The 253,818-nt window shown below is 40.4% G+C and overlaps 6 protein-coding genes across 11 annotated transcripts; 4 read left to right on the top strand and 2 right to left on the bottom strand.

Annotated features, from left to right (window-relative positions):
• Window positions 1-14,746: 14,746 nt before the first annotated feature.
• Window positions 14,747-21,074, bottom strand: LOC110958437 (fucolectin-4-like). The gene is made up of 6 exons (XM_051957045.1): window positions 20,908-21,074; window positions 19,168-19,232; window positions 17,636-17,921; window positions 17,105-17,259; window positions 16,477-16,756; window positions 14,747-15,433 (listed from the first exon to the last, which is right to left on the bottom strand). The coding sequence occupies exons 2-6, from the start codon at window positions 19,229-19,231 to the stop codon at window positions 15,283-15,285; spliced, it is 936 nt and encodes a 311-aa protein (XP_051813005.1). The 5' UTR covers window position 19,232; window positions 20,908-21,074; the 3' UTR covers window positions 14,747-15,282.
• A 7,093-nt stretch (window positions 21,075-28,167) lies between these two features.
• Window positions 28,168-55,309, top strand: smarcc1a (SWI/SNF related, matrix associated, actin dependent regulator of chromatin, subfamily c, member 1a). Of its 2 annotated transcripts, none has more exons than XM_022204979.2 (28): window positions 28,168-28,430; window positions 29,807-29,926; window positions 30,038-30,123; window positions 30,518-30,599; window positions 30,781-30,873; window positions 30,971-31,040; window positions 31,478-31,547; window positions 31,840-31,915; window positions 32,709-32,834; window positions 34,412-34,506; window positions 34,906-35,036; window positions 36,774-36,827; window positions 36,967-37,004; window positions 38,335-38,456; window positions 38,940-39,011; window positions 39,121-39,234; window positions 39,508-39,661; window positions 40,334-40,441; window positions 40,679-40,738; window positions 41,219-41,477; window positions 42,431-42,592; window positions 43,717-43,772; window positions 45,024-45,177; window positions 45,810-45,988; window positions 46,331-46,465; window positions 48,195-48,555; window positions 48,979-49,104; window positions 51,595-55,309. In XM_022204979.2, exons 1-28 carry the CDS (start codon window positions 28,245-28,247, stop codon window positions 51,684-51,686), a joined length of 3,381 nt encoding a protein of 1,126 aa, XP_022060671.2. In that variant the 5' UTR covers window positions 28,168-28,244; the 3' UTR covers window positions 51,687-55,309. The 2 variants fall into 2 exon arrangements, with proteins under 2 accessions (XP_022060671.2, XP_022060669.2); XM_022204977.2 differs by having other exon boundaries at window positions 34,388-34,506.
• Window positions 55,310-82,871: 27,562 nt separating this feature from the next.
• On the top strand, window positions 82,872-155,007 carry cspg5a (chondroitin sulfate proteoglycan 5a). The gene is given in 7 exon segments (XM_051957356.1): window positions 82,872-83,449; window positions 109,701-110,682; window positions 129,730-129,918; window positions 141,121-141,196; window positions 146,359-146,415; window positions 153,989-154,079; window positions 154,082-155,007. Coding segments are annotated over 7 exon segments (1,566 nt in total). The 5' UTR covers window positions 82,872-83,352; the 3' UTR covers window positions 154,156-155,007.
• A 24,594-nt stretch (window positions 155,008-179,601) lies between these two features.
• On the top strand, window positions 179,602-183,427 carry elp6 (elongator acetyltransferase complex subunit 6). The gene is made up of 7 exons (XM_022204989.2): window positions 179,602-179,878; window positions 180,088-180,166; window positions 180,256-180,326; window positions 181,501-181,625; window positions 181,811-182,018; window positions 182,139-182,291; window positions 182,916-183,427. Exons 1-7 carry the CDS (start codon window positions 179,825-179,827, stop codon window positions 183,039-183,041), a joined length of 816 nt encoding a protein of 271 aa, XP_022060681.1. The 5' UTR covers window positions 179,602-179,824; the 3' UTR covers window positions 183,042-183,427.
• A 72-nt stretch (window positions 183,428-183,499) lies between these two features.
• On the top strand, window positions 183,500-225,124 carry scap (SREBF chaperone). 5 transcript variants are annotated; one of them, XM_051956341.1, is made up of 24 exons: window positions 183,500-183,682; window positions 190,032-190,232; window positions 192,680-192,800; window positions 193,320-193,477; window positions 194,336-194,556; window positions 195,893-195,998; window positions 198,031-198,203; window positions 200,117-200,243; window positions 202,225-202,337; window positions 202,452-202,546; window positions 203,168-203,266; window positions 205,162-205,374; window positions 205,905-206,290; window positions 207,038-207,187; window positions 211,846-212,047; window positions 213,266-213,381; window positions 213,797-214,343; window positions 214,953-215,038; window positions 215,592-215,674; window positions 215,849-215,860; window positions 216,642-216,808; window positions 217,157-217,237; window positions 217,530-217,736; window positions 219,024-225,124. In XM_051956341.1, the coding sequence occupies exons 2-24, from the start codon at window positions 190,111-190,113 to the stop codon at window positions 219,267-219,269; spliced, it is 3,831 nt and encodes a 1,276-aa protein (XP_051812301.1). In that variant the 5' UTR covers window positions 183,500-183,682; window positions 190,032-190,110; the 3' UTR covers window positions 219,270-225,124. The 5 variants fall into 5 exon arrangements, with proteins under 5 accessions (XP_051812301.1, XP_022060680.1, XP_051812300.1 ...); XM_022204988.2 differs by lacking the exon at window positions 183,500-183,682 and adding an exon at window positions 185,297-185,733; XM_051956338.1 differs by lacking the exon at window positions 183,500-183,682 and adding an exon at window positions 185,835-187,049.
• A 1-nt stretch (window position 225,125) lies between these two features.
• ptpn23a (protein tyrosine phosphatase, non-receptor type 23, a) lies at window positions 225,126-247,542 on the bottom strand. The gene is made up of 24 exons (XM_022204990.2): window positions 247,304-247,542; window positions 245,188-245,262; window positions 242,909-243,036; window positions 241,029-241,105; window positions 240,242-240,291; window positions 240,023-240,154; window positions 239,869-239,949; window positions 239,641-239,772; window positions 239,446-239,493; window positions 238,195-238,251; window positions 238,020-238,078; window positions 237,829-237,908; window positions 237,095-237,209; window positions 236,910-236,975; window positions 236,498-236,643; window positions 235,515-235,832; window positions 234,600-234,754; window positions 234,090-234,421; window positions 231,134-233,684; window positions 230,670-230,854; window positions 230,429-230,533; window positions 230,185-230,323; window positions 227,664-227,777; window positions 225,126-226,506 (listed from the first exon to the last, which is right to left on the bottom strand). The coding sequence occupies exons 1-24, from the start codon at window positions 247,385-247,387 to the stop codon at window positions 225,913-225,915; spliced, it is 5,823 nt and encodes a 1,940-aa protein (XP_022060682.2). The 5' UTR covers window positions 247,388-247,542; the 3' UTR covers window positions 225,126-225,912.
• Between the last annotated feature and the right edge of the window lie 6,276 nt (window positions 247,543-253,818).

Genomic DNA, 253,818 nt, shown 5'->3' with positions numbered 1-253,818 from the left:
ATGTCCAGACAAAGCAAACGCTCTCTTCCAGGAGTCTGATGATTCTACAAAGAAGCTTTGCTTTTTATGTGTTTCTCTGTCCTTATCGCCTCATCAGTTGAATCATATCCAAACAGTTACCAGAAACCACATCATATACACCTTCAATTCTGTCCAATCACACACCACTGGGTTGCTGCCCTGCACGTTTTTTACTTCCCTCCCCTTAAATTTCTATTCACAGGTAATCCAAGTCCACAGCAAGAAATATGCCAATGATCAAACCATAGACCGCCACATTATATTTTACCAAACACATTGACTCAAGCAAGGGCGTAGGTTTGCATAGGGACGGTAGGAACATAACACTACCAACTTTTCAAGAGGGTCAAATTGTCCCCACCAACTTTTAAGCAACCTTATTTGCATTATATAATGAGTTCAGTTATATAGGTAATTTTGATTGTCTTCCCATATGTTGTAAGGATAGAACTGACCCTACCATTATTAAGTGAATTATTTTCATTATGTTCAGACCAGGTTCAGACTTACATTTACCCCTTTTCACTTGCTGAATGTGCCGGTCCAATCAAACATGCGTTTGAATGGCTGATGACTTGACACCCCCCCCCCCCCCCGACGAGAGTTAGCATAACATTAAACTGTGTGAACTTCCTAACCTGCAAAACTCGAGTAGGAAGCTGCTTAGAGAGAATTGTCCTCCTGTATATGTTTTCTACTGTTAACATTAATTAAACTGTGAGAAATGTAGTGAACTCTGCTGGAAAATATAGAACCAGAAAAATGTGAGCAAGAAGCTGCTTAGAGAGAGAGGTCCCAGTCTGTGTTTCACAGGAAAGAGTTGACAGTCAAAAAAAAAAAAACACATGCTGCTGCTTTTCTTTTTGTAAACGGCCTGGTTTAGAAGGAAAGAAGGCTAGAGCATGTTGTGACTTTACACTTTTGAAACCAAATACCTATTATTGCATTTATTTATTAATTTAAATGGATTTAATTACTATCACCTGAACCAATACACATGAAAGTTAGTATAAGTCAATACAGATTTATTTTTGCATTGATCATTTAGCTTATCAGTTAATTAGGTTCATATTTGTGAGAAATGTAGCCCTATCTGTTTGGTCTTATTAATGTCCCGTCCCCAGCAAAAAGTGTACATGCAGGTTATGCTGTTATATCGTCCCTACCAATGTTGAGACCAAACCTACACCCTTGGACTCAAGGGTATGAACAGTCATTTTCATAAAATCTTTAATTCACTGGAAAGCTTCTGCATCCTCTGCAGACTACGGCTTCACCATTACAGCTTGCCTGAAGGAGTTTAAAGATGCCAAATCACTTCATTACACAACAGCACATTTAAAGTACCCTATCAATCGCTTCCAAGTCAGAGGCCATGATTCTCTGTCGGAAACCAGTGGATTGCTCCCTCCGGGTTGGGGAAGAGTTTCTTCTACAAGCAACAGAGTTCAAGTATCTTAAGATCTTGTTCATAAGTGATGGGAAAATGGGGCGTGAGATGAACAGGCAGATTGGTGTAGCGGCAGCAGCAATGTGGGCATTGTATCAAACCGTTGTGGTGAAGAGGGAGCTGAGGTACAAGGTGAAGCTCTCAATTTATCTGTCTATATCCATTCCAACCCTCACTTCTGGTCATGAGCTCTGGGTAGTGACTGAAAGAAGAAGATTGCGGATACAAGCAGTTGAAATGAGCCTCTACCTCAGGGTGGCTAGGCTCAGCCCTAAAGATAGGGTTAGAAGCTCAGGCATCCAGAAAGAGATCAGAGTAGAGCTGCTGTTGCTCATTTGTGTCGAAAGGAGGCAGTTGAGGTGGTTTGGCCATCTGATTTGGATGTCTCCGGGGAGGCTTCCTTTGGAGATTTTACAAGCACATCCACCTAAGAGGAGACCCTGGGGCAGACCCAGAATTCGCTGGAGGGATTATATCTCTCACCTAGCCTTTGAATGCCTCGGGATCCCCCAGGAAGAGCTGGAAAGTGTTGCTGGGAGAGGGACATCTGGAATGACCTGCTTCGTCAGCTGCCTTCGTGGCCTGGCCCCGGATAAGCGCAAGACAGTGGATGGATGGATGACATTTACATCATTGTAAATGAGAAATTGTTCTCAACTGATCGAACCTGGTCAAACAAGAAGTAAAAAATAATAATTTTTTAAAAAGCACTGAGAATATTCTGGATGTTTTGCACGAGCTTTGTGCTCATTGCTCAAGACTTAGTCAAATACTAGTGTTTCGTACATTGAAAGGGGGTTGTGCAATTTATTTATTTTTTTGGTAGAAGGTTCAAGGTTTCTTTGTTTTTCCCATGGGTACACTGTGATTGTCAGGAATTGTATTATTCATGAATGTTGTCCGGAAATCCCCTTGGGGATGTGCCATTAGAACATAATTAGGGTCCCAGCACCGACAGTGCCGAGGACAGGCGGTGCAAGGGCACCGACCGTCCAAGGCACCACAGTTTTGTTTGTGCATCTCGCACAGGTTTTCTTTAACAATGGAGAAATCTGCAGGATGAAGACACAAAAATCAGTCATTTCATGAACATTAATTTTCATGAAAACTGAACACAAGTAATTTTGATGCTGTGTTGAAGGAAATTGCATTTGAGTTTTCTGCACATCTATTTTTTTCTTTATTGAACCATATAGATTTGCATAGATGTAGAAGAAACAACAATGTTCATACAACTTGTGCTGTCTCATGTTTTACTGTACGTAACTACAAAATGAATCATCCATTCTCTATACACCGCTTTATCCTCACCAGGGCCGTGGGGGGCACTGGAGCCTATCCCAGCTGACTCGGGCAAAGGCATGGGACACCCTGGACAGGTCACCAGTCTGTCACAGGGCCACATATACAGACAGACAATCACACTCACATTCACACCTACGGACAATTTAGAGTGATCAATTAACCTCAGCATATTTTTGGACTGTGGGAGGAAGCTGGAATGCCCGGAGAAAACCCACACATGCACAGGGAGAACATGCAAACTCCATGCAGAAAGATCCCAGGCCCAGCCCGGGATTTGAACCAGGGATCTTCTTGCTGCAAGGCGAAGTGCTAACCACTTACTCCACTGTGCAGCCCCCCCAAAAAATGAATCATTCTATGATAATAAATGTCAGTGGCGGATTTAGCAATTTGGGGGCCCAAGGCGAATTTAGCTAGGGGGGCCCTTCAAATCCTTACTTTTAACAAGGACCTTTTAAAATGTGAGAAATACGATTCAGATTTCATCCCGTTGTATGCCAAAATGCGAAATATTTATTTTTTTAAATAGTTAAGCAGCGTGACAGTGTATTTGTGTGAGTGAGTCAATTAAGTCCCATTTTATCTATAACTGTAACTGTAACTGAACAATAAATAATAATAAAATAATAATGACACAATATTGTAATAATACAATAATAATATCAATAATATCAATCACAGCAATGTGTAGAGTAAGACAGAGATCGAGAGAGAGACAGAGACACAGAGAGTGAGAGTGTGTGAATGAATGTATGTGTATGAGAGAGAAAATGTGTTGGAGTCAAAGAGAGAAAATAAGGGTGTATGAATGAAGGAGTGGGGGAAAAGTGTCTCTATCCTGACTGCTACTGTCTCCCTGCTGCTTTCAGTGACGCCTGCAGAATTTTTTCATAGGGGTGGCCAGGTGGAGCCACTTAAAATCTTGGGGTGGCACACCAAAACTAAAAAGTCATAATTTCAGGAATTTTATTTTACTAGTGCTATTATTACTGTCTTTTTTTTTAAATATAATACTGTAGTATGTAGGCTAGCAGAAAACTATCAGAAACACTTGAGGAAGCACCTATTGATAAACTTGTCTTATGTTATATTTAAGCAGACCTATGTAAACAGCGCGGGTGGGTGGGGCCGCCCGCGGGATGTCTGTCCCTTGAGGGTTAATGTTACTAATGATCTAATGTGCATAGACTAATAACAGTCCAGTTAACATTTTGAGTTAATTTGCTCCCTTCCTTCCTCTTCATCACTATGCTTCTGGTGCTCGACCGTTGGCTCTCTCTCTCCTCCTGTGCTAATTTTCTTCTTGAAGTAAGAAGAGATGTCTTGACTTCTCTTCGTGGTTTGCAAATTGAAACTAGAAAAACACTCAGAGCACAGTACTCCACCAAGGCTGCTGAGTTAACATATTATTTACAACAGATGAAATCTTTAATAAAAACTGACCTTGTGCTGAGCACAGGCATGTGTTATGCATGTGCATGTTATGTATGGATACCAAACTGCATGTAAATTACACTTATGAAGGTGTGTTGATCAGTTCATCACTTTTGGCAAGCTAGTGTTAAAATAACCGTTCCCTCAATGCTTTTATTTTGAAGACGTATTTTAATGTTGCAGACTTTTATTTTGTCACCATTCCAGCGGCACAGGAAGCGTTGTCTAAGAAGCAGTTTCTTGACAAGACGAAGACGCTGAAAAGTCCGAAAATTCACATAAAGATGACAGAAAACGGTTCCACGCTGTTGCTTTCTATTAAAGGATGTGTTTAAACTTATAAGCACCTACCGGTTACAAGGTGTTATGGTGAAGAAATGAGGGAAGGACAGAAAGGTGAATTTGTGTTCAAATAAGGCTGATGGCTGAACTTAAAGGCATTATGGAGGATGTTTTTGTTGTTTAATTTGTCTGATTCACATAAAATGAATATACTGACCTTTAGTGGACTTGTATGAATGGTTTCCAAAAGAATAAAAAATTAAAAAAATAACTGTGGACATGGCAGGACCTGAAAAACATCAGCCAATCAACGCGCTCGGACCGAGGCGTTTGCTTTGCTCCCTTTCCTGTCAATCAAAAATCTTCCGGCTCAGGCCTAGTTACGTAGATAACGTACGCCTTGGACTTACGTGTTTTCTGTATGTGTTGCTTTGGTATAGCTTCGTAGTTAGCTGGCGACTTGTTTTGCTCATCTTTTTGTACATAATGACAGATAAAGATCCAGGGGGACCCAGCCGTAAAAGAAAGGCATTTTTTGAGGTCAGAGAAAATAAAAGACAACTGGATCGCGAGAATGCAAAAACAAAAGTGATTATTGGCGAGTCATTTGGGCGATGGCGTCAGCTCAAGCAACAAATGGACCTAAAGACAGATGCCTTGGTTGCTAAATTCCTTCTGGCAACTTAACAAGTCCTACGCAAGTTTCTGGAGGGGGGTGTTTCTTCGTAAATGTTAAGAGGACTGAGGTTAGAGGGGGGTGAGAGGTTGTATGTGCGCATGCGCATGATACGTTCAAAGTCATAGGAAATTAAATCTCCTCTAATGCCTTTAACTGTATGGCTGGGGTTTGCTACGTCACGTGACTAAAATATGTACTGGTCGGCAGGAATTGATGGGACTCAGAAACACCCCACAGTTTAACCATTTGTTCCTTGTATGATTTCCAGCTGATAAATCATGGCCAATTTGTAGGAGGATCACAATCATGTGATGGCCAGCAGCAGGTAGCAGACAGTGTTCACATCATGGTTACAGCAACACTGTGCAGGCTGCTATATCTGGCAATGGGAAATCTTTAACAATGCCGTGAATCCACATTATAAGCCGCATCACTGCTAGAATTTAATCACTTGGTCCTTGTGTCATTTCTGGCCTTCCCTGAAAATTTCATCCAAATCTGTTGCTTTTGAGTAATGTTTCACACGGACAGACAGATTCACAGACTAACAGTCACAGATAAACATATGCCGATCGTCACATAACTCCGCCATGCCTTGGCGGAGTAATAATAGCAGCAGCAAGCATTAGCTGACTATGCCTGTACCTCAAATGTTAAAAAGCACAGCAGTGCTGCTCTAACAGGTTGCTGTAGCAGCACCTTTTGGCACTTACAAAGCACGTCATGACGAATATTACTTCTCCCCCTTCTTTTTGCAAAGGAAATTATGACTTACTCATAGTCCTCTGTTCAGATCGGTGCTGCTGATCGATGCGGATCAATGGTGATGGTGTCAGAGTTTGCAACCTACTCAGAACCAATGGAATGAATGAGTGACTGACATCACTGTTAGACAATGAGCCAATCAAGGGGGAAGGAACCGTCTTTGTCGCCTCTGACTGGCTAAGTGTGCGCAGTCTGAGCCTTGTCCTTGCCGCGGTGTGAGCTTAACTGGCAATTGACATTTGTAACTGGCCAGTAGGGTGGCCAGTGGGGTGGCCAGCAGATTTGTAGGGGTGGCCGCGGCCACCCAAGGCCACCGCCTGGTGGCGCCATTGGACATCATGTCCGCTTCCATCTTTCACTTTTGACACTCTCGCTATCGTGGCCTGGATGGAATAGTCCATTATTAAAAGAAATGGGAGGGGTGTGCACGGATACTTTATTTCTTTGTATTTTAGTTTGTTGTCTTTGTTTCCCATTTAAACATACAAATTTACAATTTAAAAACGCAATGACTGGGGATCACTGTCCACAGGGCCCCGATTCCCAGCTGAATGGAGAGTGGGCTGCCGGTTTGGGGGCCCCTGCAGTTGGTTAACGTTGATGCAGAGGTTGTTGTCTCTGCACCAGCAAACCGGCAATTCTACCTCCTCTCTAGTGGGACTCATCGTTGTTAGTGATGCATCCCACCACTGCTGTGTCATCCGCGAACTTCACTATATGGCAGCTCGGATGTTTTGCAGAGCAGTCATACGTGAGCAGGGTGAACAGGAGGGAGCTCAGCACACAGCCCTGGGGCAAGCCAGTGTTGATGATGATTGGGGAGGAGGTGGTGTTGTGAATCCAGACGCTTTGGTGTCTGCCTGTCAGGAAGTCCAGGACCCAGTTCCCCAGTGAAGGACTGAGCACCAGGGTGGATAGTTTTCCCACCAGCGTCTGTGGAATGATGGTGTTGAAGGCGGAGGAGAAGTCTAGGAAGAGCACACGGACACATGCGTTCCTGCTCTCCAGATGGGTGAGGACTGTGTGCACCACTGAAGAGATGGGATCGTCAGTGGAGCGGTTTTTCTTGTAGGTGTACTGGTGGGGGTCCAAAGTGGCGTCAATGGAACTTTTGATGTGAGCCATCACTAGCCTCTCAAAGCACTTCATGACTATCGGTGTGAGGGCTACAGGCCGATAGTCATTCAGGCCCGTCACTTTGGAAGACTTGGGGACCGGTATGATAGTGGCAGCCTTCAGGCAAGCAGGAATGGATGCTACCTGAAGTGAGGTGTTGAAGATGTCTGTTAGTACCTCGGAGAGTTGATGTGCACAGTCCCTCAGTACTCGTCCTGAGATGTTGTCAGGGCCTGCAGCTTTGTGGGGATTGATCCTCTGGAGTGTCCTTGTCACATCTCCTTGGGTCACAATAAGGGGCATGTCATCTAGAGAGGAGGTGAGTCTGGAGCAGGGCGGTGTGTTGGGATCATCAAAGCGGGCGTAGAATTTATTGAGTCTGTCTGGGAGGGATGGATCCGTGGGGCATTGTGCATCTCTGACGTCGTAGTCAGTGATGCACGTGATCCACCTTATGCCTTTCCGCATTCTCCTGGGATCACTGGATGAGAAGTGACCCTGGATTCTCTGCTCATATGTGGCCTTGGCCTTTTTGATGCCAGCTACTAGAGCTCTCCTTGCTGCTCTCAGTGCTGTTTCCTCACCTGCCCTGAGTGCAGCATCCCTGGCCTTCATAAGGGCTCTCACCTCTGCATTCAGTCATGGCTTGTCATTGCGGTAGGTGGCTATAGTCCTGGTGGTCTTGACGTCGTCAGCACACTGGGAGATGAAGCCTAGGACCGAGCTGGTGTACTCCTCCAGGTCCATCTCACCTCCATATGTTGCTGCCTCCTTGAAGACGTACACTGTCTATGTTTATGCGTCGATTTATGGCACAAACAAATTAGAATCGCATGGAACGTAATGCAGTGAGGCTCAGATCTTTTATTCTGCAAAAACTTTTTTTTTTTTTCAGTTTTGAAATGTCGCTTCTTCCCAGTTTCAGAGTTCATTTTACTACGTGTTGTCTCTTGGTTGACAGATTCTTGTCCGTATTCTAAATGTTTCACAGAGGCGGTTGTTCATTTCTCATGCCAATTTCTGAAACATTTTATTGCTAATAGCTTTATTTTTGGCTGTACCGTTTGACACTGAATTTGAATTTGTTTGAATTTCTTAATTTAAGAATTAAAAGCATTTGGAAATACAGTTCAGTAGCTCTAAAGTATGAGACTTGCTGAAATTTTATACTTGCATATTAAATTTTCTAAATTCAAATGCTTTTCTTGTAATGAAACATGTTACACACATCAGACCAGTGCAAAAGAGCAATTAAGTGTATTTTCAGAGCAGCAGAATTCAATTTGAAATTGAGATTCAAATAAAATTTGATTTTAATCAAGCTGCACAATTCAAGAATGCATGTCTAAATGTATATCGGCCTAAAGCTTAAACCTGCATGCCAACCATGACAGTTAAAGCTACATCTGTAAAATAAGGGACAAGTACACGTCTCATTCTGTGAAAGTCTGTGGTTTTTGTCAAAATGTTTTGGGCTCTTGAAGTAGATTAATACTGTCAAGATGGCTCACAACTGACAAAATATCCCATGTTGAACCACCTTTTCTTTGCACTACAACTGGTACATTTAGTCTGCTTTCTACAGCACCTTGAACATTAGTTTTAGGAAGGTGCTATAGAAATAAAGTTGCATGTAACTGGACTGCTTTTGTCACTTACCAAACAGGTGCAGATACAAAATGGCACCAGCAGGGGAAGTCCTCTTCTGCATTAAACTGTCAAAGTGCCAGCTGTGAAGAGTGTTGGTGAGGCTCAAAATGTTTGAAAAACGCCAAGCTTTACCTCTTATGAAGAGGAGGTTGGTACATTCTATTTCAGGGTTTTTACAGGTTGTTGCTGCAGTATCTGACTGAGGTCTCATCCATATGCATGTGTTTTTAACTGTATTTTTCTACGTATTCAAAAAGTCAATCTCTAACCTGTTTGCACCAATTCACCATGGCTTCTTTCTTTTTCAGGTAGAATCTACGAACTGTGAGGACTATTTATGTATATTTTTGGCCACTGGGCCTTCTATCCTTTATTTCTATTTCATCTTTCCATTTCTCGGTTAGGATGTGATCAGTGTGTAACTTTTTGTTTTCAGGTTGTTCATCTCCCCGAAGTTTAGCTTAGTGCGAACACTTGCATCGTCGATGATCGCTCTACAGTAAGTCCCGTGTTTACTTCCTAATTTTAATGGGTTGTCTCACCTCGGCCGCCGTGTCAACCTGTTCTGTCTTTCCAACGTGGCTGCCGTGCCGTGTTATTCGCATGATGGCCGCCGTGCCGCTTCTTCAGGCTGTCTCTGTCCATTCCACGCCATGCGTCGTCCAGCATGGCCGCCGTTGCGTAGTTTGAAGCCATGCTGGAGAAGAAATTTTATTTTGATCTACACAAAGTAAGTGGTATCTGTCTTTAAATGTTGGTTCTGGTGTTGGCTTTTATCTTGAGCTCTCATTCTCTTTCCTACATGGCCGGCTGCCAACCAGAGGTGTGAAGACCGTTGCATTTGTTTAGTGTTAGTAGTATCGTGTTGTACAAATCCTCATGTGTCTGCTGTAGTCAGTGGTGTAGTCTAGTTTTTTCTAGTGGGTATACGCCGGCCTCATAAACCAAAGTCAGGTCAGGTTCTCATATATGTGCATGTGCATGTGCATGTGCATGTGCACGCACGCACGCACACACACACACACACACACACACACACACACACACACACACACACACACACACACACACACACACACACACAGCAAGAGCAGCTCCTTTATTTCAAACTGCCAATTAGATACTTATAGACATTATAGCGTCAGCAGCTCCTCTTCCTGCCATCAGGTAGAGCTGATGTTTCCGCTTCATCATGTGCAGAGTTTTGTTCATTTATTTTTGTGCAAAAAAGTTTGATTGAAATATTAAACAAAAGTAAGAATGCCTGTTTTTGTAACAAAACAAATGCAAAAAATGAGTCAATTATAAGGCTTCTCATAAAAACACTGAATGAAAAAGAGTTTGTCAAAACACAAATGATTCATATTTGCCTGGTTAGGCTAAAATATGCGGCTACAAACAATAATAAATTAGGAGCCGTTTGGGAGCCGAAAGAACCGGCTTTTCTTTGGAAGCCGTGCCAAGAGCTCTCTGAAAAGAGCCGAACTTCCATCACTACTGTCCTCCTCTCTGTCCCTCATCTATCAACTGGTTTTTGAAGGCAGAGCTGCGATGCAATTCAGAGACTTCATTAACTGAGTAGCATCACGTGGGATGCCTGAACTCGTACATAATTGGTCTGTGCGTTTCTGAGCTGATAGACCAATGATAAACATTGGAAAACTGCACCGGTAAAATAGAAGCGACCTGTCAAATTTACACCCGTATAGACGGCATCTGGGTCCGGATCCACCTTTTAGTGAGCCCTGTTCTCAGCCAGACACCTTGTTTTGTAGACATCTTGTCTTAAAGCCGTCAGGTTCACTCAATGACCCTGTTCCTCCTCGACTTTTTAAGGAGGTTTTCCCCACTGTTGGGCCACATTTACACAGCATCATTAACGGCAGACTGTCCTCTGGGGTGGTCCCTGTAAATTTTAAACATGCAGTTGTGCAACCCCCGATTAAAAAGCCTGGACTGGACCCTGCTGTTATTGCTAATTTTAGGCCCATTTCTAAATTGTCCTCCCTTTCCAAAATCTTTGAGAAGATTGTTTACTCTCAGCTCATGGACTTTTTAAATGAACAAAATGTTCTTGACATTTTCCAGTCTGGTTTAAAAGAAAGCATAGCACAAAGTCAGCCTTTTTAAGAGTTTTTAATGACATCTTCTTAGCTACTGATTATGATCATTGTGTAATCCTTGTGCTCTTAAAAGTCAGTTAACAGTAGCTCCACCTCAAACAGTCTCTTTGAGTGTCGATCAGATTTTGAATGCAAATCCTCTTGTGCCACTGGTATTTGAGTAAAGGATCTGTTGACTTTCTTCACCAGTGGCGTTGACCTGATCTTTCCTTGGGTTATATAGAACTCCGACTTTAACAAAACATGTCAAAGGGAACATTAGTAACAACTGTACGTGTTAAAAATGCTGAGTCGCACAGTTTTACTTTTTGCAAACCACACTTTCTCTAGAACTGGTCTGGTAAATGAGTCACAAATCTTTCAACATCACAAATGTTTGACTTCTCTGTTTTGCTCCACAACGACACATTAAAATCTAATTCTCTGCAGGTTATTAAAATCTCTAGCCATGAATATGATGGCATTTTTCTTTTTAATGTTGTGTGGTTGTACCATAATATGAAGAGCACTGCCCTTCAATAAGTAGCAAAAATACAATCTGAGATGTCATGGTATTCAGAAATAGTAAAAGTATGCAGGTCTTTTACTTCACTTGAGTAAACTACCAATACTATATGAAATAAACTAATTCATAGCTGATTTTGTACCTGAAATAACTTGGAAGATTGATATTTGAAAATGAGTGTAGATCAAATTTTGAATGTAAATCCATTACTTGTAATTAAATGTTTTAAGGGGACTTCCTCAAAGACTGGTGTTGGTGTGGTCTTGGCTCTGATTCTACAGAACTCTGACTGTACCAAAATGTGCACAGGAAAACCATTAAAACAACTGTAAATGCTGAGTTGCATATTTTTACTTTGCACAATCCACACTTGGGTTCAGGTGTTTTGCAAGCATTCTGTGACTTCTCTGTTCTGCTCATTGAAAACACACAAACATCAAATTCTCTGCAGTTTCTAGCCATGAATACATGGATATGATGCCATTATTCTGTTGAATTTCCGGTTGTATGTTGTTCTGATTATTAGTGCTCTTTCAACAAGTAGCAAAAATGCAATCTGAGCTGCCATGATACTCATAAATAGTAAAAGTATGCAGATCGTTTACTTTACTTTTGTGAAAGTGCTAGTACAATATAGAAATAATAATGCTATTTGAGTACATGTACAAATGATAGGATGGATGGCCAGTTGCTTTTTTGGTCTGTGCAGTGCGTGTTGAGGAGAATGGAGACCTTAACATTGAAATCTACAGGAAACCTACACATATAGACCAGTATCTGCTGTTTGATCCCCCCCATCCACTGGAACATAAACTGGGTCATCAGAACCAGGCTGAGAATGTTCCTTCTAATGCAGAGTTAAAGGAGAAGGAGCATTCCCACATTAGGGAAGCACTGAGGAACTGTGGCTACCCCAATTTGGCCTTTATCAAATCTACCAAAAGATCTAGAAAAGACAACACCACAGCAAAGACAACAGGAAGACAACATTGTTATGCCATACGTAACGGGAGTATCTGAGAGACTCAGGAAGTTTTTCTCCAAATGTAACATCCCGGTGTACTTCAGACCCAGCAACACTTAAAGGCAAAGACTGGTTCACCCCAAGGATAAAACACCAACACACAAGCAGAGCAGTGTCCACTGCAGTGAAGAGAGCACAGACTTGTACATAGGAGAGAGTTAACAACAGCTTCACAACCGCTTGGCTCAACACAGGAGAGCAGCTCCTCTGGACTAGAGACTCAGCAGTCCACCTGCATCTGAAGGATAAAGGACATTCCTTTGAGGACAGCAATGTCCACATTTTGGACCAAGAGGCATGATAGTTTTAGAAAGGAGTGAAGGAAGCCATCTATGTGAAACTGGAACAGCCATCTCTAATCAGAGGAGGGAGTTTGTGACACCATTTATCAAACACCTATAATGCGGTGGTACCATCTTTCCTCAGAAAGTTTCGCCATCGTTATCATCTTGAGTAACTCCTGACTTGGCAGATTCAAATCCTTTGTTGTGTAAACTGGCATGTCCCACCACCATGACTGCTGTTGTTGCTGATGGACAACTAGATTTCACAGCAGTTCACACCTAGAGGCATATGAGTCCTGGATCGTTAATGTGCCGTTAGCCACATGACCTGGAGCAACTATAAATTCTGAAACTCCCCATCAGTCAGTTAGAACTCAAGAAGCCTCTTGGATGAGAAGTGAAATGCATTGAAGAACCTACAAGTGAAGTCCAGTTGATTTTTACTGAAAGAGTGGTGTGATGAAATAATTCCTTTTGTGCCTTCAAAGGGCATAGATGAAACTCTGCACTGTAGAATGTGCAGATCTTTGAGGTTCTAGACTCTCCTTACCCAGCTCTCCCCATTCAGCACAGCTCAAGCACACCAGCTCACCTGCAACTGAAACCCCTCCACCCTATGCAATTACAAGTTGGTCGTAATTCAGTCTTGTATGATAGGACCAGAGTCTGTTTCTGAATAATAATAATAATATACAGGGTGTCCCTAAAGTCTGGACACAGGAAATCTCATTAACTATAATTTTTTTTGCCTCGACAGATTTAATATAGTAGCTTTATTGACTATATTAAATACACTGCTTTAAAAAAAATTAAAGGAACACTTTATAATCTAAGTATTGCATCAAATCAGTCAAACATGTGGGATACTGATCTGGTCAAGTAAGTAAAAGAGGGGATTTTTTAGTCAGCTTCAGCTGCTTTGGTGTTCATGAAATTAAGAACAGGTGCACTAGAGGGGTAACAATGAGACACCCCTCAAAACAGGATTGGTTTTACACATGAAGGCCACTGATATTTTATTCCCTTCTTGTGTTTTCTGACTGTTTTTCAATATTTTTGCATTTGGCTAGGGTCATTGTCACTACTGGTAGCATGAGGCGATACCTGGACCCTACAGAGGTTGAAGAGGCAGTCCAACTCCTCCACAATGGCACATGGATCCATTGTCAGACCCTACATTGGTGCAATGGTCCTTGGTTCCTTGTGGTGCACGACAATGCCTGGCCTCATGTGGCAAGAGGATGCAGACACTTCCTGGAGGATGAAGGAATTGACAGTGTTGACTGGCCCCGATACTCACCTGACCTAAATCCAATAGAACGCCTTTGGAACATTATGTTGCTCCTCAGACTGTCCAGGAGCTCAGTGATGCCCTGGTTCAGATCTGGGAGGAGATACCCCAGGACACCATCCATCGTCTCGTTCAGAGCTTGTCCCGACATTGTCAGGCTGCATACAAGCACATGGAGGCCATACAAACTACTGAGTACCTTTTTGAGTTGCTGCCAATGAATTTCAGAAAATGGACTAGCCTGCCACATCAGTTTTTCACTTTGATTTTGGGGTGTCTTGAATTTAGCCCTCCTGGGGGTTGATCACTTTCATTTCCATCAAACAATGTGGCACTTTTCATTCCTAACACATTATCCAGTCCATATCAATGTAAATATCCAATTTGTTTTTCCCCCGCATTGAAATATGATGTTTTCAAAGTGTTCCTTTAATTTTTTTGAGCAGTGTATATATTTGATCAGTAATCAAATATATATAAAATTCAAAACATTTAAAAATATATATTGAATAAAATGTCAAAATTCTCATTTTTTAATTTTTTTTTTTTTAACCCGTGTCGAGACTTTAAGGACACCCTGTAGAAAGCTCCACCTTGAAAGCTTTTATTTCTTCAATCCCAGTTTTGAAGACTTGTCATCAATACACTGCACTTTCAGGGTGAAAATGCTCCACTGTAGCATTACCTGCTTGTTTCACTCATAAGTCTGTCTTCCAGAATATAATGCAAACAAGGTAAAATAAATGCATTTCACTAGAGGGGATCTTGAATCCAGAACAATATTCATGAAATTAAATGGACACCATGGGGACATAAATGATGTAATATTATTTTAATGCTGGTTAAAAACAGAGATTAATCCTGCAGCAGGCATAGTGATAGTACATCAAAAGTTCGGTATTTAAACTCAACAATATCGTTTGGAACTGAAACACGGTCAGACATCAGATATAATCTAGGCTGGCTGATGTTGCAGGTATGCAGTAATGCGACCAGAATATTTCATTACTTGAGTTGAATCAGTGGTGGGAAGAGACAATGTTTTTAATGGCAGAATGTGTCTGAATGTGCTCCTTATAGTGCATTATAAATTATTTGTTAATGAATTGTAATATTTATGTGCAAAGTGGTGGCCTGAGAAACTCACATATTAGAACATGAGATAACATTTAAACACGTTTTGCTTAAATACCACAATACAGTCACTGTTCTTCCCACTGTACAAAAATGTACTGGGACTTATTATGTGGAGGAAACTAAATGAGTTGATATTGGTCCCTTTGTTTCACTGCTTGTTTTTTTTTCTGATCATACTGAAGCTTGAATTTTGTTAAATTTTAGTACATGTAAGGCCTAATCCAGCCTTGAGCCGTAAACCTCAACCTCACACAGAGTTAGGAACTCTTCTCTATCAGGTATGACGATATTTACGTAGCGGCCATCCATCCCGTTGCAACTGAAGGCAGTGACATCACCTGCCGGGATCTTTGTGATCACAGCACACCTGGTAGAAGAAGCAGAAATCACTGGAGTGAATCATTTTGAAAACAAAATAGCATTTGTTGCGAGCACTGACAGTAAATAAACAATGGATTTAGCCACTCACTTATTGGTTTGTGGACTACTGTTTAAAGACTCGAGCTAGGAATTTGGCCATTGCCATCTTGATCTTTTCAGACCAGACCTAACAAATGAGTGTTTGATCTGACTGGAGAACCTGAGACTACAAATACAAGAATACCTTGCCCTATTGTCTATTTTTTTTCTAAATGGGACAACAATTTACACAATGAACAATACTTTGTATTTAGAAAGTATTTAAACTAGTGATTGTGACCATAAAGTCGTTCAGAAAATGTTTACGGAGGCAACAAAACGAGTAAGAAGTAGAGTCATTTTCTCATAAACAATCGGATTTCTTTTGCAAATCGAGGACTCGCTCCCTGCTCGATTTGCCCAGATTGAATGCACATTTAAGGCAATTGGCTTCACTTTCACATGGTCAGTTGCTTTGTTTTTTTAGACTGCAATCCTCCCTCTGAACATTGAGGTTCTTTTTAGCTGCAATATTGGATGCTTCCAAGGTTTTTATACCAGTGGTCCCACCACACTCCTATTCACTGTAGCCTTCTGTGTTGCTGCAATTGATCCCCTGTTCACCTCTGGGAATCCAGTCATTGCTACCAGGAAAGCACATTGCTACTAGTGTGCCAGTGTGGGAATGTCACCACAGAAAGCAGATTTCAAACCTCAAGATACTGTGGCTTACTGGTGATTTTTGGCTGTAATAGGTTTAACTAATTCACCCTCGTGGTGCTGCAAGAGGAAAACTCAGCTGGGTTCAACCTGGATCACTGAACATCTGCACAAACTTTAATGACAACCTATCCAACAGTAGCTGACATAGTTCAGTCTGCACCAAAATGGTGGCCCACCTGTTCTCTTGTATGGCAAAAAATATTAATGACAGCAGCTGCATGTTGTATGAAAAACAAGCACAAGTGTTCATCTAAAGCAGGGACTTTAAGTTAGCAGTTTGGGAACTACCTGGCGTTGTTGTTGCCGTTGTTGACAAGAGAATCTCCAATACGGATCTCGGCTCCATTGAGTCGTTCTGAGAGAGAGTTTCTGTTGGTTACCTTGACAGTAAACACTTTGTGTGTTTTACCCAGATCCAGTCGCCACCAGGGGCTGATGTCGTTGCTCGTGTGAGTGCAGGAGCCACTATCCCAGTCGCTGTTATGATCCCCATCTATAGCATTTAGTGCCTTGCCAATTGAATGCACTGATGACTGCGTGGCTTTTCCGAGTGGCGCAAGATTATCTTCTGCAAAAAAAAATGTAGGTACGTCATTACTGTTAATACAACAAGCTGCTCATTAACCAAAGTTTAAATCTGTATCACACAAAAAAATACTCAAAATCATTGACAGTTTATAAGCTACAAATATGTGAAATATATACAATTATTATTATGGGCCATGTCGCTTTGTAATCAATAATAACAAAAAAATCTTCCAACCACCTTTCATTTTTGGCAAACTAAGTGCACCATGTGGGCATCAATACCTTTTGCATGTCAACCAGAAATGTTGAGCTAAAACTAGTTTATAGACAAAATAGTAATGGCTACATCCAGTCTACATTTATTTGGTGTAATAGCTCAAAGTCTCACCAGTTGGGGGAAGGTACCCGTAGACTTCCACTTCACAGAGCGTAAGGTACCGTCCTATACCAGATAGAGCTAAAGTCACATAACGTCCCTCCACACGATTGCTGAAATTCACAGTGACTGATTGTCCTGCATCAGCAACAGCAATTGTACCAGCCCTGACAGAAAAGAGAGAAATAAAGTTTCTCATGACAGCAGCTGACTTGGAGAGCCAGTACTGATAACAGTGATATAGCTACAATTCCAGGATTATTGTTGCATTAGTCACTGCATAAGTGAAGATCGATATGGTAATGTATTAATGTCCATGCAGCGTATTTGGATATTTCCAAAAATCATTACGTTAACACCTGCTGAGTCTTCACCAGCTCTTGCACCTCAATGTTGCATTCACCTCAAATTATAGAACTGAGCAAATACAGCTGAGATGAAAATGAGCAAAAAAGCCTTGACAAACTAGCAGGACAGCCAAAATAAAAGTTAAGAGAATTTCCATCAATGTTAGATATTTGCTTATCTCTCATATCGACTTACTTTGTGTTATCCAAGCCATTGTTGGTCAAAGAGTTGCCTATGTGGATCCTCAGCCCGTTGATCCTGTGCTCACAGCAGTCTCCTCTGTTGGTGATGATGACGGAGGTGATGATGTAGGACTCCAGCAGGTCCACTCTCCACCAGGGGTTATTCGATTCTACAGTATGTGTGCACGATCCGTGTGAGTAGGTAGCGTCACGGTTTCCATCAATTGCATTGGAGGCAGCTGACATTATGTGTACGTAACGCGCTGACTGAGTGGCTTTTCCACGTAGGGCCAAGTTTTCTGTGGATGATACAGTTGGAAAGCATTTAGAAGGTATAATCAAAAGTCAAAGTAATGTAACACAGATATATAATGTGTTAGGCTTCTGTCAGCTCCTGCTTTGATTCTCTTAGACATACAATTCAGCCTTGTTTTTACAATGTCATTTGTCTGTAAGTGCTGTATGGGCTGATATTCACCAGCTTTTAAAACTGTATTAAAGAGCATAAAAAATGTATTTTGTGTTTGTGGTTCTTGTTCAGATACAGATACAAATATATATATTTGTGCTGATGTGTGGGCATGTGCAAGGCTGAACATTATCTTATAAGTGGCAATGGCATGACAATGCATGTTAAGTGATGTTGTGGAATGGCACTGAAATAAAGGAAGGAGTGGTGTAACTTATTACTTTCTAAAGAGAGAAAATTAGTAAAGTAACACATTATTTTTGAAGTAACGGGTAATGTGTAATACCTTAGCTTTTTTTGTGCAATGTCTTAGTCATGCAGTTCAAATGTTAAAGCAGATTTCACTCATTCGCTCATTTGCTAACACCACTGTTGCGTAATAAACTATAGCAACATTTGTAATGGATTGTGTTTGTATTTAGTTGAGTTGCTGGAATTCACAGCATGTTTCTTTGTGCTGCATTTATTGTCAAACTGATGGTAATTTATTTTTATTGTCTCCTTGGTTGCGATTTCTCAGTTGCAGTGCATTGAGGTCTCTATATTTAACCCCCATCAGACACATCATCTTATTTCTAACTTACTGCATCAGCTTGTTCCAACTCTTCGTTTATTTTCCTGTGCTTTCTATGTCAGGAAGACGCACACAGGTTTTTTTTATTGATTTTAAAAAACAAAAAAAACAACAAATAAACCCAAGACGCTCATTCTTATTATCATGTTGATAACATTACCTAAATTCCATTCACATTCAGCTTGATGTTTTTGGTATCTTTGTAAACTTTGGGCTCTGCACTACAATTACTCACTGACAGGCCCACTGGCAGGACGCTGCTTATTATGAGGTCAGGTTGTGTAATACAAGTTTGTATGAGGGAGAAGGTTAAAGTGCATTATGATGTTTAGAGGATCCAGACTACCTAAGTGCATGAGCAAAACATAAAAGGCAAACTGTTTATGCTGAACCAAAAGTACATGTGATGCTCAAACGAAAATAGTTTGCTTTTTTTCCCACTAATCCACTCTCCTGCATCTGGTGTTATTAGACATTGAAGATATTCTCAGATCATACTTACTATAAGTATATGCAGAGCTTGTTGCCAGCAGGAGCAGCAGGAGGAAAACACTCAGTTTCATCATTCTGGTTGAGAAAAACAATTACAGGCATTAATCTGCAAATTTAGAAGATTTACATTTCTGGTTCTTTGTTCTTACATTTAGAAGTGTATTGTGTTGAAAATGTTATTTAAATGTGGCAACAAAAAGTATTTAAGACCTTCTTTAACCTGAAATATCCGTAACTAAATAAGCATTTATCAAATTTAAAATTTGGAAATAGAACAGGTTATTTATGAAATCACTTTGTTTTTTCTGTATGCATAATACACCAAGGCTTCCAGGAGAGCTCACTTTCTTTTTTCCTGTTTTTTGTGCTCAGAAATTACCGAAACAATATTTATAGACACTTGATTTGGCTTTTATTTATCCTTACTCCTATTAACAAGAATATGAACAACACTAAGTCAAAAGCAGATGAAAAGTCACATTTAGCATCATAGAGGCTTAGATTTGTTTGAACAGTTTGTTGAATAAGTTTTTTTTTTTCCCCCTGATCTTTGAGTTAAAGTGACGCTTCAGTGGTGATGGTGCAAACACTGTCCATGCCGACATCTTTACTGAAGTGAATCAGTGATTGCATGAATCATACAACAATAATTCTTTAAATGGAATAAGGAGAGGGCTGCACAGTGGTTCGGTGGTTAGCACGTTTGCCTTGCAGCTAGAAGATCCCTGGTTCACCTCCTGGCCTTCCTTGGATCTTTTTGTGTGGAGTTTGCATGTTCTCCCTGTGCATGTATGGGTTTTCTCTGGGTACTCTGGCTTCCTCCCACAGTCCAAAAAGATGCTGAGGTTAACTGGTAACTCTAAATTGCCCGTAGGTGTGAATGCAAGTATGATTGTTTGTCTGTATGTGTAGCCCTGTGATAGACTGGTGATCTGTCCAGAGTGTCCCCTCCCTTCACCCTAAGTCAGCTGAGATACACGCCAGCCTCTCTGCGACCCCAGTGAGGATTCAGCAGTGTATAGATAATGGATGGATGGAATATAGAAAAGCTTGGCTGCCATGTAGTTTGCCCCTGCGTGAAGAGGTTGGTTGCAGCCTACAACCTCCCCACTAGATGCCACTAAATCCTATACTCTGGTGCTTTAAGGTCAGATGTCAGATGCACTATGTGTTAGACAACTAAAAAATACTGTAATGAAGTGCTAAATGAAAGCCATCTAAGATTATTAGGATACGGTCTTCTCTCCACTCTAGTTCTCTCACAGTTTTCTTCCTGAGATTTTTATTTTCTTCGCAAACTGCTGCTTCTGTCACTGTCAGGTCTTGACTTTAGTTCATGTTATGATTTGGCACTTTTTAAATGAAACTTTATTAAAAAATCTAAGATTCGAGAACAAACATGCAGTGTTAGGTGTATACAAAAATTATTATTTGATTATTATTAGCCATGATTATTAATTTTTTTTAATTAATTTGAGTTCCTCTTGTTGATATTACCTGGTGTTCAATTTAATTTTAGGATCCCTTTTTCTGACTAGAATTTTGTAGATCTGAGCTTAAAAAAATATGAACATTTGAGATGCTAGACCCTAAAAGCATTTTTTTTTAAAGTTTGCAAAATGTAAAATTAGTACAAGAACACGACAATTTCAGGATTACAAATTAATTTAGTAATTTACTAACAGTTCAATTTCAGAGATAGAATGAAGATTTTAGTAATCTGTTGCAACCAAGAGATGAAATGTGTTACCTGGACGTCCGGACAAAGCAAACACTGTCTTCCAGGAGTCTGATGATTCAACAAAGAAGAAAAGCTTCCAAACCCCTAAAAAATATTCTTTTTCCTGCTTTTTATACATTTACCGATCTTTATCTCCACGTCAGTTGAATCATGTCCAACCAATCAACATGGAATCAAACAATTGTCGCCCTCAACACTGTCCAATCGCAGACCGTCAGTTTGATGTCACGTATGTGTTTTTCACTTCCCTTCCCATGAATTACTTTCTCAGATTATGTAAGTCCACACCAAGAAATATGCCAAAGATCAGTCCATAGATGCACATATTATTACCAGTAAAACTTACTCAATGGTGTGATTACTTAATACAGTAATTATTTTGCAACAGCCTTGTACTCTTTGCTCAAGATTTCTTCAGATGTACAAGTGCTTTGTGCATTAAAGGGGGTTGTGTATTTTTTTTAGATCAGTAGTGAAATATAACTCAATAAATGTACACAAGTGCTGTAATTGAGTACGATTTTATACTTGTACTTTGCTTGAATGGTTCTGTTTTATATATTATACTTGGGGGTTAGTTTGTCTCTATATGTAGTCCCTTTGCCTTAAGTCAGCCCATATAGGATTTCTTTCAGCGTAATCATGTAGCCGCAAGGGGACACAAGCCAGTGTCTTATTGTGCCGGTCCCAAGCCCAGATAAATACATAGGGTTGTGTCAGGAAGGGCATCCGATGTAAAACTTTGGCCAAATCAAACATGGGAATCAAATGTATGACTTCCATACCGGATCGGTCGAGGCCCGGGTTAACAACAACTGCCATCGGTGCTGTCGACCTACAGGGTGCCAGTGGAAAATGGACGACTGTTGGTCGAAGAAGGAGGGGAGGAAGGTGTGTTCGTAGGAAGAGAGAGAAGAGGAACACCTCTAGAGTCTAGAACTGAGAGTAGGGACTTTGAATGTTGGAACTATGACAGGAAAAGGTAGAGATCTGGTTGACATGATGCAGAGGAGGAAGGTGGACATACTGTGTGTCCAGGAGACCAGGTGGAAAGGTAGTAAAGCTAGAAGTTGTTCTATCATGGTGTAGATAGGAAGAGAAATGGAGTAGGAGTTATCTTGAAGGAGGAGTTTGTTAGGAATGTCCTGGAGGTAAAAAGAGTGTCAGATCGAGTGATGAGCCTGAAGCTAGAAATCGAAGGTGTGATGTTCAATGTTGTTAGTGGGTATGCTCCACAGGTAGGATGTGAGCTGGAGGAGAAGGAGAAATTCAGGTTGGACCTTGATGAAGTGATGCAGAGCATCCCTAGAAGTGAGAGAGTTGTCATTGGTGCAGACTTCAATGGACATGTTGGTGCAGGAAACAGAGATGATGAGGAGGTCATGGGCAGGTTTGGTAAATAGGAGAGGAACGCAGAAGGACAGATGGTGGTTGACTTTGCAAAAAGGATGGAAATGACTGTAGTGAATACTTTCTTCCAGAAGAGGCAGGAACATAGGGTGACCTATAAAAGAGTGGAAGTAGGAGCACACAGGTAGACTACATCTTGTGTAGACGGTGTAATCTGAAGGAGATCAGTGACTGCAAAGTAGTGGTAGGTGAGAGTGTAGCCAGACAGCATAGGATGGTGGTGTGTAGGATGACCCTGGTGGTGAAGAAGATGAAGAGGGCAAAGGCAGAGCAGAGGACCAAATGGTGGAAGCTGAAAAAGGAAGAGTGTTGTATGACTTTCAGGAAAGAGTTGAGACAGGCTTTGGATGGTCAGAAGGTGCTTCCAGATGACTGGACAACTACAGCAAATGTGATCAGGGAGACAGGTCGGAGATTACTTGGTGTGTCATCTGGAAGGAAAGAAGACAAAGAGACTTGGTGGTGGAATGAGGAGGTGCAGGAGTGGATCCAGAGAAAGAGGTTAGCTAAGAAGAAGTGGGACACTGAGAGGACTGAAGAGAGTAGACAATAGACAGAAGTACAGGGAGATGCAGTGTAACGTGAAAGTAGAGGTGGCAAAGGCCAAACAAGGGACTTACGATGACTTGTATGCTAGGTTGGACAGTAAGGAGGGAGAGACTGGCCTGTACAGGTTGGCAAGGCAGAGAGACAGAGATGGGAAGGATGTGCAGCAGGTCAGGGTGATAAAGAATAAGGATGGAAGTGTGTTGACAGGTGCCAATAGTGTGATGGGAAGATGGAAAGAGTACTTTGAAGAGTTGATGAATGAGGAAAATGAGAGAGAACAAAGAGTAGAAGAGGTGACTGTTGTGGACCAGGAAGTAGCAAAGATTAGTAAGGATGAAGTGAGGAGGGCACTGAAGAGGATGAAGAGTGGAAAGGCACTTGGTCCTGATGATATACCTGTGGAGGTATGGAAGTGTCTCGGAGAGGTAGCAGTAGAGTTTCTGACTGGGTTGTTCAACAGGATCTTAGATAGTGAGAAGATGCCCGAGGAATGGAGAAGTGTGCTGGTGCCCATCTTTAAGAACAAGGGAGATGTGCAGAGTTGTGGCAACTACAGAGGAATAAAGCTGATGAGCCACACGATGAAGCTATGGGAAAGAGTAGTTGAAGCTAGACTAAGGGCAGAGGTGAACATCTGTGAGCAGCAGTATGGTTTCATGCCAAGAAAGAGTACAACAGATGCAATATTTGCTTTGAGGATGTTGATAAGAGAAGTACAGAGAAGGTCAGAAGGAGCTGCAGTGTCTTTGTAGATCTGGAGAAAGCTTATGACAGGGTGCCCAGAGAGGAACTGTGGTTTTGTATGAGGAAGTCTGGAGTGGCAGAGAAGTATGTTAGAGTGGTGCAGGACATGTATGAGGACTGTAAGACAGTGGTGAGGTGTGCTGTAGGTGTGACTATATCAGGGATCAGCTCTGAGCCCCTTCTTGTTTGCTATGGTGATGGACAGGATGACAGACGAGGTTAGACAGGAGTCTCCATGGACTATAATGTTTGCAGATGACATTGTGATCTGTAGTGAGAGCAGGGAACAGGTGGAGGAGAAGCTAGAGGCGTGGAGGTTTGCCCTGGAAAGGAGAGGAATGAAGGTTAGCCGCAGTAAGATGGAGTATCTGTGTGTGAATGAGAGGGACCCAGGTGGAAGAGTGAGGTTACAGGGAGAAGAGATCAAGAAGGTGGAGGATTTTAAGTACTTAGGGTCAACAGTACAGAGCAATGGAGAGTGTGGAAAAGAGGTGAAGAAGCATGTACAGGCAGGCTGGAAAGGCTGGAAAAAAGTGTCAGGTGTGATGTGTGATAGAAGACTTTCAGCTAAAATGAAAGGAAAGGTTTACAAAACTGTGGTGAGACCAGCCATGTTGTTTGGTCTGGAGACAGTGTCCCTGAGGAAAAGACAGGAGGCAGAGCTGGAGGTAGCAGAACTGAAGATGCTGAGGTTCTCTTTGGGAGTGACTAGGATGGATAGGATCAGGAATGAGTACATCAGAGGGACAGCACATGTTAGAGGCTTTGGAGATAAAGTCAGAGAGGCCAGACTGAGATGGTTCAGGCATGTCCAGAGGAGGGAGAGTGAATATATTGGTAGAAGGATGCTGAGTTTCCCACTGCCAGGCAGGAGGCCTAGAGGAAAACCAAAGAGGAAGTTTATGTATGTGGTTAAAGAGGACATGAAAGTAGTTGGTGTGAGAGAAGAGGATGCAGAAGACAGGGTTAGATAGAGACAGTTGATTCGCTGTGGTGACCCCTGAAGGAAAAAGCCGAAAGGAAAAGAAGAAGATCATATAGACTGAATGCAGAGCTGAGACAAGCTGATATTATCAGTAATTGGAGACAAGATGATTTTAACAAACTTAAGGCTACTTGGTGAGAATGAAAGAGGAAAAGTCAGTTAACAAAAGATGCACAGGGAAACAACTGTATGTGTTAAAAATGCTGAGTCGCACAGTTTTACTTCTCACAATCCACACTTTCTCTAGTACTAGTCTGCTGTCAGAATCTTTCAACATCACAAATGTTTTCAAACTTCTCTGTTTTGCTCCAAGACGATGCATTAAAATCTAATTCTCTGCAAGTTATTAAAATATCTAGCCATGAATGTGATGGCATTATTCTATTTAATGTATGGTTGTACCATAATATGATGAGCACTGCCCTTCAGTAAGTGGCATGATATTCAGAAATAGTAAAAATATGCAAGTCTTTTACTTCACTTGAGTAACAGTATCAATACTGTCTGAAATAAACTAATTCCTAGTTGATTTTGTACCTAAAATAACTTGGAAGATCAATGTTTGAGAATGACAGAACTGTCATCTTAAAGATAATCACCTCCAAAAATTAAATTAAGTGAACAACTGCAAGGTCCCCTGTGACGCCATGTGGCTTCAAGTAACCTTGGGTCTGTTCATATTATAGAAAACTGTGATTATATGTTAAAGTGGGTGTCCAGTTTTCGTTAGGATGTTTTAATGTTCTTCAAACCCTATTTATCTTTTTTCAAAAATAAAAAAAAATAAAATGGACGCTGCTGTGAGTTATCACAAAGTGTCTGCTAAATGTGCGACCTTGTTCTGAATGATGGTATTAATCACACAATCACTTCCTTTATTTTTTGCTGTGTTTGTTGTGCATGTTTTGATGGTTGTGCGCTTTGTAAATTGGATTCAAGCCTAACTGTTTTATTTTTTGTTTTATTCATTTATTTTATCAGGGACCATGCAATTATCATGGGACACATAGAACCGATGCATTACATATAGAGTGTGTAGCATAGAGCTAATTTACAACTCCTGTCCCTGGTGGGGCTTTTAAGTAAAAGTTGTCAAAGGACCCACAACACAAATAAAAACAGCACAGACAACATTAAAAACCTACAACCCCTATCCACCCACGCACACACAAACACACACAATGACACAATCACAGACAGGCAGACCTTATAGATTTCATAGGTGGGTACATTCTTGGTTTTCTTTCAGCCAAAGCTTCACTTTTGCTGTAGAAGTTTTTAAATCTGCTGTCCTGTTAACGTCATTTGGTCATGTGTTCCAGATGTGACACCTTTTGATGGAAAAGGCTGTCTGTCCAAATGTTTTGCAAAATTGCTATTTTGCAATTGTTGGTAGAGCTTCTGGTGACCCTGCTGCCGTCCTGTCTTTGGATGAATCCACAGAGTGTCTGCAGGCTTAGTGCACTGAGGTTTATCCTTAGGCTTGAAATGTCATAAGATCAATGGTGTCAATTTTTTGACAGCAATTTTAATTAATGTCGTTACTTGTTTTTAGGTATCTTTTACCAAAAAACCTGCCCACCCTGGACTGAAATCCACATCAGCCTGAATCAGCAAGGTTCTCTAACCTAATTGGTCTCATCGATAATCAGAAAATAACATTACCAAAGCTGTGTGTACAATTTAATCTCACTGTGTTTGTCTTTGAAAGTATTGTATCAGTCACAGCCTGATGTAAGTGAAGGCTAGCCTTCCTGAATCTGGTAATCCTTTTCTTTATGGTAGAAATTTTGAAGAGGAAATAGTGTAAACCGGCTCCATGTCCTCATCTTGCAGGTTCAAACTGAGCTGAAAAGAGGCAGAAATCAGCTGACAAGCAGTTAATGTAGTGCTAAAGTTATAGCTGAGTGAGCATGAAGCTTTAAAAACAAAACCAGACAGCAGCCAGAGTAGCACAGTGTCACCACAGGATGGCGCCATCTGTACTGTCAAGCAGGGACACATACATAAAAAATACTTTGTAAATGACAGAATTCTACTATCTTTCAGCTAACATCAGATTAGTCAAATGTCACAATACAACATGCAAAAATATGATGTTTCCTTGCATAGGTGAGCTTTTATTTTGAAAAATTTTCCACATATCCTTTATGTAATGATTTGTCAGCTTCCAAATAAATATGCTTGTACCTCTTGGTCAGATTTATAATTAAACACATAAATAAATCAGTAAAATACAGTAATAACATTGCAAATGTACTACCACATGGATCATACAAGACTAAAACTTTTGGGTTTGACAGTATACTATAGGTGCTTTGGTCTTGTTATGAGCAGAAAGATGTGCACCTGAATATTAAACACACAGGTTCACATCTAAGTATATAAAAGAAAATAAAGCATGAAACCATACCAACAGGTTGGGAGAGAACAGGGTTACAATATGTTTGACCATTGTACATATATGATATTTTGCAGGAGTTTTGTTATAATTTTATGAAAACTGACTGACAGTAATTTTGGCAAAATTATAGATGCAGAGAGAGTGAATGAATAAGACTTTAATATATTATGGTGCATATTTTATACATTGCACATGATAATATAACACACTTATGTATTGTGTCTATGTCCATGAATTTAAACAGATGGACATTTTAGTGATCAGCATTCTACTGTATACTTGTGCTTTTTCTGTAAATACAATGGGGCTGAAGGGGTAAATATTAAACTTAATACATTATTTTAACAGTTGGAGTCGTGAATGCTCAGGGTCCCATCATGGCCGTTGTTATATATGAGTAAATCAATTGACAGACTACTTGTTGTATCTAAAATTGTAAACAAACAAACAAAACAAACAAACCTGAGACTGCACATGTGCTGTGATGACCTGACTCTGGGGGAAAGGAACACAATAGCCCCAAGCCCCATAACAGGGGCCCAGATTTATGTGCGGTATAACTGTGCACAACAGTTCCATTAGCAAGAGATAGAAGATTGAAAAATATGTGTATTTGTGTGAATAACCAAACTTCTAAAAAGTTAGTTTTATGATGTTCTTCTGCTTTAATGTGTGCTGATTTTATAAAGTAACTATTTAAAGTGTCTGAGTATTTTAAAAAACGCTATACTATATTATTATTAATGATTAAAAAAAGAAAGTTTAACTCATAACTCATAAAATGGCATATATATATATATATATATATATATATATATATATATATATATATATATATATATATATATATATATATATATATATATATATATAATTTAAATTAATAATAATATTAATTTAATAATATAATATAATTTTTCGTTTTTAGCTTTAAGGAGAGACTTTTAAACACAAAGTATAGTAAAAATGTCAGGCGAAAGCTCCTCAGATGCCTTAATTTCCCATGAGCCCCATTCACTTCTTCTTCTTCTTCTTGTAAATTTCCGGCAGGCTGGATGCCTTGCAGCACATTGCTGCCTCTCTTAGGTCAGGGTGAGAATGCAGAATTCAGACCATTCCTAAAACCCCATTCACATCTAAACTCGCGAGATTTGAATCGTGATAACGCTTTTGCGGCTGCGCAATATCATTCGAAAATTTGCACGGTGAGCGACGCCGTGGAGGAGAAAGACAACGCAGCGAACAAAACATACAATGGCGACGGCGGCGACAACGGCAGGCGGAACGGGCTCAGGCGGACCGGCCACCGGCCCGGTCGGCGGTGGTACCGCAGTGGGACGAAAGAAAGACGGTGGTCCGTCTACGAAATTCTGGGAAAGTTCAGAGACGATATCCCAGTTGGAGACGGTGCGGCTGTGGATCGGAAAGCACTACAAGAAGGTGAGCTAGCTCCATTGATTTCTATGAAGGCCCGCGTCCCGCTGGCACAATGGAGCGCTGATATCTTAGCTAGCTGCAGCCACACGATGCTAACTAGAAGGAACGTTTTGCCTTTTTATGCTTAAGTTTTAGCTTGTGTGCGAGTGTGAAGTTTGGATTTATCCAAGTAAAACATGCAGCAAAATAGTACGGCCTAATTTTTCTTGAGTGAAGCTCTTCATCAGTTAGCTAGCTCGCAGCTAAGAAGCTAACCGCTCATTCAACATAGGTATTCATAACAAACGCTCAGAAGAAAAATGTTTACAAACGAGCGGCGAATGAACGTTAAATATAATTAATAAGCTTCCATATGCAACATTATCAGCTCATAAATTTCCCGAAACCTTTTATCAGCATTGTGAAAGGCCGCAGAAGCTAACCAAAAGCTCGTCACGGGATACCAGGCAGTCCTACAACTCATAATATAAGTAAAAATGAACACAGTCTGTCTTTTATGTCCAACTTTTATTATATTCTAACCAGAAACTAATAATTAAATCGCTTTGTGCGTTCTGCAAGTGCAGTCGTATTTGATGCTGATGAGTATTCAGCGTTGAGTTTTGTCAACACAGCAGCATACCAGACTGTCCGGGCTCCACTCGCCCACCAAGTTAGCCAAACAAAGAGTGCTCCTCTTGTCTCTTCATGCTCTTATTCAAACCCACTGACGCTTAAATCGAAGAAATAATAATATTCAAATAAAAAAAATATAGATATTAGATGCAGTTGTGGATGCTTAGTTCAGTTTTAAACCCGGGAATTCGTGAATGTTTCGCTTCAGCTCGTTGCTATGCAGTCACTGTACAAGAGGTGGATCTTTGGCTATTAATAGATCCACTCTTTTAGCTTGTGTAGAATATTTGTCATTTTATGTGAAGGTTTATTTGTATGGTAAATGGAGGGACCCATGCTGCAGTGTCCCTGAGCAACACTAAACCCTACCCACCTCTGTATACTATGTTGTTATTGGCCTTGACCTCGTGACCTCTCTGTTGATGCAAATAAAAACATCAGCTTCAGTGGATGCTTTGAATTAAGTGCACCATGATAATGTTGCTCAATTAAGAAGCCATTCTTTCACTTTTTCACTGTTTTGTCTTTGGAGTAAATTCCATCTTTTCCATTTGAGCTCTTGTAAATTGTGCTATTCTTCAATTAGGCCAGGATTTAAGTGATTGATTTAAATGCGTAACAGATTGCATGATGATTTGAACAATTTCCTCCTATCACTGGTGACAGTTGAATTGTGAAGCTGTGTGGTTTTTAATGTATTGTGCATTTGTAGATGTATGTGTGTTAATGAATGTTTTTTTTTTTTAATCTCTCCCTGGTCCCAGTATGTCCAGAATGACTCCCCCTCCAGTAAATCTTTGGCGGGCCTGGTGGTTCAGCTGCTGCAATTCCAGGAGGATGCGTTTGGGCGCAGGGTCAACAATCCTGCTCTCACCAAGCTGCCTGTAAGCATGCATACACATTACTTCTAAACAAACCATACGACACCATCATGGCTTACTCCGGGTGCTAATATATCATAACTTGTCCTTTTCTTCTTTCTTCTTTTTCTTAAGGCCAAGTGTTTCTTGGATTTCAAGGCAGGAGGGGCTCTCTGTCACATCTTAGGGTCTGTGTACAAGTTTAAGAGCGAGCAGGGCTGGTGAGTTGACTTCTGGTTAAGTAAAGTCTTAAAACACAGTTTCTCTTTTCTTACTAAAGAAAACTCCCTAGAAGTATTGCAGACACGTAGTTCGGGAAAAGTCCTTAAATTTGGCATATTTAAAATTCAGAAACAACAGTAATGGATTTTTACTTTTGAGTGAATGTTGGAGGTAAAAATATGAATCCTCAATTTCGATTTTGCATGTATTCACAGCAATTAACAATTCAACAACAATTACCAATTTGCTTATTTTGGTGCCCCAGATTGAGCGTTTATACAATTGTTACACTTGACATCACTGGATAAATACACAAAAGTAGTTTGATTTGAACAATTGCTGTGTTGCAGCTATACCTCATGGTATCTTTCTGTTTTCTTTGCACAATTCTAGGCGTAGATTTGACCTGCAGAATCCCTCGCGGATGGACAGAAATGTGGAGATGTTCCTAAATGTCGAGAAGAACTTGGTTCAGGTATCAGTCAACTTCTTCACACACAAGTTGGTGACTGTAGATGTTCTTCATGCATTTATTGGATAAACCTGTCCGCTATGATTGTAAATTGAATTAATTGATTGTCATGCTTATATATTTTTTTAGCCGTGACGTAAGCAACTTTTTATCCGATTCTAACTCTGAGCTTTTGTTCTTGTAGAATAACTGCTTAACTCGACCCACTGTGTTCCTGTCACCGGACATCGAGCAGAAACAGGCCAGTAAACTCAAAGACATCATCAAAAGGCACCAGGTGAGCCTACATCAAGCCAGCCAAAGACTGTCTAAAGGCATTCTATGCTGCATCTGTCTTCCTGGATTTTTATAATTTGTTTCCCTTTGTCCTCCAGGGCTCTATCACTGAAGATAAGTCAAAGGCCACCCACCACATTTACCCCTCTCCATCACAGCAAGAAGAAGGTCAGTTAGAAATTTTGGTAATGTAAGGATTCAGTTCCTAATTGCATAATATGCAGAGATAATTCCTTTCAAAAATTTCATTGGTCCACATCGCTGTCTTTACAACCTTTACGAGTCATTACAACAATGAATGATAACAGATAAAATCTCTATGATAGAATAAATGCTTGTCATATTCAACTTGTATTTGCACAGTTTTTGTACTTGCATTTTTTAAAAATTGGTTTTATTTAGCTTTTTGTTTGGCCTATATTCTTTTAAAGAGTGTTGAATCTGCCTATCTAAGCATATATGCAACCAGTAATCCTGTTTTCAATTATTTTGTAGTTATGGATATATTATTGTTTATAAAATACTTAGCATTTTCGACATTATTGTGAACTCTGTATCATTTGTTTTTTCTGTTTGTTTTTTTTTTTATTATTATTATTTTGCAGAGGAGTGGTTGCGTCCTGTCATGAGGAAAGACAAACAGGTGCTTGTGCACTGGGGTCTCTACCCGGACAGGTGAGCACAGAGAAGAGAAGAGAAGCTCACAGACATGGCTGTCCCCATACTGGTGGCCCTCTGTTCGTTCCTCATGAATTTTAGGGAACTATATTTCACCCAACTATTATTACAAAAAAATCCATCATTAATTTTACAATTTTGATATTGTATCAATCACATCCCATTATTTTTACTTAAAAAACAGAACATCTAATAATTTCTTCCAGACATGATTTCAACTTGAAGACTGTGTATCATTTCATCAGTGTTGTACTGATCCCTGACCCAATCCTGTGTTTTATCCTGTTAGCTATGACACCTGGGTGTCAGCCAGTGAGGTGGACGGTGACCTGGAAGACCCACCGAGCACTGACAGACCCTGGAAGGTGAGCAATGAGGAGAGCGAGCATAATGGAGCTTTTCTCTGCGGAAACAGAAAGAATGTAAAACTATTCAAGCGTCTTTAATCACAAAATGGTATTTGGGTTTGAGAAAGAAAGAAATAAGCAGGTAGTGTCAAGTCATCAAGTATTCTATATTTTTCTTGATGGATTCTAGCTCGAAGGATACATCCGGAATGTATGAAATGTTTTTATAGCAGAGCTTGTCTAAATCAGTACGAATGTTTTGTAGAACATTTCCTGTTAGATATAAAAAACATGGACACATTTTTGAACAGCAAATGCAGAACATTTGAGTGTTGCTAGGCTACTAACCAAAGTGATCACAAGAGCTGTGTGGAGCTCTTCGAGTAATGTAGGTTGTTTCACCTGCGTTTATCATCGAACAGGAACCTCTGTTTATCTACCTGCTGTGCGTTGGCCTTTCACTAATGTCCAGGAGGGTAGTTGTGTTTCTTTAATTTGTTTTGCTGCTGCTATTTACATATTGTTTGATTGTACTTTATTGTTTTTGTTGAATATTTGTTACTTTGTGTTCTTTGCTACTAATTGCTGCTGTTTATTGTAGTTAGTGTTTCCTCTGGCATAGTAATAAAGTTCTATTTTGTTTATACCACAATGGTGCTGTGACAACACATTTAAAAACATCTAAACGTGCACTACAGTTTTTGTACCTTCTACTGGGAAAAGAAGGAAAATTGGGACAGTAATGTATTGCAAAGTGACGATTACATGAATCTGTAGGTGAAAACTTGAACTCTTGTCTTCTCCTAATCAGGTCCATGCCAAGTGGGTTTTAGACACGGATGCTTTTAATGAGTGGATGAATGAGGAAGACTACGAGGTAGACGAGAACAAGAAACCAGTAAGCTTCCGCCAGAGGATCTTCCCCAAGGAGGAAGAGGTAGGTGTTTGTGCCATAAGTGTTTCAAAAAATCTTGCGTGTGAAAGTAGGTGTTTGTATCTGTAGTTCATCAGTACAGCTTTACAATTACAATTGTCATTATTATCCCCCGCCTCCACGAAGTGGAAAAGGGGGATATAGGTTTGGCCTCCGTCCGTCCGTGCGCCCGAGATGAAGGGGCAGTTTTTCTCGGAAACTATTACAGCTAGGATTACCAAATTTAGTGTGTAGCTTCACACCATGGACACCTTGATCAAGTTCAAAAATGAGACCTGTGCAACAATATTTAACAGAGTTATGGCCCTTGCTCACTATTTTGGATATAGACTCATAGACATCACATGTGGCGGTGGATATTGATGACCATGTTGTCTTGTTATATCCAGAATAATGATTAATATGACGAACACAAGAAAAGCGTTAACTGTTCAACAAGATCGTTAATCAATGATATAAAGCTGGTCGTGAATACTGCACTGTACGAAAATGTGGTGTTGGAAATTTTAGCATAGGCTTATGTATAAGTGTGTGTGTGTAAGTGTGTATAGAGTTTTTGCTGCAAGTCTGTGTTTTCTTGCATGGCTATGCTCTGTACTATGTGCATCGTCGCCCTCCTTCGTTCACAACTGCCTTCAGTCTGTTGCCCATCCTTTTCAAACCTTTCCTCACTTTGTCTCCTTTAAGTGAATTTCAGGGTTTCTGTACTTGTAAGAAAAGCGACTGAATAATTTCCACAATTTAAAAATGAGACCGAGAGCTAGTTAACTAAAACATTACTAAATTACAAGCAGGCCAACAGCTGTTAGGTGACTGCACTTAAATGCCATTAAAGGGAAGACATTTAGTTATTATTATACTAGATCTGGCCATGCTGATGGTTCACTGCTCCCACTTTAAAATGATTCAGGGTAATGTTTGTGTTTACTTTTGGGCAGATTTGACAAATATTTTAAAAAAAGGTCGAGTAGGAATCATGCTTTTTGGAAAGTTGCAGGGAGCTTGCACTAGTTCCGTTCCACTGCTATGTGTAGCTTTGCTCAACTCCTTGTTTCCCTGAGTCATTACATGTGAGGTAAAGAGTGCAAGTTAAGATGACCCACAGAACCACAATAGTCTCATTATTGGAAATTATACTTGGTTTAAATACGCCTTTAATTTTAGACAAAGAAAATTGGAGCCTGTTTGCCCACAATGTTGCTTTGGTTACATTTGGAGTAGAGGTGACCAAAAAAAGTTAGTAAAAAAAACATAACTTCATAGACCAGACATTACAGAAGTTTGTCTGCTAAAGACAAATTAAATCAGATATTCACCTCAATGCACAGATCCAGAAATGAAGGCTCTGTATAAAAGAGAAGCTTTTTGGAAAGAAGACAATATGCAGGAACCCTGGTCGTCTCCTCCACCTCCACAGCATCCTCCCTCCTCCCTTCTGTCGTTCTCCCACCGCTTCCCCTCCTTGTGTGTGCAACCGTTCCATCCTCTCATTCTGCGGCTCTTTCTCTCATCCTCCATCCCTCGCTCCCTGCGCTGCACGGGGTTTGTCTGATCAGTCTTCCCGTACACCCGATCGAAAGGAGCGCAAAGCCAATTCTGCCGGCAAGAAGAGGAGGCGCTCCCCCTCGCCACCCAGCACTCCTGCTGAGTCCCGGAAGAAGGGCGGCAAGAAGGGGTAAGCAGAGTCATGTTAAATTGGATTTTTTTTTTAGGCTTAGGTGACGCGCACAACTCAAGTTGTAAAATGGAAGAAAACGTCAACAAATGCAGGTTTGGGCAGTCTCGTTTTAGGGTTTTCCTAGTTCCTTTCTGATTTCAGTGCTCTGTCTTTGGCACTCAGCCCCAAATGCACTATTTTTACATAAATCTGAATGAAGCTCTATACTAGAGCCCACCACTAGGATATATCAGGCGTTAGATGAACAGCCAGTATCTGTTTGAAGGATCCATTCATTGCTGGATTTGAACTTTTCATGAGATTTTTTTTTTAAATTAAGAAATAAATATGCGCTGAATTGAGAATTGTTTCCAGTTGCATTTAAATAACCTAGAATTTGCTTGTCTTCTCTGTCAGGAACCCAGGGCCTCACTGGAAGCGACGAGGCCACAGAGGCGAAGAGGAAGACACAGAGGAAGACATTACCAAGGACTTGGACGATTCCTCAGCTGGTGCCAGCATGGAGGAGGGCATCATGTCCAAGAATGGTATGTGCTGAGAGACGGGATAAATCTGGAATCTCCCTTTCATTATTACATGATCACATTGAATTGTGGGGTTGAAGCAGAGGTTTGTTTAAAAAGTCAAAAAGTAAAATTGACCTATTAATTGTATTTTACCAGGAATCAATTTTACAATCGGGTGTTTTTGAGGTCGATATAAGAATTAGTAATACATTGTTTTGATAGTTTTACCGTAAAAACAAAAACACAAAAAAAAACTCAGCAGTCTCAAGCCCACTTTGCTTTCTTTGCTCATCAACATTCAAAACCTAAATATATTTAATCAACAATTACAGTAAAGAAAAAAAGATGGAAGTAATAAAAAAAGTTAGCCATAACTGATTGTGGAAATTGTAGATTAATCTGATATTATTATTTGATAGTTTCATTTGTGGTTGTGTGCCAGCACAAAGGATGTGCAGAAAGTTGGCACAGAAATGTTCTAGGTTTAATTTTCTTCTATCTGGGTGAGCCTGAATGCCTGAGGTCAAACAGTTTGTCGATGAACATTAACAGCACCACAGAAAGTTATGTTTAGACTTTAACATTCAACAGCTTGTCATTTGGTGCAGACAACTAAAAATGTGACTATCACATCACTGAGGGGTAGATGTGATGTAAAGGATGACAAGATGTTTCCACACTGAGACTTGTAAGCTCCCAAAACGAATACAGCATTTTGACTCATGAGGTCTTAACCAGACAAATATGAATGAAACATTGCAACAAAGTCTTTGTGAGGATGGGAATTTGATTGCACAGATACACTCTATTTTCTGTAAAAGCAGTTTTTGTTGTCCTGTACTTGTACCCAGTTGGAGTTGAATGTTTTTACCATGAAGCAAAGCAGCATCTGAGGGCTTTGTCGTTGGGCTGTCTTTGCGAAGTGTTTAATTATCAACCTATTTTAAACTTTTAGTTTACATTTAGCCATAAATTTGAAATGTCTTCAAATGGATAAAAATTCTCTTGAGGGTTCTAAAACACCTTTACTTGGATTATTGGCTACGTAGTTGTTTATCAGATACATAATGTTCAAATTTTATGTAGTGACTGATCTTGTGAGAATGAAGACAGCAGTGTGTCTTTAGTGCAACAAGAACAGAGGCATCATTCAGGTGCATTTACTTAATTCAGAGTTTAAATAGTTATAAGTCTGTCATCATAGTTTTTTTTTTTCTGGTAGTATCTTTACTCTTTGTCCTGTTTGTCCTTTTTTTTTAAAAAAGCATCAATTTTAATCAGTCGTTTTTAAGTTTGAAATCTATGGTGGATTGTCTGTGACTCCCTTTGTGGTTATTGTACACTGGAGCATACCCGCTCAGCACTAAGAAAATCCTCTGACTCTCACATACAGACACACTGTCTTCCAGTAAGAAAAGTAGCAAAGCAGCCTGAGGAATGTTTTTTTTCTTGATCTGTATTCCCTTTAAAGATTTCCTTTAAAACCAAACACACAACCTTGACAGAAAATGCTCTATTTAGACTGAGTCCCATTTGCTGTGTCCCACTTTTGCCCAAAAAAAATCTCCTCCTTTTTCTTCAACACACACACACACACACACACACATTCAATCTATTTTAGTGTCCTCTTTTGCTAACCAGAGTGCCGGTTAATGCCTCCATGCCCACGGCTGAATTAGACTGTCTTTGAATATTTTTATTCCCCCCCCCTTCAATACTTTTCTTTGTTCATTTTTTCCTGTTTTGTTCTATGTACAGCAAATTCAAAGAAAGACAGCGAGAATACTCCGGTCAAAGGAGGGAATGACTTGGGTGCGTATCCATAATTCAGTCTGTATGTTGAGTTGTTCATGAATTATGTTAATGGTTTGAATAATTGCAATACATGAGTGTTAGCCACAGCATGCAACAGTTTGACGTAAATCAACTAAAGACTGGTTTTATACTTCAGATGACATGGAAGATGATTCTGTGCTCTCTGGTGGAAAGGTAAGACAACCAATGACTCTTTTTGTCAAACCAAACACTGTAAATGTGAGTGAGAAGGGGGGGTGATGACTTCTTAGGCTGCAACCAGAGTAATTTGTTTTGTTTAAAACTGTATAACTTTAACTATGTTTATGCCTCGTATCCACACTACTCCATGCATTTTAGGACCCCTAATACTGAGACTTTTGGAGACCCTGCTGACTCTGTTGTAGTTTGAGAACTCTTACTTTGCATTTTAGTCTGGATGAGCAGAAATGGAGACTTTTGGAAACGGTTATGCATACCCCCACACATTTACTTTGCAGTCAGGTCTTATCAGTACTGTTTCCTACCTTGATCTCCTTGTCATGCCACCCTTTTCTGGAAGACGGCAAACACGTAGGCTTTTGATGTTTTCGTTGACAATTAGTTCCATCTCTGTGTTGGTCCAAGCAAAGAAATCTCTGGCCTTACTTTTCACCGTTGTTCTTCTCCTGTAGAATATTCTTCAACTAAGCAACCAACTTTCTACTGCTTGTTTACACCTGCACACACATGCCAGGTGTGCATGTGATATGTGTTTACTGCTGTTCTGGTTGTGGAGAATGTTTCTGAAACGGTGCTAAAATGAATGTCTGGACAGAGATAGTTCTTGTTTTTAAAAAAATAAAAATTATAATGTGTTTGTGGTTGTTGACCCAGTTGGACTTCAACTAGCAGCAATTATTAGCATATAATATTCTATGGATACATTTCCAGATGATTACATTATGTAAACCCTAAAACATTAATGGAAAAACTCACGTTAAGCAAAATCTGATGCAAAATATTAGGTTTCTGTTGGTCAGATATGACCCCATCCTGCCCAGTTCACATTGTCCTTGTCTTTCGTTTGCTTAGAAAGACCTGTTGGTGTCAAAATATTGGTTGGTCAAATACATTGTTTTGTTAACTTCAAACCAGACCAGTGTGCAGTGTTCGAAATACAAAACTAGCTCTCTGTCAGAGTTTTAATTTATTCAAGATGAAACTTTTTTCGTGATTTGGTCAATTAACCAATCTTCCTTCTTATACAGCGCCCCCCCCCCCCCCCCCCCCCCCCCGACTATTATCAGAAAGCATTTCATCTGCATCTGAAAACCCATTTTTACTTAGTGTTTTGTTTATCAGCATTTGTGGAAGAGTCCCCTTGGGCCTGCTTAATAAATCGTAAATAGAAAGTGAGATTATTTCTGCAAAATTGCCTTCATTTTCTTGTAGCAAACACTGTAATATTGAGAAGCTTTCCTTAAATTTCTTGGCTGGCCTTGCTTGATGCCTTGGTTTGGTCTCACTCTTTGTTTCCCGACAGGATGATGAGGAACAAGGCAAAGGTGAAATTAACAGACTGATGGATGCCAGTGAGGACAATGTGACTGAACAGACGCACCACATCATCATCCCCAGCTACGCCGCTTGGTTTGACTACAACTGGTAGGTGCTGTGTAATGAAAATAAACTCATAACTACTACAAAAGTATCTGTTTTTTAGATAGAGCTTTTCATCAGGCCTGTGCCTCTTTAACTTGTGCTGAAATTACAAGTGTTGTAAGGCTTATAAATGCATGTATTAATCCACCACCTTAACAAACACAGTAGAGGACAAGTACAAGAGTGGCCTAACAGGGAGATAAGAGACTTGGGATTTCTATTTGGAAAGAAGACTTAGTGAGGTATTTAACCTTTGAAGGAGATACATTACTCTGTGTCTTTTCTTTCTTTCTTTTTTTTTTTAGATTTGAATAGTTTTACTTACAATTAAAGATGCACTTGATGACATTCACAGGCCACTGTCACTAATACTCCAGTGAAAAATTAGATTTTGTTCCAACAAATGCAGAAGCCACAGTTGGATTTAATTTTTTAAAATGACTGAGGGTGATTTTCCATGTTGATTTTTTTTTTTTTCCTTTCCAGCATCCATGAGATTGAAAGAAGAGCCCTGCCTGAGTTCTTCAACGGAAAGAACAAGTCTAAAACTCCAGAAATGTGAGTTTAGCTACACAGTTATAAATGCCATTTGTGCATTGCTGTAGACTCAAAGTAATGCTTTTTCTGTAAAGCCAATCTCATTGTAATTGTTCTCACTCCCAAACAGATACCTGGCCTACCGTAACTTCATGATCGACACATATAGGTTAAACCCACAGGAGTACCTCACCTCCACCTCTTGCCGCAGGAACCTTACTGGGGATGTCTGTGCCATAATGAGGTGTGCTAAATCTCTTGATTGTGCCACAGTGCAAGATAAGTTGTGGTGATTAAATGCTGTGCTGAGAACAGATAAATGGTGCCATAGCTGTTTAAATATCAAAGTAAATCAGTGTATTAGTTTCTGTAATTTTACAATTATTGAAAATTTTTAGTCCTGAAACCCCAAACATAATCTCAATAATATTATCTTTTTATGAATTTTTGGTAAAATGAGCAGGAAAAAGGCACAGAACAGGGTAAAAATACCGCTTGTCTTTGCTTTCTTCCCCAGGGTTCATGCATTCCTTGAGCAGTGGGGTTTGGTGAACTACCAGGTTGATGCTGAGAGTCGCCCGTTGCCCATGGGTCCCCCACCCACACCACACTTCACTGTACTGGCTGACACGCCCTCTGGTCTGATACCCCTCAACCATCGACCCCCACCGGTAAGAAAAACTTCAACAGGGAGGGAGAAAGTAGACTTTAAGGATCACATCTTGGGCTGTTTGGGGTTTCTCTGTAGGAGTTTTATTGTGCTGCTAAAATGTCTCTAAATGCACAAACCCAAAATCTGTACCAAAGGGAGTTTTTCTCTCCCACAGAAAACTGTGCTCCTTACCTGTCTCACAGTCCTTGTTTGTGTCCAAACTTTTCTTCTGTAACCATCTATCACATTTGTGTAATGCCCGTCCAGTGGCGAGTTTGGCACACTCTGAGAATGAGCACTGCCTTTAAATCCTCAATTCTTTGTTAAAGACGTGCTCTCTGCTTCTCTACTTTGTACATAACCTATGTTGCTTTGCTGGCCAATCAGAGCAGACAGGGCAGACTTGGGCAGGTGGAGTCACATGAGCTAAAAATGAAGCTGTTTAGACACAGGGTGAGAAGACGTGTTGCATCATTGTACTGTGTCATTCAAACAATTGAGGGGGATACCTATTTTTCACTAAAAAGACAAGAACTTATGTACCTGCTTAAAAATGCACCATGTTGTTCTTTCTGCCTTTCACTCAGCATACCAGACACATTTTGTACCGTTTTACAAGCTTTGTTTGTAAAACAGTATCATTATTAAAACAACACTGTTGATTAATGCCTACTGGTTTTTATCCCTCCAGATTCCTCCTCCACAGCCAATGCCCAACTTCGCAGACAAAGGCAAAGACAAGCCCCTCGACCTGCAGAACTTCGGCCTTCGCCCTGACCTCTACAAGAAAAGCATCAAGGTCGGCACAAAACTTGTTCAACATCTTTAACATGTTTTCTTATTCACGGTTTCACAATTCCGTGTATGCTTGTGAGTTAAATATAACGCAGCTACATGGAGTAGAAATACTTTCTTCATTTAACGGGATAATAATCTCTTAATAATCTCTATTGTTAGTCTGCTTCAAATACTGCTCAGGCGTGCTTCGACTATCTATTGCACATCTTTGAGAGTACTGTGCTTTTGTTCCCTACAGGGTAAAGCGGTCAACACCACCAGGGAGTGGACTGAGCAGGAGACTCTGCTGCTGCTGGAGGTGAGTCCCACAGGACAGAACAACAGAGGAACCTGTAAAATACTTTGAAAGTGTTTGGCTGCTTAGCACTGAAAATTGAACAACCGGATGCCAAAAATGGTGACGAAACAAAAGACAGTAATTGCCCTCCATCTCTTTATCTCTGTACAACTGAACAGCCCAATTTTTATGTTTGTTTTAATTCATTCTCACTTTTAATTATTGTGTATGCCCTCCTCCTTATGCCCTTCTTGTTTCATCCTTCCTGGCTTCATAACTCTACCTTTTCCAAACACAACTGGCTTTCCCGTCTGCTGTTAAATAACTCTTTCCTCCAGAGTTCATAACCTTCTTTCCTAAACCCAAAAGTCTTTATCCCATCATTTCTGTCTTATACACCTTACATGTCTGTAGTATTTATTTACTCTCCAACTTTTCATTTACTTCGGAAACACATACAGGTAACATGACTAAGGCTTGTATCCTCACTCCGTCTTCCAGGCCCTAGAGATGTACAAAGACGACTGGAACAAAGTGTCAGAGCATGTAGGTTCACGTACCCAAGATGAGTGTATTCTGCACTTCCTGCGGCTCCCCATTGAAGATCCGTACCTGGAGAGCACTGAGACGACCCTGGGCCCTCTGGCCTACCAGCCCATACCCTTCAGCCAGTCTGGAAACCCTGTCATGAGCACAGTCGCCTTCTTGGCTTCTGTAGTCGACCCCAGAGTGGCATCTGCTGCTGCCAAGGCAGCACTAGGTAAGAACTGGTGGAAGGAAAAAAGTGCACCGTAACATTGCTCATCTAAGCACAATATTCCTCAAGTGGCTAAAATTCTGCTTTTATAAATGCATTTATGTATTTGTACTAGAATGCCAACAGAAACAGACAAATTATTCATATTAGGGCTACAACTGTCGATGAAACGATTAATCGTCGCTCTGCCTGGACAGTTATTTCTGTTGCATAGCACACTCACTTCCGCTTTTGATGCCGTAATTTGCTTAGATAATTCATCTATAGTTGCAACCCTAATTAATATATGTAATTTCAGACTGCATTTTTTGTGCAGCCACACCAATAGTTTTAAAATGATGCTATGATGAAACTGTTGGATGTAAAATATGTATTTGTAATAATTTATATTTATAGTAGTTACAATTCTGATGGTGTAAATTTAGATTCTTCACCATTAAGACGTGTGTATGTTTTTACATTCCTGCTGAAACTCCAAAGTAGTTGTTACATGAATTCCTTTAGCTGCTCGAATATCAATATTGTCAACTTAGTTGGTTAAAGCATAAATTTGATGATTAGAGTTTTGGACAATAAACTTTGTTGTCATGTCAAATGTGTGCTCCAACAGAACGGTGATATGTAGAACATTTGGAAATTATCCCTCAATGCAGTAAACTGAAGATGCTTCTCTACAAGTAGAGAAATTAGCATTGCGGCAGCTGTTTGAATCTAATTAATATATGTGAAAGTGAAGGAAGAAAAAAACAACTGATAAATCAGTGCTGTCAAAAAAATAACAGGACGGCTGCACACTGTAGATGTTACTGGTACTACTGCTAAAATTTGCACGTTGGGACAAATGGACATGACCTGCACAAATAGGAAAAATGTCTAAACACAACATGAAATTAACAGAATTGTCATGTTAGGGCAGTTCTGAACTGAAAATAAAAATGATCTGTCTGTGTTTGCAGAGGAATTTTCTCGTGTGCGGGAGGAGGTGCCAGCTGAGTTGGTGGAGGCTCATGTGAAGAAGGTGCAGGAAGCTGCCAGGAACACTGGCAAAGTGGACCCTGCCTTTGGCCTGGAGAGCAGCGGCATCGCTGGAACTGCCCCTGAGGAACCAGAAAAGACCGGTAAGTAGTCTGTGTCCAGATGTAGTAATGGTAGAGGGATTCACAGTTCCAAACCAACCCGAAAATGTTTTAACACATGTATAGAAGAGTAACAAAAATGTAATACCTGCAACAGGCTACAAAAGGGAGGATTATTTTTAAGTATCGTCATGTACAGTATCTTCACTGGGGTTGGGTGGTTTTATGTCTGCAGCCACCTGAGGGCAGCAGATAGCAGCAGTATCACGAGGTTTTTGGGCAGGGAGAGGCCTCATAGATGCAGATTACTCCTCTGTGTGTGTGTGTGTGAGGAGATGTTCAGGCTAAAAAGGAATGGACAGTGTCATCACTTTGTCATTTAGCCTCTCCTGTTTTTTTTTTTTCCTGAAATGACTGTCATCTCCAGAATATCAGGCAGAGATGATCAGTGTTTGTTGACATTTGGAGATGATGCACATGTTGGTGTTTAACAGCAAGCTTTGAGCAATACAGGAATATTTTTGTGTGTGTGTATGGATGTGTGTGTACACTGCTGTGGTAACCGGTGGATTAAAACAACAGTGGCAGATGGGGCAGGGGAGCGGGAGGAGAGGGAGCAGAAAACTGGGTCATCTCACACTACTATGCGTTTATTGCTTTCTCTCTATTTTGCTTTGTGCTTTCTTGAAAATGGTCTCTTTTTTCACACACGCACACACTCACCAACAAAATAGCAATCATGTGTTTTGCCTGACTTAATGCCCACTTGAGCCACATTTATAATCAATAAGCTTAAATGTGTTCCGTGCCTCTCTTGGCCTGAAGCACTCTATGTACACACAATCAATATTCAAAGCCTTAACACACGCTCAAGTGCACCCGTAACATGGTTTAACTCTTAGCCGTACACATGTATTCACTCGGTCACGTGTGTTTGGTCATTTGTGAAGGTTTTCAAATGTTCACACACTTCACATCTCTTCATGTTAAATGTTTCTGACCTTTATTTCCTGTCTTGGCCTCAGAAACCTCAGTTTTGATGTAGTTTACCTCAATAATGAATTTTTTTTTTTTTAAAGTGGAGAATGTGTCTTGGTAAGTTCTATTCTGTGTGTGAGTGATGCAGATTTTTTTTTTTTTTTTTTTTGCCACACTCTCACTTCCAGAAACTACAGAACCAGAAAAGATGGACACAGACTCAGACTCCCAGCAGGCTGATAAGGTGAGACCACCTTTCATGTGTTTTCATGTGCTGTTATTGTTTTTACAGGTATGGGTTACATTAGTGAATGATTAGTATATCATCTGCTAGGGTACGGCCTGTTTTTTTTTGTCAGTTTTCACGATAAAATGACTGAGCTTTGGCTACACAGATGAGGTTTGGATTTGTTGTTAGTTTGACCTTTCCATTGAAATCTTGGCAATAGAAACGGTACGAAATATCACCGGACTTCTTGTGGAAATATTTTCATGAAATGCAGCATTTATCCCTCAAAATGTCAGGACTAATTGTTATCAGTTGAGTGTTACTTTAGAAAGGAGTTTTAAATTTTGTTCTTCTGTCAAACTGTGCCTGACCCTGACATGGATCAGGAGTTAGAAGCATTCATTTTAGAGTGTTAAATATGAGTTATGTTTTGTAATTGCCTTTGTGCGCTGTTGAAGATATTCAGGCAAAGAAAATACTGCTTTTTGCCAGTCATTCCATTAATATTCACTTCACTCGTCCTTTCTCCCATGTGGTGCTTGAACTTTATTTTTCCACTCATCTACATGTTGTCCATGCCTCCTGATTTGGAAAGGCCCAGCGGGTGAATGTAATGGCATTTTCTAACATTCGAGCTCTGCTGGAAGGCTCAGTGGCTGATGACCTCCTCATTATCATCCATTAACCAGAGTTGGGCACTTTGTCCAAATCACAGTGATCATTCACCAAAAGGGAATCGGGTCCAGATTTGACCCATTAATCCATGTGTCCTGAGCGTGACACCAGTTGCTAGCTAAGCAGGCTTATTAAGCTGCTTTGGGTGTTTGTTGTTCTTTTATACTGCAGGTCATTTGTCAAATTTCTGACACCTTTTGTATTCATTCATGTCTGTTATGTATTGTTTGCTGTGTTGAACAAAGGCTGGAAACTACTTTATAAGCAGATTGTTACACTGATGGGTGTTATTTGTGTTTCTGTAGGAAATATGTTTGTTTTGTTGTTTGTGTTTTTTGAGAGGAGGGCATGGTCACCCCTCATCCAACCTTCCACCTCTCTTATTCAGGCTTGTGACTGATAATAGAGAGATCCTGCTAGTGGCTTCTGCTGTGAGAGATGCCACAGCAAGTGATGACACTAAACCTAACATGTATTTTGGTACACCCAAATCTCAAGTCACACCTTAAGGGTCAGACTTGGAGTGCGTGCCTTGCCTCACATCCCCTGTGTGGGTTCTTATCATTGTTTTTCTGCTTCCTCATCCTTCAGGCTGAGTCAAAGGACGAGGCAGAAAAGCCCAGCGAGTCTGCAGAGAAGAGTGACAAGACAGAGGCAACAGAAAAAGTGAAGAAGGAGGGAGCGGAGACATCAGAACGTGAGGAGGAGAATGAAGAGGGAGGGGAGGCCAAAACAGCTCCAGCAGGTATCACTGACAGAATGAAAGAAAATGTCCTTCACAGTTCTGTCTCATAAGCATAAAACTACAACATGTAAATGGCAACTTGCACATAATGAAAGCTGAAATTAACAATTATTTATTATTGATTAATTTTCCAGTCGTTGAGATCTATAAAATATCACAAAATAGTGATACCTGGTCCCCACAATTTCCTACAGCCATTGTGACATCAGGATATTGAGTTTACTGCGATTTTAAACAGAGAAGGACAGCAAGTACACTCACTGGAAAGTTAGAAATGGTCCATGACTCTGCTCAGACACTGCAAATTTCTGACAAGCTGTAATATTGGTGTAACTCAGTCATACATGTTTGAAAGTGATTCTGAAGAAGAGTAATGATGCTGCAAGTTTGTTACGTACGTTGTTAAGACTGTCATCAGTACACAGCAATTTCAAGGTGGACGCACTTCATGCACATTACACATGTTTATAGCATACAAGACCCCATATGAACATGTTAAGATTTTTTTTTAAAAAGCGATTTTTACAGTTGGGGTTCTTGTCTTTAAAACTTCTAAGGACATTAACATATGTTGATGGTAAGATTCAGAAAGCACATGCCAGCTTTTAAATTTCTTATTTTATCCACCTCAGACAAGGACAAGGACGAGGCTATGGAGACGTCAAGTTCAGAGCAGGAGAAGGATAAGGAGGAGAAGGCAGCTACAGAGGAAGGAGAGGACAAGAGGAAGAAGCTGGAGCATGACATCGGCGAGGGAAATATTGCTACTGCAGCTGCTGCTGCCCTGGCGTCTGCTGCCACCAAGGCCAAGGTGAGGCTGCAGGAGTACTGACTGAGGAAAGTCAAACCAGCACTTTCACTTTTCTCAACTGAAATCTGTCATTCTACTGTTGTTTGTTTTGTGCTTCTTTTGTGCACCACACCTGAATTAATGTGGAATAGTGCGTTTATTTATTTTTTACTAGGTGTTATGAAATTGCAGAATGCAGGAAATATGTAAAAAAAATACAGTACAACTTTAGGAGAGACAATACAAGCAAATTTCAGGCAGCAACTTTAAATATGCGCTCTGAACATCATGATGTTAATATTATATCAAGCATTTGACCTTGATTATTAGACATTTATCATCTGTATGTGTTAATCTCCTCAGCACTTAGCTGCAGTGGAGGAGAGAAAGATCAAGTCCCTGGTCGCTCTGCTGGTGGAGACACAGATGAAGAAGCTGGAGATCAAGCTGAGACACTTCGAAGAGCTGGAGACCATCATGGATCGAGAGAAAGAGGCGGTAAGTAAAAAAGATGCTGCTGTTCTTGAGAGTTGAGATTAAATGTGATTATTTTGGGTCAATATGACCCGACACAACATAATATGAGGATTAAGTCCTGATTGTGACCACAGGTCCCCACTGCTACTTTATAATAAGGATACAAATATCTATTTGTTCAACTCAAAGAATCGCACTTTTGAAAAGATTTTTGTGCTTTGCTGAGGAATTGAGTATTAAATGAGACTTTTTTTTCTTTTTAGTATTATCCAGAAGTGAGTCAAGATCACACAGTCCCACTTCTGTGACTGCTATATTTACATGAGTAGCCAGTAAATATTTAGTTCATCAGCACTCAACAAGTTGCTTCACACTGCGCCCAAATTTTCCCCTGAGACTAAAGAAGCAACAAAGCATTAATTTCTTTGTGAGGAGCTGAGTTCCTAATAAACCATTTTCCAGAGCAAAACAGTTGTTTTGTGAAGCAAGTGAAAATGTTACTTTCCTCAACTGGGCAAATTAATGACTCCTTGCTCTTGTGTGTGTGTTCTGCCCCTGGACAATCCCTGGAGACGCTAGCGGGAGCGTAAAACTGTGTTTTCGCGGTGGCGGCATTGGGAGCGTAGCCCAGTTTCACAGCTGTAAATGGTGCATGAAAAGGAGTGTGGTTAAAGAAGCTTTTTGGAGACTGGACAGAAACCAACCTGCTGCTGCTGCCATAAGCCATAAAACACAGAGCCTCTAAAAAAAAACAAAGATCCTCACAGTTTTGCAAAGAAAAACAAGACGGTTTTATACCAAGTCTAAGACTTCACAGAACTAAATGTGATCTGTCTTACCTACGGGCATGGAAACAGGCACTGAAATGAACAAATCTACCCCTCTCTTGTTGTGATTGTCCTAAAGTTCTGCAAGAAACATTAGTTTCAATATCTTCTTTTTAGCTTCATAAAGACTTTAAGAAATAGTTTACCCAAATCTTTCTCTGTTTGGCCTTAGTTGAATCTTGGAATGGAGATATTTTTGTTTGCATGTGTCCATGTTTTGAGAGATTGTTCCCTGAGTTTTCAATCATGAAGCATAGAAACATGATGTGAGTTACGTGAGTCTAACCTAGAGGAATCACAGCATTGTTTCTGCAAAGACAAGGTGCTGTTGACTTTTTTAAACAGAATGTAGTATGCTGTGAGCATTAGGGATTCAGATTCCCTTGGCTCTGTTGTGTTGGGTTTGCTGTGAAAATCTCAGTGGCAGATCACATTAGGGATGCTTGCTGATTCCCAGTTTCATTTTGGACCTGGTTCCAAGCTGGTAAAACTTAGAAAATGTGCTTTAATATGCCAGTGGTTTGTACATTTTATAGCCTGAACCATTGTATTTTTTTAATGGATTCTACATCTAACATTATTGTGTGTCATTAGTGATGCTCTTTTCTGATCATTATCTCAGTCCTCCTCTTCCACAGAAAGGGAAGGTTGAAGCCACATAGCAACAGACTTGATAAGTTGGACTATGCAAAAAAATAAATAAATTAAGCTGCCTCTGGCAAAGGCAGTGTATAATCTGTAGGTCTGCAGCGTTTTGCCAGTGTGTCCAACTAGCTGGCACGAAAGATACTTTGTTGAGGCATTGTGCGTAGAATACTGTATGTCAAAAGCCTTTGGTGATGGCTGGCAGTTGTTCTTACTACTGGTGATCACAAATGTCTTCATTTAATTTATTTTTTTATGCCTCCTTCGTCTCTGTGCAGTTGGAGCTTCAGAGGCAGCAGCTGCTCACAGAGCGTCAGGCGTTCCACATGGAGCAGCTCAGATACGCAGAGATGAAGGCGAGGCAGCAGATGGAGCAGCAAGCCGCTGCTGCAGCCGCTGCCGCTGCCGCTGCCGCTGCCCAGGCCCAAGGACAGGGTCAGGCACCTGGATCTGGAACCCAATCGGGGCCCCCTCCTCCAGGCATGCACCCTGGGGGACCCCCACCACACCATGGAGGACCTCCCCACCACGGAGCACCCCCAACACACCACGGAGGACCCCCTCCCGGCGCTGCAATGCACCCTGGTTATCCCCCAATGGGTCACCACCCCATGGCCCCTCACCACCCAGGGCAGACTGGTAAGAGATTGAGAAAAACAGCACCGGTCTTTCCTACACATAACGTGTGACGACGAGAGAATATTCATTATAGAAAGAGATAGAGATGATTTTGATATAAAAGTGCATCAACCTCCGGCACACACTGTCCATTATCAGACCTATAACAGGAGAAGTGTTCGAGCTCTAGTAGTTTGGGAATGCTCTGTAAAATATTAAAACTTCCTTTTTTTTGTTTTAAGAATTTCATTTGATCTAGTGCAATGCAGTGCTTCTCATTTTTCAGTAAAAAAATATTCTGAATGTTTCTCTGGTTTGAAACGGCTCATAGAGGTTTTGGTGGGTTTTAAGCTTCCAATTTCGTCACCCATTAGATTTCCTGTTGCTCATCGTCTTCTCCAAATCTCCATATGTCCCGTCTCTTCTATATTCTACACACTACAGGGCCGATGGGACCAGGCCAGCCAATGCCGGGACGTATGATATCCGGTCCGCCCTCTGCTGGCCCCCCTCCTGGTGGCATGCCTCCTATGATGCCCCCACGCCACCCAGGAGCTCCCAATGGCATGTGTGAGTACAGACCTCATTTGTGTGTCAGCATTGTGTGTGTTTATGTATAAAAATATCAGCTTATTAAATAAATGCATGGTGATTATTTTTGTTATTGTGTACACATTTAATTGACCAAAACCAGTGTACCCTACACTGTGGGTATGTTTCTAAATTTCAGACAACCAAATGATAGAAGAACAGTTTCTGTGGTACAGGCAATCTAAATATTACTGTGACCCAAAGCTGACAGCTGGTATTTACTTTGAATGTCAGCTGCAGCTAAACATTCAAATAATTTCTGCTTATTGGCGTCACATCACAAACCGAGGCAGTAGTGTGCATAATGTCTTCAAACTTTATTCGTTTAGCCAATCAGGCAGCAACATAATGACATGTTTGTAAGTTTCTAACAGCTGTTGTATTTGTGTTTCCACCTGTACTATAGTTGCTGTTTGCTCATAGACACTTCAGGAATGTAGTTTGTTCACCAAAGTTTTCCTTTTTGATATTTCTGGATCACTCTAAATTGAGGTTTCCCAGAATTCTCATTGCCTGGTGAAAGTGATACAAGCAGTCAGTGTAATAAGGGGCTTTAGACATGAAATAGTAAATGGTCTGCACTTGTTCAGCACATTTCTCCCTTAGAGGTACTCAAAGCACTTGACAATTCACACACTGTAATGGTGGTGAAGCCACTATGCAAGGTGCTCGCCTGCCACTGAGCAACATAGTGGTTCAGTGTCTTATGCATGGACATGCTGGCATTTAAAGTGGCCAGGGACTGAACTACCAAACTTCAGATACTGGACAACCTGCTCTCCCACTTAAACCAGAATAATAGTCTAAAGGTATTTTAGAGGTTATAAAGTTATGTTTGGTCTTTGAATACCTGATCAAATGAAAACATGCTAATATCAACATCAAACTTTAATAGTGTCTGAATTGAAATGTTTGACTCTTCATGAAACAAACGGCTTGAAGTAGTTGTTGTCCAGCAGAGGGCGCTCTTAACAATCTTTAACTTGACCTATTGCATGCACTCTTGACCTATCAGTAAAATATTAAATGAAACGGGACAATAGCTGCCAAAGACATCCTGATTGGATGACCACTCGACAATCTGAGAAGATTTGATTTCGATTTGATTTCTGTATTTTTGTGTCATGCACACAAGCGTGCCCAACCCTCATGGGTTTACGAGACACCAATATACCAGCATTGCAGCAAAATACCTCCAAAACAACACAATATTCTGCTGCCCAGTCCTTAAACAAAATATGTTGCTTTTTATCCCAGGCCTGGCGAAGACATTCTGCCATGAAAAAGATTCCTCTTCTAAAACAGAACTCTAATTTTTCATTGTCGTCCAGTTAAAAGAAATCAAAGTAAAAAGAGGACATCTTACTGAAAAGTGCCTCTCTTACATCTTCGTATACAGGACAGTAAAACACAAAATGAACCTCATTCTCAGCTTCACCAGAGTTACACAACAAACAAAGTCTGTCCTTCTCTGGAGTAGCATTAAACCTCCCAGTGTCTAAAGCTAAAGGTAATGTTCCTGAGCGTAGCTGTGCAGACAGGGATCTTTGTCTGTTACTTAAATCATACTTAAGGTTCCACATTGTAGAAGAAATTTATTGAGGTAGTCTGGGATGTACATTGTAGTTGGAGAACTTGCCAACAAAGGGTGGTTGTCAACTTTATATGAACAAATCTGAGGCATGGCTGTTCAAGTGGCATGGCAAATACAACAGAAACAAAGGGAATGATGTTGTCTTGAGTGCCTTGAAGGCACAGCATGGGCTCATGTTGTGCATAAAGACTAGACTGCAGAGTGCAAAACCAGCAGATGGACATGACTGACCTCAAATCTCGCTGGTGGTATTCCTGTTCATTTGAAGAAATTGCATGTTAGTTCAGATTAGCTCAGTTGGTATTGTAGCCTCCAACTACTTGGTGGAACTTTCCAGTGAACTCAGTGGCTCCTTCAGCCCTTTTTCTGAGTTTCCAGCAGTCTAAAGCTCTCTGAACGTTAGTCAAGCTAGCTGATGTTTTAAGAAGCAGCAGCTGTGCCACTGCTGCATTGTTGCTTGCATCAACACAAAACTCTGACAAACTCAACAAAATATGAAGGTGGACCTTGTGAGTAAAAAATTTTCATGTACCGGTATTTCTGTTTAGGAATTAAAACTGCCCCAGTAGGTTATGAGACAGAGGGAAAAAGCCACAATGAACCTCTGTTTGTCTCTAATGTCTACATCAGTTATTTATGCACTTTGTCACTTTTAAGCTCTAAAACACCAGCTAATTTACTGACTTTTTTTTAACCTGTGAAAAAGGATTTTTCCTGTTAGTCATTGCAAAATATTGCAGATGATCCTAGACATTGAAAAGCAAAGATTTCAGTGAATTTTTAGATCACCAGCCATCAGACTCCAGACCCACTGAGTGACCTTCATACCCTAATCTCCTTTCTTGCACTAAAAACAGCATCTTCCTTCTTTCCAGACCCTGGCCCACCACCTGCACAGCCTGAAGCGATGCCTGTGGCTCCCGTGGGTCCTCCAGCGCCTCAGAGTGGACGAGTGGCTGACAACTAAGACCCACACACACACAAAAGCACACAAAAGCACACACACATAAAACTAACTCTGTCTCCGAACATCAGCCCCGTTTTGATGGCCTTTGCTACTGGCTCAATACTCTCCCACCCCCAGCGCTCAAAACTACCATAAATGTCACCACAGGACACACACAAACACACACTCAGGGTTCAGTGGCAAAGGTAACCCAACTTTTCTCACACACACACACACACACACACACACACACACACACACACACACACACACACACACACACACACACACACACACACACACACACACACACACACACACACACACACACGTGCAGACTTCCTCTCAGGGCACAGCGGCCAGGGTCATCTAGTAATAAACACTGTTTTCTGCTCCATTTGGCCAGATGGAGGTTGGAGAAAATGACCCTGTGTACAGAAAACGGAACAAGGAGGCAGAAACAGATTTTTAAAAAAAAACTGTCTCACCTTTTATTCCCCTCTTTCTAGTGCTGTTTTAAATGACACTGTAACCCTCCCAGTCTCACAAAAAAACACACACCTCTACTTGTCTGGTTCCTCTTTCTCCAGGACAAACACTAGAGGGAGCTAGTGAGACCTGAGGGGCTGGTCAGACATGCAGGGGTGTGTGTGCTCAGCTGTAACACACAAACGAGGCAAGCTAATTGTTCAGACAGTAACATGAGTAAAATACACACAGAGGACCCAGCCTGCTCTCGCTCTTGTCGAGTATCTACCTCTCGCTCCTCTTTAGATGATACACTGTAGTTCTGTGTGTGTGTGTGTGTGTGTGTCTGTGAATGTGTGTGTTAGGCAGAGGGGTGTTTGATGGCGGTTTGTGCCTTTTTATACGCACTAAATGATTTTCTATTTCGCCTTCTGCACTAGTTGAGCTACAGCAAGTACAAATTGAAGAAACAAGACAAAAAGCATGCACATACATGGGTAGTGAAGAGTGTTAATTCTCGTAGATGCAAAAACTAATCCTCAAGTCTGCAGTAAAGTAGTTTTCTTATCAGTTTGATAAAGCGCGTCCTCGTGTCTTGACCCAAACAAACATGGCAGCTGTAAATCGTGCTACTGTACTGTGTCCATGTCGAGGTTTAAGCTGTCCTTCATTAAGGGGAATGTTTGTCACAACAGGATTTCAAAAGCTTTGTCTTATTTTTGACTGGATTTTTTTTGGTTAGATTTTGAGCTGGTGTTATTTCTTTGTCAAAAAAAATCATGAAACCATGAAAACACCAAAATGAGCTTGTCCGTACTTCTTCACCTCCCAGCTGTGGATGTTAACGTTTAAACCAGCTCACGAGTATAATTTCATTGTTTGAAAAGGCTGCATATTAATAAACGGTAGTTTCTCACAGATGTTAAACAGGAGGAGAAAAGTGCTTTAGTTGGGATCTATTTTCAGCTGCGGATTAATTGTAATCTGCTGCTCTGAGAAACGGTAAAGTCCATTTATGTGATTTTTATTCGTATTTGAAGAACAATTGAACCCTGAAGCACAGAGAAGCCGTCATTACATTCTTGGTTTTGGTCTTGCATCGCACGAAAGTTTCAGATCCGATTACGTGAAGAGGCACAAGCTGGGGCCTTGGTCCGACCATCAGAGGAACGACAGATCGTTCCTCCTTCTGTCACACCACCCGCAGCACTGTAACACACACACACACACACACACACACACACACAGAAATGTAAGCTAAGCTGAGGCGAACACTGGAGGCTGCATGCACACACCGACTTGGCCAGACCCTGCCACAAAGCACTGGACACACACCCTCACACACAACCACACTCACACACGTAATCTCCTGCTGACCTTCAGACGGCCTTTACAGACAGGGGGACGCTGTGATGCGGCTCGGCTGAAACATCTGAACATGACAACGCTCTTCTTCAGCGCGGTGGGCTTCTTGATGTTTTTAGGTGCTGATACTGTAGCGATTAAACCCCAACCCCTCTCCTCTGCTCACAGTTTCCTACCGCCTAGTGCTGCCTACCTCGCTAACACCCCCCCTCTCCTCCTCACATATTTTTGCGTTGCTTTCCAGCCACTGTAAAACTCAGCAATATCTGAACTTCTGCGTATCAACTCGTTCGTGGTCGGTGCACAGATCACACTGGGCTGCAAAGCAATCATGACAGTTTAGTCGTGAAATCCTGTGTCCTGTGATATTGCAGTAAAGTGAAACTAAACAAGGGGAGCAACCACTAAACGTAGAGCTGAAATAATTTGCAATCTGAATATTTTCAGGCACTGTTTTGCTAAAACCGATAAATGACAAACAGTCCATAGTTCCAGCTTCACGACTGAGAAGATTTAGGAAGCTGCCTGCTGGTTTTCTTTGTCTTAAATAATCAGCAATTGAATATTTTTGGTTGGTTTGGACTGTTGGTGGTTTAGAATTAGACAGTTGAGCTTAACTTTTCACATCATCTGACTTTTTCTTTTAACCTTGATAGTTGAGAGAATTATCAGCAGAATAATAAAATGAAGCCTAGTTGCAGTCTCTTTTGTTCATTGTCAGGCGTTTAGTCAGTTTAATGTTAGAAAACGCTCATCAAAGTCCAACCAGCAGTCGGCTTATATTTGATATTTTTTCTTTGATTGGTGATATTGAAATTTCTTCATCTGTGCAAAAGCTGTTGGCTAAACAATCTTACTCCATTAGACGCTATTTCGTTACTCTTCAACACTTGTCAATGGTCAAATTGCCAGCTTTCCTGAGCGTTGGAAGGATTTATTGTCACCGTTGACTGAAAACTTTGCATTGAAACTTTATTCTTGACCTTTGAATCAGCAGTTAACCAAACTGGGTGGAGCTGCTGTGACTGTAGATGCTCAGATCTGTGCAATCCTGCTAATGTAGACAGGATTGTTTTGCAAAAATCACTAAATACTTTCAGCTCTATTTTGTATTAATAGCTCCTTCTCCTTCCACATGATACTTGAATTAGCTGGAATTTATGGTTAATAAACAACTTGGCTTCAAATAAACTTCACCTGTCGTCACAGTTGCTACACAGGTTAATAATAAACCCATGCTAAGGTTGCTTTAATGTGAAGTCTTATCCTGAACTGACTCCTCTCCCCCTTTGCTCGCACTGTTAGTATCTCTGCTACCTCTTCCTCGTTCATCCGCTAGCTACCTCTTCTAGAAATCTTCCTCTTGCTATCTGCTACCTCTCTGCGCACCCCTTCGCTACCTCTCGTTCCTGTTTCCTTACTTTTCTTTTCCTCTTTGACCTTTTCTTTCGCCTGCCCACATGACTGCTGCATCATTGCCATCTTCTCCCAGTCTGCCGGAAGAAGAAAAACACGCAAACACACGTACGGTCACTCACTCGCGTTCTCACTCGCCGTGCCCTCCTTTCCCATTCGACATCTTACCAGGCTTGTTATGTAATATCACTTAAATATGACGGGACTCCCCTTACATATATTATCTTTATCGATGCTTTTTTTGTGTTAATGGTAATGTATTTTTAAGGAGAAGTTTTGTGTAGATGGAAGTTATCTCTGTTCTTTGTAGCATTTGTTTTCCTTTTTTTTATTTTGTATGGGGTCTGTTGGTACTTGGACCTAGACACTGTCTAATAAACTGTGTTTTGTATGAGGTTGACGTTTGAATTTTTACGATTCATTCTCCTCTTTTAGGACATGAGCCACAGTTTCAGGATCGACCACTTGATGCCAGTAATAGAGTAAAAATGAGAGTAATATAGTGTTGGACGTTAGCTTAACATTCCCCTCCAGTCATGTATGACAATATAAATTATGTCTCATATGGTTTTTGCACGGAAAGTTTCGTTTAACTTATGAAAATCTTACAAGTACATAAACTTTTTATCCTTGTTGGAAAAATTCAGCATCTCTGAATATGTAACTTTTGGTCATTTTTATGCTTAAATCGCTCAAAACAAGATGTCTGCTTCTTCAGCATGAAGTGAAACTTTACAAACTTTGACTTTGTTTGTTTGAGTCGGGTGGATTTCCAACAATATTTAAAATTTGGGCGTGCTAACGGACATAATTCTGACCTAAAAACATCAAAGAAACACTAGATGGAAAGCTACACAAATTATTTTAAAATCAGCAGTGGATCAAATAGTAGCTTGTAATGTGAAGGGAGGCTCCTCTTCTCATAAAATCTTTCATTTTTGCGGCGCGTTTTAATGCCTTTAAGCTCCTGGTTTTGTTTTTTTGACATGCAACTTTACTGTTTTCATTTAGCTACAGCAAACAGCAGTTTTCAGTGAAAAAGCTTTAATAAAAAAGTACATTATCTGCTTATTGACCTAGTTATAGACTGTTTGACACTGTAGAGCTATGTTTTCATTTAGAACTGTAACAATCAAAGCTAAAACAAACACAGGACTTAACTTTTCCTGCTAAAAACATAGGATTAAATTACACTTAGACGAATAGGGTTTTCTTCCATTTTTCCAGACAATAATGCTCCCGTTTCGTACAGCTGCTTTGTAGGGCTCTGAATTGATTTTGTAGAATTAGAGCACCAACCGCTGTGGGACCACTGCAGTGTAATCTTTCTTTAATCTCCATGACAAAGTGTGAAATCGTATCCTGTGCTTGGAGTAGAGTTACTGACATGTTCAACTGGCAGCATTTTGACTGATGGAAACTGCTTTATTTTACTGTAACTGTTCAGTCTACAAGAGTGGTTTATAATTTGTGAACTTGACAAATTCAGTAGAAAAAATGTCTCACAGGTTGATGTAAAAATCCTCAGGAAAGTATCTGCAAGTTCCTGAAAAAAGGAGATGCACACAGTGGATAAGAACAGTTAACACCCGTGTTTAATTGGCAGATTGTGTCATGATAAGAAATCAAACCCAGACTAGATTTTCTACTTATATTGCGGGATTGCAAACTATAAATTAAGATGAAAAATGTACAAGAACCTGTTTGCATACGTTTGCACAGCCTTTGAAGTGGGAATGCTGCAGTGAACAGAATCAACCAATCACATTTAAATTGTTAAATACTAATTGGTAAACACTTGACATCAGTTAAAGTAACCCATTTACCCCAAACTATCTACAGCTGGTACCTCAGAATCTTCTTGACGTTTTCTTGGGAATATCGAAGTGGAAAAGCCCAGGGCCACAAAGCTTACAAAGCAGGTATGGGATCTCATTGTTGAAAAATGTACAACCGAGGGGTTTATTAAAAACAAAATTGTACTAGATAGATAAATAGGCACTAGATACTTTAAAGCTTAAAAAAATCTGTCAGGTGACTTTCAGAGGCCTGTACACAGGAGGTGTCTAGTTAAATTTGACAAAATTGAAATGCTCCTTACATATTTTTGCACTGCTTTACAGCCACTGTACAACTCACAAAGCATACATCCAAAGTTTCCGTGACTCAACGCGTTGGTGGTCGTTACACAGAATCACACTGAGCTGCTGAGCAATCAATGCTTAGCTGTCCTGTGATGTTGCATTAATTTAATTACGCACAATTAAATTGGTTGTTTCTAGAAATTATTTTTGATGTAATTTAAAAAGAAATGTGCAAATATGATGTATCTCAGCCCCAAAAACGCTGAAAAATTAAGGCTTGAAAGAAAAAATTTTTAAAAAAATCAGTTTTTAAGTTGATTATACTTTTTTTTTTTAAATGTTGTTTCTACTAGAATTTCTACATAATTTAAAAAGAAATGTGCAAATGTGGGATATCTCAGGCCTGAACACTGGGTCTGAACAATCAGATTAAATCAAAGACATTTTAAAGTTGATTATACATGAAAAAATAAGTTGTTTCTACTAATATGTCTTAGTAATTTAAAAGGCAATGTGCAAATATGATGTATCTCAGCCCCAAAAATACTGCAAACTTAAATCCTTAGTTAAATAAAAACTAAAACACATTTTTAACCATGTAAAACCCACTTACAAAAATACAACAGCTTTTTTTTTACTGTTTTTTTTTTTTAATATATATTTGGATTTTAAAGGGTTCAGTGAAAGTAGACAAGAGGAGTAACCACTGAAAGAGCTAAAATGATTAGCAATCAGAATATTTAAGAGGCTACTTTTTAGTTTTCTTTGTATTAAATCATCAGTAATTGAATATTTTTTTTGACTGTTGGTGGTTTAAAATGAGATGGGTGTGCCTTGATAACATATAAAAGTGCAACCAGTTATTGTATGTTTTCTTTATTGTTTGTTTTTCTTATCTTAATTCATAGGTTGCAATAGCATGATTAAGGTAGAGAAGGTTCTGACATGATTTAGCGTGGTTTGATTTCTTTTTTTTTTACATAACAAAAACTAATAATTTTGAGTGGGGTATGTAGACTTTTTATATCCACTGTAAGAAAATGACTTTTTTGTAAATGCTATGTAGTTATTCTAGGTTAAGGTAAAGGCTATTAAAATAAAGAAACCATTGTTTATAAATTTGCTTCGGATAAAACCAGTAAGACCAAACAAACAGCAAAAAAATAATTTATTATTCACTACTACTAGTACGTTCTAAGATGTGATTCTGAATGTCTTACTAGTAATTCTGCCCTACAGTTTCAATCACTAACAGGCGAATGGATGGATTTACTCTCATCACCAGGTTTGTTACTGCACTTCCTGTCATTATGTTCGTTTTTTTCACAAGCTGCAGCACCAAGAGAAGAAACTAGATTATCTCTCTCTGCTTTGTGTCGGGATCAGGGACGTTGCTGTGAAGCATCTGCACATAATACCTTCATAGTGTGTAAATTACACAGTTTATAGTGACATCACAGATTCATCCGGCTGTTGTGTTAGAAGAGCATTGATGTCTCATTTTGCTGCTTTCATTCCTCTCGGATCCTTGAAAGTTATCAACAGTTCGAGTGCAACATTTGGTTAAAAAAGTCTTTTAGTATTGGGCTTGAAATTAGAAAGATGTTCCTGCTGTGTTGGTTTAGTCTGCCTCAGCTGCTTAGCTCGTAGCATCTGTGTGTGCACTCAGGAAGTGGAAACGATAAGAATAACATGAGTCCTGTCGCCATTTAAACCTAATCCCAGTCGGCTGGCGCTGTAATCTGGCGAGAGGGGGGATTTCTCTGTCCGGCAGATTGACCGCGAGTGTGTTATTGAGAGGGATGAGGGGCCAGAAGGTGATTACTCCCTCAGTGTTAGGGGCAGAGGGGGAGGATGGGAAATGTGGTGCCAGATGAGCAAGGAGAGGGCACTCATCAAGCTTTGTGGGAACAGTGATGGCGCATCTGCAATCCAGAGCTGCTTCTCATGTGAGGCTGGAAGCTCACGAACAAACCAACGGATAGTTTGAGGATTCTTAAAAAAAAATCTTACTTATCATCTCTGATTTGTCAGAAAATGTAGTGATATAAAATATTGAAAGTTTAGAATCAGAATCAGAATCACTTTATTCATCCCTGTTTAGTTTCATGTATTGAATTTTCAGCTAAAACTGCTTTTTTTCTGCCCATTTCATCCACTTTAGGCACTTTTTTTTTTTTTTGGTTTTGCTCATGAAATTTAAGACTGTTTGGATGACAATATCTAAGGAACTGTTAAACATAAAAGCCTAAAAGGCTCACTGTCATTTATTATCAAGTCATTCATTAAGAATCTGCAATACTGCATAAGTACATCAAATAGTCTGTGATTAGCCTAGCCGTGCTAGACAACCCACGGCAACGAATTTAATTCTCTGCCAGGGTGGGTCTAGTTACCCTCCATAAGGCTCGAGGCTGGATTCTCCTAAAACTGGCCGGACGAATCACCATGAAGTGTAGAGTCAGAAGGCGGGCGTAACTAAGTGAGGACAGAGGCGTGACGATTCTGACAGAAACAACCGGAAACAACTAGCCTAGCCGTGCTAGACAACCCACGGCAACGAATTTAATTCTTTGCCAGGGTCAACAACAAAAACGACAACAGTCGTTGAGCTCCATTAGCACCGATTCTGAATAATCTTTCTGTTAACATGTCTGTAATATACTTGAGCTTCACCCATTGACTGTATAAATAAGGCTTCACTGAACTACCTCATCCTCTGATTTCCGGTGCTTTAGGAGCCTATTCCTTGCGCTGATTGGTTGTATACCTACCCAATTGCTGCAGAGTGATTTGATAGACAACCTTTTGGCCCGCCTCCCTCCCTGTTGAGCGTGCCTAGACCCTTGTGCCTTCAGAACATGGGTCTAGCAGGGCTAGGCTAGTCTGTGATCACAGGTGAGTTAAAATATGTGGGAAAAGAAATAGACGCCATTATAAAGTCTTTTCACATGTCAGCAAAAAAATACATTGCTGAAGTCATTTTCTGATCCATATGCATCTGCATGCCAAGATAATACAACACATGGAAATAGAACACATTTTAATATGTAATCCTTGCTGATGAAAATTAAGGAAAACACATCATTTCTGTTTAAATTTTATAACTGAACTGAACAGTTGTGATAAGTTATGTAAACAGAACTATTGTTTGATAACCTGATCAAAGTACAAGAAAGTTGCTAAACTTCAGAATTATTCTCCACATATAACTAAAAAAAAAAAAATCTTTTTTAAAATAAGGGCATTTTTTTTACCCCACTTTGTAGACAGAATCCTTGGTTTCAAAGAGACTTGTCACGTAGTTTTGTGTAATTTTTCTGCATTTGGTCATTAGGTTAACATCAGCACAATACAACCATGACCAAATGCATAGATCTGTTGAGATAATTGACTTTTATAGCGGGGAAATTTTCACGTCTTGCCACATATTTAATGGTAATCTGATGTACTTATGTGAGCAAGACTTTAGTGATAATTTTCGTGATCACTGTGAACTGTTAATAGGATCAAAATAGATTCTCTCACCTTGTTTTCCATTGGGAATTCACTTGGCCAATAAGAGCAATGTCACAAGCTGGGCTCTGTGCAGAAATGAGAGTAAATGTATATTTGTATCGTAACTCAAACGGTGCTACAGTGCGTTGAGTTGGTGTCCATTGTAAATGAAAAACAATGTATATTCCTGTACTCAAAATATTTTTCCTAATTATAATTGGAAAAACACTTTGAAACACACAGCCTATGCCAAATAAAACAGAGCCATCTGGAAATGTTTTGGGGGCACATCTTAAATCAGTGCTAAATCAGTTACCAAAGTTAAAAAAACAAAACTTTCTTTTCATTTTGTGACCAACTACTTCATCTTAAATAGTATTCCACATGGTTTGTTTTGCATCATTGTGACGTGCAGCTACATATGGATCCAAAATACCGCTAGTGCACTTCTGCATTATCTTTTTGTTAATGCGCAAGATTCTGAATCAGTTGATGTATGAGAAGTAACAGTTAAAATTACACTTTTTATCTTTGTCATCCAACCATAGCCTCAAATTTCAATGTGCAAAGCATGCTGAAAGTGGGTCGATAGACAGTTAAAAAAAAAAAAACTTAAAAGCATTTGGTATATCACCTAAAAATTCATAAAATCTCTTCTAAATATCCTTCGTTTTTGATAAAGTTTCAAGCAAATAAGTGATTATTGCACAGTCACTAAAAAAGTAAATTTTATAATATAGCTAAATTACTGATTGAGTTGGTGCTGATCTCAAAGTCGAGGTTAGGTTGATGGTAAGTTTTCTGAATTAACTGCCAAGACATTATCAGAACAAGCTGCTAGTGAGGCAGGTTTATCTTCTATGTTCAGTCTGTACTGGTGCCATGTGGAGCTAGTTATATAGACACAGTAGAAAAGTAACCTAAAACTCTCATATAAAGCGGTAACATTGGCTACGTTTATATGCAGTCAAAAACCCTTTCTTAACCGGAATATTAGCAATAACCCGGTTGCGTACGGCCATGTAAACACCCGCAAAAACCCGAATATGCTCATATTCCGGTTTTAAAAACCCGAATAAGACCCCTGGGTTACTCCTTTTCTAACCCGAATATCTCGTCATATAAACGCGCATCGGAATATCCCCATAGAAAGAAATATTAAGTTGCGTTCAGCGCATGTTTCATCCGAAAGGAATCTTGGGCTGCATCCATATCTCAACCCTCTGGACTTGCAGACTGAGCCCTCGCGGACTTCAGTCATACGTAATGTGACGTCTTTACCGTCATCACATAAAGTCTGCAAGAGCGGGAGTCTACAGCATTATGAATGGAGCTAATAGACAGACTTGGAGTCTGTTTCAGTCGTTTCCGTGACACTGTTTGAAGAACTATCATGTATACGCTATAATATTAATTAATTTGGGTATTACTTACATTGGAGGACTTGCTTTCGTCCTTTTTCCGCCATTATTTTTCTCAGCTCATGATTTCGGCTTCAGACTGCACAGCTTTTATAGGCCAGACGCAATAAAAAATCGAAAAATTTAAACGTCACGTCCGTATTGCAATGAATTGTGGGTAATCAAACTGGTGAAGTCTGCAGAAGTCTGCACCCCAAGCAGACTCTCTGGAAGTCTGCAGAAAGTCAGCTTGAGGCCCCTTGTGGACTGGATGAATTGTGGATTTGGACAGCCCTCAGCACTCCCGGACTTCCCGTGAACGCACCCGCAAAGTCCGCGAGTTCGCAAGTGCGGTGAAGTCCAGAGATTTGGATTCAGCCTTGCTCTTTTGAGTACGGCAACTACTTGAATGCCGCGTCTGGCGCGCTACCCACCGGAAATACACAAGGGGAGGTAAACAGAAATGGCGAAACCCACATGCGGCACCACAGCGCCACACAGCGTCAGCACAGCGTCACACAACAGGAGTAACTCTGTCTGTTTAGGCATGTAAACGGGTTATTCCAAATGTTTCAGAAACCGGAATATTGACCTTAACCTGAATATTGATGGCATACAAATGTAGTCAGTGATGATGTGCCAGCTGCCTGTAGCTGCTGAGAAGAGAGTTTCTCTGATTATTCTTCAGTCAACAAGTCCTTTCAAACTGGCACCCATCCAGTCCTGAGTCTGACTCTTAAACGTTTGACTGCAGCTGCCCTGAACTCATTTCCAAAAAAAACCCAACAGACTGAAAACAGACCAGCTGCCTGCCAAGGAAGCTACAAAACTGACCAATTTGCATTTTGCTGATGCTTACGAAGAAAATCTGACAAGGAGAGAGGAACTAGGGGCGGAGAGTTTTACACAAGGGCATTTGAACTTGACACATGAGCTCAAACGGTGACCTTTTACTGACAAGGTGGTCGGTTTGCAGCCTGACATAATAGTGCTGACATCAGATCTCTATATTTAGGTGTAGATTTCTTATTCTTCAAGGTTAATTCTTCCCTATTATTTAAACAATGTGGATGAGGATACGATGACTGAAGTGGGCCTCCTGAAGTTTGGCCTTGTGTCAGTATTTGTTCGGTAAAGCAAACATGAAAATGAAGTCTGATTTAAAATTAGTAGTCTGCCTGCATCATGACACCACTTCAGTAAATATCTTATGTGCTATTCATAGTTTAATTTTGATTCAGTATTACTATACTGTAGTCTTGTTATCTGATCAATTTGATGCATTGCTGCAATTTAAAATATGCAAAATACTCTGGCTGTTACCTGGTCGATCTAGTTTACTTGTATATTATTGAATTTTAGGAGGTGTGGATGCAGTAATCCCCACATAAACAGAACAGGAAACTAACTGCAAACATTATAAACAAATAAAGCAAAACCTAAAGAGACAAAATTGCCAACTGTCAACTACCACAACACTCTACCTAAATTTTAGGGTTTGCTGTCAAATACATGTATTGCACTGATTCGCCATGGAGGAGGAGTTTAAGTGGTGTTTAATGGACAAGCTGAAGTAAAGTGCAAATACCTTTTAATGCTCTTTTTTTTCACACTGTGGCTCACAGGAGGAAAGCGACACTTACTATAAATCTGCACAACTCTCGTGGGTATGAACATGTGAGTCAGGTGTTAATGTGCTCTTCCTGCAGGGTAAATGTCAGCGGTGTGCACACGGGGGAGCAAATGCAGAGTGAAAGCTTCAGGTGGAGGCGTCTCTGAATCATTGATGACATCTGAAAAATACCAGCATCACACTCTGTTTGACTCTCGCCTTAGAGTGAAACCCAAACCTGAGAGCTGTTAAAAAATGGACCCGAGGACAGTCGGACCAGGTCAGGAAAAATCAAGGACAGTTAGATCTGAAGAAAAATTCCAAGGAAATTCAGAAAACCTGTGATAAGCAGCAGCAGTCAAAAAGGGCGACAGTTTTTGCTTCCCAGAGTTCAATGTCCGTTTTATTTGCACTTCATTTCACACTCCATCTTAGCTAAAACCACTTTTTCTTCTTCCCCTCTAAAGCTGATGATGTGTCACAGGCTCCAGAACAGTCCGCCACGCTTCTGCATTTGAACGAATATAATCCGGTCCAGTGGGTCTCCAAACTAACAATGAGCTTAAGTTACAATGAAGGCCTCAAGGACCAAGAATAAAACGTCACTGCTAATTCATTACAGGCTTAAAGTGTGGACATTTTAATATCAAAATGCTCAGAAATCGGGTTACTTGGAGTTAAATCTGTCTCAATATCTGTCACAGATGGCAGTGGAAGGACTGAGATCTTTTTAAGTAAAGGCAAAAATCATACAATGGAGAAATACTTTACGGCAAGTTAAAAAACCTTCTATTGAGCACTTTTTAACACCTTCATGTACTCTCTGGTAGCAATGTGAACTAATGTGGCTTTACATCGAAATTGATGAACTGACAAATGCAAATAGTCAGAAAAAGACTTTAAAAATAAAAAAAAATAGCAAAGAAACTTAGTTAAAGTATAAGTACATGAGTAAATCACCTGACAGTTCTTTAAATAAAATTTTTGATACTGAGCCGCAAAAAACAAAACCTCTTATTGCTCGACCCACTGTTTAACTTTCCACCAACTTTCATTGAAATCTCTTCATGTTTTTGAGATATTTTGTAAAATAAAATAACATGGATGTAAGCTTAACCTCTCCAGCAGATGAAATACAGAACATTTTTAGTATTATCTTACGTTTGCTTTAATCAACTGTATTGTAAATGAAGCCTTCACATCTCCATGTATTCTGAATGTATGAATTTGCAGTGCTAATTTAATGTATAGCTGTATTACTTAAATTAAGCCAATGTCATTCAGTTATACAAACTATAACTAGTGAAATTACTTAATAAATTTTCAATTTCCATGGAGTCAATCCATGGAAATTGCAGTGGCCACACAGGACGTTCATCACATTTTGAAATCACTGTAAAATCGTTAACGTGGCAATAGCCAGATTAATAATTGTGTAGTACTTGATAGTACTCCACAATATCAATCTGGGACCGCTCCATGTAAATCCGTTCGGAAGAAAGAGGCACGGATTGGACAATGCAACAGTATGTCCCGCCTCTGACAGGTTTGTTTTTAGCCAATCGCGGGATCTTCACAATGAGCGGAGCCAATCGGTAGATTAAACTCTTACCAAAACCCGTAGGTAAAAAAGCACAAACATCTTTACCATCCAGAAATGCGCAAAGCGCCTCTCGTTGTTCTTCCTTCAAAGAAGCGATAGGAGATTCAGCTAAAACTGTCTTAATAGCAGCATCTACATGATCGTTGTCCTCCGTTGCCATGTTTGTTTTGATCTACTGGTGCTTGGTGTAGTCGTCACACCCGGATATCCCGCCCCACACACGAATACTGCTGCGTGATTGGCCCAAACCAACTTGGTGCTGTACGAAAAGTGAAGGCAGGAGCAGAGCAAGATGGTTTCTTGAGAGATTTGTGAACTCACAAATATCGCGAGAAATCAACTTGCTGGCAAGGTTATAAAATCGTGGCAGTATGTACAAACCGCTTCATCCTAAAATGATGAGGAGCTAAGAATCATGATATTGGAGTGACTTTCTCTTTGTCTTTGTATTTGTTCCTTTAGCCTCTTTACTGATTGCTCGGCTTTTCAGTGCTCTCTTTTCTGACTGCTGCAGCAGAGTTGGAATTTGCAGGGCTTCTGGCTCTTCTCTTGTTGTATCTGTTGTGGTTCATTGTAGGTATCAAACTAAGTTTTCTGAGCCGTCAACAAACTATAGTTGCACTGTGGTGGAACACAATTATACACCGACCAGGCATAACATTATGACCACCTGCCGAATATTGTGTTGGTCCTCCTTTTGCTGCCAAAACAGCCCTGACCCGTCGAGGCACTCCACTAGACCTCTGATGTTGTGTTGTGGTTTCTGGGACCAAGATGTTGGCAGCAGATCCTTTAAGATCCTGGAAGCTGTGAGGTGAAGCCTCCATGGATTGGACTTCTTTGTCCAGTGCATCCCACAGATGTTCGATTGGATTGAGATCTGGGGAATTCGGAGGCCAAGTCAATGTCTCAAATTCGTTGTTGTGCTCCTCAAACCATTCCTGAACCATTTTTACTTTGTGGCACGGTGCATTAACCTGCTGAAATAGGGCACAGCCATCAGGGAATACTGTTTCCATGAAAGGTTGTACATGGTATGCAACAATGCTTAGGTAGGTGGTACATATCGAAGTAACATCCATATAGATGGCAGGACCCAAGGTTTCCCAGCAGAACATTGCCCAAAGCATCACACTGTCTCCGCTGGCTTGACTTGTTCCCGTAGTGCATCCTGGTGCCATGTGTTCCCCAGGTAAGTGACGCACATGCACCCAAAAATGTGATTCATCAGACCAGGCCACCTTCTTCCATTGCTCCATGCTCCAGTTCCGATGCTTACATTCCCATTGTTGGAACTTTTGGAGATGCACAGGTGTCAGCATGGGCATCCTGACTGGTTGCAGCGATGCAGCCCCATACACAACAAACTGTGATGCTCTGTGCATTCTGACACATTTCTATCACAGCCAGCAGTAACTTCACTCCCCACGTGCACCAATGAGCCTTGGCCGCCCATAGTCTCATTTTGAGACTATTTTAGGAAAGAGCATCTTGTGAAGAATCTAGCAACCTTTTGGACAAATCCCAACTGTTTTTAATTGAAGATTGTCTCCAGTACTGACCTGCAAGCATAAGCTCTTGTTTTCACATCTCTCTGACAAAGGAGCAAAAAGACACGTTGTGGCTTGTAGGTTGGTCTCTGAGTGATCATTTTACATTTAAATACAGCTGAATTCACAGCGCAGCCATCGTCTTACAGCCTAATTTGTTGCTACTGAATATTATAATGCATGTAGGTTCATGAGGTTTCACATCGATGTTGTCAGGTCGGGGCCAGAAACAAAAGTCCCCACCAGAAGATAATTCATCCTGTCAGGATCAGCTGAGGTGATGCAGCCAGTAGTTGTTAGGATGTGCCACTCTGAAGCAAAGGGTGAGGAGTAAAAGGGAAATCTACAGAGTAAAAGCAGAGGGAGGGAAGGGATTGACAGATGCAATCCAGAAACACAGAGAACAGTTGAGTTGCAAAGTGTAAAGCTCATCCGCAGTGGCAGATTCAGTGCAGATGTGGGAGGCCAGAGGGAGCGGACATGTTAATTATGAAACATGCGGAGAAGAGTGTGTTCGCTTAAATACACACGTTCCACAGACATGCTCAGTGTGCACACATATGATCTTGTATAGATTTCTTCACATCTTAGGTGAAGCCCAAAAAAAGAGGCAGCTTTGTACAGGAGTGTTGATGAATTTATTTGGTTGCAGCTTTATTAAAAATTCATCGAGGAGCCACTGCAGCTCCGCAGCTTTGTTCATTTATTTACACTCTACATCAGCAGGGGGCTGCATGATGAAGAAGTAAAATGAATGAACCAGCAGTGACCAAAACAAGAAATTAAGGATTTAAAAGTTGTTTGCTTTCTCTGTCAACAAAAATGCATACTGTGACTAAAAAGAGGAAAACAGAAATTGTTTTTATTTTGTGGCAGCATAAAATTCTTATAAAGTATTGGACACAATGTGGACACTGAAGATACGTAAGGTAAAGTATAGTATAGTATGTTTTTATATACTGTAGTACAGCTAAGAGGAAGTGATTTTGGACGTTGCACCTCAGTTTCTGCTCCACTGGTTGTTTCTCCTATTGTAAGTCAGCCTGAAGAAATGCAGCTGCTAAACAACTAAAATAGAAATCTTGTGTGAGGACCAACCTTTTTTTGTGTGCTCACATGCGATATGTATTATTTGCTGTATTTCACTGACTCTCTGTGTTTTAATCCCTGTTGAACACTGAGTGCATCCAACTCCATGTTCATGTGTGCTTCTTAAATCCTGCAGCGCCTGAAACCACCGCAGGTCCTTGCCCTTTTGTTGGAGGAGCCTGTTGCCATAGCGATGGCTCCACGGTTACAGCGCCTGTAGCAACCGAGCGATTTGTCTGGCAGGTCAGTGTGTGAGGCCACTGGCAAAGTGACAACTGTAGGTGCTCACCAACCGTCATGAGCCACCGTACAGATAATTACTCTTGTTGCGCTGAAAATGCTCGAGCTTCTTTAGATTCTTCTTAGCTGAAAAAAAAAGCTGCCCACCTAATTCATTTTTAAGGTAACACCGTGTTGTAGCCAATAATGCACCATTAAACCTGAACTCTCACAGCAGCCAGTCAAACTATTACTTGTTTGTCTGAGGTCCTTTAACCCTTGTGTCGTCCTCTGACTCAAAGTGGCCCGTTTTACAGTTTGAAAAGATTGCACTGTTGGCAGTTAATTAAGAATTCAAGGAAGCACTTAATCAGCATAGCTACTCCAAACACATGTTGTGACACTTGATCACATTTGGTTTGAGCTTGGTGGGACCATCATTTGTTCTTCAGGAGGACAATGATGACAACGAGCCTGAACGCACCTCCAGATCCATTAACGGCTGTACAACCAAGAGAAGGCTCCATCACTAAATGTGGCCTACACAGCACCCAACCTAAGCCCTGCTGAGATGGTTTGAGATGAGTAGGATCACAGAATGAAGAAAAAGCAGCTAATAAGCCCTCAACATGCGTAGGAGCTCCTTCAAGCTCCTTCACTGCTGGAAAAGCTCCAAGTAGACGAAAGCTGAAGGTGATTTACGCACATATGAACACAGAACACATCTGAGTGCGATTAAGTGGACATATAGAATATTTAATACATGCACATATACGTCGTGCAGTGGAGTACACCTGCACAGAGTGCTGACTCTGAAATAGGGTTTTAATTTGTCGATATTGCAAATCAATCATTTTCAGTTTCTGATCCATGTGTGGTCACGCATGTTTTCACAGCTGACATTTCACTGCTGTGTCTGCATGCTTATGAGGGCATAAATGTTGCCTCACACCGACAGTCATTACACTCTGATGTGTGTGTGTGTGTGTTCTTGTACTTACTACATTGTGAGGGCCATTTTCTGCATTTAACTATCAAAGTGAGGACATTTTTCCAAAGTGAGGACATTTTGGCCGGTCCTCACTTTGAAACAGCCATGTTTGAGGGTGAAGACTTGTTTTTAGAGGACAGGTATGAATTGAGGTTTGGTTAGGGTTAGGGTAAGGATTAAGTTTAGGCAATCAGTTATGATAGTTAAGGTTAGGGTAAGGCTCTGGGAAATGCATTACGCTTATGGATGTCCTCACAAAGATAGAAGTACAAACGTGTGTGTGTGTGCGCACGTGGTAATGTGCCAGTAAGAGTGTGAGTGTCATAAAAAATGGAGAAGGTTAAGTAGGCCAGCAGTTCACAGCACAACAGGAGCTGATGGAGTGAAAGAACCACACAGATTCCTCCCTTCTTCTGCTCTTCTTTTGTTTAGTTACTGCCTTTTGTTTGACTCCTGCAGAGTTACAGTGAAAGACAAACTACACTATTGTTCAAAAGCATAAAATGACTACCACGACAATTATAAATAAACCTACAATGCAAGTACTTTATTCTGTTTTCATGTTACTAGTGCAGAAATTTAGTAGATCCTGAAGAACAGATTCCTACGACGTGTTCTACGTTCATTTTCTTGATAATACAATCATTATAGCTTCCTCATACCAACACAATTTATACTGAAGTCTCACTGTTGCTTTCATGTGTGCAGCGAAGTTGGCTTGATGGGTTATATATAGAATAAATAAATAAATTTCAAAGGAATCCAGGCACAGGATGCTGGTTTTGTCCAGCTGGATTTCTGTAGCAAAGCTGAACATGATAAAAGGTAGTGTCGAGTTTTGCAGACAGAAAATGAAATTGGTGATTATGCATGTGCACGCTCACACTTGTGAGCAACTAAAATCAAAAGAACTTCAAGCAGCATTCGGTCTGTACAGAAGCCTGTAAAATGCTGTGTCAGAGGATTTTGTGGAGACATGCACAAGTAGACCTTCACACTCACCAAGTTCAATTGATTTTAAATTAATTAACCAGAAAGCAACTTAAGGTCTGATTTCTAGAAAAGGAAGTTGACTTTATTTGAGGTCCTTCTGGGTCCAAAATGTTGGACCTGATTGGATAAACTTCCCAAAAACAAGATATCTGACCTTAAGGTGTTCTCTGATTGGAACCTATTTGGAAATGTTTTCAGGAATAAGTTCCTCATTGTTATTTTTCCCCCCCCTTTTCCAAATTGCTTCAAATCTCCAAAGAGTCTCCAGCTGAGGTTGCACAAAAGAAGTTAAAACCTCAGAGGAAAAAAATTCCAAATACCACATCTTATACTTTACATGCTGAAAACAGGTATGTACTAATTTGCTTGTCTGTGCGGATTTGATTTAACTGTTGAATTCAAGAGACTCAAACTACATTTGGTTTGATTTATGCAGAAGTCCAGACACTGACTCTCCAGAGAAGCAGAGGATGAAGATGTTCCTGCTTCATGACTCCAAACAGACTCCATCTGACGCTACATCCACTGATGTGGAAATCAAAGCTCAGAGGTGCGTTGGTTTTCTTTGATGTATTTTTAATGTTAAAATTCAGGTGATTCCTGTTTTCTATCTGTGCAGACACCAGCTCTGAAAGAAGGGGATGATGAAAATGAGGATGATGAGGTGGAGACACACCCAGGTAAGCAGATCTTTGACTCCTGCTGGGTCTTAGTTCCAACATATCCTGTGCAGGAGTTAGATATTATGAGTAATTTGGTGAATCTCCTTTATTCTAGGAGATATTTTAGAAAGAGTAGTGAACATATAAACTGCCCCCCCCCCCCCCCCCCCCCCCCCCCCTACAGAAATGCTCCACAAGCTGAATTAAGAGGCTGTGAGTCCACCACATGGAAAAATGCTTCAGCGATGGTGGTCCAGGCCAAGTGTTTAAAATAACAAGAGGTGGCCGGTATAGATTCAGAGAACAGCAGCAGGTAGGTGTTTGCATCATTTCTCAGTTTTGATGTTCTATCTTTAGACTTTCAGATTCAAGAAATTCAAACAAGCTTTAGTTGACACAGAGGTACAGACTGCAGCTCCCTGTAGAGGAGGAAGATGAGGATCTGCATATGTATGCAGGTAGACTCACCTGTCGCAACACAAACTGTCCACTTCAAAGCGTCTGTAGGTTTGCTGTGATTGAATGCTGGTTTTGATATTAGCAAGAATTTACGGTTGAAATTTGACACACTGCATTTAGTTTTTCATTGCTCCTCTGTAGAATGTTTTTTATTAGAGAGAGTTTAAAAAAAAAAGATATTGGCAGTTTCATTCAGGTTTTGGTTTGATTATTAGAACTTTAAATGAAACCTGATTACTGAGGTGTGTACTATGTTGGCATTTAAGGGTCCTAAAGGATCTAACTGAAGATACTCTTTGGTTGCATTATGGAAACTGTTGCATCTGACACCAATTTGGAAACTCAGTATTTTTAACGGGCTTTGATTAGTTGGTACCTTCTTTGATGTAGCTAAATCGTTTCTTAAAATACAGAGACGGTTGGCAATACTGACATTTATTTGGAAAGCACATTTGTAAGCAAGAGTTGACGAAAAATACTGTATATCTGAAAATGGCAAACCGTAACAACATCCATCCATCCTCTATACACCGCTTTATCCTCACTAGGGCCGCGGGGGGTGCTGGAGCCTATTCCAGCTGACTCAGGCGAAGACAGGGGACACCCTGGACAGGTCGCCAGTCTGTCACAGGGTTACATATACAGACAAACAATCACTCTCGCATTCACACCTACGACCTTAACAACACAATAATTTAAAAGAAAATATCTGATGCAATAGTGTCAAACTCATGCCAGTGGAAGGGATGAGTCTTCTGTAGCAACGTCAAAGTTTGTAAAATCTGAGCAGCTTGTGAAAAGGTAAACTGTTCCAGAGATTAGCAGCAGCTACAATAACCTCTATTTTTGCTAATGACTCATAGAACGTCTGATTGGTGGAGCTCACTGTCCAGGTATGATGACACACATAACAGCAAGCTAACTAATATTTTAAAGAAATATTTTTTGGCTCAGATCAAAGTTTAGTTCTTCTTTTCTCTTCTGTTGAAGATATAAACAATCTAACTCAAATCTTGTATTCAGTTTTCAAATGGTGGTAGAAGTGGATAAAATTGACATTCAAGCTGATGATGGCAGTAACAAAAAGCTGTGCAGTTTCATGACAATGACAGCCTTCTTCCTTTCTTTGCCACAGCTGCCGGAAACTATAGACAGCCCGACAGCAAAGCTTTCATTCTGAATGAAGATATCACACCTCTGGCACACTGTCACTGCCTTTAAAATGAATGTTGCTTCCTGACATTGTTTGACATCACCAGGCAATGAATGCAGCCTTAGCTCATCCTCGCTGAAGTTCGAAGACAAAGAACCTAGTGGCAAAGGATGATGGAACCAAGCACATTATCACAACTGCTTGGATGGCAACGCGAATTCTTGCAGGTCAACTGTCATGCCAGTATTGGTGATACTAGGAGGAAAGAGTAAGGACAGTCGAAGAAGGAGATACTAGAAGAGGACTCCCTAAGATTTTTGTTATGTTGCCCACTAGTTACTATGGGATCCCTCCTGGATCATCCTTCCAAAGGTGTCTTCTAGGCTTTACTGTTAGGGTTAGTTTGGGAGTTTCCCTTATCCACTTGAGGAGAGTGATGCTTCAAACAAGGTATTCAATCCCACCTGTTCTATAAAAGTCTGACAGAGCAGTGTTACGGTGTTACGGCTGATCGTTGAGACCATGAGTCTGGTTCTTCCTCTTATCTGGGGTTTGGTTGTGAGGGCAGTAAGATAAGCAGGGTATTCCAGATGCCTGTCTCCCTAACAGCCTCCTCCCACCTACAGTCTCAGTAGCTGCCCAGAGCTCATGACCACAGGTGTGGACTGGAAACCGATTGGTTAGTCTAGTGCTTTTCCTTCCAGCTCAGCTCCCTCTTCACCATGATGACGCCCTCATTACTGCTGATGCTGCATCACTCCATCTGTCCATCTCACGCTCCATTTTGCTGCCATTCATGAACCACATCCCAAGATCCTGAGTCTGATTCTAGTGGAAGTTTCCTCCTGTTACAAGGAAGTTTCCACTTCTTATCACCAAGTTGTGCTCAAGGGGGGATTGTTGGTTGTCTCTCTTAAATACTGTAAGGTCTTGACCTTTCTATGTAAAGTGCTCTATTGACTTACACTGATTCCTCTGACATTACATCTCAGTGTGTATCTTGCTGTTGGGCTTACAGTTTCCACTGTGTGCTTACCCTCACAGCACAGCAGTAATTTGGCAACTAATTAATTTACAGACATGCAGTAAAAGAGACACAGTAAAAAGAATACAAGGTCTTCATGGAAATTATGGGCCTGTCAGCACTTTTAATGAGCTCTACAGTAAGAGGGACTTTTTCCATTTGTTGTTTCTATTCAGTAAGTCTGGTGCAGGGTAAAAGACCAACAGCTACATAACAAAGCCTCTTTCAACCTTTCAAACTATACCTCCATGTGACTTTATTAGTAGATTTTTTGTATTCTTGTGCAAACGTAGTTATTAATGCAAGACTTGAACAAATGATCCTCAAATGTGATTTTCAAAATTCAATGCCATATTATGTTTGTTTTTTTTATTATTATTTTTGTGTCTTGTTTTAAAAGATTCTGATGCTGAGGGGTCTTCACTTCAGTATTTAAACTGGTTTAGTAAGTTGTAGTGTTAATCTTATTTGTACATTGGGAAGCACTTTGGGTCAATGTCTGTTGCTTTACATATAACTGTGACCTAACTTGACAGTTGATTGTGTCAGCATATGAATGAAGATGCATTTCGATATCTAAAAAAGGATAATATATATGTGAATTTCCTTTGGTTCACCGGGGGTCCAAACATCTGTCTGTAAATGCTGCTTAATTCTGGGAAGCATGAGATCGGGCTGGGTGAAGCTAGTTAGCTGCCTCTGCTGGAAACAGCTGCCTACAAGTGGTAATCATACAGAAAATGTGTTGTACAAGCAAAATAATCACTTTAAGGAAACTGAAAGCTCTGAATAGCAACAGAATTCCAAGTTATTTTTAGAGGATTGTGGCATTTTAAATGATTTCAAGCCTTTGTTTGGCTTTAAGATGCTCAAAAATATTACCACTAGCAAGATTTGAGTATATTTTGGCTCATTAGGAGCAGTTGTGATAACTTCAGCCTTGACAGCGGCTGGAAACCTTCTGTTCTTATTTGAGCCTTCGACTGAAGGTCCAGTAGCAGACATGAGCAAACATTGACTTGCTCAATGTGGAGCTTTGAACTGCAAATTTGAGAAGAAGTCATCTGGAAAATGAAAATGTGTGTGTGACTGTATACTGCTTATTGAGGTGATATTTTGGGGAGATGTGGATGGGAGGGGCTGATTATGAAGTCGGGGGACAAACAGTTTATTTATGCTCTGGTTAGCAAACACAGAGGCTGGCAATAGATTAAAAAAAGAGAAGGGAGGAGGCAAATATAAAACCCAAACAAACAGGAGGAATAAAGCGATATTGGTGGATGAAGCAATGAGAATGAAGGAATGAGAAAGAAAGGATTTGTACAGATGCAGTTTGGAATTTAATTGACACTGGAGATCAAAACTGCTGAATGCATGCACAAATGGTGGGAAGAAAACCTTGTGATTCTTTGTTCCTTACCACTTTTTTGGTGAGCAATTTCAGACATCTCAGACTGACAAAGTGTCCAAAATCACCTTTTTTTTTTTTAAACTTATCGCCTACTTTCTAATATATTAGAGAGTTTACTCCATAATGAGCGGTTACTTACCCCGTCATCATTTTGTGTTATCACCTTCAGCAGTTGAACCACGCAGGAGCAATCTTCATAAAAGCATTGCACTGTGTGATTGTTAATAATAGGAAAATACTTTCTAGGTTCCACTATAGATTTAGAGGCCAGTGCAGCTCAGTGGATACACCTAAAATTCAGACATTCAGATAAACTGGTGAGCAGTAAATGTAGAGCACTGTTTGTTAAGTACAGGGAGTGATTTTGGACTCAGATTTAGCTTTACTGGCACTGCTTCGACAGTTTCAACACTAATTTAATCAACAAAAAATGTGATATAAAATGTCAGTTGATGCATTTGTCACAGTAAAACTAGATCTAAACAAAATCTAACATTTGAAGATCACAACTGCGATGAAATTTAAATGCCAGTGTTCTGAGACAGAACCAATTCTGGTCTGATTCAGCGACCTGCAGCATCTGTTCACACGTCTTGTTGAGAGGGAGATTCAGCTTCTTGTCATACCGGCTGTTGTACTATATTTAATTAATTAAAAGTGCCTGCATCAAGAAAATTATATCTTAATCGATACAATTACATCATTAGTTTTTTGTTGAATCTGCAAAATAGTTATTTTCCAATGTTACCAAATAAATGTAGTGGAGTAAAAAGTACAAAATATATAGTATTGTCCATCTGTATTGTAGGAACATGCGGCCTTACTGACTTAGAAATAAATCACGTAGAAATACATCTTAAATAGCACATAGAAGCATTACCATTGCTATCTGCAATACATAGAGAATTACTGTTTATTTTATAGTTTTATTGGTTTAAATGCAGGTGGCCATGGAAATGACTTAGTATCCTACATTATACCAGGTTTTCTGTTGTCTTTTCCTTATTGTTAATAATTTCCTTAGAATGTAGTTATTCCACTGCATGGGACTAAGGCAGCATTAGTTTTTAAGATTGCTGTCTTAAGTTAAACCCGTCGAGTCCCAAGCGGTTTGTAAGCCCAACTTCCCAGGAGCCTGGTTTGGTTTTATGGCAGATGTGGATGTCAGTGTGGGTCAACTTTGACTATGTAAGTTTAACTTTTCCAGCTGTAAATGCTGCCATATGGTAAGATGCATGCTAACATGTTAATGCTGTGATTGTACTATGGGGACAAAGGTACAGAAATAAAGATTTCCATGCTTATGACTGCTTTATCAATTAAGCAGTCATAAGCATGTTTAGAAGCTGGACATGCAAGGGCTAAAATGATGTCTACTGACAACAAAGCAGTACATCCACTAAATGTGTATTTATCTTAAAAGCTGGACTTTAGATTTATCTCATTTCATCTGCTGAGTAGGAATTTTGGGGTGCAAAGGATATTTCCTTAAGACTTTTAATGACCCTGTGGTGGCGGCGTCCATTTTTTATGGAGTTTTCTGTTGGGGCGGCGGCATCTGACCAGCAGACTGGTGGAGATTTTATGAAGTAATTTAGAGGGCATGCTCTGTCCTGGGATGACCCCTGGATACAGTGGAGGTGGTGGAGGAGAGAAAGATGATGGCAAAGCTATTATCCTTAAGTGAGAACGTCTCCCACGCTTTGCACAGATCTCTGGCAGCACCAGGCAGCTTCAGTGAACAGCAATCTGTGCAACATTTCTTTGTCGTATGTGGAATAGAGTCTCAGCATAAAGAATTTATTTTTATTTTGCAATATTGCGCTGTGTATACATGCATATTTGCTGTAAATATCTTCCGTTTGCTACACTCGATACGTACTCTTGTCTACACAAATCAGCTACAACATTAGAACCACTTATGGGGAAGGTAAAGGACATTGATCAACTTGTTGCAATTTTGTTCTGAGAAACCTTTAGTCCTGGCATTTCATGTGGATGCTTTCACAGACCAAGCACACCTCCAATGGCAAATGCAGATCTCAATAACAGCGACCTCTGCCAAAAGGACAATACCACACTGCAGCGACTGCTCAGGATCAACACAAGGAACAAAATAAGCAGCCCAATGCAAGCCTCCAAACTTTCCAGATCATAATCCAGACAAACATCTGCCAGATGCAGCAACACAACTCCAGTCCACAGAGGCTCTGCCCTGCAACCCACCTAATCCACTGCATCCACTGCATTGATGTCAAACGGTTCAATATCGCTCAATGCTCAATTCAAATTTCTCCCCCCTCTACACAAATTACTCACCGCTAACTAAAGAAGAAAGATGCACATGTGCTGTAGCTTACAGTTAATGTCTGTCTTATGCATTCTGGGTTAGACATGCTTTAAGGTGATGCCCTGGCATTTTGAAAAATCTGGTCTTCACCATGTCCAAAATCCTCAGCTCACATGCAACAATCCTACATCTAGGTTCTGATGAATTACAGATGTTGTGGTGGCAGGAGGGGAACATACACATACTGGACAGGTGGTTCTAATGTTGTGGCAGATTGGTGGATATACTTCCCCTGCTGAAAAAATACAAATTTCTCCTTGTGCAACAAATAAAGTTTATCTTATCTAAGGTTTGAGAAAAAACTTCCACGTTAGAATCCGGTAATAAGAGGTGATTGGGTAGTTACGATTAACCCTCTTCACAGTAGATATTTTGATGATATATAGTAAGAGAGACACTGGCATAATAATTGAGTTAATTAGCCAACTCTCTGAGATTTACTCAAAATATCTGAAGCGATTCTTAACAATAAACGGGGACACAACATCTCATTTCCAAACGGCAAACAGCGTCCTGATGAAACCAGCTTCAAAGCCAGATTCTACTCTCATTAACACATATTAGTCAGAGTAACCTAATGAGTGTAGATACATGTATAGAGATATAGGTCATAAAATAACCCCAGGTCTGCTACTTACCAGACTGCTGTATTGTGTTTGTCCCAGGAGGCTCCAGTTGTTCGGACCATAAATGATGGAACAACACTGCATTCACACTACTGAATAATTTGACTTATGCGTCACTGTTCTGACAATACCAGAGCTTTTAATTACATCTGTATTGTGCAGATGCTGATGTAAACCTGTCTTTGCTGCCCATTCTTTGACCAAAGATGAAAATGATGCGCCAGCCATTCGAAAAATCTGAAAATTTTCTCTTTTTTTCTAATTTGGGGAAGCTGTTCATGACTGAAACGTTATTTCTCTTGCCATGAAAAGTAATAAAATTACATCTATTCGACTGCAGTTTCCTTGTTTATTCAGCTTTATTAGAAATGATTTTCATTACGCTGCTTGCACTATGACAACAGAGAAAGTGGAGGAGAGGAAGAAACAGAAGCAGGTGATGAGGGATGTAATATGTGTTTGTTAGGCTCTGGGTGGCATTTCATATTTTATTATTCCCTCTGAGATGCCGAACTGGGGAAGGTGAGGGGGAGTCTTTGTGTTTAGGGGGTGAACAAAAGGGATTAAATGGCCCTAATCCGTGTGTTGATGAACACTGTCCCCTGTTTAATATCACTGCAGCGGCCGGCCCTGACTGTCACAACAACAGCATGTGACCCTGAATCAGACATGATAGCTGCGAGAGGCATTAACCTCAAAAGACGGTTTTCCTGTACAGTGTGTGTATGTACTGTGAACCTCGTGTTTTAATAGAAGACTTGAGCCTCAGTATCATTTTGTTCTCTGCTACCAGTTGCTTCGTTGTGAGTTCGATGCCAGATTCTTGGACATTTGGGCCACGCTTACACAACAGCTTTGGTGAAGAAACAAGTAGTCGACTGACAATAAATTTATCAACAGCAGGTTTGGTGATAGATGAATTCAAATACCATCGGGGTAATTTGAAAGTTTTTGACTGCAATTTGACTCTTCACTTTTTCATATTTTCCTCTTTTTTCAGTCTCCTCAGTTTGAGCAACAAAGCATCACATACATTCATGTTTTTGGGTGTTAACATGGACGCTGGCCTTTGTCAGTGTTTCCAAACAGTATTTTCAGTTATGCTAGCTGTGTGGCTCTGTTAATGGTAATATTATCTCTGCACTACATTGGTACAGACTGAAACGTCTCCACACCTTTACAGATGGATTAACAATATTTTCAGCAGATGTTCATGGTCCCCAGAGTATGAATCTTAAAGATCTACGTAGCACCATCATTGATGCTTGTCATTTTGAGCAAATCAGACGTAAAATTTCTGACCTTACACTTTGTGTCCACATTCACCTCCCTTTTTCTCAGTTGAATTTCAGCTGAAGTATTCGTTGTAGCGAGATTGGACACGTATCAAATGAAACTTCATGATCTGAATGATTTTGAATTTATGTCAAATTTGGTGATAGTCACAACTTGCATACAGCTGTGCATCTCCACACCTATTACTCTTGTTGGAATTACTCAGGAAGTGATCATTAATATCTAGATACTCTAATGTGTATGCAATACAGTCATTGCATAGATAATACATGTCAATGTCATATCACAAGAGAAAGTGGGGCTAGAGCTTTCACGTTTGTTATATGTTTCTTCAAACCAAAGTAATAACAATATGAGGACAGACCAAATTTCTGCAGCATATCTTATTTAGTTTCTTCACCCATTTTCACACTTCTGCTTCTCATTCCTGAATGTTTAGTCAGTTTTATACTGTAGTCCTTTCACAGATCAAAATGAGCAGCAGAACTTACTCTTTCTGATGATTGTAGTTGTTTCTCTGTGCACTAAAACTAATCTATTTTTTTTTAATCACAGTACATTTCTGCATTGTCTCCAACATAAGGCTGACTTTACATCCCATTTTTTATTGAAAAATAACCCAAAATAATAGGATTTGCTTTTCATTGCAGTGATTCACAGGTTGTGGTCAAAAGATGAGCACAGGTCAAGTAGGCAGTGGGGATCCAAGAATCTGGACGGCCCAAAGGCACAGTGGTCACTGGGAGGCCCTTGTTTGCAGGTGAGAGGAGAACATTAGTCTGGCTTGCCATCTCTGCAAGTAGACCACTGTCTGTTGTCTCAATTTCTAAGACATACAGAGTCTCACCATCATTGTTCTGATGTGGCCACATTCCAGATAATCTCCCCTTAATCTTGTTTATTGTTAATAAAAATTGATTCAGAGTTAAGTTAATTTAGATAATTCACCTCAGCCTCTTTCCAAGATGGCACTGTAACTACTCTGCTGCAGACAAAGCAGAACAAAATCAGAGGAAGACAGATGAGAAGATGAATATATCGCTTTATTGGATTTGGACGATGCTTCATTTCAGTCAAAGGTGGAAGATACACAACTGAAATGTGTCAAAAAAAGAGTTCATAACAGATCAGACACCCTTTGTTATTGTTCCTGTGTCTAAAGTTGCTGTCAGCTCATATCTGCACCACACAGAGGAATAGATACAGTCCAGTGAAAACCAGATGAAAGCAGAAATGAGCTGGAAGGTCGGTCGGTCGTGTGGATGTCTTGTTATTGTGTCAGATGAGTAAACCGATGCTCGTGCGGATGTGTGTATGAGGCAGAAAGAAAGAGCGAGGTGGAAGGCTTTTTTGGCAGCATTTTAAGGGGAGGATGGATATTCCTCATAGGCTGCTCCTGAGTCATTCCTCAGAATTTTATATATTTAAATGGAAGCCACCAAAATGTCCTCTTGACCCACTTTTCACAATTCGCTGCACACATTTTCTATTCGGCTAAACATTTACTTAAAAAAAAAACAGGAATCTGGCATGGCTGCTGCTTCCACATGCACAGACGCACACATGGTGCAAACACACACACACGCATATATATATATATATATATATATATATATATAAACATAGACAGACACACAAAACATCTCCTGTTGCCCAGCCCCTCACTCTTCCTTTATGCTTTTTTTTTTTTTGTGTGTGTGTGTGTATGTGTGGAAGAATGCCCACGACCCCCACCATGATCATTACCCCCGGGGCCCTTGGGCATTCATCACCGCGTGCATCCTCCCCTCCCCATTTGCCCCTCACTCAGACACCCCCCCCCTCTGTTGCCTATACTCCCCCTCTTTTGTATGCTGCTCTGTGTCACACCATTATACAAAGCTGGTTGTTTTGACGGCGTCCAACACCCCACTTATTGTTGTTTTGTTTTTTTTCCATAATCTCAAACTGCCTCATCCTCCATCCCATATGCACACACACACACACATGCAGTGATGAAGGGATGAAGAGAAGTTAAGCTCCTTCGGAATAACGCAGATCTCTCTTGGGAAAAAGGGAGAAAGAAAAGTGGCCAGAGTGGAGTGTGCGCTCCTATTGAGATCCAACACTCTCCGATGAATAGCAAATGACCGAAACCCTTTGGGAAAGAGGGGGGAGGAGGAAGGAGAGGGAGGAGGTGGAAAAGTTTTGGGAAAGGAAGGGAGGAGGTAAAAAAGATGTCAGGAAATGTGAAAGGAAAGTGTGAGAGGAGGAGGAGGGGAAGAAGAAAGATGGGAGACACTGGATGCAGAGAAAGGAAGAAGAGGAGGATTGAAGGGAGCAACAGGTTTGGGGGAAAATAAAGGATTGAAAAGCAGATGAAGGAAAAGAGAAAGGAAACAATTTCTACAGGCGAGAGGTCATAATGGTTTTATGAAAGGGAAAATGACCAGAGGAGTTCTATAAAGTGTTGGAGGATTCATCAAAGAGGGAAGTGAGAGAATGGAGGAATGAAAGAGCAGTGAGGGGTTTAAGAAAAGGGGAAGGAAGGAATAAACATTTTTTGGAAGAAAATGTCTTGGAAGACGAAGAAAGTGAAGACAGAGAAATGCCTGTGAAAGAGGGAGGAGGATGAAGGAGGGAATGATGGAGAGAGATGAAGGAGAAGGTAAGAAGAGAATTAAGCATCAAGGGAAAATGAGGATGAGAGGATACACGTTTTCTGGAATTAGAAAGGAGGAAAGTGGGTTAAAAAGTTGTGAGATAAAAAAATGAAACTGATGAGGAAGATGATGAAAATATCTTCTTTTCTAGGAAAATGGAAAGAGAAAGGAAGAGCGGAAGTGTCATAGGATATAAGAGGTAGTCTGGGGCAGAAGGAAAAGATGGAAGAGGAGAAGAAATTGAGAGAGAAGAAGGAGGAAGGAGTAGAACAAAAAGTTTATGGGGGAAAGGAAGGATCTCAGAGTAGGGAGGGCTCAAGGAAAGGGATGAGAGAGGAGAGCGAAAAGAAAAGGAAACATTTGGAAAGGTGCAGAGGAGAGGAAAATGGGTTAATCTGGTACAAACAAACCTCTGAAAGTAAAAAGAAAGATAATGATGTGGAAAAGAGAAATTGTACTTAAAAGATAGAGAAAAAGATGTGGTCACCTAGGTGGGAAAAATTTTAACTTTAAGGAAAAGCGGGATAGAGAGAAATAGAGGAATACAAAAGGACAAGGGAGAAGGAGAACAAGAAACTGTCTAAAAAGTGAAAATAGATGGTTAAAAAGGCTTAAAACATAAGGAAGAAAGAGGAAAAGAAGAGGATAAGATTGTCCCTAGAGGTAGAGAAAGAGGGTGAAGGAGAATAAAATTGGGAAAGGGAAGAATGGAAGATGAAATACTGAAAATGTTTGGAGAAAAGAGCTCAAGGATGTCTTGAAATATAAAGAAGCCAGGGATGAATTATGGAAAAAAATGGAATATAACCAAAGGAAGAAAAGGAAGTGGGGAGAGTGAAGAGGAGGTTTGAAATAAAACTTTCTGGCAGGAAAAGGAAGTAAAAAAATTTAAACTATTGGAAAATGAAGATGAAAGGAGAGTAAAGTAGGAAAAGGTGGGATGGATAAGGAAAAAATATGTCTTGGAATATGTATAATATATAAATATAAAGTTAGGGATAAATTATGGAAAAGAGGGAATAAAACAAAAGGTTAGGCATCTGAGGGGAAGGGAAAGATGGTAGAAGAAGAGGAGATCTGGACAGGGGTGAGGAGGGGGGTCAAAAGAAGAGCTGAAAGGAAAAGTTGGTTAGAAAGTCTGAAAATAAAAAAAAAGTAGGAAAACTTTTATGAAAAGGAAGGATGGAGAGAGGAGGTGGGAAGCGTTTTGGGTAGAGGAGGAGGGGTGAGGATGTGTGGGAGAAGGGGAGGGGGTCGTCAACAATCCTCTTTTCTTCTTTCTCCCTCCTCCCCAGATGATAAGGCTGCCGAGCGCGCTGCACACACCAACCGTGCGTTTGTTTCCTCTGTCAGCCACCAAGTGCCCAAAGAAGCATCGCTCCGCTCCGAGCCAAACCAAGCCGAGCCGAGCCACGGCGTGCGTCTGTGCGCCCCCCGAAAGTCTCCCCCGCCTCCGCCACCGCCACCCCACCCTCGCCTCGCCTCGCCTCGCCGTCTGCGACCGCTGTTTTGTGGCAATGGAGCCGTAACCATCCTCATCAGTGCGCTGAACTGTACCGAGCGAGCGAACTAGCGGCGGAGACAGCTGAGACCGAGCGGGCATGGAGGAGAAGCGCAGGGAGGCTGGAGTCTAGACTGCACGCAGATCAGAACACCAACCACTTGTCCGGATTACTTTTTCGTGCAACGTTTGCTTTGAACTCTTTTATTAGAATTTAAAGCCAAGGATTTTCTTTTTCTTGTCCGATCATCTGAGGCTTTCACTGCGCTACGAGGATGCAGGGGAAGGAGGCGAGCGTTTGCACGGGATGCTGGAGACTAACGCTGCTGTCGTGCGTCCTGGCTCTGCACTTGATCCCGCCGTCCGTGCACGGTAAGAAACTGCCCCTTCACTGTGCATTTAAATCATGCAAGAACATTTATTGCTTAAATTTCATTTTTGCTGGCGCAGCACGTCCCTGCTGTGGATTCAGGGTACCTTCGCACACTCCCACAGGGCAGCCAGAAAGGAGGTCAGTGAGGCTCGGATTGTAGGTTAGGAAGCACTTCACACTCAATTGATAGAAAGGTGGTTGGGAAAGTAAAGAAAATAAATATTCCTAATATCTTAGTGGAATCTTTATACACTGCGAACTGTAAATAAATCAGATAGTGCCCAGCCTTTAATATATGGATTTTACGCACAATTTTATTGACATTAGTGTAAATACAATCTCAATATTATACTTTAGGAGACAAAAACATGATGGTCAAGGCTCACTGTTGAACACTAAGTCTCTGTAGGGGTTATGCAGAAATGCCACAGGGGGCAAAAATGACATTAAGCAAAATTAGGTCAACATATACACATAAGTGTACAATCTGAGTCCTTATGGAGACACCAGGAGGTAACAATGGGGTCAGTGTGGACATACTGCAAAGATATTGTTATATCCCTTTATGAAGTGATATCGTAGAGAAATCTTAGGATATACATATACAATAAGGTCACAATCAGCTCAGTGTGCACTCACTGTAAGTCACCATACAGCAGAGGGGGGTTAAAATACCGTTTAACTCCCCCCAACGCTGAAGGAATACCGATAGAACAGCACAGCGGCATAGTAGGAGCCAATCACAGCAAAATCAGGTCACTAAACCGGCACTTGGAGTACTGCAGTCGCACAATAAGCCACTGCAGGAATATTATTGGAAGAATTTGGAGATTTGTGACAGGGTCCAGTCGATGCAGTAAACCGGACCCCGGAGGCGCACTGGCACTACAGCGACACAAAGGCGAGGATTAGGGCCGGGGGGGTCTGATGAATAATTCATGAAGGGATCTGAGGAGACATTCTGATACACTGGGAGGAAAAGGGAAGGAAAAAACACACGCACACACACCAGGGTAAACATTAAAAAAAGGCACGGAGGCTCTCTCCCTGTCTCCCTCTGCTGCTTTCCCCGTCTCTTTGTCTGAGATTCATTGCGCACGGCGGGCTACATGACTGTCAGATTAATAATACAGAATCGTGTGCGAGGTGTAATCAGTCTGGCGTAATAATCTAATATAATCTGGCTGATTCTTTTCATAGCACTGGCTGGAACTCATGGGGGGAGATTGTAAAGGTGAAGTCCAAAAAATATATTGTTTTATTCTGTTTGACTTGGAGCTGCAGGATCTGTCTGGAAGGATTGAACATCCAATGTTCCCTCTGAGCTGAACATCAGAGCCAAACCTCATGATTTAACACCAAATTTTGTCATTTCATCCGCTAACCTTTGCTCCAGTTTTCTCCACTAATGACATGGATGTGAATGTTTTTCTTCTGTATAAGGCTTGTCTTAAATATGATGTTAAAGCATCCAAGAGTTCCTCTCTGATCGTTTTAACCCCTGAACACTCATCTGTGATGATCAAAATTACATATTTAAATTTTTTTTCCCATGAAAGTAATCCCTTTCTGACTTAAATGGATGTTTCTCTCCACCCACCCACCCACCCCTCTCACTGCATCTCAAGCTCACCAGCTCACCTACAACTCCGCTCAAACACAGTAAAACTGCTGTATTGTACTGCACACAATGACGAGTAAGACTATAGTGATTCAGGCCTACACATTCCAGTCGGAAAGGATTGATTTCTTACAGCTGTTACATATGAAACCTTGGCTGTTGAAAGCTTTGTTTTTGATACCGTCATCAGTACATCAGTCGTGACTGGCATTGAATAGTTAATTTGCTCAAGAATAAAGCACCATATGGACGTGTTCACAAGGTTAAAAGCTTGAATTTAAGCAGAGGAGGTCTTTAAAAGCTTGTTCAGGCAATGTTGTGTACTTAAATACCAGAACATGGTGTGAAAAAATTGGCCTTGGGATTTACTCATTTGCTTCCCCAGGTTATATCAGACACCAGCACAAGGCTGCCAAATAATTAGATGGTGAAAATCCACCTGCCAGCAATTCTGAGGCTCATGAGTTAACACATTTTGAAAAAGCAAAAAAGTGTGAAAAGGATAAATGATGGGGTTTATGTACTGGAACTATTTCTTGGCTGCCTGACACCATTAGCATCCATTTCATGCTTTCCATGTCTACAAGGATGATGTAAACTTCATCATCCACCCAAATCTGTGAGGATCCATGTCTACTCCTCTGTGGACGTCTGTGTGCAGCCCAAAATATGTGACTTCATGAACAGTCTGCACTGCAAACACGCCAAGTCCCATGCTCTAGAAAAGCAAATATTGCTTAAGACAAATGCCTGCTATGTGGAGAGACTGTGTGAGGAGATTTTTTAGCTCAAAATCAGTAGGAAGTCCTGAATTCTCCAGAAATCCTGTGCTATGTCCACCCACAGCGCTTGGCACACCTCAGAAATATTTGCTCTGATGGTGTTACGGCTTCCTTTGTAACTTGCTGCTATATCTTGTAAAAAGCACAAAGTCACAGCCTTTTAGAAGCATCCACAGGAGCCTTGTGTGTCTTTCTGTGTTCAGGAGGGCAGAGTGACCGACTGAGGCATATATATTGTAGTATGAACAGAGCCATGGGTGTGACTGCTGTCCACTTTCACAGTCTGTATCAGTCATGCAGATACAAACGCACCACGGATTGGCCTTAAAGCTATTCCATTAAAAGTGCACATAGATATTGCTTAAAACTGTAAACTCAAAAAAGAGCATCTAATATCAAAGATGAAAAATGCTCATTGACCAGATTATTGACCCAAGCTAGCTTCGTCTCAGTTTAACCTTCCATCTGGTACGATATAGTGCTGACATTATATAAATTGTTGGAAATGAGTGTGTATTATTTAAAACGAGGCAGAAGAACTGCAGATGGCTGCACTGGAATCAAGAAAAATTACCCGACAGCTACACTAGCAGCTCTGTGAGGCTGTAGGGGCTGCTCTGCTTTGAACTATATGATGACTAGTGGGTGTTATGTTTAGCTTACCATGTTTGCCGTTTTATTTAAGCACCAGAGAGAAGATCACCAAAATCGCTTGAACTGATCCTCTGGGCACAATGAATGTCTAAAAAACAGGCAGTACCTTGAACAGTTGCTGAGATATTTCAGTGTGAACCAAAGTGAAGGATTGGCATTACAATCTATGTGGTTGCGGTGACTAAAAGTGTGCTGATAAGGTGGAATTTCTCCGGTTTTTGGAGGTCAGTGTTGGATATTAAGATAATAAAAAATGCAGTGTGATCCTCTTAAACTCAAATTTTAAGCACAAATAAGCCCTCAGGGACGTTTTTTTTTTTTTGGTCACTTTTCATCATTCCTGCAGCGGGGATTTGCTGTCAGCTCAAACTCAGGTGGATGTATTAAAGAGGTTGGCAGATCTGGTGCAGACAACGTAAAACAACCTTGGGCTAACCCTCCTTCTCCTCCTCCTCCTCCTCCCCTTCCCCTTTACCCATCCACACACACCACTGCCACACACACACATCTTTTCTCGCTTCACCGGTGAAGTGAGGAGGCGGCAGCTTGCCCCACATCTGTGAATGATGCTCAGACGATCAAGGCCAACTGCCCCGAACTGACAACAGCCAACCAGAATGCCGTCACTCGTTTCCTTTCGGCTTCTTTTTTTTTTCCTCTGGTAGCCATTTGCAATCCTCCTCTGTCTGTGCATTTAAAGGCTGATGATATGCCTCTCGCCTCCTCTCCTCCCCCACCCCCTTCCTACCACCGGCTAAGGTAGTGGATGTGTGATGGACAGAGCAATGGCGTCCGGTGCTCGTTTCTGCAACGAAAGTCATGCATGTATGCAGCTTCTCCTCGTCTTATCCTCTCCCTTCATCTTCGTCCTCCTCCTTCCCTTCCTCCTCTCCCTGTCTTTTCTCTCCTCTGGCCCGCTGACACATATCTGCTAGTTGACAGATTATCTTTGATGTGCACTGGGTTAATCTTCAAGCCAAATCCTTCCTCCATGACTCCACTAACCCGATTCAGCCTTTTTTCTTTTTTTTTTTTTTTCTCGCTGGAAAAACAAAAATGACTCAAACCAACAATCAGAAAATTGCTCCATCTATAGCTCTGATTATCGGTGAACAATGGCTTTGCACTGTCTCACCCTCCTCCTCTCGGTCTCCATGGAAACCACACACATCCATTGACTCTGGCCGGCAAACAGTGTGTTCATATTGCCGCCATAATGTGTTCTCGCTTTGAATTTCATTAAGCTGAAAATGTTGGTTGGATTTTGTCTCACGCTCGCATGTCTTGCCAAGTCTAGTGGCTCTGCGCCTACTGGCCATGTATGAGGGTATATATATGTGTGTGTGTGTGTGTGTGTCTCCAAAGCCGCTAGCAATGGGTGTAGTCCATCATTACTAGCTCTAATTTGTAGATGATATCATTATTTGTGCTGGTGTATTCATTATTTCTGCATAATGATTTCAGACGCTGCACAGTGTATTTGATTTCTAGCAGATTAATGTTGGCTGTGCAAACATCCCAGCTTTCAATCAAATCAGAATGCCAGAGAGAAGCGGCAGCGTGCTCGAGGACATTTTTTTCTTCTTTTAAGTCCCGCTATATGTCACCTCATGGAGCATTCACCGTTCGTCTTGCTGCTTTTTATGTGGTCAAAGTCTGCATGTGTGCTCAGGATTTTTCTAAACCTTGCTTGTAATCATCAAAAGTGAATGTTCGCATTTAATGCTTTTGAGCCCCAAAAGAATGAAGCACAGACACGTAGAGGAGTCGGAATTGATGGCTGACAGTTCATCAGATTACTGCCCATAACGTGTCCAGTCAGGACGATAATGAGCAGTCCTGTGAGCAGTGTGACAGCAAATGGAAACACTGCGGTGATGTCCATTTTGTTTCCCCCTGAATCAGAACAATGAGCCTGTGATATGACATTCACAATCTTGTTTTCCTTATTTTTTTCCCTACATTTTCCTGAGTACACTCAATAGTATCTGCCATGAGACACAGAAAACATCAGTACAAGCAAGTGTTCTGTACAATTAGTGCAGTTCACCTTTAACTTAAACGTTTTATTTTGCTACGTTTAGCTTTTTGTCTCCTTTAAGCACACTTTAAAGTGTGGACTGAACAATCTGGGAATCAAACCACCAAATTTAAACTTAAAGCCCTACCTGCTCTACCTCTCGAGGAGCCTAAATCAACCATTTATCTGCAGGAAGACTCTGCAAGATCTTCCCCTGTCTTGTCATACAGGCATTTAAAAAAGTGAGATGATGGCAACTGACACAACACTGAGTAATCAGAGGCTTTGTTATTAAAGTGCAATAAGCTTCAGTTTGTCAGCTGTTAAAAATAACACAATAACGTATGATTGATACAAATGAGGCATGTGTGGTCCAAATTCCAGTAAATTACTGCAATACAGATACAAATTCACACAACAGAGACTCATTTAGACACTAACTGATACATGCAACTGAAGAACCTTTTTACCTGCAGACTTATAAATATGCAAATACTGTATGTTTGATGGCTCAGGGATAATGGATCGTGCATATTTAGAAGATTCCATCCTCTCATATTAAGTAATTTTTGGACCATTAGTCAGTCTTTTTGCCCCGAGAAACGAGGAGGGACATCAACTTTCCTCACATCTCTAAACTGGGATCAGCGGTGGCTATTGTGTACCTCATCCTGGATAAATCCGTTTGTTTGGAAACTAAGTGATCCTAATCTCATTTGTAATTTCCTCCCACCTGGATCTGCCTGCAGGCCAACATTAGCATACGTAGGTGGCCACAGGCTTGACCCGACCAGCTGCTGGCTTCTCTCTCTGTGTTGCTGTTATGTTTGTGATGCAGACAGACTGTATGCTGTACAGGGAGGCGTGTGTGTGTGTAGTGTGTGTGTGTCTTCGTCCTTGTACTACGAAGTAACAAGGGTCGGCGAAATGGTTTGAAATCTGAAATGTGTGTTGTGCCAGGAGCAGGTTTGTTAGCCACAGCTTTAGATATGTCACCACAGCATAACACAGGCACGATTTTGGGGGGAAATGTCATAAATTAAACTTTAACCAACCAACATTTTGGTTTTCTTTGGGTCACTACTTTTAAAGAATCATTAGCTGTCATTATTTCTAATAGCAGACAAGCTTGAGCAACAAGTTCTTGAAAATAAAACGCTAAAATCTTTTGAGTTCCGTCTTATGAGGTAGTTTTCAGTGTTAAACATTGTCTGACATTTGCATGTTAGACGTTTAAGTTGGCAAATACAGGTGGATACTGTGTTGTTTATTGTTGTATAGCTGATCAGTCCACTGTGTGCAGAGTCGCCTGGGGTTATTTTGCAGAAGCCTGGTATTTTTAATCTGGTCAAGGTAAACGCAGTGGACGGCTGACGACTGTTCACTGTGGGTGGCACTTGTGCTGCAACATTTCTGCTGCCTTCAGACGGCTGCAGAGATTTAATGAACAGCGGGGGAAGCTTTTTATACATAAAGCAGCTGTGGGTAACAGATACTTTAAGAGGCGCTCATTAATTTCTAGATGAATGGCGACCACTTTCCTGCTCGCTTCAATCACATTTATTCATTAATGGTAGTTTAAGCGGGTTTACTGGTTGGACTGTGGTTAATTTTACACATTTTAAACAACACTTCGATTTATTTTCTCCAGTTATTCAGTTGGTTCTGGTCGATAAAATTACCAAAGTGACAGTTCTTTTGTTGTGCCAGAATGTGCCTCCCGTTTGAGACACCTTCCCCTCAGTGCCACTCACCTGGCCTTGCTTTAAAAATGAGATCGAGTCAAAACACTTCTACAGTGAGTCAACAAATACACCAGAATTAACAGAATCCACCTACCTATGAATTACTGCCCACATCTGACATTTTTTTTCTGGCTGTGGTGTTCATTGATGGCTTTGTTTGTTGTTTATTTAATGTTTCTTTGTAGAGTTACAAGTGCGCTACATGAAACACTGCCACCTATAAAACGCCTGGCTGGCATGAAACATTTTTCCAGTTATCAGTGGTAGTGTTTTTTATTGCTGTTGAATTTAGAAATGCACTCATTTGATAATAATGCAGAGGCCTCTCTCTAACTGGTGTCACCATTCTTTGGACTCAGTACGATCAGTCACACATCACAACACTAGTGATAATAGTAATAGCAAATAAACACTGAAGGATAAATGTCGAAAAGTTGCCTTAAGTGAAACATATGTCAACCGAAAAGTAGTGCAAAGGCATCTCAGTGGCATTTTGTGATGGAGTTGGTGTCAATTTTGACACCAAGAATTTCAAACGTTTGCAGTTCGGCCCCTAAAACTTACCACACCCTTCATAACCAGAGTTAGTTTTTCACGAAGTCTGGAGAAGGACTTCAGAATAGGGATGTCATCATCTAAGCCATACTTAGCCATAACTCTACTTTAAAAAAAATAAAGAAAATGTAACAGAATAATGATCAACACATTTATACAAGTCCACTGTTCATTGATCCATGTGAAGCATAAAGGGAAATAGCAATTGCTGTTGCAGTTTCAAATAAAAAGGACATTGGCAGAATCCAAACCTCTGATTTGTTCAGAAAAAAGAAATCGGACTTTAACAAAATAAAGACATTTAACAACGACAGCACAAGAAATCAGTGTTCTTCTATGACTCACTCGTGTCACCCAGTGTCCCTTTGTGCTACTGTTCCTGCTCCATGTGCTCACCCTTGACAGCGTCCAGGTGTTTCTTGCTGCAGCTCTGGCTCACAGGTGTTACAGTTGTTCGTGGCGTACTTGTCCTTGGTGGGGGGCCTCTGGAAGTTTTTTTTATTGCAAGTAAGGAAGGTCATAAAAAATGTTTCATGAGCAGTCTGACGGCGACAGGATGCTCCTATACGTCCTGGCTTAAAGACGAAACGGTGGGGATGTTGTGTGTGTGCTTTTTAGCAGTGCTGAGTTAGCGTTGTTCTCAAACTCTGGATGCCCTTCAACAGCAATTTCCATGTTTCTGTCTTCATGTTGGCAGTGTGTGTGAACCAAAGGGTGAAAAATATGGAAAACGGAATCTTTTTACTTCATGTGTAGGCTCGCACCTGTCTCTTTGTGTTAACGTGTGCTGCAGTGTGGCTGCTTTCGGTTGTGTATAGTTTAAAAGGTGTGCGTTTTTGGGTGTTTCATGTAGGTGCAAAACTGCCTGTGTGTACGTCCTTGGGAAAGCGAGTCATCGAGTTCATTCTCGTGCACCAGCTCTCCTCTCCTCGTCTGGCTGTGCACGCTCCCGCCCCTATCTACCGCGGACTGTCATATTAGCATTCGGTCCGCCCATCACATCCCTCTGTGAACACACACACACACACCTGTCGTGGCAGCATACTAGGTTCAGTAGAAAGACCGATAAAGACAGCTGGTTTTGTTTGGTTTGTGCGAAGCTGTTGTCATCCCTTGTGTGGTGAGTTTGCTTCTCTGTTTATGGTAACACTCGCTTGATGGATTAGCATCAACTTGAAAAACTATTCAGTGAATTAATCAGGGAATATAATAGAAATCTCCTTTTTTAAGTAAATGTCAAAATATTTGCTGGTTCAAGCAACTCGCAAGTGTTGATTTGATCCAACATGAAATTTAAGAACACCTTCTTAGCCTTTGGGAAACTGTAATGGATGTTTTTTTTTTGTTTTTTTTTTACTGAGATTTAACAGAACTGAGAGGATAAACACGTGACACCTTGACAGTGGGGGACACAGAATCAGTAGCAGCAGAGTTTTATGTAATTTAAACAGCATCATGTATTTCAGCGTACAAGTGACATAGCCTACAGTAGTAATTATGTAAGGAAAGGGAAGAAGTCAGGGTAGATGAATCGGTCAAACTAGACTTTTTACAATGGAGATTGTTGTATGTTTAACCAGCCATCATTTATATTACTAGAGGCATCACTTACATGTTTAACAAACATGAAACTATCTGATATTCAGATGTCCTTCTTGCTGGGAATGGCCAGATATGTGAAGGTGAGAGAGAAAGCTGCTATTGCAAAATCCTTTTTCTTTGCACAGCAGTTTAAACAATTTATTTAAACAGTAGCATAACATAATGAAAATCGAAAACACAGGACTGTCCCTGTATCTCCACTATCCCATTAATTAAACCAAATCGCCATATCTGTAATGGCTTTTTTCTTCGATTTGGAACAACTGTTGGTCAAAAGACATGTCCAACAAGCTGGTTATTTTATTTTGAGCCTAACAACCTTCATCACATTAATTTCGGATCAGAAAATGATTTTGGTTTTGTAACAGTGACTTGTAATGGTTTTTAAAGTTATAAAAATCATTGATTTATAATGTTGCCCTCTCAGGAGTTAGGCTGGCTACCACCAGCCTGAATCTCAAGTGAGATACAGGCTGGGTACCTGCTATTCATTTTCTTGTAGGGGTGGAGCAGTTTAAAATTTTCCACAGCCGTTGATTGGGCGCTGCATATGTCAGTCAGTCTGGGGCAGTTGAAGCTCACAGCCAATCGTGTCACTGCTAGCCGCTGACGTAAATGCAGAGCGACGGCAGCACCACGAAAAAGAATCATTGCTGTGTTTGCTCATGTGTTTGCTTCTTTCGCCATGTCGCCGGACGATTCTTGCCGTTTATGTAAAGTAAACATGAGGGAAAGTGGACCCCGTGTTTATGCACACTCCACAGATATGTTTGTGTCAAAAACAACGCCGACCATATCAGATAGGTTAGCGATGATGGACCTGATAGTCACCCCGGAGCCGGAGCAGTCAAACAGATGCTGCCAGCGCTGCACCTCCACACTCGGTCGGCTTGAAAAAGACTTTCCTTTATTCAGGCAATGGGAAGAGAACGTCCGGTTAAGCAGCGTATCGAAAAGACAACGTGAACCCACCCCGTCCAAGACACCGAGGACTTTGAAAAAGACCTGCCCAAACCCACCGAGTCCACTAGCTTGTTCCTTCGGAAACACGACAACAAAGGTAACACTTCTTCTCAAACAACCCATCATGCATTGCGCGTAGTCGCTTAGTGTGCGTCATCGTCTAACTGTCCCTCCCCGTCCTGTGATTGGATCCCTGACTCAGGGACAAATTCAACCCCAGGTCGCCAGACTGCCTAGTAAACGAAATGACAATGAGTGCACAGGCAGTCTGGGTATTCCCAGACTACTCAGGAGTGGCATTAGATCAGAAAACCTGCTATAGGTTGCAATGGACAACAGCCCTAAACTTTGGACCAGTGTATCTTCCTACCCTTTTTTCAACACATACAGTACTTAATTACACAAGTTTTCACAAGGTTTTTTATTGAGATATTCAGAACCACCTCAGAATTTGGGTGTAACGAGATAGTTACACAAATTCATGGCCATCCACATCTGTACACGCTTGAATTTTAATTGCATGTGCTGATTTTTTTTTTGTTTTGTTAAAAAATCAGGCCACAACAGTGGACAAAAAACAGCTGTGCAAGTATGCATGGATGCACCTGTCACTATAACGTCCATCCATCCATTTTCTATACACTGCTTAATCCTCGTTAGTCGGGGGGGGGGGGGGGGCAGGAGTCTGTCCCAGCTGACTTAGGCCGAAGGCAGGCCATTGCAGGGCTACGTACAGAGACGACATTCACACATATGGGCAATTTAGAATATTCAAACTCAGAATATTTTTGGATTGTGGGAGGAAGACGGAGTACCTGGAGAAAACCCACGCATACACAGGGAGAACATGCAAACTCCATGCAGAAAGATCCTGGGAAAGCCGGGACGCAAACCTGGGACCAAAACCTATGTAAAAGAGGAAATCTTCTATGCAAAGCCTCGTACACGAGTGGGTGTGCACACGTGTCCACACACACACATACAGATAGTATCGCAGTTTTTTGTCTCATAAAAACCACGGCGCTTCAAAGATAAAACCAATATTATTGGGTATGCGAGTATGTGTTTTATGTGTGCGGATGCAGATCTCTTTGGGTTTGCAGCACCGCATCAACCCTAGCGAGGCTGAGACCGTTTCCATAGCAACACATCCTTCCTCCATCCCACCACCTGTGGAGTCAGAAATAAAAGGATTTATGTGATGGAAGGAGGGGAAAAAAACGCAGAGCCAGAAAGGATGGGAGAAAAAGGGCAAAAAGAAAGAAAGACGAAAAATGACAGAAGGAGAGAAAGAGGAAAGATTTCAAGAATGAAAAGGAGATTGGAGGAGACAGACGACATGAATGACATTTATCATGTAAGATGTGGGGAGATGGCCAGGACATGAGGTGGTTGAAAGGTAGAGAGAGAACAGCGAAGGAAAAGGATGAGTGAAAGATAGAGAGTGAGGAAGAGTGAGAATGCAGACCTGTGCATTTCTGCTTTATATCGATAATATAGTGAGCAGCGCTGAGGAAAGATAAAGAAGCCTGGTGTCTTATTCATTAGAGTGAGTGTGGGAACAGGAAGAGAGATGGGAATGTGTGTGTGGTTCTCTTGAGATTCAGGTATTTGAAGCTGAAATCAATGAGAATGAGTTCAAGCGGCTCTCACTCACTGCTTCATCTGCATTCACTCGGCTTGGCCGGTCTGTGGTCAGCACAGTGTGACTATTTATATAAACTGTAGTAAAATCATCCCTCCTGTGTGCATAATGAGTAGTGTTACTGTTGGATATTAATGAGAGAAACAGAGATTTTAGATTTTGCAGCACATTTACAGTTTTCATATTTTAAAATTCCTATTATGACAGGACATAAACCACGACAAAAATGTGGATTGTGCCACCTCTGAGGAAGGTCAAAAAGAGTACGAGATAGAGAAAATGAAAGAAAAAAGCCAGAGAGAGATAGTCACACATCTACCTCTGCACATTTGGGCAAAAGCTGCATGACATGCTATTTAAAAATGATTAAAAAAAAAAATGTCATAAGTAGTCCCATTTCTGTCAGGTGAAAGTTGTGGGGGCAGAGAAATTCAGATCCTGTGCGAGAGGCACTTAGTTTGAATCAAACTGATGCCTTAACACGACATGATGCCTCTGACAGGTCAGATCTCTAGTTGTCTACTTAAATAAGGATACATCTCAGCACGAGTACTATTGTACAATATAGTGTGCCAGAAAAGGATGTTGTACGTCCCAATATGTAGTGTGTCGTAAGAAATATGCCTAGAATGCCTGGATTCTTAACTACATTTTTCAGTGAATAAGCATTCTGTTCTGGTCATCCTGACCCACAATCCTCTGTGCAGTGGGAGATACATCACATACATCTCAGTGTCTCACGCAAGTATAAACAAGATTGAGTTACTGGGAGCACACAGACAGATGTATAAGCAAGACGGTCAAAGCTTAAGGCAACAAAGTTGTATGACCCAATTATAAGCCCACTTCATGCAGCAGTACGTACTTTGCAAGAACAGCTGTAGTACACGAGTAGATCAGCAAGTATGTGTTCTGGAGCACAGCCCATGTTTGTGCTTCTGAGTGAGTGTGCAGGTGTTGCTGTTATTTTATAGATTATAGCTTCATGTGATGTAAGTAGAATTATTTGCTTTTCGTGTATTTGTGGAGTCCGAGAGCTTCACGATGTTTCCTAGAGTTGATACGTTTCCAGCTCAAGCTGTTGCTTTTTTTTTGTCACAGTTTGTGTTTGCTTGATCGAATTGCACGGTTTCTTCTTATTGACTTAATGTGGAGTTGCTTCATATTCAGTGTAGACACTTCTGTGGACATGATTAGATGCATATACATGCAAATTTTGCTGCTGCACTTGGAAACCTGCAAGACTTCACATGTAACTGACCCCTACAACACTTTATAACTCATAAATAATGCAAGATTGGGACCATTTGCCATTTACTTGAGAATTTTAAAATGTGCGAAGTTGTCTCTGGCACATTAGTTCTTTATTTTATCTTGAAGACATTTGTATTTTCATTCAAATAGTGCAAAGCAGTCTGATTTCTGACCCAAAGTCTTTGCATATTTATTATTAAAATCACTTATCTGTCCTGGTAACTGCACATTTACATTTATGAGAAATTATCCATCAATGTCACATTTCAGGAATTTGTGAACTCGTCTTGCGGTTCCCCTCCCACTCCTCCAAGACAGACCCTCCATATTGTCTCTACAGGAGCCTTTGTTTGTTTGTTGTCTACTGTCCAACCTTTCCCCTTCTCCCCCCTGTCTGGGTCACCAAGCGGGCTGGCGAGCCCTAACTGTCACAACCAATCAGGTTCCTCTTTACAGTCTGCCACGGCCATTGAGACTCCCCCGGGTCTGTGGGTGGTTTAGTGGCTTCCCCTCTCCAAACTGATCTGGGTTAAACAAAAGGCGAAGGCTGAGGCTCGGCGGCTCGCCAGTGCTGGCTAACTGCACTTGGCCTTGAGGCGCCATCACCCCCAAACAATCAGTCTGACACACACACACATACAGACAAGCCAAACCCTCTCCTCTCATTATGGCCATCCACACCCTTCACCATGAGGAGCTGGAAGCCACCCCAGTTACCAGTGGGTTATTCTGGCACAGACAGCACACACACACACTCAAATTCACAAATATAAACAAACTCGCAGACATACAGCGTGAGGAGTGTCCTTATATAATGTTGTTCAATTGTCTCATCTAAAGTAGGAGGGAAACAAACAAAGACACTTTTATTCTGTCTGTTTTGTCTCATTTGGGCCTCAGCTGGTGTGTACCGGACCCAGGCTGAGTCTGAAACTCTCAACTGACTCATTTTGACTGGACCCAACCAGGACCAGACCCTGCCAGCTCTGAGGCTCTAATTGGGTAGAAAACATTGGTCATTGTTGGTTCAGTTAGGCTTTTAAAGTTGTAATTTCCAAATCGTACTCGGCAAATATCTGCTTGTTACCAGCTCATGTAGTCCCATTTTGATTTCTTAAAGCAAATCTAAAGAATTGACTGAGACCATTTTTGGTCAAAATTCAGCATGAACTGCAGCTCAGCCATCACCAGCACTTTAGAGGTGTGTCTCACCAATAAAATGTTGCTGAAAAACAACAGTGGACCTTTTAAAACCGAACATTCAAAGCTTATTTCTGACTTTGAAACCTGCAGCTGAGAAACTCCCAGAACATTTAGTAGCAGTTCTGAAGCTCACATCACTTGATCTCCATCATGAAATTTTTTCAGTTAGTTGGTTGATGAATTTATTTTTCTGTGCACTTTGAAGACTTCGCATCCATTTTGTCCTGAAAAAACGAGGTGAAAACTCTTTTATTTTCTTTAACCCGAGAAGCAGCAGTGGAGAAAACAGTGATATCAAAAGGTCAATTTAGAAATTCTTACATAGCTCTCAGGAAGATATCATATTATTTTAAGCCAAAATGGACAAGAAGCTTTTCAAGTGCTTAGAAAAACAAATCCGTAACATCTCAACAAGCAACCATCAGGAGATGAAGATCTTGTGAGATAGCTGAACGCTTTAGAAGAATCGCTGAATGGACAGTGATGAAACTGTTTGGTGCTTCTCTGACGTCTTATAGAAATACTGACTTCTGTTTTTACAGTTCTTCTGTGCCATGGTAGAACACACCTACAACCTCAGAAAAAGAGATAAATATCAGAAATGGGTTAAGCTTAATATAATCAATACCTGAATTAGCCCCAGCCCTAGCCTTTCAAACCTAACCTGCTCTAAGGAAGGCAATATAACTTTTAAATGTTTTGAGAATTCAGGACAAAGCTGCAGCAGATGTGCCAAAACAATCATCAGCAAAGTCCTAAAATCTTAATCTTAAAATGTAAAATTCCTTTCCGAATGTTTCATCCACAACTGTCATTCATCATTGTCTATGTTCTTCTGTACTCTGTAATCTCCTTCCTATTTTTTAACATCGTCATATTTTTGACAATTTGATAATTAAATGTCAGAAAATAGTGAAAAAACAATATTTTCCGTAGCCCAAGAAGATGATTCAAAGTCCATATTTTAATCCATCTGAACTCCAAAAATGTTCAGTTTACTGTTATATATGGCGAAGAAAAGCATCAAAACTCCATGTATTACAGACCGAATCCAGGAAATTTTGTACATTTTCTTTGAAAAACGACTTGTTTGGTTTGAAATTACCTAAGAATACTATACTTAATACGTCTAATTAAAATTCTGCTATCTATACAATGAAGTGTATGTGCACAGTTAAGTTTGAGCCGCAGTCAAACAGACGCTGATTCATTCCTGTCAATGCTCGCAGTCCACCAGCTCTCTGTGAAACTTCCACAACACATTCATTTAGTGCAACGCTGAGAGATTTGTTGTTGCCGTTTGTCAGCGAATCAAAGTCAGACCTTGTTGAGTCGAGTTCGTATTTGTTGACACGTAGCTGGGATTTCACAGCTCACTGACGAACAGTATTTTACACAATACTCACAAAAACCCTCATCCTTTTATCTCTTCTCCAGTGCTGCGGTGTGTCAGTTGTAATTTTCCCTCATATTTAGATTCTCCCGTATGGGCCTATTAATTGTTCTCATGTGTGGCATCACTGTGTGCTGATGGGAAATCATAGCTTTGTTACATAGATGTTTCATTTTGTGTGTTTATTGCATTCATTTTGAAAGTAAAGGGAATTTGGCCCTCTTAGATGTAATAAAGTGCATTTATACTGCATTTGGCATCACTTACAACAAATGCATCATTTCCTACAGTAACTATATTACATCAGAACAAACAGAAAGTGAAGTCGCTGTGTACCGTTGTGATGCAGAACTTACTGTCTGGAGCTGCCACAGAGCCGCCATGCTGCTCCTAAACCAGCTGTCCATCAAAAGGTTCCTCCTCGTTAATCCAATTAAGCTAATGAGGCGCTGAAAGGGAGACAACACCACTTAACTGGAACCGAGTCCAGAGATGCTCAGTGAGGATTCTGGCAGACTGACACCACCGGTCTCATTTGATTCTGATTTCTGCGTGCGGAGGTGTGCAAACAAGAAGAAGTTTGAGTTTGCTGTGTTACTTCCTGACAGATCATGCCAGGACAGGGTAAGACTGATGACTAGATAATTTCCCTCACTCCAGACTAGCTGGAACTGTGGACTCATGGCTATTGGATGAGTCTCCATATAGTTTTATAGCAACTAAATTTCTGTTGTTTTTTGGACTGTCATTTTCATTTCTCATCAATAGTACAACTGGCTTTTTGATTACTGTACACTGCCAACACAACATCCCAACATACATTGTTTAAAAAAAAATGCATGTTTCAATTGTTATCTAACAGATTTTACCTGTTTTCTTAAATTGCAGATAATAACTAATCAGATTAAAGAAAAAGTAATCATTTTGATGTTAACCCTGAAAAAACTCTTTAAACTATAAATAATATCAAAAATGATTAAATGGTAATTTGTGTTTCCCGTAGTATGTCACTATTTAAGATGTTTCTTGTCATTTGAAAGACCATTTATGTATAAAAAGGCTTGAAAAATGGTAAACTACTTTTTAAAGCCTACTTAAAGATTTTCCCTATTTTAGATACAGATTAAAACTAGTAAAATTAAAGATTTAGTTAAAAAAAAACTTTATTTTACATGCTGACTGTGACAAAAAAAAATGCCTACATAAAAAATCAGTATCTTTATAAATCACATTTTGTTCTTTCAAAATATATGTTTGTAAATGACTCCATTTTACTGTATGTAAATCAGCTAAAATAATATTAGTTTACAGATATTTCCCATTATTCTCACAGTTTTTTACAGTTTTTGAATGTTGTAGTATTCCACTGCTTTTATTATTATTTGCATCTTCTTATTTATTTTTTTGGCATGTCGTTTAGCACCACTGCTGCCAGATTTTCATCTTTTTTGTACAGAATTTTTTTTGCAATGTACATAAACAACAAGCAGAAACAAACAAAAAATACAAGTCGGTCGATGAAATGCATCACTGATATAAACATCTTTTAGTAAAGATTGCCATTTTGTGTACATTCACATGAATTTTAGGCTTCACAGATACAAACTGCTCGAGCTCACCAGTCCAGTGACAGAGTTAAATATAGATGTACTGGCTATAATACCTGCAAATGTACTGTACACGATGAAGTTACGTAACCCCTTTAAAAAAAATGGCATTGAGAGCTGTGTTTTTCACTGCGCTCCACTTGGTGTAAAGTGTTGACCATTGAAGAAAAACTATCATGGATTAAAAAATAAATAAATGCAGCATCCTGTTTGCATCTAGGCAACAATTTACAACAAATCCCTCTTGAATCCTACAAAAAAAAAATGCACTCAAAAATGATCAATTTCATGAAAAGTGCAGTGACCGCAGTTCAGCTTACCTTAACGTGTGCTTCATCTAGGCGTGATGCTTTTAAGCGATAGTGGTGATAAACACTGAACATAAAAGCTGCCTTTTAACTTTATGGCTAAAGCAGGCTTCAGGTGATTGACAGGTGACTCACCCTCAGCTGTGGTGATTTCTTTGCTTCACCCAATCTCCACCCTTATTTGTACAAAATGGGACTTTTCTGGCTCTAAAACAACTGCCAAGAATGAGGCAATGGTAAAATACAGTCTTCATAATGTCATGTCATTGCCAGTAACCTGAGGCTGAGGCTGTCACAGAAATTATATCCATGATATTTATTTCATTATGAGGTGACAGGTCTTGATAGATCTTCACTAACGCTGACTGATTTGGTCCCACCTGCCATGAGTCCTTACAAATATTGTCTCTTAAAACCCACAACTCTGGCAGATTTCCACTTTTTACTGAAGCATCAAACTAGAGGTGGAAATTGTGAATCACTGTTCTGATTCATATTGTTTCATTTGGTTCATTTAGAAGATTGGTAATGACTGACTGCGTAATTTGCTACACTTTTTTTAAGCTAAGAAACTACACCAGTTGATAAGACTGAGGTTTTATGCAGGTTTCAACTAGTACACTACTAGTAAATTTACGTATGCAGAAACACAATAGCTCGGCAACCACTTTTTTTGTCACAGAGAAACAACATCATGATTGTTTCTGTAGATTTTTGTCTTTGAACGATCAACGTAGCCTTGTTCCCAGCAGTAAACAAACTGGATATTCTTGTTTGAGCATCCAACAAACAAGATATTGTAGATGTAAATTGCTATTTAAAGGTGTGTCGACAGTTTACTGGTAAGAAATCTAGCAGAGCATTAAATGCAGCATCCACAAATTCAATCTTTGTTTATCCCCAAGAATTGGGGTAATAATGAGAGGCTGAAATATTAAGGAAGCAGACTTTCAGTGACCCGGACAGTGTTGCAATCATAAATACATGCTAAAAAACTGCACTTTTCTACGTTCCATAGCAAAATATTTGCCTAAAATCTGGATCAAACTTAATGGTGATGCCTGCTGATTGCAGTTTTTTTAAATTCTTGAAGCATGCAAGCAACCCTGTGTGCAAACTGCAGGGACTGAATGGCACTGGAATCATCCAGCTTGCACAAACACGCACAGCGGCCTTTACTAAGCACTGCCTCTTGAACCAGGAGCATCGTGCGGTAAAATAAACTGGCCGAAGCAGCGTGAGATTTGAGGCGACTGACAATCGATAGTACAGAGTGGATAGTTGATCTGTGTGGCGTGTTTTTCCCTCAGCTACTGACAGACTGAGAGTAGAAGTCCAAGAGTCTTTCATAGACCACAACAGTATCTCCTCCTCTCTCACTTTGTCACCCTCACTCTGTCTTTTCCCCATCGCTCACGCTGTCAGCTCCTCCCTCAGATTTTCTTTCTGCCTCTTTTTGCTTTGTTTTTTTTTCTCTCTCTCTGACATGATGTGTCGCATCTCCCTGTCCCCTGTCACCATCTCTCCCCATCCCCCCCTTGTCATTATCTTCGGTTGTGTCGCAGCCATTACTGTCTGTTTTCCAGACTCTACAGTTTGTATTCATCAGGCTTGTTGCAGCAGCAGCAGGAGGAGGAGGAGGAGTTGGTTATATTGAAGGTCGACTGGTCTGCTGAGGAAATTCACCCAAACACAGTGCTCACAGTGTATCGCCATCAGATGTGTGTGGTTGACAGGAAACACAAGGGAGAGACAAAGCAAATGAAGGCAATTGTGGTTATGCGTGTGAAAGAGAGACGCTGACATTTACAGCCTGAAATCCTAATTTCCTGGTAAGCATTAAGCATTTAGTGCTTTTGTGGAGTTATTGTAAAGCCTATTTTTCAATGCGTGTGTGTGTGTGTCAACGAGAGAGAAAGCATGGTTTTGGCATATTATCCCCTGGCTGCTCAGTTGATGTGTTAAACAGCAGTGGATTGTGGGACTGCTGGAAGGATTAGCCCCAGAACAACCCCGGCTTCAAAGACACACCTCACCGCTGCTGCACCACAAAACAAAAGCTTCAATAAACTGAAGCCTTCCACCTGTTGAATGCCTTGTGGCTGAAGAGACAGCCTCACATCTAATGACGACTGGAAGAAAACGTCACTCTCATCCGTGCATTTGTCTGTGCCGGTTCATTTTGGTAAAGTATATTTTATCTTTGCTGGCATGTGATGTCCTGCAAATACTTCCAGAGCTATATGATCCTGTTTACTGGCATGTGGATTAGTGATGAGCAGTGAACGGGATCGTTTCAAAGTCCCAGATGCAGCAGCAGCAGTGTGCTCAATTTGTACACATCAGGCTGCAATCTGAAATATCACATCAGGAGTGCAATCACGCGCCTTCTAATTACACTCAGACAAATTATAAAATTCCTCACCAGGGTCTGACACAGCCGTCTGTTGTTCTCGATGCCATAAAATCTACCAGAAAACACAACAATTCTTCAATTTTAATTCCTGAATTTGTCAGCTAGCTCCACATTTGGTAATTTAATGTGTATTTGTTGTAGCCTCTGTTAAATTTTCTATATTCTCTCCATAAGCTATTATTGGCTATCACTCTGGGCCAGTCTTACCTGAGTATAACCTATATTCTCTGGCCAATAACTAACCACTAAAAAGAAGGTCCAGCAACGTCAAGAATTTGCATTAGTTTGACCATCCATTGTAATTTGACATTACTTTTATCATATTATTTACCAAAATAAATGTCAATCCTTTAATCAACATTCAGCTCTTTTTATCAACTTAAGTTTTCAAGCTTTGGTATGTTTTTCAAGAAATTGCGATAAAAAATTTTGATAGTTAAATGTGTTCATGTAGCCATGCCTGACCACAGCCTTATACAGCAATACTGGTGATATTATATGATCAAATATTTATCTTTAAATGGGCATCCTTGCTGAATTAAGATGCTGTAGAGTTCCTTTCAGGCTAGTTCTATACTGAAAATAGATTACTGTTGGATCAACTTGAAAGAATTGGTTCATTTGGTAGCATGCAAATGCATTAAATTTATCTAAATTAATGTACCATGTAAGGAATTTTAGCACCACCTGTCAACTTGAAGCTACCTTAAAGTTTCTGATTTTTCCAACTTAGGCTTTTGCTTTGCTCATATCTAAAACCTTCAACATGATTTTGTCACTAGACTTATTGTTTTATCCTTTTATTAAATGTTTTATTCTGCTTGAAAAAAACAATTGTTGAGTCGCAGAGGAAAGTTTGTGTGTCAGACTTACAATGCTATAGGAATAGTGAACTCAGTTTAAAATACAAATGCCAATTTAAAGGGACCGAGTTCAATTTCAAGTTCATAGACTTCACAAAAACAAATTGCCATCATCAAAGCAGAAAGGTAAATGAGATTCATTGTAAGCAGTACTTTTCTGCAACAACAGCTCAAGTACACTTTTATTCAGTGAACCTGCTCTTTAATTCCTATCATAAGCTCATTGTAATTAAAAAATGCTAACTCCACCAAGACACCTGTTAACTACATCCAACCATGTGTTGTCAAATTTGAAGTTTCTTCCTTTTTCTAGGACTCACCTTCATGTTCCAGTCAGTACAAGAATTCTCAACAGCATTCAGAGCTTTAATTGTGTTCATTTTGTCGTATATAAATATAAGGTAACGTTGTTTTTTCTACACCGACAAATCAGTAAAAAAGATGTTTTTACTTCTTTTTTTAACTTCTTTTTTTTTTTTTTTACTGATTTGTCGGTGTAGAAACAACGTTACCTTAGCATTCAGAGCTTTTTGTAATTCACTCTCTGATTCTGCATCATAGCAGGAACTGCATAAATAGGAGCAGAAATCTACATTCCAAGAAGTGCATACTTTTCTTTGCTACCGTCTAAAACTTTGCTGGAGGTCGCGATAAATAATCAACTTGTATCTGTGTAAATGGAGACTCACTGAGTGCTGAGGAGACATTTAGAGATTAAAATCCCAGAAGCTTAACATCAATCAGCAAAGATCCTCACAGATATCCTCGCATATGCCATTTAGAGGAGGCTGTTAACCAAAGCTCCTTACAGAACCAAGAGTGCATTTATTCACTGCATCACAGAGAAAAGTGAACCCCAACCTCTGTGACATGAATGTGTGTTAGTCCAAAACAGGACACATAAATGGGATGCAAACCCTCCTTGTAAGTGCAGATAATGAATGAGTCATGTGGCTGGGCTGAATATTAAAGCATGAGGCTGAGGGTTTTCTATCTTTTCATTTATTTAAGATAAGTAGATAAGGTTTCACTGCAGATAAATGTGTCATGAAGAGGAACCTTTTACTGAAGTGACGTCTTCAGTCCCTGTTACAGCAACCAGCAGTTAACTCAATGATGAGCTTTACTATCTTAAGTGGGGAAGGTTGTCTTTGACTGACACCATTAGTCTTAAAGTGTTTTGTTTCAAATGGGTATTCTATAAACTGAAGCAATAAGCACATAAAAATTTTACACTTTTATTCACATAATTTCTCCTCAAAAAATGTCACAATGACAAATATTGTTCATGTAGTCACAGCCTGATATAATGTGTGCCTCTTAGAAAACACACTGAGGAGCTGTACTGGGGTAGCCTAGCCGCGCTAGACCCATGCTCTGAAGACGCAAGGGTCTAGGCATGCTCGACAGGGAGGTAGGCGGGCTAAAAGGTTGTCTATCAAATCACTCTGCAGCAATTGGGTAGGTATACAACCAATCGGCGCAACGAATAGGCTCCTAGAACGCCGGAAATCAGAGGATGCGGTAGTTCGGTGAAGCCTTATTTATACAGTCAATGGGTGAAGCTCAAGTATATTACAGACATGTTAACAGAAAGATCATTCAGAGTCGGTGCTAATGGAGCTCAATGACTGTTGTCGTTTTTGTTGTCGACCCTGGCAGAGAATTAAATTCGTTGCCGTGGGTTGTCTAGCGCGGCTAGGCTAGTTGTTTTCGGTTGTTTCTGTCAGAATCGTCGCACCTCTGTCGTCACTTAGTTACGCCCACCTTCCGACTCTACACTTCATGGTGATTCGTCCGGCCAGTTTTAGGAGCATCCAACCTCGAGCCTTATGGAGAGTAACTAGACCGACCCTGGCAGAGAATTAAATTCGTTGCCGTGGGTTGTCTAGCGCGGCTAGGCTAGTACTGGGGCTAAAACTAAGCCAAAGATGGCAAGATTTAATGAAGGCGTAAATCATGCGATAAGATACTTGACTCTTTTGGTGAATGATTCTAAAGAACTCCAAAGAACATGTTTATATCATGACTACATCCTGGGTTTAGCACCACCAAAGAAGATTGTGCATTTCCTCACTGCTGTCAGCATAGACAGGAGTAGTTTATTCTTATTATACTATTTTATTTATCATTCAGTTTTGCTCTTCCCCATAATACCATGTGCCTAAAAAAAATACAGTTTTCCATTGAAAGTGTTGTGTTGAGCACCATTAGCAGCTCAATTAATCAGTAGTAGCCAAGTTAGCAGCAGAAGCTATTTTTACATGCAGATTTTAGTAACAACTCTAAATGTGAAAAGAATGTCGCTAAAGCAGGCTGGTTGCCCCATATAACATTTAGTTTTATATGTGTCTGAGTCTCTGATGTTATGCTGATTCATAAAAGTGGTGTGAGCAAGAGGAAATGATATGTTATGACCTAGATATTTGCATGTTGGCACATGCCTGTGATCGGTCATGTCCACCACATGACATGCAACTAGTTGTTGGTTGGTAATTGTCATCATTGCTGAGGCATTTTGGGAGCAGAGTTTATGCTTGTCGTTGTCACCCTTGTACACAATCGCACATGCCAAAAGTGAAGTCAGTACTGCTGACACGCAATGTGCTTTGGTGCTGTTTTGGCTGATCGCACGCTCACCAATTTTTGTGGCCTGGCATGGGTGGTTAGCGTATTTGCAAAATGAACGAGCTGGAGGCCCGAGTCTGTGAACAGGTCCATCTCAGCAGGCATCTGTGATCAATCAATATGGGGGCATAGGGATTCACAGATAGCACAGAGCTCAGTGAGCGAGATTGCCACAACAATTGCTGCTAGCAAGTTGACAAAAAATTGGAAAAAACAGCAATCCAGCACTGGGTGTCTAGATTTTTCAAGCAGAGGTGATTTATAGGCTTCCTCATTGTACTCTCTTATAGGAAGCTCATTATCATTGTCTGTGTGGGATCATTCAATGGGAATGTCTGTGGTTGTTAAGCCTAAAGGTTTAGAGTTGGCCAGTCCATTGCCCTAGCAGAGTTATTCATCTTCACTTGGAAGATTGTCTTTGTCCATCAGAAAGGTCAGAATTTGAAAGTGCGCCTTCTGAAAACCTGAGAAAGCTGATGATTTGTGGGTAATTAGGGTTCTGGAAACAAACAAAATGTCTCATGCATGATTGCATGACTGTCTCTTTAGACAATGCCTGCCAGCAGGAAAGATACATTTTAGTATCTTAAGAGATATTGTAGTTGATAATCAAAAGTTACGTGTTTTTACACCACACTGCTGGTTTCATTGTGGACTTTTACTTGAGCTTAGACTCGTCCCTCAATCAGAATGAAAGTTGTTGCAGTCGTCACTCTTGATGATCAGTCTCCTCAGTGTTGTCTCTACATATTTAGGCTTCATCTTTCCTACAGTTGTCGAGATGTTCCCTTGTCTGAGTCTCCCCAAGATCACCACCTTCCCCCCTACAGGGCACCCCCCCGAAATCCCTCCCCTTTCCAGCCCTATAATCCGTAATCCCAGCTCCTCGCCATTCAAGTACATTAGTGAATTATTCCTTTAATCCAACGGAGCGAGCGGTCACAAAGCAGCTTTTTGCATGACTCAACGAGCCGCCCTCGGATGAAGTAATCGACCGGAGGATAAGTATACAGCCAATCACGTCTCGTTTTAATTTGTTTCGCCCGCCAGACTCCTTGAGCCCACTTTGTTCATCCCGTAATGCCCAAAGAGTTTAGCATGCAAAGTCATTGTGTGGCACCGGATCACTGGTGTGTGCGGTTGGGCCTGGAAGTGTTTTTGGAAATACTGAACAGAGCCAGATTGTGATTGTACGTGTATGTTTATATTTACAGTTGAACAAACAGCAGCAGATGTTGCGTTTTCTTCTGTTATTCTCAGCTAATATTTGCAGCTTTCAGTCGATCAGGCTGCTTTTGCGAGGCGCTTTCACAGTGACTTGTTTTTCTGCTACATTTTGAATGGATACATTCAGTTTGTGCTACTGAGATTGATGTATATAAATTTAAAGGAGCAGGCCATACAAAAAAAATGGTGATGTTTTCACCACTGTGTCCCCAACCGGTTTATTTTGAACCTGTTGATGTTTGAATATTTCATTGTAATGGTTCCGATGTCATAGTTTGTGTGGGATCAGCATATTTTTTGTACTGATGGCTGCACAGAGATTCTCCAGTGGGATGTTTTCTACATGTTTTGCAAGCAATTTAATTCCTCCAGAACAGTTTAAGGGGATAGAGATGGGTGCAGGTGTTCAGTAAGCAACAGTAAGTTAGTTCAGTAGTTTGGCTGCTGGTTTGATCTGTTTATCAGCACAATTAGGAATTAATCTCATGATACTATTAAGGTTCTTCAAAACCCTAAAATCCCATCCACATTCGCTTCATCCCTTTGTGACTGACAGTTGCTAGACAACATTTCAGACTGGTTGCCGAGGTAACTCTGTTGTGTATTTTCCACCTCCAATATTGTGGAGTTAAACTGACTGGCCTATACTTCAGCAGTGACAATTCAGCCACAATTCTTTTTAACTTACACATTATGCAATTTATAGATCGAAGCCTTAACTTTTTCAAAAACCATAAATGATTTAAGTTTTTGTGAATGCAGCTCTACAATTACGGTTTCTTTGGAAACTACAATAATGAGCTGCGCCTCCATTTTGATGTGTATCTTTTGCTCTCGTTGGTAGTTGATTCAAACATGTTGCTGTAAAGGTGAGATTAGTTTGACTCGACACCTGCCCACTTCATGTCACCTCCAGTCTCTGGCTGCTGTATCACTGCCGGTCTCCTCCTCTGAGTTATGGTATCCAGACAATCTGTGTTAAATTTCTCCCAAACCTTAACATGCAAACATGATGCATGTAGTTTTAGATTGCTTATGTTACTATTTTTGATGTTTCTAGCAATTAAAAGTCCATGAATCTGCTTTGATATTTTTTTCAGTTCTTTCTTTGTGTTAGTAATCCAATGATGATTGTCTCCGCCTCCATGTAGATAAACAGGTGCTGCAAATAACTAGTTGCATCTCCCAAAGAAGCCTCCAAATTATGGGAACTATGCCCTATTTAGAATTAAGAAAGTATAATACCAGGTGTGACTTTATTTTTTTATTTCATGGATATTTTATTTATTTATTTATTTTATGGACGACTCTGGACAGGGTTCAATCAGCGTTCATATTACAATTGTTCAGAATCGGCATCACACATTATTGGTGCTACAAATCTGTCGAACGAGCTCTGCACTCCGGTAATAGGACCGTTTGATGGCTTGAAGTTTTTGCTAAGCTGATCGATACAAACCGTGTCCTTTTCCTAGAGTGAAACCATTTTCACCTCATTACATTCACTGCAGTTCCCTCGCCACTCTGTGTTTTTTTATTTGCTCTCAGTCAGGCAACAATGGGAGTTTTCATGCATCTTTGCTCAGTCTGAGTCTGACCATTAGTCCTTGAGGCTTGGGGCGGAAGGTTTGCAGTTATAACACCTTAATGCAGAGTCTGGCTGCTATAGGATACATTATAAAACCATTTTTTCTCTGAAAGCTTTAAAACAAACTCTGGCCTCCTTTTGTTTATCCTAAGAAACTTTTTTCTATGTGTTTCCAGGTAATGTTGCTGGGACCAATGCCACTGAGCCGGGCAACACGGCCAATGTCACCTTCCTGCTTAGCGAGGACGAAGGACCAGTCAAGGTGAACGAGGTCGTCGCCACAGTAACCGTGATGAGCAGCTCAGCAGCTTCTGACTCAGTCAACACTGTGACTCCAAGGGCGGGACGAATCCCACGTGCCGGCGAGGAAGAGGAGCAGAGCAGCGGCATGTTTGGTGAAACGGTGGTTCCTACGGTGGAGGAGATAGGCGTGGCTGCTCCACCCCAGCTTAGCCCTGATTCAGCTGAGACAGAGCACCTGTTGCCCAGCAACCCACGCCAACAGGAAGTTGGGGAAGGTGAGGAGGAAGAGGAGGAGGAGGAGGAGCGTCTGCCACACACTGACCCACCCTGGATCCATGCCAAGGACACTGCTGTATTTGACCTGGACCGCCTTTTCACCACCACTGCCCCGCCCTCGCCTTCCACTAACCCCTCCAGTCCTGATGTCCTCCATGTGGACTTCTTCGACCCCTCTTCTCGTGGGCGTGGCCTAGACCTAGCGCCACCTTCTCCTTCATCACTAGCTCATGAGCTGCAGGGTGGCGACGCAACCTCCTGGGCGATGCCAGAAAACTACGACTACCTTACACCCTACGAGGACGGTGTGTCCCCCACTGCTGACGAGTACACCTACAGCACCACGACCGATGCTTACGAAACTGACGAAGACCTACGACTGGCTGCTGGGCCCCCTGCTCGCTCCAGGCCTAGGATCCCTGGGTCTGGCTCCTTCAACCCTGGGGCAGCACTTCCTGGTGTGGGACCTCCAGTACCAAACGTCCCTGTGGCAGCACCTCCAGCGGACTCCCCTAACGGATGTCGTGTGGGCTACCAACTTGTAAATGGAAGTTGCCGCTCTCCCTGCGACATGCTGCCCAACTACTGCTTCAACGGAGGACAGTGCTACGTGATGGACGGCACGGAAGTTTTCTGCAGGTATGACACAGCCGAAACTCGTTTGACACAAGTCTGCATGCACAAAACAAGTCACCAAAACTTAGCAGTACACTTTGCAGGTCCTTAAAATGGGGGTAACCCTTCACCTGCATCAAAACTTACACCAAGTCATCACAACTCCTGCAAAATCTTGTACACATGCTGCAGAAATCACTGCATATTTTTCCATTTTTTCAGCGCAAGTGTTTCAACACATGTATTTTGTACACAGTCCTGAATATAGAAATATATGGCATGTCTGTATCCTAGCTATTTGTGACTATACAACAGACATGTGAATGTGGGGAGAGTCACCATTAAGCAGTCACAAATAAGGGTTCAAACAGTTATTCAAGAAAACATCACAATAAATTAACCATTTAAAAACAAAAATGCCTTTTTTTTTAGAAAATGTTCAAAGTCAAAGCATCACAGAAGCACAAAACTTCACCAGAGTTGCTCATATACTTGTATAATTAACAATAAACATATTCTGCAGCACCAGCTACGGGTTCTACAGGGCAAGACACCAGTGTGTAAATAAACACTTTTCACCTGATATGAGGCTCCATGAAACTGCTTTCTGGTTAAGAACACATGGAAAAGCTCTGTGGAAAAGTAGAAACGTGTGCCTCATGAGAATGTTTTTATGAAGAAATGTCCTCTTGTCTGCCAGGCTTTATGCTTGAGAGCCGGACTCAAGTATACAGACACACATAAACATGCTTTATAGTGTACCAATACATGAATACACACACAGAAGTTGAAATGCAAGGCTTTGTAAACACAGACAAATTCAAACACTCACATAGAACAAAATGTAAATTGTTGTTATTTCCATAACTGGCATGCACCGTCTCCAGTTCTGCCCCATTACAGTATGACCTTCCTTCCAGGCATCAGCCACAAACTGCTGTAATGACTTTCCTCAGTGCTCAATCCAATAGGTTTGCTGTGATGATGAATCTAGGTGGAGGTCAAAAGTCAGACGGATTAAGAGAATCGTTTATGAAAATATGGTGTAAGCCGAGTCCTCTGCCAATGAATCTGAAAGTCAGCAATCAGACTGAATCTGTGGATCAAAACGTCCCAATCTGCGAACTGTACACCCGAGTTCACCACATCACTGTGACGGGGTTTGGATTAGAGCTGCTGTAGATGAGTAGGAGGGGGTGATGTGTGCTTTGTCAGATAGCTTTTCTAATTTCTAATACTGCATTATTCCACTGGAAAGCACGTTGTCCATGATATGTACTGAATGGAACAAAAAGGGATCAATACCAAACTTGCATTTACAATCTGCAGTAAATATCACTCCCCGTGTGCATTCAGATACAAACTGGTTGATTCAGATTTTTTTTAATTTAAAATTTATTGTGTCTTGTGAAGATTCGTCCTCACTTCAGCTTCTACCCCCCCCCCCCCCGTCTATCAGCGTATCAGCACACATTCAGGTCGCAGAGATCAGCGTTAGCCATCTAGAAGAGAAAATACCAATCGACTTTTCACCCAGAAGGTCATTTGATGACACTTACTGTGATTCTGAAGGTCTTCTCAGTAGCATTAAGGACAGTATGGTGGCTTTTTGTTTGTATGCTGTCAATTAGCAACACACAATTTATACACTTCCAGGGACTGTTGAAAGTGATGCTGGGTAATGGGAGTTACTAACTGAAGCAGAAGTAGGTAAGTTTACACACATTTATTCACAATTAACAGAATAGAGATTTAACAGTGGCAGATCTGAGGCTGATTTTACACATATTTCCCCACAATCATAAAAATAAATGATCCAACCAATCAGTATAGGAGACACTTCCAATTAGTGAACAGCTGCACTGATTAACATGCAAATTTATGCACAGTGGTGATCGGCATCGTGACTGCAGCTGATAGAGGAAATATTTGCCAAAACTATTACTCATATTTCCCCAAACACACAGAAACACCAGGCGCATCACTGTCTGGACTTAAGCTAAAGATGTAGAATGTCTTGGAAAACATCTGAAGAGTTCAGATTTCTGAAAGTAATGAGGTCAGTGATTTATGGGTTTAGACCCCCTCCTCACAGGACACCCCCGGCCTCACGTCTCTGCCGTCTGCTCACTGTGGGCTGATTGTTTTCACCCCATGGTGTGGCTATGACCTTGATCCTTTCCAGACACCAACTGAAACAATACAGAAAGATGTTATAGTTAATTCCCCACAGCTAATTAAAGGGTCACATGTGCTGCATGTGGTCAGACTATACATTATATATTAGTGTTCAAAGAAAGTGCATCATGTAGGATTTTCACATTTCTAACCATTTATCTTGACAAATGTTGTATCATTAACAAGCATCACAGATAAGCATTAAATATGTGGCAACATTACAATTAGGCAAAGCTAACTAATGTTGTCAAAATGTTAAGAATTGTGCATTTGCAACCTTTATATAACAGTTCTAGCAAACACCAGTACAAAATGACTGCAAATCTTGCACTGTGCTTATATAACTAAAACCAACATGCCATACTGCATTATCTCTGTCAGTCTTATCTGAAGCAGTTTGACAGAAATATTACCACAAACTTTCAGAGAGTTGTTACAATTTTAAGGGTTTATGTATTCTTGTTTTAAGAACCAACATAACTATAATCTTTGCAGAGCATATTCATATTTTAATGTTGCATTTGAACGACTTCACAATGATATTAATATAGTAAATACGTATTAATGAGGTAGAATCACAATTTTCTTCAGTCACTGATCATTTTTTTAATTGAGGGGTTATAGCGGTCAACCTTTAGAGCAGCTAACTCATGTGGAATTAGAAGCTCGGCCAGGCAGAAGAATACTAGTACTAATCATTGCTAAATGCCACAATCTGGTTGGACGGGTTGCTAAGCAGACCTTTAAGGTTGAAAATGGACCAATCTGTCTATTTGTTAGACTACTATGTTTTGGCTTGTGAACAACATGCTCCTTGTGTGGAGCAATTTGTACTCAATAGAGGAGGTTACATAAAAGTGGATGATGTGGACCAGCTATGATTTCTTCATCAGTTTTAGAGTCTCTTCAGGTCTCTGCCCTCCGAGGTGAACATTGTCCAGAAGGAGTTCACTGAAGGTGATCTCAACAAAAAAAGATTTAAGGTCAGTTCATGAGCAGACAGCCGACCGACATGCACTTCTGTCGATACTGCAATAAAGGCAGAGTGTGAACTACAGGGCAGCCCGAGGCAGCTTGACTCCTCAGACATGAGCTCTGTTGAAAGCATGACTTATGAAATTTTGGGGCATCTATGAAATACTGACGATGTGCTACTTTGCTGTGCATTTCTGTTTTTACGTGTCTTCACCATCATGGATCATGCAGGAAATTAGGCTATTATTTTCATGCATGAGGAGGATTCATCACTAATTAGCTTTAGTAAAGATACATGCTGATCTTGCTGTCACTGTTGAAGTGTAATGGCACAATGCCATAAACTTCACAAGCTTTGACCCCAAGATTAGAAAAACCTGTACTGATGCCAACTGCTGTAAAACAAAACAGAAAAACAAACTTCCCCGGTGAGTCTACTCACTGAGTCACCATTATTAATTTACTAATAGTCAGCATATAGCTGTACTAATTCTACCACTATAATTACTGTAATAAACAGCCTTTCTCTCTCCCCAATGCTCTCTAGACCTCTGTTGTGCTGAATAATGCACAGCAGCAGCTAAACTGCTTATTAGCTTATTATTCATATTCTTATTAATAGAAATAATATAAACCAAAGCTAAATAAATTGCTTCATAAATGTTGTATCTGTCATCTGTGGTGCAGTTGAAATCAGAGGTATGTGTAGATGGACAATTTCCACACATGTACACTAGACAGAAATTAATTGGAAGAGAGGCTGAGGCAGACAGAATGAAAATGATAGACCCACTGGCATCATGGCCACAGGTGGAACGGGCAACAATCACAATTCAGAAAGCAAAAGCTCGAATTGGATGGAGAGAAATGATCGCCTACGCTGAATGGCATGGCACTTGATTGATTGATTGCACTAGACAGCCTGGTATCCTCCTGACTTTTTAAGAAAATGGCAAAGAACGTGGAATAATGTGCAAACATCATGACATGCATTCCATGTAGTTTTGGCCTGCAGTTGGACATCCACAGCGGGGCAGAAGATGAAATTCACACCAACCAAATCCTCCAAAGACACACCAATGAATTGGCTTTAATATTTCACTGGGACGTTATTGGATCTCCTGATAGCCGCAGCTCTACTAAAATGAGTTGATCTTCTGCAAAGTGGTGCCATTTTATTATTGGATTTAATGATATCTAGAGGTGCAGTACCGCTCCAGATTTTGTAAAATAGTAGTTTGTAGCTATTTGTTTTCATTCTGTTCACTCAGAACAGCCTACAAGAACGTTTGGACATTAGTCTTCACTTCATGCTGCATTTAATGCACTATACTGCTTTTGTTGCGTTTCTGTCTAGATGTCTAACTGCGTTTGGCTATCTTTTACTTGTACTTGATTCAATGACAATAAAGTTGCACCTAATCTAATCCCATTTTTTTATTTGCCGTGTCATTGCGCACATTGTAATAGCTATGAACAAATGCCCTCCCACAGACCTCAACCCTAATCTTAACCGTCTTGCATGTTACTTTAGCATTCTAAAATGGCATGCAAAAACATTAAAATGCACAGACATGACTCACAGAAAATGCCTGATACAGCATGCTGTTTATAAGCAATCTCATGATATGACTTTTTACAGTAGAGCTGTAGAGTGTAGTCGAAGTAGTAGTGTTGTAGTAGAGTGTACAAAAGTGAAAATATACGTTAGAATGTTATGTTCCGTTTCTTCACACTGGATCTTCAAATTGTACTATGAATGACCTAAGATAGAGGCTGCTTGTGGTCTTGCCTCTCATGTTCTGAGACACCATTCAGCGTGTAACTGTTTATTTGGCTGTCACAACATCCCAATATAGACTGAATTCATTTTCACCCGCTTAGTGTATATATTCAACTGTAGAAATTTACTAAAACCCTTAAAAAAATACTCTTCACTTTGGTAAATTCTCTGTTTGCACCTTTCATCCTGATTGTGATTTTTAACTATTTGTAAATTAGAAAGACTGAAACAATGATTGGACCTCATTAGAAAACACAGAGGAATTGATAAAATAAGTCCTGTAAGTGCTCTGCTCAGAGTATTCAGCGATCGAGCAGGAAGCAGAAATAATTACCACTGTTGCATCCAATCAACAGATTAGAAGTGTTACTGACAGGAAGGGAAATGGAGCAATGCTCGCACAGCGCTGCTGAAAACCTCTTGCTAAGCGGACAACGTGATCCAGATATTTAGGGCAGATTTTGGGTTTCAGTCAGCAGATAGTAGCACTGATGAACCTCCTGAGAGTGAGTCAGACGAGGGCTGGAGAGATACTGAGAGGCGTTTGACTGCTGGACAACAACGTAATATGGGTCAATGGAGCGCTGGCAGAGATGGTGACCAATATGTTCCTCTGTATGTGAGTGTGTGCGTAGCCATGTTTGCATGTCTAATTACACATGTGACTGAGTTTGTGTGTACATATGTGAATTTGTGTGTGCGTGTTGTGTATGTTTCTGTGTGTTCATGCAGCTGATCTGAGGCTGCTTCATACGTCACGCCAATTCAGTTACAGCGGGTGCAGTTAAACATATGACCCCATGAAATGCTGTTTACTGACCTCACACTAGCCCACCATATCTCTTTTCTACAGGCAGAAATATGTCCCCACAGAGCTGAGATGCTTGCCTTTCGCAGTTTAACTGATTACAAGTTACTGATAACTGCTTTAAAGCAAATGAACAGAGTAATAATATGAAGACATAATTTTTTACTTGAGGAACATTTTTAAAACCATACCATTGCTTAAACTGCTAGGTTGGTTATGGTACTTTATCAATAGCTAGTGTTTTGGTCACAGTTTGAAAAAGCAGATAGGTGGTCAGCAACAATACGTCCAAAAAAAGGCCCAGCAAAAAAAAAAGAAAAACAAACGATATCATTATTGATATAATTGAAGGTGCAGCTATATGTAGAAAAATGTAGTGCTTCATCTTGCCATCAGACACTGAAACTCTTGTATTTCTCTCTGCTCTCTTCATGGCCACCAGACTCCATTGACAAAATCATTAATTTTACTTTGTAGAATGTACATGTTTTTGGTCTACTGCTGCCTCAAGTGATATGTTTGTCTTTACGCTTTTTTTTTTTTTTACACATTAGTTTGGCTCCAAACTAACATGTTAGAACATCAAAACCACATGGCAGGCAATCTCCTGTGTTCTGCAAGGAAAAACTACTGTTTTTCTCAGTGAAATAACTGCTTCAGTTTCCCATAGGATAAAGGCTGTCTAATGACAAGGTAAGACAGTAAAAATATCCTAAATATAGCACACACTTAAACTGATATTGATTCTATTTTGCTAGGCCTTTTTAAGGTTGCTAAAATTTATGTTACTATAGTGACTTCACCCACAACATTTTATAGCTGAGCTTTTGTGCTGGTCTCCTTTCTGCTTTTCCAAACTGAGGTGTATCCACTGTTAGTAATCCGCTGTCTACTGATAAGTACCTCATGCAGCTCCCATTCAGAATTCTTCTAAGCTGTACCTAAATAAAAACGACTTGAAATAAATGAAAAGAGAAATAATTATGTATTTATTTGCGCAAACCTTCCACTCTTTTCTACAAACTGTACATCTGAATGCACACAGGGCTCCTACTGAACCATTACAGATGAATAATTCTCATCTTGTAGATCACCTGCTGTTAGTAGAGTGTATTTAAAGGAGCACTCCATTGACTTTACACATCAAGGCCTTGTGAAAACTGTTGGCTGCGTCTTTTCATGCAAGTGCACTGTTCAATTTCCTAGCGTCATTGCACTTTACCTCTCCTGAACAGCAGCGACTTTATCACATTTGCTCCCAACATCATCACGTCCTTGTTGCTGTTGAATGACTACTTTTGTCTGTGCAGCTTCAGCCAATCAGCTTCAGCAGCTCTATGCAGGCGATGAAATTATTGTGTTGTATTTGATGAATTTGTTGATTGTTTTCAAGCTTTAAAAGTTCTCTGCTAAGCTCTATTTGGAGACCATAAAGATGGAAAGAATGAATAATTTTATTTTAGTATTTGCTCCTCAAAGTGAATCATCACATACTGAATTATTTTCGCACTTTACGCAACGACAAACCACCTTTGTAATGTGTCCCTTCAGCATCTAAAGGCATTATTTGTATGTTTATCTCTTTCAAATTTGAGTAGCCTGCATAAAATGACCAAGGTGCGACAATAGAAAACAAGTTTTGCAAAGTGTGGCCATAGGTTTTAAAAGATGCTTCATTGCAGTTGCATGGTGTGAAGCATAGGAGCCAATGTTTTGACCCATATTAGTAAATTGCTGAAACACCCCTTGAACATGCTGTACATTTGAGCTAAAATTGAATGCAAAATCCAATTAAAGTTGCAAAAAGACATTAAAAATACTTGAAAATCACCAAAAAAGTATTTGCCCATCTTGAAGCAGCAGCGAACGGATGAGGAGCTGAGGGAAATTACACGAAAAAAAACCTGGAGTTCCTGAGAAGTTTGAGCTCAGCTGGAGACTGATCTGTCGCAGAAGCACTCTCACTGAGCTTATCTGTTCCAAGCTGAGCCACAGCACATGTCAGAAGCTGTCATCTTCGCAGCTCAAGTCACATTTCAGTGGTCAAAATCATTCAGTTGAAGCGAGACAAAATTGAGTTTGCGTTCAGTTTGAGCACCCTTTTATGACTACATTCGTTTTGTGAGATGTTAACTGTAAACCCCAGTCGGTTTGTACAAACACACTGTGATGTTTAAGCTATCTGCGGCATCTCCAACGCTGGCTCTCTTGTCCCTCTGACTGATGGAATCTGACAGTGTCGATGTCATAAATCGCTTCTTCCTCTGGAGCTGCAGGACTCAGGACCATATTCGGAGAAACAGATGAGAAAACCGAGGGAGGGAAAGAACGAGGGTGTGTGTGTGTGAGGGAACAAGAGGACAGCAGAGACGGTGTTTATGTTCTGCTTGTGATCGAAGAAGGCACAAGTGAAAGAGAAAGACAGCGAGGGAGGAAAAAACTAAAGAGTGGTCTGGAGAAAAGAGAGCAAGAAACTATCAGCAGATAAAGAAAGAAAGACAGAAATGGAGTGAGAGGTGGACAGAGAAAGAGAGAGGAGGTGGAGGAGAAACTGAGCGAGAGAGAGAGAATGAGTCAGAACCTTACAAAGCCTGCCAGTATGGAAACGAGTCGGGCGAGCCAGGTCGAGTTTACTGGTGTGTCTGTGTGTGTCTTACAGCTTGATGTAATTAAGGGAAGCTTTGAGCACCAACAGCAGTTCGTATCCATTTTAGATTTCACGATCACATCATGGAAACACGATCGAGTACACACTTAGAAGCGCACACACTCATAATAAAACCTGCACATGCACTCACACACAGGATTATTGGTGTATTAGGGATCACTTGGAAGTCAAAGAGCATGGGGTCGTGGAATCAGGCCAGAGGTCAAACACACAGGAGATTTACGGCTGCCGAGAAGGCCGGGACAAAAGAAAAAATACACGCACACGCACACACACACGTGCACAGACCCACAGTTTGTTTTTGCCAAGAGTAGTTTCATCTGACATATTCAAGCGTTGACTACACTCACACATATGCACAAATTTGTTTTTGGCTGTGTTCATTTAGCTGCAGGTTAAGTAAGTTTTGACTGTTTGGTTCGCTGTGCCAAACACATACACACACACGCACACACACACACGCAAACAAAGACACGGTCATAAGGATTTATTGATCTTTATGTGGTCGCGCTCCATTGAACCAGTTCAGACTCTTTCAGTTTGCTCTGCCTCAGTTTTTGTTAACTTCAAATTCCTTTAAATACTTTGGGCTCTGAAAGACTTGTTGAGAGGAAATCTCTACTTTTAATATGTAAAATAAGTGGAGTTATGATGTTGTTGCTATGTTTTTTTTTGCTGTCCACAAAATACAACCAGATGCACATTAAGTGTATTTGATCCCAGATGTGCCACAGAGGAGGATTTACTTAACTGTTTAAAGTTAATAGGTTTTAATGTCAGTTAAAACAATATATGAAGTCTGGAGGTCTCTAACTCCAAGGTTAAACAATGCACCTACACTATACCGGCAACCTTTACAACCTTACGGAAGTGATGATACTAAAGTGTCATTAAAGTGCTTTACTGCAATTGGTGACATTTAATTTAGTGCAAAGTGGTAAAGTACAATTTTTCACGGGCTTTGATTCATCAGCTACAAATCAAATTCCAATCTGTTCCTTAGACAAAGCCTGAAAAGGTTAGTCTGCATGCAATTGCACTATAAAAAACAACAACAGACCCATAGACTCATTTACGCATCCTCACAAAATATGTCTTGCTGGAAACATTAATGAATTTATCACAGCTGATATATTCAGCTCCGTCAAGATGGATGGAAATAATTACAACAAGAAAAAGAAATCAAGTGGAGAAACAGACTAAAACATGGTTAAAAGCACAAAATGCAAAATACAGGATTTCAATTTAAGTAAATGAATGGTACAAACACCAACGGTTACAAATTAAAATCTAGAAAGACCAAGAAAGCCATAGCATGTTTAAGGAGAGTAAAAATAATTTGCATGCAAGGGATCAAAGCTAAAGAAAAAGAACAAACAGAAATCCTCTAATCATGATGATTCCAATCAAATTAACTGAAACGAAATGAAAACCTATGCAGCACTGCATTGGTTTCCTCCCACAGTCCAACGATGTGCGTGTCAGGTTAATTGGTGATTCTAAATTGGCTGCAGGTGTGAGTGTGCACGGCAGTCTGTCTCTTTCTTTTGGCCCTGCATCTCACCCACTGTCAGCTGAGACAGACTCCAGCCCCCCGCGACCCTCTGCAAGACAAAGCAGGTATAGCTAATGGATAAACAGACAGAATACTCATGCAATTCTAGCTTTAATGCTGATCTGCTCACCAAACTTCATGGAATTCTATTAGTGGCTATAAGTGGATGTTGTCACCTGATTGCTGCAGCCCCTGTAGTCCATATCCACTTTAGTTTCCATTATTTCAGTGCATTAGGATAAATCCATGTGTCAGCCTCTAGAGGACAACCTGACCATCTCATCTTTTGAGCTAATTTGCTGTATTCCTGTCACAAGCTGAGGAGCTTTCAGTGAACACATCCCACTGGTTCTAGTAAGTGTGACAGAGGACACATCTGCAACTCAGTAATTGGTTTGAAGTTTATGGTGCTGTGAGTGCTCCCCAGGGACCCAAGGCCATATGCAAATAGGCTTTGGTTACCGTCGTATCTGCAGATCTGTGTCAATGTGTCATTGGCATTGTTTACCAGCCTCATTTTCTATATAACAGCAGAAAGGTTAGTACAGTTTGTTGACAACAGAGCAAGACAACTGCAGAAAATGAGATGGAAATGTGACAAGCAAGCACAAATGTGCTAAACTAGGGATTGTATATTGTATATGCACCAACAAAGTATGCTTTTCTGCCTAATTTGTGTGTTTGGACTGTGGAATCTGGAGGGGTTTTCACTTCCAGCAACACTATTTGTGAACTTGTAATGAAATTGAGGATAATTTGTTCAGAAATGCCTGGTACAGTTCTCTCCATGCTTTGCCACTTGGCTTTAACTATGGAAAAAGAGCAATCTCACCTAATAAAATGTATTTGAATATTATCAAGGTTGGAAGCGATCCTATTCATCCAGTGCTGAAAGGAGAACACCGAGAATGCCGTCATGTTTTCAAATCCCTTTTCAAATCGTGGGATTTAGCTTTACTGGCTGATTGAATGGTCCAGTTTTTTCTCTCCTGTGTGGCTGCTAATAAGGTTATAATGGTTCCATCTGCAGAATGGAAGCCGATGTAGTGATGTTTTATTTAAGCTGGTTTGTTTTGAATGTGGTGCAGAGGACTCGGTGCCTCGGGGAAATCTAGGAGGATGGCTGATGAAAGACAAAAAGCATCTGGCCTAAAATAATACAACAATTGCATGTTTTCAGATGGGGTTGGATCTGTCTGTAAGATCTGTATCTTTTTGTTCATTATTTATATGTATTTTTTCTAAGCGTTTTCCGATTCATCACTGCCCAGTCTTTTAAACATCATGAACATGTTGTGACTTAAAGCTTCTGTCTTTTATTTTTCATGATCTGTCTCCCATTTGATGAACATGTGTCACATGTTCTTAATCAACAATCACTGATGACAGGTAAAGACTTGACACTGCTTGGTGATACTCTTCTGCTTAGTGCAAAAATAAATGCATAACAATATGTAGATACAATTAAAAAAAAGTTCAACTAGAAAATCTACAAAATTAATTAACCTAATTCATTTAATTTAAACTGATGCTTAAATGGAGAGAAAGTGGAAGATATAACAGAGTTTATGAGATTTTACGAACAAGTCAAAGTGACAGCTCATTTCCATTCAGAGAACATATGTATCAAGTCTGATTATGTTTTGTGTCTCAGCGCCAAGTTTTGTATTTGTGTATCTAAAGCCAGAGATATTATGTTGCATTGTTTCACCAAAAATACAAATGGCACATTCATTTTCATTACCATGAACACACAAACAACACACTGTAGTTTATTTTGACTTAGTCCCACATTCATTGTCCTGCTGCCAGAAATACTTTCTAACCACCAAAATTCATTCAAGTCTTTTATTCTCCCCCCCCCCCCCCCCCCCAAAAAAAAAAAAATAAATTTGCCGTCTTCGCTTGTTTGAGTGACGTTGATTAGAGACTTCGGTGATGAGCTGTTTTAGGAAGCTTCTGAGCTATTTTTTTTTAAATAAAGTGAAAATAGAGGCAGTCATTAGTGATCTGTTTGGAAGTATTTGTGTCTTCAATAGGAACTGACAGGCTTGGAGGTGAATGTCATTGAAAAATCAGTGAGGACTGAGTGATGGGTAAAACATTTTGACAATAGGTCCTTTCCACTGCATTACTTTGGGGCAGGTTCATGTTCATGCAAACATTTGCAGGAATGGCAGGTGATCGACCCTTTCGGCCTTTTGTTTCCATTGCAAAGTGCCCCAAAACAACAAAAAATAGGAACTACAGAACTTCACTCCAGTTTTAAGTAGAAATGGAATGATGGATGGTGCTTTGTTTTGGACTATATGGTGAATTTTTATGGTGACGGTCGAGAGGAGAAGGCTGCTATTTGAGGAGGAAATCAAAAAAGCACTAAGAAAGGCACTTCTGGTCTTCTCTGAGTTTAACCAATCAACTTTGAGGCCTGCTCAGCTTTGTTTTTGGGGGGCTGCTCAGAAGCACCAGACCTGGATTAGTTAGTTAATCCTCCCCCAAAAATGACCCTGAAAGAGGTCCGACATGAGGCAGTTCTTGTGGTCAGAACATGCAGAAACGTTCAGGCTGCAAGTCCCTGCAATGGAAAATTGCTTAATACCAAATCCCAGTGTTATTGTCAGCCTTATCCTGTATCTGTACAAGTCTTAACTATATCTTTTGATGCAAACTGTCCTCAACTCTACCCTACCCCATGCACAAATATACACGATGTAGTCTAAAAGTAAGGGAGCGCGCAACAGAGCCTCCACATTAGCAGGTCCCAACCATTTTGACAGGTGAGCAATAAAATGCAGCTCTTTAAAGAGCTGTCGCCATCAGCTGCTGATCTTCTCTTCTCAGCCTGAAGAGATAAAACTGTTTAGTTTTCCATAGCTACTGCTCATTCCAATATAGCAAATCTAAACTGACACGTTACACTAATTTGCAAAGGTCTCAGATGTTTCTGTTCCATCCTGTAATGGCGTCAGGGAGGTGTCTGATTGGTCCCAAATTCACTCTGGGAGTTTGGAATTACACAGAGGACACTGACTTAATTCAAAAGGATTGTAGCAACTTTTCCCACATGCTCAAAACAAAATACCTGCCAAGTACCTTCAAAAACTCTGAAATATGTTCTGTTTACTCATGAAGTTTGTATGAAATCTTTGCACAGTCCTCTTTATAGAGGGAAACAACATCCAGGCAACTATTGATGACTCTGAGACGGGAGCCAATAAAGTCACACAGCTATTTTTCATTAACTCAGTCAGGCATCTTTTCCTTGTTAAAAGAAACTATAAACTTTTGTCCTCTGTCTTCATTAAATTTTTAATCTGATGAGATCAAACTTTGTGTCCACAGTCTTTGCCCCTCTTCTATGTCAGTATTTTCAGATCAGTTCCAGTTTTTCTAATCCTGCCCTCAGCCTGACCCGTGGTTTCCCTTCCCCACCCAAAACCCTGCAGCCAAATGAGAAAGTTTGCTTTTCTCAAAAAGAAACTCAAATGAGATTTTGGTTTCATGCCAGTATCAGAGTTAGTGTTTTATAGTTTTCAGGGGCCACATGCTGTACCCTCTTCTGTCCTCTGCTGGCCTTTCATCCTCACATCTACTTGACTCAGTTTTTCCTTCCTTCATTCTCTGCACTTATTGCGTAAGAAAATCTGCTTCACTTCAAGGAAGAAATGTTTAAAAATAGTGTTGTTTTTATGCAAATCTGGGGTTTATACTAAAATATTCAGTAAACACCGTGCTGTGCCCTCTCCCATCAGTCCAAACCCTGCTCTGTGAGGTCCAGCCTTCTGTTTGGACATTCCCCCTCGAACTTTCCAAAGACCTTGTTAAAATACTTTTGCATGTTTTCCCTCCATTCTGCAAAAGAAACTCTGCTTTCCCCCTTAGGTGAGCATTAAATATTAAAAAGAGAGAAAGCTCTGCCATCACACAAGCAGCACAGTCCTAAAGCTTCAGTACCTCCATCAGATGTCTTCATGGGGTCACTGGACCATCCAAACTGTGTTCAGTAGAGTCGGGTGTGAGACGATCTGGTTTTACTGCTGCTGGTATGGGGACCATGTGTCAATATGTCCAGTACATGAGTGGATCTCAAGGAGGTTTAGCCCTAATCTGTCTTACCTGTCAGTCTTGCATTACCTTCTCACACTCTCCTGTCCTCCCCTGGATTTCTTATCGCCTCCATTCTCAGCTTCCATTACTCCTCATAAAAACTAACAGGGGGTCTTATTAGAGGGCCACAGCCCCATCTGCACCATTGTCATCCCCTGCAAGTTACATTAAAGACTCTCTTTTTCCGTCTGTCTGCCTCTCCCTCCCTAGGCCCAGAGGGCCAGCCTAATCAGGTAAATATTGAGAGGATTTGTGCACTCTTTGTAATTTGGCTTGGGCCACCCCAATGCTAATTCTTCTGTATTCCTGCCGGGCTGTGACGTCGCTTTAAATGCGTTTGTGGTGAGCCGCGGCAAGGGAGATAATGACGGTTTAGGAAGGGAAAAAAACTGTGCTGTGGGACACAATGGGAAGTCCTGTGGGATGCGTGGGAGGATTTATGGGGGGATGTGGGGGGGGGGGGGGGGGGCGAGTGAAGCAGGCCGATGCGTCGGAGAGGAGAGGAGTCGGGTGCTTTTGAGAAAGGTTTGAAAGAACTTTTTTCGTCCCTGATGAGGAGTCATTTCCACTTTGATTTCTGCTCTTTGCAGCTGCTCTGGACGTGAGAGTTTTGGAGGAGGAAATCCAATCCTGAAGATTGCCTTCAAAATTCAGCCAAAGCTACTTCCTCCTTTGTCATCTTGTTAAGTTATTTTCCCACAAATTTAATGGATATGGCTGGAGTCTTCCTGTATTTATCTTATTGTCAGCACCGCTTACCCCACAACAACACCAGAACCAGCAATGTTTTGGTCCATCTCCTTTTTCGTTTCCCTTTACTGCCTGTGGCTCCTACAATAATGTGAGGCTGATTGATTGCTGCTGATGACATTGTTCTGTAGTAAGGGCTACAAATATATTCCTGTGTAGACTCAGGAATGTCCTAAAGCAGCTGGGCAGTGTATATTTACCAGAAATGATTCAAACAGGAGTAAAAAGTGCATTTTTTGGGGACCATTTCCTGTAGAAAATTAATACAATGTTCTGATAGCATGGCTTTTCCATGAACATGCATATTTCAGCCATGGATCTGTCATAAACTATCAAAAATAATTTTGAAAATGCTAAGTTACGAAATGGAAGGGAATCTTCTTAGCAATAAATAAGCCAGAGGATGAAAGACGTCAAGTGGCTGTTAGGCTGCAGTCCTGGACCATGTTTGGTTTCATATGTACTGTATTGACTTGAAAGGGAAAGACCTTCCTCTGTTGAAACAAAGCTTGTCTTTTGCTTTACCTGATGTAATTTCTCTCCAGCTTAGAAGTCATGAAGATGATTCCAAACAAGCTGTTTTTTTCACCATTCTTTCCTGACAAATATTATGAGTGGAACTGAAACTAAAATGTCCAAGTTGCTAAAAGACATCATCCACGGTCACAGTGAACATTTACAGCAGCAGGACAGTGTCAATGGCACAAATGTACTCAAAATAAAGTATATGGTCATAGTCTTGGTAATGTTTCTCTTTGTTTAGTGCTTAACAGTGCTTAACTAAGATGGTGAACTTGGTGGATGCCACAGCTACTTCACATGGTAACATCCTTTTATCCTGTGAGAATTCTGTTGTTAGTGTTTAGCTCTGTGCTTAAGTACAACCATGGAGAGCTGCTGGCAGGACTCTAAACTTTCAGTTTTTTCAAAAGGTTTTGGACAGTAATGGAGGGCTGTAGCTTGGAGGAAAAAGATATATCAGTCTTTGGATACTCAGTCCATACTTGTTAGCAGTGCTCATTGCTGGCTTTGGTTTTCTCATTCCTTTACAATTATAACAAGATCACAACATTCACTTTGGACTACTCACTTTCCCTCCTAATGTCAAAGGAAAGCGAGAAAAAAAACCCAGTTGCACAAACTGAAAGGAGAGATGAGATTCAGCTGGAGGCGCTCGGCAAAGTGCAGGAGGGCGGGAGGGAAGATGGGGAGGTAGAGAGCCAGTGAACAAGAAAAGAAATCTTCAAGAAGACAGGCAGCAGGAGAGGGAGGGAGGGAGGGAGGGATGGAGGGATGGAGGAAGGAAGGGAATGAGGGGAACAGGAGGGGGAGAACGACAAGGAAATGGGGAGCTGGCCACTAAAACAGGATGGTGTCCCTGTGGACGGCTCAGCGAAGATGCATGTGTGTGATGGCATGACATATCAGCGCCGCGTCTGCTCCGTTTGCCGCTCAGCTGGGTTGCCATGGTGACCAGCACATCCTTGCTTCTTCCCTTTATGCATCCCTCTCTCTTTTTACTCTCTATTTCCATCCCTCCCCACCCTCGCCCTCCCTCCACCTAACTCTGACTTACATAAACCTCTTCTTTGTGCGAGCGCAAAACACTCAGAGGTTGAGTGCATCGAAGTCTACTTGAAAATGTGATATCGGGCTTCATCGCTTCTCTCTCTTTCTCACATATGCCCACACTCAAAATGTCTCCTGGCTTATTGCCAGCATTTCCCTGTAGCTGGTAGGATAAAAGCGTGAAGGATTCAGGAAGGATAGAGGAAGTCGGCCGGTGAAAGAAGCCTGCTTAGCATGTAGAGAGCATCCATACACTCAGACACCTCCATTCACTTTAAAGTCACTCATCTGTATGTGTGTTAAGCTCAAGTCCAATACGTGACAGGGAAAGTGGGGGGACGTGGTTAATTGTCTTGTTGGTTGTTAATTAAAGTTCTGTTTCACCCACTTTTGCAGTGTGATCACATCAACGCAGCATGTTACACACTCAGTCTGAATGACGGTTTTGTGCAGAATGAAAGCGTTTCTGTAGCCATTTAGATTTTAGACAAGTTTTATGACCGGAGGGTAATCAAAACTTGAGCGTCTGGTGTATTGGCAGGTCAGCAGCAACAAGAAAAACTGGTTTTCTTACTGAAACGCAGCTGTAATTGAGAATCTTTTTTTTTGAGAGAAGAATGAAATATGTAAATGGATTTCATCAAAATGTGGTTCAGAAATTCATGACCCCTAGAAAGTGAATCCCAATGTTTGGTATCTTGGTGCCTCGACATCACTCGTAATAAAGCCTTGAGTTTGACATTTATTTGTTGACATGTTGATCTTCTGAAATGGGATGAGATGAGCGAAGAGTGGATGTAACTGGAAAACCTGAGGACACTATTTACAGCTATATGATAGACACCTGTTGATCACAAGGTAGCCCCACCCTAAGTTAAGGGCAGGATTTTCTCTCTGAAAATGTTCATTTAATCCCCTCTACATGCTAAAGTGGCCTTGGGCCAGAACCCCAAGTTGATCCCAGTGGCAATTAGGCACTTTGCAGGGCCGCTCTGTCGCCATTGGTATATGAGTATGTGTGTGAATGGGTGAATGGGAAACACTGTAATGCATCTTCAGTACCACTAAAGTTTAAAGACACTATTTAAGTATAGGCCATTTACTATTTACCATACTCCAAACATACTATATATCTTATCAAGTATTTGAAGTGAGTATAACTATTTCTTGATGAATAACAGTTTATTCGTCCACCCAGGAATTCTGTGGAGCATCTCAGCTGGTTGCCTGGCAACCTCACCCTGAACGCTGACTGCAGCCAGCTGTTGTTCATCTAGAAATAATTACAGCATGTAACTTCCCATGAAATTGCATTTTGTGTTTAGTAGTGAGCTTTAGAGGTGTATGAGATGGTTTTGAAGTGGCAGAGCTGGACTCATCATTTACCTCTGTTTCCAATCATAATGGTGAACAAGTTAAATACTCAGTGGCTTTATCTCAGATATTAGAATGATCTTCTCATCTAACTGTGCTCATCTAAGGCGAATAAGCAAAATGAAGTCATTTCTTTAGCTCAGACGTCAGGTTTGGACAGTCCGCAAAAGTCTCTTCAGATTCATCCCAAAATCCAGACCAAAACCTTGTAATTAAATGTTTTTAATAGGTCCTCTGGTCACATACACAAGACAACACACAGCTACACATTTTTCCACTCATGTGACAGTGAGGCAGCGTCGCTCAGCACCATTATAGTCTCATTAAGTGGTAAAATATATTTGCCATTTTACATGCCAAACAGTCTGTAGACAAAGCCATCTGCCTCTGTTGTCAATGTCCTCGGGCAGACACTGTATTCTGCCAAATGGCTAGGAAGGGACTCTGGGACTCAGATGGCCTCTGTGTGTGCGTGTTTTTGTGTGTGTGTCACACATGTGCGTATAATGTATATGCACACATGGATGTCCTTACTTGTATCAGATCTTATAAACGTTAATGTCTTTTCTGACCACGTGTGTTTGACAGCGGCTATGCGTGACACTTGTGTGTGTTTCTTGTCAGAAAATCACCTCAGGCTGTTGTTTCTTTTCCACTTTCTATTTTCAGACACACAAAGTGATGACATTAAAGTTTTTGAATAAAGCATCACTCAGAAACTGCAGCTGACTAATGCTCCTGCGGTAGATGACTTCACAATGACTATAAAGATTTATGTAACGTGCAACATGTTGTGGGATAGGTTTTTTTAAATTATTTTTTTATGAAGAACTGTTTTTTGATTCCACCCCAAAGCAATTAAAGATAATCAGAAGCAAAGGGCAAATCCTGAACATTCATAAACACACTGAGGCATTCAAAGCATGCTTGCCTGTTTAATAGTGTTTAAAAGCCAGATGTATGAATGATGACTGCTGTAAACTAAAGCTGACATGCTTACACACTATGCTCAGAGGAATCATTGAGATGTGCTCTTAACCCACCAATCATGTTCTCTTTTGTTTCTCTGTTTTCTTCGCTTCCTACTCTTTCCTAATTTTGGTTCACACCTTTTATTTTTTCGTTCTGCCCCCATTCCCCCTGCGACGTCTCCATATCTCAAAACCTTCCTTCTGTCATTTATCATTTTGTTCTGCTCTGTTTCCTTCCTCTGACCTCCATTTTTCTTTCCATATTTCTTTCCACCTGTTTCTATTTTTCATTTCAATCTGTCCCCTATACCCTTTACTCTTTCTCTGTCTCAGATGTAACGTCCAGGATTACATCTGGCACAAGGGTGCCCGCTGTGAGTCTGTGGTGACTGAGTTCCAGGTGATGTGTCTGGCCGTGGGCGCCTCGGCTCTGGTGGTCCTGCTGCTCTTCATGATCATCGTCTGCTTCGCCAAGAAACTCCACGTGCTCAAGACGGAGAACAAGAAGTTGCGCAAGCGCAGGTGAGGCTCCATCCAGACTCTCAACTGTTTCCGGTTTTAGAAATAATCCGACTTTTTGCAAAGAAAATTTATCCCCTTTGTTTCTGAGAATGAGAAAATTGATAGCACTTGCGCACGTGTGGTAAATATGAAAGAAGGGGCAGGCAGTTAGCTTAGTTTAGCACAAAAAACTAGAAACAAGAGGAAGCATCTAAGTAGGTAACAAAATCTTCCCACCAAAGCCTTGAAAGCACACAAGTTGTTATCCTACACAGGTTTTTTTTTTTCAAATTTTGTGCAACAAAACCGTTTTTTGCCTAATTTTTATTTTGCATAATAAATAAATAAGATGTAAGGTGTAAATTGCTGAGCTGTTGAGGTGCAGATTTTCTTGTCTTTGACCAAGCAAAACTGTTTTTTCCCTGTTTTCCCCAGTCTTTATGCTAAGCAAACCGGCTGCTAACAGTAATTTCACAATTACTCTATAGGCAATAAAATAATAGCAATATCTACCAACATATAGACACTTGATCAATAGCAATATGAAAATTGTTCAAAGGAACATTCGATTGTTTAATTTACATGCATCAGATGCAAAGTACTATGAAGGCACATAACAGTTTGGTTGCATAAACAAACCTTAAACAGGCTATTCCCCAGCTCACTAAAAGTCTATCATGCCTTGATCCTTTGCTCTCCCGGTGGCATCTGTGCAGGTCTCCCAAGGCCTGCTAGTCAGCAGCTATCTTGATAAATAGACTAAAACAGTTCAGTTCAAAGTAAGGTGGTTAAATTCTGCTGGTTTTTATTTAATATACACTGTCTATTTTGCCAATATTGACTGAAATAAAACATTTTATCACCACAAAATTTCACACTTGAAGGTTGCATTGGTTAACACTTTTCCAAAAATGTCAAACTTCCTTTAACTTCAGAAACTGGAAGCCGTTTGCCTCCTTTTTTATACTGCGTCATCTTATGCATTATCTTATGATTCAGTTCAATTCACAAAGAAAAAGCAATAGAACACATTGCTATTTAGTCTGTCTTCAGTCTGTCTGACATTCCCTGGAGCTCTGTGCCTATTAGGTGCATCTTCAGTCTGGGAAAGACCTTCCTTGTCTACAAAGTAAGAAGTTTCTATTGAAAACAATATACAAACCCAGGTATCCTGCAGGCTTCACACTTTCAATTGCTGGATTCATTTGTTGAAATTTAAAAGATCAATCAACCAAAAGCAAAAGCTGAAGTGTTTAGTGGCTTGCTCAGAGCCATTGTGATGCAGCAGATTTATTATCAGTGACCCAGCAGACACTAAGTCTCAGCTGCGGTACATTACCCTCTCATTGATGTTAAAGACTGAACCAGAAAACTGTGTTTCTTTGGCTGGAGCTGCCTTTGGGCCAAACTGCTGCCTGGGCTTGTGTTCAGTGTGAAGTTTAGAGAATGACACAGGCAGACTGGTTGATTCACAGAGAGAGAGAAAACAGGGAAAAATAGTTTTTTAGCAATAAAATCTAAGAAACCCTCTGGTCCAACAGAATGAAATGCTCATTTAAATTCAATCAATATGTCAGTGTTGCCTACAAGTCTTCATGAGGAGAAGTTTAGATGCAGAAATCCAGAGTAAGACTGTGGCTAAGATATTTCAGTTGTGAAATCTGTCGATCAACAGGAAGCAATCACTTTATTTCCAGTAACTCATCAAGCCTAGTGACGAAGACTTGTCTTTTTGTTCAGTTTAAGCAACTAAATTTTGAAAATAACATTCTGCAAAGTTGGTTTCCATGGTTTAAAGAAACATTAACACTGACTGTTTGTACTATAGGAGACAGAAAATGAAGTGTCATCTTTAGTGATGTTTCATGTGTCACATTACCTCCTGTATGAGCGTCACTCTCCTTCCATGTCTGCTTTCAACATCAACGCAGAATCGTTTCAAAATGGCAGAAACAATTGTGTTTTCTGTTCAGGACAGTCTCTTAAATTTAAAACGACATCACTATTACCTTTCTTAGCCCCAGGCGGTACCAAAAAATAATGACTCTTGAGGAGCGAACTCATCTTGGTCCAATATTTCTTCCTCATCTTCTTCTTCCAACTGGTGGAGATGAAAAACTGGCTGCAGATTTCAGCCAGTCTCGTGCTGTAGAGAGCATCTTTCTCATGACTGGCTCCCAGAACACTTGGTTTTCTCTCGAAAATTTAGATACCAGGTGACAGAATTTGAACCTGAGGGATACATTGGCAATCTTGGCGATCATCACAGTTGTAAAACATGTGTTTAAGGTCTCCATTACAGAATTTTCCCACCAGAAACGAAGGTTATATTTTAACTGTAAAATGTTGCGCTTCTTTAATTCCAAACGAGGAAACAGGAGGAATCTGCAAGATGTGTAATGATCTGAAGAGAAAAAAGTAGCTATCCAGCATTCTGCATAACAGTGATTTTTAATAATCCTGGGAAACTTTGAGGGGCCCAACTCTGATCTACGCTTTGGAGAGAGGGAAGATGCAGCTTTTGGAACTCAAACTTTTGATGTCGCTTGAGAAAGAAGTAGCATTGGTTGTTAAAAATCTTTGTCAAATTCTTAGAGTACAATTAAATCCTCCTGAAAATGTTTCCATTTAAATGTTTTAGTTTAGAAGTTTGGAAATGATGTAACACATGGTGACTATAACAGAACTGTAATTCTTGACAGGGAGACATTTTTGTTAATTGTCAGGTGCTCACAGCAGAATTACAGTAAAAGCTTGAGATGGTAGGAAAAACATAAAAGAAGAAAGTCAGGCAGAGAAAACAGCAGCATGTGTCCTTCACAGGAGCAAAGAAAAATGAGGCAACTGTTGTGGCCTGACTGCTGGAATTGTTATTCATAACAACTTCTCACGTCTCACTGTGACATTTCTCGCTCTCACATGCAGTAAATAAAGACAAAGGACTGGAAAAATATCTGAAATACATTCACTTGGATCATATTTTAATTTTTCAGTGAGCTAAGTAATATATCATTGAACACATGAGCCAAATTCATTACAAAGAAGTGGAGGCATCAGGTTGTAAATGTCATGCTACAGTTTAAATCATGTTAATTTAAATGCAGGCCGGGTTTGTTTCTCATGTAAAGCCTAAACCTCCTTGACAAAAGAACAGAAGCTTGCTCAACAGAACTAGATATTCAGGTTGTTACAGAATCCTGAGATATCATCAGGTGAAAGATCTGACTCAGGATTTTTAAGCTGTTTCCCAAAAGGTGCCACTGTTTCCTAAATCTAACAAAGATCCAGTTTCAGCATGTTAACATATAGTGATACTATTTTAGAGAGTTGTATATCTTCATGCAAGGTATTGTGTTAATATTTTGCTTCTGTTTTACATAAAGAGCAAGGACATAATATGCTGTTTGTTACTACCTGGACTGGAAACAGTGATGCAAATGGAGAAATATGTAAAAAATACTCTTTATTGTGCCGCACATCCACTTTGGAAACACTTTCAGAACAGCAGAAAGTGTTGTTGCATGACCTTCTTGGTTTTTTGTTTGTTTGTCTGTTTTTTAAATTGCTGCTTTAATCTTATCTGGGAAAATCAGATGCTCGACAATAAATGAGAGCCGCAAACTGAGGCTAGTCTCCAATGTCTTGTAGGGAGAACAGACATGAAGGGAGGGTACAAATATATATAAATATGTATATACAGGTAAGTAGGAGGCTAAGGAGAGTCAATGAGGCAGAGGAGGCGGGGGATGGGCAACAAAGACAGAGACAAGGACAGTCTGAGGAAGATGGGGGAGTCAGAGGGAAAGAATCCAGAAGGAGGAGGAAGGAGGTGGGAAGAGCAGCTGATGGCGAGCAGCCGGCAGAAAAACCGATGACAAGATAGATGAAGGGAGCAGTGGGAAAGTCGGTGTGCACTCTCAGAATAAGATAGGAGCAGTAAAGGGCTGTTTATGGTTTTATAATTAATGCGTGGCAGCAAACTCCAGTGACTCCTCATGTAAAGGTTCTGCTCAGACATTTTTGAAAGCTGTGTGGTTTAGATTTTTTAAACACATTCTCTGCCTTTTATTTTACTAATTAATTGATTGATCTTTTCCTTTTTGCCAAACCGATGAGTTTACGGTCAGAAAATCTTCACATTTTAGAAGCTCGGACTAAAGAACAATTGGCATTATTTGAATTTTGTTTGTGTTGTTCAATGCACCAATTATCCTACTAGTCATTGGAGCTGTGGTTACACACATGCATGCATACAGTGAAAGGAGATAGAGAAACCAAGAAAATAGAGACTAGATAATACAAACTTTTTATGTTGTCCCATATTAATCTAATTCCCCATGACCTCCCAACATAGGAAGCTAAAAATTCATATTTTTACTGTTTAGTTTTTGGTCACACTGTCGAAAATGTTTCCATCCATTTTGAAAGCTTATGTTGTAATAGATAGCATAAAATTTAGAGATGTTTCTGTGTCGTTTCCATTTACATACACCAAGAAGTCAGAATATTAGAAATGCCTCTGAATGTAATGCAGTCCACTAAATCAACTATAACCTCAGAGATATTTGAAAAAAAAAAACACCTTCATGACATTGTCAAATAACTAGACATCAAAAATTAGATTTTACAGTAGAGTAATATCGGGTTGCATTAAACTCCATGGGTGTACCTAATGAAGTTGCCATTGAGGTAAATAGGATAACTACAGCGCGGAGACTACAAATAATAAAAATATACAATGTATATGTAAAAATACACACATGTTGCTTAGTATCAAGAAAATGCTCCTATATGGAACCTTCAGAGTGATCTAAAATCTATATAGAAAGCATCGCGGTGAAATAGTTCTGAATATGACGTTAATGATACCACAAAGAGCCGTTCAAAAAATAAAAAAAATCTTCAAATACTTAATATACATACTCTACCAGTCAAATGCTTGGACACACCTTCTCGTTTAATGGTTTTTATTTAATTATTTTATACATTACAGGTTAATACTGAAGACATCAAAACTATAAAAGAATACATATGGAACAAGAAAAGCACTCAGAGACTCAATACTCCACCATGGCTGATCACTCTTGTATCACTTCTGACAGATCAGTCCTGATAAGTTTGCAGGGGTGCATTTGTAGTAGAATCGCATTCATGTGATCATCAGCAGGCAGCTGACATGGTGTTCACTTGTAGCCATAGCTACAGTGACACCGTGCTGCTACCTCGCAATAATTCAGAAATGATGTTTTTGACTGGTGGCGTCCATAGGGGTTTTCTATCTGGGTGTCAGGATGTTTTCTGGGGTCACTTGGTACACTGCAAGAAATCTCTCCTAATTTCTTTGTAAATATGAACCATAAATATCAGAATAAGAACAGAATAGAACAATACAATAATTTTAAGATTTCAAAAACCTAATTCTTTTAACTTGTAATTAAAGAAAACTAGATTCTTTGGGAGAATGTCCAACAAAGAGTTTGTTGCCAGCTGATAACGCCCAGCTGGGAGGCCATGAGCACAGTTTGGAGGCGCTAAGTTTTTCCAGCTGAGACATTTTGGTTGCTGTAATCTGCAGTATCTGCGGAAGTAAAGTGCTGCAAAAAGTGAACTCATTTTGCAGTTTCAACAAACACTGAAACTAAAAATGTCAGCACAAGGACGCTTGTCGACGAGTACCATCATTGGGTTTTAAGAGATGAAATTTGGATGGTTGGATGCCCCTCATCAACTGAGATTGGATGGCAACTCTGCACTTTACCTAAAGTTTAACTTTTAAAAAAAATGTCAAGAATGCAGCGCCCGGCAACCTTACTGTTATGCTGGTGTTTATCAGAATAGCGACAGAAATGTGGTGGTCTCAGTTTGGCAGCCATTTCAAACTTAAAAATAAAAATAAAGGAGTTTGCAAGATTTTACAGTTTATTTAAAGGTGACAATAGCAAACTCTAAAAATTCATTACCACCCATCTGTTTTCATGGATTTGTCTTTTTGCTTTTCCCGATGAAAAAATCTAAAATTACTTCCATCCATCATGCTTCATGTTAGAATTAAAGCACCTGAAAAGCAAGAAATCCGATTACCAGAAAGGTTGAAAAATGTTAGTCAACAAGCACATATATGATATAATATTGAGTCGCAGAGGAACCTTGCTGTACTGTTACCGCAGAACCCTTTAGGAACCATAAAAAACAGCAATCTTTATGTACAATACATACAGTAGATGTTTGTCAGAGAGATGTGAAGTGAACATACGCTGAGGGAGAGAAAGAGAGTGACTGACAGATTGAAGGGCTGGATTGAATATAAAAAGGAGTGGGTGGGGGTTGTTTCAGCATTGCTTTGCTCGAGCCGGTGTTTTAATGACGATCTCCCTAGCAACAGAGCCGTTGTGGATGAGCAGCAGCCCAGCGATCGAGCACCGCGGATGCAAATGTGAACCGAAGGACCGGCTCCCCAGCACCAGATCCCACGCTGTAAGGGTTTATTTTTAGCTCCACAGGGAACGTTATCGTGCTAGTCATGGTGGAGGAGATTATGGATGATGAAGATAATGGTGAGGAGGGAAAAGTGGTGCAGTCAGTCGCAGCTAGCAAGCAGAAATTAAAAAGAAGAGAAAAGGGTGATGTCATTGGTACTCTGCATCCAGCTGAAAGTAGGGCAGTCTGAGCAGGAGGAGGGGAGGGAGGGAGGAACAGGGGAGGCGGAGTTGACCTACATACAGCTGTGCGACCTGAGGGGTGTGAGCGGCAGGGTGCAGCATGAAAGAGACAACACAGCCTCATCAAGTGGTCTCCTATAAGAAATCGAAGAGGAGCGAGCAGAAGAAGACGAGGTGGAGGAGGAGGAGGAGGTGGAGGGGCGACACTTTGGAGGAGTAAAAAGGAGGACAGGATGAAAGCGGGGGAGGTGGTGGGAGGGAAGGAGAATCTGTTGCAGGAGAGGAGAGAAGGAAAGAGAAAGTGAAAGAGCCGTAATAGAGGGTGTTTTCAGAGAAAAAAAGCCCAGCATGACACATTCAGAGGAGTGTGTGCGCTGCTGACAAGGCTCATGAATACATGAGACTCCCACACTTCCATATCTGCTGTGGGTAATTGCAGTCGCAGTGTTTCTCTGCCGCAGTCGAGATCAGACCTAACATCCTGGTCAAAGATGGAGAGGAAAAGAAAAACAGAGGTGAACGAAGTGTGGGCATCGATTGAAGATGCATTAAATTGATGCTCCATCCATTTAAGAAATTAGGTTTTTATATTCTCAGTGTGTGAGCATTCTATATATCAAGTCCTCCAAATTAGACGTGTTCAGTACATGTCAGAACAAATTTATTCATACTGTATCTTCAAAGTGAACTGATGATACTGAATTAGTTTTTGAATAAGTAGTCATTGGCAGTGGAACTTCACACACTGGTGACACAGAGCACCTCTGTCAGCTCAACTATGGTACACTAAGAGCCCCCCAAAACAATATAAAGAACATACACAGTATGAAAACTTATACTCTTTAAAACACTGTGGAGTCAAAAAAAAACAAAACAAAAAGAAGTCCAATGTTTTCTTTTGGCCCTTCCATCCACCCAGACCTCCTCACTATGCAGACTATGTTGCTTCAGAAACCAACAATTATATGCACGTTATGTCAAAGTCCAGAATGGCTGCTGAACTGAGTAATTACAAGCATTTCTTCTGCTATTACCTTGAAATGAAGTAACCAGTTTCGACTACATGTCCATTGAGTGGCCTATTTGTCACTCACCACAGACATCAAATGCTAAGTTAATATTCTAGTAACTATTATTTTTGGCTGTTTTGGCACATTTGGAGTTAACGTCGTAGTCAAATTTGTCAGAGCCTGACTTTGAACTGCAGAACTTTGGGGCAGGTGCAAGGTAATGCGAACATAATTAATACCCTTGAGAGATTCTATAGATGCAGTTCTTGGCCCCCAAAACATGTGAAGTTTTGGAACATCCTTAAACTGCCCACACGTTCCTGCAATGGAAAATGGCCTGACATTGAGTTACAGAAGAAAGCATACAACAGATGGACCAACAATGTTATATAGTATTTGCATATGTAAAAACAGTTCCCACTGCTGAGTTTTAGCCTATGTTGGCAAAGCAGGGCAACCTACGGTCTGAAGGAACCTGCAAGTAATAAAAAACCTACAGCTAAAAAGTTCTAGGTACTCTGAGTGGAAATGTGGCTTTCAAAAACCAAGCTACGTTCTGTTAATGCCTCGGTTGTGCTGGAATGAGGCTAAACTCCCGGTTTCTATTTATGTTCTGGTCTATCCCTATGTGGCTTTATCATAATATCATACTGTTTCCTTCTTCATTCACAATAGACATGAATCCTAATTCCTTCGACCACTATGGGGCCTGAACGTAACTTAATGTGGTTTCAGCATACTCGCTGAAAAAACTCATGCTGTTGTTGTGATAGTGTGTACACAAAAACAGATACATGTTTTTTTTCATCAGAATTGCAAAGGTATGTATATGCTTGGTATTGTTTCATAAATCCCCATCACTGCAGAGCAACACAAGCCTTATTTTTACTCACAGACAGCAGGTTGAGAGGTCCAGAGATTTTTTTCGGTGCAAAAGTTTGAGATCACAAGTGATGATGGGAAACATATTTCTCTATCTGTCTCTCTCTCATCATTACCTTGTCTTTGATAGCCCTGTCACATCGTTCATCAAATATAAATACGCAAGCTTGGATGCAGATCAGAGAAAAAGTCGCTTTATGAGCTGAAAGTAGATCACGTCCTCTTTAACTATAGATATGACGGGGGAGTGAAGCGATCAGAAGGAGATACACCAACCAGACATGTGAGGCCAACTTCTGCTTTTTGGCATCTTAAAATGTTCAGAGTAAAGGTTTGTATGTTCGAGGTGCAAATCAGAGTTGTTTTACAAATGACAAGCATGATTTGTGGGATAGACAGAGAAGAGAAATAGGTGACACTCAAACAAGTTGTCATCTCTGAGAAAAACATCTTGCTTTGAGAAGTTGAAGGCGGAGAAAAAGGAGGACGAAATTCAAATAATTCACTCTAACTCAATCAGAGGGGAACTCCTGAAGTTTGCTGCCTCCCTGATGAGATAAAAGGAAACTGTGTTTGTCTGCGTCTGTTTCAAAGTAGTACGGCAAGTTTTCAGGAGGCTGCCCCACTGATCGAATAGATGTTGAATGACAGTACATTTCTCTAGTGCACCGCCATGAAAAGATGTTTCTTTTCAGTTTAAAACCTGATGATGAAACTTTTTACAAGATCAGAATCAGGCATTTTCAAATACCCCATTTAGATGGAAGCCTACTTCCATTACTTGGAAAAAACAAATTCAGGAGGTCGGGGTGGATGGATAGACCAACAAAACTTCAGCTACTGCTAACATTCTGTTTTAAAACAAACATCAGCATTTCTAACCATGACCATCCCGTAACTTTAACTAAATATTTATTTTTCCAACCAGGACAGCAAAGATTCTCTGTTGAAACCTGTAAGTTCTTTGTGTTTCGGTAGGCAGCTTGAATCTAACACAACAATGGCCAGCTCTGCCATTTACAATGACGATTAATCGATGTATGTATATTTATACGTGTATATAGTTGTATAAATGCATGGAATGGCCATTAAAAACATATCAAAAAAGTGAAACAAAGTTCTGCATGTGTGTATGTGTATTGGCAGGTCACTAAAACTTGCAAAGAGTGATGCTGAAGCACTAAACTGCCAGGACATGAATCATAACATTAAATGATGTTATGCAGTGCATCACTGACATCATATCAACAAGAAGTTCAGGAAAGTAAAAGAAAATATCTAAAAGAAATAGCAAATAGCATTTTAGTATTTATTTTTTGACAGTATTACATTTAGAAAGTTATCTAGTGAAGAATTAGCTCATAACATTCCAAAACTAGGTTGCATATTATTCACTGTTGTGCTCCACAAACATATTTTCCAGCCATTTTACACGTTGTGATCAATCCTCCATTGAAGAATGAAGTGATCTTTGAAAGCGGGTCATTTAGATTAATTAGTATCAAGCAGTTTTTGATTGAAAAATGGTTACATCACTGCTGTTATGGCTAAGTGCTCTCTGAAAACCGCTGACTGAAAACAGGAGGTTTGTGTAATGTTGCTGAGTTTATTTCCAGAGACGACGTAGGTGGGCAAACCACGCTTTCCTTGATCTGTAGGTTCATATTCTAAGACCTGATATTTGTCCAAGTCTGGTAGAATAAATGCATAAATCAAGAAAGAGGTGTAAGTTTCCCTTTTTTTCAGTTTCAGGAATGTATTAATGCTGTTATCACAACACAGTCTGGTTAGTTTAGTTCCTCTGACAAGAGCATAAACAGAATTTCTGGATCTACTGAGTGGACACATAGTCATTCTTCCAATAAAATGAAGAAAAATGTAATGTTCTTGTCTTTTATCCAGAATTTTTAAGTTTCTTACATAGACAGTGTAAGATTAAATAGCAGTCAATGTGTAGCTATTTTGTGGACTTGAGTAAAAAACAGGTAACATTTTATTCTCACTTTGTTGCATCACAGATAAAATGTTGGTGTTTTTTAATTTCTGTTTGTTAATTCACAAACAGAAGTCTTAATCTTGCTGTCTAACTAATGCTGCTTTCTTGCTTTTTCTCCCCCCTCCTGTTTTTTCCCCCGACTATCCCTTATTTTTGTCTATTCTTCAATAATGTTATCTTTTCCTAAACTTGTCCTCTTCTTGCCCCTTTTCTCTTCTTGTACCTTTCACCTTTGGTCCTGTTTTCTTTTGAATATCTCCCCATTTTTGCCTTTTATCCTTTTTTTTTCCATCTGCTTCCCACACTTCATCATCCTTCCTCTTGTCTACCTCCTGGATCCTGGAACTGCATCACTCTTCCTACATTTCCAAACCTCTTTTTCATAATATACCCACCAAATTCCGCTCTGTTGCTCTCATTACTCTCTGTGTTTCAACTGCCTTATCTTTTCCCCATAAATGCCCCGTATTCTCATCTTTTCACTTTTAATCTTCTACCTTCCCACTGTGCTCCAAATCTCTGAATTTTCTTAATTGGAGTTTCCCTTAATTTCTCTCCATCTTCTTTCTCCCCTCTCTCCATTTCCACTTCCTCCGCACCACCACTTTCATTTCCCCCCAACTTTCACTCATCCTCCTCTTCCCCTCACCCCCCTCCATCCTCCGACGCCCAGCAGTAAGTACCGGCCTTCATCGGAGCAGCACAATGATAATTTCTCGCTGTCCACCATCGCTGAGGGCTCCCACCCAAATGTAAGGAAACTGTGCGACACCCCTCCTAACGTCCCTCATGCCCGTGCATTGGCTTACTATGATAACATTATCTGTCAGGTAACGTGGTTCTCGCCTCTCTCTCTCACCCCTTTTTCTGCATCCCCCCGCAAACCCTGCCCGGGCCCTCGACTCCCCTCCAAATGCATGGGCATGAGTATTCTCCGATACTCTGAGGTGTGAAACGCTAATGGAGGGGGATGGATGGGGTCAAAGAGCGAGGAAGGACGGTGGGAGTTTTCTTAATTGCTGGAGAAAATCCAAAAGAGATGGGAAAATTTGTATAACTGTGCTATAAATTGTTATTTGTAGGAAATGGATTTTTATTCCAAACTATCTTAAAACCTAACCCATTAAAGAGATTTTCCTGAAAAGGCATGTTTGAGCCAGTTGATGACAAACGATTCATACTTCACAGCACAGCTAACCACTTTACCAAGCTTACTACTGCGTTTTATTAATTGAAATGTACCTTTTTCGTAGCTCTCTCTAGTTTAAAATACTGGATGTGTTTACCACTAATTCTTCTTTCGATTAAGTGGTGTACCTGTGATAAGAGTTCGTAGACACTTTGTTTAAAGTTATCAGAAAACAAAGATTGGAAATCCCTTAAGATTAGAAAACTAAATCTATTTCCAAGTGTCTGCGCCTAAGTGTCCATATATTAATTAAATTGAATAATAGGTAGACTAGAAGGGCAGGAAAAATGTACAAAAAATGTCAGCTGTAGAACATGTGTATGTGGAGCAAGAAGTTTACTATTTGGATGTTATGCTCACAGAAAGAAATATTCTGAGCCTGTTACCATGGCAACACGACAGCTGTTTTATTATGCTTATAGATTTTTTTCCTGGTTTATTACTTATTGATCCTGTCTTAAAGGTGGTTCAAGTACTGCATGTAAGCTGCCATAGAAACCTTACTTTGGTAACCATCTCAAGGTAAAATGTCCGGAAAAATTAGGCATTAGCATTTAATTTGTTATTTAATGCATGTCCCACAACATCTCGTATTTTATTTTAACTCAATTGTACACACGTGGACAAAATTGTTGGTACCCCTCAGTTAAAGAAGGAAAAACCCACAATTCTCACTGAAATCACTTGAAACTCACAAAAGTAACAATAAATAAAAAATTATTGAAAATTAAATAATCAAAAACAGCCATCACTTTTGAATTGTTGATTAACATAATTATTTAAAAAAACAAACTAATGAAATAGGGCTGGACAAAAATGATGGTACCCATAACTTAATATTTTGTTGCACAACCTTTTGAGGCAATCACTGCAATTAAACGATTTCTGTATTTGTCAATGAGCGTTCTGTAGCTGTCAACAGGTATTTTGGCCCACTCCTCATGAGCAAACAGCTCCAGTTGTCTCAGGTTTGATGGGTGTCTTCTCCAAATGGCATGTTTCAGCTCCTTCCACATATGTTCAATGGGATTCAGATCTGGGCTCATAGAAGGCCACTTTAGAATAGTCCAACGCTTTTCTCTCAGCCATTCTTGGGTGTTTTTGGCTGTGTGTTTTGGATCGTTGTCCTGTTGGAAGACCCATGACCTGCGACTGAGACCAAGCTTTCTGACACAAGGCAGCACATTTCTCTCCAGAATGCCTTGATAGTCTTCAGATTTCATCGTACCTTGCACACTTTCAAGACACCCTGTGCCAGATGCAGCAAAGCAGCCCCAAAACATTACTGAGCCTCCTCCATGTTTCACCGTAGGGACAGTGTTCTTTTCTTCGTATGCTTGGTTTTTGAGTCTATGAACATAGAGTTGATGTGCCTTACCAAAAAGCTCCAGTTTGGTCTCATCTGTCCAAAGGACATTCTCCCAGAAGCTTTGTGGCTTGTCAACATGCATTTTTGCAAATTCCAGTCTTGCTTTTTTATGAGTTTTTTTCAGCAGTGGTGTCCTCCTTGGTCGTCTCCCATGAAGTCCACTTTGGCTCAAACAACGACGAATGGTGCGATCTGACACTGATGTACCTTGGCCTTGGAGTTCACCTTTAATTTCTTTGGAGGTTGCTCTGGGCTCTTTGGATACAATTCCAACGATCCGTCTCTTCAATTTGTCATCAATTTTCCTCTTGCGGCCACGTCCAGGGAGGTTGGCTACTGTCCCGTAGGTCTTGAACTTCTGAATAATATGAGCCACTGTTGTCACAGGAACTTCAAGCTGTTTAGAGATGGTCTTATAGCCTTTACCTTTAAGATGTTTGTCTATAATTTTTTTTCGGATGTCCTGGGACAATTCTCTCCTTCGCTTTCTGTTGTCCATGTTCAGTGTGGTACACACCTTTTCACCAAACAGCAGGGTGACTACTTGTCTCCCTTTAAATAGGCAGACTGACTGATTATGAGTTTGGAAACACCTGTGATGTCAATTAAATGACACACCTGAGTTAATCATGTCACTCTGGTCAAATAGTTTTCAATCTTTTATAGAGGTACCATCATTTTTGTCCAGGCCTGTTTCATTAGTTTGTTTTTTTAAATAATTATGTTAATCAACAATTCAAAAGTAATGGCTGTTTTTGATTATTTAATTTTCAATAAATTTTTATTTATTGTTACTTTTGTGAGTTTCAAGTGATTTCAGTGAGAATTGTGGGTTTTTCCTTCTTTAACTGAGGGGTACCAACAATTTTGTCCACGTGTGTATATGCTGACAAAGACCAGACATGGCATAAATCTCCTCCATGGGGGAATCAGGCCGCTAACACAGTCGAGGTTAGAGGTTAAATTCTCCCTGAAACCAAGCAGACTGAACATTTATGGACTGTCCCCACAGTGCAGCTGCCAACCCAGCCTCCCTGGCTGTGAACCAACTATTTTAAGAGGAAACTCCTCGCTGTGACCCCTCCCCATCCCGTCTCCTTTCTAACCTGCTCTCTCTCTCTGATCACCTCTTGCATCGGTATGTCATGGCATGCCTGCTCTGTCGCTAATATGCGCCACCCAGTGGCCATGTCAGCAATCGCAGCTCTGCTTCGCTGTCTGTTTACAAATTTGTACTTTTAACAGAATGCTCGACTTGTTTATCCTGAAGGTGGGTGGGGAAGTAGGAGGGACTGTTGTAATCTGTTAGAAATGGTTTATTCTGGTTTTGTTGTGGGGTGAGGATCGATGTCACAACCAGGTAAGGGGTATTTGTGTGAAATGGTTATCAGGATAAACATCTGAGATGCAACGCCTCGCTGCTGCCTGCAGGTGGCAGGGAGCCGACAGGTGCCTCACTAACTGAAGCATGGGCAGCTGGTAGCACTAATGCTAATGTTGTAGCAGCATGGGTATTTGTAGTGCTACAACTGAGATAGAGTTTTTGTTTCGATTTATTTTCAGTTTTTTAGTCTTTGAAAGATGTGGTACCACCCTCTAACAACTCCATCAGTAGGATAGTTAACCTTCTAAGCCTCAGTATGTAGTTCTTTACCTTCTACGTCTCATTCTTTCATGCAGCAATTATAGAATTTGTTCCTTTAGAGACAGTTGTGTCTCACCCACTCATTGTAACCACAGCTAAATCCCATTTTCATTACCCTGAGAGACATTAAATCCCAACACAGTTAAAACAAAATCCATCATAATACTCTAACAACATCTCTGAAGTTTTAACACAACACAACCCCCTAAATCCCCCCTTACCCACTGGATTGAATAGTATTTGTAATTTATTTGATTTGTTCGTTTTAGCACACTTAAAGGCACCCTGTGAAGCTTTCCACCACTAGTGGTACTGTTGAGCTGTTTAGATGAGCAGTTGTCAGTTTTTATCCAGCGTGTATTTCAGATAGACGTGCTGCACTGCTGAAGTTTTTGGTCTATGCATTATACATTTCTGTTGGTAGTTTCATGAAATACCATTAACCAACAGTTTGTAGCAATAATACACCAATTTTTAGCTGATGCTAATGTCACATCAAAAATTATTTTCATTTTATAGTAACAGAAATTTGCTAACATCTACTCCATGTGCTGTCTGTAAGCAGTTGTGAGTACCTGGCCAAAGATACTTTACTACAGCAAAATGATGATGTTCACTACAAATAGTGACCTGAATCTCCTACATGTCCAGAAACTGGAGCAAGTAGCTTGTAAAAAATGAGGCTGTACCAGTTATTTAAGGTACACCTAATTTCTCCGTCTGGGTGTTTATCTCATTTTGTAGTTGTAGTTTGTTTCCACTTTCTAATAAAATAAATAAATAGTTTCTTCTCCCACTACTTAGGAGACCAAAGGTTAAAAAATCAGCACCTCTGAAGCTCACTAATTATCAAGTTACATCTATTTTTTTAATCTCACTTGAGTGCATTCATTAAGGACGTGAAAGATTTCTGGATTCAGACTGGATTAAATGATATTAAACCCCAAACCGAATACAGCATGAGTCAAATCATTAATTCATTACTTTTGTATGACTGACAACCTTTCCTAGTGTCCTCTGTAAGGTCTAGATGAGGCACATTCTGCCCATCGGTCCCTCAGTTTAACTTAAAGCAAACAGAACAAAAATGATTCCAATTACTATTCAATCCAGATTTATTTTGTACTAAGTTTTCCAACCACACACAACCTCACCTTTGTATAGAGACTCTCCCAAACCAAAAGCCATACCACCTCACCAGTTTCCCCCAAATAAACCAAAAATACACCTTCTAATAAAGCAAATAACCTCAATCCCCCTCCAAACTAACAGCCCAGTGTTTGTGCCACGATCGTTCAGAACCTTACCAGAAATATCCAAACATGTATGTACTGTGGTGATACAGAATAACATCCAGGCAGCACCAGAGAGTCTGTGTTAGAATGGAGTCAGTGTCTGTAGCCAGCTGGGAATATCAGATGACATCTGAGAGGAAGTCTAGTCACTCCTACTATTGGTCTCTGTCTCCAACACTCCATCTCTCTCTCTCTGTCTAGTTTATCTGTCTGCCTCTATCTCTTCCTGTCTGCCTCTTCTCTCTCCATCCCTAATCTCTCTGTATCGTCTCTAATCTGTCACTCCTCCGACTCTTCTTCTTTCTCTCTGTCCACTTCAACCTCCCTCTATCTCTGTCCATCCCAATCTGTCTTTCTGAGGATGCCTTTTATGGTTTTGAGGAGTATAACCCTTTGCCCCATCCCCCTCCCCTCAGAAAACCATGAGCAGATACACCTGGGAGTGTAAGACCAAAGAGGAGTCCGACTGTGAGGTAAGACCAAATCCCAAATGTCAGATAGTCCCGACTCCCCCCTTTCTCACCTTCCCAAACAGCTCTCTCATTGTTACTGTGGCCCTGTCAATCACCCTTTTCGACTCTCAATCCAAGCCTTGCTCCCTCAATAAAAAGAAAGGAAAAAATGACATGTTAGAACTGGATAGCTTCACAGCTTAACTAATTACTTAAGTAGACTTGAAGAAGATGAAACCAATATTTTGCATTTACTTAGGCACATTCACGTTTGTGCAAGTTTCTGAAAAGGTAGTAAACTTTGAGCTCCAGGTAATGATCAAGAGCAAACACTAGTAGAGAATATTAGAATAAGGTTGTTCTTCCTGCCTTCACATACTTAACCTTATTCACCAAGAATAACACACAATAATCCGTATTAGTATTTGCCAGATTTAGCCATAAAGTAGATTTCCAGCTGCAGTTCCTAAACATGATGGCATCCAAAGCAGACAAAGAAGAATCATAGCCCATATTAGAGGATCCAGCATTAAAACATCATATTTTCATTTGGCTAAATTCACTTTTTTGGTCATTACTGTGGTTTTTTTCATTGAATCGAACAAATGTAAGGGCTTTTTTGGAAGAAAACATTGCATTTAAAGAACCTATGACATGGACATTTACAGGTTTATGATTTTATTTTGGGGTCGACTTGAATACGCTTACAGACTTTAATGTTCAAAAGTCACATTATCTGTCTAATATTACACATTTATGTTGCATTCTTTTTAGCCCTCTGTCTGAAATGCTCCATTTTAGCCCGTCTCTTTAAGACCCCACCCCCAGGTTTCTGTAATTGGCCATTGGTTGCATACTGTAACCCCAGATCCATAAGTACAGAGATGTACCCTTAACAAGTAATGACAGACTATAAGGAAGCTGCTCGCTCTTTGACACTGTGTCAAACTAGCTGTAATGTAAGAACAATCTGGACTTTAAATTAGGTATTTCAGAAAGGTAAAGAATTTTCTGTGAGAAAGAAAAACTTTATAAGCTTGCAGACATTTTACAGACACAAATAACTTATATAACATATTAAAGGAAGAGAAACCCTCAGAAAGCATAATATAGGCTCTTTAAGCTTGACTTTGCTTTTAGAATTCCTAGCAGAACTCCAGTGATTTTATACATCACGATGAGAAGAAGCGATTTCTCAGCATGCTAAAACAGTTTAATAATATCTTCTGTTGATTAGAAGAAACGTTGTCAGGTCTGTTCTTTCAGATACTCCCAGTTTTGATAATAAGGCTTACAAAACAAACTTAATTTGGGCTTCTCACTGTTGATATTTACTACTATAAGGAGGGACTAATAAAGCATTTAAGATCTATCAAAATGAACTATTTCAATTTTGACCATTCTTTCGTTAAACTGTTTCTTGTGAGTCTCTTAGCTTGTTGGAAATGTAATACCTTTAAATAGACTAATAACTTATTCTAAAAAGTTATTTTTAACTTAACAGTTTAAATGAATGACATATTTAATTAATTTGTTTTCAGCCACTGATGAACAAAGCTGTAGAAAACCAGCGTTAGAAGACTTCAGTAGCTTGCATTTAGTTGTTCTTTAGTTTCATTAGTGTTTCTATGAGAAGGTTCCAGTCCTGGGTTGGCGGTACAATGACCATTGTTGTTAACATTTGGATCACAGATGATGTATTTGGCCTTAAGGTGATACCTGGAGCTCATTGTTTAACAAGCCTTTTCTGGAGCAGCTTATCGTGCTGACTTTCATCTTGTAAAATAATTCTATAATATTAAGGGTAAGTTTCAAAACTCAGATAGTGAAAACACATTGCTGCTGCACCAAAACCAAATCAAAAACAGAAGCCACATTATCATAAAACGTTATTATACAAGCTGAGTTTGGAGACATTTGTACCTAGTTAAACTGGAAGTTGGATGTTAATATATTTGGGATGCAACCATCATCCAAAAGAACATAGTTGCAGTACATGTTAGCCATACACAGATTAAATCGCAATCACGAAAACTGAGTCAAGTTGCCCTTTAAAACACATTTAAGATGGAGAGCCTGGAGGTAAAATCCAAACTCAATCACAAACAGACAGAAAAACAGCTTCGGTCCTGCAGCATGAAGCTGTTGACCTTGCGAGGTCCTTGTCACATGTCCAGACAGCCGAGGCACCACCACACACACACACACACACACACACACACACACACACACACACACACACTGAAGCTTTAATGCCAAAAGAAAACCATGTCAGAAAAGGAAGAATTTACAGAGAAACTGAACCACACATAAACAAGGTAAAAAAAAAGACAGCCATCCAACAGCCAATACACACATGCAGGTCGGTCGTTTCTGCACAATAACACAAAAGACACTTATGTTTCCCTGCAGTAATGGAACGCTTTGTGTTTCATTCACAGTGGTAGATTGAACCCACTTGTCCTCAATCTTCCCTTCACAGTAATTCAGCGGAGTCCAGCCACATGGTTTCCTCTGCAGCAAAACAGTGAAATGGAATTGTTTTCTGTCAATACTAAATAAATTCAACACAGAAAATGAATTGACCCGGCAGAACTGGCTGTAATTTCTAAGAGGATTTCATTTCCATCGACTGAATTGGATCTCAGACTGACATCATAAATGAATTGACCTGAAGTGCAAACGCTGCAGGTTTGCAGTAGAATTCTACATTTAAAAAGAAAAGAGAAAAAAGAGTAAATAGTCCTCTTAAAATGAATACATTCATATGATCCTTTATGCTGTGAGAAATACTGGAACCTACTTGAGCCACCAGATTCTGTCATTTCTCAGTGATCTGAGCAGAAAGTGACTTTCTGAGGGAGAAATGTTCGGTTGAATTGAAAGTCTGAGGTGAAATTTGAATTCTTAAGACAAGTAAGACCTGAATTAGGAAAACGGGGCATCAGCAAAAGAGTAAATAGTTATATATTGTTAATTATCCTAATAGTGATTATCTGGAGAGACCCACTGATAAGTGCTGGACAGATTCATACCAACAGCTCTCTAGATGGGCCTTTAAAACATAAAATTTAGAAATAATGTACAGCAATTGTACAATTAACAAAAACTTAAAAAGTGCATGTCCATTTCTAAGCTAATAAGCTGTTCTGTGCCAGACCATGCTGCTGCTTCTTGTGCCAGCCACAAGCCTGTTTAAAAAACCAAAGCAGCTCTGCAGTGCCCGCTTCGTCCTCTCTCTCCTCTGGAATCCACACACAGTCCTAATATAGACACACACACACACACACACACACACTGTATACACTCAGAGGCAAACACCAGTCAGTAAACGCAAACAAATATGTCTACACATGCATGGTGTCTCTTAACATAAGCAGGCAAATATACACAGAGACGCACACACACATACACACCACAATATTAATATTTTAATTTCAAGTGTGCCCAAGCATATAAACAACTAGAACACACAGGAGAATTAACTCTCAAATGGTGATCAGCTGCAGGGAAGGAGCTGATGATCCAAATACATACATCCACCACAGCCAAAATGACTGGGAGCTAAAATCATACTGCCTTAAATTTAGGACCACATTTCCCATAAGTCCCATCATTTCAGAAAAAAGAAGAAAACCATCATCTCCTTTACTTGAAGCCCCTACTGTAAGTTTATTATTGGAACATTTGTCACTCTTCCAACTCCTACTAGTGTTTTAGGAAGATTGCATGCCGACATGCTCACACAGGTCATGCTAACATGGTGACGTCCAGCAGGTATAAGGATTACCATGTTCACCATCTTATCTTAGCATGTTAGCATGCTAACATTTGCTAATTAACACTAAATCGTGCAATGATTTGAATGTCATTTAGTCATGAACCAAAAGTACTGGCCTGACAATGGTGCTAAACCAAAACTTAAGGGGTCGTCACTGCACAGTTATAGCAATTTGATTTAATGGAAATCCATCCAATAATTGTTGAGATATATTTTACTTATTATCCAAAAATGGTGAATCAACAAAACAATATTTCTTTGTGCCACATTAGCTGAGCTTCCATAATTTACTTTTATGTGCATTTTGAAGTATAATGGAAACAAAATTTTGAAAAAAAAAACAAAAACCCATCAATGCTCATTACGAGCACCTTTGTCTAATAAGTTATGACATTGCTAACATTTAGTTTGACCGATCAGCTGTTTCCACTTCTTTTGATGTCTTAGCCTCCAGAAAACATAAAACATAGCCAGTACCATCTGACATGAAAAATAATTACAACATTTTCTCCATTTTTCTTTTGTAGACGGCCAAAGCGTTTTCCTTTTTCTTCTTCAAGGTGTTTTTTCCCCGGCAGCAAACAGTGGTTTTGTCTGTCTTCTTCTACACTGTTAATTTCAGCCATCCGTAACATAGCCCATACCACCACCGTCTGACAACACAACACAGCCTTGTTTATTTGCTCCAAAGAAGTTAATCGAAACAAGCATAATTCAAATTTTCTTTTTTTTCCCGTTCTTTTATTGTAACATTTCAGAAGTTAACTTCAAAATCGCTTTACTCTTGTATGGAAACACAGCTAATGTTAGAGTGGCTACAAATGCAGACACTTCTTTAAATTTAAGATTTCATTTTTCTACAAACACTTGCATAATCACAATTATTTCGAAGATGCTATAACTGCAAAGTCATCTATATGTGGAAGCTTTGGAAGAATTTGACATGTTATTGTGGGGTTTGTCCTTTAATTCTAAAACTTCCAGTGTGTCTCTGGACACACCAGCACCATCCTCACATGAAGCAATTCAGCAGGGATTGCATCTTAAAATTAATGTGAAAAGTATTTCTTAGTCCTTTGAAACATTGTGTAGCACCTTTAAACCAGATTACAATCCACTACATGACAAAAGGACATCAGAAACTGTCCATGTGCCTCCATCATCATCTTCATCAGAACCCTGTTTATCTCTGTTCCCACTCCCCCAAAATGACACCCACTCAAAAGTCCTCGTGACTCTGTGCCTCCCACCCACTGCCCGCTACCCTTCCACCCATGCACAACAACAATGAAATCCAACAAACACAAACATTTTCCAGTTTCACGCTGACGGGAGGACAGAGGGCCCCTATCCCGTAACCATGGAAGTGACGTATCCACACGTCCTGCCTGAAGTTACTATCTAGGCCAACAGCCATCGGGTAAATGCTCTCACTGCTCTTCCTTTCTAAAAGTGCCATTGAATTCAAACGCAAACATTCAATTATGGAGTGTTTGTAAATGGCACATGCCTTAGGGTCTGGAAGTTGATGTGTGTGTGTGTGTAAGTACGTGAATGAATGTGCCTACCTCACCAAACTCTGCTTGTGTGTCCGTCTGTATGGACTATGGATGGGTATTTGCCCGTCTCATTGCGAGTGTGACAAAGAGGTGCAGACTGACGCCCCAGGATGCTTCTGCACAGCAGGGTCGATGATGCCATGCAAAATTAATGGAGATAAGAGACTGGAAAACAGAGCTAAAATGGACTCTGCAATCAATTTTTTCCCCTCTGACCTTAATTAAATTCAGACGAATTAAACCTCTAAAACAAAATGTTTTCCCCCCCAGCGACTGCTTGGGTATGTATGATGGTGGTACCCACAGATAATCAAGCAGGGTGGACGGTTTTTTTTTGTTTGTTTTTTTTTTCATTTTGTTGTGTTTTGGGACAATAAGCGGTCGGTGGAGGTGAAGCGGCAGGAGATGGGGTGTTCCGCATGAGCGATCATTACTGTCCACGGGGTGCATTGTAAAGGGTCTTGCATGTGGATGTGCATGTGCTTCCTGGGTTGCCTGAAGGGGGGAGGCGGGGTGGATGGGTGGTGTGGTGTCGCTCATGCAGCTCACCTCAGCGTCTCCTCAACCAAACACAACATGCCAGCCGAGCATGATGATTTTGAAACACCCACTGAAAATGGCTGCTATTAAAACAGACTTTGCTTACAAATAGCTGTGTTTTTGATTTTCTTGAACATTATATGGGATTTTGCTCCATTCTGACGGTATTTAAAGGATTATGCATGTGTTTTTTGCAGGTTTCAGTCCCTTTACTACAAATTAAATATGCTATAAACCTCCATCAGTTGCTTTGTTAACACTTTTCTTCAGCTCCTGGTTTATGGCATACTATAATGCTGTTAGTTATAGATAGATATAAACATATATTGATATATTTGTCAACAACCAGAATTCAACAGAACACTATGTTAATGCTTAAAGTTTTATGATATCTACTGACAGCATTATAGTGTGCCATAAACCATTTACTAAATGTTCGTGCATTTCTTTTAAATGCCAGATAGACGAGGTTGAAGTGAAGTGTTACCAATCCTGCACTGCAAACTTCCATTGGTTTTACATTCATTTCTATATTTTATACAGCAAATGTTATTTTTTGTTACATTGTGAAAATACAATACAGGTCACTCTTACAGCAAATATTTTGGCCTATGTGTAAAAATTACACAGGTGTTACTGACAACATTAACAGTGGCTCTGCTCTGTAAGCCGTGACCACTAAAATGGAATTCGGCAGTCATTATTTCACTATTCACACCCCTGCTTTTCTGTGTCATGTCAAATGTCTGCAGTGAAAAATGCCCATTGTTGAATGGAAATTATTATTTTCATTGTTGTGGATTCTTCAACCAAGCCTCAAGGTTATGCTCATTGAGTTTATCACTGTGCAGAAATGAATGGAAACCAATGGCTACCTCGAATAGTTGATCCAAACCATAAAGCAAGCATCTAATAATGACCCCCCCCCCCCCCCCCAAAAAAAAAAAAAATATATATATATATATATATATATATATATATATATATATATATATATACATATATAAATATTTGTAGCTAAGCAGCTAGAAAACAACTGTGTGGTCCTTTAAAGCATGAAGATGGAACATGAAAATCTGATTCAGTGCATGGAATTTAAAAACTGCTTCAAAAATGCATTATGCCAAAGTTTATATTTGTTTTCTTCAACACTGTCATCAGATAAGAAAGTCAGTGTGGGATGATTCTGCAAAAAAAATGATGGAGATTGTTTTATGTCCATTGCTAATGGTTTTAAAATTCTCATGTACGGGGTATGGATCACTGTTATGGCAAACAAACTGTGATTAGGTAATGATTAGTGTAATGCTTGGTAAAACTAGAGGAAACTCTTGGTTGAGTGTAGATTTGTGATTGGTCTTGGCTACACATCTATTCACATCTCCATCCTCCTCATCTTTATCCTCCACCTTCTTACATAAAGAACGCAATTAATCCTAAATTGGCACTGAACATTTGCATTGGACATAAATTATAAGTTGCAGAATCACTTAATGTGGGAGGATTGGTGTTATTTATTTTAGAAAAGATGAATGTCATCTTGGAGGAAATTCACTTTTAGTGGTTTACAGTGGGGGTAAAAGAATTCTGAAGTAAAGTTTTCCACTAATCAGCAGGATAAAAGTTGCAACTGAACATAAAAGTGATAACTGCTACCATGGTTCTAACTGTGCTTTATACCCCCACCCCTCCACCTTCATCCCTTCCCGGGTAGGATGATCCTAATTCCCAGAACAAGCTGGAGGACCCGGTGAAGGCCCCGCCCAAGGAGGATGACTCCCTCAACATCCACAACTCTCTGACCCCCAACACGAGAACCACAAGGTCCTGGGAGAGGAGAACTCCTCGGAGGTAAACTCACTGCAGAACAACATGATGTGAAACAAAACAAAGAGCAGAACAACCCAGCAACCTGACAACACGACACCGAAAACGACAATGTGCGCCGGCAGTGGGAGGCTACAAAAATCCCTCCCTGCTCTATGTCCATCCGCTGCCAAGTGCGCCTAACCGGTCAACCAACCAACCAACCAACCAACCAACCAGCCTGCCAATGTACCAGCCAACCAACACAGTCTGCAACCAACACGGCAACACTGCCACTGAGCGGCCTGAGTCGCTGCAAAAAAACGTACACCACAATCACCACCGCCGCCGCTGTCACTGACCCCAGCTGAAAGTAACCCCGCCCCCTCCCGCCTCACCCTGCAGCCGCCTTGCAACACCCCCTTACATTCAGTCACGCCCCTGTTTCGCAGCCCCGTCCCCCTTGTTGCTGTCACTCTACTCTCCCTTATCTTTCTTACCTGCACACACATGCACACACACAGACATAAGACGCATACACATACTGTGAAAAAATGAAGACATAACCACGCTTATATGTATACACACACACCTTCCCCTGCCTGCATTGGTGTATTTTGTAAAAAGAAAGAAATCATACAGAAGTTTTAAACGTACGTAAAACGTCATTGTAAAAAAAAAAGTTAAGATAAAAGCTACTGAGAGGTTTTTGATGTTTGTCTGACTAATCCAGTGAGTATGTATAAATATTGGAAAAAAATTGCTTGGATTGATTCTAAAGAAGCAACACAATGTGTCTTGGTTTTCATTGATGTGATTTCTAATCCTTTGATGTACTTGTTTTTTTTTTGTACTTTTTTGGGACTTCGAACAGAGAATAAACAAACAAGATTCAGACAGTTGTTGAAATAAACCTTTTTAACATGACCTCTGTGGATCCTGTGTCTTCCTCAATGTCGCCTCCCCCTTTTCTTCCCCCCTGAACGCTCTCTGCATGGCTTTGAACGCAGCTTCTTCGGTCCTTGCCGCACGTGCTTCCTTGCTTGCACGAACACAGTCAGGTTTTGGTACATTTTGATTACTTGTTACCAGTGCTGGGCAAGCTACTTGGAAAGTGTAGTGACCTAAGCTAGCAGTTGCTCTGCATTAATTAAAGCGTCACTGCAGTGAAGCTACAAGCAAAGAAATGATGCAAATGAAGCTGCACCAATATGGCAAGACCAGTTTATGACATCAGAATAAGTTTTTTGTACTTAATATGTAATTAATTGGTACAAGATGTCATGGTTATGCTCAAGTCAAAAATATGTCCATGCATGGTGGTGGCATCATTCACTAATACTATACATTTTATTATGGACCAGACCAAATATTCTGTTGTGCTTGTCACTTTAGAAATCTTTGAGAAAATATAGGTTATCTGATTCAGAACAGAGTACCATTACTACCATGCTCAGCCCTGTCTCCTAAAAAATATGTTCTTATACCTCTAAACAATATTCACAATTATTTATTTTAAGGAAAATATGCTTTCTGCCAGATTACGCTGTAAAAGCTATACAAACGAATTCATTTGATGATCCCCAGTAAGCACAGGCAAAGAAATCATGTGGCCAGAAGTTGGGTTTTAATGCCAGAACTAAACTGAACAGAATTCTAAAGGACTCTTTGATGAGTTGCAAGAGTAGACTGCACACAGGGCCAAGACTCTAGGATTACTATGCGCCAATTGTGCTACTTTAAGACATTTTCTTGGAATATACACCATTAAAGCAGCAAATCAACTCATATGTTAAGGATGAATCCTTAAACTTGTCATGAAGATGTTAAAATCTCTTTAAGATCTATTATTTTGGCTTTCTGCTAATTCATCTTTAATCAAAATATCACACATCAGATGAAGACTGTAGGTTAAATGTTAGGATAGGTAGTGAGAGATACTGTGAAATGGTGAAAATGCTGATTTTGTTTGACCAAAACACCCACTGATTTAAGGAACATTTCACTTCATTCAGTTCAAAATTTCAGACGTACTGAGCTTTGACCCTGAAAGAAAGTCTTCCAAGCTTTCAGCACAAAATTTTTTTCACTGAAATAATTGGCTGAAAACAAAGAGTCCAGAAATCGATGAAGTGATTGTGAGTTTTTCCATCTCCAAAAAATGACAGGGGGTCCACTGGTAGAGAAATAGTCTCTTTACAGCGCATAAATCATGACAGCCAACACCAAGAACAGTCTGCTGCTTCTGCATGTTTCTTGCCTCCAGAGACGTTTCCCTGTTTCCAGCTGGACACGCTCACACTTGCAAATAGATAGCACTTACTGAAGCACTTTTATATGGAAAGAAAAGCAGACACATGCATGCATCAGTACCCATACTGTTTGGGAAAAAAAGCTTTCTAAAACCATTTTATGACACAAAATGAAATGATTCACAAAGTTGTTGGTTGAATTCCTATAAATGTGATTTTCTACATTTTATAGGGACAGAGTGAACATTTTAGACCTTACAGAAATGAACTCCTCATGTTGACACGCAGCGACACACACCTCCCACACATATTTCAACTCTAGTCTGGTGAGCTTTTTGTTCCATTCAGGATGCTGAACTGGCACAATAGAGAACACACACATTCATATATGCCCAACGCATCTGTCAGCATCCCATGCTCCTACATACACACACATGCAGAGGCATTTGCACCTCCACACTGCTGGAGAAAATATAAGTCAAGCCTCAAAGCATTCAGGATGGTCAAATCTCAAGTAATTTTAGATACATCTCAAATCTTTCAAGTGTTAACTCATTAGATGTAAGTATCAAGTCCAGCCTTGGAGTCTTTCTAAAGACATCCTTGTCAAGACAGAAGTAAGTTAGTTAAGTTAGTAAGCAAATTAAAAGCAAAGTCAACTAACTTAACAGTAATTTGAGAGGACACTCAGTTCGTACTTTGAGACAAATTTAACTAACATCAAGTTGAATGTCACATCATTTAGGGAGCTAGTGAAGTCATTCAAAATGTCAATATTTTTAAGTCTCAAGTTGACTCCGAATTCCTACTGGGCAAAGACAATCAAAGGTACACTGTAAAATGTGTATTTAAGCTGTAGATGAAGTAAAGAACTTTTTGAATTGATATTATTTATCTTTGTGCTTTGGTGAAGGCAGTTTAAGTAAGTAACTAAATAAGACAAAAACATACAGTTTACTTTTGTGGATTCTATCAACATGAACTTACACTTTGGATCTTCACATTGATGTTCTAATTTCGGCCAAAATGCAATAATTAGGTTTAGCATTGTGCGTCTGATATCATAATCATACATTTCTCCAGATTTTTCTGCTGCAATTCACCTGTTGTTTTCTTTAGGTAGGATTACTCGGTAAAGACAAAGAAAGAGCTCTGACTAATGATTTTTCATCCATCCAGCCATTATCCATACACTGCTTAATCCTCATTAGGCTCATGGGGTGATGGAGTCTATCCCAGCTGACTTAGGGTGAAGGCAGGGGACAGCCTGAACAGGGAGCCAGTCTATGGCAGGGCTACACACATAGACAAACAACCACACTCACATTCACACCTACAGACAATTTAGAATCACCAATTTACCTCAGCATATTTTGGGATTGTAGGAGGAGGCTGAAGAACCCAGAGAAAACCCACACATGCACAGTGAGAACATGCAAACTCCATGCAGAAAGTTCCTAAGGCCCAAGCCGGGATGCGAACTGGGGACCTTCTAGCTGCAAGGCAACAGTGAACCATCAAGCCACTTTGCAGCCCTTTACTTTTTATTTAGCACAAAAATATTGGAAACTTCAAGGGGCCATTTCTTGAAGTTGGAGTAGTGCCACTGTACATTTTAGAGGAATCACATGATTAAAGTACATCTGACTTAAGCCAGTGGCAGTAATATTCAGATACTTGTAGCCATACTTTTTAGTTGATTTGTATTAATCTTATGCAACTGAGTGTTACCAGCTGAAGCAATTAATTTAAGTTAGTCCATCAGTTCTCCTTTTTCAGTGCATCAGAGACAAGTGCAAGCCAAATATTAAGTCATCTGAGACAAGTTCAAGTCAAGTCATTCAAGACAAATTTCAAATTAAGTACTATATTTTTCAAAGAGGTTCTAGTTAAGTCTGAAGTTATTTGCTGAAAAGTTAAATCTAGTCTGGAGTCATGAAAAATTTAGATCAAGTCTCAAAGTGACTCACAAAGATAGTCCCAGTCATTTGAGACAAGTTCAAGTTGAGTCATTCAAGGAATTCAAGACAAGCCTCAGTTTGACTCAAAAGTCCTAGAGGGTAATGACAACTGAAGCCAGTGAGGACAAATTCAAGTCAAGCCATTCAAACCAGGTTTCAAGGCAGATTCTTATCAAGTCAAGTTATTTGAGACAAAATTAAATCCAGTTTCAAGTCAGGGCAAGTTTAGTTCAAGGTATTTTACAGAAATCTCAAAACATTGAAGCATTCCAATTAAGGGCTCTTTTAACTTTTTGTCTTCTGGAATTGTAAAATCTTGAAATGTGATTGTTTTTGCTTTCAAGTCTGAAAAACATTCAAGTCATTGGTGAATGAGATCTCCAGTAGGTCAATCCTTTAAGCAATCAAGTCTTTTCTGTATGTCAAATTTCAAGTACCCAGTTTTTGTGACTTAAGTCCAGATCTCAAGTCTTCAGATAAGTCTTGGCCCCAAAACTGGTTCCCACAAGGACAGAAGTACAACAGCACACACACGGTCACCCAAAGCTGACAAACAGCCCTGAATGGGCTTCAGATGAGGCCACAGCGCCTGTAGCCTTTTGTCAGGTTTCTCTTTTGGATCCCTGCGAATGCAGTGGCATTGTGGGCGATCCTTCCCAGGGTGGAGGGGTGCTGATGGGTGGAAGATGGGGGAAGGTCTGGGTGCCCTTCCCTTTCTTCAAGTAAATGGACAGGGGGGTAAGAGAGCATTTCAGCCCCCAGAAAATAAAAGAAAGGACTTTTTAAAATACAGAAAAAGAAAACAGCAGTAGGTGAGCCACAAAAACAGCCGCAACAGTGATAATCACTCTCTTTGTTTCTATCAGCCTATCACACACACACACACACACACACACACACACACACACACACACACACACACACACACACACACACACACACACACACACACACACACACACACTCTTGTGGAAGCGGGCACATGCAGTAGCACATGACTGCACAAGCTCAGACACACACATACTGACACTGAGGAGGGTCGTCTGAATTGAAACGAGTGAAGCCAGAAGTACCCATGGCAACAAGTGGGCATTACGCTACCAACAGAGAGAAGTGAAGCAGGATGGGGGAGGTGTCGTCATCCTCTGAGAGCAACACTGAACCTTTATGTGCTTATTTGTAAGAGTAAGGCAAAAAAAATTGTGGCGACTGCCGTATTTTTCACATTTTGATTTTAATTTGCCTTCATCTTTGGTGTTGTCACCATAGTCATTGCCATGACATTTCTTCCTTCCACGGATAAGCTGTCAAGCAAGTTGAGGGAGACCATTATTTTGTTTTAAATTATCTGTATTATTGTGGGGCAAAATGAGGGCAAATGCATTTGAAAATGCATTCCTGTATCAACGGGAATCTAGTTTCTACACTGCTTCCCCTACCCAGGAAGTCCGTTGAATAGAGCAGATTGAGGCTTAAACCCTTTTCAGACATGGGAAACGTGACTGGCTTTATTGATATATTGAAGAACCGAACAGATCCACTGGCTTTAGTCACAGCTTTTACAGTTTTATGATTCAGACTGTTGTATCATCCACTATATGCAACAACATCCGTCATTAGTACGAGGTGAACTAAAGCGTGCCATTAATGTGACTTTATGTCGTCCAGATTTGTAACTTAAATGTGAGTAGGTCTGATATATTCAGACTACCATCCCAAGTTTAATGGGAAAGTTGCTGGTTTGCTCATTTATATATAAAGCCTACACATTCAGATGCCATCAGAGCAATGGAAAAGAGTACATGGTTAAATGGAGCTTTGGTGTTGGCACCCTCAGCCGTGTTCTGTCAGCAGTGCACCAAAACCTTGCCTGGTAATAGTTCGAAGATTTTACTAGGTTTTGAGTTTGTGGATTTTTGGCCAGCTTGGACAAATAATTGGCCAGTGTAACTGCACCATGAACCATGTGTGGTGACCTAAATTTAGGCTTGGGTGGAGTTATTTTTTCTGTCCCGCCGTATCTGTACAATTATGGGGAAACTTATTTTGGCCAACCTGGGAAGATATTACAAACCCCACAATGGGAACAGGGCACAAACAGGAGTGAGATTTTATTAAAACACAAAAAAATCAGGACTAAAATTTCACCTAACATCGCTTTACTATCCCAAGAGCACTGCTTTACCCGGCCATGCTTTTTAGATCTGCCAGTACTGCATCATTCCTCACCAACACCATTTGTCTACATGCAGACATAACTGGCTCTAAATGTTTGGTGTTGTTGCGGTTTCATCATCTCAGTGAACTTTGAGAAGATGTTGTGAAAACACTAGAGTGGATTTAAAACCAATTTCAAACTTAAACTGTCATTTATAATGGTTTAGCAGGTGGCGGGTCTGACTCTGTTCAGTCATAATGCCCTGTACTGCTACTGCTTCCTACCTTTTACTCTGTTTATCCCAAACAAATTTTGCTGCTACTAGAAATGTCAGACATATTACTCAAATGTTTATCAGATGGAAAAGCACAACCAGACATGACGAATAATAAATTCAACATTTCATTCAGGTCAACTATGCAAAAATTATTTTGGCATTGAAACAAACCAGGACCAAAAACAAAAAACAAAAACAAAACAGAATATATAAATCACTAAGTTCAGATAACACTGATAATTGCAAATAATGTGCATGTGCTGTAAAATGAGAAACTGGAGGATTAATACAATATTTTCCCACCATAAAATTATGTAATATGGAACTAATGATGTATGAGCTGTTTGATGCTTGGAATTAGATAAAGAAGTTAAAGGGGAACTTCGTTTTTTTTCAACCTGGGGTCTGTTTTGGCGCGGGCTCTCGCGCGATTTCGCGAGCTATCGTGCAATTTCGGAACAAGATTTGCTTTCTAGCATCCTGAGATTTGGATACAGACCACAACAAAGAGCGATCGCCAGGTAATGTGGAGGTTTTCGTTAGCTTCTCATCTCTGCTATGTTGTGGGACACTTGTTGAGACTATCCGAGCCGGTCAGTGTGGGGAAAAAAGCACGTTAGGGCAGCGTTTGATGGGGGGGCAAGTTGCCCCATACTTTTCGCTAGCTGAGCAGCTAGCTGAGCTGCTAAGCTGCCTGCCTGGCTAAATACTGGAGCTATGTCGAAAATTCATTTCTCCATCACTCACATGTATGAAATGACATATGAAAACAAACCCCAGGTTGAAAAAAAACAAAGTTCCCCTTTAAGACTACTGTGTGCTGAACGGTAAGAGAAGCTTAGAATATTTAACTGGACTAATTTTAACCAGCGACACAGATGCCATCAGCATCCTAACACCTGATCCCTCTGAGGAAAGACAACAGCGTGTTGATTTGCAGCTATAGCAGCTGTAAAAGGACATATTAACCCCAATGTGAGCCTGTGTGTGTTTTCCATGTCTGTTAACCTTTATAGCATTTTCACCGCATCCTTCTCCTCCTCTCTCTCATTTTCACTCTCACTTATCTGTGCCTGGCAGCGATTTTATGCATCTTCAGACAGAGGGCGTCGTTGCCATGGAAACCCATTCTGAGGCAACAGTTTGAGCAGACGCGATCCAAACCCAGTGACCTCCGGCTTCCTCTGCCTTCACACATTCACACAGACACTCATACATGGATGGACGAGGCAGATTAAGCGACTCTTATGCTGCATTACGGTCATCAAGTAACTAAATGTAGGAAGCCAGAGCATTAAAGCGGCTCTCAACTTCATTTTAGCTTCAACTTTGCACCCTGACATCTCTGCAGACGGCCCTAATCCTCTCCCACACGGCTGTCCAGCTGTCACTTACAGTTGTCTCATGGCACACATCACGACTCTAGTGAGATTTTAGTTCAAGAAGGTGTTTCATCTAAGGTGTCAGCCATCAGTCATCAGGACAGTGTGTGTAAAATGTCACCATACAAAAATCGAACACCAGTAAAAGCCCTGATGTGTGTGGACTTGTTCTCCCACAGTCCAAAGACATGCATGTTAGGTTAATTACTGATTCTAATTTGGTCGTGCATGGTCGTCGGTCTCTTCTGGTGGACACTTCCTCCTGCCCAATGTCAGCTGGGCTCTCTACATGATAAAACAAGTATACATCGATTATGGATGGATGGTTTGCTCACAGAAGCAAACCCACAGAGATTCATCACAAACTCTGCAGTCCCCTCCTTCTCTGTGCAGCTTTCTGGCATCTTGCGGCTCATTGTTTTATTGTTTTGATGTAGTCTCCCTCATTAATAATTGCAGTCAGTCAGCTCTTGCTGAATTATGTAGAATTGTAGAAGCATTAAGAGCCCAAAACTCTAAATAAAAGGTCCATATTATGCAGAATGGCTACATGCAAAGTGTTATATTGTTGTATGGGATATTTAATATAGTAATTGTCGAGTTTTAGTATTGCTGACTCATTGTTTCATTTGTACATTTTTAATAGGCATTAGTAACCAGAGGGGAAAGAACTATCCAGGATTTGATAGCAACATGGTCAAAAATATGTTGTATTTTTCCATTTAAAACCTCATAAGCCATTAGATTTATCTTTTGACCATCAAAAGAGCTCTTGAAATTATGTTTGAGATTTCAGATCTATAGCATCATTAGTTTTATGCTTTTATTTGTGATGTTTTGTATGCAAAATCTTAAACTTCAAAGTTTCTAGTATCTGAAAATGTCAAACTCCATCTATGACAACCCTTTTTTATATATAGTGCCAACTCAATTCATAAATCATATAGGAAAGTCAAGACTTGACAATATATTATGTAATGAAACCCAACAAATCCATTGATTCCCTTTGACCAAACACTCAGCTACAGTTTCCTGTCACGGTGCCATCTGGTTGGTTTTACCTTCGCTCTCTGTTTAGTTGCCCATCCCCTGTGTTCAATCAGCCAATCACTCACCTCAGTATATATACACCTATCAGATCACCGTTCACTTAACAGATTGTCTTTGCGCCCTTCCAGCATGAGCCTTCCAGCCATTATTTCTTTGATTCTTCTTGTATGGCCACTGCACGTTCTTCAGTCCTGTTCCTGCCTGAGCCTCAGTGAGTCTTTACGCCATGTGTCTCCTTCTTTTTTTTCTATCACTCTTTTTCGTCTTGTTGCTTGCTCCTGTCTGCTTTGGTTACCTTGTTGACAACCAGCTTGTGTTTGACCCCTGCTGTGTCTCATTAAAAGCTGGATTTTGCTCCATGTCTCACCTCATGCCTGCATTTGTTCTGACCCAGTTCACCACACAGTGGAACAAACACAAGAATAACCCTCTTGAAATTTAGACAGTTGAATAGGATTCAATAAATAAATTACAAGAACCTCTAAAATGAATAGTATTTGAGTAAATATATTGGATTACTTTCATTTTCTCATAAATAGGATGTGCGATTCACAGCCGGACTTTTAACTAGAAAAAGTGTTCTCAGTGGTGTTCAGTATGTGTGGAGGGTATCAAGGGTGTAAGGATGGGAGCAGGAAAAAAAAAGTCAGAACAGAGAACATGGTGAAGGCGTGTGAAGATTTTTTTTTTTCTGCTGTTCCGAGTCAAACCTGCTGGGACTTGGGATTCATCAGCAGCCTGTGATTGGCTGACGATGTGGTGGAATGATGGTGTTAGGATCCTGAAGTGGCTGCTGTGATTGGCTGGTGCAGACACACACAAATAGTAATACGTGAAGGAGGCATGTACACTCCAACACAGACATACACACACACACAGGCATGCATATAATTGTGGAAAATACACACTAGATGCATGGAAATAATGAAATTAACACAGAATGTACTCAAATACAGCTGCAAACATAAGGTCTGGAATTTATTCTTATGTTAATCATCTATTTACAATTAATTTCCCGTGTATTTACTCATTCACTCACTCTTTTCTTTTGAAGCTGGCATTTTATTGTTTGATTTACTTGCATATGCAAATAAGTGCACACATATAGTGACACATGTGCAGACAGAACCAGAAAGCTGCAGTGCTCTTAATTTAGATTTACATGCATGCACACACAAGCACACAGTGTGCTTTACAAAGCTGCCTCAAAAGCAGGGACTGAAACCAAAAGGAACGACGACAGAAGCGAGGAGGAGGGGGGGGCTGTGTGTACGAGAGCATTTCTTACTCTCTTACTCCCCCTCCTCCACCCCCGTAAAGTCTAAATGAATCGTTCTGGCACCGTCTAGTTTACTAATGAGGCTCTGAGGAATGCTGCTGATCAGAACAGGACCCTCTGGCTTCTTTTCTAATGGAAATCTGGCGATACATTACCAGTCAGAGAGTAACTCCGCCATCCTTCCCTCCTCCTCCTGCACTACATGTGAGTGACTGACTGGTTGGCAGCAGGACAGGGTGATGGCAGCGACTTCAGAGGGATAAGAGTGATGTGACCCAACTGTACTCTGATGATGATGATGATGATGATGATGATGAGATCCACGTGATTACATAAAGTCTTGGCCCGTGCCTTTGTTGTGGTGGTCAGAGTTGCAGTGTTATTTTTGTTTGGCTTCCATCGTTAGCTGCAGTAATGTGTGAATTTAAGTCTCTGTAGCTGCTTGTAGGAAGAGAATATGTAACCTGCAGTTTCATCCATCTGTTGAAGTGATGGTACACTTATTCAGATAAAAGTCACATTTACAGTGATGTTAACTTCATTCCGACAAACCTACCACAGTGACAGAGAGATATACGGTACACAACATTTGTCATACATAGGAGATTTAACAGTGCATTAGCTGGCACAATGAACACATTGCACAAATTAAAAAAAAAGACTACAACTAAATCTATTATGTAACAAACTGTGTCTGACAGCTCACCAGTATGAAAAAGTACACAGTGTGACTTGCCATTAGATCCTGATCAATCCTGTCTTCACGTGGGGATAAATTCTAACTCTAAGGGATTAGTGAAGTTGCTGTTTCTCTACTTGCATGAATGCATGCAATTTTTTTGCTTTGAAGACACTCATGTGGATCCTGCTGCTTTATGATGCTGCAGGTATTCAAACTTGTCAGAAGAAAGACTCCTACAAACAGCTGGAAGTACATGTGTAGGTATCTGACATGAAGTTCAGATTTGCACCAAGTTTACAGTTTTTTTTGATACAAAACATTCTTCAATCTGACCCAGTAAGATCTCCATCAGGACTTTGAAAAGTTACCACAGCGCTCATTCAGATTCACATGAAGTCGACACATTTATATGCTACCAGATAACTGGTCGTTCAAACTACTGTACCCGGTTATTATTTAGCTATTTACAACTAGGGCATGGCTTTCTGTCTGTCAGATGGTCCACCACATATTCAGCATCTCCAGCAAGGGTCCCCAAACTACGGCCCGCGCCTCCACATTTTGTCCAGCCCTCTGAACGACACCAGAGACACATTATGAATTTTTTTTTCAGTCTGGCCACGCGATCGAGACTAATACATGCATAGAACGTGGAACCTACAAAAGGATTCAGTGTTTCCTCTCGGATTTTTTTCTGTAGGCGGCAGGCACGACACCGTGCACGACTGCTGTGAAGGTGGAGACATGCAGCCTGGAGTATTTGCAACGATTAAAAAAAAATTTAAAGGAGCGGCGCTGGAATTTTCGTAGCACCAGGCTGCCGCTGCAGAATGAATGTAGCGGAAACCCTGGGATTAAAAGGAAGGAACCCAAGACCTTTGACACACTGCTTATATGAGTCATTTAAGTCAGAGATTCTGCTCTGACAACTAAGATAAAGTTTTACCTGTTAAGATTGCACATGGGCCGCTTGTAGCTCAATGGGTTAAGCAGGTGAATAATGTATAGGGGCTAGTCTCCGATGCAGCGGCCCGGGTTCGATTTCCCCTCGTGGCCCTTTGCTGCATGTCTTTTGCCATTCTACTCCCCCGTTTCCTGTCTCTCTTTCATTTCGTCTATCCAATAAAGGCAAGAAAAGGCCATAAAAATAAAATAAAATAAAAAAGATTGTGCACGGCACAATTGAAAATTAATGTTCCATGGACTTTTTTTCTGTGAAGAACCCTGGGAGGGTAATTTAGTTATTTATTTCATAAATAGTGTTATTATATATTTCCTGACTTTATTTTTTCTGTGAAGAACCAAGAGAGGGTTATTTGGTTATTATTTCACAAATAGTGTTATTTCCTGACTTTTTTTTTCTGTGAAGAACCTAGAGAGGGTAATTTGGTTATTATTCATTTCATAAATAGTATTATTTATGTCATTAATAGTGTTATTATTTATTTCCTGACTTTTATTTCTGTGAAAAAAATATTAACAACCCGGAAAGGGTTATTAATATTTGGTTATGTGTGGCTTTCTGGAAAACAATGTTGACGTTTAGCCACCCCTGCGATCGTCACACTTTTTCTGTTCCAAACTGACCCCGGCCCCCCACCAGGGAAGGGAAAAGTTATGCGGCCCTCACAGGAAAAAGTTTGGGGACCCCTGAAAACAACTCCTAATTAGCCTCTTTTCTTTTCATAATACGTAATATTGAACTCATATCTCAGCTGGAAAGCCTTTTTGATTAATGGAGGATTGAATAATTCCCCTTTCTGTCAAACTACGATAGAGGATTTAGGTGACATTATACATTTTTTCTGTCTCAGTCTTCTGCAACTTAGAGCTGTTAGCAGGACTATGGTTTCTTAGTGCTTGTTGTGTTTGCTGTAATCCACAATATGACTGCTCACTTGTAATGTGGTGCAAAGCAAACGCTGTGGTTAAGTGCAGTTTAGTAAATCTTACACAGATTTAGAATGAAGGTTAAATCTGTTGTGCAAAACTTATCTTCTTCTGGCAGTAACATAGCATGCCTCAGGTATGTGACATGCTTTGTAGGCGATCGCTTTCTTTGGAGATTGCGACCTTTCAACTGAACATCGAGTTTTGTTATTTTGGTCAAGCATCAGTAAGTTTTCATGGGTTTTTTTCCCTTGTTTTTTTTTTCATGGGCTCCGCAATACTCCTAATTATTGCAGTTTTTTCTCTCTCTCTCACTCTAATGTGGCCCTCTTCAGCTTTGCCAGATGGACGTCCATTGTATGTGAATGTCCCACTCTGTAGCTTTAAACTGACAGGATGTTTAGATCTTTGGAGTTGTCCTGTTAAACTTGTAAGTCATTTAGGCAGGATAACTGATGAGGTGAAACAGACTCTAGACCCCAGAGACTTGGCTCCTGAAAGCCTCAAGGTCACTGTGTCTTGCAGTGTGAATTGAACTTTAAATTTCTTTATTACATAGCCTTAGGAAAGACTGGAAACATGGGTGGAAATAGAGGTACGTATTGCCTCTGCCAAATGTCCCACAGCTGGGAATTGAATCATGGAAGTTGCAATCAACTGCAAATTTGTATGGAATGTCCGACAGTAAAACACAACATCAGCTGAAATGACAGCAGGTCTTTCTTGCATGTATTCCTCACCTTGAGGTTCTCTCTAGTGGACGTGGCCCAAGTCAAATATAGACTTTGGGTTAAAATAGTCAAATATATAAAATAGTGCATATGAGTTTAATCAAATTATAAATCCTGATGGACATACTGCAAACCTAGGGGGAGGTAGCTGTGGTGTCTGTGTAGCTACCACGAGTCTCCAAGCAAAATAGAACAAAACTGCTATATTCAGTCCGTTATACATCGCATAAACACAATACACAGGGAGGTTCAGAAGGTATGGACAGTACATTTTTGCAGATGGCATTACAGAGCATGTGGATGATGTACTTTCTTTTGCTCTGATGTTATTGGGTCATTCCACCTCAGTTCACTTAATGCCCCACTCCTGTCCATCTTCAGTTTGACAGATTATCTTTAAATGGTGAATATTGATTGAGTTGACCATGTGTAAAATCTGGAGTCATTTGGGTTGCACCATTAAAAACCATTTGTACATATCAATGAGCCTACACAATTTCAGGGTCTTAGCTACACTATTTCTCAAATTATGGTATTTTACAGCTTGGCAAAAAGAAAATGGAGCAGAAATCAGCATGACCCCACCCTCTTTGATATTTTTTAACTCAGAAACTAATGTTACATATGACACCAGATTTTACACGTTTTATCTAATAACTTACATATGCACAGAAAAGAAAATTGCCAAATATGAAATGGTCAGGCATGAATTTTTATCAAGATTTGGTGAACTGAAGTGGAATAATCTTATTATTTATGTATCAATCACTCTTATTTCTGTATGTTTCTGTCAGTTTACTTGTGTATTTGTATATCAATAACCATTCTGTTCCTGCACTGTAAGGTGACCATCGACTTGGAGCTCCACCTCAGCAAGAGGCCTCACTCGAAATCTTCCAAAGGTTCTTTTGCACACTACGACGTTTACCTCTACAGGGTTCCCACAACCAAACATCAGATCCCCAACGGTCAAAGTACCAGGACTGTAAATGGCCCCAGTAGAGCCAAAGGCCGAGTTCTGCGGTGGGCGGACGACCTGTATCCTCCTTCTCCCCCTTGTTCCACCCGCAGCCCCGTCAGTGCTCACTCTCTGCCGGTCACCATGATCGACGAACTTCATCGGCCCAGACGGTGGACACTAAACCCTTACACCCCTTGACAAACAGTTTTTCTTCTTACATCTCACTGTCCTGACTGACATCTTGAAAAATGTTCTGTGTTGTGTTTTGTTGGTGTTTTTGAGAATCTTTCATTCAGGGAAAAGGAAATTTACACAAACCTCTGTGAGGTTTTGCTTCCATACTTTGACATGCTTAATGTTAGCTTGTAACTTGAAATTTGAGCCTAATGTGGAGGTTTAAAGTGTCTGTGTTGAAGCAAGACAATACAGCAAACAGGACAAACAGACAGTGATTCAGGTGTAGTGATGCTTGCTTACATTTTGTTGCAGGGAACCACTTCCCTGCTCTGTCAGCTGCCACGCACTGTACATTTCCCAAAGTGACTAACTGTTGATAGCTGAAATAAGCTTAATGTATGGTATCTTCTCAAAATTCTTTAAATTTAATTTATTTAAATTCATTTTCTATGTCAGCAAGTGCCAAGTGACATACATGAACATCAGGCCCTTTTCTAGAAAGCAAAACCATAGTTTTGATACTTAAAATGTTTTACAGAATTTTAATTGATCAATTATTAACTGATTTGTAGAATTATCAAGCAATAATTGCAATTTAATTTATTAATATTCTAAATCAGATTAGAAAATTGTTAAGTGAAGGAAACAAAAAACGATTTTAATAAAACCAGCAAATAGTTATATGTAAAAAAAAAATTGATGTTTATGTAAAACCTTAAATAAAAACGTGTAAGTCAACAAAATAAACAAAAAGACGAATAAAAACCTTGTTTTTTCATTGTATATACACAAAGGTGCTTTGACATTTATGCTTTATATATTTACACTGTATTGTGTTGTATATGCTGCTGTTTTGCTCAGTGACACTTCAGTGACTGCAGAAATCAAACTCCAGTCACAAAGGATGCAGTGTCATTTATACATTTGTATATCTGTGCCAGCAATTATTCTAGACCAAGTGGGCAGTTGGCCAAAACACGAGTCAGTGAAGGCTCATTGGATTGTTCTGTATCACTCCTCTCGCGTGACACAATGATCCTGGTACGTATAATCTGCTCACTTCCGACTCAGGAGTGTAAAATAATACTGACGTCTGTGTAAGTGTGTATGATATTAATTATACGTTACTCAATTGATCTGTGCTGGCATAGTTGCTTTTAGTTCTTGCAGACAGACAATGCAGCCGCACTTTAGTCTCAGTTTCGATGACTCATGACTCAGCTTTCTGAATGTTTTCATTGTGATGGCTTCAAAGCCTGAGAGAAATCTAATTTGCATGTTGCTGATAATTTAATTGAGTGTGGGTCAATATGCAGAGAGAATTGATGAAAATGTACATTAAAACGCATCCACTGAAAGTCATTTACTTTAACTACTGAAGTGCTAACAGTGTTAAATGGCAAAAGCTTTATATCTTTGATCTTTATAAGCTGCTTGAATCAATATTTTCATATAAACAAGGGATGCAATGATTATGTGCAATGTGAAAGGAGTTTGACTTCACCAGAAAACCACCATTACTGCAAGTGGGTGAAGCTTGTCATCGAATGTAGTTGTGAAAAGTTCCATTTTAACCCAAACCCTGAGCTTTTCCTTAACATAACCCACTGATTTTGGTGCTTGAACCTAACTGGACAGCAAATGAAAATACAAATAATAGTCACAAAAACTGAATAATAAGTGAAGTATATCTAATAATAATGATAATAACCGGCGACCTGCAGCTCCATAGGCTGCTCGGTTGACATATTATTTCCAACGGATGAAATATTTATTAAAAAATGACCTTGTGCTGAGTACAGGCATGTGTCATGCATGTGCATGTTATATATGAACAGGGCCGGACTGGGAAAGAAATTCAGGCCGGGAGATTTCCAATCAGTCAGGCCACTTCCGCCACCGCAAGGGTTGTGTCACGTGGGATAATGCACCAAAATTTTGTTTTTGTTCCTTCCAAAAATATGCCTTTTACAGTTATGTTATAGCAATTACAACACTACTAAACGGACAGTAAGTCTATTAAACACAACCATAACGACAGCTCCATACAGTCCAGTACTTTTCTCTTCTGTAATCTCTTCACTACCCTCACCAATTTTTCCAATGTTTTCCTTTTCCTATTATTTATATAACATGTGGAATTAAAAAAATATATATATTATTTTGTCAGCAAATCATTTAGATGTCAGCTGGTCATAGCTAATAGTATATGCAAACACCAATGTTCATTTTATAACTGAAAATTGTAAGTCAACTGCTTATCCTACCTGAAGAGGGGGTCTCAAACGTTTTCAGGCTTCCTGCAACCCACCTGACACCTGTGGAGCTTATTTGGGCCAGACATTTTTTATTATATTTTGGCCTTTGAAGTCTGATGATGCATTTGTGAGAAGAACCGACCATTTGTAAACTTACTTGAAGTAAGGGTGCTCCATAATCTTCACTCCTTCCACTCTCTGGCCTCACTCTCATATCACCGCTCTGCAGTGCATGTTTCCCTGTTGTCGCTATGAAGGGGCGGGCCATAAAGCAACTAAGCAATCATGGCACGTTTCTTCTAAAAAAATGTCACTTTGACCAATCCCTATCCTTCTAATTTAGAGCTCAGAGCACTTGCTTTGTGTGAGTGACAGGAGGGTGGGCGTGTACTCTGTAAGGCTTCTAGCGCTGCTGTCTCTGGCCTGTCTGCCAAAAAGCCGATCAACTTTTTTTCATTGGCCTTCCAGTCCGTGGCTGGCCTGTCCAGGCAGGCCAATAAGGAGGCAGGCCACCGGGAAAAGTCCCGCCTCTCCCGATTGCCAGTCCAGGCCTGTAAATGAATACCAAACTGGGTGTAAATTACACTAATGACGGTGTGTTGATCAGTTCATCACTTTTGGCAAGACTTTGTTTTGCTTGTGTTAAAATACAGCCCGATCTCACGAGGATTCGTGAAACTGTCACGTAAGTTTTAGTTTCGGTTTCGTGCGCACCAACACGATTTCGTCATGTTTTTCGTGCCACTCATCACGAAATGCGCACCAATGTATTTTAAACGGCGGACTTTTCGTGCCACTCAGAACGTATTTCAAAAGAATGTGTATATTATATTTTTAATGTAAAACCGTGGCGAATCCAACGCTATATTTTGCATGACATCGTTCCTAAACATAACCCTAACCATAATCCTAACCATATCCATAACCATAACCTAACCATAAGCCGGTGGTACACTTACCAATTTGCATAGGAATTTCAAGAATGTCTGGCGCCCGCAAACGCGATCACACAAGCAGTATACGCCGATGGACAGCTTTGATCGTCATGAATCCGCCGGTATAAACCACTTTCAGATGTGATTACCACAGCGAAAAACATTTCGTGGTGAGCGGCACGAAAAACATGACGAAATCGTGTTGGTGCGCACGAAACCGAAACTAAAACTTACGTGACAGTTTCACGAATCCCCGTGAGACCGGGTTGCAAAATAACAGTTCCCTCCATGTTTTTATTTTGAAGGAGGATTTTTAATGTTTCGGGCTTTTATTTTGTAACAATTCCAGCAGCACAGGAAGTATTGTCTAAGAAGCGGTGACTTGACATGACGAAGACGCTGCCAAAAAGTCCGAAAATTCACATAAAGATGAAAGAAAACGGTTCCACGCCGTTGCTGTCTAGAAAAGGATGTGTTTAAACTTATAAGCACCTAGCGGCGACAAGATGTTACGGTGAAGAAATGAGGGAAGGCTGAAAGGTGAATCTGTGTTGACATAAGGCTATTGGCTGACCTTTTTTGTTATTCTATTATCAGGCATATAAATAATCCGGTTCCATAGTCTAACCATTTCACATTTCCTTAGAATAGATCCAGGAACCCAGCCCATATCACCCTGAGCTGCCAAGACTGGAACAAACTTGTGAACTCCCAAGAAGCAGCGGCTTGCTCTGTTTTCTACAGCTTCTAAAGCTGGGATCTGTTTGGCTCCCCACACAGCTGCAACATAGTTTAGCAAAGGGGTCACACAGGCATCATACAACTGGGTGTATGTACTATATCCAAGATCTTTGCACACTTTTAACTGATTTATTAGGGACCCCAAAGCTCTGCTGGCTGAAGCTGCTAGGATTTTAACTCCATCAAAATTCATAAACTCATCAAATGTAAACCCAAAATATTTATAGCGTATTTGTAGCATACTCCAAATTCATATTATCAAATCTTAAAACTCTTGTGCTACCTGGAGCAGATCTTTTCCTAAAGTGCATAATTGACCCTTCGCTAAGCCCCTCCCACAAATGGCTACTGTCCAATCCTACCTTAGCAACTGTAACTAGGCACGAGAGGTCTGTCAAGCTTTCAGCAGAAAACAATATGCCGAAGCGGTGTGCATACGGTACTTGCAAGTCCGACACTCGTTATCCGCAAAGCTTGAAGGGTGGTGTTGATTTTTTTTGCATTCCCCAAGCCAAAGACACAAGAAGAAAGGTGTCACGTGTGGATTAAGCAGTGTGGGAGACTGCATCATCAGCTGAATCCCTCCAAAATCAATAAGAACACCTACGTCTGTTCTAAGGTAAGTTGATAGCTAACATTAGCTAACTGTAGCTCTGTGTGTTAGGTCAGATAACATTAGCAAAGAAAGACTGTATGCAACATAGAGCTCATTGTACAGTACCTCATCTTCCTAAATATGATCCTACCTGCTTCCTTTGTTGCAGTAATCTACAGGTCTCCGCCTACGCTCACGTCTGGCTTTGGCGACAACAACAGATGAGATCGGTACTGCATTAATGTTGTAACCCCTTGGTTTGTACCACTGTTGTGGCAAACTTGTGCAAGATATTGCTGGGCTTTGCTGTGCCTTAATGAGATCAAGTGTATAGATCAGCCCCACTTTATGTGAGCAATATCCTGGTGCGCTGTAAACAAACACGAATTTAGCTTAGCGAGAAATGGGCAGACACATGATAATGACAGTTGATATAACATTAATTTAAATGTATATAATACATATCGCCTTACCCTGCTGTACAAGAACATTGTTGTTCTTGTATATGATTATTTTTGACGTGAAGTGACAATACATGGGGTGTTTGGCGCTTACACTGAGATCTGTGCGCTTTTCCCTCTATTTTAACGTCCTCTTCATTTGCACTCCGCCAACATTTAATTTGGTGAATGTAGTTCTCAAAAGCATATTGGAGACCCTTCTGTCTGCTTCTCTCTGATATCGCTGTAGAATATGCCCAGAAATTTGCACATATCTCCGGAGAAATATCACTCACCGGTATTGCTAAAAACTCCATATTTCATGCTAGGAGGGAAAGCTTAACAGGCGTAGCAACAGTAACCAAGGGGGGCGGGGCTTAGCGAAGGGTCAATTTGAGTTTTTCCTTGATTTATAAGAAGTCTCCATCTACAGCACCAGTTATGTAAAACATTTAACATTGTTTGTAAATCCTCAACTGTCTCAGTCAGCAGTGCAACATCATCAGCCTAGAGTAGGATGCCTACAGTCACACTGTCCAGGTGTATACCTCGGTTCAGATGTTTGGTTTCCAGGGCCAAATCATTTCTAAATAAAGAAAACAGGCCTTTGGATAAAACATCCCCTTGTTTTACACCAAAGGGAATTGGGAACCACTCAGTCTGCTCTTCATTCACCTGCACACATCCTACACAGTTTGTATACAGAGACTTCAATGCACGATAGACCTTTCCATCAACTCCCGCTTGAAGAAGCTTTAAACATAATAGATCCCTGTCCACCAAACCAAAGGCTTTTTTAAACTCTACAAAACAAAAAAAGTGGATTTCTTTTCTGTTTGTCTAGTTCTGACTATTGTTGACACAGAGTAAATGTGATCAATACATGCCCTATGTTTTCGAAATCCATTTTGCTCGTGCACCAAATACGTTGTTGTTTCCAGAAATGTAGTCAATCTAGCATACATAGCAACATATAAGAATTTGAACAGATTTAAAAATTACTATACTTTTACTTGTGCAATGAACTATTATCCTATGGCATTTTTTAGACGACATATTATACTCTCATGTTTTCTTGAATAACATACTATTTTGACAATATACAGCACTTTGACATTTTTTGAATCAAATATCATACATGAAAATTTTAGGCAACATCCTATCATTCTGAACCACATAATGATCTATGTTTTTTTCTGCCGACATGCTATACTATGAACTACAGGCCAGACTATGTCGTTCTTCAAAAGTATACTATATTTTGACATTTTCTGAACTACATCCTATACTATGACATTATACACAGAGTGCTTTGGTTACATGTTAATTTATAATCTCGATTTTTTTTCTGTTTTGTTTTTTAACGGGATTACCACAGACCTGACCATGAACACCGTTGACACCCACCTGAGGGAGACGCTGCCTAAGATCTCAAGGCTGCTTGGTCGTGGTCTTTCTGGCCGTGCTGGAGAACATCTTCATCAACTACGTCTTCTTTTGAAGAGGCCTTCAGATGCTGCAGTCTCTGACCTTAAGGAGGAACTGCTACTTTCACTCTGTAACGAGACAGCGGTTATTTTAAAGACCCAGCTCCTGGTGGCTTTGAATGAAAATTTAACATCCATCAAAACAGAACTGAAGACAGTTAAATCTGAGCTGTCAGTCAGTATTTCAAACATCAAGTTCGACCCGGGTGTCCTAAAGCACGCTGTGGGTGAAACAGAAACGTCACTCTCCACATCACCGACGACATCGTCACACTCCAAAGCAGAGCACCTGTCTGCTGAACAGAGAATAATAAACTGTTGAAACGGTTGGTCTGTCCTTCTGTAAGTGAAATTTAAACAGGAAGTGGTGCACAGAGGATGTCGTCCATTCAGTCTCCTTCTTCACAACCAGATGAGGTTTTCCTTCTGTTGGCTTCATTCAGAAGATCCTCACAATGAACATGAGACACCTGAGATGAAGACAGACATCACAGTATCAGCATCAGCAGCAGAGGTTCATTTTAAAGTATCCCTGGAAAGATTTCTTCTGTCATATATATTTTCCAAGCACTGAAAAACAGAAAGGCCTGTAGTCACTTTAGCTTTAGAGGAGAGGATTTTATTATCCAGCTTATCTGAGCTGCAATTTAAATGTAGTAACTGTAACGTTCATCATTACTTTGGACATATTCTGGAAGGTTATTTTCCAATCTACACTGCAGGAATTCGTACTACAACATGTGAATCAGTCATCAAACAATGTTAACGACTAAATAGTAATCTTACTGTTTTCTCCAGTTTAACTTCAGAGACTCAGCAGATATTCAGGACTACTGACAACACAGAACCTTAACTTCACTGTTTTAATTACATTTAGGTTTTCTAAATGTTACATTAATGTGAACCAGCGTTTCCATGAACAGTTTTATTAACTAAATACACTACATTACAGTAACACAACACACTTCAGCTGTTTACATGAAAACACAACACAAACATCGTTAGCTTAATGCTACGTTAGCTTTAATCAGGCTGCGACTGAGCAGCTAGCTCGATTAGCATCGCTAACATTAAAACTAATATTTACTGAATGCTAACTTTCTTCTCTGGTCAAAACACAGAAATAAACTCCAACAACATCTGGAATGCATGGCAAACATTATCTCTGACACTAAAGCTCCATATAAAGTACATTAAAAGCGGCACCGATGAGAAAACAAACACTTACCGAACTATCAGAGTCCTTTCAGTGTCTGCTGGTAGAATCAGCCGAAGGTAGAAAACTGGTTAAAATAAGGAAACAGTTCTGCTGCTTCACCAAGAAATAAAAAAACAGTTATATCGGAATTAAACCAAACGAGGAGAGCAGAGTCTCGGATGCCTCCTCATCACTGTACTGTCAATCAGGTAACCCCGCCCCTTGACTTCGCAAAACTTTAACGCTTGATTAAAAAAAAAATCCGGTTTAAATCCGGTTATTTCATCATAAGCGGACCCAACTCAAACTCGGACATTTGAACAGGCATATTCACAAAATGTGGTGTAGCAAGGCAGGGAGGAATCAGACAGTTTTCAAATTCGAACCTCATAATGAGGCTACTGCAACACACACTACTATAAGAAAACTTTCACAAAGTGAGATTTGCATAATATGTCCCCTTTAAGTTGTGATGGAACTGTTTCCTTGCAGAGGAAAAAGAGATGATAGTGTTATTAGAAAGTGCAACACCTTTTATTTTATTTTTTAAATTTAAGATTTTTATTTCATTTTTGAGGTTTGGATATCCTTGAACACTTATTTGAACAGAAAATAGATTCTCATATTGTTGTAAAGAATAATGTTGGAGATGTGCACTCATGCTGAAATATATCCACATTGTGAAGCAACCCTTACTTGCGCTGAATTGGAAATATTTTAGAAATACACACTGAATTACAAGACTTTGCAGAACTGTGCGCTATTGTAGAATTACATGGTTTTAATAGTAATAGATTGTGATCTGAAGTGGGCCGGTCTGAGGCATGAAAGTCCAGGGTTGAAAATGAGTCCCACTCCGGCCCTGCTGTCTACTGTGTGAAAATCTTGCATCTGAGCCACATCACCACCACACCTGCCTTCTAAAAATGCAGAATTTGGTGCTTTTTGTACTACAACATTCATTTATGTCATTTTTGCAGCCTTATGTGTCATTGTAGGAGCCACAGAAACTGAACATCAACTTTCTCCTTTGTTCAGGTATGAGGACTTACTGGTGAAAGGTGGTGGTCACAATAGCATCCCTTTGCAGCTTCCCCTCAGCATTCACAGAGCCCTTAAGTATCTTTCAGCTCATTGTTTTGATTTTGCAGCCTGCAAATTTACCGTTTTGCTTCACTCTCACTGCTTTGACTGTGTCACTATTGTCAGGGAGAAAAGCTCACATGAATCGACTGTTCCCTTAATTGCAAACCATCAAACAGCAGCTAGTTGGTGAAAAAAACCATGGTGCCAGAAGAAAATATGACTAAAGTAGGACCATATGAAACATGTAGATGTACTGCAATGACAGCCTCGATCTCTTTGATACTGAGCTGTTTCAGAGCTACACACTGCCATCTGCTGATTGGAAATCATGTTCAGTGGTTCATTTCCTATCTCCCATTTTACATGTAAGTGTTTTATTCTGCTGTTCTGCATGAACCACGAGCGTAAGATGGATGACTTATGTGAACCAGATCACATTTAAATGCAGGTTTTCTGCTTTTCAAGACAAACCTTTCTTCAAGTATTGCTAATAAAACCTTTCTGTGACAACATGCCTGCATTTGACGTGGTGAATTTAAAATGGCAAGATTTTATTTTTTTAGAGAGTGAATCATTTGTTTAAAGTCGCTGTTGTCTGTTTCAAATAATTCCAGATAATTCTGAAACTAAACTAATATGTTATGTATCCACACATAATGAATGTGATGCTGATTGTCCGTGTCACTGATGTACAGCATGTGCACAAGTAGTAAAAACAGAAGATCAACATAAAAGCATTATTATTATTACTTTTTTATTTTTTAGAAAAAAAAATGACCCCCAGCATGACAAGACTTATTAAGTGGAACCAAACAGATATCACTGAGTGTTACTGTTAAGTGCATCACATTTAAAGCTTTGGTAGTGTAAAACTAATATATTCAAATCTTATTTCAATGGTCAGCGCACATCTACAGCGTCATATATTGTGAGCACAAATTGATGCATGTATGTTAATTCCATTGAAACTAAATAGTTGTGCTGCTAAAACATCTCAAGACTGCACTTTAAATTATTTGGTGCAGTGGAAGCATACTGAGTCAAAAAGAGGGACTAACACCATCCCTTGCAGATTGTTTTATCAAAGTTTTGCTGACATAATGCAAGATTTCCTGTTGAAAAACTTTAGCATAACAGTAATAATCAGTCACATTCTATTAAAATGATAGTCTGCTTGACGTTCAAATTGTGAAAAATTTGCAAGATGCAAGCTTCATATAAGTGACTGCAAAATAACTTGAAAATATTTAATTATTTTTCAGTAGTACACCTAGCATAAAATGCAACTTTTATATTAGAGAATTCCTTTTATCTATGAGCTATGTTACTCTTGAGTCATATGTAGATGATAAAATTATATTAACATAAAGAAAAATCAACTGAACAATGAAGAGCAGAGTGTAGATTTGGTATCTCTGAGGTGGAATTTGTCACTATCATGATGGGAATCATTAATTTTCTGATATTTAACTGAGGCTGGAATACTCCTGAATGCAGTTTTGATTAATATTGCTATTCCTACTAATAATACTACTGTATCTGTGGATTTAGGTATTATATTAATTCTTTTGTCACAGCTTCCACTTCTGCAATTGCTGGTACTACTACAATACTGCTGCTTTACTCCAATGCCACTGCTGGCAGTCAGTAGCACAGTATCACCAGCAGGTGGCGCTGCCTGCAAGACAAACAAGGATGGTGACACTGAAGAAGTCGCCATGTGCGAGCAGAGATCGTCTATAACTATAGGGAAATACTTTGTCACAGATCCGAGGCGGTTTGCTTTCACAAACATTTCTTAATGTAAAGCTATTATTTTATCTTCAAACGTAATATTTTAGTCTAATGTGAATCTGATAAAGTGCGCTAAATTGATTCTGCATCCAAATCTATGGGCAAAATTGGCAGCGTCTGACGGCGAAACGTATTTTCCTGCGACCTGAAAATACATTTAAAGTGAGACCTCTTGTTTCATTTCTCTTATCTTTACTGACATTAGCTCACCAGCTAGCATAGAGTGAGCCTTAAAACATTTTACAGGTTAAAGCAGAAGCTCTGACTTGGCTTTTTGAACCCATGAATATAAGGGACAGACTTGTAGATTCACTTGTAATTGCATGTCCTGGTTTGTAACGCTGATTTAACTCACTTACAAACCGCTTAGTCTGTGTTATTTACAGTTAGCTTAGCCTTAACTGTTAGCTATGTTTACAGAACTCAACAGTATCTTGAACAGCACTCCCGACAGCTTCACAAAGGTGAGGATTTAACATGTTCTAACTTAGTTACTTAATTACTTTTTTCTTCATTTAAATGTAAGACACTGGACTACATCCTAACGGTGAGAGTTTGTTTTTTGTTGTTTGTTGTTTTTTTTTGCAGCATTTCAAGCAGTTATGTAGCCTGCAAATTCTACAGCATCCTTATTTTACTAGTATAATATTTGTAATGACGTCTTAACTTGCAGAGAGAATTTATCTTGGTGTCAGACAGACAGAGTGATGCCTCTTTCCTCATCCACCACTTCCTTTCTTTCTACCTACGAGGTGAGTTGTTACACCTGTCAGGTAACATCAAAATAGAGACAGCCACCCCCCTCTATTTCTGTAACGGCTGTATCTGTTTTCTGATTCAGCGCGATGCAAAGTGTGTTTTCTGGGTCTGGTGCAGTCCTTCAGTCACTACAGTGCAATCAGTCAAAGAATGGTGAGTGTCTTTCCCAACAACAGTCTCTTGCTTGTGCTTATATTTGTCATACAAGACATCAAATAATGTATAAAATATAATATTGCGGCAGTAAATAAATAGCTAAATGTAACCTAACAGCCTATTTTTTTATTTAATTTTTTTCAGATTTTCCTCTGTGTTTTGATAATACTTTATAGGAATATATGGAAATAAAAATGTCCAGAGGGATGTGATAGCGCTCAGGACTCAACCTGAGAATAGACATTATATCAGGTTTCCCTCGGAAAAGACATTTTTAATTTTAAGGGACTTCCTGGTAAAATAAAGGTTAAATAAATATGTCTAATAATTTTCCTGCACCTTATAATCTGTGACTCTTACAGATCCTGCTGCTGTTAATTGCTACAGATATTAAATAAAACTGAGAGAAAAGGTTTGTACAAGCAGTTGGAAGCAACAAACGGCTCCTGTTAATGGTTGTCAAAACCAAAACTACATTCATTATTAGTGAGTTTCATTATTCTGGCCTTCCCTGTCTACAAGCAGTGAACCTTTATTTTCACAGACAGTTTATAGTAGATGTGAAGTTTTTCGTAGCATTTTTTTTTTGTTCCTTCCAACCGTCGCTCATACGGAATCCAAAAGCAACTTTGGATTGTTGGATTTCCTGTTTTCTGTTTAGAGTTGGTAACATCTGTACCTTACTATGCTAAGCGCTGTGAGATGACATATGCTGTGAATCTGCACTATGTAAATAAAATTGAACTAAAGTTGAAGGACAAAATGAACGAAAAAGATGCTTTGTAACTTGGCAGCACGCTGTATCTTTTGTGCTCTGTGTGATGTTTTATGCCAATATTGGGGCAGAAAGGCGGAAAACTCCTTCCCCAAATCGGTTCATGTATGCTGTGCGTGCCTATTCATTAATGTGACAGCGTATAGTTTAGACGTGTGCTTGGTTGAAAGTGGTATGGAAATGTTTCTAGGTCCTACCGAGCAAGACTGCCATAGTGACTGTTGTGGAAAAACAAACAAGGTGTTCATTCAGACATGAAGCAGACACATTCAGGTCCTCTAAGGCTGACAGAAATGAGTGCATATATGAAAGGAGCTTTATAGTTTTTTTTTTGAGTATGTAAGAACTGAGTTTTGCCTGGAACCATATCTGTCTTCAACATCTGTGTGTACTCAGGGTGTAAGTCTAGCACAGGCAAAGGAGAAAGGTCAGCTGATCTTCCTTGAGGGACTGAAGGAGTCGCTGTCTATTTTGATCCCTCAAGAAAGCAACACTGAAAATCAAGCCATGGATTTCCTGAGGTACAATCCAATAATCACTGTCCTTTTCCTTTATGTAACTTGTTTCACATTAAGATTAACCTCTGCACACATTTGGCTATCAATTTGTTGTCGCTTCACTTAAACAGCTGTCTGTATTACAAATCCTAAAGTAATATATCAACAAAAACATACCCTGTAATAAATTACACAATGATCGCTATCAGGGATCCTACTGTTGGCCTGCGGAGTCTGTACAAGTTTGTCCAGTCCAGTTTGACCAGTTCCAGTAGTGGGGAAGATGGCACAGAGGAGTGGGGACCGTCTGTGTTGCTGGTGGATGACATCAGTGTGCTGTTGAGTCTGGGAGTGAGTGCCAGAGCCGTGTTGGACTTCAGCCACTACTGCAAAGCCATGGTCTGCTCTCAGCTACAGGTTGGACTTAAATGTCCTTTCAGTCAATCACTAATGAGCACTCACTTGCTGTAGCGTTCTGTTACGATGAGAGTAAGCGTTAATGGATCAGATAATGACTCGTATCAACTCTGATCACAGGGAAACATGGTGATGCTGGTGCGCTGCGATGAGGGGGATGACGGAGATGATGAAGGCTCAGAGCTGCTCCTTAGGGGTCTGACCCACCAGTGTAGCCTCACCCTTCATGTTCAGGGTCTCCCAACTGGCTACTGCAGGGACATACATGGGCAGGTGTGTGCATGTGAACACAGCTTTTCTTACCCCGATTGTTCTGATTGATCACACAGTGAATCTCATAACAGCAGCCATTGATGTGCCTGTAGTCCCAATATTACTTAATCTGGATCGTTTTGGCGTAATAAATTAAATGTATATGTGTATACTGTTTACACAAACAGTGATTTTAAATACAAATAACAGTAATTAATTGCTTGCTTACATTTTCGAGTAGTCTTTTGGTCTACAAAATGTCAGACCACGCTTCGACAAAAGCTGAAATTGAAAGTTTTTGATTTGTCAGGTATTACTTTAAAACACAAATTTTCTCCTAAAAATTTCTCCTAAATCATGACAAACAGTTAACATCACAATTATTGCAGACGACATTTCTGTCGATTGACTTATTTCGATTGTGCTAGATGAAAAAATGCATTTCAGTGTTTTTAATTGATCATAATTGAAAATGTAGACTGGTTAGACCACTGTTATTTATTAGCTGTAGCTGTAATGACACAGTGGAAAAATATAATAGAGCACATATTAATAACCCTTTATGAAAGTCAAACAGTACACAAGGCAAAAGGAGTAGAACATGCTGAAACAAACAGTAAATCAGTGGTGTTCCTTGTTTTTCAGATGGAGGTGTGTTGGAGGAGGAGACAAGGTGATGGACAGCACACACAGAAGAAACTCTTTCAGTATAAGGTCCACGATAAGGGAGCTTCCTTCTTCGCTCGAGGGACATCCAGTGCTGTGCTTTAGTTCCACCTTTCAACATCCTTTTTTTGGGTCTCTTTTACATGTTATTGTAATATCGCAAGACCTTGTAAGATGTCTGAATCAGCCACAGCCAAGCGTTACATTTGACTGGTTGGTAGTGTCCACAAAGCCAGTCTGGATCTCAGATCTTCTGTAGGAGGAACACTGCCATTCTGCCAGCTGGTAGCCTGGTTCCAGACCTCTGAATTGCCACCTGCCTCTGGAACTACATCCCGATCAGAGCGACTCATGCTGTTGTCAGTGTTTGGTGCCTTGCTGTGAACCAGTCAGCAAAAATGACACTGATCATGGAACTACTGGTGTTTGGAGAATAGCTGCAATGCAACTGGATATTTCTACGATAAAAATGCAATAAAAAATTAAATGTTGTTGTTGTGTGGGTTCACTAGATGTCGCTCTGTCCCTTCCTTCCACAGTGCAGGGTGAGAGGTCAAAGTGGAGAGGTCTCCGTGGGATTTGACAACCAGTAGAAAAGCTCCTGCATGTCAGTGTCAGATGCGAGGCGTACGCTTTAGCCTTTAGCAAATTTCCAAAACAAAGCAATAATACGGCGATTACTTGTTAGTTTATTCAGGAGGTCAGCGGCAAAAAAGAAGATTTGGAGACCTCTGAAGTTTGTCCAGGCAAGTGTGTGAACAGCTAAGCTGTAACCCGCTAGCATTAGCTGCGTTGCGAAAGTTGGCTTCGTGGGAGTGAAACGGCATGGGAGCTACTCAACACATTGCAATGCTAGCTGCTGCTGGCTAGAGCAGCGAGATTACCGCTGCTGAGCGTACAGGCATCACTTCTGTCTGGCAGCATTACACATTAGCCCATAACATCCGAAACCAAGATACACAGCCGGAGTCTGCATAAGTGCAACTTGAGGCTTTGCTGTTAGCAAGCAAGCCAGCTAGCTAACTTTGTTGTTACTTGAACATTTGGCAGGGTTGTTGACAGAAAACTGTTCTCGTCATTTCACATTGGCAGCAATCTTTATTATATTGCAATGCTAACCTTTCCTAACATGCTTGTCATCATTTTTACTTACTGTAAGTTATCTAGTGCGTTCCATATCAAATAGTATCCCGAGTTCACTGGGGAGCTAACGAAGCTAGCCATTTGCTAGCAGCATTAGCCTTTAGCTTGCTGCTATATTACAAGTTGTCTCAAGATACTGAAAAGTTACAACACTAAAATGTAAGATCATATTTGTATGTTTGACGGTGACTGTTAGTATATCAGATAAATGTTTATTGCTGGCATTTGGTCTCTTAGTTTTACTTAAATTACCCTGGTTCTAAATTATTAATGCGATGGATGTCAGTCACACACACGCTGGTAACGTTAGCGTGAAGCTAACAATATAAGTGTTTGTCATTAATATCTGTTATGTTTACTCGAAAACGTAGGTCTGACAGTCTGTTTTCTATTGGTATTTGTAAGACGCGCAAGTATTTTTTTTGCGATCGAAGTTATAGATAAAGGCAAACATCAGCTAGCTGTTTTCGGTAATGCTAGTTAGCTAGGAAGTTGACACTTGGAAGCTGCGGGCTGAAAAGGGAATCAGTTATGAATATACGTCCTTGCAGTCAGAGCAAACAGTGAGGCTATTTGTTTGTGCCCTGTGGGTGTTTAAGTTGCATGACAATGTAAATAATTTGACTCTCATCTGCATATGCTAACTGGGTAGTTGCTTCACGTAACTGCTGTTTGGTGAGGAGCTACTGTAAACTTGCTGATGTTATAGACGTTTTATTGTCAGTGATGTCAGCTTAGAAGATTTCCGCCTGTGTGAAAACGTGGTGGCATGTGATTGCCATTTTGCAAAGATCATACCAATGTGAGTAGTTAAAACTGAACGGTATGTATTTAGGGAATAAACTGGAACACCGTGAAGAACTCCTGGGCATCAGTGGTCCTAGCTTTGGGAGCCTGTGTGCTAACTTGTTCTTACTAGGTGATGTTGCGACAGGGTTGCATCAGCCCCACCATCCGTGCATGTGTTCACTGTGTTGTGACGGCTGTTTCACCATTTTAACTGATTAAATAAACTCAAAATTGTGAATACAGTTCCCTGAAGTGGAAGAAATCGACTTTTCAGATTATTGTGACACGCTGTATGAATATATGTGCATACCAATCCCGGTGCATAATTCATTTTAAAAAGAGATTTAATGTGGCCTCACATTGTTCTTCCTCCTCTAAAGACCTTTTTTTTAAATTCATTTATTTTTTTTTTAGAAATTTAGAAATCCTTTTGTGCAAATGGACTGCCTGTTACATGGCGTTTGTTATTACAAAATGGTTACTGATTGACAGGACATTTCCCCCATTTGTCATCTGGGCCGGTTGTAAAAGGCTGAGTTGCTCTAATTTACTCATCCACATTGAGCTTGTCTTTACATTTACAACAGGACTAATCGTCTTCACTGATCAGAGGTGCATGCAGTATTATGCAACTATGTCACTGAATTTCAATGCCGTTATGTTATGGAGAATGGACACAGCCTGAAGCTCTCTGGGATGCTTGAAGATATTGGAATGGCTTTTGGGTCACAGTAGTTAATGTACAGATATTTATTAAGGCCTGTAAATGCATTGTGTGATACACAAACTTGCTGATTATGCCACTGGATTCTATAAACCCTGGAGATGCCTTTAAGTTGGGCATTTTAGGAAGTGTTGAAAAGAGGTAAGCTGTTGCTTTTGCTTTTTTCACAATCCCCTCTTTCAGTGTAGGGCATTTCTAACTGTACTTTCTTTGTTTTTAAATAGAATTGACCCTACTTGAACTCACTGCACTGTTTTTCCCTCACTGCACTGTTGTAGGCATGTGACTTTTAAAATCTAACTTAATCTGCAAGTCGTCTATTTAAGCTATAGAGACACACAATGATCTCCCTTAGTGAATTGGTTCTTGCAGTGTGAAATACTGTCTCCCACGTCTGTAGCTGTGTTTTTGGTTGCAGTTAAGTGCGCTGGGTTCTCACTTGGGAAGGTATATAGACGGTTCTTTGTTAGATTATTATTTGCATAGCATACAAAAGCACTGGGTTATTTAACTGAGACATTTTCTGTGCTCTTGCCATGAATATTCATTTGTGCCAAGCTTGGTTTTTAGCAGAACAGTTATTTGCATTTCAGTCAGCCGTAGTAGTGGGTATATCCCAACAAGCATCACTCAACCATACAGAACAGACTTTCCAAACAGTTGCTGGTCACCTGCCAAAACGGCTAAAGAGAACACAAACTCACCAGCCTGAGATTACTGCTTAACAGCACTTGACCTGTGGCTGGTGTTCATTTTCAACCCTGGTTGTAAAGTTTTTCTAGTAAAGGCTCCCTCAGTTTTGCCATGCTTTTGAGACATAAATGTCTTTGCTTCGTACAACCGGAAACATAGACTAGAAAGCTGTGACCAGAGGAGGAGGAAAACAGTTGGGGGGTGGCCATAGGGCCTAAGCCCTGCTCGTTGAGTTTCCGATCAGCTCAATCCCGGATTAGTTCACTGACGGAGATGCTGCTGAGCCTTTGCCAAATCAGGTCTTGCAGCTACACCCCATAACCCAACAGCATGCAGTAACTGCACAGACAGCGGAGAGATGGAGGCATTCATTGAAAGTTTTCCCTGGCAAGACAGCAAGTGGGACCAGGACCTGGCTGAGAGTGGACACTCCTGCAGAAACAGAGAGTAGAAAGGCTTTACTTCAAAACTCTCTTTTGACCTTTGTAGAGCCTATTGTGCAAGCTTGCTGGGACACTGCTGTGTTTACTGTATAGAGTATTTATAACAGCAGATCAAGAGACTCCTGAGGCGAATTCCTCCCAGGGAATGTTTCCGTTGCTCTCAGGGGGACAAGCCAAGCAATCGCACACTCTGCCTGAATCACGAAGGGAGCACTATGTTAACTCCAAGGCACAGATTAAGCTAAAAAAAACCCGCACTGCTGCTTTCAAGGGACGTAAATGGGTGCGAACCAGAGAGATAAACTGGGCTCCCATTAGCAGGTATGGTTTCAGAACAGTGCAAAGCTTAATAATAGCTGATATTATGTTGTTGACAAATTATATGGTGCTGCCTGTTGACATCGTGAGAGAGGTGACAAGAATCAGAAGAATGAGTTGCTGTAGGTCCAGCTGCAGTACGTGTGGCCGGGAAAGCCAGTTAAATATTGTAATAGGGCAGTTTGTAACTACAAACAGATAGGTAGTGCTGTTCGCTAAGCAAACAGAGAGCTGAGATTGAACAGAGAAGTCAACAGGAGATTTAGCTGATTTGAGAAACTGAAGTAGCTGATTCTGTTTGAAGTGAGGCGCACCAGCAATAAAGTCAACATTACCACATTTCTTTCACTCGGATGGACATTGTATCAGTGCTCTGTCTACTGCCAAGGATAGGAGAGTGTTAGTCGGCCATATCCAGTTTTGTGAAATCAAAGTATGATGTTACATTTTTAATATAATTTAATTCAGTGACTTTAAGTGCAGTCATCCTGTGGCAGTTGAACATACTTTAGTTTGAGTTTGCTTGTTTTAATTAATTGATTTAATCATGCAAGATAATAATTTTAACATTTATTTATTTATTTGACAAATATCAAAGTTCTGATGAAATTTTTGTTTGACGTTTTGCGTTTCCTGTACATTCTGTAATATATAATCAAAACCAGAGCAATACTGTATTATGATACTGATTAGAGCTGGAACAAGAAGTAGCTGCATTGATTAGTTAATTGGTAAATAAAACTGATGTGAGTGCTCTTTAGCTAACCAGTGAACTATTCAGTCATTATTCACACAGAAATAATAAACATTTGCTGATTCTGGTTTCTAGAATGGGAATATTAAATGTGATATTCTGTAACCAGAATATCTTTGGATTTTTTTCCCCCCAATGATTGGATAAAACTAGCAGGATTCCCAGAGTCACCAGACTCTATGAGGGAATAAAGTTGAGTTTTTACTGCTTGATGTTATAGAATATCAGAGAACCAGTTGTTTGTAAAAATAAAATAAAATAAGAGGATTAATTAGGACAGTTAGTAGCCTTTTGCTGTACTGTCTTTGGAATCATACAGTGTTCAGTATGTCTGATGCAGCTTCAGACCTTATTGATTGACTGGGGGTGAAAACCTGAATATCTTCAAGCAAAAAAAATAATCAAGCAATGATATCAAAATGATAAATCAGTCGATGAATTAATTTCTGTCGATCTGTGACTCGACTGATTGGTTTACTGCTGCAAAGTACAGATGTATTTTATGTTGTCAGGGATTGTGGAGGTTGTATTTTTCTGCAGATGTGATCGAGGAGACGTGTACATGTGGTTTCTTCAGTCTAACTGCTCTGCTGGAGTTGGATGTTTTCTGGAGTGGGGAATGCGTCCACACCTTTTTGGCTGCTGAATGAGCTGTGTGTTTGAGTGTTGTCTAGCATGTGACCACAGTACGAGCTAGTTTGAAGGAAAAACACGCTATGCCTTTAGTCAGCAGCATGTGTGCCAGCAGAAGGAGTGTGTAACTAATTAGGTGTTTAAGACAGAGCTTCTCTGTACCACAGACAGTCTCTGAGTGAGTGTGTGTGCTATAGTTTAGTCTTTGTGTTTATTAATGGCAAGCCTTCAAAACTGGGCAACAGAGATCAAATAACTTAGCCAAGGATGTGCAGTCACAAAATCTGTTGCTATAATTATAAATGTTTAGGAACTGTTGAGCATTGGAATAGAAATCTGCATATTGACTGACAGTCAAGGAATGTCAGCAGATCCTGTTTAAAAATAGTGACCATCTCCAGGATTATGCTACAGCTGAAAGATTATTTGCTGGTTCCAACATCTTACATGTGTGGAATTTGTGATTTTTCTGTGTCACTTATAAAGTATATATTGTAATATATTTGGGTTTTGAACTGTTGATCAGACAACGGAAAATTGTCTGTCTATAAACAGTGAAAAATGGAAACAAAACAACAAAATAATCTGCATATGGAAGTAGTAGAATCTGGAGCTGTAACTAGTAAATGTTTTGATTCTGTTTTCTTGGTTGCTTTGTTTGCAAAGCTGTCATAGATTTTACTATTTTCTGACATGTTATGCTGTAACGGATTAATAGATTGCTTAAAATCAGTCAGTTTCAAAAAATCTGATGGTTGCAACTTGTAAATGAAGAAGGAATGTTACTGGGTAAAACTACCCCTGTACCTGCTGTATCCCAACTAACAATTATTTTTATCAGTCCATCCACCCATTATTTCTCATAGTTGATCAAGTTAATTATTGTTTTCCACAAAATGTCAGAGAAACTGTAAAAACAAAATCTTGCGGGAAACCTAGGAATTTAGGATCTTTCTAGGAAGTCTTTTAGGAATGTGTGTGAAGGAGAGAGTGTTTGGTGTTTTTATCTCAATAACTATCCATCCATCCATCCATCCTCTATACACCGCTTTATCCTCACTAGGGTCACGGGGGGGTGCTGGAGCCTATCCCAGCTGACTCGGGTGAAGGCAGGGGACACACTGGACAGGTCACCAGTCTGTCACAGGGTTACATATACAGACAAACAATCACACTCACATTCACACCTACGGGCAATTTAGAATAGTCAATTAACCTCAGCATATTTTCGGACTGTGGGAGGAAGCCGGAGGGCCCGGAGAAAACCCACGCATGCTCATGGAGAACATGCAAACTCCATGCAGAAAGATCCCAGGCCCACCCTGGGATTCAAACCGGGATCTTCTTGCTGCAAGGCGACAATGCTAACCACTACCCCACTGTGCAGCCCTCTCAATAACTAAAAAAACTAATTATTCATTACGCCATTTTTTTACACTGTAAACTGGTGTTTATATCAAATGTCTGTCATGTACATGTTGAGTCTAATATGTTGGAAAATTAAACATTCTTTTGGATACATTGCAGTAGATTCTACATTGTTAAACTGTGAGGTTTCAAAATAATCTGTTAATCTCTTCACTTACTTGCAATTTCAGGTCCCTGGATGCCCCGCGGCGCACTGTCCTCGGCCAGCAAGTGCTTCCCAATGGCCGGGAGTTGACCACATCCACTAAGATGACGCTGCGTGAGCAGCTGAGAGAGAAGATCTCGGCGGCCTTCTACCGCCATGGGCTGCTGTGTGCCTCCTACCCAGTACCCATCATTCTCTTCACCTCCGCCAGCATCCTCACCTGCTGGTAGGTGTCCTGCAATGTTATGTTTGTGCTCAGAATCCAGATTATTTCAAATACTTTGACGTCCTTGTTTGAAGCAGTGGGAATATAGGATGCAATATCGTGCACCAACAATTTCTGTTTATTCCAGCTTTACAAATCTGACACTCTTGATATTCGCACCCACTTCACACAATGATTGACCCACTGTGTGGAGGTGAGAGAGTAAACATGTATTAGCTTATTTTTTCTTTTTTAAACAATTGTCACCACATTTCCTGTGTATAACTAAGTGCAACTCAATGAATACCTGCTAGGAGAAACTGTCTGAAAATGTGCACACCTATCACATATTTAAAAGAATTCTCACCCCTCCTTGTCATGGTCAGCTTTTCAGTCTGCCTTTGGGTGTGGTAATTTGGAACAGCTATAAAAACTTCTGTCTTCCATTGTCATAAGACAGCATGCCAATTGAACTGCTGTGCTAGCAAAACCTGTGCCTTACAAGTTCTTGCAACCACTATGATTCAAAGCCAATTGCAGTTGCTGCTTTTCTCAACAGAGAATGTGGAAAAACTGAAAAAGTTTTGTTTTGGATGGATGCAGAACTCCCATGCACTTAATAGTGCCTCTTTTTCATACAGCTTTTATGAAAATACCTGAGGAAAAACTATCTTGGTATCCAGTGTGGACGGACTGAACTGTAGAGAAAGGGACTGCAAAGAGGAGACAATTAACTGGCTCCACTCAGTTGAACTGGCCATCTGCACACACAAAACAGCACCCCGCTGACACCCTGACACAAACGTTCACTTTAACACACTGGTCAGAAGAGAGGACATAGGTCAGAGAGTTGGCTGGGCTTCATCAGTGAAGGCATTGTAAAACAATCTCAGCAATCTGAAACACACACATGCACCTGCTGCTTGCTGTCCTGGCAGCACCTTACAGCAGGGGTTCTGGCCAAATGGGCGACTGACCACCACCCAGGGAGAAGTGAAAGAAAAGAGCTTGACGACAGGGATGTTAAAGGCACGACTAGAGCAGAGGGCTGTGAGAAAGTGGCCCTGTGAGAATAGGATGCCTGTCCCTCCCATCTGCCTGTTAGGAGGGGGGCTGCCTCCTCACAAAAGAGGCCTTTGTGGAGTTACAGTGACCTAGGACAGTGGAGGAGGGAGGGAGGTGAGTGACACAGGAAAAAAAAGGCAGAATGAAGGGAGAGGTTTCCATAGAACTGATAAGCACAGTTTGAAGGGAGACGTAATATTTGTACAAGGACACAGAATGTCCGTAGAGTGTCTGTGGGGAGGTCGATAATATTGATAGTCAATATCAGTGACTCAGCAAAAACGAAATCATCTGCTGAAAATTCAACAGGCTCTCAGTCCCTCCTGCAGTCAATGAGGGACCAGCCTTTTGATAACAACGAATTGATCTCGTATATAACACCACCTTTGGATTGTTGGTTTGGTGATGGACTGGTTACAAATTGGAAATTTAGATATTCAAACATACTGTAAATGTGTGGTTAAGACAGGTACAGCCCAACTGCAACACTTACAACATTGTACTTAGTCAGTTAGGTGACTTTTTTTTTGAGCCCTGAAAATTTTCCTGTGTCAGAGAAAAAATGTTGCACTTTGGTTAAACTAAGTTACAGTGAAACTAGAAGCAGAAAAAAGCTTAGAAGTGAACTACTGTTTCATCATAACCTTCACAGCATCTCTTCTAAGCATATAAATGCTAAGTGATTGCTTTCTTCGACTTCGCAGATGGGAGGATTTGATGCTCTTTGGATGTCATACCAAAATTAGATCATTTGGACACTGGGGCTGATGCGATGTGTTTTCTTTACCACAGTGACAGATTAGCTGTGTTTTTGTTAAACCAGTAATGTGGGATCTATCTGCACAGAAAGCACACGTGTACCCAGAAAAACATCTCCATCAGAGGAACACTCTATAAATCTTTCTAAGCTTCATCCTGTCCATTTCTCCTGCCACCACTGAAAGCTCAGTCTGTCAGGTATTTTTCAAGGTTGCCCAATATTACCATTTCAGAAGAAATTTGCTCCTCCTATTGAGACACACAGACGAGGTGTAAGTGGTTTGGTGCTCAGAGGGAGCTTGTTTCAGAAAGACCCACCCATTTCCAGTTGAAAGAGGGAGCGGTCTCTTTAGGTGGCATGAAGGGTTTCTCGCAAGAAAAGCCAGAGGCACGGGTTTCTGAGAAGTGTTGCAATGACCCTCACACAAACAAGCTCACCTGTAATGTGACTGCATTACCACACAGTCTGTCTGTCTCTGGATGCATTAATGTGGGTTTTTGTGGCGGTGGTAATCTTAATTTGATTTGTAGAGCCAACAGACGTAGTTGCTTAAATGTTCACTGAAGTGAATTTTCTAGGCACGTTGTTGAAAACATCTCAAATCTGTTATTTACTCTGTGACCCCCTCCTCTCTCTCTGCCAGCTATCCGTTATTGAGGCTACCCCTGCCTGGGACGGGTCCTGTGGAGTTCACCACAGGGGTTCGAGACTACAGCGTCCCTTCCCATGAGCCTCAGGGAGACCTCGGAGAACGGCCTGACTGGGTGGGTGAAGTGAAAGCACATAAAACCCATATATTCCTGTGTTTTTACAGTTTTGGATCGCCACTTTTGTCTTTATTCCTCCAGGTGTATTCATTCTTTAACACTGAATGTTATTCCTCACCCTAGCCTAAGACTAATTCTAAAGCCTGAATCTACACCCTGAATTCAATGAAGAAAAACTGAGGAAACCCGTCCTAGCTTTCACTGGTTCTCTGACTCGCATACAAATTTCATAGCAAAGATGGAGGCTCATAAATAATAAAGCAGAAGGTTAACACAGAGCAGCAGCTCACTTGTTTGTCAGCAACAGTTTTAATTTACTAGAAGCCTTTGAGGCAGGACAATAGAACATCTAACAGGGTTCACGAAAGACTTTATCTGCCTGAGTTCTGGTATTAAAAAGAAGCAGCATCTATTAGTCTGTTGGTTCATTAGAGCTAAACCTTCTGTGTATCTCTAATTGTGCAGAATACACATTTGTGCTTCCCTGTAAATATTTTTGTGTGGTGTGTGTTGTAGTACCGAGGCCCGCCGGTTGCCTACATCCAGCAGGTGTTGGTGAAGGCAGCAGTGTCTCCATGGGACAGCAGCCTGGTGCCGGTGGACATGTTTCGGTCACCGCTGGGTCGAGTCTTTAGTCTGCTGGAGGAGATTCGCAACCATGTCCACTCTGACAGGTAAACACACACGTATTTGAAGATGAGTAAAATTAATAGCGCAGTAAAAATACTACTTTATATTCATATCCTATTTAAGGGAAAGAATAATCAGCAAAATACTGTTCAGATGTCGAAAGTAAAAGGTCTCCAATACTGTTGTACTTCTATATTTAGAAAGTCATTAGCAATTAATAAATGCGTATATGAGCAAAATTTCAGAGAGTTAGAACTGACTTTGCAAACTTTTCAGGCTGTTCTAGATCTGAAAAGTAACTATAGCTGTGAGATATATAAAATGGAGTAAAAAGAACAGAATTTCCACCAAGAAACAAAATCATGTTTGAACACAAGTACCCTAAAATTGCACTAAAATGAAAATATTTTAGTACTTGTCATTTTTTTCCACCACTGTAGTGCAAACCTCCAATATATTCTATCTGTAATTAATAAAACAGAGAAAGGCATCTAATCCTTACTTTGCAGAAGCTGGAACCAAAAAGTATTTGGCATTTTTCTTAAATTAATTAATAAGGCTGGATCTGAATATCCAAGTATTCAGTCTTTGTGATGGTATCTGAATATTAGTTTTGAGATGCGACTACTCGGATCTCTTGATTTGTAAAACTCTGAGTTGTAGTTCTCTTTTTGACAACTTTACTGTACCAAGCACTAATATAAATGCTGATTTGTAGAACATTTTCTTGTTTTGCTATAAAGCTGCAGTGCTGCTGGTCCTTAGGAAATACTTGGCTTGTCTATTAAATTATGTTTCGAAGTTCAGAGCTAAATCACAGATTGTTATCTAATGCTCAAATCGTAATCATGCCCCTTCTCCCCTTTTTTCTTCACCACTATCTTCTACTTGTCTCTTGTCAGTTCCGGCGTTCGCAGTCTGGAGACTCTGTGCCTCCAGGTGACAGACCTGTTTCCAGGGTTACGGCGGATGCAGTCGGTGCTGCCAGAGCACGGCTGCCTGCTCGTCTCTCCTGGCAACTACTGGCAGAACCAGCGGGAGCTGTTCGACTCGGACTCTGACCTCCTCAAGACCATCCAGAAGCACGAACCGAAAGGCCTGCACACATCAGCGACACTGCGAGGTAAAGATCAGAAGGAGTCCGATGATGGTAGAAGGTGTATAAGAAGCTAGAATGATATTGTTTTGCAAAGTTGTCTTCCCAGTTTGTATTTTTCTTTGTAATTGAAGGGAGAAAAATACCATGGAGATTGAGAATTTTATTTCATTAAGTCTAGAAAAGTAGCGGTTGGGGACTCCGAAGTTGAGACATTTCTTTCACTTTCACAATTCCCTCTACCATTTTGAAATTCTAGAAATGGTGAAACCTGCAGTCTAGCTTGTGCTCTTATTGCTGTGTGCCATGAAGGGGCCCAGAAGTTGACTATTTTCAGCCTGAGTTATGGTACTGTGAAAGTCTGGTAGAGAATGCCTGTTCCAAAAGTGGTGTCTTTTATTTAATATATTTTCAGTAGTTAAAATGTTGCATGTTTTTACATAGTTGTTGGGTATGATTAGTGAAAACGGAACATGAAAAATATCAAATCTGCTCTACTCTGGGTACCTAGTTGGAAGTAGCCTTCCATCATTCAACATGAGTAATTGTATTGAAGCAGTGAGCCAGAGATTAGTGGTATCAGCAAACTAAGAGGCTTTTATATTGACAGAGAACAAGCAGTTTCATTCCTGGGGAACTTATTTAATTCTCTTAAAACTTTACTCACTGACACACTGAACCAAGTCACCCTCCTTTGGTTGCCCAAAGCCAGCGCAGTATTTTTGCCTCACCTTCCAACTCAAGTGATTTAAAGGTGGGAAGCTTATTCTGGAGCCAAAGTCTAGGACAGGTTGGCTGCCAGATAAAGTCAGTCTGGTATTCTTGATTGAGCTGTATTGAGCTGATGGCAGACTGGCCTGGGAAAACCATAAAATCTATCTCAGCTGCTCTCACAAGGCAAGAGGTCCAAAACTTACCCGTATCCAGTGTCATATATCAAGATAAAAAAAAAATACATGCAGGGAAACAATGTTTTACTTTTGCTACATTCCTGCTAACTGAGATCTCACTGTGTTTTGTGATGAAAATCAGAGCAACTTGTGGTCACATCAGAGCCTGAGATTCCCACAGAGGCTCTCAGGCTTAAATTTTCTCTAAAACAATCATGAAGTTATTTCACTGCACTTTCTTGCACCAACAAATGAAGAAACTGTAGTTACTAGTGGCAAATGTTCTGGTTGTAAATAATTTCATGTGATAATTGTATAAAACTTTACTAAACTGATTTTGTAGTGTTAGTCTGGTGACTGATGGATGATCGCTGGTCATACTGGGGACACGTGAACTCTACAAAGAAAATGCTGTTATTTTAATGTGCTGCAGTTTGTGCTCTACAAGTGAATTGTTTGTGTGTGTGTTTCAGACCTGCTATTTGGTGTCCCTGGGAAGTACACAGGGGTCAGTCATTACAACAGGAAGAGGGTGGTGACGTACACAATCACTGTGGTGCTGTCCAGCTATGACGCAAGGTGAGTTACGCAGATAAAAGAGAGTGAGATTAAAGTGCAGTTTTACAGTTTTTGAGTAGCCTAGCCCTGCTAGACCCATGTTCTGAAGGCACAAGGGTCTAGGCACGCTCAACAGGGAGGGAGGCGGGCCAAAAGGTTGTCTATCAAATCACTCTGCAGCAGTTGGGTAGGTATACAACCAGTCAGCGCAATGAATAGGCTCCTGGAGCACCGGAAATCAGAGGATGCGGTAGTTCAGTGAAGCCTTATTTATACAGTCAATGGGTGAAGCTCAAGTATATTACAGACATGTTAACAGAAAGATTATTCAGAGTCGGTGCTAATGGAGCTCAATGTCTGTTGTCGTTTTTGTTGTTGACCCTGGCAGAGAATTAAATTCGTTGCCGTGGGTTGTCTAGCACGGCTAGGCTAGTTGTTTCCGGTTGTTTCTGTCAGAGTCGTCACGCCTCTGTCCTCACTTAGTTACGCCCGCCTTCTGACTCTACACTTCATGGTGATTGGTCCGGCCAGTTTTAGGAGCATCCAGCCTCGAGCCTTATGGAGGGTAACTAGACCCACCCTGCCAGAGAATTAAATTCGTTGCTGTGGGTTGTCTAGCGCGGCTAGGCTAGTTTTTGAGCTCAAGTATGAAAGATTTTCTCAAAATAGATGCTTTCATCTCCCTCTTTTTTTTCTTTTTTTTTTTTTTAGTATTTTTTGCCATTTCTCTTTGGAATGACATTATTTACATTTTGAGAGTTGCTTTGTGTCACATAAAGGAGAACTGAGTCACTGAATTTTTCATTTATGTATCACTTGCTGGTTTTTCTTGAGGTATTAGTTTAACAAGCATTGCTAAGGCATCTGGTGGTTTTTTTTCCAGACTCAGTCAGCTGTCATATTATAGGACTCAACAGTTACAGGTTATCTACATCAACTAGTCTTCAAATGGTGTCTACTAGTCTCACATGATCTTCTGCATTAACTGTTTTAGTATGGATTTGTTGTAGGCTTCTTGTTATAAGACCTGTAACAGTTGTTGCATAATCACTTGATGGTAATTATTTGAGCTGACTGCGTGACATAAGAATCGTTTCTATTCACGTGTATAAGAACAGCTAAAAAAAACCAAACAAAACTGGCATATTTCAGCCACTGTTTCCTTGTTATTTTTCATTTGCACTCCTTTCTTCTAATAAAAATGAATGATGCTGACTTTACATTCTATTAGAAGTTAAACATTCCACTCACTCAATTTAACCGGTAACCCACTGACGTTACTGTGAGGGATTTAGTTGACGAACACCACATTACTTCTGTATAGACATACTGGCTTAAAGCAGAATGATAAAGGAGAGGTGATTTGTGAAATGGAACAGAAAATGACGCGTCATTCATTGCAGTTATTTTTATTGAATTACACTTCTGCAGACATACACTAAAACTGCAACTATGCAGGTATACTTCTTGGGCATTAAGCAAAAAACACCAAGTTTGAAGTAGATCCATTGAACTTGAAAGGCAAATAACACACACAGCGATTGATTCATTTATTAGTTAGATGACAGCTGATCAAGTAGTTAGCTGTATTTTCAGTATTTTGACAACCGTAGATGTGGTTGCTTGGCTATCCAGTGTTTTAAGTCTATTTGTAGTCTATTTGTAGTGAGTGTTTGGTACGGCCACATTATCATGCAGGAGTTTCTGACTTAAAAAAATCCATCATGACTGAAAATAATTCCATAGCATTGCACAACCTGTTCACTATCAGAAAATATAGAGCTGTCAGAGAAAAGACTTTTTTTCTTTACAAGAGTCTGATAGTAGAATATGTGAGTCTGTGACTGATACGTTATACAAATGTGGGGTTTAAATTTTACTCTATTTTCTTTTAATAATGCTACAAGAAAAAAGGCTTCAGTTATGAGGACATTACTGCTTGGATTAGTAGAGTCTTAGGAAACTTTTCGTTCCGAAAACTTGTGTTTTCCTGTTCATCTTGTTGTCAGTTGTTTTGCTTTCAGTGATAATCTTGTTGTCTCTGTGTGTCCAGGTTCATGGGCAGCCTGCGGGCCCGCCTCAAGCAGCTTCACCCGTCTGCCAACTGCAGCCTCGGAGAGGACCACATGGTTCACGTCCACTTCAAGGAAGAGATCGGCATCGCTGAGCTCATCCCCCTCGTCACCACATACATCATTCTTTTTGCCTACATCTACTTCTCCACACGTTAGTCCAACTTCCTGTCTGTCTGTTCTGTCGTGTGCGTCTTGCTCCAACATTACTTTTTTCATCTTTGTTTCTTTTTTTTTCTCCTTGTTTGCACGTCTCACCCCAGTTAATATTTGAAAAATGCCAAAGATTCAGACTCATGGCCGTTGGGGCTTTGTGTGCGCACGTGTGTTTGAGTGCCAAGGTTGTTCCTGTCTGGTGCGGGGATTATCCTCACAAGGGAACATTGCACAGCGCTGTAAGCATGCACACAGCAAGCCCTCAGCAGCTTGCCAGCGCAAACATTAGTTCAGACAACACACTCACACTCCAAGTACTCAAATGAGTATTCAAACTCAAGCTGATTATTTGAATTCGCTTGGCATGTTGTTTATACATTTGTTAATGCGATTTCCAAAAGTAACCTAAAAAAAGTTCTTGTAATGACAGTGTTTTTTCTGATTTAAAAAAAAAAATTCTTAATGTTTTAGAGTTTAAAAAAAAACTAAATGAGAATGTTATTTCTTAATTTCCCCCCAAAAAATAGAATCTTTAATTTTATGTGATTTCTTTTTTCTTCCCATGTGCTACATTGTTAAACAATACACTTTGTGGTCATCACTTGTAATAAACACGATGCAGCAAATCAAATGTCATAGTTGTATCGAAAAAAAGATGCCTTGGACAACGTAGCAGGGCATCGGACTGCAACCATTGCTGACAGAGTACCAGTGTGCCGACACAAGTAGGAGCTGCTTTATCCACAGGAGTGGAAAGCTGTGCTTGTTCTGTTTCACAGGCTCAGTCAGTCTCTTCCTACGTGACACATGAAACAATCAATTTAGCTGTTGAATGCTTTAATGATGAATCAGTCTGTAGACAGTTATTTTTTAAAATCAAGTCTAGGAGAGAGAGGAAAAGGTGTGTGCAGAAGGAGAGGCACCAACTCAGATACTTCTTATGATAAGGAGTGCAGATGTAGGCAGGGAGAAACCAACTGCCCCAGTGAAGAAGAGACAGTACTACATTCAATAACGATGACTAATACAATGCTAGGGCTGCAAAATTTAATGGAAGCTAATCACAAACATGATTTTGTATTCTCACAGTTTAATGAACTTGACTGGCTGTAGTAGTACCATTTAAAATGTGGTCCATTCATAGAAAGCTCTACATAAGGAAAACAGCCCATGTTGCCAAAATCACTTTTTTCAACTGGGGTATATCTGACATTAGAATGCCTTACTTGCCTCTTTTCAAGTAACTTTTGGTCTCACACCAGGCTGACTGAACTGTAGCTGCCTTCTTCCGTCACCTGCATGTGAGACATTAGGAGAAAATGGTAAATTGTACTGTCTATTGATGAGCAAATGTTCAGCGAGTCATTAGTTTAGGCAGTGTCCAGTTCATAGCAGTGATCAGACAACCTTCAGAAAAACACTGGTGACAAAATCAACATATTTACTGATTAGAATATTTTGAAAATATCAAATCTTAAGCCTCTATCGGTCTTTACATCAGTGCAGAACTAGGGTAAGCAAAGACGACTATTCATGAGCGTGTGAGGTTGATGAATACCACACTGTACCCTATGGAGCGGGGAGGGGCGGTTAAATCATGTGCTGGTGTCACCGTCTTTCTCATATAGAAGTACCAATACCCATTGACAATGTTATGCTGGAGCATTGTGTAAGGTTTCCAAATGTTATAGAAAAGCATAAACTGTCTTTGAATAATCAACTGAATATAGATTAAAGTCAATTAAAATATCACTAATACTGGGACAGTTGCAGAATACAAGTTCTCTGTTTATTTTAATGGAAAAGCTGTGTTTAAATCTTTAGTTAGGAAGTTTTATGATGGGTAGTTAACAGTTGTCTGGATAGCTGTGACGTCTAGTCCTCAAAACGTGTTCTTCTCCTTTATTTCAGGTAAGATTGACATGGTGAAGTCTAAGTGGGGCCTGGCTTTGGCTGCTGTGGTAACAGTCCTCAGCTCTCTGCTCATGTCTGTGGGACTGTGTACACTGTTTGGACTGACACCCACGCTCAATGGAGGGTAGGATGGACCATTTTCTCTGCTTATTTCAGTTGCTGAAGATTACTAAAGAGGCTTGGCCTCCACTCTTGTTAGCTGGAATGTAGAGACCATTTCAACACCAGACTGACAAGAAATCACTTGACCTTTAAACAAGTGTCAGTAATGTGTTTTGGTGAAGTTTAAAAATTTGGTGGTGAAAATGTCCGGTGCCTGATAGCATACTACTGCTTCTACTCAATCACTGATGCTCAGATTTCCCATTTACAGGGAAACTGTTAAATTGTAGTCGTTCTTACTGGTCATGCCTTACTTGCCACGGAAGGATGAATTGCCATGAAATTTTGAGCAGATGTTTTATTGTTATTGAGAGGATGAATATTGACTGTGGTCTCCTCACTCCAAGAGGTCAGTATGTTTGTTGCTTCGTAAAATATTTGGACAGCTCTAAAAGGACTTGCTTATAATTAGGTTCAGATGTTCATGGTGTCCAGAGGATGAATCCACATCCCTCTGACCCTCCTTCACCTTTTTATTTTGGGCGATCATTAGTTCAAAATTTTAATTTGTCCAATGCTTTGCTTCACGGTCCTATATAAAATAATGACATTGGAATTGAAATCGACTTTACATTGTATTAGTGTGAACTAACAAATATTAGCATGCTCACTCACATGAACATGATAGACATGGAAAAGTTTTGTCAGCAGGCTGAAGTTAGAATTTAGTTTACAGCACCGCTGTGCCAAATTACAGCCTGAAAGCTGCGAGCTTGGATTTTAGATTTGAAATTTGTGAAGGCAAATGTGTTGGAAATCAGATTGAAAATAATTAGTATCCTGTTAATTTACATGAGGTCAAATAATATCATTCAATTTAACTACTGGGTCATCCTGAAAACAAGACAATTATTTTTATGTGCTTTTATTGCCATTCTTGGATTCTTGCTAATATTTAAATGCCTCAGAAGGCTGTTACAGTTTCATGCTAATCTCTTCCCTTATTCACAGAAAGATAAGGACAGGTCCACCAGCTCCCTCACCTGCACAAACACACCCCAGATTATTGACTCCCTACTTCCTCTGTATCGATTTTACACAGATTTATGTTAATGTTTACATCAAGAAAACAAAAGTCAGCATGTTAGTGAGGTCAGAAAAGGAAGGACCTTGTTGAAGTTGAAGTGGGTTGGACCACTTTAGGGGGCGGAGACATAGCGATATTGACATTTAATGGTTGTCCAATCATTTGAGGCTTGTCAGAAAGCAGAATCATGGCGTGACAACAGCATACTGTTGTCCAGCCACTGACTAAGATCCTCGTAAGTCTGCCATGGGTTGTGCTTCTATTATCCATGTGCTTGCGTAAGCACGCACGATGGTCAATGTGACCACGCCACAGATATATGCTGCAAATTCTACTTAGTCATGGGTTTCTCCCCACACAGAGAGATAATGATAGTGATCGGCTGTGTGCATGCGTGTGTTTATTATGTGCAGTGTTGCTGAGCACGTCTGATGTAACATGCAGAGCTGTTGACTCCTTTGTGACCCAGTTATATACTTACTTCTAGAGCTCCAGCTTATCTCTCTGCACACTTCAGGAGGAGGAAATTCCCAGCAGTCGTCAGCTTAATATTGCCAAACAGTTTCAACCATAGTTGATTATTTGTCCATTTTGGCACCTGCCCTGACAGGAAAATAACCTAATTTTTGAAGTCATTTGTGTAGTTTTGACTTGTAACATGTTAATTTGGCAATATAGCCATTACTGCCACTATGAGAAACAATTCAGAATGTTTTTACCTGATCTTCATGCAGATGCTCATATTGATGGCTACGTGTGGCTTGTATTTATTACTCTTGCTGCCAGATGGCCGTTCTAATTTGCCCAATATATTTATGGAAACATTTTTTTCATTTTTCAGCAGATTTTTTCGTAATCCTCCTATATATAGACACCAATAATCAAAACGTGCTCCCTTGCTATTTTCTGTCTGCAGTGAGATCTTCCCTTACCTTGTGGTGGTGATCGGCTTGGAGAACGTCTTGGTCCTCACCAAATCTGTGGTTTCCACCCCTGTTGACCTCGAGGTCAAACTACGCATTGCTCAGGGTACGGTTAGACAGCGTAGTAAACCCATTAGCTTTAGGAGGCTCTTACTTTACAAAGTGGCTTTTTAAATATCTAGTTTACATCTTTCATAAGTGTTGCTTTTTGTTTCTCCAGGCCTTAGTAATGAGAGCTGGTTTATCATGAAAAACATGGCCACTGAACTGTGCATCATCCTGATTGGATATTTCACTCTGGTGCCAGCTATCCAGGTAACAGACGTGTGGTTGAGTTGTTGCGTCACTGGGAGTTAATTATAGAAAACACTTTATTATTTAAGCGTCTCTCATATGCAGAGACAATATATTCATGCACATTGTAATTGATTTGGAAATTATGAGAATACATGAGCTATGCTCCTGGTGGGTCATGGTTAGCGCCTTGCATGGCAGCTTCCGCCATCAGTGTGTGAATGTGTGTGTGAATGGGTGAATGTGACGTATCATGTTAAGCGCTTTGGGTACCTTTCAGGTATAGTAAAGCGCTATATAAATACAGACCATTTACCATTTACTATGCTCTCTGTCTTACTCATCAGTGTCTTATTTTTATTTTATGAGCAAAGCATAACGCTCTGTCAAGCTAAGTGTAGTTTGTTTGCACATCCTCATCAATCCATAGTGTATTTAGAAACGTCTCTTGTGTCTGTTGAAGTCAACTCTGTGCTCCGAGGAAATGAAATGTTTCATTTATGGTTGATTCTCATTTTTTGCTGTTTTCAAAGCCATGTTGCCATTTTAAATGGAGGCAATGGACAAAAAAAATCTGAATAATGTGTAAAAATGTGAATTAAAAGGTGGTGTAACATGACCACTGATTTTTGTGTTTTGCAGGAGTTCTGTCTTTTTGCTGTTGTGGGGCTGGTGTCTGACTTCTTCCTGCAGATGTTCTTCTTCACCACAGTGCTATCTATAGATATCCGCCGCATGGAGGTGAGACTCTCACACACACATACAAACCATTTTTTGCAGGTAATCATTATTTTACCATTTGGCAACTTGTTTCACTGATGATTATTTTTGGGTAGCTTTTGTATAAGCTACTATTTCACTCAAAATAAAAAAAAAATCCAAACCTAGTATTCTCAACAGCATTTGTGACAAAAAAAACAACCATTGTGTAAATTTGTCTGATTAGTTGGTACAAAAGTATTTTATCTTGTTTACAGTTCTATATACCATTTATGGTGGTGTAAATGGTTTTATTGGACCAACCAGAAGGATAACTGAACAAATGACATACATTAAAATTTGTTCAGAAGTTCTCAGAGAATGTGAAAACCACGAACTGGGGTTAATGCACTCAGTAGCAAATATAGGACATAAAGGAGGTCAGATGGTGGTCAGAGGCAGACATACGTTCACTGCATACTGTTCAGATTGCTCTTTTCCCACACGTGTCCCTCTTATTTAAAACCTCTTACTGTTGTACTGTTGCCCCTTTTCCTGTCACATATGTACCAAAACCTTTCAGCAGTGTTTAGCTCAGTTCTCTGCTGTATTAGCACCATAAGCATACATTTACATGCAGAAAAAGACTTAGTATCCATAAGCCTATAATCCTCTGACAAGTACGAGGTGTCATTTCATTTCATTTCATTTAAGTTTATTTCAAACCCCACATACACAATTAAACATTTACAATTCCCACTAACTTACAGTTACTCATACTGTTTGAAAAGGGGATGGAAGAAGCATTGCTTTTCATTTTCCAACCCCTCACACCACACCACCACATTCACAACATATCAGTACCCTACCGGACAATAAGAAGATCGACAACAAGGACAACAAATATCGGCCCAATCACACTCTGACCCCATACCCCATCCCTAATTACCATATATAGATATTAAAGGCATCAGTATGTCTCTTCCAGGTACTTTTCCAGTAATTGTTTTTTAAACAGACTTTTAAACTGAAACAGATTTGCACAATTCTTTAACTCATCTGCAAGGCTATTCCAAAGCTTTACTCCCTCCACTGAGATACACATTGACTTTCGTTTAGTTACTGCTGTTGGTTCGTATAATTTATTAATCCTACGGAGATTATAATTATGACTTTCTCTATCTTTAAATAAATTTTGAATGTTGCCTGGTAGACATTTCTTTGATGCATTAAACATAACTTGAGCTGTTTTAAATGTTACCACATCCATCATCTTTAAACATTGTGCTTTGAGAAAAAGTGAGTTCGTATGATCATTATAATTAACTTTGTAAACAAGTCGAATGGCCTTCTTTTGAAGATTTACTAATGGAATTAAATTTGTCTTGTGTATGTACAATATGATGAAGGATTGATGATTGTCCAGCCTATACATTTTCAGCCCAAAGTTATGTCTTCAAATCAGTTATATTTTCCGACTACCAGCCAAAAACTCACTGACTTACAACGTATAATGATATTAAATGCAGAAACGTATCAAATTCTCACATTTGATAAACTGGATCCAGAGAATATTTTGGAATTTGAGGAATTACTTGTACAAAGAATTGATTATTCAGCTGGCATTCGTTCCATCTCCACAGTAGCAGGCAGAGAAGAGGGATTAATCAGTCAAATTATGGTAGCTGGTGAATTTTTGGCAGGAACCAAGATAAAGATATTTTTAAGATAAAATAGTCCTTTATTAATCCCACAGCGGGGAAATTTGCAACATTAATAAAGGTCCAAGACAGGAATAGAACTCAAGTCTCCTGTTTCAAAGTCCACTGACTTGCATCTTCACCAAACCCTGTTTGACTGTGCATAAAAAAGCAAGTTTTTAAGATAAAAACCAGGAAGTCTGAACAAATGTTTAAACCACGCCACGTCCCCCTCAGCTGGCTGACCTGAACCGCCGCCTGCCAGCTGAAGCGGGTCTGCCTCCACCAAAGCCAGGGCCTCTTCGTACCCGTGAGGTCCCCCCTCCACCACGACCCTCCCCGCACACAATCACCCTGCAGACCCCGGCTTTCAGAAACTTGCGGCTCCCCAAGAGGCTGCGTGTGGTGTACTTCCTGGCGCGCACACGCTTGGCTCAGCGCATCATCATGGTGAGAAGACGGATTCAAAATTGACTGTGAAGTGAACAGGTGTTTTGTGCAGTCTGCTGTCATTTGCAAGACACAGTCTGCTGGCACCGTTTCTGTGCCTTCTGTGTCTGGATTCATTGTGTTAGTAACTGCAGTGTCATTGAATAAACGACATAAAGAAAAACGAATAAGGAATATTCTATGTCAGACTTTAAGTAATAAATAATTGTGGCTGCATGTCTGTTTATGCATTAAATTTTACAATTTAAAGTTCGCGGTGCCAAAAATCCGGCTTAACGCTATGCCTACACCTAGCTCACAAAGCAAACAATGTGAGTGCATCTACAGACAGATGATAAATATGTATTATTGGTTTACTAAAGGACAAAAAGTAGAAGAAAAAGAAGGAAAAAAAAAAAAGTCGAAGATAGCCATAATGTAATCTGTTATATAAATTTACGTCAAACAGGTGGGCTTGACATGGTTTATTTAACATCAGTTAAATGTACTATGACAATAAACATCCAAGCCCTTCCCCCCTACACTTCCAGGTTGGCACAGTGATTTGGATCGGTATCCTCGTCTATACGGACCCGGCAGGAATCCGCACCTACCTGGCTGCACAGGTTTCTGAGCAAAGCCCTCTAAGCGACCCTGGAGGAGGCGGTCTGCCCCCTCACCTAGGGGTTGCCCCAGTTTTTCGTGGTGGAGATCCCACGAGCACCTTGAGCCTCCACCCTGCGCCAGATCCAACTCCCATACCAGAGAACCAATCACAGGGTCACCATGATTCAGCCAGGGCTGGTACACTCCACCAGGCCCCGCCTTCTGTGCCTCAGATCACCTGGAGCGCAGAAGATGAGGAAGGATGGAGGAGATTGTCCTTCAGGCATTGGCCATCGCTCTTCAGCTACTACAACATCACTTTAGCAAAGAGGTGAGTGGTGCAGGGGACTTGTTTATCAGTCACAGCCTTGCCTCATAGATTGTGAAGGTTCTTCTTTATTTGTGTTGAGGACTGAACAGGAAGACCTAGAAACCAATGTTTATTTTTCAAAAGTTGCGTCTACATTTAGCACCAAATCCCATATGAGCTGCCTAAGTGAGTAATTGAAATAACTGCTATGATTAAGCAGATGTCCTACCAGGTCAGAGTGGATCTCGATAAGCTCAGTCACCAATCATATAAACTGTGGTTAACTGTGTCCCGTTTCTAACATATTGTGGATTTATAATATTTTAAGGCAACAGTCCACTGTTTTTGTACTGTTAATGTTTTTCCGCATATTTATTGGCTTACTTTTTGCTGTTGTGTTGTAAAGTGTAGAATGTCAGTGGTGTTCACACTGACTACCAGATTTCTTGTACTTCTCTGTCCTGCACCATTCAGTCTAAAAGAAATTTTCTTTAGTAATGTGCGAAAAGTATGTTTTTGTGTCTGAAACAGGGATCGAAGCAGTAAAATGTCACTCATTCCCATTTAGATTTTTGCCTTGGTGTGATGACAGACTGCCACAGCAGACAGTTCTTTCATTTTCAGATAAATAATGCTTTTGTTGTGTTCTTTGGAAAATACCACTTTATGGCTCTACAGAAACAGAAGTGTGTTGGCCATTTTTGGCTTTTGCATCAGATGACCCCTTCAGATTTTGACATAGTCTCTCTGTTATCTGTCCACTTTCAGGTACATTAGCATCCTCCCCATCATTCCTGTCACCGTACATCTGAGCCCCCAGGAGGCCATTGAGACACGCCACCCTCAGGATACGAGACACCCACCACCACCCATCCCCAAGGTTTCTGCAGATTTACAGACGGACCTCACCCTCTATAAGTTAGTACCGAGAAACACACAGGCATTAAGGTTTACTCAAATAGTTTACTGAAATGTTGTGTATTTCCAATAGGTGTAGCTGGGTCTCTCTCAAAATAATGTATTTGGGGCAGCACGAGCCGCCTATTACTCTCTAGACAAGCATTACTTTCATAGGAATCATTTCAAATGCTTATCTCTTTCTGACCAAAAGTAAGCACAGAAAGTGTCCTGATAGATAACTGCATTTGGCATCTTCATGCTGGGCAGCTTGCACTAGTCACACTTCATCCCCGTGGCAGCTTGTTTACATGCGTGATCTTCAGTCTGGCTGTACATTTTGTTGTGGAATGTTATGACGTGTTATCAGTAGTTCATTAGAAAGTTATTTGTAATATGTTGACACAACCTCAAAGTTGGAATAGATTGCATGCTTGCTTACTGGTCTGACCCCCCAGGAACAGTAATCATTAATAAAGAACCTAAAATACACTGTGTACCATTATGAAGAAAAAAATCCCACTAAGTATGGGGAAAAATCTAGCCACTGACCAGCTGCATTTGCCACGGCATTTATAGAAATGCAGTTAGTTTGTAGCAAGGACAAAATGTTATCATTAATGTCAGTATTTAAAACAGCTGCATGTTGCTGAGTTTGTGGAATTTATATATATTTCGACCAGACTTATTTTTGTGTTTTATCGTTTCACAACTTGAATTACGTTGCAAGAATTTTACCACACTGCTTCAAACATGTCTAGGCAACCTTGAACTTGGTGCCCCTTATTTCAGATGACCTTAAACTGTTATTTTGAATTATTCACCCTGTACAAGAAATGCTCCGTCACACACTGACAAAGGGGCCACAGCAGTAGAAGGACCTTGACCTTGGGTCTTTTCGCCAGTGTGTCATTGACCTGATAGCACAGTTGAAGGTTTTAGGTCGTCTCTGCACTTGTTCTTCATTTGAAATTGGAGCTGTAAATTAGAATAGATTCCAAGATAATTGAGGTCAAGGCCATATAGAGCTCTAACAGTCACACACAGTTAAGGCCGCATTTGGGCAGGAAATAATGACACGTTGGATTTTATTTCTAATTTTTGTTTGAATGTACTGCCTCACTTTGAGAAAATAACTCTAGAAAATAAAACTCTTATCATTGCTCCAGCCTGCGATCTAAATGGTTGTGTATGCGACCTAACCTTAGCTTGCATGTGAGCTATTTATGGAGTATGAGTAAATAGTACTTCTTGATAAGCAGATGTTAAGTGTGTAGTTTTGCCTCTGTCAACTTTATATGAATGATATCAGCCTCAGGGAATACACCAGTGACAAAGTGATATATTTGCAATTAAAACATGTTGCAAATATCAAATCATAAATCTCTATCAGTCTTTACATCAATACAGAGCTAGGATATGCGAAGACAACAATTTATCAGAATGCAAGGTTAATTTATACAAAAAATGGAAGGGGTTTGCGACCAAATCATGTGCTGGCGCGACCAGCTGTGTAAGCTGGCAGCACCTGTGCAACCATTAGAAAAGTTAGTTTGGAGCCTGATTGAAGTTGTTTTATGAGTTCAAATGTTTGGATTTACAGTGCATGGGGACCCTTTTTAGCTTGTAGAGTCCAGGAGTAAAAGAGAGGCTAAGAGAGGTAAAGGTTCACTGGGTCAAGTCTCACCAGCCTGATGGTTGTCTCATCTAGGGCAAAAATAGAGACAAAGAAAAAGGATGCCGCTTGTTGTCTCTGCCCTCAGCAAATATTGTTACTGACTGGACAAGCCAGTTTAGCAGTTTTTCCCTGCAGCGAAGGCATTCATTTGGGGCTATAGATAATCCTTCTTCACAAAAAGGTTTTCACTCTGCAGTCCAGTTTTACTTCTTTTGGTCGACACATGGTGCTTTTAGGGTTTAAGTATGTCAGGCTGACTGTGAGCTTAGCCTGCAGGCAGATCTTTCAGATAGTTTTTAATTCTGACCGGTATGCATCTGAAACACACATGCTATTGCTATGCTGTAGTATTTTGTGTTGCCATTTCAGCCCAAAATGTCTGTGTCCAGTCTAAGCTGCATCATAATAGAATTTAAAAATGATTTCAATATGGTGACGAAGATGTTTTACTCCGTCTTAAAAATGTATTATTGTCAATGCCTTCAATTTTTATTTCGCGTAAAAAGGAAAAACCTTGTCTTCAAGCCACTCTAGAGGAGAACAACATTCACTTTAATGCTTTAAAAGATTGAATTCTTTGCAAGGGGACCAGATTTTAATTAACTGAAAAGGTGTCTGCTTTCATTTGAAACTCATGGGTTCATCTCAGTGATGTATTGAGGAAGTTTTATGCCGTACAGCAAATTCTTAAGAATAGAAGTGATGTTTTACATATGTACAAAACATGCTCTTTTTTATTTTGTAGTGAAAAGCATTTGTCGCATGAATAGTACAGATATGGACTGATCATAACTAACACACCATCTTATGATTCATTTATTAACTTATACTCTTCTCACCTACCCACTTCACCAACAACAGAGTCTTGAGTTTCCCTTTCAGTGTGCTGTGTTGTGTAAGGTGGTGTGTTGTCACACTTGGTGCTTAGTGGAAGGTCAGGTTTCATCTTTGGACTGCAGATATAAAGTCTTGTCAGCTGTAACTGGGTCAGGGTCATCACCTTCACAGTCTGAAAGTGACAGCTGAGTCTGGGGTTAGTTTAGATGACCCTGAGGCAGATAGAAGGCCAGTGGGATAGAGGCTATAAAATGCTGTAAGAACTGGATTCAGCACAAGTTAGAAACACAGACACAGGTTCAGAGACTATTTTCACACGCTAGGAAATGCTTATGATCAAATTCCATGCTGCTTCCATAAAGAAACACTCAACACTGCGTCATTGTTTCCAAGTAACTGCCTGCTTTGTCTTCCTATCACCCGCATTACCCTTTAGATTTGTTTGATTTTCTTCCTCTTAGAAAAAATCTAACTTTTCTCTGAAAAGGTTGTCAGTTATACCGTGAGCTGAAAACAGTACAGTTATCTTGTACCTGAGGAATGAGTACCCAGTTTTGATGATGCTGTTTAAACCACTAAACGTGGTTAACAAAACCGCTGTGACCGTGCGTGATTTGGCTGAAAGTTGTGTCATAATGCCTCTCGGTGTGTAACATTTCCTCGTAAATTGAATTTTTATCAGTTGCAAAGAAAATCTATCATTCTGTATGACGTTAAAAGATTTTTGTAGAACTTAGTAACTAGAAAAAGGCTGCACAGTAACATGGTTCTAGTATGATGCTGTAAGATAGTTGACCAGAAAAACCTGATTTATGTGAAGATTGTCAGTCATTTAAAATGTTTTAATTTCTTTACTTGAAAGTCAGATTTTGCTTTATATTCTGCCATACACTGAAGATGGTTTGTGGTGTTTAAAACCAATTACCTGAAGTTACTTAGAACAAAAATCATGAGTAAATGAGTTTAAAATGAGTATAAAACAGTGATGTTATCACTTTCCTTTGAAAAAAAAAAACCCTCCTTGGTATTTTGGCCACATTTAAAGCTCAAATAATTGATCATGAAAACAATTAGAATCAGGATAATCAATAAAGATAATTACGGTTGCAGCCCTAGTTTGGCTGTTCATTATTACATGTCACACAATACAGCATAAACCTGTCTAAGACTACAAACACACAAATCAAGGATGTGGGTTTTATATATTTGAAGAAGGAACAGCAACACTTATTACCATAAATGTTGCAGCAAACATGCACAGGTAGATAAGCATTTTAGGGATGCTGTGTACTTTCTTGTTTATTATTCAGTAACTTAAATATATGCAAATTAGCAAAAATATCAACTCTGCACAATGTCCCAAAGCAAAGGCTGCTACAACAACAATACAGCTTAAGTATTGTGAACTAGAAACTTCCTGGCATGTCTTTGAGCTGTATTTCTGACTCTGTGTACGTGCTGTAGCACCATGCAAAGCTCAGCAGGGTAGAACTCCAGCACGGCCAAGACCAGATGTGAGTCCTCCTGGAGGTCGCATATAGACTGGTCTAGAGACACTTGTACGTGCACTTTATTCATTATTTTTATATTCGTACAAACCAGTCTCATCTTCCAACAATAAGGAGGAGGGCTGACCATGCAGTCTCAACATTCATGGTACGTTCTCCCTTTTGCCTCAGTTTTTAACTTCACCACTGTCTAATAAAGGCCAAGAAATGTAAAAATTAAGCACCTCTTCCATCATCGGGCTTTCAGGCTGGTATAATCAGTACATACCTGTAGCATCTGCACTGTAGAGCTGCAGACTGTTTTTGAGGCCTGCTGGTATTTCAGGCAGATACAGTCACACTCCTCCAGCATTACATTAACTCTACATTCCACAGTGGACAGGAGAGCAGCAGGTTTGTTTTGCCAGGTGGGCAGTTTGGCAAATTTGAGGTTTGTAAGGTCAGGGAAGAGCTGACAAATATTTTCTGGAGGAAAACTCAGAGCTTCAGTTATATTAATAAGAATGTATCTTTTTGTTTATCTAAGCAAAACATCTGTGGTGTACATATTTCTTAAAGGCTCTAAGATATGAAGGCTTAAGAAACTGTACATCGTGTGTTTTCTGTCTGTACATCAAACAGTTGTGGTGAGTGTCTGCACATTTTTCCTCTTCCAGGGTGGCAGCTCTGGGCCTGGCTGCCGGTGTCCTGCTGGTTCTGCTGCTCTTCTGTCTCTATCGTGTTCTGTGCCCACGTAACTACGGCCAGAACGGTGTTGCTCACGGACGCCGGCGTCGAGGTGACCTGCCCTGTGACGACTACGGCTACTCGCCACCCGTCAGCGAGATCTCACCGCTGCTGCTGAGGGGCCACAGTATGGTAAGACTGGCCTCATGCAAAGAATCCTCGTAAACAAAGCAGAAAAAAGGCAGCACTCCGAATGAGAAATTTTTTTTTTGAGTTAACTAAAACTAGGCGTTTTAGTTAACTCATTTTAACTGAAATAAGAAAAAGAAAACTAACATAGCGCCACCTTCCTAAACAATGGCTTCAGTCATTTTTTTGACAAAAGTTATTGTTTTGTCTAAATCATCTCCTCGTGATGCTGGCCACCTCTGGTAGAATCGCCTGCATCCTCAGTTGAACAGATTATGTGCTTCTACCCCTGTAGTATAATGGCCTAGGTCAAGGTTCAATGTGGTGTGGTTCAGTTTTCTATGTTTTCTGAGGGTGTCGACAGATAATATTGTGTATGTACAAAACTAACTATAATGAAGTAAAAAACATATGCAGGAATTGGTTTGAGTGTTAGTGTTTGACAGTTTGGTCAAATTTGTCAACACAGCAAGCTTGATGAGGCATTGGTGCAGAATGTTTATTGCGACTGGGACCTCAGAATGACTTCAGTGTTATATTGTCATAGTTATTCTAAATGTTTTAAATGTTACCCCTGGCAAAGATCTCCCATATTATATTTAATAAAACTCAAACTAATACTAAATTGAATGAATACCATATTCAAACCAAATATTATAAACAATGAAACTCATCCGCAATGAGAGCCTAACAGTGACTGCACTGGATTTAAACTTGAAATACGAACAGTTAGTGTCTGTAGATGATGTGCTTTTGCTTTTCCTCTGAGTGTCTATGTGGATGTATTGTAGAGAAAAATAATTCACTAGTTGATACCTCATGTCTGTTGAGAAATGGAAACCTGAAAAGCACCGACACCTGCTGCGAAATGATTTAATGTTAATGAGTTCAGTTGGAAATTTGCGCACACTGTAATTGTGAAATTGTTTATAAATTACTTAGGTGTAAGTGTGAGCAGTTCACCAGAGGTGTTCAGTTCCCATTAGGGACCCTTTAACAAGAAGAGTAAATTAATTGTGGCTCCCAATTTACAAAATGACACCTGTAGTCAACCCTATAACATTTACGAGTCACAGTGTATCGGTAAATAATGCAATTTTGAAACATAGGTTGACAATTTCAAGGTAGTGGAAAAAATATGTTGAAATTGTAGCATATTTGTGTTTTTGTAGTATCAAGTCAGAGTTGTTGAAGCAGCGTCCTGCTCTTTCTGTCCTGCAGGACATCGAGTGTTTGGCTAGTGATGGGATGCTGCTGGCGAGCTGTTGCCTGGCCGGACAGATCCGGGTTTGGGATGCGCAGACCGGGGACTGCTTGACTGTCATTCCAAACCACGGGTGAGTCAGACCTAATCAAAGTATTGGTTCCTATGAAAGGATTTGATTATGCTGTCCTTTGAAATTACCCAGACTTTATACAGCCACTTCCGCCTACCGTCTTCTCTGTTGTTCTGATTTCATAATTATACGTTATTCCTCCTGCAACTGAACATTTGAAATTATCTTAGTCTTAGATGTTTCAGGCTGATATCCCAGAATGTAGTAAAGCAATTTTATAAGAAAATTTCTCCTATCAGGACCAAAGTCTGTACTGAACAGAAAAAAAATCTACTAGTCAGGGTTCTCATTCATCTTCTTACATATTTCTGTTATAATTTATTGTTGTTTATCAGTAATAAATGTACCGTAGTATCACATAGGTTGATTTGTCTGTCTCAGCCTTAGGTAATAGAGTTCTCTGTGTCCTCCTCAGGCTGAGACGGAGCAGCAGCAGTGGTTGCTGGGAGCAGCGGGACGGTTGGGACAGCATGAGCGCAGTCACAGATTCGGAGTGTTTAGGTTCTGAAGGTCGAGACCCGTCCATGAGCGGCGACGGCCTGTCAGAGGATGAAGGCTACCCACTGAGACGCCGCACAGCCCCCACTAGGCTGACTCTGTTCACCGACCAGCCGGATCTCACCCCGCTCATCGACACCAACTTCACCTCCCAACCTCCCTCCCACCTCTCCACTCCACCCAGAGGAGGCTTCGACTTTGGAGGTTTAGTGGAACGTGCCTACATGGAGCACGAGCCACCATCGCCCTCTGCCTACCCCTCTCCTTCCTCAGCCTCCTCCTCACCACCTTCAGCTGCTCACCTCCATAGGAGACCGAGCTTAGGGGATGCAGTCACCCCAGTAGTACCAGAGAGGGCCTTCACAGCAGGGACGCAAGCGACCGCAGACTGGGAAAGCTCTGTTTGGGCCATGGAGCTGAGAGGAAATCTGATAGCTGCTGGGAGGAGCAGCGGCAAACTGGAGGTGTGTAAAATCATACCTGTAATAAAAAAACATCTACATCCAAATCTCCAAACCTCTACTGATATTAAGCCATTAAGAGATGCTTATTGATTTCTCACCAGGGAAGGTCACACAGTACAGCAGCTAGATACAAATGAAGAACAACAAGACAGGAAATGTTAAAGTAGAATAAAGATCAAATTAAAGTCAGAATAAAGAGTATGTATCCCTTTCACATGTACTGATATGTCTTGATGGATAAATGTACACAAATTGTAGGACACATGCTGTGTAGAAGTGTTCCTAATAGCTGACACTAACAGGGAATTGATTGAAAAGTTCTGGAGAAACAGTGCTACAGTTTGTTATTGTGCTTGATGAGCTGTAAGAGGAAGCAGTTTTACATTATTGTTGCACTAGAAGGATTGTAAAGTAACACAGTGTTATACTATGCACAGTATAGTAGGATAATAGGAAAATATGCTGGAAACTGATAGCAGCAGTGTTTAGAAAGCATATTTTCAGTCTCAAAAAGGTTTTGATTTCAAAAGCTAAACTGAAACCCTAATTCCTAAATTGTGTAATATTCATGTAAATAAATATTCACTTTCCACTCATTTTGGGTTGCAGCTGTGGGATGCAGTAGAAGGGTCACTACGCTGCAGTAATGAAGACGGCGTCTCTGGGATCACAGCTTTGGCCTTCCTCAACAACAGGTAGAACATACGGAAAAACGTTTCTGACTGAACAGTGCTGAACAAATTTTTTTTTTATTGCCACATCCATTTCTCATTTGTTGTTTTATTTAAGTGCATTTTAAGCACAAATTTAGTATTCATGTATAGGTTTTGTTTTTTTCAAAACACCAATTTCACATACATTGAGTGTGTCCAATCAGTGTTTCCCCGTCCTTCTAACAACGGATTGCACTTCTTGCACACTTCTGTTAGTTTGTAACAAAAGTGGTTTAAGCACAGTGTTCACATGGCATTGTTCTTCTCACATAACATGTAGACTCCATTGAATTAATGGCCGTGTCAGTCAGCTAGTTTCAGCTGAGTGAATAATAAATGAAGTGCTGTTCACATCTGCTACTTTTACATGAAGAGTAAAGTAATGTGGATCATTACACTTGCTGACTATCACAGGATGCATCCTATTATCACTTTAAAGTGATTGTGTCTTGTGTTGTCTTGTGTATAATGGTACAGCAAGGTATCTAAGGGTGACTGTACTTTATTCAGAGTTGTTTCTTCTCTTTTTCTTCAGAATCGTGGCGGCTCGTCTGAATGGGTCTTTAGATTTCTTCACTGTTGAAATAAACAAACCTCTTGGTTTGCTGCAGTACAGAGGTGAGGATCAAAGTGTTTTATTACAACTGTGTCATGTATTTTTATGTCAAGTAGTGTTTTTGTTTTGAACAGCAAAATACAGTTTTTGGTTTCATGATGCTGCATAAATAATATTCATATATGCTCTAAATATTTTACTTTTTTTGTTGTTTTATGCCTCCATGCTTGCCACAGCCAAGGCTGAAGGTATTATGATTTTAGGTTGTCCATTCATCTGTATGTTTATCCTGTCACAATTATTACATAATCACCAGATCATAATTAATTGAGCTGACATGATCATTTTCCATAATTATTAGGAGTGTTTCCATTCACCTGTATAGATACAGCTTGATGGAACTAACATGCTTCGATCACTGTTTATTACACATCACATCACATTATTTTCTACCATGTGCACCCCCTTTTTCTGCTGTTTTTTAATAACATTAGCTGTTTATCTGAAGGTGTTTATCTTATTTGATACATTATTTGACCTGCTGCATTTCATTGTGGACACATTTTGCTTTAAAGCCAAATGAAAAATGAAGAGCCCACTATCTTGGAAGAGGCAATTGTTTCGGATTTGCAGCAAAAAGGTGGTGCTGGAAGGCACTAATACCACTAATGTAACAATAATATTGCCATACAATTACCAGAAAAAGACAGTTTGTTAGTTGTAAATATTTGTATGACATTTAATAATGAGCTAAAATTTCATAATCACCCATTTCATTCTTGTAAATATATACTTTTAAATGCTTGGATTGAAGTTCTTCAAATTTGGAACAAGCGTTCAGTCAGGCTTAAGGAAGAATTACTTAAGACTTGGTGGGCAAAGGTCACTGTGGTCCCATAAAATGCTTCTTTCATCACAACATATAAACCCACACTATTACATGCAGAAAATACAAACAGAAGGAAGAAGTAATCATGAAGATTCCTGGTCATTTTTATTCTTTTAAATTTATATCATGTCCTCCTGCAGGTCCCCCTGGACGAAGCAGCATGCCTCCATCTCCCTGTTACAGCAGCGAGGATGTGATCAGCTGCCAGCTCACACGCTCAGTACAGTGTGCTCACCAGAAACCGATCACGGTCCTGCGAGCGGCCGCCGGCAGGGTCGTCACCGGCAGCCAGGACCACACAGTCCGGGTAGCTGACTTAACACTGATTTTAACAGAATTAGTAGGAAGATGCTCTCTCATCAGATCCTCACTCACCAAAATCGAAAATACAAAAATACTAAAGATGTCAACCGTCTGTGCTCCAATTCTAACAAAGGAATTCATTTCAATGCATGCATATTTCCCATCCAGTGGAAAGTGTTACAACCGTAGTCATATGAATGATCGCTTATGTTCCAGACTGAATGTTACAATACCCAGTATAGTACATGTAGGAAACTGATTTCTCATAAAACAGTGCTGATAAAGATTAACAGAGTCAATACAGGCAATATAAGCAGTCATGTTACTTAGAAATCGTCTTAATCTGTGTCAGGTTTATCGTCTGGAGGACTCGTGCTGCCTCTTCACCCTTCAGGGTCACTCTGGAGGGATCACAGCCATCTACATAGACCAGGTCAGTAATATACCGTCCTTTTATTGCATTGGCCTAAAAAGCGGTGAATCTGGAAATTTTATGAAGGTGTGAACATGCCACTATTTGTTGTATGTAAAGTTGTTGAAAATGTAATCATATTTAGTTCGAGAAAATATTTTAATCAAATTTATATGTAGAGATTTTGCTAGATTTTGTACTCTACTGATAGAACAGACTGACAAGTTGACATTAAAATGGTGAAAAAATATATATGTATGTATGTATTCTGCAACAATAAAGCATTCTAAAAATAGTCTGTCGTTCCCCTCAGACGATGGTTCTGGCGAGTGGCGGGCAGGACGGTGCCATCTGTCTATGGGACGTCCTGACAGGAAGCCGTGTCAGCCATGTTTATGGTCACCGTGGTGACGTCACCTCTCTGGTCTGCACCACCTCCTGTGTCATCAGCTCAGGACTGGATGACCTCATCTGTATCTGGGACCGCAGCACTGGGATCAAGCTCTACTCTATACAACAGGTACTGTACATGTTTGAGTTTCTGGTTGCCTCTTGACCGTCATCCATGCTGGTGAAATCAAATCGGATTTATTTATAAAGCATTTTAAAACATCCAGAGTCGACCAAGGTCAGGGTCAGGGGTTATTAAGTATAAACTATACTTGAGCTATGCAATAAAAATCACAGATTACTCCAGAAAGTGATGGTAATTTTTATGCTTTATAACCACATAACTGGTGTCGTTGTAATAGTATTTAGATAACAATGGATATCACTTACTAAATCATACTAAAATATGACGTTTTAATGACATTTCGGAGGATGTACTAAACTGACATTTTTTAGGAAATTTGGACGACGTACAAAACTATGATATTTTTTTTCCACATTTTAGACGACATACTAAACTATGACATATTTGTCATATCTTCGACGACATACCAAACTATGACGTTTTTTGTCCATTTTCAGATGACATACCAAACTATGACGTTTTTTATCCATTTTCGGACAACATACCAAACAATGACGTTTTTTGTCCGTTTTCGGACGACTTACCAAACTGACATTTTTCTCATTTTCTGACGACATACCAAACTATGACGTTTTTGTCCATTTTCTGACGACATACTAAACGGTGACGTTTTTTATCCATTTTTGGACGGAATACTAAACAGTGAAGTTTTTTTGTCCATTTTGGACAAAATTCATGATGATTTTTTTTCAAAGAAAACTGTTCTGTGATGTTTTTCACGGCCTACTTTACATTATTTCATCATATGGCATGTTTTTCGACATACTATACTAAGACGTTTCTTGTCCATTTTTGGACGACATACTAAAAAGGACTTTTTTGTCCATTTTCGGTTTCATTTGAAAATGCACAAAAAACGTCATCGTTTGGCAAGTTGTCGGAAAATGGACAAAAAAGTCTTAGTTTAGTATTTCGTCCGAAAATGGACAAAAACGTCAGTTTTTTATTTCGTACAAAAATGAACAAAAAATGTAATAGTTTAGTATGTCGTCCAGAAATGGACAAAAAACGTCAACGTTTATTATGTTGTCCGGAAAGTGAAAAATAACATCATTTTTTGTCCGAAAATTAAGAAAACGCTATAGTTTGGTATGTCATCTGAAAATGGACAAAAAAACATCATCGTTTGGTATGTCGTTTAAGCTAAACTATGACATTTTTTTTCCACATTTTGAACGACATACTAAACTATGATATTTTTCCAACCCCATCTTCCCTCCTCCTTCCTCTCTGTCTAACAACACATATTTTCACATTTTCTCTTCTCACCAGGAGGTGGGTTGCGGGGCCAGCCTGGGAGTGATCTCAGAGTCTTTGCTGGTTACAGGGGGCCAGGGCTGCGTCTCCTTCTGGGACCTGAACTTCGGCGACCTGCTCCAGACGGTCTACCTGGGCCAGAGCAGCGACGGTCAGGGGGTCCGGCAGCTACTCGTGTTAGACAATGCTGCCATCGTCTGTGACTTCGGTAGCGAGCTCAGCCTGGTCTACGTGCCGTCAGTGCTGGAGAAACTGGACTGAAGAGCGCCAGCGGCTGATGTCATTGGGAAAACTTCAGAACATCCAGTTTTTGCTTTGTTTTGTTGTTTCTTCCTTTTGGTTGAGACGCGATCCTTCGATATAAGGTGTATACAAGGCTATTTTTTATGGCAGTGCCGAGTTTTTTTATTTGTTTCTTTTTCGTCTGGATATAAGGATGCAGTCTGCTGCATTTTAACGGAGCCATCGTCTTGACATTAGCGAAGGTTATGAGGTTCGATAAAGAAAAGCTGGATATTTCTCATTAAGGGAGAATCTGTCGGTTCCCAGTTTGTGCTTTTTGTGTGCGCGTGTTTTGTGGCTCTGCCCTCTATGCTGCTGACATGGGTGGGGCTTTACTGTGACCCCCACCCACCCAGAGAGGGAGATTTAAACAGTCTCCTTGTTTTTAAATATTCCTGCTGTGCCGTTCGCTCGACAGCGAAGTGCAGTGAGCTAAACTGAGCAGTTGTTTGTGTGCGTGTTGGAGACTGAATGGATAGTGAATGAATCTAGGGCCTTTTTATGGCATAACACTGCTGAGAACAAGAAATTATTGGTTATATGTGAAGTGTGTGTGAGGGAAAACTGATGATTACTGTATAAAGTAAACCTCCAGAGGGGGCTGTTTTTATATGTATAAATCTATTATTTATTAGCGATACATTTTGTTTATGAATAGCTAATCCCAGCTCTTAAACAAGAATATATTAATGTGGAAACGATGACTTTAATGTAAGAACGTGTTGGTTTGGCATCGTTGGGCTATTGGTTGTGAAAGGATTGTTTGTAATATTGAGCTGGAAACGCTGAAGTGTTTATGGTTGTGGAGTTGGGGGCTGTCGGGGAAAAGGTTCCTCTTTTGTCCCTGCCTCGGCCTCTGATTCTGGGGTTACTGATGCTGTATGAGGGGTCGTTCTGCTACACCTTCATCAGGCTACCTCCATTTTCCAAATTGCTTGAACTTAGGAAGACAGACGTTGCTTTTGGCCAGCGTCATGTTTACATTGGAGACCATATTGTCATAAATTGTGCCCTTTGGAGATTTTTTTTTTCCATCATTGTTGACTGTAACTGGCTTAACTTAAACTGTTTTCAATCCAGGATTTTTAATTTTGGCCACAAACAATGACAACATTTCTGTACCTTATACTCTGTGTCACTTTGAACATAAGTACATCTAGTCATTGGCATGTTGTTGGTGCAAGGTTAAGGAGTTGCTCTTGAAATCTGTTCACCTCTTTCTGTAATTTGTCAGTAAAATATGGATAAAGGCTTCAAATAATGAATCTATCAAAACCACTCCTTGAAAACATCTGTTGAATATGCCTAAAAGCTAATCTCAGCTAGTTCATTCTAAAAATCTGGATTATGAATGATAATTTCAAGAATTTAACACTCCGTTTTAAATATACCTGAGATTCGTAACTCACATTAATAATCGACGATATGATAAATATGATCATTTCTCTGATTTGCTCACGAAATCTTGACGAGAATCCGGCATGTCTGGTTCATACTTAAAGTCATTAGGAAAGTCATGTTCTCCTTAAAACATTTAAAATGAATTTCAGTAATGCAATGTATTACCAAAAACATTTCTTAAGCCACCTAAAAAATACAATAAAAATCTTTCTATCACACAGCTATTTCTGCCAGGGAACTTAAACGGTTACATTGCTCTCTTCAACGCCACCAAATATGGGAGTTGATGTTTTAACACGTTACTTTGCAAACTAACGGTAACAAATTACCATTTTTGTCAATAGAGTGGTGGCTTTGAATAGGGCTTAGGGCAATATAAAAGATTCAGTTCCCTGTCAGAAAGGGGCTGTCTGATGGCAAGACAAAGTGGTGAAAATATTCCAAATGTAGCCTACGCCAACACAGCAGCACCCCCTGAAGACTTTCTATTTTCTGTTCTCTCACAGTGAACTTTGCATTCCATTTGATGGTGTGCTGATTCAGCACAGTGACAGTTCACTCTCAGATTACAGTGAACTCTGCAGATACTACAGAAAGGAGGGATTGGCGTGATGCATTATTGCTCATTATTTATTTTAAAAGGCCGATGTCCGACTGCATCCAGCTGCTGGCTGTGAGCAGCTGTGATGGTGAGGCTTTAGCTGGATATATGATCATTGTTTGACCTTCAGCTGCTGCGGTTCAATCTGTGGTGTTGGGGATGTGTCCAGCTGTTACTCTGTGTTTGTTTAGGAGTTGAGGAATACAGCAACACTCAACCAGCAGAACTATTCCTGCATGTAGCCAGTGTCACAACCATTAAAACTGCTCTCTGTAGTTGTAACTGTAAGAGCTGGACTTTATATCTTGTAGACTATAGACTGCTGCTGGCTGTGACTACAGAGAGTTGGTACAGCCTCAGCTGCACTCTGAAGAAAAAAGAAGTAGCTGGTTCATCAGCTCTATTACCGATTGCTGTATGACTGCAGCTTTGAATCTCAGCAGTCACAGCTGAGGGTGCAGTGGCTCTCTGTAGTCACAACTAACAGAGATCTATGAGCTACATGATACTGTGGAAATGTACAGCTCATACAGTTAGTGAGATCCAGTGCATGCAGCTTCGTTCTCAACAGAACACTGACTACATGCAGCAGTAGTATAGCTGGCGGAGTTTTATTAAAGTGGCTTTATTCCTGACCGAAATAAACAAACACATCTGTCCCAGAAGAACCACAGATTCAACTGCAGCAACAACTGAAGTCTGAATGATAATGATACATCCACACACGGCATCACAGCAGGCAGAGCAGCTGCGCACAACCAGCAGCGCTGTCAGATATAGGCTTTTTTAAATGAATAATGAGCAGTAAATGCATGAAGCCTCACCTCATGTCGCCTTTCTGTTGTATCTGGCAGCAGGACTGGGGTAAACACTGCCTGTTTGTATGGAACATAAGAACACATTTACAAGACAACACAAAACAAACTAAAAATTAAGAATGCGATCTTGTATGTCTATGTTTTGGGGTTTTTTTGGTTGGTAAACTGCATTTTCTTGCTGATACCGTCCATCTACTCTTGTCAGCTTTCTCAAACAACCCTAAGTATCCCAGTAACCTCTTCCTAATCTTCTCAGTGCCTGATCTTCACCCCTACTTTACTCTGGATAGCTGTTCAGAGAATGTAATCCCAATGATTTAAGACTTTTCCCTGACTGCCACCAACAACATCCAGAATGTATTTTCTCCAAATTATCTACCATCTACTGTATCTGCATCTACTGAATGTAGTCTCAGAAGGTGTGATGAAGAAATCTGTTAAAGACCAGCGTCTAAACACTAATTGAATGCACTACTAACCCTCTCTGACGAACATGCTCGCACGCATTCTAGGCACTTTTGCAAACATCGGCTTACATACAGGAGAGGCGGTTGTAACTAGACTTGCCAACCAAGTTCACACCTGCAGCACTGGTAACCACACATGTGAAGGACTACAGCACTGGTTCCTCTGGGATGCAGTTACCATTCGGGGAGCAGGCAGCTGAAAATTGGGATTTTTCACAACTTTATTGTCAGTATTCACATTTGAATATTAACTTTTAGGACAAGCATCCATCTGGATCCCACAGCAGCCAGTAAAGTAGCCTCCTTGGCATTGTAGCGATGCTCATATATTAGCTCTGTGTTTTCTGTTGTGTAGTCGGGAAATGTGTAGATTTTAGATTTTTTTATGTTTTCTATTCTAGCAATGTGAATCCAACTCAAAGTTTGACATTTTGGAAGATACACTTACTTTGAAAGAGCGAGCTAGGTAAGACTTTAAGATTGTGACAAAGCAGACTTGGCAGCACATGTAAAGCATACCTGGCTGAAAATTATCAAGAAGTTACAATACAGAAAGACTGTGTCTGAGAGATTAATGATACATTTAAACCATTTCTGTCTTGACTCTTCAGTTTTAATGTATATCTTTTGTGAGCTGTAGAAGTACTGATTTTCTTGTCATTTGACAGAACCAGACTAGCTGTTTTAAGGCGACATTCTGTGGTGACAGGGGGCGCTGCTGCGTGGAGATTACTCTGTACAGTGTTTGTTGGTATTAACATCCCTGGCTTCTACTTTTTTTTGCCTATTTAAATACTAAATATTTTTCTTTCCCATGTAGAATTCCTCAGAAATGTGACCTTGATTCTGATGTGCTGCAGTTTATCTGTACCTGGATTTTTTTTTTAAAAGGATGCATTCACTATTTATTAGGTAATTTCTGTTCCCGTCTTTAAAGATTGAATAACTCCATATAAAGCCACATCAGGAGTAAATAGGAGTACATTAGAATGAAGGTCACACATTCTGTTCAGCCAAAATATACAGCATGTAAATATCAAGTGGTCCAACAGCGCCCCCTACAGTCACACTTTACAAATGTCACAGAATATGGTGGAACACAGCTACGAATGAGTTTTATCAAGAGATGAAAGTAAGTTAAATATTTGCCAAAATGTCAAACTTATGGCATCTAATTAGTCTCAAAACCCACGCACATAAATACAGGTGTGTGCGCGATACGAGCACAGAAAACCATCGTCATGAGGAAATGTTTCTGCTCTGTGCACACAAATGCAGTCCTACGATAAAGATTCGCTCCTCAAGTTTGCTTTTCAAACTTTGGAGGTGCAACAGTGGCTGATAACTCATTTGATTGGTTATATGGTTGTTTTTCTCTACATTTATTTGACTTTAAATTCTGATTGATTAATTCAGATGAAACTTAATTGATTCTCGGTTGAAAATTTACAAGCTACACAAAAGTAAAAGTAATTCAGATCAGCTTCATCTTTACAAGGGGCAACATTAAAGTGATGAACACAGTAAATCATCAATAACAGTAATAGACAATGTTCTATGGATTAGCACTTCTACTTTTGGTTCTCTTAGGAAATACTTTTGTGCTTTTATTTAAAGGAAACTTTTAACGCAGGACTCCTACTTGTAACAGAATGTTTCTGCATTGTAGTATTGTTACTTTTTCTTAAGAACAAGACCTGAGTTCGTGTTCACCACCATCTGTTTCTCAAAATGTAAAAGTTAACTTGGCTAGTGAGCGTAAATCCGTCACAAGTATATAGGGAAGGTTGAGCTTACAGTCATTACAGCCTCATAGCCACTGGACTGCATTTGTACACGCAGAGCAGAAATACTCCCTTGCAAGGATAGCTTTCTGTGAATTTGTATCACATGCCTGGTTTTCATCTGCACAGGTTTTGAGACTGAGTAACGGTTCCTTTACAGAGGGAAGGAGGGTTGGTGTGGCAAATTCAAATGCATCTCAGCTTCTTATGAATGTTTTGGTTCATAATAATAATGGACTTGGCCTTTAAACAGTCTATATCCAGCAATACTTCATCAGGTAATGGATATGGTTTTACCTGATTTATTTTAGAAAACCATGCTCGTTGTCGCTGTTCATACATACCTTTTCATCCTGTTGCTTTCATTCACGCAGCTGTCTGTTGCATATCAAGAGTTAGTGGGGAAAAAGGCATTTCTCCACGGTCGCATCCTCACAGTAAATGGCAGAAATCTGATGTTTGACACGTTGTGGTTCATGTGTGATCCTCCTCCAGCTGCTTAAACAAGTAGAAATCAGAGTCTGCATCACTTCATTCTCACCATTTAGACAGCTGTCAAGAAAATCACAACTGTGGGAGAAAATAAAACATGCAGTCCACAAATCCCCAGGTCTGCTCCTTTCCCCCTCCAGCCTCCTCCCCTCATTGGCTGGCTACAATCTACACAGGCTGTAGTAATGAAGGTAACTTATTTACTATTTTGTAACACAAAAATGCGCAAGACTTTGTACTAATTTTCAAATAAAGAGGCTTTGATACCAGAGTTGTCGGTCTTACTGGATTTATTTTATATTTTTACAATAATGAATGATTAGTGCTTTTTTTTCCAGAGGAACAATTTTTGGAATAGTCTAACTTTGCTTAATATATTTACAGTGTTACAAAGAAAAGTAATCAACTTGTTAAGACGTGCTGATTTGTATGCTGCTCTGTGTTATCATGACGATTGAGCTACACACAGTGATTGAGCTGGGAGGCGTCCTGTCTTTAACATAGCTCCACCCATCTCCTCTGGCCCACCAGCCGTTAAATCTATCACAGACCAGTGCAGAAGGGAACAGCCAAGCACTGTCACACCACAGTGATGCCTTGACGCCCGCTTGTAGAGGGGGCTGTGAAAGTGGAGTGCATGCTGGGATTTTTTTTTTTTTTCTTTTTGGGCCCAGATGTGGTGCCTGGAAGTGCAGAAGTGCTTCCATCCACCGTGGTCATACAAAGAAAAAAGCAGCAGAGAGCAACAGAACAGATAAAGGAATACAGACAGGTGCATAGTGATCTGATCCCAGAAACCACCAGTAATGGAAGGAGAAGCAAGTGTGTTTGTGTTTCAGGACTCACGCCCGAAAGCAGTGGAAATACACCCAACTTCAAAACTGAACCCCTACCGTCTGCCACCAGGCACGTCTTGGTAATCAACACCTGTAAAATTTCTCCAACAGTCCCAGGATTCTGTGTGTGTCTTTTTATTAAAAGCAGGATTAGAAAGAACGGTCGGCCTTTGCTGACGCCTGGCGGTAAAGTGAGAGAAAGGCAGCGATCTGTGGACTCCTCTCACTGCTTGTTGAGGCTCCAAAGGGGGTCCAGGCTACTGAGCGGGTCGTCCCCTTCTTCCCCTCGAGTCCCGTGGAGACCCTGTCCTTCCGCTGGCTGCAGGAAGCTCTGCTTGGTCACCCGCTGCTTCCCTCGACCTCCGCCGTCCATGGAGAAGGCTTCAGGCGTGAGCGAGGCCAGAAGCTCCAGAGACGACGGAGCCGGTGCGGAGGAAGCGGGAGGCAGGCTGGGTGCAGCATCTGGGACTGGCTGGTGGTTGGGTGCTGGTGGGGAAGAGGGGGAGATGGCATCCAGGCCGTTGGGAGGTGGAGGGGAGTGGGTGGGGGAGGTGAAAGGCGGGCTGAAAGTGGAGGGGGGCTGTGGATCTGAGGCAGGACAGGGGTCTTGGAACGACTGTATGTCACCCAGCGAGTCGAGAGGAGGCAAGAAAGCGCCGACCTGCTCCTCCAGGCCATAGTGAGCGCCGGCCTCCATGGCTGGGTCTGTGGCGCTGGGCGGGCGGATGCTGAGTTTAGCGATGGTGGCTTGGATGGAGCTGATGGGCATGTCGCCGCCGAGGACGATATCCTGTTGGGATTCCTGTCTCGAGTAAGGCTGCAGGGAACGTTCAGAAAAGAGAGGTGTCAGGATAAACAGAGGGGATGCATGGAAATGAAGGTGCTTCTACGTACTGCTGTAATAATACTTCTACTGCTAGTAATTGTGGTACCTCTTCTGACCAGAACTCGTAGAATTCCTTTGTAACAGTCAGGTGTGCAAATGTAAACAAACACAATATTAAAGCCAAGAAAACTGATGAAACAGATTGGAGCTACCAGGAAGCAGGATTCGAAGAGTAAAACTCTATGGCACTTCTAATTGCTTCTAACAGCAGACATTTTCAACATGTGATGCAGAGCTCTGGCTTTTTTCTTTTCAAGCTTTTGACATGACAATCTCAGATTTCTGACTCAAGAAATTTACAACATAGCGGAAGTGAATGCAGTTTTGTCTGAGGCTCAGATCACTGGGAAAAAAAAAAAAAACTACCTTGACATCTGTTTTAGATATTTTGCTACCTTCGGGTATATTTTAAACAGTGCATATATGGACTTTAAAACATGTAAGTGAACCAAAATTCAGCAGGTCTGTCTTTTTTTTTTTTTTTTTAGAGAAAGTGTAAATGGAAAGCAATTTGTGAATGTTTTGTAAGGGTAGATTGGAACTATTGCTTCAGCGAGTTTTAGATGCGATGACATCTGTCCACAGGAGGTCCCCAGTAATACTGAAAACACATTAGAAGCTACTGTATTACTGGGCAAATATCATCACTCATGGGCAAAATCCTCGATGTAAAATCATAAACTCTTAATTAGTTATTTTGACAATTTGATAAGCTTATTTAAAAGTTGTGTTTTGTTTATTAGCTTATTATTCTGCATACTCCGTCATAGGTATGTCTGAATGAAGCTGTGAAGAACATTAATGTGAAAATAGTTGAAAGACAAAAGGCCATCACTTGTTACATATCTTATATCTGAAAGGGGCTATACTGTCCAGCTCCAACTATAGGATTTTTAATGATATATGTAGCTGAGAGCTGCCTAAACATTCAACAGAGATGCAGTGGATCTAAAGACACTGAGGGTCAGTTAAGTTCTCGACCTAACACACTAAAAGTCACCTACATAGGTTGGTGAATCTAAAGCTGCCAACACTAGCTGATTTACTTGAACAACAGAAGAAAGTTTTGCATGAGAGTAGAGTCAAACCTTTGTGGCTGCAGAGTTGGTGTTCTTGCTGCAGGTGGCGGTCGTGATGCCGTGGCGCTGAAGAACCTGCTCCGCGTGTTTCAACACAGCCTCATAGCAAAACTTCAGATGGAGCTGGAAACAAACACAGAAGAGAATATTAATAATTCATTTTTTTTTATTCCTCAAAATCTGTTCATCTTGAGGTTTAGTCAGTACTCTGGTTCAGTTCATAATGTTCTTCCTTTGCTATGGAAATTTAAAAATGTATGCTGCCATTTCTGTAACATTTACATTCAGGTTTTAAAGCTGCACTATGCAGGATTTCTCTGAGACAATGCACCTCTTTTATCAGCATGAATAACAGAGTGGAGCCACAATAGACACTTTTTCAAAACTTATTATTCTTATCGTGAGAATCAGTATAGTCAGTAAATCTTAAGATGTCAAACTCTTAAAAGCACACAGGCGTAGATTTCAGGATGGATGGAGAGGATACGTCCTTCTCAATATTTAGGACACATTCATTTGTCTGGCAATAAAAACAAGAAGCAGAGAATTTCTGACTTCCAACAAAAGAAAACCATTAGTAGCAGTGAATGTGTTTCCCAAGTTAGTATGAATTATGAGGTCATAAAGCGAATATATCTTTCGAGGTAAACTTAATTATCCATTTGACACATAGTGTGGAGATCTCAGATAGCAGTGACAGTGTCTCCTCTTTTCTGACAATGCACAAGTTCGGGTAGGTTGATAACCATGGAGGAGCCACAAGGGAAAAGGAGGAGCTTGTCCAGAAATATATTAGGCTGTAACAAGGTCTCATTCTCTAATGGATTTTAACAACATTTTGATCTGACCTGATCTAAAATGCTGGGTTAAATTTGTGCAATAAACAGTTACTCCTTGCTGCTACCTGCACAAGTCGGGCAGCTTGAAACTTGTGTATGACATTAATCAACTGCTCAATGGACGTATCATTTCTGACAAATGAAATATTTAATATTATATATTACTCTTACAGTTTATCACTTTTGGCAAGCCTTTGTTTTGCTCGTGTTAAAAGAACCGTTCCCTCCATGCTTTTATTTTGAAAGAGTATTTTTTTAATATTAACGGTTTTTATTTTGTCACTATTCCAGCAGCACAGAATGTGCTTATCTAACAAGCGCTAATGTGATGTTTTGGTCACATTTTGGACGACATTCTAAACTAGAAGAAGAAGGTCTTTATTGTCATTATACAGAGTACCACGAAATTGCTATTACATACTGGAAGCTGCCATGCAAGGCACTAACCACAGCTCATCAGGAGCAGTTAGGGGTTCAGCATCTTGCTCAGGGACACCTCAACATTAGCTCTCCAGGCCAAGGATTGAACCGGTGACCCTCCGGTTGCAAGACGGCCACTCTACCGATTGAGCCATGACATCTTTTCCACATTTTGGACGACATACTAAACTATGACATTTTAGTGACATTTTGGACAACATACTAAACTGCTAGAAAAGCACTCAGAGCGCAGCACTCCACCAAGGCTGTTCAGTTGACGCATCATTTCCAATGGATGAAATATTTTTTTTAAAAATATGTGCTGAGCACAGGCATGTGCTATGCATGTGCATGTTATGTATGGATACGAAATTGCATGTAAATTACTCTTGTAAAGGTCTCTTGGCACTTTTGGCAAGACTTTGCTTTGCTTGTGTTAAAATAACCGTTCCCTCCATGCTTTAATTTTGAAGGCATATTTCTAATGTTATGGGCTTTTATTTTGTCACCATTCCAGTGGCACAGGAAGTGATTATCTAACAAGCGGTTTCTTGACATAATGAAGACACTGCCGAAAAGTCAGAAAATTCATGTAAAGATGAAAGAAAACAGTTCCACGCTGTTGCTGTCTAGCAAAAGATGTGTTTAAACTTAGAAGGAGCTAGCGAGGACAAGGTCTTACGGTGTTTGCGGGAGAAAGGAGTGAAGGGCAGAAAGATGAATTTGTGTTCAAAATAAGGTTGACGGCTGAACGTAAATAGAGGCTTTGTGAAACATCAGGAGCTTCACCATTGTCTGGCTGGGGTTTGCTACATTGCGTGGCCTAAATATGTAGCGGACAGCGGGAATTACACCCGACAGTTTGATTGTTTGTTCCTTGTATAATGTCCAACTGATAAATCACAGCCAGTTTGTAGTAGGATTGCAATCATGTGATTGTCAGCAGGTAACTGACAGTGTTCCCTTGTTGTCATGGTTACAGCAACGCTGTGCTGGCAGCTTTTTTTCACAATGGAAAATCCTCAACAAAGCCGTCGATCCAGACTATAAGCAGCATCCCTGTCAAAATTTACTGAGGTGGTCCTTGTGTCATTTCTGACTGCCCCTGAAATTTTCATCCAAATTCGTGAGCCCGTTTTTGAGTAATGTTGCACACGGACAGACAGACGGATTCACAGACTAACGTACGCCGATCATCACATAACTCCACCGCGTTTCTTGGAGGAGTAAATATGAAGCCCCAACTCAACTACACAAAAGGTGTGTCTGACCTTTTCCTGTAGCATGTTCTTCCTTTGTTGTCTCATCTTCTTCACCAGCAGTGGAAGGTCAGGGATCCCATTACCCGCCTCTAGCTCCTGCAGTGCTGCGTACAGCAGACAGAAGGCGCCGGTGCGTCCAACACCCGAGCTGAGACAGAAAGAGCACAGGCTGATTAAAAACCGGTAAACTCGCTCATCAACTGCTACACTGCCTATGAAGAAACAAAAAGGACAGCTACAGAAATACATTCACCTGCAGTGCACCACAACAGGAGTGTGTAAGGGCCTCTGGTGGAGGTAGTGACCATGAACCTCCTGGATGAATCGCAGCAGATTGCTCTTGCTGTCCGGAAGACCCCTATGAGATTCAACGAATTAATGACTTGTCAGAGTGGAAGTCCTCAATGTGACTACTTGTTTGAATGATAAAGTCCTTCAGCAAGACTTTGTCCTTGAAAACTAATTTACATTTTTACAAGAAAAAGATGACTTACAGCTCTGGCCAGGAGGTAAACTGGAGATGGACAACAGTGCGCTTCAGGCTTTGGTCACGGTACTGCAGACTGATCATGCGCTCCACATGCGTCGGTGTCATCTTCTGTGTGGTTAGGCTGAGTGTGATTGGTCCCTGAGAGAGCAGCTGGCCACGCTCTGTTGGGAAGTAGCGCAGAACTTTTCCCTGGGAGAAATTGGGAAGAACATTAAACACTGGCAACAACAGAGATAAAAATGAGAAAATATCATTTAGTTTTTAGACAACCTTAATAATGTGTATCCCACACATTTCTTAACTAAAATGAAATAAAACATATTAAACTGTTACCTCCCCTCTGAAATACAAACTTAAAAGCCCAATGCTCAATAGCAATAAAAAATACATTTGAATTTTCTTCAGCTGCACACCACATGCTGTTTTAATGACTTCCATGTTAATCACAGTTTAAATTAAAGTCAGTACCTTTTCCAGCTCCTGCTCTGAAACCAGCATGACTATCAGTGACACCTTCTGCTCATACACCATCAGCCAGAAGTCTGCTGCTGTGCCGGTGAGCGGAGCCTGTGTGGCAATAAGGCGTGGGCAGTATGGTGACAAGTCTTCCACATAGCTGGCATTGATATAGTCATCTTTCCCTGACTGCAGCACCACCCGGTTGAGGTCATAGGGCATTACATCTTGGTGACGGTTCTTCATGGTGTAGCAGCGGGCGATAGCAATAGAGAGTTGGCGGGCGTCCTTCTCCTGCTGGTCTTGTAGCTCTTTCCAGCGGGCATCCAGCACAGACAGGCCCCCCTCACTCTCTGAGGGGTGCTCCAGAGAATCAACCTGGGATCTGTAACGTTCTAGTTCACCGTGAAGGCGAGCGACACGCTCTGGAGCTTGGTATGGGTCACCCTGGATCAGGAGAACTCCCTGGGAGCTCTTCTTTCGACGCTCCCCATCCTGAGGGTCAGCTTTGGTGGGTTGGAGGACATTTGTAGGGGCCTTGGTGCCTCCAGGTTGGCTCTCTGGGCTCGAGGAGAGGAGATCATCTGTGCTTGAGTTCTGCCGTTGAAACAGTGATGTGGAGGGAGAAACAGCAGAAGGAGAGGGAAGTGGGGGTGGGGCTGTGCCTCCAGGGGTGGGAGCTGGTGTAGGTCTCTGCTGGGGGTTCAGTACCAGAGAGGCAGGACCTGGAGAAGGAGATGGGGAGGGGGAAGGTGAAGGAGAAGGTGGGATGGTATTGGGTGGTTGACCTGCTGCAGGGCCTCCAGGAGAGGGCTGAATCATGTGCTGAGCAGGGGGGGCATGTGGACCGTGTGGGCCTATGGCAGTGGGTTGCTGTGGGGCACTTGGAGGTACACTGGGTCCTGGAGCTGAAGGATACATAGAGGAAGGCTGCGGATGGGTCAAAGGAAGAGGTGCCTGAGGTTGTTGGGGAGCTGCAGGCTGCGGTGCCAGGGGCTGCTGAGGCATCATTGGAGCCCCTCCAGGGTAGCACACTCCCCCAGAATGAGGGGGCTGAGACTGTGGTTGGCTGGGCATACGCATGGGCTGCTGGGGCATATTTGGTATAGGAGACTGTCCAGGGTGGGGGTGATGCTGTGGGGGTAGTGCACTAGGGGGCATTTGGGGCATAGGGCCCCTTTGAAGGTGGACTTGAGGACCAGGGACCATATGAGGCTGTGAGGCAGGAGGCATCTGAGGGTGTAGGGTAGGGTGAATGGGCTGGCTAGTGGGGGGCATGTAGTTCTGTGAAACTGGAGGCATTGTCTGATTTGTGGGGGGCATCTGAGCTCTGGGACCACCTGGTATCTGCATTTGTGGGTGTGGTGGAATCTGCTGGGCACCAGGGGGCATTGAGATTTGTTGCTGTTGTGGCAACATGTGTTGGTGAGGGTGTCCAGGAGGCATCTGTTGGCTGGGATGTGGCAGGTAGGGCTGAGATACAGGGGGTGTTGGTTGAGAAGTTGGGGGTGTTGGTGAGTGTGCAGGTGGCATCTGAACCTGAGGTGGCCTTGGAATAGAGCCTGGCATCATCTGAGGGTGCTGCTGTGGCACATAGCCCTGTGGAGTCTGGTAGCCTTGGGGCATCTGAGGCTGAAAGCCATTTTGTTGATGTGGCTGCAGCTGACCTGGGAATCGTTGCTGGAACTGGGGAGGAATACCAGGCTGAGGGGGCATATATCCATGTGGGTAGGCTTGCTGTGTCTGCAGAGGAGGGTGAGGGCCTGGAACGGCCCTTGGTCCAGGCTGGTACCCCTGAGGGAGTGGCTGTCCAATGGGTTGGGGGTACTGCTGTGGGTGTTTCTGTTGCTGTGATTGGGGTTGAGCTTGGCCTGGGCCTTGAATAGGAACTCCTGGTTGGGGTATAAACTGGGGGTAAGCCCTCATCTGTGGTGGTAAGGTGTAGCTAGTTGAGACTGCAGGTGGGACAGGGTGGTGCGGTGTAGGGGTGTAGCTGGGGATAGGGGCCTGGATGCTGTCAACAGTGGTGGTCGAGGGTCGGACTGGGGTAGGGGCAACCGGGCCAGGTTGGGAAGCTTGAGGAGGGGGTGGATGATAACCAGACACCACAGCTTGGTTTGGCATGTGTGGAGGCCTCTGTGGAGGCATCTGAGGGAGTGGGCCGTGTGGCAGGGGTCCCTGTGTTGCTATAGCCCCTGAAGTAGGAAACTGAGCTATCCGTGCCAGGAGCTCTGGAGGTGGCAGGTTGGCAGGGAAGCGAGGAAGAGCAGCAGCTGGAGCACCAGGCCAAGGCAGAGAGGAGCTACCACCCATGTTAGGACCAGGTGGGATGAAGGCTTCAGGACCTTGCAGACGAGCTGCAGGGGTAGGGAGAGACGGAATGTCAGGAGGGAGGCTGCGGAGGTCCTCAGGCAGGTCACCTCCCAAGGCCAAAATGGCAGCACTAAGCTGGGCCAACTCTGGGTCATCTAGGCTAGAACAGGCAGAGTCGACATCTGAAGTTTTGGGCTTAAGGGACGGCTTTGCTGCTGTAGGCCGTGCAGGGGGTTTCTTCTGGGTCTCTCTGAGGAGAGGACAAAGGAGAGGAAGGGCACAACATGAAAAAATGGTAGTGTAAAAAAATAAACTTTCATCATGAACACAGGGAAATTATGGAGAAATGTAGGAAGTTATCTCTGCTAAACAATTTAAATAATCATCTCTTTCTTTTTGGAGGTCAAACAGAAAAAAAACAACATATCTATTTTATGTACTTCTATTTTGGCATTTTGATTTTTTGACAAATCCAAAACTGGAGCCACAATATAAGAAGGAGCAGCTTTGCCAAGTGGAGACGTAGCTTAAGAACATATAGTTGAAATAGGTGGAAAAAAATTATATAAAGCCCCTTAAGACATGCTTATGCTGATAAACCAGTGAATCACTGCAGCTTAAAAAAAGGCATCTTCTGTTACAATGCATTCCTTACTTTTCCAAGACAGGCTTCCTTTCTTCTGTCCTCGTGTCACACAGGGCCTTGGCTCTCTCCAGCAAACGTGATGCTTTGGCCTCCAGGTCATCGTAGAACTCTTTCCCTTCTTGTGATTTCTTCATCAGGTCCTCGTAGGCTTCATATGAGCCCACCAGTCCCTGAACAGTGCTGTTCCACTGCTGCTCAGTCTGGCTCAGGCCTTTACGGACAGAGGCGTACTGAACGTTGGCCTCAGTCAGGGCTTTTAAGATGTTTTCTTGTGCTGCAAGGTTCTGGTCAATATACACCTTCACCTGCTCGTACTTCTTCAACTGCTCTTCAAATATACGCTAGAAAGACAAAGGTTAGTTAGAGGTCTAGCACATACCATTCAGCAAATCGTTTTAAAAAGAATCATAACATTTAAAACATTCCATACTTGAAACATTTTACTTTTTTCTCTTGCACTTTTTCAAGCTACAATGTGGATGTTTCCATGTACTTGCAAAAAGGTGTGTGGCCAAATACCTTCATGTCTGCTCTCTCTGTGGTGACGAGGGTGGAGGTGATGTCATCCTGCTGGATGAGGTCACGGAGCTGTTTTTCCAAAGAGCCTCTCTGTTCCCTCATCTCCTGTACCTTCCCTAGGATCCGCTTCATGCACTGCAACCCTGCAACTTCCTCTACACACACACACACACACACACACACACACACACACACACACACACACACACACACACACACACACACACACACACACACACACACACACACACACACACACACACACACACACACACACACACACACACACACACACTTTACTGACCAAAGTCATATTCAGTGTGCCGATACATTCAGTTTCCATGCTAATCTACAAATTCATAATATATGCATACAATTTATAACACAATGTAGCAGACATTGTTTCCCCTCACAAATAGTATAAATGACATGTTCTATCATTCTCTTTCCAACAATGTCCAGGCCTCTGTGATAAAGTAGGTATGGATAATTAATTCATTATGAATTATGGAAATGAACCTTCTTTCCTGTACTTGAGTTAGTTAAGAACCATTAGTGGACTAACTGATTAATTATTTAGATATTAGCTATTTAGATACTTAATCCTTTCAAGCAAAAATGGTACACAAGACTATGATCCAGCTTCTTGTTTGTAACAATCTGTTCCTTTTTTCTCTCGTGATAGTTAACTAAATGCCTTTGATGTTTTAGGCTTCTGGTTTGACAAAATGAAAAATCTGATGACATCACCTTGACTTGTGAGAAATAATAATTTCATGGAGCCTGACATTTTAATATGGACAAAACAATTGCCTGGTTAAGTTCGAAAATGTAAAAACTCAATGAAGTATTTCACACATTCTACTAAACCTGGCTAAACTACACACACACCCTCATGATCAAACACACCCTTACCTTCACTGAGCTGTGGTCGCGGCAGGGCCTCTCTCAGACTTTCCAGTGGGCCGCCCAGCAGACGCAGATTGCTGATGTGCAGGTTCATGGCTCGGTGCAGCTCCGTATTGGTGAAACTGGCCTTTTCGTGAGCCTCCATGTACTTCTCCAGGTCTCTTCGTATCTCAGCCAGCGCTTGGCTCTGCACACCAGGATGCACGTCGCCTGCAGCGGGGCCACCAGCCTCCTGGAGGGCTCGCTCCCCTGCTTCATCTGCCTCTAGGACGTCTCTGATCTCCTTCAGTGAAGACTCGACATCGGTGAAGACACCCGAGAGCACTGCACAGGCAAAGATGTGACAGGGATTATTTTTAAAAAAGCACACGCCAAAGTGCCGCATAAACAACATTATACATCATAAAAGCACAGTAAAAACAGACTACACAATTCTTTTAGCGTGAGGTGGAAAATATGCATGTTGGAAATTGTACATGCAGGCTTGTCTAAACCATTACAAATGTGGGCATGAGCGCATCTGCTAAGATACTTAAAAGTCTGAATATTAAGTTTATTTGTATTTATAAACTAAGCTTAAATTTGGTTTTCTACTTTTGACATGGAATTTCATCTGTATATTACATATGGATATTAAAAGGAATAACAGAAAGATCTGAGATTGTCATAGGGCCTGTTCTTCCTGGAAATTCTCTCTTCAAACAAATAAAAATTGCAACATTTCTACTATGGAAAAGATGTTTATCATGTATTTATTACAGAAGATCCGATGTTAAAAGTAATACCTCTCAATTCATAGTTGATTTTTTTAACTCGGACAATTATGTCAAAATGAATACGTAAGTTTACTGACAGTGTTCAGCTTTAGCTGTCATAGTTAGGAAAAACAATTCCAACCTTTAAAATTAGGGTTTTTTTCTCAGTAGCTACAGCACTCACAGTTTAACAAAAGTTAGTCTGCTGTATGTGTGTTTATGTTCGACACAAACCCTGCATGGACTGAATGAGGCTCTTGACGGTGTCAGGACGGACACTAAGAGCAGCACATTTCTCCATCAGGACTGGCGGGATGTGGCTGTACATGTCCAGGTTGTCGACAGACTCCGGCTCCAAACCCAGAGAATCCATGAACTGCCTGCAGGAGGAAATGAGACCAACTGGTTTATAATGGAGCAGCATCTTGAAAAAATAATCCTATCATTACTGTAATAGTTGTATTCTTTTTATATAAACTCTAAGTGTTGTTGTTGTTGAAAAAATGACCTCAGTTGTGCTTCATGCCAAGCTAACAGCACTGGCTAGTGGGTGCTGACAGAAATGCCCTTAAATAGGAATTTAGAAAACACCCTAATTTAATGGACACACAGCTGTGACCAGTTTCAGCTCCTCATGCACACTCACTCTAGTGTTTCATTCTTGCTCTCAATCTTTGTCATGACATCCCTCAGCAGCTTGGCCTTCTCCTCACTAGAAAAAAAAAAAACATAACCACAGACATGATTAAACTTTAGTAACACATAAAGCTTACTAAAGATTTATTTTTGACGTTTTCTAATATGACCTTCACATCCTCTAATGGTGCCTACCTGTACAGAGAAGAGGCTTCATGGGCAGCCATGGGCACCAATTTGGCAAACAGGTCTGGTCCAGTGACAGAGGGGTCAGTGGGGTTGACTGGCAGAGCTTTTACCAGTGGAGCACCTAGAAAGGCAAAGAGAGGTTTAGCTGGCACACCAACACATAAGACTGGTCTAATTAATGCAATAACACAAAGGAGAGGATATAATTATAAAAAAAATGCTGCTTTGTCTTTATAGTACAGTCTGCAACAAATTGTAGTCAGTTTGGGTATTTAATTTTGTATGTAAGGCAGCCCAATAACATCAGAAGTGATTACTACGAATAGCTGACAAATTAGTAAACCAACACAAATAAAAACATTTTGTGTTACTGAATCTTTTGAACTATTCTACAAAAGAAGTTGCCTAAATGCTTCTCACATATGAATATTTTTAATTAATATTTAATAATTTTTTTTTAAGTCTTAGTCCCTTTACAGGGACAAGTAGACGGGTCACTGCAAATCAGCAGAGTGATTATCTTCAGCCTGCAACAAAAGAAATTCAGGGTGACAGTACTCCCATTTACAGGGCATGAGGGATCACTGAAAGGTTTGGCGAGTAAGAAAATGATGCAAATCATATGCTATCAGTCACCAAATCTCTAACCAGTTGAGATCCTTGTGCAACAAAATACAAGCCAGCATTGCATGCACTCATTTACTGACAGAATGCTGGAACATACTGAGGCTTCCTGTTACCTTTGACCGAGGCTAAAGTCTCCAGAGAAGGAACTGTTTCATGATAGATGAAGTCGTTGTCCTTTTTGGCAGAATTAAACCTGTAGGTTCAAAGAATAACAAGGTTAATTTACTCTGGAGATTTATAAAATATATATATACTACTGAAACAACACGTAAGTGACAATTGGTCCATAAGACTCAATGCTCACTTTCCACCGATAACATCCATGGTGAATCTTAAGGCCTCCTGCACACTGTCCGGTTGACCCTGGTTGTATCAGAAAAAAACAAACAGGAGTTTAGTTTTGTCAAACAATGGGAACACAAACACCAAGACAGGTAATACTGACAGTAAAATGATCATGTAAGAGACAAGCATTTTACCTTGGCTAACTTAATAGCTTCATTGAGTTTGTCCAAGGAGCTCTGGAGGTAAGCCAGCTGTGGGAAATAGAGCATTTGAGTAATTTAGCTGATGGAAAACTAATTTACCATGACTAAACAAAGCTAATTAGTAAACCCAGAACTAGCATCAATGAGTTCCCCTCATTATTGGGGTTTTAAAATAACCTATTTTGCTGCAACATTTCTGAAAGGTGAAACTAAAATTTCACCAGTGTCGCGCTACTTTGAGTTAAAACTCAAAGTAGCGCAAAAGAAACAAAAGAAATTATTGATAATATTACATGTAATAAGTTCTAAAGAAAAAACAAGTTTCGTGATTTCCTGGGAAGTCAGAAAAGGCTTATTAGGGGGCATTTGTCTGAATAATTGCAAGCATGAGAATGTAGAAGACCAGATAAATACACTAGCAGTAGCATAGCTGTAAGTAGTTGTCTTACAAGTTTAACTATGGTACATTTCTCAGTTATTTTCCTTAATGGATCAAGCAAGGCTGTAATTTCCACACAAGCTGCATCTTTACCTAGCATTTCTGAAGTGACAAGCACAGCAAAGCTTTAAGTGCAGTCTAAAAAGAAAAGGATCAGTGGTTGACGCCTCCACCATATAGAGACACAAGTAGCAGACAGAAGCTGCTCTGTCTGACCGTGACATCGTGTACCAATCCTTGGCGTTATCTGTACATATCAGCTAGTTAACCTAGCTTAGTACAAAGTCAGGAAAATGGCAGATTTTTTTTTTTTTTTTACAGTTTGACCGAACCACATTAGTTCCCCATTTACAGTCTTAAGCTAATGGCCTGCTGGTGCTAACTTCATATTTAGAGTACAGACACGAAAAAAAAAGCATATTTGAGAAAAATGCTAAAGTATTGCTTTAAGGTGGTCAATTGGAAAACATTGTTCAAAGAAATACTCAGCTTCAAGGTAGAAGCCTGAGGTGACAAACGTAATTTCTCTGGTGGTTTTATGCAAATTTGTTTCTGATTTTCATTTGTTTGTCTGGCAAATGTAGTTTTGAACTGAGTTGATATGAGGTAGTTCAGCAGTAACTGGCATTCAAATCGTGCGAATTTCTCAAATATTACACAAATAAATTGAGTCAGCATCATTTGTCACAAATCCATGAAGAGGTTTGTTTACTACTGTCAGCAACAATACAGCAAAGATTGACTGCACAAATCAAACACACAGCACCCTGACAGATGGAAATGTATCTGATTTTTGTTCCTACCCGCTCTCCGTACTTCTGCTGCTCCTCTGCCTGTTTTCCCATATGAAGCTGTTGACAGAGAAAAACAATGAGACTAAGTGCCAAGGTGTTTGCGCATGCATCTGACTAATCAAATATGAAAACACAAACAAGTCCACACATGCATTGAATTATCACTTGCAAACACAAAACCACTCTCTCCCATAAGACACTCACATGTGCGATAGAGGCAAAGTAGTAGATCTTCATCTGAACCAGTTTCTTCCAGTCTTTCTGGATCTTTCCCAACATCGAGGCCGTCTCTGAGTTCTCCAGAGCCCTGCAGGCCTCTTTATAGTAATCCACCACCTGTAGAACGACAGCCACAGTTATTGGCTTTTTATATTTGAAGTGCTTTTTATGATAGAATTAAATACATTGAATGTTTAAAGATAAGAAGTCAACCTGAGCACTGATGCGGGCAACCAGGAAACTCTTGCGATTGTCCAACATGGACTTCTCCAGAAGACACTCCTGAGCCTGGCCCTGGGAGGCAGACAGGTTGATGAGACACGCTTCTTTTTGTGCATGTGTGTGTGCATGCATGTGTGTAACCTACCAGCATAAGGTTGATGTTGAGGTTGAGAATCTGGTGACTCATGTCCACGCTGAAGTTGTGGCTGAAATGGTCTCTCAGGTAGGAGAAAGCTCCTGCTGAGCACTGGAAGTGAGTGCACGACACCTTCATCCCCTGTGCTCGAACAAACACAGTTATTATCAGAGTGTATTCTGTGCCTGTGTGTGTGTCTGTGTCTGTGTGTTAGTGTGTGTGTCTTACTTCTTCAGATACCCTGTTATCCATGGCTCCCAACATAGAGTGCAGGGCCCCTAGAGAAGAATCCACAGATAGCATTGGAGGGATTTGCAGGTTTTGCTGTTCACATTCAGCAAATACTGGCCACTTTATTTTACTACAGTCAGCATTTCTCTGTATTTTTCCTCGCGGGAAGTAAGTGTTCAGAATGCTTTGTACACTATCTCAGTGCATTTTTGTTGTATGATAAAGCACAGTAGGGAAAAAATAGGAAATAACTGGGGGTTTTCAAAAATGGACTCACATTTTTAAGGTTTATCTCAAAACAGTATGTAATACTAACATGCTCAGATTGAACATTTATTGTAAGGGTCATTGGTTGCGTTATTTATTGCTTTAAGCTATATTGTAACTGTGTAGCATGTTGCATAGTACACTACAGAAGTATATAGTGAGCCTGAATGAATTTCTTAAAAAAAAACACAAAAAAAAAAACAATGAGACGCAAGACCTGGAGAGTTTCTTAAAAAAATTGGACAATTACCCCTGGAAACCTATGCTTAAGAAATATCAGCACCAAGAATATTTTATATTCAAAAAACTACTAGTCACTTATATGGCTTTTGACCAAAAAATAACTACATTCATGAATTGAAGTGGTAGGTGGTAAGTTTTTTCTTTTAATTTACACAGAAAATTGTAACTCCTCATTAGAACCAAAAGATTGATCAAAGTCAGTAGATTAAAAGAATTCAAGTGTCTAGAAACAAACTGAACAAAAGCATAGATTACTGTACGTAGCTTTACTCACCGAGATTGTAGAGGATGCATGCTTGCTCATAGCTGATGTCATCATGGGTGACTGTTTTTCCAGAGAAAATTTCAGTCCTGAACAAGATCAGAAAAAAGCAAGTCAATATATGATGGAAAATGATGGAAAAACAGTTAAATCCCATAGAGTCTTTCATGTAAACAATGTCATTCATTATATTTCTGAATTAGTAATAGAATCAGCATATGATACACCACACCACATTTCTGCTCTATATCTCACAGTTCTGACCTACTGGATTTCTATTTTCAAAAATCTGAAATACTACAAATACATTTAGAACCAGAACTCCTTATTATCCTGCAAATATCTAAAGGTGTCATGAAATTAAGCAATACCCACTAATATTTTATATCCTACAGTCATATCAATGCAAAGAAGTTGCTTATCATGTACTGAAAAAAGAAAGAAGTCCCTGCTATAAAAATGTGGCTTGCAAACACAATTAACTTAGAAAGATTAAGATACACTATTGAGATAAAGCTTTCACATTTAAACCAAAATGAGCAATCCCTCCCCTTCAATAACAAAGCAGTAAAATGACAAGAGTGGGGTTGGCTGGTGAAATTTCATTTATCTTCTTTTTCCTTTGAATTTTTTTTTTTTGGCAACATTAGTTATCCTGATTTAACTTCAGGTATATCTATATAACTGTATGGATTTATGTGTGTTAATGTATGCAACAAAAATATAAACACAACACTTTTGTTTTTGCTCGCATTTTTCAAAAGCTGAACTCAAAGATCTAAGACTTTTTCTATGTACATAAAAGGTCTATTTCTCTCAAATATTGTTCACAAATCTGTCTAAATCTGTGATAGTGAGCACTTCTCCTTTGCCGAGAGATTCTGTCCATCTCACAGGTGTGGCATATCAAGATGCTGATTAGACAGCAGGATTCCTGCTTCACAGGTGTGCCTTAGGCTGGCCACAATTAAAGGCCACTCCAAAATGTGCAATTCTATCACACAGCACAATGCCACAGACCTAAGTTTTGAGGGGGCATGTATTTGGCATGCTGACTGCAGGAATATCCACCAGAGCTGTTGCCCATGTATTAAATGTTCATTTCTCTACCATAAGCCGTCTCCAAAGGCGTCTAAAGAATGTGGCAGTACATCCAATCAGCCTCACAACCGCAGACCACATGTAACCACACCAGCCCAGGACCTCCACATCCAGCATGTTCACTGCCCAAAATCATCTGACACCAGCCACCCAGTCAGCACCTGGCACTGGAATCCTGGTTTCACTGTGCAGGACCTGATGTCAAAGTTGTGAATCGAGAGGCCCATGGTGGCGGTGGGGTTGTGGTTTGGGCAGGTGTATGTTATGTGCAACGAACCCAAGTGCATTATATTGATGGCACTTTGAATGCACAGAGATAACGTGACGAGATCCTGAGGCCCATTGCTGTGCTTCATCCATGACCATCACCTCATGTTGCAGCTTTATAAAGCACGGCCCCATGTTGCGAGGATTTGTACACAATTCCTGGAAGTTGAAAACATCCCAGTTCTTGCATGGCCAGCATACTCACCAGACATGTCACCCATTGCGCATATTTGGGATGCCGTGGATCGGCATATACGACAGCGTGTTCCAGTTCCTGCCAATATCCAGCAACTTTTGCACAGCCATTAAAGAGGAGTGGACCAACACTGCCACAATCAGCAACCTGATCAACTACATACGAAGGAGATGTGTTGCACTACATGAGGTAAGACACTGACTGGTTATCTAACCCTATCCAGAGCAAACTGCAGTGATCACAAACCTAAAACAAGCTTCAGACCTCTGGAGCTCAGTAGCACAGACTGTAGCAGGATTAGCTTCCATGCATTTGAGAGTGTTCCTACCATGAGATGGGCACCGCAGCCTCCTGGCCTGCTCCCATGGGCACACGGCTCTGGAGGTAATGCAGCTGGCCGAAGTACTTCCTCAGTGTGCTGCATCCCTCGAAATCCCTCGTCACATTCACTGCGCTCTGCAAAACAGACAAATGGCGTGTTTCTGTTGTGTTCAATCAGCTGTTCTTTACCCCTGTAGCTACAAAATCATGACTTCTGCAAACACACCGTGAGCTCTTTTTTAAGAGCGTCATTTGGACTTGATTTATGACTAGATGCAGAACCTGGCAAACATGAGCAGTGAGTATAAAACGCAGCAGATATTCAGCTGTTTGCCTGAATGTTTGGTTTCAACCATCTGCCATCTGTCAGTCCCCCAGCAAATGGAAAAGAAAAAGATGCATGCACATTCTTACATATGATGAAATCAACTTTATCGCATCATAGAAAGAGTTCTGTGCGAAGCACAAGATGCAGGCTTCCTTTCATCTCATCCAAATGTGACAGGAGAAGCCTGATCTAAGTATGTCCCACTATGTAACCCACAGAATTAGCTGCCACATTACATCCCCAGAAGTTCTATGTCCATGCTCCACTGGGTCAGTGGAGTTTTAGCAGCATAAAGGGGACCAACACAATATTAGGCAGGTAGTCATAATGTTATGCTTGATCAGTATGTTTATGTTTCCCTAACGTCTCACCTACAAACCTATCTAAACATCCAGGGCCTGACAATAATGGAGAGGTAGAAACACACCAAATGAAACAGGCACAGACAGAAAATATATATATATATATATATATATATATATATAAATCAACTTTCTGTCAAGTTGCCATAATGCAAAAAGGAGGTGCTGCATGGCTCTGACAGGTGTTGCTTGGTGAAGAACGTTGAAGTACAGAAAAACATGATCCAGGAAGCCTTCCTTAATATGGCATTGTGCATACAACCACAGAAAAAACAGAGCACTGTGTCTTCAGGTTACATTCTATTAAATTACTCTGAGCACTGGCAAACAAAAAGGCTTGTTGTTGTACGATGATTTAATTTGTTTATATCATGTGACATCATAGACTTCAGAGCACTTCAGCAGGTGTCGTGTCAAAACCCTAAAACCCACTGCTTCCTATGGTGGTTTGAAAGTTGACGCACATCAGCTTGTCAGGACAGACTTTGAATGTCTTCAAGTGATGTGTGTCAACTCTGTGTAAACAGTTTTCATTAGTAGTTCATCATATTTTTGTATCTTCAATTAGTTAATCAACCTATGACATAATACAATTGGGGACAAACCACAACTATGCAAAGCTGATGGTAGTGACTTCCAAAAAAAATAACATTATCGTGTTTCAATCAAGCAGTGAGGCATTTGATGTTTCCAAAATTCATTTTGCAGCATACAGCCAGAATCATACACGACAAAGAGCCCTAAAAGAATCCTCACTTTTGGATATACCTAAACATTTTGCACAGTACTGTATGACAAACAGAAGCAGCCATTCCTCTCACTGAAGTCAAATATGGGTTGTGCTGCCTTTCGTTCTGGGGTACAGGAAAGAACTGCTGATGAGTTAGATATATTTTTATAATAATTATATACGTTTTTCACACATTATACTTGCTTCAAAGTCATATCTATCATTTAAAATGAAAAGCATTTCTGCCTCATACACTGTGTGGCATTTTGTCACTATTCATGCCACTATGCTTTAAAAACTAACAGAAACTATGCAATTATCAAAACAGTGCATTAATTCCCTAACCAAAGCATCCCAAGCTTGTATAAACAGTCAAATCGCCACTTTTGACATATCCTGCTGCATTTTTAGTAGTCACACGTGGGAATGCACTAAAGTTGGAACTAAGGAACATTTGCTTCTTTGCTTGTTGTATTAAAGCAGAGATTTTATAAGGAAGACATGTCACTTAAGCTGCTGAAGCAGTTTTTAGTCAGATGAAACCGTTGATTCTATACATGCAGTTTTCATGTCCCAGCAACCATTGAAACCGCAGTTCAGGGCTTCTACCAATCATTTAAATTGGAAACTGGGCTGATTAGCTGAAAAAACTGTCCAAGGGCATAATGACTGCCAAGTAGTGAGACTTGCATATAAGGAATTTGATTAAAGTGGCACATCTAATTAGAAGCTGATGGCTGACAATAGGTTTCACTACATTCATCTACAGCATTAACAGCAGTGCACTTAATGAGATAAATGAGAGGCACTGAGATCAGAGCAGACAATATTTCTGTTGTGTCAGCGATGTTTCACACAGTGCCCACCTGTCGCAGAGTCTCCAGCTTCTTCAGCTGTTCATTGTAGTTGTCTGGATTCTCTCCATAGTTCTTCAAGATGAACTAGAGGAGAAGGAACAGAGGCAACAAGTAGGTGAATGTGTTGCATAAAATTCAATCCCTTCATTGTTTACAAAAAAAGCAGACACTAAAATTATTCATTTTATAGCTTCGGTGTTGACAGCAGAATCAAATTTAACATCATCTGATAGTCAGGATAACCGCTGACAAAGAAGTCTGGACAATCAATTCAAAAGACTTTAAACTGCAGCTAATTAAGCACTCTGCTAATCTTTAGTCTTCAGCATAAGCCAAGAGTTAAGAATCTCTTACAGGCTGTCTCCCAACATGCTTTGCCAAGGCTATCCCTATCGCCACTATAATAAGCAGCAAGATCCTTATTGTCAGTTGAGGAGGTGAACAGCCAGGACGGCACACTCATTCTTTTACCGGTCCCTTTTTCATTTTATAATTCAGTCATGGAAGCAGGAATGTTACAAGGCCACTGGAAAGATGCACAATGACACAGCATTAAGACAGAGATTGTTTTGTTTTCATTTCCTCAAGCCAAATACGTGCTGTGTTTCCTATACCCTCTTGTTCGAGGGTACAGGAAACGGAAACTGGGTCATTTAGATATATTTTTAAGTTGTGGTCTGAGACATAATATACCTGAACCTAGATCAAGCAGTTAAAATGAAAACTACTTCTGCCACTATACTACAGGTTAAGCATTAAAGTATCTGTTTTGAGGTAAATAGTCAGTTAAAGACATTTGCTAGTAAAACTGTACAGTGTTGTTGTTTTTTTAATGCATTTCTGAATGAAGGTGTTGGGGCGGACGATCCGTTACTGAAATGAATTACACATCACTCAGGAGGGCAAAGATCTGTATCGCTTTAGTGCTGTTTGTTTTGTTTTTTTTTAATTATCTGCGTCAGGAAGAAGTTGGAAAATGGGTCACCAGATAAAGATGACTCGGAATGAACTGTAAGAAGCATTCCAGTGATCTATATTCTCTTTCCTGTAGATATTAGACATGCTAGCAAGGAAGTAAGGCATCTTTTTCAGTGCTGTAATACCAATTGAAAGAAATCTGCCTGCCAAATTATGCAAATCTGTGTTTTGAAATTCAACAGGTCAACCGTGAAATCCCTTTTAAATATCACTCTCTGGTCTGCCCTGCCGACTTCAAACTGTCGTAAAATATGAAAAGAAAGCTCAGACTTTACTTTTGCTCACTTCAAAAGCGCACATAAATGGTGTTCTCTCCAAAGACAGATTCAAAAGCACTACATCAAGAGTTGTAACGTCTAAAACATAATTCAGCATCTACATTTCTTTCTGTATTTTACTTATCTTCCTTACATATATGGTTATTTCTTTAAATTTCAATAAACATGAGTTTTATTTTATATGGCTGTGTTTAACATGTACTATACATATCAGGAAACCAACTGAACACCTGCTATCTTCTAATTCAGGTAAGAGATAAGTAGTTGAACAGGTGTAACTTGGTGACAGTTTCATAACGTTTTCTTGTAGATTTAACTATAACATGATCACGTACAAATCATACATAGGCCCTGTGTTTACTTATTAGCCAGGCTGATAGGTTCATAAGTCCCCATTCCTGTGGGCAGGGAAGCTGCTGAGCTCACCCAGGTACATGTGACAATGAGATCACTGTTATTATTTTCAGGTGTGACTGGCCCAGTTGGAGCCTGTCTTCGCTGTTTTACAAATGTCTACATTTGTCTTTACCAAGTGAGTAGTTGTTATAGTAGTGGTTGTTTTCTCACTCAGTAGTTTGCCACTGAGCTGAAGGCTGATTCGAAACTTCAAAATCAGCTGCTAGCTTCTAATTAGCTAGCAAGCAGCGAGCTAACGTTAGCAAACAAAAGGCGGTGGTCAGGGGGATTTGCCAGCTAGCTGGCAAGCTCCCCTTTCTGGAAAATTCTCTTATCCCCGACAGACAGCGACAACTCAGTGCTTGAACTGTGGGCTAATGATAGCTACTTGCTCGGGTTATCCACTCGTCCATAATCCTTGTTTGGTTGACTTTGGACCTCAGCCCTGTTGCTCCATTCCCCACCCAGCTCACCTGCCTTACGGACGGACTAAGCTGGAACTCCCCAGCCTCCTTCAGGTCCAGCCAGATCATCGGCATCCGGGGGACAGCCTCCATCGCGGCCGACTGCACACGGGACCGTCAGCCGGTACGACGTTCAAATCCCGTTGGTAGTTTTGTGGTCGTCAACGGTTTTCCAGAAGATAGCTTTCCCCCAAACAACTGTGTCATGTATCCATTTACACTTCCACCGGAAGCTAGGAAAGTACGTGACGTAGGCCTCAAATATGCGCCGCAAGGGCTTCTGGGAAATGTAGTCAATAAGGACTGTTTAGTTGAAGTTACAGCAAATTAAAAAATGTGCTTTTATATTTGCCAAACACAATCATTCATATTACTTAGTATACACCAAAAACAGACAAGCAAATAAAAAACTTATTTAAAGTGCAGTCTAATTAATATTTGTGCAGTTGATGCTCTACAGCTTTCAGTCACAGTCTCTTTAAAGCCAATCCACCCAACATCGACGATAACTTATCGTTGATAAGTAATTAAAATGTTAAAGAGGAAATATGAATTTAAACACCTTCAACTCCATGACAACTGCAACTCAACTATTGCCATTATATAGACTTTTCCCAAGATCAACAACTTTCAATGTTAACCTCAGCATATTTTTTTAAATAAAATTATTCAAGGCATGACCCAAAACAGAATTTTACTCATTTTTATACGTATATTTTTCAGTGTAATTATATACTCTGCCATGTCTGAACACATATTTTTTCTAACTTCTGAAGTGTAAATATATTTGATTAGTAATATAACAGGTAACTTTACCTATTTAGATTTTTAACCTTTTGCCAGAAAGCCACCACCAAAATAAACAATGACTTATAGTAAGATTCTATTTGCTCTCATTCAGTATCAACAACCTTCAGCGGACAATGTTGGAAAGAAGAGCCTAAACCCTCATCTCTGTTTTTCTGGTGATTGCTTTGATTGCTTTGTTTAGCCGTTTCCTTGCTCTCTTCAGATGCTCTTCAATTTCTTTTGCATATTACATATACATAAATTATATATGCAGAATATGTACTGTTTATATAACGTAAATCTTATGCACATTTATTTTGTTACTTGTTGAATCATTTATATTAAGTAACAGCTCTGTACTTTTTAGTGTAATATTTGACAACACTAACAATGGCTATGGTTTCAGTGATGAGATGAGCGAGATGTCGTACCAAAGCGTTTTTGTTTTCATTTCCCTCACATAACGCTAAGGTTGCTGTCATTTTGTAAATCCTAAAATAAATGACGACAGTAATTACAAAACTATGAACTAACCTATACTACAAATCTGCATGTTCTTTAGACCTCATTGCTTTGAGGCAAGTACACCACAATGAAAATGCAATATAAGCTTTCTATTGTTAACTAAGATACATAAAGTTATATTAGTATTGTGTTTCAGTATTCGGAGAGTCCGGTAGCTGTTTGCATTATCTGACAGAAGGCAATTATGATGCATGAATCATTTATTAATATAAATAGTAAGATTTTAAATTCAGTTGTTATGTTTGCTATTATTTATGTAATGGTACATTTATTTTTATTACATGCCTCACTCAGTTCAATACCTCTGTATTAAATGGAGGGATTGTTTAAACTTATTGATTAATCCAGTCTTACACTCTTATACTACTGGATGAAAATACTGGAAGGGCCTGATTTGAGGAAGGGGAAACACAACCTAACTCACAACAAAACATTACATACAATAAATATTCAAATGTACAGCAATCCCAATCATAAACACCTTTCCCATCAACTTGTCCTCAGTTCAACTGTTGCATCGTCCTCGAGTTTCTTTAATTTCTCCTCCATGTTTCTCCTCCATGTTTCTCCTCCCTGCCTGCAGATGTCTCTGGTGCGTGTCAACAGCAGCTGCTGGAGGCGATGAGTCTGCACAGGATAGTGATGTCAGAGCCCTGATCTCCACTGGCCCCTGTGTTCACAGACTGAGTGAGGCGAGTATAGGTTAATTATGGAATAATCTTCGGGCTAATCTATAATAAGAGAAGTGCAGACGCTCATCTGCTGCCACAAAACATTGATTACCATCTTTTATTGTCGTGTTGGACTTTGTCACCATGCCGTGGCAGAGTGGCAATAGAGCTAAAGCCTCATATTGAGCTGGAGAAATCAGAAACAAACTCTTGAAGGAAGAAAAACATTCTAAAAATGATTTTATAAAATGGCCACATTTTTCTGAAAGCTGTTAATTAAACTATAGTCTGGTGCTGAAGTGGTTTTTAGTAAGCTGATTATTTTCTCAGTTGATTTTTTTCGTGTATAAAATGTCAATAATGATGAAAAATTCCCCTCAGAAGGTCACGTTTTGTCTGACCAAGAAAAATCTTATCTTAGACAAGCAGCAAATTATTACCAGAATAGTTGCTAATAATGGTCTGTTTACTGGCTGATCAATTAATAGATTTATTGCTCAGGCATGCTATGGTCCATATTGTACTTGGGCTCTAAGTATAGAAAATAAAGGGACACCAGTGGTTGCATCATATCATTTGTTTTCATAAACCTCTATTGTGCCATCATGTACAATACTTTCCTCAAACTGTTCTACAAGTGAAAAGGGTCTGTTTTATTGTAATGTGTATTTTAATTAATTGATTTGGCCAGCAAGCTGATAAAATAATGTAGATTCTTTAGTAAAGTCCAAGCACACATTAAAAAAAACACCCACAGGCGCTTCCTCTGACTCCTATTATCATATCTATATATAACATTCATTTATAATTTACTACTCACAAGCACAGTCTACAGCACTAATGCAGTTTTGTTCATTTTCTCTTCCCTTTCATGCTCCCTCATGCGACTTACTACAAAGCAACAGATAACACTGTCAAAATAAATCAAATTTAAAGTGGAGTTCTATCTGTAAATAGTGTCACACTTTTAAAATGTGCACATGGAAGTCGCTGCAGTTTTAAAGAGCACACAGTTTAACGGATTTGTGCCACTTTCACATGATGCTGTAGAAGCTTTTTAAAGTTAAGCACGCTGCCACAGCCCAGATCATTTAAAGTTCTGAATTCAAGATTAGTTGCTAATGGAATGAAAGAGATTTGTTGCTCCTTTCCTAAGTGAAACTGTCCATGTCGAGAAAACTGATGATAATTTAGATATCCATTACCTTGGAGTGTCAGTGTTGCTTGATTGGCTGTCACATCTGCAGACGTGTATGATGCAGAACTGGAGACTTCCAAGCAGACTGTGACAGACTCTTACATCATCTGCGACTAAAAACTAATGAGAGAAGTTTATCTCAGTCCGCAGTTTGCGTTTATGGTAAATCTGACACGTTGTGAGCGCAGCATTAGAGCAGGCTTAGAGATGCAAAGCGTGACGGGTCTTATGTCATTAGATGACAGAAAATACTGCCTGAAAGTCTTGAGAGGGTTCAGGAATTATTCAGCAAAACACCGCTGACAGAGACAAAGTGTGTGTTTGTAAGCTGTAGTTACCAGACTCAGGGTGTTGAGACAATCAATAAAGGGGCATTTCACAGATTTTACAATTATGTAGCTGTAATATCATGAGGTGAGTAACTCTGCCAGTGAAATCTGATGTAAAATATGTAGCTCTGGGGGCGCTTTGTCAAATCTGAGAAAATTACACAGTGACGTAACCTTAGTTTTACTTGCTTGTGTTGAAACTATGGATTTTTGGCTGAAAGTCTGTGCAACAAACTTGGGTTGTAGAGTTTAAAGATGTGGGTGTTTCAGAGCTATTGAGTTGCAATATTGGAAGTCTGCTTGGCCCTTGGCAAGCACCAATGATTTGGACCTCCACTGCATTAATTTCAAGCAATCTGTCCTAATCTGTCTCTCAAGAGTCCCCCACTTTATGAAGGTATTATTCTCAATCACTACACTGCTCTTTAAATACTGTTCAGCTATGATCCCTCCTTGGTGTCCATGAATAACACAGCAGTAGCTCAAAAGCCAGAGAAATTAATGTGAAAGCAAGAGATTTGAGGCTCTGATCTGAAAATAATTGAGATTTACTTTATCTTTCCTCAATGACGACTGTCAAGTTCCCCTCCAAGCCAAGTTGGTTTTATTTAAAGCCCATCATCACAATCCACAAATTAGTCTCGAGAGATTTTACAATCTGTGCAGCAGACTGTTGTTAGAGGATAGAGAAGAGAGAAGAGAGGTGAGAGGTTAGAGAAGAGAGGTTAGAGAAGAGAGAAGAGAGGTGAGAGGTTAGAGAAGAGAGATTAGAGGTTAAAGAAGAGAGGTTAGAGAAGAGAGAAGAGATGTTAGAGGTTAGAGAAGAGAGGTTAGAGGTTAGAGAAGAGAGGTTAGAGGTTAGAGAAGAGAGGTTAGAGGTTAGAGAGTAGAGGTTGAAGGTTAGAGAGTAGTGAAGAAAGTAGAAAGTAGAGGTTAGAGAGTAGAGGTTAGAGAGAAGAGGTCAGAGGTTAGAGAGTAGAGAGTACAGGGTAGAGAGTAGAGGTTAGAGAGAAGAGGTTAGAGGTTAGAGAGTAGAGGTTAGAGAAGAGAGTAGAGAGTAGAGGTTAGAGAAGAGAGAAGAGGTCAGAGGTTAGAGAGTAGAGAGTACAGGGTAGAGAGTAGAGGTTAGAGAGTAGAGGTTAGAGGTTAGAGAGTAGAGGTTGAAGGTTAGAGAGTAGTGAAGAAAGTAGAAAGTAGAGGTTAGAGAGTAGAGGTTAGAGAGTAGAGGTTAGAGAGTAGAGGTTAGAGAGAAGAGGTCAGAGGTTAGAGAGTAGAGGTTAGAGAAGAGAGTAGAGAGTAGAGGTTAGAGAAGAGAGAAGAGGTTAGCGGTGAGAGAAGAGAGTAGAGGTTAGAGAAGAGAGAAGAGGTTAGAGGTTAGTGAGTAGAGGTTAGAGAGTAAAGGTTAGAGAGTAGAGAGAAGAGAAGAGAGAAGAGAGTAGCGGTTAGAGAAGAGAGAAGAGAGTAGAGGTTAGAGAGTAGAGGTTAGAGAAGAGAGGTTAGCGGTGAGAGAAGAGAGTAGAGGTTAGAGAAGAGAGAAGAGGTTAGAGGTTAGAGAGTAGAGGTTAGAGTTTAGAGAGTAGAGGTTAGAGAGTAGAGGTTAGACAGTAAAGGTTAGAGGTTAGAGAAGAGAGAAGAGAGGTTAGAGGTTAGACGTTAGAGGTTACGGCCTCTGTCCTTAGACACTTAGATCACAAAAGGAAAAATTGGCCTTTAAAAAAATAGGATGAACTTGAAGAGGAGCAGTGAGGAAGGACAGGCAGATGGGCAAGAAATTTTGTGCTTACAGGGAAAGTAATGCACTGAATGTACAGAGCAGCCAAGATGATACAATTGCTGTCAGACTGTGAATACAAATCATGAACTTGTAACACAGCTGATGGAAAAATAAGCTTCCTGTTAAGTAAACTTTAGACCAAAATAATAAATATAACTTTGCTTTTCCCATCACCATTAAAGGGTACTTTAGTCCCTGCTGTTTGTCCTCCAGTCTCCAAACAGTGGACAGTTAGTGAAGGTGAAGAGAGATATGTTTATTTTAGTGCATTCATAAAATTAACACAATTGTTTGAATCAACCTTTTAAAGGTTAATCAGTCTCTTCAAAGAGCTAAATTATGATTTAAAAAAGTGTTGAACCAACAGACTACACTGACTTAAGAGAATTAGTTTTTCCTCTTCAGTCAAAGGTCTTTTTATTTAGGATTATTTCAAGATCGATACCATAAACACACATTTCCAAGTCGATTATTTATAAAATTTAGTTATTTCAACTTGTAACACTTAAGTGTTACATATTTAATTATCATAATTACAAAACATAAGTTTAAAATTTAAGTTGCCTCCAATTAGAGTTTCTTCAGTAATTTTCAGGTTTTTTTCATATTTTTAATCAAGTAATAGTCAATTAAATTCCTTCAACAAAAATGTTTTGTTCTGATTAATCATCTTTTAACAAAATGCCATTTCAGATTTGAACCCAGGATTTAAATTTAAGGACAAAAATAAGTTGAAATCAGTTTAAATGACATAATATTAAGTTGATGCAATTACCAACATTATGTCATTATTATGTCAAGCTGGAAAGGTCCCTGCAATATTTAACTAGACGAAGTCCACCAGTAGGGGGCGAACAACGCCCATGCATGATACTCTGTCTCAATTTGATCAATCCTAGTATATCCTTCCTACTTGATCTGCTGACCTGTAACTCCACAACTGAGGCAGGGGACCTTAGACTGAATCTTCAGTGCCAAATTTAATTATCCTGACTTCAGCACTTGCAGAGATATCTGACCAGACATACCCAACCCACCCACATACATACATACATACATACATACTTACCCAGCCAGCCAGATACCAAAGCGAATGCAGTAACCCCAATGACGTACGTCAGGCGTGGTTAATGATAATTTCTGGACTGTCTTGTTAGAAAATTGATGCATAAATGAAATTTGTTGCTCTACAAATGTGAAGTGTTTTCTGATGAAACACAGAAGACATCAGATGTACA

The sequence above is a fragment of the Acanthochromis polyacanthus genome, chromosome 12 (assembly GCF_021347895.1).
Source record: "Acanthochromis polyacanthus isolate Apoly-LR-REF ecotype Palm Island chromosome 12, KAUST_Apoly_ChrSc, whole genome shotgun sequence".
Taxonomy (NCBI): domain Eukaryota; kingdom Metazoa; phylum Chordata; class Actinopteri; family Pomacentridae; genus Acanthochromis; species Acanthochromis polyacanthus.
This window is presented reverse-complemented; position numbering and strand designations above follow the sequence as displayed.

Bases quoted from the DNA above. Each gene is read 5' to 3' on its own strand.
- LOC110958437 (XM_051957045.1), bottom strand. From the start codon at position 19,231: ATGATGAAACTGAGTGTTTTCCTCCTGCTGCTCCTGCTGGCAACAAGC. The intron at 17,260-17,635 runs GTAAGTCGATAT...CTTTTCTGTCAG, and splicing joins AATGGCTTGGATAACACAAA to GGCTGGTACAATTGCTGTTG. The intron at 16,757-17,104 runs GTGAGACTTTGA...TTTTTTTTGCAG, and splicing joins CGGGTACCTTCCCCCAACTG to AAGATAATCTTGCGCCACTC.
- smarcc1a (XM_022204977.2), top strand. From the start codon at position 28,245: ATGGCGACGGCGGCGACAACGGCAGGCGGAACGGGCTCAGGCGGACCG. The intron at 30,124-30,517 runs GTGAGTTGACTT...GCACAATTCTAG, and splicing joins TTTAAGAGCGAGCAGGGCTG to GCGTAGATTTGACCTGCAGA. The intron at 31,548-31,839 runs GTGAGCACAGAG...TTATCCTGTTAG, and splicing joins TGGGGTCTCTACCCGGACAG to CTATGACACCTGGGTGTCAG.
- elp6 (XM_022204989.2), top strand. From the start codon at position 179,825: ATGTTTACAGAACTCAACAGTATCTTGAACAGCACTCCCGACAGCTTC. The intron at 180,167-180,255 runs GTGAGTTGTTAC...TTTCTGATTCAG, and splicing joins CCTTTCTTTCTACCTACGAG to CGCGATGCAAAGTGTGTTTT. The intron at 181,626-181,810 runs GTACAATCCAAT...GATCGCTATCAG, and splicing joins CAAGCCATGGATTTCCTGAG to GGATCCTACTGTTGGCCTGC.
- scap (XM_051956338.1), top strand. From the start codon at position 186,874: ATGTTTCCGTTGCTCTCAGGGGGACAAGCCAAGCAATCGCACACTCTG. The intron at 212,048-213,265 runs GTAAGACTGGCC...TCTGTCCTGCAG, and splicing joins TGCTGAGGGGCCACAGTATG to GACATCGAGTGTTTGGCTAG. The intron at 214,344-214,952 runs GTGTGTAAAATC...TTTGGGTTGCAG, and splicing joins GGAGCAGCGGCAAACTGGAG to CTGTGGGATGCAGTAGAAGG.
- ptpn23a (XM_022204990.2), bottom strand. From the start codon at position 247,387: ATGGAGGCTGTCCCCCGGATGCCGATGATCTGGCTGGACCTGAAGGAG. The intron at 237,909-238,019 runs GTGAGCATTGAG...TTGAACCTACAG, and splicing joins ATGGATGTTATCGGTGGAAA to GTTTAATTCTGCCAAAAAGG. The intron at 230,855-231,133 runs GTACTGACTTTA...AATTTCTCCCAG, and splicing joins CAGAGCAGGAGCTGGAAAAG to GGAAAAGTTCTGCGCTACTT.